The 235,057-nt window shown below is 45.7% G+C and overlaps 5 protein-coding genes across 20 annotated transcripts; 4 read left to right on the top strand and 1 right to left on the bottom strand.

Moving 5' to 3' along the window:
• The first annotated feature begins 12,770 nt into the window (after positions 1-12,770).
• On the top strand, positions 12,771-50,221 carry CNTFR (ciliary neurotrophic factor receptor). Of its 3 annotated transcripts, none has more exons than XM_079113263.1 (10): positions 12,771-12,954; positions 21,212-21,331; positions 33,035-33,119; positions 37,013-37,246; positions 43,721-43,838; positions 44,005-44,171; positions 45,370-45,533; positions 48,824-49,004; positions 49,362-49,530; positions 49,624-50,221. In XM_079113263.1, coding segments are annotated over exons 3-10 (1,119 nt in total). In that variant the 5' UTR covers positions 12,771-12,954; positions 21,212-21,331; the 3' UTR covers positions 49,625-50,221. The 3 variants fall into 3 exon arrangements, with proteins under 3 accessions (XP_078969389.1, XP_078969388.1, XP_078969390.1); XM_079113262.1 differs by lacking the exons at positions 12,771-12,954; positions 21,212-21,331 and adding exons at positions 24,129-24,391; positions 25,073-25,165; XM_079113264.1 differs by lacking the exons at positions 12,771-12,954; positions 21,212-21,331 and adding an exon at positions 24,129-24,391.
• Positions 50,222-66,390: 16,169 nt separating this feature from the next.
• Positions 66,391-131,092, bottom strand: DNAI1 (dynein axonemal intermediate chain 1). Of its 2 annotated transcripts, none has more exons than XM_079113251.1 (20): positions 130,874-131,092; positions 109,702-109,734; positions 108,025-108,123; positions 107,758-107,838; positions 104,956-105,082; positions 104,549-104,670; positions 104,202-104,321; positions 103,172-103,231; positions 101,720-101,854; positions 97,894-97,978; positions 93,912-94,029; positions 93,605-93,648; positions 83,782-84,029; positions 79,430-79,519; positions 79,216-79,303; positions 78,495-78,574; positions 77,154-77,302; positions 76,955-77,054; positions 74,589-74,774; positions 66,391-66,872 (listed from the first exon to the last, which is right to left on the bottom strand). In XM_079113251.1, exons 1-20 carry the CDS (start codon positions 130,898-130,900, stop codon positions 66,825-66,827), a joined length of 2,040 nt encoding a protein of 679 aa, XP_078969377.1. In that variant the 5' UTR covers positions 130,901-131,092; the 3' UTR covers positions 66,391-66,824. The 2 variants fall into 2 exon arrangements, with proteins under 2 accessions (XP_078969377.1, XP_078969376.1); XM_079113250.1 differs by lacking the exon at positions 66,391-66,872 and adding an exon at positions 71,331-71,635.
• On the top strand, positions 68,954-71,272 carry ENHO (energy homeostasis associated). 2 transcript variants are annotated; one of them, XM_079113277.1, is made up of 2 exons: positions 68,954-69,542; positions 70,465-70,616. In XM_079113277.1, the coding sequence occupies exons 1-2, from the start codon at positions 69,024-69,026 to the stop codon at positions 70,507-70,509; spliced, it is 564 nt and encodes a 187-aa protein (XP_078969403.1). In that variant the 5' UTR covers positions 68,954-69,023; the 3' UTR covers positions 70,510-70,616. The 2 variants fall into 2 exon arrangements, with proteins under 2 accessions (XP_078969403.1, XP_078969404.1); XM_079113278.1 differs by having other exon boundaries at positions 69,204-69,542; positions 70,465-71,272.
• A 210-nt stretch (positions 131,093-131,302) lies between the features above and the next one.
• On the top strand, positions 131,303-190,182 carry FAM219A (family with sequence similarity 219 member A). Of its 6 annotated transcripts, none has more exons than XM_079113281.1 (6): positions 131,303-131,691; positions 182,393-182,492; positions 185,477-185,579; positions 185,813-185,893; positions 186,553-186,607; positions 187,147-190,182. In XM_079113281.1, exons 1-6 carry the CDS (start codon positions 131,665-131,667, stop codon positions 187,303-187,305), a joined length of 525 nt encoding a protein of 174 aa, XP_078969407.1. In that variant the 5' UTR covers positions 131,303-131,664; the 3' UTR covers positions 187,306-190,182. The 6 variants fall into 6 exon arrangements, with proteins under 6 accessions (XP_078969407.1, XP_078969410.1, XP_078969405.1 ...); XM_079113284.1 differs by having other exon boundaries at positions 131,305-131,691; positions 182,393-182,441; XM_079113279.1 differs by having other exon boundaries at positions 131,310-131,724.
• Positions 190,183-190,313: 131 nt separating this feature from the next.
• On the top strand, positions 190,314-223,693 carry LOC306645419 (myogenesis-regulating glycosidase). 7 transcript variants are annotated; one of them, XM_079113248.1, is made up of 7 exons: positions 190,314-190,853; positions 209,952-210,096; positions 212,354-212,469; positions 213,412-213,487; positions 213,718-213,952; positions 215,330-215,416; positions 215,888-216,127. In XM_079113248.1, exons 1-7 carry the CDS (start codon positions 190,719-190,721, stop codon positions 216,003-216,005), a joined length of 912 nt encoding a protein of 303 aa, XP_078969374.1. In that variant the 5' UTR covers positions 190,314-190,718; the 3' UTR covers positions 216,006-216,127. The 7 variants fall into 7 exon arrangements, with proteins under 7 accessions (XP_078969374.1, XP_078969375.1, XP_078969371.1 ...); XM_079113249.1 differs by lacking the exon at positions 213,718-213,952 and having other exon boundaries at positions 215,888-217,595; XM_079113245.1 differs by lacking the exons at positions 190,314-190,853; positions 209,952-210,096; positions 212,354-212,469 and having other exon boundaries at positions 212,670-213,487; positions 215,888-216,116.
• Positions 223,694-235,057: the final 11,364 nt, after the last annotated feature.

The following is a 235,057-nucleotide window of genomic DNA, read 5'->3' as shown; positions in this document are numbered from 1 at the left end:
AGCTCTGCAATCTGACCTCATTTTGCCGGGCAGCAGGCTCCCACTTTTCTCTTTGCTTTGGATAGGTGTTATTCTGGCTGCACTGTTGGATATGGCCACAAGATGGTAGCATTTGCAAAGGGATAGCCCATCCCTTCCCTTTGTAGGGTCTGTGCAGAGGTTCCTAGAGGCCCTAGACACAGAGAAGATACAATCCAGGCTTGAAATTGGGCCCTCAATGGGTTTGGTAACCTCTTGTTATTCAACAAACAGCTAACAATCATCCATGGTGCGACAAAGATAGTCCTTGGGCTCAGAACTTCTAACCCCATGTGGGGTTATATATGTAAGACACATATATAGATCATGTCACTATTTTGCCTTTTAATAGGAGTGTGACTGAGTTGTAAGAGGTACAGAGATTAGGAAAGCTCATTCCTGCAGGAGTCAGGGTCCCCAATTCAGTCTTTGAGGACAATCAAAGCAGAAAAGGAAGTGATGTCTGTGTAAAATCTTGAAGAATAGTTAGGAGAGATGTGGATAGGACATTTCGGGTGAAGGGAAGGAATAAGCCAAGGCATAGAGGTGAGAAGCATGGATATGATCACTGAAGCATGAAGTTCAAGACAGGGCACATGAGAATGAGGCTGAGAGGTGAGCAGGGACTGAACTGGAAGCCTGTAGTCTGGCCAGGAAGCTTGGACTTTGTCATGGGGGTGATGGAGTCACTGAAGGCTCTGAAGGGGAAGTAAGGTAAATATCAGATTGTGTTTTAGAGTGAGATCTCTGGATGCTACAGTGTGCAGAGTGAATTGGGAGCACAGGGCAGAAACAGCAATGAGGAGGCTTCTGGAGGGACCTGCAGGAAGATGGTGAGGCCAAAATTATGACCAGAGCAGGCCCTGGAGAAGTTCATCTTGGGCCACAAGGGCATTCAATACCTGGCACTCTGAAAGGCTGTTGGGCCTAAACACTCTTCCTTACCATAGAAGCTGCCACAATCTCTCTGTTCCTGGGTCTTCTCTGTGCACTATTCTAGCTCTTCTGATTATTCTGGCTGGAATCAGGGTTTCTGTCAGCTTCCATATGGAGGCCCCTGCATCTTAGGTTCCTCTCTGTTAGAAGATCTGTCAGCTTATCCTACAAGTCAGCCGCTCTCAATGTGACCATTTCATGTGTCCTCAGATAGGAGTGTTGCTGAGTGGTTTCCTCTGCTCTGGAGCCAGAGTGAGCATTATTCCTTCCCACCATTTCTCAGCACTCCCTGCTTACCAGAGTTCGAGTGTGTGTGCATGCGTGTGTGTGTGTGTGTGTGTGTGTGTGTGTGTGTGTGTTTGTGTATGCACTGTTGGCAGGAGTGATGCTGAGGGAGAGTCAACCCCAGAAGGCAGAGGGGCATAAGCTGAGGAAAAGGCCTGGAAGTAGAATACAAGGGAGTGTTTGGAAAGAAAGGGGAATAGAAATGTTGTTAGCAGGGTCTTGAAGTTTCAGGTCAGGACCTGTAAGACCAGTCCTGGAACCATGACCATGTGCGGCAAACAGGGGGCACTATAGCCAGATTTTGAGCAGGGATTGGAGTGTCACCTTCATTCACAGTCTCATGAATATGCACAGAAACCTGTTGAATTATGCAGACAGAAAGGATGTAAATGTGTATGCAGATTCGGTGCTGCCCTCCTTGTTGCTATGGAAACCAAAGAATAGCAAGGGGGAGGGCCACACCCTGGGGAGATCAGGCTGGAGACTGAGACCAAGAGACTCTCTCTTCTGTTGCCGCTTTTCCCACTCCCAATGTTTTGATCTCATTCTTCATCTCACTCTTTGACTTCCTCTGCCTTGTTCTCTCCCCATCACTCTTCTCTTTTGTCTCTTGATCTTGCTGTCTCTCTCTCTTCTTTCCACCTGTTTGTTCTCTGTCTCCTGGTCTCTGAGTTTCTCTGTACTTTTGTTGATCTGGAATACTGTTTGTCTCTGACTTCCTGTCTCTCCTTATCCCTATCTCTGTGTCTTTAATCCCATGGGTCTTCTTCCTTCTGCATCTCCCTATCTCTGTGTCCCTGGCTCACATTTGCCTTTTTCCATGTCTCTTTTTGTGTCTGTGTCTCTGAGTTTCTATTTCTTGGTTTCTCTCCCAAGTTCTCCCTTCTCTCTTTTGCTCTGATTCTGTCTTTTTGAATCTTTTGTTCCAATGCTTGTCTCTGTCTGATGGGAAGGACAGGAAGCTACACATCTGTCCTTTCTTGATGAGATGCTCCACCCCTGGCCTAGCTGCCCACATGTTCAAGGATTCCTAGGCACTCTCTCCACATAAAATCCTATTTCAGATCTGGCTCCTGTCACACTATTGGCATAGGATTCCCATGACAGACCCAGGCTTGCTGCCAGGACACTAGGACTCCTGTCGCGGCTTCTGCCTAGTGTGTGACCCCATCCTTCTCTGGGTTTACAGTCCTAACTCTCTTTCTTCTTGAAGCTGGTGGGCACCTTAAGGCAATGATGATTTGGGAATATGGAAGAGAGGAGAGTCTTAGTTGCTCGCTCATCTGGCCCTGTGCCCAAAAGCTGACGTGAAGGGACTGGCAAAGGCCCAGGTGTGGGGGCGTCTGGGGCTAGTCAAGACCAATCCTGGCTCCCAGAGAAGACTCCTTGCTGAGCCACAAAGTACAGCAGCAGCCTTTCTATGGTCTATCCAAATTTCTGCTAGCTAGTCTCAGCTCTCCAATTCCTTGTTTGGGGTCTTCTGTTTGCCCCTCTTACCGATGAACACCTATTCTACACCATGCCCTCTGCTTTCACAGGTTCACAGTGACACAGAAATGAAATTTGAACTTCTTGCATCCCCTCCCATCCCCCACTCTGAAGAAGGAGCTCTTTGGCCAGAGGCAGAATGGAGTCTTCAACCCCTCACAGTTTCCTATCTCTGGCAGCTTCTGTTTGGGGGTGCAAAACTATGCAGCTGCCTAAGTCATAGGTCAAGTTTGAGAGAAACAGACAACAAGAGAAAGACAAGACAAACTAGACCTATGAAGACAACATGCTTCCATAAAGGGTTTAGGATGGGATATAGGAGGTTCCAGAGTATTTTGAAGGCAGGCAAGTCAACCTAGGTGGAGGTAGAGGGCTGCTCCTTTCAGTCCTGAGCTCTGGGAAGATTACTTCACTTCCAGGCAGACACCAGTCATGGGGGATCTGGCCTGGGTCCAAGTGTGCGGGTGGCCAAAGCAGTCAGGGCAAGTCCCCCTCCTCCAAGAGGCTGTCGGGCCAATCCCCCCACTCTCCTGCCCAGTCAGGAAGGCCCACAGACATGAGTACTCTCCCCACTGACTGTGATTCACCCATGTTCAGGCCCAGGCGTGATCCTGCTGCTGGGAATTCCATGTTTGAATTAAAAATCTCCCTGGGCACCCCTACCCTAGCCCACCCCAGCTGTGCCAGGGTGTAGTGTGTTGGAGTAGAGTCAACAGGGTTGTCTGGTGGGGCTGCAGATCTACAGAGCCAGACACAGGGAGAGCAAAAGATCAGGAGAGAGATGGAAAGAGAGAGACAGTCAAACACTGAGGGAATGATGTAGATAGAGAGATGGGAGAAAGGCCACAACAGAGAAGGAGATAGACATGGGCTAGGAACATGACAAAGCCATATCAAGTGGATTTAACACTTACCAGGCTTATGCTAAGCTCTTGACTGGATTATCTCATTTAACTGAATCTTTACAGCAGTCCTAGGAAATAGGCACTATTATGATCCCATTTTACTCCTGAGGTAATTGAGGCCCATTTTACTTCGAAGTAATTGAGTGAGACATTAAGTCACTTTCCTGAGGTTACAAAGCCAGAGTAGGTATTCAAACCCCTCTTCAATCTGGCTGAAGAGCCAAGGACAGAGATAGAGACATGGGTGGGGACAGATTCCCACACCAGCACTCAGGGAATCTAGAAATCCTGGAATTTTCAGGCAGCTAAGCAGGGGGAGGGCCTTTCCATCAGATTGACAAAAGTGCAACTTCCGGTCCTTTCTGTCAGAGACAAGAACTGGGAAGGAAGAGAGGAAGGAAGGGAAAGAGATATCAGAATAGGGACGGAGTTGGGAGGGGAGCCCAAGCTTGGGGACCTTCCCTCTCCTACCGCTCTAGTGTGCAGCCTGTCCTGCCACTGCTTTGAATCTACCAGCCTATACCGTGCTCTGGTGGGACCAGGTTTTGAGACCTAATCTTCTTTCTCCATATATTTGTTGAGCACCTGTTAGCTGAGAGGCACTCCTACCCCACATCTACCTCCCTCTTCTCTCCTTCACTATTGAGAAATCCTTCCCGTTGTCTAACTTCAACCCCCTAAATACGTTCTGCAAAAAGGGTTTTAAGACTAGAATTTGGGATACTTCAAGATAAAGAGGTTAGCCCAGTATCCGCTGAGGTTGTCTGAGCATCCCCAGGGCTGACTTTGGGTGCCTTCTGGTTGGAGGCCCCTTCTAGTTGGTTTTGGGGGGAGGGTCAGCGGCCCAGCTGGTGGGGGCCTAGGAGAGCCAAGCTGTCAACAGCAGGGAGGATCCAGGCGAGAAGAAAACCAGGAGCTATCCTGGGGGAGTCAGGGAGTTGGCGTTATGGTTTCTAATGTCTTAGCCCTGGTTTCAATTACTCCCAGTGTCCCTAGGGTTCCCTGACCACTATATGCTCCTGAGCTTGAGGAAGGTTCAGGAGCCTCCTGGGAAGAAATTCAGGGATATAAGTCTACGGACCTTAGGGAACCTTTTCATTCTCTTCTGCCCTTGTGCCTAACTGAGAGAGGCCCCCAGACTAAGCAGGACTCCTGGGAACAGCAGGGAAACTGGGGAAGGAAGCATCTATGTTTGCTCTAAGCCCCTGTAGAGGGGTCTATAGCAGGCACTTCATACCCTCAGCTTGGTTTCATTGGCCCTACCCCACCACTGGCTGCTATAGCCCAGGGCTCTTTCTTGACCTCACCAGGTTGATATTTAGCCTCATGAAACCCCAACTCCTGTCTCTCCTTCTACCTCTAGGGCCATCACATCTTCCCTGTCTTCTGGGAGCCTTTCGTCTTCCCCTTCGTCTTTTAATCATGTTTCCCAGGGTTTGGGCCTTAATTCTCCCCTTCTCTCCCTCTCTTATCACCTTCCTTCCCTGCTCCCTGATGTCTGTCTCATCATTCTGTAGGTCTAACATAATGGTCAGCCTGAGACTTTGAGGAATGTCTGAGCCTCTCTGCATATGCTGGGCACAGAGGTACTGAGAATTGTTGAACGGGGACTACATACCTCTAGCCAGCTAGCCCTCATGAATTTGAGAACCTCTCTGCTCTGCCATTCTTGCCTCTGCCTTGCTATCATTTCCCCGACCCTTCAGCTGGACATGTCAAGGCCCTCCTCGCTCTGAGCTCTGTGAATGGCACCATCATCTCCCAGTCACTCATGCCAAAAACCTGGGAGTTGTCTGTGCTTTTGTACACAATGTTCCCTCTGGGCCTGGCACACAGTAGGCGCTAATAAATGTCTGTTAAACTGAATTAAATTCAATTTTCTCTCTTGGACTCTCCTCTGCCTCTGTCTGTTTCCCTGGGACTTGGTGTCTCTAGCATTCAGTCTCCACATTTCTGATTTTTTCTGTCTTCCCTGTTACTACATTTGAGTTTCTGGTAGCGGGGAGTTGGGCCTCTTTTCTTTCCTCACCCCTACCTCTGGGAATCACAAGCTGGCCAGGACTGGAGCCATGGGAAGTGAAGAAAAAGAACCAATCTTGGGGACAGATGGCTCTGGTCTTTCTTGGAAATCCCAGCCCTGTGACCAGGGAGGCAGTTCTACAGAAGCCAAGATCAAGGTCAGACTGCTGGTACTGGAAGGGGACAATCCTTTGAGGACAGATGTCTCCACTGTGAAGAATGGGAGGGGGAATCTGAGTCTGCTGAGGTAGAAAGGCAAAAAGGGTCTATGTGATTCTGAGCAGGGACTTGGTTTCATGCAATGTGTGTGTGTGTGTGTGTGTGTGTGTGTGTGTGTTTACTGAGTTTGAGCCCAGGAGTACTCTACCACTGAGCTACATTCCCAGCCTTTTTTATTTATTTATTTAAAATTCTGAGATGGAGTCTCACTAAATTGCCTAGGCTGACTTCAAACTTGCAAACCTCCTGCTTCAGCCTTCTGAGTAGCTGGGATTACAGGCAATTGCCACCACACCCAGCTTCATACGATTTTTTGCAAAATAAAAAATTTGTGTCTGATTTTGCAAGTCTATGGTATCATTGCTCTTGCTTTCAAAGTTCCCCTGCTGCTAAGTTTCCTTGTCATTCCTGTCTGTCCTTCTCCCCTGTGCTCCATCTGGATCCTCTGTTCCCTCTTTGCCCACCTGCTTTTCTTTTCAATCTTAACCCAGACCCCAGGGAGGGTTCTTAGGAGAGTAGATGCAGGACTAAGTAGGGGGTCTGTTTTCTGTGTACCCATGATGTGGGGGTTCCTCCAGAGTTCAAGGGAGCAGATGGAGAAGATGAATCTTCTTCTCCCTCAAGTTTCTGTCTTGAAGGAGATGTCCCCGTGGCCTGGTCCCAGTTCAGGCCGGAGGTCTGACCCTTTACCCAGTGCTCTTCCTAAAACTCAAATGTGCTTGTGTTCCTTACCTACATTATGCTCTTCCTAGTCTCCATGGCCTTGACACCAAAAGCATTTTAGAATATGATCTCTGAGCCACTTAGGCTGCCTCAGTCTGCTTTCCAGGTGTCTGCTTAATTCATCACTCCTTATTAAATCCTTTTCCTATCCTTTAAAGGCTGCAGCCCACTCAGATAGGCTCTCTTTCCTGTGCCCTAGAGCTCAGGTAGGTCAAGGTTGTCCTACTTTCTTGCTTGCATCATTCATTCATTCAACATTTATTTGAATCTATTTTAATTGTTAGAAGCACCTGTTTGACCCTGCTCTAGGCACCTGAAGATGGAGGCCATAGAGCTACCCTCATGGAGTTCCCAGGGGTCACACAACTAACTAGATAATTAAACATTACACTAACCACCATAAGGCAAAAAGTACTGAGAGAGGACAAAGGGTCTTAGTTTAAGCTTCTCTTAGGTGACAGGTTGTCACCTCTTGGCTGAGGGGTTTTGGGAGTCAGACATAGGGCTTTTGCATGAACTTTGTATAATTATCTAAATTATTTTTCAGTATCCATTCTCCCTGACAAGAATATAAGTCCTGTGAGGTCAGGGACTTTTTTAAAAAAATGTTTTAAGGCAAAAAATAAACATCAAAGTGCATAAACCTTAAGGGTTCAGGTTGAATTACATGTGGAATTTTAGTTTAGTTTGTAGAGCTTTATATAAATGAAAGCATTTAGCATGTCTTCTGTGTGTGTCTCTTCCCTTTGTTCAACACTTTGAGACTTATCCATGTTGTCGGATGTAGCTGTAGTTGGTTCTTTTCCATTGCTGACTATATCACTATCTATTTGGATTGTTTCCAGTTTGGGACTATTCTGAATAAAGCTACTATGAAAATTTTTGGTGAACATATTTGGTCATATCTCTTGGGTACATATCTGAGAATGGAATTGCTGAATCCTTGGATATACATATGTTCAGTTTAACACTGTTTAACAGTGTTCCAAAGTGGTGGTACCAACTTACATATACATGAGCAATGTATGGAATCTAGTTACTGTATATGCTTGAGAGGGCAGAGATTTTTGTGTGGCTCACTGCTGTTCTTAGATTGATGCCTGTACTTAGATCAATAGTAGGTGCTCAATACATATTTATTGGCTGACTTATGAATAAGAGGAGCCATCAGCATTCCTGAGATACTACTTTGGCTCCAGCACTAACTTGCTGAGTGATTCTGGGCAGGTGACTCCCCTTCTTTGGGATGTTTCCCTGTCTGAGGATAAGAAGACCAACACCAAGGGCTTTGCTTTCCAGTGCCAGCTGGGTGCTATGAAAGCTAGACACCTGTTCATTCATTTACTTTGCTTATATTGCTTGAGGATGGCTCCTACTACATGCCAGAGTGGTGAGGGTGTGATCTGTGCCATGCCACTAACAGCCTCTTTTAGGTCAGCCAAGGCCAGGGGTCATTGCCCATCTTGTCCCCAACTCGTCTTCCTGGAACCCGCTCTTCCTTCCTCTGTCCAGCCCTGACCCCAGGGGGTTGGGGTCTGGACTAAGCCTGTGGATGGAAAATATGATTAATAATCAAAAAAACATCCAAGAGGAAGAGACCAGGAAAACAACTTGGGGAAGGCTCCTCGCCCAGGGGAGGGGGGCCATGTCCTGGGCCTCGGGACAGCTCCAGCACCCTCCCGCCGCCCTTTCTGGGAAGCTGCCACAGGAGTGGGTAATTTTAGCCAAAAATGGAAGAAAAAACCACCCTAATTATTTATTTAAAAGATGACCCCAATATAAATTATGCTTCCCCTAGAGGCTTCCCCCTACTCTGATACCCTCCTTCTAGTGTTCTTGATCAGTTGGGCGGGTGGGGTGTGGGGGGTTGCTAGAGACATTGGACTGGGGGCAGAGGAGGAATTTCAACATGAAATGTTTTGTTCATTAACAGAGAACATGGGGGAAATTCCCTTTCTGCTTAGGTCTGGGCAGCCCAAGTGGATACTCAAAAGTTATTCTGAAAAATAGAGTTTAGGCGGCAGAGTGAGGTGGGCTATATTGGAGAAAGGTAACAAGAGACCTTCTCTCCCCTCCTCTCAGACTCCAGAGGTTTTCTGAGCCTTAATCCTTCCTTCTCTGAGGGATTTGTTTCCCCAATGCCTCAGGTTGCCTTCAAAATTTCTTTTTAGCAAAATAGGAGGAACTGAGATTAGACTTGAGTTAGAACTTCCCACTGAGATGGAAGAAAGGATAACAAACAGGAAGGGGAAGACCTGGACCTATCTGAATACTTCAGAATTCTGATAGAATATGCTGGAATTGATAGGCAGGTAGGCAGGGAAACTGGAGCAGTAGTGAAAGACCCTTGTAAGAGTGGATTTAGAGGGCCTTGGGGAGCAGGGAAGAGGAGATAGCTCCAGGGAATTGGGGGCAATTTCAGGTTGAATACTTAGCTTTCTCCATTGTGGTTTCAGCCCTCCCCCATCTCCTACCTTTAGGGAATCTTTGCCCTTTTCTGGTGCCAGAGGTTGGAAGGGTCAGGGCACACAGAGGCAGTCATCCAGGCAATAGGATTCCAGGAGGAAGACTGAAGAATGTGGGAGTTTTGAGTGGGCCCCAGGTGCTGTCCCAGGATGGTGCTGGGAGCTGTCTCGGGAGGGTGAGTGCGTCGTCCCTGGGGGGCTGGGCTGGACCCTAAGTAGAGGGGCTTGGGAGGCCCCCCTCCCTGGTCGGCCCCCGGGCTGTGTCGGATCGGGTTTCTCGGCGCCTGGAGCCTCTGCGAGGCCGAGCTGTTCCCGAGCCCCGGCCAAGCCGCCCCGGGCGCTGGCACTCCGCGAGGAAGCAGGGAGGGGGGGGGCAAGGGGGAGCGAGGGGGGGCTGTAAGGGCGTTTACGTAACTGCCTCCCAGAGCCCGCCCCGACCCGCCAAACCCCAGTGTGATTGAGATCGTGTGTGACTGCGTGTGCGTTTGTGTGACACGTACACCGTGTGTGCCTGGGCCTGTGTGTGTGTGTGTGGTGTGTAAATGTGAGTCCAGGACTCAGTCCCACCCTTCTGAGACCTCTAGCTCCTAACTCAACAAGGGACCCTGTGCCATAGTGTGGTTTGAATTTTTACTCTTTGAGACTGGGTGTGTGACTCCTGTGTTTGGGCACTTGTAGACCTGTGTGAGAGACTGTAACTTTGGGTTCGCAGGGATGTGTCCTGCGGTGGAACTTTCTGATGGTATAGCAGATTAGAAATGGTTTCCATTTCCTGGAGGAATACTGCAAAAGGCAATCATAGAGGTAGGGGATAGGCCTTCCTTCCTTGGAGACAGATGAGTAGAAATGGGGAAGGGTCTTTGGTGTTCAAAGCCTTGGGATAGCCCAATTGACTGTGAGGAGTGGGAGGTTGTTCAAGTTTAGGTCACCTGCAAAGATGGAGAAGTCATGGCCATACAGTCCCGTTTTATGGTGGGTATAAAATTTTGGGAACCCGAAGTCATGTATTTCTCCCAATTTCCCAGGGCCTCACAATCGTAACAAATCTGGAATTTCCATTACTTGTAGGGCACAAGGGCACCTGCCTAAGGGAGATCTTTCAGACACTCCCTCACGGGAGAGGTGGGTTTAGAAGACAGGGGAGCAGTGAATGTGCTAAGGGGCATTGGGGAGAGGTGTCAGGGAAGTGATGTTTGGCTTAAGGATAAGGATAAGAGAATAGAGAAGGGGGCTGGTGCAGAGCTGGCACCGCCAGGGATACCGGCATGAAGAAAGCTGGAGAGGAAACACAGCGGGATCCTGTAGGGCTTTGAAGCCTCGCCTCGGAAGTCTATCTTTGCCCCCAAGGTGGTAAGGAGAGACACGGGAGGATTCAGCACCGAATCTCAGAGATAAGGCAGCCGAGGGTGGTAGGAACGAAAACCTGAGAGTAGTCTGTACCCCTAGCTCAGTTGTGAAGTAAAATCAATTCTGAGTCATGACAACGGAAAGGAGAGGGGGCCGCACCCTGGTGCTTCTTAGGTTATACCGAGGCCTCGGCGCCGAGCGGGAGTCAAAGCCTAAGGGAAACAAACATCCAGCACTTCCCGCCAGGTGTCGCTGCGGCCTCGGGGAAGTAAGATTGGCCGCTGGGTCCCGCGCCAGGAGCTGCTGACCGGCAGACCCAGGTCCGACGTGCGCCTTTCCTCATCCCGCATCGTCCCACACAACGACACCTTGGGTTTCTGGACTCCGGGACTCCGGTTGCCCGGCGAGGACCATGCCTCGCACTGGGAACTGCGGCACTAACTATGGCAGCCTCCGCGTCCCTAAGATGGCAAGTTTACATTGGCCTGGGCGGAATTCCTGAGTGCTCCCAATCAGCAGAAAGAAGCCAATATCTGGAAGTCAAGTCAGTTCACCATGACCCGCGAATCTCGACGTCCGTCTGTCCTTCCCCTATCCCGTGTAAATACCCAGGTCCATCGGCCCCTCCAGGGGTACCTAACGTCCCCCAGGCCAAACTTCAGCGCAAGGAGAGCCGCAATTCCTCACTGTCTGCGCTCCTTACTCGTGCCCACCATGTTAAACAGGTTCACGACTTGGGGTTCTGAAGGCTAGTGGGCCAGATAAGCCAATTAGAGAACATTCACTGTGGGTGAGTCTGCGTTGGACCTCAGCTGGACGCAGCTATTTCGCTGTGTGCCCTTAATCCCTAGATACCCCTTTCTGAGATTCAGCCCTGGTTGACCCTTGACGGTCGTACCGAGGGCATTCTGCGGCCATGGAAGTGAAAGTGAAAAGCCCTGGCAGTGGAGGGAAGGTTTTCCACTGCAATGGGAGTCCCCGAGGCATTTGTTGGGAAAGGGCCCGGGCGTTGTAGGCAGTCTGCTGGGGAAGGGTGTGAGGAAAGAGCGAGAAATTTCCCTCCCTTCACCCTCAACCACGAAGCAGTTCCCTGAAGGGGCAAGGCTGGGGATTATGGGTCAAAGGCCAGGTGAAAAATCCGAGGGGTGGAATGGGGGTGGACCTCTCGTTCTCTTTTTGGCATCCCACTCTCCGTTTCTCTCTTGCGTGACCTCAGAAGTTGATCAGGTTGTCTAGCCTTAATCTTCCATGCTGCAGCCAGACAGGAGGCCCGGGGACGAGTGAAGTGAGCTCACCGGCCCCTCAGAGGCCCAGGCTGCGAAAGGCAGGCTCGAGGGGTGAGCCTCCAACGCCAAGCTAGCGAAGAGTTGCCCCACGCGCTGCAATTGCCCCACCAGGCATTAAGTGCGCAACCTTCGTACCCCTTCATCCTACGGAGGCTTTTTCTCAGGCCAGGTGTCCCTGGGGATTGAGAACGAAGAGGGTGGTGGTGGTAGTGGTGGTGTCACCAGAGACGTGGCGAGAGGCGAGGGCCTGGGCTCCCAGTCTGGTTCATCCCGTGTTAAGGAAACGCAACGCGCTTTCCCCGGCGCGAGAGGTTTGTCTGTATGTGACTAGGAGGGGGGTCGTTGCTGGTGGCAGTAGGAATAAGGGAGGAGGGGAGTCGGCTGGTTTCTTTTACCCAAAGTGGGGGCTGGGGACTCGGTCTTGCTCTTCTCTCACGATGATTCTGGAGGGAGGACCCCAGAGTTGGCCCCTGGTTTGTCAAGGTGTCAGTGCGAGGCACTCAGGGCCTGAACGTTCGAGAGTGTGCGCAGAAGAGACCTGGCCAAGACTGAGTGAGAGTGAGTGCGAATGAGCGATCCCTGGGGGTGGTTGCGCGCCCAGTCGCCCTAGGGGAGCGGGCGGAGTGGGTGTGCGTGTATGTGTGCGCGCGCGTTTGTGAGACCCGCGGCCCGGGCTGCGCGTGAAGCACCTGGGCCACAGCCGTCTGGAGGGCGCGCCCGAGAAAGGGCGTGCGTGAGGGTGCCACGCGTGCCAGTGCGGGCTAGCGTGCCAGCGGGGAAGAAGGCGCGTGCCTGCACGGGGCGAGTGGGAGTGGGGGCTCACAGGCCTGCGCAGAGTAAGCGTGCCCTACGAACGGGCCGCGCGTGCCAAGCGCGGGAGCGTGCCAAAGCGGGGACGCGCGGGGGCCGTGGCGGGGAGGGGGTCGTGGCGCGCGGCCGAGGAGGCGCGGGGAGACAAGGCGAGAGGGGGAGGGGAGCGAGGGCGCGCGCGGCCGAGCGGGCGCCCGCGGTCACATGGGCGAAGGAAGGAGGGAGGGAGCGCGCGAGGGAGGGAGGAGGATGGGGGGGTTAAAGCCGCGGAGCGACGAGGAGCCGGTGCAGAGCGGGCGGCGGCGGCGGCAGCGGAGGCGGCGGCTCCAGCCGGCGCGGCGCGGGGTTCGGTGGTGGGATCGGGCAGCGGTGCTAGCTCCGCGCTCCTTACCTCGCTCCCTGCCGGGGGCGGTCGAAGGGCGCGGCGCGGAGCCCCGGTGGCCCCAGGGCGCGGTGAGTACCCCGCGGCGGTCTGAGCGAAGCTGAACCTTCGAACCCTCAGGCGGGAAGACCAGCGGACCCGCGGCCCTGGTGCGCGCGGGAAGAGTGAGGGGACACGCGTGGGCCCGCTGCGGGGGGGAGGCAGGAAAGTTCACAAGAAACTTTGCCCGCAAACTCGAGGACTGGGGCGCAGGAGAAGCGGCCCCCAAGTCCGGGCGCGCCAGGGGTTGGGCGTGGTGGTCGTGAGGCTGGACAATCGGCTGAAGCGAGATAGTCAGGGCGGTTTGTCCTAATGTCCCCGTTCTTCCCACCCCTCAGTCTCATGCTCTGGGTCTGGGAAAATTCCAGGGCTTGGGGGTGGGGATCGCAGTGGCCCCCGTGCACCCAAAGGCGGCTACTTTTCTCCGGTAAAACCCTGGACTTCAAAGTGCCTAAGTGTGTGAACGGACGGCTGCGCGTCTGCCAGTGCTTGTGTGTCCGTGTGAATACGTGTGTGTGTGTGTGTGTGTGTGTGTGTGTGTGTAAAGGAAGGAGGGGGGGAGAGACTGCCTGTGGTTTTCTCCTGAGTCCGCCTGGATGTATCTACATGCTGTGAGACTCCCCCAGTGTGTCTCTTTGTAAGTCCTCTGGTTTGTGTGAGTCCGCCTGTGATGTGTCCCCAAGTGTCTCTTTGTGAGTCTGCCTGTGTGCCCCCTCCTGTGCGGCTCTGTGTGAGCCGACCCCAGTGTCCCTATGTTGCTCAGAGTAGCGTATCTCCCGGTGCGTGGGGGGCTGGGCCTCGGGGAGGTCACCAGACGGACAGCTCTCCTTCTCCGCTCCTCTCCTCTGCTCTCCTCTCGGCTCCGCTTCTCTCCCGAGCCTCTGCTCCAGCGTCTAGCTCCTTCAGCTCGTTCGATCGCTCTCTGGACCCCTCCCCCCTCCAGTAGCTTCAGGCGGGCAGGACTATTTCACGCCTTGTTGAAAATTCAGGATTTTCTTTCTTTTTCCGTCTAGTCTCTCTCTTTGAGAATTGTCTGTATGGCTGGCAGCTTGTCTGCAACACTGGGTGTGTGTCTGCATACGGCTGTAGGAGTGTGTCTGTAATACTAGTTGTTTTGCCTTTGATACAGGGTATATTTGTATCTGTGTAACTGGGGGTGTATGTGTAGCTAATCACTAAGGTGTTGGGAGTCTGAAATGCTGAGTGTGTTTGTACATCATAATTGCTGTACGTTCAGGAGGTCTGAAACACTGGGTGTGATGGCATGCTGTTGTATGTGTGAGGATGGGGCTTGAACAATTAAATATTCCTGGGATTCAGGGCTGGCCAGGTCTTGGGTGGAGGGGACTGACTATATGTCTCAAACTATGTCTCTGTCTCCGTTCTCACCACCCTCCACAAATCCTCTGTGTTCCTGGGGTTCTGGGCAGGATTGATGAGATGGAGCTAAAGGTTCATACTCTGATACTGATACTCCAACTGGGACCCCTAGCCTACACAAACATTACAAGTTTCAAGTTCACACTCAAAACCCTCTGGCTCTGGAACTCACACTCATATTCACACTGGGAAATAAACTCATTTTGGGTCTTGGGTTTACATTCACACTCATGTGGTCTCACATTCAAAATTACACCAGTACATTGGGAGTCACACTCAGATTCACATTTATATTCTGGGGCTCATCTCCAGATACACACTTTGGTCCTAGGATTTACACTCTTTGGTCCTCTGTTCTCACACTTGGACTCACAGTGGAACTGTAGGCTCACTTACCCAGACATTTCTATCCTTTAGCTCGTAGATTCACATTGAGACCTAGAGCTAGTGCTTAGAAGCTCACTGTGGTCCTATGGCTCACACTCAGATTCACTAAGACTTGGGAGCTTCTTTAAATTCACACTTAAATGCTGGAACTCAGAGTCACACTAAGACTAAGGCTTATACTCAGACTAACATAGGGAACCTAGGGCTCACATTTGAATTCAAGGACTAATATAGGACACTGCAGTTCCTAGTCAGAATCACAGTTTCATCTTGGCATTCATCCTCATGCCTCCATGCTAGGGTTCAGATTCAGACTTAGTAGGGACCCTGGAGCTCACTCAAATTCATATTAGGACCTTTGGGTTCACACTTAGATTCATGTGGGCAGGCTGGGGGTCATTCTCACAAGGGTATGTGTACCTCACACTTAGACTCATACCAGGATCTGGTTGGTTGATTTCCTCAGACTCATATGAGATCCTGTGACTCACTTTCAGATTCCCATTAGGATCTTGGAGCTCACACTGACTCACACTAGAACCTAATGCACACACTCAAGATTCTTACTTCCATCCTGGAATTACTTAAACTTATACTAGGCTCCTGATGTTCATAGTCAGACTCACATGGGCATGGAGGGACTCATGCTCAATCTCAAAAGGGGAGTCTAGTACTTACCTGGACTCATATAGGACACTAAGCTCTTACTCAAAAAGCTCTTAAGACTAAGGACTCACAGACTTACACTGACTTGTTTGGGAATCCCGGAACTCACAGTTAACACTCACATTTTGATCCTGAAATTCATATTCTGACTTCCTGGAGCTTATAGTCAGATATACCTGGAATCTGGGTTCACACTCAAACTCATAGTTTCATCTTGGAGTTCACACTCAGACTGACATTAAACCCTGGCACTTACATTAAATTCTACTTCTGTCCTGGAGCTCACATTCTGACTCACACTAAGATTGTGGTGTTCACAATCTCAGTGGAGCTTAGTACTCAATCAAGCATGCCCATGCTTTCCTTTGGTTTGCGGTGTGTATTGGGGCAATCGAGGTGAACAAAAGAGACTGCTACAAGACCAGTCTCCTCCAAAGATGGGGATGTACATTTGATTACCTCCCTCACTTGAGTTGTGGGCTGATGGAGGTTGTAATGGGAAACAGATCCAGTTGAACCTCCCTGCCTTGCCTTCTACAAGGACACTTGGCCTTTGGCAGAAGCTCTGAGTAGTTTGGTGGTTCAGAGGTAACATGAACCCTTAGAGCCCTCCATGTGCCATGCACATGCCCCTTAAATAGTTTTGGACACCCCTTCCTTGGTAGAAAGAGCTAGGTGTGGGGATACAGGATTCATGTCCACTCAAGACATCTTCCCTACCCCAGCCCAGTCATCCTTGGGATGGGAGGGGTATGAAGATTGATCTGGTGAGTACACCTCTGTCTCCAAGGACTGTTCCAGGGTGTTGAATTTGTGAATTTAAGAGAAATGGTAGCTCCAAAATCTGTGATGAGAAGAAAGCTGGAGGAGGAGACTGAACTGGAATGCACCTTTTCTTCTCTTCTCTGCCCAGGCTGGAGAGGGATGGGGCCCTATAATGTTATGACTTACAGTGTTTCTTGGAATGCCTGTTGAGCTGTTATACTGGCTCCAGGACTTGCCCATAGATCCCTACTCAACTCTCTGGAAAAGCAAGAGCCCTGGGGACTGGGGGTTAGGCTGCAACCAGACCTGGAACTTCACCTGTCTTAGAGACATGGACCTGGACTCACTTGCCCTCCTGCTATGGACACCAGTAGGTGGGCTGCCTGAGGCATACTATCCCCTCATGGGGGCTCGCACTATAGGGACCTGGCCTGCAGCCCCCACCCACACCCCAGGCTGACATGGCTGGGCTTTAACTGCTCCCTGTCCCTGAAGGGGACACATGCTCTCCAGTCCCCTATGGGGGTGGGGGGCTTGGAGGCAAGGCGCCCTGCTCTCTGCCCCCCCATGGCGAGTTGAAGTGTAAATGAATTGGAAACATATGGAGTGGATTTTCTTTGAAATGCAGATGGGTTGGGGGGGACCATGTGTGCCTGGTTGGGGGGGGGTCCCAGAGAGTAAGAAGGCTGACAAGGGAGAACTGACCCCTCCTCCAAGCCCACCATGGGGGTGGGGAATGGGGAGAACTCAGCTGTGTAAACTCCTGTGGCCCTGGGTGACCACACCCACAGGGGCTCCAGCTTCCTGTGGGGAGGGGCTGGGGAAGCAAGTGGTCCCTGTGGGTGGAGAACCTGCGGTCATCATTCCCCTTTACTTCTGCAGAGGGCAAAGGAGGCCCCCAAAGCAGAGCTGTGCTGGATTGGGGGTCACCAAAGCCAGGAGCTCAGGGGGCCAAAGGATAGAAGGAGGACGTAGAATAGATGTGGGATGACAGACCCTGCTGCTGTGGGCAACCAGCTCCCAGAAGCCAGGGCTAGTGCTACAGTAGGACAACCTGAAGTTAGACCATGGTGATGACTTCTGATCGGTGCAAGGACCTGCTTGGAGTTTAGGAATAGACAGAAGAGTCCTCAATTCTGCAGGAGGACAAATTTCTGCAGACCCAGAGCAGTCAGTGTGCCCCACCATACTCTACCTATTCTTTCCTAGCCCAACACTCAGCAGTATGGCATAGTAGTTGCCTGTGAGTTTGGTGGGACCCAGGTACTGGCTCTGCCTTGTTCACTACTGTATCCTGCACCCAGAACAGACCTGGTATGCAGTAGCAGGGCAGAGTTGAGTGAGCAATGTCCATCTTTTTCTCTCCCATCAGATACTGTACTCCTTGTGGGCAAGACTGTCCCTGGCTACCTGCCCAGTGCTTGGCGGGGAGTAGGTACTCAATAAAGGTTGAGGAATGAACACAGAGTGAGGAGACCCCTTGGGATTTGTGGTTTGAGACCCAAGAGCCCCTGCTGTACATTCCTTTGGGGCTCAAAGGAACCCTGACTGGTTTTCAGGCTAGACTACAAAAAGAACTTCCCTTCGCTTAGGGAAGGAATGCAAAGGATAGGTGCCTTTTTTCTGGAAAGGTCTAGGTAAGGGAAAGCGGGCAGGGCAATAACCCTGATTCTGTAGCAGAAGTTGGAGGTCACTCTGCCCTCTCCCCAGCTTCACAATTTTTCAGATGGTGGGAAAATCTTTATTCTGTGGTTGTGAGTGTGACTCTCACTCTCTTTAGGTCTGGGATTCTTGAAGTGTAGCTGAGGGAATGGATCCCGTCTCTGGACCTCCAAGGCTGGGCGCTGAGGCTGTGTAGCTGCAGCAGGCAGCATGGATTGTCCATATTGGTTATTAATGTTTGAGAACACAGGGTTCATATCTTAAAAATACTTTGTCCTGCCAGAGCAGAATTACTGGTGTGGGCCAGCGTAGCTAGTAGTGGCTGCATCTTGGTGGGACAGAGGCAGAGAGAGGCTCACAACACTCACTGGGAGCCAGAGACTCAGAATGTGTGAGGGTGGGAAAACTGAGACAAGCGCAGGTGGGAGATGCTCAGGAGACAGAGCCTTTGTTTTATATAGAGCAAAGATTTAAACAGTCAGCGGTACCAGTTAGTCAAATTATGGCAACGTTCAGGGTCATCCATTGTTTTATATGGCAGAGAATTTTCTTGTAGCCAATACCAGACATAAAAATCAAGTAGTCAGTAAGAACCCTTTCAAGTCCAGCCTCAGGATGTTCTAAATAAGTGTGTGGCAAAGAAAACAAAATCTGTCTCAAGTGCCCTTTTCTAAGCCATTATCCCATGCCTACCTCCTCAGAGCCCTTCCTTAGAGCCAAAGTTCCAGTGAGGGTCTTCAGACCCCTTTTGTATATCTCCTCACTTTTGACTCCCAGGCCTTTGTATAGTCCCTTGCCCCAGGAGAAGGTACTGCACAATGGTCTCTAAAAGGCAAGAGGAGCCCAGAGTCGGGGAGCAGATACGATGTGACCTTGGCCCATGAACTGACCTTTCTGGGCCCCTCCGTGAAATTTCAACGTCGGGTGGGGATAGGGGGTTGGGCCCTGGCCCAGGCCTGGAGAGAGGATGGTTTTGGAACACATCCAGGCCCCTGACGTCAATGACTCTCCAAATAATGGAATCAATATTGGGGTGGGGGGGCAAGCGTGAACCAGGCCCCAGCGATTAGAAACAGATCAGCACAAACCCGCAGCTGATTCTGATAGAGCTGCTTTGGAGCTCTAGGGTGGGAAGCCTGGAAGGAGGTGGACCTGTGAGGGGGGCTCAGGAATGGGGAGGCGGAGTCACTGGGTGTCCAGAGCTGGAGGGCATATAAGTAGACAGAGACCTTAGCTGTCTGGGGTTGGAGTGATGGGATGGGGGCCCTGTGTCCTGGTCCCTTCCTCCTTTGAGCTCATAGGGTTCCAAGTCTGGTTGGTTTGTGGATGGAGACTTCCTTCAGCCAGTGAATGATAACAAATAGGCACTGGGAGTTCATCTTCCTACATCACAGACCTGGCCCCTAGGCCATGTTAGAGGTCACAGGTTATGCACAGGTAGAGGGGAGAGAGTTCTTAGTGAGACCTAAGTGAGATGACTTTTCGCTTGGAGCCAAAGGGCATTATTCCAAGACAGAGAGATGGGTATCCCCCCCAGATTGGGAGTCTGGTCTCCTTTGTCAGCTCAGGTTCTCTCAGCCTACTAGAAGGCATCAAGTGAGGATGAAGTGGGCCATGGGGTCTGTGGGGGGCTGGCCTGGCAGCAGCTGACAAAAAACAGGAAGAAGGGCTAGGGGAGCGGCTGTAATTACGGGGCATTTATTATTAATCAGATGAAATTGCTGGAAGCAGCTGGTGTAATGTGCGTAGCGATACAGACTCTGCATGCTTCCCCCAACATGCACACACATATACATGTCACACACAGCTGGAGCTTTGCTCGCTTGTACAGTTTTTTTCTCGTGAAGGTCAGATGGGTCTATAGGTGTTTCTCTGTGTATCAGTGGATGTCTGTCTGTGTTTTCATTTCAGCCTGTACCCTCCTCTACTCTATCTCCAATTGTCTGTCATTGTTTGGCTTTATCTCTGTCTTCCTTTCTGTATTCCTCTCTTTGAGCCCATGTTTTGGTGTGTTTTGTGTCCATCATCAGCTAACCTGTCTCTAACACCTTGTTTTAGTTTCTAAGTCTGCATCTCTGTGCAGGATTGGATAACATGAAGTCCCTTTCTCATGGTTATGTGTTTAGGCACCTAATCATACCTTTGGCAGATACATCTGGGACCTTTTTGACTCTGAGGATTTTCTGGAATCTTGTAGAAGGATCTGTTGAGTAGCTGGAATCCATAGGAAAACATCGGTGACTTTCAGGATACCCGAGTTCATCGTCAACTCCCTTACAAGCTACCAGTTCTGTGGCTTCAGGCTAGCTGCTTTTGTTTTCTGAACCTGTTTTCTCATCTGAAAAATGGAAACAGGATTACCTCCAAAGTTTGTTTTGATGATTCAGTACAAAAGTTTAAGTTAGGTCTTATCATAATGTCTGGCTAACCAAGGACCTGGGCAATTGCTAGCCAGTGGACTGCAGATGTAGCTCACTTGCTAGAGTACTTGCCCATGTGTGAGGCCCTAGGTTCAGTCCCTAGGACTGCCAAAAATAAGTGAATAACAAAATTGCTACCCATTATTTTTATTATTGTAGGTGTGGTATGGTGGATTAAACCCAGGGGCATTCTATCACTGAGCTATATCCCCAGCCCTGTTTGTTTTGAGATAGGGTCTTACGAAGTTGTCCAGACTGACCTTGAACTTGTGATCCTCCTGCCTCAGCCTCCTGAATAACTGGGATTACAGGTGTGTGCTACCATGCTTAGCTTCTACCTGTTGTTATTATTATTAGGAAAGGCACTGTGCAAGTGGATGAAGAGCTCCAGAGGCAAATTGGTATAACAAAGGCTTTGGAGTTAGATACGGACTCAAATCTAGGCTCTAGAACTGATCAACTCTGTGGGCAGTTACTTAACCTCTCTGAACCTGTTTTCTTAGCTGTCGAATGGGAAGAATAATAGAACTTACCTTGTGGAGAAGTCATGAGGACTAAATGAGATAATGTATATAAAGTACCTAATATAGTTCCTGGCACATAACAGATGTTCAGTTAACTAGTGGTGATAAGGAAGAGGATGTTATGACAGTGGGTGTTGATACCATGCCTGTGACCCTGTGTCTCTGAGTGAGTGTGCATGTGAGAATGTGTGTGATATGGAGACTGTGTCTGCAAACTGTGTTTGGATTCTGGATTTTCTGTGGGTGTGTATCTGTGAGTAGTGTCTTCTGACCTCCCTTGGTTCCTGTGGTTCAGAACTGAATTCAGAGAGTGGTGCTGAAGCGAATCCATACTACCCGAATTTTTCCTCTTTCAGACGTTTGTCTGCTGCTCGCCTTGGTCTCCCCTTCTCACAGTGTGGTTGCAAGTATGGAATGAGCTCTTGAGCTGAACTAAGACCTGTGACTCCTCTGTGACCTCTAATTTGTGCCCTTTGCCCTTCTAGAATCCAGACTTGTCACATCATCCCGCCCTCTTGGTTTTGGAAGTCCTGGAAAGAGTGAGTGGTCTGGAGGAAGAGAAGGACATTAATGTGCTTTGAGCGTGGCTGGCTGGTGGTGAAGAGGTAGGTGCTGGGGGCCCAGGGAGGGCAGATGAACCTCAGGGCATCACCTGGTACATTGGGGGCATAGGTCTAGAGGACAGGGGTAAAGGACTGAGATCCTTTCCTTCTGTTCCCCTGTCCTCCTGCCTCCTGAGGTTTGGGGCTCATCCTGGCTTGGGGCTTTTCTTGCTCCCATGATAGGCCCAGAGAAGGGAAGAGATTTACCCATGGTCACACAGCAAGAGCAAAACCAGGTCAGGAAATTGAGTTGTACACTGAGAGGGGTTGAATCCCAGATGTGGGAATGTTTCTGTTTCAGTGTCTTCAGTTTCCCTGTCTGCCCCCAAAACATCCCTCTGGCTTGATTAGGGAGCAGCTGGGCTTGGAGGAGATGGACTGGCAGGTCGGAAGGTCCAGAATCTTTTGGGGCCAGCTGTGGGGCTGAGTCTGACTCTCCCTGCCTCTTATTCAGTTCAGGCAAGGCCCCTGGATTGGCAGCCCGGGGGTGGGGGCATCCAAGGAATTGAGGCAGTGGAGCGGAACGGAAGGGCCTATTGTCCAAAACCCGCCAGAGGCCCACAAAGGCCGGCTGGGCTTTTCATCTCAGCTCCCAAACAGACTGGCCATTTTCCCGGCCTGGGGGTGGGGGGCTCTAACCCCTCAGAACTAGGAGTGGGTGTTATTGAGGGTGGAGTGGGGTACTCCAGCCTGACACATGGCCTTAAAAGGAACTTAGATGGAACCAGGGCCCATGAGAGGAGAGAAGAGGGATTCCTCTGCAGGGGCATAGAGTTAAGCTTTCCACCCCATGACCCAAGGACATGGGGTGGGTTATGGGCTAGGAAATGGATTTACAGAATGACAGAGAATATTTAAGGGGGGCACACCTGGGAGGAGTTTGATGACCTACTAGGAAAGTGGGCTACTGAGCTTTGAGTGCATGTGATCCTCCCCTAAATTGAGAACACCTTAAGGAACCAAGAAAAGGGGTTCAAGAAGAGAGGGCTAGGACTCAGGGGAAAGAATAAGCTCTCTGCAGCAAGAGGGACTGAGGCCAGACAGCAGGAAGAACTTCCTGCCAGTGAACAGTAGCTCAGATGCCCTGACCCTGTCCCTGGGGATCTCAGAAGATCGTGGAGAGCAGGGGAGCTGGAGACACCCCAGGGGCTCAGGCTGAGGCAGCTTCTGTGGGGGCCGAGGAGGAGGCCCAGGAGGAAGAACTTGGCAGTTCTATCCACCCTCCCCCAGCAGCACCTCCAGCACCACTTTAAAAACAGCTTTTTAATTTAACAAAGTGGATGAAAAACTGTTTTTGGAAATAAAAGATATCTGCTGTCTCCCAGGCTAGCACTCAGCCCTTGCAGAGAGCTTCTCTCTGGATTTCTTCCTGCTGCTGGTGCCTCCTTTCTTCTCTCCCTCTCCTTTTGTGTTTGTTTCTGCTCTACAGCCCTCCACCTTCCCTTTGGCCCCCCATCACCTCTTTCTCCAGCTCAATCTCCCTAAGAGTCTCACCCTCAGCCTCTCATCTCAGTTCTCTGCATCTCCTGTCTCTCCTCTCCCAGTCTCTCTCTTCCGGGGCATCTCTCTCCCATGGTCGTCTCTGTCTCCCAGCCTGTCTCAATCTCTGTCTCCCTCCACCCCCTCCTTCTCCCCCAACCCCAGCTCTAAATGGGTCTATTTAAAACGCCCGATGCTGCCAAGTCAGAAAAGCGTCTCCTGATAAAGCGCATTAGGCAGAGGGAGGGAGGAGGAGGGAGGAGGGAGTGGCGGGCGGATGGATTGATCCAAGCCCGTAACCCCATTAATCAGGCAGTGTGGATCCCCCCTCCCTCGCCCAGCTTCAGCCCCTTCTGAGCTAAAAGCCCCTTAAATATTTATCACCCCTCCCCCACGGGGGCGAGGGGAGGGGTATGTGGCCCTTGGCGTGAGCATCCCCAGCTGCCTGTGCACCCTACCCTGTACATGTGCACATGTGTGAGTGTGCTCATGTATACATGCATGGGTGTGTATGCCTGACAGGCTCCAGGCCCAGCTGCTGACTTGCCCCCCACCATCTGGGCAGGCCAGTTCCCTGGGCAGCTCCTGCAGACCCTAGGAATCTGGCCCTGCTCCTGTCTCTCCCGAATGGGGGCTTGGGCAAGCTGAATAGGGAGATCCTGGGATTAGCTGGGGGGGTCCTCATCTCTCCCCAAATACGGAAAATAATTGGAGAACTGGGTGGAATTTGCACTATCATTCTCACAGGGTAAGAGGGTGAGCTGGGGTTCCATTCCCAGATTCCACTAAATTCCCAGTGCAGGAAGTAACTTGTATGGGGCCCCATTTTCTTAAAGTGCACAAAGGTATCTTGAAAGGCTGACTGAAGTTCCCCCTTTCTCCTCAGAGGGCAAAAATATGACCTGCGGGTAGGTTGGGAGCTTTCCGTACCCTAAAAAATGTGGGAAGGTGACCTGGGCCCAGGGGCAGGGTGTCCCCTTCACCCCCAAGGAGATAGAAGGGAGGCCCAGAGCCAGGACTGGGTTCTGTATCTCGCTGCTTGCCGATGCCCCAGGCAGCAGAGGTCAGTCCTGAGACCGGCAGACCACTGCCGGGGTTGGCTGGAGACACGTCGTCTTGGGCGGGGGCAAGGAAGGCCCGGGCCAAACCTGGGTGTGAGGAGGAGCCCAGGCGGGAGCCGGAGGGTCCCTTCCCCTCCCCTCCCCCAGCATCAAGTGCCACATCTCCTCCTGACTCAGACAATTAGATTCAAAGGATGACCTCACTGCATGCCGTCCCTCACTCGCTCCCTCCGCTAGCTCGCTAGCTCGCTCTCGGCGCGCTCGTTCCTCCCCTCCTCCCGGCCCGCTCGCCGCCTCGCTCGCTCGCGGCTCGCCCGCGTAGCTCCCGGCCTGGCCGGCCGGCCCCTCGCCTGCCCGCCGGCCCGCCGGGGCTCTCACGGGGTGGGGGGCCTGCTTTTGCCTCCCGGGCTGGCCGGGGCTGCCCGGGCCCCAGCCCTGAGCCCCGGGGACCCGATGCCCGCAGGCGGCCGAGCGGACCCACGGAGCGCCGGAGGCATCGACGGGCGCTTGCGCGGGGACCCAGGTCAGTGGCCGCACGGCCGCAGGGCCGTAGGACTTGTCACCCCCGCCGCTGCAGCCGAGACGCCCCCGCCCGCGCCAGCCCGCCAGCCCGCCTCGGCGCTTCCCGCTCCTTTCTCGGCCCCCGCCCCCCGCGGCTGCTCGGCGCGCTCCCCCTGCCAAGCTGTCTCTCTTCTCTTCTCTTTCTCTCCCCCCAGCCCCCCTGCCTCTGCAGCCGGTGGGAGGGACTGGGACTTCCTGAGGTCCCAGGGATGGAGCCGGGGCCCATTGGCTGCAGTCGGACCAGGCCTCTGAGAGGGGAGGGGGCTCTGGCTGTGTCCAGCAGCCTGGGGGAGGGGACCATTGCCTAGGTGGGAGGGGGACTACTGAGAGAGAGGCCCAGGATGTGGGGGTGACATCTAGACAGGGGATGAGCTCCTGATATCTTTCTTTTCTTACATCCTGTGGGCCTCTTGCCTAGTTTCATTTGATCCCCAAAGCCTGGCTTCATTTGTCTACACCTCCTAGCTAACTTTAGTCCCTACCGCCTCCTTTCATTTGGACCCCACAACCTATCTTCTTTTGGGCCCCATTACCTGGTTTCCTTACACCCTGCTGCCTGGTTTCTTTTGTCCCTGCCACTTGCTTTCTACAAATCCCTATCCTCACCTGGCTTTATGGGATTTCCCCCACCTGATTTCCTTAGGTCCTGCTGCAGTGCCTGTCTTCTGTAGAGCCATAACAGGCTCCTTTTAGGATGGGGGCATCAGGGCCCCAGCTGAACCTGGAGTGGCAAGTGGTAAGGATGTCAACAGCACTGCCAATTGTTCCAGAGTTGGGGACTGGCCAGCGGAGCCTGGATTCCATTCTGCCTGGACAGCGACTCAGCATCGGCTCCTGTGGTGGGGGTTCAGGCTGCAGGATTCAAGGAGGCTTTGGGACTCTTGTCCTCAGTGTGTAGTTAGCGAGAGCCCATTCTGCCTACTGCTGGGCATCTGCTCCCATCTCTCTTTGGACCTGATAGTGATGACAGGGTTTTGGTGGAGCCAGGAGTTCAAGACCTCATCTCCCACTTCTCTGCTCCTTCTGCATTGAGGACTGATATCTTGGTGCCCTAGAGACAGTTACAGGCTCAGAATGACCTGGGATCACATAGCAGATATTGACTGAGAGCTGCTGCTGTCCTCCTCTTGAAGAAGAGGTGAAAGGGAGGGGAGGCAGTAAGGTCCTGGGGAGTAGTCTGGTTCTGGGGTTTTATGGCTTCTGCTACCATTGCTACCACTTCTCTCACACAGGGGTTTCCTCACCCCTCCTGTCTAGCCTGGATCTCCCTTCTTTCCCTAATGCTGTTGAAAGCAGGGTTAGGGGTGGAAGGAGCTTCCAGGGGAATAATTGTGTATTTCTTTACCTTTTAAGGACCAACAAAGTTTCTTTCCTCTTTCTTTTACATTCCTGCCTTAGGCCACCCTGGGCTTTATCTTCTCTCCTTAAGCACAGCTAGGCAACCTGAGGTCCCAGCATAGTGTGATGTTGAGCGTGTATCTATGTTATTTACCATTATGGGTGTGGGGTGTGAGGCTGAGGGTGACTGAGGTCTCTGAGTTTCTGGAAGTGCACAGTCGTGCTTATGTGGAAGTTCAACTATTCTGAGTGTGCGATGGTATCCATATGTGAGACCATTACTGTTTTGTGTGAAGGAGTCTCTGTGTGTGAGACTACATGTGCGTGTGCATGCACACCAGCATGCGTGAGGCTGTGGCAGTGAGTGTCCATGTGGGAGGCCATGATGTGTGGCCATCTTGGTAGACTGAATGCCAGTGTCTGTGAGAGGTTTCCTGGGTGTGCCTGTAAAGCTCTGGCTGTGTGTGTGTGGAAGGGTGTGGCGGGGGGGGCGGAGCTTTGGGGCACTCAGCTGGGTGGCAGTAAGAGCCTAAGTGTGTGCTTCATTTTGGGGTGAAGCAAGCACTGGGTCCTGTGTGACCCTGAATTGCTGGTGTGTGTGTGTGAGCATGTGTGTGCGCATACTCATGCCTGTGTTTACCCATCAGGAACAGATTGCTCTGGCTTCCCCACTGTGAAGGAGGGGAGAAAGGGGGAGGAAGGATGGATGGCTTGCTCTTGCCCAGCAGACCAGAAGGTTCCTCAGAAGGAGCATGCACAGTACACATGCATGTTAGGGGGGCAGAAAGAACAGATCACTGTTCCATAAAAAGACAATCCAAGCTTCTGTCTCCCCCCCCACACACACACTCAACTCTGGCTCTGTCAGAAAGACCTTCTTCAGTTCTTATTGTTACAAACCCATGCTTCACGTGCATTGCTGCCCCCATCCCTTGGGGGAGTGTGAATATATGTGTGCAAGCTTGTATGCATGGGCTTCTGTGTATATTTTCAAGGGTATGTCTGTACCATAGCACTGATGGGGCAGGGGTGTGGTGTGGTAGGAGATTTGAGGCAAATTGAGTCTTTGAACCAGACTCCAAATCTGGAAAGCTATTTTGTCCATCTTTCTGTCTCCATGAAGGGTCATATCTTGAAGCCCTTTTTGGCCACCCCCCACCAGCTAAGAGAAGTCTCTCGCTCAGTACGGTTTTTCTGCTCACCCTCACCTTTCATGGATTCCTTCCAGCTAACTTCCTGATGTAGCATTCTGTCCCTCTAAAAGGAGCACTTAACCTGACTGGTGAGGTCTTTCCAGGGTAGATGGGTCCTCCTGATTTTTCTGGAAGCCAGAAGAGACTCTGAACCAGTGTTGGATCTTAGGGGATTTCACACTTGGGCCTCAAGTTCTGTGAAGCTACTCAGAGTCCATGTGCCCAAAGAGAGGATATGAATTTATCTGCCCCTTCCAACTTCCTATTCGAAAAGGTCAGGGACTGTACCAGATGACTTTTGAGGAAGACAGGCCAGGCCTTCTGCATCTAGAGTGGTGCTTACATACAGTCACATACATATATGCATATGTACATATACATACAGTCCCATGCCTGGGTCATCACATCTTGCAGGTCCCCAGCTGGGCCTTTACATATGGGCACAGGCTGGTGGGACAGATTCCCATCTTCCCAGGACACCTCCCCAGCTGCCCAGTCAGGCATGTTATGGGAGGACCCTGCCCACCCCCACCCCCTCAAACAAAACGCCCACACACACGTGCAGCAGGGCACGCACATGCTGATCTCAGGGTCCCCACGGTGCAAGAGGCTGGGAGTGGGGGGTTTGAGCATTCAGAGTCCAGGCTGCTGCCAAAATCCATTGGAATCTTGTCCCCCCCCCACAGGCCCCCATCTCCGGCTGTGGAGGTCACAACAGCAGGTGCGGATACCCCCCCCCAACTCACATTGGGCCGCCTCCTTTTCTACAACCTCAGCCAGGCCAGCACTGGAGCTGGGGAACTGCTCCCCCTGCCTCCCTCCTGGCCCCCCTCCCACTGGTGCTCAGCTTATCCTGCCCCCTTCTGAGTAGCAGGAGGGGGGGGCCTGTGCTTCGGTGGGGTCCTTTCCCCTGAGCACTAGGGCTTGCCTCTGGAGAGGGCGGGGAGGTGGTAGCCCCAGAGGAGTAAAGGAGAAACTGAACCCAAGCATAGCTTCTGGGTCCTATACCACTTGGGGCGAGGAGCAGGTCTAGATTCTGAGAGGAGGGCAAAGGGATAGAGCCAGAGACAAGAGACCCAGAGAAACAGAAGGAAGAGACACCACAGGGGTGGGAGCCAGACCATGACCAGCCGGCTCCAGCCCAGGAGCTGGCCCCTGACCTGGGCCCACCCGCTCCCTGGTGGAGGACCTACTGGGCCAGCTGCCAGGGGCCAGGCCTCCCTCCTTGGCCTGGTTCACCCATTGTGGTCCCCCCCCCCCCTTCTGGACGGTTCAGGCCTCTGCCCCCGCCCCCCACCGCCCACGCTGTCCAGGCTGCCTAGGCCTGGTGGGATCTGGGGGCCTCCTGGCCTCAGCCCCTCCTCCCCCTCTTGGAGCTTCCTGCCCACTCTGTCTCTCCCAGATTCCCCCTCAGCCTGATCAGTGCTATTCCTTCCTACCCATCCTGTCCTTGCCCCCATCTCCACCCCTGCCCTGCTTCTCATTTTATTTCTAATAAAATGTGTGTCTCTCTTCCTTGCTCTGAAGATCTGAAGTTTTCAGAGTTCCCACAGTGTTTGGATCTGTTAGTCCCGAGTGTGTCCTATGTGCTTGCCTCATTCCTAGAGGTGGGCACCCTAGGGCCATTCTGGGGAGAGGGAAAGATGAGGCTCCAGGTCTAAGGGTGCCCTTTTCACTATGAAATTCTGGAATCTGGGGTTGCCAAGTGGGGACTGGAAGCTGTTAAGAGTCCTTGGCCCTGTACTGGGCCTGCTGCCCTTCATCAGATGAATGTGCCTGACCCACCCCATCCTCAGCCATAGTGGGGAGTCCTGGTTGGTGGTCTTCAGATCTCAGTATCCCACTTTGGTAACCTTGCTTTGAGGACACTGCTTGAGGTCTTGCTCATTCATTGTCCAGGCCAGGTGGAGTCTATTGACTCTCATGCCAGCCTCCCCTCACCTCCTGCTCCAGCTCAGAACACACTACTGTGAATCAGTTCTTGCACACAGAGCTGAGACTCAGTCAATGGTGCTCATAATCCCTGACCCTGACCTGGTTGTGGCAGGGATTCCTCAGGGTTGACTGGACTTCTGTAACCCAAACTGCTGGCTCTTTCTACCTGGATAAATACTTTCAACTCACTGCCCGCTTCCCCCAGGTTCTGCCTTCCGTTGGGTAACTGGTACGCTACTGGGGCTGATAAGAGGGGTCTCAGGTCCTGGATGCTAAGCCAGACTTGAAAACTAGGTAGAGGTCCCTGATACGGAGCCTGCTGTCATGTCTGTCAGTGTCACTTGGGGTGACTATCAGCCTCCTCGGGTGCCAGTATTACTGTGAACTGGTATCATCCTGTGTCACTTGTGTTGATGTCATCATGAGAGTTACTCTATGTGATTATCAGTCTCATTGCATCTTTGATTCTGAGATTACTGTCCTTGGGGCTTTTAGTCTCAACAGGTGTCATTCCCCTGTTGGTGTCATTGTATGTGACTGTATTCACTGCATCATTGTCATCATGATGACTGTCAACACCCCTGTGTGTTACTGTCATTAGTGCTGTTGTATCATTTTCACTGGGTGTTGTCACTGTGTATTGGTGTTTTTGTGTCATAGGACAGTGGCAGTAAATTGGAGCCTTGGGATTTGTCTTATGTATCATCTCTGTGTGCAAGTTAACAGTGACACTGGAGTTCCACGTCAGGAGTGGTGCTGGAACCCTTGTGCGGCTAAGCACTGGTCTCCTTTCTTGCTCTGTTCCTTCCTTATTCTGGGGTTGACCTCTTCCAGGAACCTACAGGGAGCCCTTGTCTAAGACTCTGTGACATTTATCATCCAGATTTATCCCAGAGTCATAGCATGTGGACTTGAAAAATTTCTAGGACAAATACTCTTTGCCCTGAGGTGGGAGCCTGAGGTGAGCCAGTGCAGAGTGGTGGTGTGTTCTGAATGCCTTTGGCCTCAGTGTTCATACCTGGGGAATGGGCCCATCTGGGACTCTGAGGAAAGAGGAAGTGAAACTGGCCTGGGGCTTTCTGGACCAGCAGATGCAGGGGCAGGGATAGAGTTTCAGTTCACCTTTGTCCCCTAGGGCATGGGCTTCTAGATCCCCAGTGGGAATCCCTCCAGCCCCAGGAGAGCCTTGATCTTATTTCACAGCAGTTCTTAACTACTATTGATGTCTCCTCTCTCCCACAAGAAGAGCTGGGTGAGCTTCCTCAGATGCTTTAGGGTGGGCTCGAAGGCCCTCTGGATCTATCTCTGCTGTCTCCCCTGCATCCCTTCTATTTCTGTCTCTGTCTCCTTGTCCTTCTGAGTCTCCACTCAATGCTCTGCCTCTCTCTCTGCTTCTCCATTTCCCTTCCCAAGGTCTCTGCCATTTCTGGGTGCCCAGACCCTGCAGTGTCTGTCTTGGTACCCCACCCCCACTCTCTGCAGTGCTAGCTCTCTCTCAGCAGCGCCCGTCTCCCGTGGCTGCAGCCCCGTTGGCCCAGGGCCCGGCCCTTACAGTAACTCATTGGGCTGATGGAGGCGACTTTGATGAAGAAGCCACCCCTCCCCCTGCGGGGGCCTGAGCATTTGTGTGTGTGCACACGCTCATGGGGTATGTGCTGGTGTGCTTGCCTGGCCATCTCCCCTTTCCAACCTGACTGGGACCCGGAGGGACCTGGAAGCAGAGGCCATTCCTCCCTCTTCTCTCTCTGGCACTCCCATCCTGTGACCCAGCCTTGCTCCACTCTGCCTGCTTGTCTCCCTGCCCATGCCCTGGCTCCTGCTCTTATGTGGTGGGCAGTAGACCTGGCAGTGAGGTAGAGGATCTTCCTGGCTGTGAGGAGTGAGGCACGAACAGATGGTAGAAGTGGAGAGGGAGGGTCTGAGAGCTCCTGGCAAGGGCTGCACTGGGGAACCAGGTAGACCTTCAGCCTGTCTGTTTCTCCAGAACTGGCTCTGGATTCAGCCCTGGGTTTGTTTCCTAGCTTGCTGGCTGTGTAACTTTGGTCATTACCTTAACCTCCTAGACCTGGGGAGCAGCTGAAGAAGGGGAGGGGCTGAGGGTCAGGAGGAGCCAGAGCAAGTGGTAGCTAAGGCCCCAGGAGTCTCTGATGTGGGAAGGGTGACTGAAGCCACATGGGGAAGAAAAAGGAGCTCTGTCAGGGTGGGGCAGTCAGAGCACCTGTGGCTATGGCCAGGAGGACAAGCATGTTTAGAGGAGAGGACTTTCCTGGGCAGGGAGGAGCCATCTCCCATAAGGAGCCCTAGGAAGTCAGATTCAATCCCATCCGCTGCAGACTGAGACCCACCTTTGTCTCCCTTCTACTATAGCCATGTCTGCATTGTCTCTAGCTGTGTCTCTGGCACTTTCTCTGGCTGTATTTGGCAGTATGTCCATTTCTCTGGCTGTGTGTCTAGCTGTTTCTCTGGCAATATTTCTAATGGTGTCTCTGGCTGTGTCCCTGGGAGGGTATCTGACTGTGTGTCTGATGGTGTCTTTGGCAATGTTTTTAGTGGTGTAGATACTTCCTGACTGAGCATCTGGCTGTGGCTCTGGATTTTCCTCTAGCTGTTTGTCTGGGTGTATGCCTGTTTGTGTCTATCGGTTTCTCTGGTGTTTCTCTGCTTGTGTGTCAGACAGTTTCTCTGGCACTGTTTCTGACAGTGTCTCTAGTTCTCTGGCTGATGAGTTCTCTGCTTGTACTCCTTGCTCTTCCTCTGGCAGTATGTCTGCTGTGTCTAGCTGAATCGTTTACCGTGTTTGTGGCAGCTCCTTTGGTCGTGTTGGCTATTCTTTGACCATTTCTCTGGCTGGTTATCTGATTTTATCCACCCTTGTCTGATGGTCCCCCTTCACAGTTTCTAGTACACTCCTGCTGAGTTTATAACTATTTCTTTGGGGCTTTTTCTAGTTGTTTGGGTAGTTTCTGGCCAGTGATTTGTTGCGAGGCTGACTTTATTTCTGATGGTGACCCTGGTTGAGTGTTGGTAGTGTCCCTCAGTATCTTTCTCTGGATTTTTGCTTCTCAGTGGTTGACAAAGTGGGAAGGAGAGATTGTCGCAGCTGGGGTCTGTTCTGCAGGAAATAGTTATTTCTCTGCCTTCTTGTGTGAATGTGTGTGGTGGGGAGGTAAGAGCACTTGGACCCATTGCAGGAAGCAGGACACCAGGTGGGGACCACTGGATCCTTCCTGGCTTCTGGGGACATGTCCTGAGTGTACTTTGTATACCCACATGGATGTGTATAGACACTGATGCACATCCACTGGGCTAGGGGTCCCAGGTTCATGAGGGTACCTGACTGGAGTGAAGGGTGGCCTGGGGGCCCTGACAAGGACGTATATATGAAAATTTCCCATTCATATTCTTATATTTTTCTACCCCCACCCCTCTCTCTCTGGTGCTGGAGAACCCAGGGCCTCGTACATGCTAGGCAAGCCCTCTACCACTGAGCCACATCCCTAGTCCCCCTGATTTTCTCTTGGTCATTGGTACATAATAAACCACAAGCCACATCTGACCTGGCTCATATACCATTGTCCCATCTGGTACCCCAGAGCCTAGTGGCAGGCTTATGGCAGAATGGGTAGGGACAAATGACAGATCCAGGGGGTTCCTGAATGTGCAGATTTCAGGCTTTTCCCCACTCCAGGTGCACAGGAGGGGCCTTCCATTCAAGTTAGTTTGGCGAAGTATAGCCCTCCAATTAAGTTACAACATTACCTTTTCAGTTTGCAGTGTTTATAGCTAATTAGCCAACCTCACCAGTAAAGTTATATATTTTTTTAGAAAAATGGCCCTGGAACTACCAATGTTCCATAACTCATTTGAGATCGACTACACTCTGCAGCCAGCATTCTTATTGAACAGCAAACCACTGTAGGTTGCCTTCTACCATCTTAGCAAACCTTTGCCTACAGATGCCAGTAATGTTGCTTTCCATTGCTTGAAAGCAGATCCTGAGCCCCATTAAGAAGGGCATCTGGGGTCAAGGTCTAGGGCCCTAGGGCTGGGGTTTCCCATTCTTGCCTGAGAACAGGGGAGCTCCTCAGGAGATTCCTGCCTAGGCTGATGCTGCCCCCTGCCCCTGTTTCTTCCAACAGATGGCTGCTCCTGTCCCATGGGCCTGCTGTGCTGTGCTTGCTGCCGCTGCTGCCGTTGTCTACACCCAGAGACACAGTCCACAGGGTGAGTGCTCCGGGGAGCTGCCTGTTGACCTCCTCCCAGAGCTGCATATGAATCCTCATTGGCACAGCTGCCTACCAATACCACCCAAGAGTCACAGACACACACTGGCACTGTCATGCATGAGCACCCAGAAGCACATGTAGTTATATGATATTGAAGCAGGGGGACCCACTGATGTCTTAGGCATAACTCCACAGTCACACACATGTTGATTGTGTCTCAGGCTTGAAATGATCTGTCTCTCTCCCACTAAGAGGAGATAGGATACAGGCATTTGAAACAGGAGTTGGGAATGGGGCTAGGAGCTGGGTCCTTGTGTGTTGTTGGATAAAAGGGGATCTCCTTCAGGAGATTTTTGGAGGTACAGTTGAAGCACCAATGGGAAATGGTGGGCAAGACTGCTGGTCACTTTCTACCTTATCCTAGAAGGAAGATAGGGATCAAGATGATGGGACAGGCAAGGGAACAGATGGGAGAGGGCTAGTGCACTAAGGAACACAAGTCAGTCAGCTGGAATGATTGGAGGAGGGAGGGACTTCTCAGTGGCTGTCTCCCTACATCCTCCCTAGCCTCCTCCCATTTGTCCAGTGAGAGAGCCCAGTCCTGCCCCAGCCCACAGGACAGAGAGCTATACCCTGCTGGGGAAACAAAATGCCCTCTTGACCATCAGCCCTGTATTACATTTGAGGTAGCATCTCACGCGGCCAATCATACAAGGCCTAAACTTGAAACCTTCCTTGAATGAGGCTCCCTAGACTCCCCAATTGGTTTGGTCCTGTCCCCTCCACCTTACCTGGGTTGGGTGGAGGCAGAGAGGATGGGTACATCTCTAGGGCCCAGAATTGGAGCAGACCCTGATGACTGAGCTCTAGCTGCCCTCAAGGCCATGGGTTCAGAAGAACCATTGTGGGTCAAGACTTCTGAGGCCTCTTAAGAGATCCATACTGAGGCCTAGAGAGAGCTTGACCAGCCCCAGGGCTGGTGCCTGGACCTGCACAGGGCCTGCCAGTGGTCTCTCCCTATGTGTAAAGACAAGTCCCCACATGACCCAAGCCCTGGCATAAGGTTATATTTCTGTGAGACCATTTTCTTGCATGAACGAGAGCATGTCCCTGTTTGACTGTTTTCTCTGTCTCTACCCTTGTCGACTGTCCTGTGCGTGACATTGTTTATATGCCTCTGCCCTTTTCGGGTCTGTATCCTTGTGTTTGAGACTATACCCCATGTGTGATAGTACCTCTGTTTCTCTTTGTATGTTTGTGTCCTTGTTAAACTCTCTCCCTGTGTGTGAAACCATCCCCATGTAACTGTGCCTTTGGGTGATGGTGCCCTTCATGTGCATGCCTGTGATTTTGTCTCAGGTGGTACTGTCACTGAAATGGGACATTGTCCCTGTGTGACTGTAACCATGTGGATGATTGTCCTGTATGGCTGCTTCTCTGTGGGTGACCATCCTCATCCTGTCTGTGTGGCAGTGTGAAGTTGCTTAGGACGCCCAGGGGGACTGTTTCCGGCATGTGTTCCCCATGTAAGCCTGCATGCACAGGTGTGAGGGAGCCGTCAGTTCTGTCCTCTGTGTTCTCCATGTCCATGACCTCATCCTGTCTCTGTCTCTCATCCTGGCTTCTAACAACCTTTTCACAGCTGATTCCTTTGGAGCATTTGTCACTGCATCAGGGCCAAGAACCCCATCCTCCCCCTGCTGCTTGATTTAATTTCTGAAATGGACAACACATCAGTAGGGGCGGGAGGAGAGCTGTCCAGAGACAAAGGGTTAACTCCTTGCCATCCCTGGAGCTGTTGCATGACTTTTTGTGTTGCCGTTGTGTTATTGTAGCGGTCGCGACACTCTGATTGTCGTGCCATGTTGCTTCCTCCACCTCTGCACCATGGCCTGTTGTTGTCTTCTGTCATTGAGTTATGTTTTCAGTCCTGCCCTCCCTTCCATCCTTTGTTCGACATTGTTGTTGGATTGTGTCTCCATTTCATATATCCAGCAGATGAGGTGTGACGGGGAGGTGCTATCTCATTGCCATTGTATCTGTTGTGTTGTTGAGTCACTGTTTCCTCATCTTGTGGCTATACCTGCAAACCTCCCCCTGGACTAAAGCTCCATACTGGGTTCTCCTCAGTTCTGAGCTGCTGTTGATCAGTGTTAATGTGTTGCCCCTGGGACCATGATGGCCATACACCCTCCCCAACGGTCAGTTTTCAACCTCCTCCTCAGACAGCTGGATGCAAAGTCTCTGCTTGGTGGGGGGGTGGTGTACAGAGAGAGGGGCTTGGCATGTTTCCTGGAAGCTCCAGGTTTTTGGAAGGGAGGCTGGAAGGGGGCTCAGTGGCCGAAGCTGGTGGATTGAGGGGGGGGTACTTGATCGCCTGAGTCTTGGACACTGGGCCTCTGGTCAGGGGGAGGACCCCATTCAGTCTCTGGTCCAGCCTCACAGCTGTGGCCTCCAAGGCCTCCAGCCACCGCCCTTCCGCCCCTTCATCCTCTGTTCGGCTGGTCCCAGGCCCCACAGACTAGTGGTCAGAGCTGGCTGGGTTTCCTGCTTCTCTCTCCTCTGACAGGGACAGAGAGGCTCAGAGAGGGGCAAGACAGAGACAGGCAGTGAGGGAAAGAGACCAGGAGACCCAGAAAGACAGCAAATAGGGACAGATGTTCCACCACAGAGAAAATGTCCTGGGGAGGGGGTTGCAATGGGGTGGGGCTGCTGGTGGGCCCAGGGGGATCTCTGCAGCCCCCCCCCCCCTCCACAGTCCTGGTGGTGTTAACAAGTCTAATTAAGAGGCCACTGGCCCAACTTAATTGGCTCGTTAACAGGAATTGCCTCTGAAAATCCCCAAACTCAGCAGGGTGGCTCTCTGGAGGGAGATGTGAACTAGTGTTAACGAGGGATCCTGCAGCCCCCTGCTGCCCCCTTTCCTCCTCCCACCCTCACTCAACAGATCAGGCTTGGGAGAGGGAAGCATCTGCCCTTCCAGACTTGGGGGGTGCAGGATGAGGAATGTGGGGTGGGGGGTCCTAATATTCCGATCTGATCTCACTGGCTCTGCGTGTCTGCCTCTCTGCTGCTGCCTGCGGATCTGCTTCTGTGACTTTCTGTCCCACTCATCGCCTCCCCCACCTGGCGCTGCCTCTCGACAGGTGCTCCCTTCTACCCTTCCATCTCCAGTCTCCTGGGCTCAGTCCATCACGCCTGGGTTGCCGAGGCCAGGGCTGGGGTTTGCTTTTGGTTCTGACAGGCCCCTCCTGGGGGCAGGAGAGGAATGGTTGGAGGACTCACTCTGTCCCAGCCCCCCTTAACAGTTCCTGCTTCACAAAGCTGCCAGCTGCCAGGAGTTCCCCAGGGTTCACTTCATCGCCTGCCCATTCTCCCTTCTGCTGCCCAAAGCCCCTGTGGCTGAGGGGGCAGAGCTGGGGGTGGGGCAGGCAGAGGTGAGGCAGGACTGAATGACAAGAATGGGGGTGGAGGATAACTAAGATAATGAGAGACCGAGAGAGAAAGGAGTTTGGGAGCGAAGCCTCTGGGGCTGGGCCTGTTGGTGGCAAGAAATTAGGGTCATAAGGGTCAGAAAAATCTTTGTTAAGGACCCAGGGACTGGAAGTGAACTGGATTTTCACTGAGTACTGACCTCTCCCAGCACTACACAGCAAGCATTCTCTCTCTCTCTCTCACACAGCCCCTGTGTGTGCGTACGCGTACACATTTGGAAATGCTAGCATACCTGCATACTTGCCCAGCCACAGAGAAGACACTTGCCTGGTCAGATACAGCCTCATGGCTGGACTCGAACTGTACACCCTTATAGGGTCTCACCTATGCATGTTCACCTGGGGGTGCTGGGCAGTGCTGTGACCAGTGAATTTTGCCTGTGACCTGCCCCAACAGAGACGCCCCATGTACAATATGAGCGCCTGGGCTCAGATGTGACCTTGCCATGTGGAACAGCAAACTGGGATGCAGCTGTGACGTGGCGGGTGAATGGAACAGATCTTGCCCCTGACCTGCTCAATGGCTCTCAGCTGGTACTCCGTGGCTTGGATCTGGGCCACAGTGGCCTCTATGCCTGCTTCCACCGCGACTCCTGGCACCTGCGCCACCAAGTCCTGCTACATGTGGGTTGTAAGTGTTTCCCCTGATCCCTTTTCTGACCTCTCACCTTCCTTTAGGCACAGAGCTATAGCCCAGACCAAGTCCCCTTCCTGTTAGGTGGCGGGGAGAAGGGAAGGCCACAGCCGGACCCTTGCTCTCTGATCCTATCCTAATCTGTTCTTCTGACCTCTGAACCATGTCTAACCCTGTCTAATGAGTCCAGACCCCTGGACCTTTCACCCATGTGTCACATTCCCATGTAGTTCTTTGAGATCCTGAAATCTTGTCCCCTATGATGAAATGGACACAGGGAGGCTGGCAAGGAATGACCCTTCTGAGGCCTGGGTTGGGAGGAATCCTGGAGTGGTCTCACTGTGTCTGCTCCCACTGGGACTGGCCGGGGTCTGAGGGAGGGCAGTGGGATACATGATTATGTAGGTGTAGGTAGGAGTACTCTGAAGGCCCCAGGGATGGAGGGAGGCTTCCTGGAATAGGAGGCACATGGAGACACAGAGCATTTGGAAAAGACATTGAAATATAATTTCTGGCAAAAAGCTGAGTACAACTATGGGCCTCAGAGGCTGGACGGGCATGAAAAGACCACTGTGCTGGTGTCAGTAGTGGAAGGAGCTAAGGGGGAGGGGGTTGGGAAGCAGATCAAGATCCTGGAAGCTGGAAAGTGATGAGGACTAAATTCCCTTCTTAGAGAATCCTTCCCCACAGTGAAGAGAGGCAGGTTGGATGGGGCAAAACTAGGGTAGGAATGAGGCTGTAGTTAAATGCAAGAGAGATGATGACCTGGGACTGGGGCATGGAGTTGGGGAAGTTGAGGGGGGCATTTGGACCTCCAGAAAGTGATGCTGGATTGCAGGTGGAAGGGCAGGAGAGTAGGGAGTAGGTGTGGGTGAGAGAGCTAGAGGTACCATCACTGCAACAGGGAGAAATGGGAGGAAAAGGGGGTGTGTTCTGTTTGAACAGTGCCTGGGTTTGGGTTTCCCTAGAATCAGATCCCAAGATGAAAAATCGTAAACAAGTAGTTTATTTGGCAAATGATGGAGACACATAGAGGAATGTGGAGAGTGACACTGAAAAAGGAAGTTAATAAAGAGTGAGTCACTCCAACGTTACCTCTTGGTGACTGGAGCCCTGCTGAGGGGACTCTGGGTGCAGATGCAGAACACACACCTCGGAGTTGTCCTGCTTGAGGGGCGAGGGAGCTGGGATGTTTGTTCACTCCCTCCTGCTGTCATTGGTGGAAGAAGTCTCCTGGGGTGAGAGGTAGGTGCCTTAATTCCCCAGTACTTTTGGCCTCATGCCCCGGCAGGCAAAGCAGGCGTTGGTGGCCAGAGAAAGCTCTTAGGCAGATAACTGCAGAAGTTGGCAGTGAGAAGTGTGGGTGAGGGATCCACAGCTCCACAGATATCTGCTACAAATATGTTGGGTAAGGACTCTTGGGGGGCGGGTCCTGGGAATTTGTAGCTGGTAGCTAGTGGATTCAAGCTCAAGAGAACGGCCTGTGCTAGAAATGGAAATTTGGGGGTGAGGTGTTGTCAGCATTAAGGTGATGGAAGGGGCTGAGATGGCCAAAGGAGAGATTAAGGGGTGAGAAAAGGACCCCAAATTGAGTCCTGAAGACTGTCAGCATGTAAGGGGTTGATAGAGAGAAACGAGCCACAAAAGGAGAGAAACAGGAGCCCAGGGGGGCAGAGGGAAGCCCCAGTGAGTGTGATTTGGAAAAGAGGCTTGTGAAAAGCAGAATGAGGAGGTTATCAGCACTACTAAGGGTCAGGTGAGCAGGCACCCAGCCCCGGGCCAGAAGTACCTGCCAGCAAAGGGAATGCTCTGGAAATGCTGTTTCTTTTCTCCTGAGCCAAAGACTCAGACTCCTCTGGCATCATCCCATCTGGAGTCTCCCTGTGGTTGGAAGATGGTTCCTTCATTCCCTGGAAGCTACCTAAAATGCTTAAGGGCCCTTGCCCCTTTTTTCAGAAGACTGGTTTAGAAAACCAAGTGACATGTTAGGTTGAAGAGTTGCTCAGGATCTCTGGTGGGGATGTACATTTCCCCATGAAAACGTGTTTTTAAAATTGAAGAGATGGCATTCAGACCAGACATTTTAGTTGCAAGCCAAGAGTGGAGTTACCCCTGTCGGCCATATTGAGAAATGCAGGGCCAGCTCAACAACTCTTCCCATCCCCTCCCCACCTATGTCAGCAGTGGAGCCCTCCCCCAAGCCCTGGGCCCTTACTGAGTGCAGTGGGAGAAGGATTAGGCCACCTCAGCACCAGTCACCAAAACATCTGTCTTCTCAGTTCAGGTCCCCAAAATCCCCAGGGTGGATAAAGCTGGCAGTGATGGCTGGGATTTAGTGACCCTGGGTCCCCATTACTGGTGCTGTGATCTTTAAGATATCATTAGAGGTCATTGGGTTTTGAAGTAAAGTCCAAAGTTCTTACCCATAGGTCATGCCCTCAGCTGCCATGTTGTGACCCTCTGGTCACAACCAGACCATTTAGTTACAGTGGTCCCTACTTCCTAGACCCTACCCATTAGGGTAGGGTGGACCACAGATTGGCTGTAGCATTCATAACAGGTGTTTATCTCTCATTGCTTTATTTCCTTCTAAAGACCTGATCAGGGAACAGAGCATATAAATCATGATCGTCTTAGCCACTTTATATTAGTAACAAGAGACTGGATTTGGCATTACTCAATATCAAATTATCCTTTTTGCCAGCTCTCAGAACAGGACAAAGTTATCCCTGATTTGTGGATCATTTCGATCAAAACTTATTTAATTTTTATCCTAAACATGTAAAATTTTTATATCTATTTCCAAAGGAACCTGATCATAATAATATTCTGTTGGAAGACTCCTTAACCAGGCTAGTCCCTGAGCTACTTTGTCCTGCTCCACCTTCCTGCCCTCCGGTGGATCCTCAAGAATAGCTCTAAGCACTCTCCTACCTAGGATGATGAAAGGACCCTCCACCCCCCATGTTAGGAAAGGGGATCACAGTGTTCCTTTCAGTAGCATCCTTTTTTTTATTGGACATTGCTGATTCAGTATCATTCTGATTTTAAGCTAAAACAAACTGGAGATTAAAATAATTTTTAAATAGATAGTTCCTTATCCAGTTTTTGAACTTTTTAAAATTTGAGAGTGGTTAGAATAGAAACACCAGACCCTTTGGTTCAGCACTTCTTTTTCCCAATCCCTGTTTGGCCAGGAAGGAAAGAGTAGCAGGGAGAAAGCAGCGGTTAAAGGTGTCTGGGGAGAAATCACAAGTGGGAGGCAGAAGGGGGCATTGACAGTCCAGAGCTTGGGGTGCCTTAAGGGATGCCACAAGATAAGGTTGAGACAGGCTATGGCCTTGAATGCCAGGCAGGAGGAGGAGCGTGGGTGTGGCATGGGCAGGGCTGAAGCAAAAGGGTCACCCCACCCTGCCCTGGCCTGATCCGGCCTGGCCCAGGGTGTGGGCAGCCTGCTCCTCCTCCTGCTGGGCCGGCGGGCAGGCCTCATGCGTGCCGGGGGCTCCAGCCCAGGCGGGCTGGCGAGATGAGAGGAAAAACATGCGGTTTGGTGGGCTGGACATGGAAAAACAAGCCAATTAGGAGGAAAACAAACAAACCTCGGGCCAGCAGGGGCACACGCACCGTGCACATGCACACACAGCCCCGCATGGGACTTAGGGACACCCTGCCACAGCTGACACAGTCACTTAGGAGGCATCTCAGGAACCCCCACAAGGGGAAACTCAGGATGTCTGGGCATCTAAGAGCATGCCTGCACGCCCGGAGTGTGACGTGCATACAAGCTTTTGCTTACACACTCCCTTTGACATGCTCTCCCCGTGTCCAGCTCACATGTGTGGACACACTGGGAATTTGGGGCATCTTCCCACACCCACAGTTTGAAAAATACACTCAGGCTTAAGCTCTATCACATATCTAATGTTTTATGTGTAGTGTACTATCACTGTCTTTTGGACACAATGGCACATTGACACTCTAACAGTGGACCTCAGCCACACAGCCTCACACATATAGACAATCTCCAATCGAACAGCCTCCCCCGGGTCACCCGAAACAGCCATCCAGCCCCACACAGCCTCCAGTCTTACGGACTGCTCAGTCTCATACAAAGTCTCAGAGTTACATGGCGCCTCACAATCATAGTGTCTTAAAGAAAATAACTTTTCCTCCAACTCACAACACACAGCAGGCCTCCCAATCCCACACTGTCCCACAGCCTCACACTTGGTCTCTCGCAGCACCCCCATCTCCACCCACCCGGCCCCTCAGCTGGGCTCCAGCTGCAGCAAGTCACTCCTTTTCTTCCTTTTCTTTGTTTTTCTTTCCTCCTTTTCCCTCTGAGAAACCTGGTCCCTGTCAGGAAACCCAAGCCCTTTCTTGCTCAGGGCCCAGGGCCAGGCAGGAGTAGCCAGATGACAGACAAAGCCCCTGCCAGGCCCCCAGCCCCCTGTGACCTGCCCAGTCAGAGAGAGGAATTGGTTTTCGGGGAGGGTCGAAGGGGAGCCAGACCTGAGCCAGGAGGACAGTCAGGGGATTGAAGGAGACCTGATCAGTGGGGAGGCTAGCTCGGGTAGGGGGACTGTGAGTTCAGTGTTCTGCTCTGCCCTGCCCTCCAGAGTCCCAGGCAGCAGGGAGCTGACTCTGCAGGCTTCCCCCCCACCCCACCCCCAGCGCCCTTCTCCTTTGAAGCTGGGGTGAGGGGGGGTGGTGGCAGGAGGCAGGAGTGGAGGCTTCTCAGCCGACCTCAGAATGTCCTTTCCTCCTGGGGTGGCTGCCAACTCTGGCCTGGCCCACAGGCCCCCAGAAGGCAACTTCCTGTGTCCTTGGCCGCCCCCCACTCCACCCCCTTGCAGAACTCTTGACTGTGGGCAGATAGGGAAGGGACATTAAAGGTACACAGGATGAACATGAAACAGACACAGGGCCAAGAAGTCTTCCCAGGGGAGGTGGACAGTGCTGGGCAGAACGCAGGCTGGCCCTTGAGGGGTCCCAGCCGGTGCCTGGCTCTCACCTGCAGGCCTGAGGAAGGAATGGGCCTCAACCCCCAGCATCGCTGCTCCACCTGCTGCACTGAAGCTCTCCTGTCCCTCTGCCTTTTCATCTCTGCTGCTGCAAAGCCAGATCTGGACCCTGGGGGGTGGTACCCAGGACCCCCTCTACAGCTTCACAGTGGACACACTGGTTGTGTGCTGGCAATCAGAGTCACTCAAAATTCTGCATACACCATGGATTGAAGCCCATGGTTCCCTGGTCTTCACCATGGCCACTCTATAAGCATAGACATGCACTCCCCTTCACTGTCCCTGGCTTAGTGAGCTGCCCCCCTCCCACTTCCTGTCCACCTGTCAGGCAGGGGGCGGTGTGGGGGGAGGCACAGAAGGGAGGTGTCAGTGTCCCTGGAGCCACAGACAGACATTCCTTGCCTGGGTCAGGTCACAGAAGCTGCCTCCTTCCAGGAACCTGAGCTGCCTGTCCTCACGCCTTGCCCAATGCCTGAGGGTAGGACAGCCAGGCTAAGTGCTGACAGCAGCAAAAAGTGTGGTTAGATAGCAGAAAGGACTTCCCAAGTGTGGTCATGTAGGTGAATATCTTCATTCTGGGGTTGATTCCCAACACTGACTTGCATGTGACCCCCAAGCAGGTCTCAACCCCTCTCTGGGCCTTCCTGTTCCAGAGTAAAGGCAGCTGCTGACCATGTCATGGACTTCTTAAAGGATTTGTGATGGAGGACTTGGGGGCTGGGGTGAGGTACACATCAAGGGAACAGCAGCTTCCTTATGACAGACACTTACCTAAACAAACACTCTCTCCTACATGGATGTGCATTCCAAGAGCCAAGCATGCATCCACTCACACATCTACTTAGATGCTCCTACATGTCACTGGTCACTCATTCATGTCATGTAAGAACATGCATGTAACACATACCCATGTGCAGACACATACACAGAGAGATGCAATTGACCAGCCGCCCAGTGCTGCTGCTCTTGTGTGGCCACCAGGCCATCCTCTATCTCTGTCTCTACTGAGGGGAAACCTGGGGTATTTCTTCTCCTGGAAATGCACCCTGATCACCCCAGCAACTAGGATGCATTCAAGACCCTCTTCAGTCCCTTTCAGAGTGGACAGAATGTGGCAGATGTGGACTGGGGCCGATTCCCCCAGACATCACCTCCATCCTGTGATTGATGAGCTGAGGCCCACAACCCCCTGCTCCCCACAGTTCCTGCCTCCGTAGAGCAGGTTGGGGGGGGCCTCCTCCACACGGTCCTTGTTTTTCTTTAATTAAACATCTGGCTCTCTGTGGCCTGGGAAGCCTCAGACCCTTGCTGACAGCCACTCCCCACCTTTGGCATTGATGATGGGGTGAGGGGGAAGAACTGGGGCTCTGGGACCCACTTGTCCCCACACTAGTGCAGGGGACTGGGGGCTCCAGGAATGCCCTGACCTTTCTGTCCTCACCCCTAGTGCCACCGCGGGAACCTGTGCTCAGCTGCCGCTCCAACACTTACCCCAAGGGCTTCTACTGTAGCTGGCATCTGCCCACCCCCACCTACATCCCCAACACCTTCAATGTGACTGTGCTGTGAGTAGCTGCGCCTGTGACGGGTTCCAGCCCTGACCTCTGACCTCACCCCATTATGCCTGAGTCCAGACCCTAGTCCAGCTTTGGGCCTGACCTTCCCCCAGCCAGCCTTTCCCCACCTGACCCTTGATGTTTGTAACAGTACCTGGGCCTCACCCCTCCCCAGGCATGGCTCCAAAATTATGGTCTGTGAGAAGGACCCAGCCCTCAAGAACCGCTGCCACATCCGATACATGCACCTGTTCTCCACCATCAAGTACAAGGTCACCATAAGTGTCAGCAATGCTCTGGGTCACAATGCCACGGCTATCACCTTCGACGAGTTCACCATTGGTGCGTGTGGCGGCATGGGGGGGTCCCTTCTGTATACTCTAGTGGGAATATGTAAGTGGAAGTGTGTCAGAGGTGTACATGAGCATTGGTGGGGATGTTCACAAATGTGCACATGTGTCCATGGACATGCCTGTGACAGGTATATGTGGTATGTATATACATGTACACACATGTGCATGGCATATTCACACCTGTGAATGTCCTTTACCTGCAGGGCCAAGAGACCTCTCCAGCAGCTCTTTCTGTTGACTCTGGCTCCCAGAGCATGCAGCAGGGGGAGGCGGGCAGGCGGGGCCAGACCCTTGCACAGCTGCAGCCTCCATCCTCCATCCTCCCCCCACCCCACCATGCTAATGGCTTCCTTACGGCCTGTGATGAATGAGGTGTCAGAACAGGAGACAGGACTGGGACAGATATCGCCCTCTCCCCGACCCCCCATCCAAGCCAGACCCTCTGCCTGCCCCTGCCCAATTCCAGGCAGTCTCCTACCCCATCCAGCCAGACCCTCTGCTGGTCCCTTCCCCATTCCAGGCAGACTCTCTGCCTTCCTCTGCTCCATCAGATCTCCACCAGACGCTCTGCCTGCCCCTGTCTTCCCTGCCCACCTCCCATGACTGGATCCCCAACCAGACTATTTCTCCATGAACTGGACCCTTAGATGCTCCCATCAGATCTCCAACCTACTTCTAACCCAGGCATGTGGACTATCTTTTAACCTTGACTCACAGAGCAACTTCAAACCCAGACTCATCCAAGGCAGGCATGTCTTAGTTTATAACTGGAAAAACTGAGGGAAAACCAGGCCTAGGGGTGTGTGTGATGCACTGGCATCACACTGACCCAGGTGGTGATGGGGGTCACAGTGACCATAGCTGAGGCCTCGTATAGGCTTCATTATTGGAAAGCCAGTCAGCATGAGGATAGGGTTGACATGATGGGATGAAATTTGGGATGCTGATATCAAGACCTGGTGACCCTGCCTGTAGTGACAGTCAGTGGTGATAATGGGGATGTAAGAGGTAGAAGTAATGAGATGGTTGTTAATAGCGATTGTCAGAACTGACAGTAGAAGGGAGGGATGGTGACTATGATGATGATAATGGCAGGCAATAGAGAAGGTTGACACGTTGCCTGGGGTTGACAGCGTGGTCTAGTTCTCAGAGATCCGGGCACTAACGAATCTATGTCTCCTAAACAGTGAAGCCTGACCCTCCAGAAAATGTGGTAGCCCGGCCAGTGCCCAGCAACCCTCGTCGGCTGGAGGTGACATGGCAGACCCCCTCGACCTGGCCTGACCCTGATTCCTTTCCTCTGAAGTTCTTTTTGCGCTACCGGCCCCTCATCCTGGACCAGTGGCAGCATGTGAGTGTCCTGCCCTGCCCAGGTCCTGGGTGTCTGAATTGGAACTGTGTGGCTTGAGAGGCACCCATATCCCAGGTGGTAGCAGCTCCAGCAGGGGTCCTGCTAGCAGTCAGAGAGGCTTTCTGGGGAAAAAGGGACCAAGTGGGCCTGGGAGAATGGATGGGGTTAAGGGAGGTGTCCTCAGGGGTTTCCAGTGACCTGCATTAGAGCTGGTGAGAACACATCTGTCTGTGGGCTCTCTGGGGTAGTGCAGAGAAGTGCTAAAAGGGAGACTTTCTTCTTACCTCTGGTTGTCAGCCCTGACCAGGTATCTCTCTTTTTATACTCTGGTTCAGGCTCTGGGTCTGTGCTGGACCCAAGCAGCACAGTGATCTTTGTCCTCAAGGGATTCACAGGTGGGCTCTAGTGGTCAGTGTCAGATGGGCACTGGGGTCAAACTTGGTTCAGGGAATGAGGTTAAGCCATGACTATCATCATGGCTTCTAAGTCAGATCTAGCTGAGAGGTCAGCTTAGGGTTATAGGTCAGTTGGTGGCTTAGACTGAGAAACATCAGTGGACAAGGTACAGTATGTGGTTAGGCTGTGGTCTGGATACTAATCAAGCTATGATGGAGAGCTTTGAGGAGCAACCAGGGTTTAGGGGCACCCCTTGGGGGTGCTCTTATGTTGAGAGCCCAGGGCCCATTGGGCTGTGAGTGCTGTGACCCTTGAGGTCTGTGGGCTCAGACTGGGGAAGGAGAGTGCTCCATAGGGCAGTCCAGGCTGCTCCTGGGGGTCAGCCCGAATCCCTCTTTATCCACCAGCCTCCATCTCCATCTCCTTATACCTCTCTCCTGTCAGGCCTTTAAAGTATGTAATTCGATTCCTGGGTGCCTGTCCTGGTTTCGGGCCTGGCCCCCACAAAGGCTGCTCACACGCTCATGTGTTCCCTGACAGAGTCCGGAGTCCCTCCCGCCTGGCCAGCTGCCCGCGCCTAATGCATTGCTAATAACCAGGGTCTAGTTTCACAAGCCCCCCTCCCCCGCTAACGAGCTACAGGCAGCAGCCCTGCGCGTCGCAGCGCACACGCCTTGCAGTGAACCTGGCATGCTGCCCACCACACACACGAGAACACGTATGCACACACGTGCCTCCCAGAAGGAACCATGCTCCCAGACATGCATAGGACTAACATGCAAAGACCATGCATTGACCTGCACCATGGGCAGAATCGGCCTCCACCCTGATGTGAACAGAACAAGGTGTGGAGGCTTCATGATGCGAACACATGTGGCCCATAGCACATCCTAGCTCTGTTCCATGTCTCATAGGTATTGGGGTTGGTTAGATTTATGACTCTTTTCAACTTGAGTTTTGCTCTGAACAGAATCTACTTTCTCTAATCCTTGATCTTAGAGGCAGGTGTATGGCAGGGAGGGGGTGTGGAGGAAAGAGCAGAGAAAAACATCCCTTGGATTTTTCAGGAAGAAAACATAGACCAGGAATTGCAAAAGAATAGGCACCAGAAGGTCTGGCAGGGGCTCTCTCAGCACGGACAAGCGGGAGGCGGGGTGGTGGTGGGGGGTACCTAACCTAGGTGCCTTGCATCACCTGCTTTGGCCCTAACTCAGCTAGGAGGCCTGGGGGCATGTTGGACATCTGCTGCAGCTGACCAGATCGGGGACTCTAAAGCAACGCGGGTTCCTGTGACTATGGAATTCCTGTCAGCTGAGGAACCATTCTCTCAAGGGAGTAGATTAAGGGATCAGTGACCACCTAGCATGAAGGGTCCAGGCCTAGGAGATGTGGCTGCCAGGACATTGTTGGGTTCCTGGGCCATATCCTAGCGGTATGGTGCCATGAGCCCATCAGTGAGGTGGCAATTTCATCTGTTTTCCTTGGCTCTATCTTTTGTCTTTGGGGAAAGATGAATGTGGAGGTCTGCAGGCCTGGCAGGAGGGAGCAAGGGCTGAGGGAGCTGAGGCTACTCAGCCAGAGGGCATCTTTGCAGAGCAGGAGACTGGGGTGGCAAAGATGGAACTAAGGCTCTAGAACCAGGAAAGAAGGGTCTTTGGGGCTCACTCATCTTCCAGGACTAGAGTAGGATTTAGTGAGCACACTGTCTCTCAATGAGTCCCTGACCTTGACCCTGGCCTCCCACTTGGTACCACAGGTTCAGCAGGTATTGGAGGGGCTTCTTAGTCCACTTGGCCTGAACTGCATGGACCTAAATGCATATATACACACACATGCATGTACTCACAGCCTGTCAGGTCAGGTAGCCTAGACCCCAATTTTCTTGGGGAAGGATTGGAACAGGGACCAAAAGAGCCCTGAAGCCAGACATGGCCCAGAGCAGCCCCCTTCTCCGCCCCCACCGGCTGCCCCTGTTTACGAGGCGGCTTAATGAGGCAGCGGGTGCCGCTGAGATGAACCAGAGCCCAGCCTGGGCCTGGGAGGGGCAGACCAGGCCAGGCTGGAGGATTTGGGGGGGCGGGGGGGGGGTGAGACTAGCAGGATGGGGCCAGCCAGTGGGGGGTGGGGAAGTGATGCCTCCAAGAGGAAACAGAGCAGCTGTCCTGCCACCCCAGGGGCTGTTCCCACCTCCTTTTGCCTCAGGCAGGATAATACCCATCCTGAGATCTTCCTGCAGGAGAAGCCCAGCTAGGACTGGGCTGGTAGGTGCACTGGGCACCTGGGCTCTGAACCCATGGTGACAGTCCAGCTGAAGTCTTACTTGGTGCTTTCCACATGGTGTAGTCCTCATTATAACCCTAAGAGAGAGATTCTGTCACCAACACTGCTTTACAGATGAAGACATCAAACCCCATGAAAACTAAAGTACTTGGTCACCTATCTAGTAAGGGATGGAGTGGAAATGTGAACTCAGGCAGGCTGGCTCCGTGTCAGTGTCTGTGACCCTCTGCTTTGACTGCTTCTTTGTCAGGGAGTCCCTTGCTCCATTATTCCTGTCACCCCCAGGCTGGGACTATGGTCAGGATTTGGGCTGGGGGTTGTGAGAGAGCTCGGATAACAGCAGCATCGTAGCCCTGACCGGTGTTGTCCTTGTTCCTGGGAGTTCTAGTTTCCCTCGAGGCAGGAATGACTTCCATCCTTGTCCCCTGAGTTAGCTTCACTCTCTTGCAGGAATATTCTCAGTGTCTCCCTTCTCATCCAGGGAAGCCCTCACTCCCTCTACAGTTGTCTTCACTCCCTTCTTCCCAAAAGTGTCTTCCCTTTCTCTGGGGGGGTGCCTCACTCTCCTGATTCCCAGAGGTGTCCTTAACCCCAGTCCCACGGTCTGGCTGCAGGTGGAGCTGTCTGATGGCACAGCACATACCATCACAGATGCCTACGCTGGGAAGGAGTACATCATCCAGGTGGCAGCCAAGGACAATGAGATTGGGACATGGAGCGACTGGAGCGTGGCTGCTCATGCCACCCCCTGGACTGAGGAACCACGACACCTCACCACCGAGGCCCAGGCCCCGGGTGAGCCCACCCTCTGTCCCTGCATCCAGGTTGTCTGCTGGCCTATTCTGCAGCTTGACTCTGCCCTCCCTCCAACTCCTCCCAGGACTGGGAGCCTCTGCTCCAAGGGTCTACACACTGGCTGTGGCTGCCACACTCCTGTCTGTCCAATCCCTGCGTTCCTGGTCCTTGCTATCTAGACGTCCTTGGTAGGGATTATTGGGTGGAAGGGTCACTTATGAGCCTTAGAAGCAGGGCCCTTTGAGAGATGAGCCAGGAGTCATTTTAGGAGGGAAGCAGCACCAGTCTGATGTAAGAAGCAGCTTTGGTTGAGACCCCAGCCCTGGCTCTGCCCTGAGTTTCCCCCATGCTCCCCAGAGACCACGACCAGCACTACCAGCTCACTGGCACCCCCGCCCACCACGAAGATCTGTGACCCTGGAGAGCTGGGCAGCGGCGGAGGACCCTCGGTACCTTTCTTGATCAGTGTCCCTCTCTCTCTGGCCCTGGCTGCCGCTGCCGCCACTGCCAACAGTCTCCTGATCTGGTAGGTTGAGTGAGGCTGGGCGGGAGAGGGGAGCCTGAGGGGACCCCCTGACTCTAGCCTCATTCCTCACAGCCCCCTGCCCTGTCTCCCCAGAGCCCGGCATCCCATGAGGACATGCCAGAGCACTGCAGAGGAGCAGGAGGCCGGAGCTGAGCCTGCAGACCCCGGTTTCTATTTTGCACACGGGCAGGAGGACCTTTTGCATTCTCTTCAGATACAATTTGTAGAGACCCCGGCAGGCCCGGGCCTGCCATCCCCTAGCCCCACCACACCAAGCTGGCCCTCCTCCCACCTTCAGAGGAGAAGGACCATGCAGCTAACCCACCCACCAAAGACCCTCCCCTCACCTGCCCCTCGGGCTGGACCCTCCAACGCCAGCGACTCCCAGGAGCCCTTGGGGGGCCTGAGGGGAGCCCCTCACACCCACAATTCCTCCTGCCCCAGCCTCCTGTCTGTCCCAGGGTCTCTGTTGCCACCATCAGATTATAAGCTCCTGATGCTGGGGGGGCCCAGCCATCCCCCTCCCCCCAGTGCCCACACTTTTCAGTATCCCCACCTCTGCCCTGTTTTGTATGGCCCTCCCCTGACCCTGTCATACCCCACAGTATTTAATGCCCTGTCAGTCCCTTCTAGTCTGACTCAATGGTAACTTGCTGTATTTGAATTTTTTATAGATGTATATACAGGGGTGGGAGGGTGGGGGGGTTCTCATTAAACGTCACCATTTCATGAGTACTTGGAACAGAGCCACTTTGGGAGGATACTCCTCTTCCAAGGACCCTGCCTTTTGCAGTCCTGGAGGTGGAAAGAGACCACGGTTGGGGAAGATGGGGAGAGATAGTTCAGCTTTCAGGCATATGTACCTGGGAACAGTGTTCTCTTGAGGAGTTGGGCTTCCCTGAGGTCTGCAGCCAGGGGCAAATTTGTAAAAAATGAGGGGTCCTGGTGGGACCTAGTCCCACATGGGATTATCTGTCAGTCCTAAAAGCTGCTGAGGTATCAACGGACATCTCCAGAGCTACCTTCCAGGAGTGCCCAAGCATTGATGGAAGAAGGTGAGGAGGCAGGCACACATGCCTCACCTCTGCCATTTGGGAGAAAGCACAGGGTTGCCAGCAGGTCAGGCCTAGAGTTTGGCCAGGCTCAGAGCAGTGTTCTTGGCCTGGCCAGGCAGGGAGGACACCCTGGAGGAGGCTGCTTGGAGCATGACTAGGCATTGGACCTGTGCTTCAGGTCTGGAATTATGGGGTACAGGGTTGACCCCCAGAGTTAAATTAGTCAGGACTCCATGTTGACTTGGAGAGGTGCAGGGTTTTGGTTCACAGTATGGCCAGTCATTAGTTCAGCTCCACACCCTGGGGTCCAAGGTCTCTCTGGCTGCCCCAGGCCTGCTCAGGTCCAACCCCCCTCCCAGAAGACACCTTACCCAGGCTCCTTTAGCTGAGAATGCCCCAGGCTGGGCCAAATTGACAGACCCTCTGACCTGGGAGTGGGTTGAAGAGGTAGGCCAGAGTCCAAGCCTGAAGAGCCAGACAGCCTTGCTCTGGGTGCCTGAAGGGAGAAGTGAGGTAGAGTCAAAGCCACGGACACACTGACCTGTACACAGACATGTCCACCCTAATGCACACTCCCTATAGCAGTTGCTGGGCACTGCTCCTCCACTATTCCCCTGATGCCAGTACAACCCCCACAATCCCCCAAATCAAACCCTTCTTGTCATATTAGGCTCAGAAGGTGAACACTCCTCACTGGCTTGCCAGGCCCACCTGGGCCCGTGCCTCAGGAGGGACATGCACAGTGCCTAGAGTACTGACAAGTCAAGTCTGGACAAGGCACCTGCCCTGAGTGGGGCCCAGGTGAAGGGCTGCAGAGCCAAGGTGGCTGGCTGTCCTCCAGGCCAGAGGAGAGAGGGTATTCCAGGTGGGAGGCTCATGGGAAGCAAAACCTGGCGTCAAGGAGGCCTGTGGCTTTTCAAGCTGAACAGCCCCAGCTGTGGGAGTGCGTATCTTTTGGTTCACAGGAAAAGGCTCCCAGGATGGATATCCTGCAAAGAGGCTGCGCACCTGCCTCTGCTCTAATCCCCAGTTCTGCCTGTTTGGGTCCTGTGAGGTATGGTTTAGGCTGGAACCTGTACTCCAGGTCCAGCAGGGGTAGAGAGAGCAAGGGGTTGCCAACTCTCTTGCCAAGGACATTGCGTTCCTGGGATGTATTCGAACTCCATCCTTCTCTATCCTTGGGGTGGCTGGATTAAAGTCAGAGGGTCTCTGGCCTGTGTGGCCATCCTGCCTTGAGAGCCTTGGTCAGCCCTAACTCACCCACCGCCCACCCAGGGCTTGGGCACCAGCAATCTGGCCTCCATTAGCAACATGGGAAAGCAATTATGTGGGGTCTGGAGAAGAGGGGGGCAGAAGGAGGGGAGGGGGCCTGCTGGAGATTTGGAGGCCAATGGAGGGGAGAACAGGGGTATCTCCCTGCCCCCAGTGCTAAGAGAGACCCAGCCCTGTCCCCAGCTCCAGGTGGCTGGAAGGGCAGTGTCCTTGCCCCTGTAGTCACCCCTCCTTGCAAGTCCTGGCCCTTCAACTTCACAAAGGCTGTTCACTTTGGAGGGTCTTGGCTGTTGTCTGCTGCTATCTCCCTTGAGTACTGTCCTTCACATCTCTTTCCTATGCTTGTTCTGGGGAGATGGGGTAAGTATAGACATTAGCTCTTGGAGTTAAAACAGAATGTAGAGAATTAAAACACTACTGAGGGGCAAGAGTGGGGAAAGGTTGGATCCCAGAGCCAGTGTGCACAGTGGGTCAGCGGCCCAGTCTTCCAGTGCACTAGTTCTATTTGATCCCCCAAAAGGTACACTGGGGTTGAGGACCCCACTTCTATATCAGGTTCTGTGAGCCCCTGGCCACCTGATCTCTGCCCAGCATAGCTCTGTTCCATTCTTACCACTCTAGACCCCTCTCCTTCTCTCTTCTTGCTGAACCCATTTTCATCTCTTTGTCTCTTTTTGTCCCATTTCTCTCTCTGAATATACCTATCTTCCTATGTTACCCATATCTGTCTCAATATGTCTCTTTCTTTTGTCTCTTCAGTCTCCTCTCCCTCTTTCTCTGTCTCCATCCTTGTCTTTGTATCTTTCTAATCTCTGTCAACCTTCCCTTTTTCTGTCTCTGTCTCTGTTCTCTCTCATCTCTATACATATCTCTGTTTCTATCTTTCTGCAGGTATTTCCAACCTCATCTCTGTGTCTCTGTATCTCTCTGTCTCTGTATCTCCATCCCCATCTTCATCTCTTCCCCCTATTCCATCATTCATTAAGTTTTTTGCCTCCCACTGTGTGTTCCCACCCTGGTCAGACCCCAGCCCGCAGCTGCTGCTCCTCTTTGGCCTGAGCCAGGGGCTGTCCTGGATTCTGCTGCCCCCTCTCGGCCAGCTGCCTGCCCTTCATTCCTGCTTCCAGGCTGGTGGCTATCAGCATAGAAATTCCACATCTGCATCTTGGCAACCACCTATGAAAGAGGGAACCACTAGACAGGACCCCTTCCTGGGAAGGGTCTGGCCCTGAGAACTCCCCAGAGCAGGGGAGCTGAGTACCTCTTAGGTCAGGACTCTGAGAAAGTTCTTTCTCACATGGGGAGAACAGAAGACATGGCTCCAAATTCCAGCTGTGCATCTTGAACCTGAATGTGTTCATGTCCTGAGGCCCATGTGTCCACTCTGCTCACAACCCAGAACCTTGGAACCCTCAGAAGGTGCCACCTGTCTGGGAATGCAAGGCTAGAGCCCTGGGGACAGGAAGAATTGGGGCATGATTCCTCCCTCTCTTACCTCTCCTTAGAGGAGGGAAGAGAAAGGAGATCCGAGGAGAGAGGTGGGAAGGACCTTATTTGACAGCACCACTCTGATGGTGAGGAAGCTAATCTGGAGGGGAGTAGGTCTGAGGCCCAGTCTGGACATACTTCTGAAGAGCTCTTGTTTGAAAGGGTCAGTCTGAGGAGGTAGGTCTGATGGGTTCAGTCTGAAGGAAGACTCGTCGGAAGGAAGATGTGTCTAAGGAATAGGATCTCCACCTGGTCCTACTTTGCCTGGAATTTTCCCAGTTTTAGCACTGAAGATCTCAAGTCTTGGGAAACCCACCCCAGGCAAAGTGGGACAGTTGGTCACCCTATCTGAGAAGGCCTTGTTGACTACACCGTGGGCAGTCTGGTCTGGCAGGTCATTTTGGGGAAGAAGCTGTTGGCCAGAAGTTTGGGTAGGGCCCAGGCCAAGGAGGTGGAATAGAGTCCTTCCAGAAGGGCAGCAGCTTGGGGAGTGACCACCAGGGGGCAGGGCAAGTTTTCAAGCTATTCAGAGACAATGGCCCCAGAGAGGGAACTAGACAAAGTGGGACTGTATACAGAGGATGTCCACAATAGCATCTGTCACTCTGTGTGCAAATTGTGGAGAGGGTGTGTGACTGTACACCATGTTTATGTTTTTGCAAGGCTAGTAATGGACAATGCCTGGTGTGGCCATGGCCAAGGCCTTCCCTGTAGCTATGGGGAAGACAGTAGGAGCATGGTGGGACTCACCAGCACAAGGAGGTAGTGGGAGTAGAGGACTCAAAGAAGGTTCACCGAGAAAGGGTGAGGATGGGAGGAGAGACAGAATCAGACTTCCCTGCTTGCACCTTGTCCCTGCCCTCTAGAGATTTCCCTGAGATTCCAGACACAAGAGCTAAGTGCTCTAGTCACACACAGGCAGGCAGCTCCCGTACCTGCCTGTGGGCTTCTTTCTGCCTGACACCTCTTGCTTCTCTACTGCTTCATCTGGGATCCCCCTGATCCCTAGAAATTGTTGCTGTACTCTCCTACTTCCTTGGTTCATGATGTGCTTCTACCCAGGAGGCCCTTGTGTGAAGCATCTGAGGTCCCTTTGACATAACTTCCATGAAATACTCCCTGTTCATCCCCTCTCTACCATGGATTAAACACCCACTATATGCTAAGGTTTAGTCCTGACAGCCTTTGTCTCATCCCAGAGATATGAAAATACTGGGGGATGGGACTGCCAGAGTCTTTTCCCAGAGGAGGGGGGGGGGTCTCAGGGAAGAATTATAGACAAGGCAAGGGTGGAAACTTCTGAGATAGGACAATAAAAGCAAAACTGTCACAGAACTTTCCTCCACTAATAAAATGAAAAAAAAAAAAATGCTGCAGCAAACCAAATCCCTTTAAATATGGTAGCTAAAGAAAGTAACAGAAGATTCTGGTACAATAAGTGAGTGGCATACTCATTCCAAAAGGTAACACTGAGAAAAGGTAAGACAATAAGACAGCAGGAATTCTCACTAGTGGAGGTGACTAGATAGACTTAGAAACATTTGGGGGGAAAACAACTTTTGCACAGAAGCCCCCATGTTCATCCATGAGACTTCAGTAGAGGCAAGCACTTGGCATCCTTCAGGGTATGGGTCTGAGATTGTGGGGAAGGGACAAGCCTATGGGAATGGGATATGCCTCACCCCCCAGATGGAACATGACATCTGACACAGTCTCAGAGGAAAGACGGTACTCAAGGTCAGCAGGAACCCCAGTCGAGTCACCCTCAGGCCATAGAATTGGGGTGGGTTTGAAAGACACAGCCACACTGGGGGTATAGCTTAGTTGGTAGAACTCTTGCCTATCATACACAAAGCCCTGGGTCTAATTTCCAGCACTGCAAAGCAACAACAAAAGAAAGAAAAGAAAAATCAATAGTTAGCTTCTAAGGAAAGACAAACTTGTCAGGAAAAGATGGCAAGGAACTAAACAAAGGTCTGCCAAACATAAACCATGACAAATAAAAGAAGAAAGATAGACACACTGGTGCACACCTATAATCCCAGCTACTTGGGAGACTGGGGCAGGAGGATAGCAAGTTCAAGGTCAACCTAGACAACTTAGTGAGATTCTGTCTCAAAATAAAAATAATATTTTTAAAAAATGGGTTGAGGAAAAAATTTTTTTAAAAAAACTAAAATTTTAAAAGGGGCCTGGGAATATAGCTCAGTAGTATAGTGCCCCTGTGTCCAATCCCAGTACCAAAAAAAAAGAAGAAAGAAAGGAAATGGCATGGCCTTTCAACACAAAGATCATTGCCAAAATACAGGCAGGAAGGAAGGAAAAAGGAAGGGTAGGAAGGGAGGGAGAGAAGGAAGGGAGCCAGGAAAACAATGCAAAAAATAGATGAAGAACCCAATCTAGAAGAAAATGCAATTGAAGGAATAAAAGCAAATTTCTAGCAAGTCCTTCCTGTCATAGAAGTTCTTATTAATAGTATGAAATCAATAGGACAGAGAACCCAAGGACAAGCTGATAAAACAACAGAATGAGATGGACACAGAGATTAGAGAACTCAGGAAAAATAATAGAGGCCCCAAATAATATTACAGATACAACAAACTAGATACAGCAAAACAGAATAGATATGTCTAAAAATCAAGGTAATGTGTAGGAAAGGTTTAAGATATTGAGAATAAATGTAGTGGGGAAAGATAAAGATATTAAAGCAATTAGAGAGAAGATAATAGGACAAAGACAAGCTACCATATAACTGTTAGCAGCCCTAATGTGCTGGTTCCAAAAATAGAACACAAAAAGATATTAAGGTATGAAATACAGGAGAAATTCCCCTTGAATGAAGGAAAAACTAAATAACTTAAAAAGACACATGCAAAATATCAGAAAAATTCGTATAGGATAACTGACCTTAAGACATTGATTTTGTTACCAAACTTTGAGGATAAAGTAAGTATACTTCAGGCACCTAGGCAGAAAAAAACAAGTAATTTACAAGGGAAGGAAATTCAATCTGTCAAAGTTCTCCAAGGTAGCATTTCATACACTAAGATAATGAAGCAATGTCTTGTGTGCCTGTGATCCCAGCTACCAGGGAGGTTGAAGCAGGAGGATTGGAAGTTCAAGGCCAGCCTGGGCAACTTAGTGAGACCTGTCTTGAAATGAAAATATAAAGGTCTGGGAATGTAGCTCAGTGGTAGAGCCCTTGCCTAGCATGTGCAAAGCCCTGGGTTCCATCCCTAGTTCCTCAAAAAATAAAAATAAAAAGATAATAATACTAACAAAAGAAAAAGAAAAAACTATTCAATGACAAAATCCAGTCAGCCAAAAGATTAATCAAAACCAGGAGCTGAGGAAGAGAGATGCATGGTAATAATACTGGTGGTGACATTAATTCCATTTTGGTTAAGATTAAACTGTGGGAATTTTAGTTGCAGAACAGAATGTAAATATTATAAATCCCAATAGAGTTAAAACAACATTGGCAACATAATCTGGAATGGAGAGGGGTGGAAAGGAGGGCAGAGTATTAATCACATTTTCTTTCATAATACAGAGTCAATTAATAGTGTATAAATTTGAAACATAATAGTAAAAATCCTACTCCAACCTCTTAATCAAAATCACTTTTCTAAACTCGAGATCTTTTAAAAATGACTGTTTTTTGAGGTGAAGTTAATACTTAGTTTAAGTTCAGCTATTCTTTCATCTTCAGTTTCTTTTCCTCTATTAAATTCAAGTAAAAGCACATTTTCTACTTTTGGTTAAATAAAAATAGCCTCTATGTCCTGTTAGGACTATAAGAATAGTCCTATTCCTAGATATTTTTTAACTTTTCTGGATCTCTCTCTACACCTGTCTCTGTCTCAATGATTCCTTATATGTGTAATATGCTTACTAAATGTAACACCAATCATTTCTGGGTGGTAAGATTGAGTGATTCATTGCATTTTTCTTTGTATTCTTTTGTATGACTTATAGATAACTTATTAATAATGAGCATGTATCTTTCTTCAGTCTATTTTTACAATGTTTATCCATTTTTCCATCTAGGGATAAGGCAAATCACTTAATCTCTGCAAGCCTCAGATTCCTTATCTTCAATCTGGGGATAACAAAATTTACATTAAAGGACATTTGGAAGTTTGTGAAATAACATGCCCCCTGCCATGGTAGGATATATTCATTATATCCATGTTCTAATTCCCAGAACCTGGAAATATTACCTTATATGGCAAAAGAAACTTTTACAGATGTAATCAAATTAAGGGTATTGAGATGGAAGATTATCCTAGGTTATCTGAGTGGGCCTGATCTTATCAAAATGGTTCTGATAGGAAGAAGGGAGGGGTGTCACAGAAGGCATGATGGGATGATGAAAGCAGAGTTTGGGATGGTGTGCTTTGAGGATAGATAGGTGGTCCATGAGCCAAGGTGTACAGGCAGTTAGAAGCTTCTAGAAGCTGAAAAGGCAAGAAAGATTCTCTTCTCAAAGCCTACAGAAAGAAACAGAATTGCCAACACCTTAACTTTAACCCACTGAAATGGATTTCAGACCTCTGACTTTCAGACTATAAGAGGATAAATCTGTGTTGTTTGAAGCCATTAGGTTCATAGTAATTTGTTACAGCAGCAACAGGAAACTAATATTTATACCTTCCAATGTGCTTTTTCCTTGGCCCAAGTTGACCTCCTAATCCATCTCTTTCATCCAGCCAGCTCCTATTTATTCAACATTTGATTCAAATTTCCCTGATACCTCCTACCTTCCACTGCTTCTCAGAGGTGGGATGTGTGTCCCTCATTGCAGCAATTGCCACTTTGTCATAGTTGCTCATAGATAGGTCTCGTTCTGTCTCATGGGCTGTGCCCAGAAAATGACCCAGCTTAGTCACTGATAAATGAATAGATGAATAAGTAAGGGTTAGACAAGTAGTGGGAACCTTGCAAATATCCATCACCCTCTTTCCTTAGTATTAATAACTCTATTTCTTCTCCTTCTCCTTCTCCTTCCTTCATTTTTGTGGTACTAGGGAGTGAATTCAGGGGCGCTCTACCACTAAGCTACATCCCTGGCCCTTTTTATATTTTTTTTGATATCAAGACAGATCTCATTAAGTTGTGCAGGCTGGTTGCATCCAGCTCCCTTCTCTATTTCTAACTAGGTTTCTCTCCTACCAGCCTGTCCTCCACATACACAGATTCTTTCAGTTCTAGAAAACTGATCAGTGTCATTGGTTCAAAACACATTTGCTGACCCTGTTTTGTAACTCTACAGGTATGTTTATCTGAGCACATGTTGTGTCATGGAGGCCTGTGAACCTCTTTATGTGTGTTTTTCTGTATATATGGTATTTGTATAGTGAGTGTTGAACATGTATGTCTCTGCATGGATGTGTGTTTTGTGTGCATGCCTATGCCCGTGGCTTGCTGTTGCCTATACACCTGTATTTGCTTGCATGATGTGCGTCTCTGCTCTGTGAGCTGTATATGTGTGTGTTTGTCAGTGTATGGAGGGAAAAATACCTTGGTTTCTGTCCTCAAGGGGATTTGACCCCCTGAGATAAGGGTTGGTGGGCCAGGATACCCTGAGGATAACCTACTGAGAGTTTTGTTCTACTCTCAGTCTTCTCTTTCCTGTCTCATCAGAAAGCTGGCCCTTTTTTCTCCTTATCTTATGGGAAGGATTTCAGGTATAAGGCTGAAGTCAATCTCAGATCTCTTCCTGACTCTAGCCTTCTGATAGCCTAGGACGCTGCTGTTTTGTTTTTTGTTTTGTTTTTTTTTTTTTTTTTTTTTTTTTTTTTTGGTACCAGGGATTGAACCCAGGGCTGCTTAACCACTGAGCCACATCCCCAGATTTTTTATACCTAAATTATATATATATATATATATATACACACATTTTTTTTTGAGACAGGGTCTCACTAAGTTGCTTAGTGCCTCACTAAGTTGCTGAGGCTGACCAAGCTCTCAGTACTCCTGCCTCAGCCTCCTGAGCTGCTAGGGATTACAGGCCTGCACCACCATGCTCTGCAACCCTAAGTTTCTCAAGGGAATAATACTATAGAGAGGGGAGAGGAGACTAAGCAATACAGAGGGTCCTTCTTCAAAACAGAGGGGGAGTCTGTGTTTGAATGGGCAAGAGGACACCAAAATACTCCCTAGTGGTACCCCAGGAATGAAGGCAGGGTGAACTTAGTACATCCTGGACATTGAGCTCCCCAATCTGTAGCATCTCAGCAGAGACCATGTAAATCACAGCATAAAATAAGGACCTCTGCACAGTTGAGGAGGATGCTGTGAGGTGGGATCTCAATAACAACCACCTCCAGGAACTGGAACCTGGGAGAAGTTATTACTTACTTTTAAACATTTCAACCATTTAAAAGTGTGAAGTTCTATAGCATTAAATATATTTACCTTGTTGAGCAACCATATAGTTTTTATAAAATAGAAAAGGGTTACTGATTTTGCACACCTGAGCACACATGATGACTCTAGGCTTATTGTTACTAGAAAAAAAACATGTACCAGCAGGAGGTCAGCTGGGACTGTGGAGAGGTAAAGTATATCCCTCATTCCACCCCTGGAGGGAAAAGCAGGAGGAAGGATGGGAGGGAGAGCCAGGAATGGTACAGATTCTCTTCTGGTTAGTAATGGGCTGGGTGAGATCTGGAGCTGCAGAGAAGGTGGGGCCAGACAATCTGGCAACCTGGACAGCTTTGTATTTTGGAAAGACTGCTTTGGGGACTGCACAGAAGAAGGTGAGACACGGAGCAAACTGAAGGAGGGACTTTGGATGATGTGGAAGGTCTAAGAGCAGCTTTTTTTTTTTTTTTTTTTTTTTGTGGTGCTGGGGATTGAACCCAGGGCCTTGTGCTTGTGAGGCAAGCACACTACCAACTGAGCTACATCCCCAGCCCTTAAGAGCAGCTTTTTGCAGTATCCAGGCAGGAGAAAGACTAGGGCTGCATCAGTGAGAACAGTACTTTTAGAGTACAAAGTCTTCACATCTTAATGAACATGGAATGGGAAAGGGAGAAAAAAGAGTCTTGTACAATCCTGCTGACTGGGAGATGGTAGGGCTGTTTATTGAAATTGTCATCACAAAAAACAAATTTAAAAAAAGCTGAAAAAAAAGAAATTGTCATCACAGGAAATCAGGCTTTGGGAGAGTTTATAATAACTGTGGCTCAGACATTTAGTCAATTGCTTATGGTCACACAGGAGTAAGGAACAGCAGTATGAGGTACAAATGGGATCTCTTGGTAGAGGGCATCTAGTTAGCAGTTAAGACAATGGCACTGGGGTCAGACAAACCTGTGTTCCTGTTGACCTTGGAACAAATTCATTAATCTCTCTAATGCTCATTTTTCTTAAGTGGAAAACAGGATAAGAGTACCAGCCTCCTAGGGTTGTTTTAAGTGTTTAATGAGATGATGCATATAAAGAAATTGTCACAGTACCAGCCACATTGTTACACTCCATAAATACTAGTTCTTAATAACAATAGAAGCAGCAATAGTAACAAAAAATACCAGTGTGGGACTTGGCAGTGAGGTCTGGATTAGTATTAAAGCACTGTCAGCACAAAAATGAGCACCGATACCACAGACCCAGAGGAGCTCACTTGAGGAGAGGAGGGGAGTGGATGGGGATTGCAGAGGGCACAGCCCACCTAAGAAGCTGTGGAGCAGGTGGAGAGCTGCTGGAGCTGAGAACAATGCAGCAAATTTGAATTCTAATCTGGACTCCATCGCTTGTTGCTATAGGGCCTTAGGAAAACCCCTTGGTTACCTGGAGCCTCAGTTTTCTCTTCTGTTTCCTGGACCTGTCTTGCCTCCTGGTAAGAATTATCTGTAAGAAATGTAAAACTCCAACAGAGTCTAGGTGCTTCATAAATAAGAGTTGTCACTTTAGGAGGAGGAATAAATGTTCCCAGAGAAAGTGACTTCATGGAAGACAAGGGATCAACAATTGAGCAGGATTGCACCCACCTGTAATCCCAGTGATTGGGGAGGATGAGGCAGGAGGATCAAAAGTTCAAGGTCAGCCTCAGCAACTTAGTGAGGCCCTAAGCAGCATAGTGATACCCTGCCTCACTAAGCCACAAGATATAAAATATAAAATAAAAGGGGCTGGGGATGTGGCTCAGTGGTTAAGTGTACCTGGGTTAAATCCCCAGTACAAAAAAAAAAAAAAAAAAAAAAAAATTAAATTAAAAAATAAACCAGCTTTAATGCTGTCAAGTAATCAACACAGATAAGGACTAAGAAATATTTATTGGATGTGACAAGAAGGTGAAAGTAACCTTGGTGAGCCAGCTTCAGGGATGGGGAGAGCAGAAAGCGGGGGCAGCAGCCAAGGATGTAGGGAAGTGGAACTGAGAAAGAAGGTGACAGCTTGGCAGGGATGATGAGGAGTGAGTAGGTGGGTGGGGGACAGCATGGGCATAGTTTTGAGATGGGGAAATCAGAACACATGGTAAGTTTGCCTGTCCTTGAGTGTAGCTGCTGTGTGCCCATCCTGCCCCCATCAGCCCAGGATTGATTCCAGTCTTGTGACTCTATTCTCCACACAAGGACTTCTCTGCCTGCGTACAACCTCAAGCTCCTAGATGCTCCCTGAGCCACAAGATGGGGTCACCCAATGCCAAGGCCAGGTACTTCCTCTCTCTTTGCTCTAGTTTCCACTGTGGGCTGCGAAAGGTTGAAATGGCCTACACCTTCTGCCAGGGCTTTAGCTTTGGTCCCTGACCCTGCTTGCCTGTCTGTACAGCCCAGGGCAAAGGGTAGTAGTAATAAAAATAGCTATCAATTTTATCGTTTCACCAAATTCTTTCCCATCAGTATTTGTTCATATAAGAAACATATGAGGGCTGAGGTTATGGATCAGTGGTAGAGCACTTGCCTCCCATGTGTGAGGTACTGGGTTCAATTCTCAGCACCACATATAAATAAATGAATAAAATAAAGGTCCATCAACAACTAAAAAAAATTTTTTAAAAGAAATAAACATGAAGGTTTTTTGTTTTTTGTTTGTTTGTTTATTTGTTGTTTGTTTTTGGTGTGTGGTACTAGGGATTGAACTCAGGATTGAACTAGGGATTGAACACTGAGCCACATTCCCAGCCTTGAGACAAGGTCTCATTAAGTTGCTGAGGCTGGCCTTGAACTTGTGATCCTCCTGACTCAGCCTCCCTAGTAACTGGGGTTACAGGTGTGCACAACTATGCTTGGCTTCATGTAAGAAATATTTAAATACTAAAAAAATATTTCTCTGACTCTACATCTTTCTGTATCTATTCTCCTTACTCATATTTTTTTTAGTAAGTTCTCTTGTAAGAATCATCTATATTTTATCTACTTCTTACTCATTCTTGAAACCACTAAAATCTGGCTTCCACTACACACTCCATCTCCATTTCCTACTGCCCACTGGAACTACTTCTTACCAAGATAACCAACAACTTCCTTGTTCTTAAGGCTGGTGGTTCTTTTTCTATAGACTAGTGGACCTCTCTTGGACATTCTGAATTGTTGAAGACTCCTTTCTTCTTGTATATCTGTTCTTTCTTGGCTTCCCTAAAATCATGGCCCATTTTGGTTTTCCTCCTATCTCTCTGACAGATGCTGTGCTACCTACTTTGCAGATTTATCTTTTTCTAGTATCCATAAATATGAGTATGGTGGGCTCCTTTGTTTTGTATGGATGGCACCGTTCTGGTAGGAGCTGCCTTTCACTTGTAGTTATGTTATGACCCTTCCGGCAACAACAGATCATTGGTATAGGGACTGGCATTCAACTTAAGCCAGGCTGGTGAGGGCAAGTCCCCAGGAACATTGGAATTGGAACCAAGAGGCTAAGCTGGAATTGGAACTTAAGAAGATGGTGACCTGAATTAAAAACCATGAAGTTTGAGAATTGTCAGAAACTGAGTTTATTATGAAATAGATTAGAGAAGCATTGGGCGTTTGTCTGGAGAGACGAAAAGGAGGAGAAGGAGGAGGGAGGGAGGGTGAAACACAAAGGAAGGAGAGAAAGATGGGGTGGGGGAGGGAGAGAACAGATGAAGCAAACCAGAAAGGAGCAGAAAGATAGAGTCCTAGTGGCATTCAAGTTCTCAGATCCAATTGTTCTCAAATTCCAGCATGTTCTTGGGCTAGGATTCCACAAAACACTAGATTTTTGAAAACAAATCCTTTTGCCTAAGCTAGTTCAAGTTAGGTTTCTCTGATTTGTAACACCACAGAAATCGAGTACCTGGCCTGAAGTATTCTAAATGACAGACCTTAAAATGAGAAACTAAGATGAGGTGTGTAGAGGGTCTCCACTATTAGGATCTAATAACAGTCTGAGATCTGAAAGTCCTTTTCATGTGGTAGCAAAGCAATTAGTTAAACTATCGCCTGTGGTCTCTTGTCTTAGATTGTGTGCCAGCTGAAGCGGGAGTGCTTGAAGATACAGCAATAAATAGACAAGATGACAAAATGAGTTACCCAGAATGGGTAGTCTGCAAGAAGTTAGGGGAAAATAGAATATGCATTTAAATTGGAGAAGAATATCTGTTTCAGCCATGACCTCAGATTACTAGGAATTAGATAATTATGTGCCTTGCTGAATTTCACAAGCTGTTATTTGCTACTCTAATGCTAATACCCTGATTAGAAAACTCAGATCCAGCAATCAGGATGGAGATACACTGGAAGATGTAGAGGATTGGGAAGCCTACTTATCATCTCTCCCGTGATGCATTGACTGGGATGGAATGAGACAAGAGCATCATTCAGGCTGGGCGTGGTGGTGCATCCTATAATCCCAGCAGATTTGGGAGGCTAAAGCAGGAGAATAGCAAGTTCAATGCCAGCCTCAGCAACTTAGTGAGGCTCTAAGCAACTTAGTGAGACCCTGTCTCAAACGAAAACATAAAAAAGGTCTGGGTATGTGGCTCAATGATTAAGCAACCTTGGTACCAAAAAAAAAAAAAAAAAAAAAAGGGCATCATTTCGTAAAGGATGACAAAGAAAGGCTTTCAACCCTAGCACTTCAACCTCTGATTTCCCATGAAGCCACAAGGTATAGTCAGAGGGATTGAAAGAGCCCTTAGACATAGTACTATGAAAATGAGAAATCATTTCAAAATTCTGCTCAGGGCTTAGATCTTGGAGGTTCAGAAAGCATGATTCTACAAAATTTTGGTGTTGATTATGGTAATAGAAATCTGTTATATTCATGGATGTCCTTCACCTTTTAAGTAGTTTTTCTATGTGAGAAAATTCTCATTTAAAAATCCTACCTCCTCAGCAGAGAAGTCAGAAATAAGATGCCCAGCAACCTTGCAACTTATTTACAGGCAAGATTCTTCACCTATGTGAGACTGCCATGTGGAAATGAACAATATAAGTGAGGTACAAATTACTCAAGTTCACCAATATCTTGGGTTCTTCTCTCCTTCAGAGCACCAGGTAGACTGTACTTTCTGTGTTCCTTGATATTAGGTATGACCACAAGATTCATTTTGATCAATGCAATGTGGACAAAAGCCAGCATAAGCTTTCCCTCACTCCCTTCTCCTGCCACAGCAAACCATGAAACTGTCAAGAATATGATGTCATCATAAGATGGTAGAGCTTCCAACAGCCTGTATCCTTCAGTGACCATAGTGAGCAAAATTCACAACCTACCTGCACCCTGCTGGAACTATTGAATGAGCAAGAAATATATCTTTGTTGTTTGAATCCAGTATGATTTGGGGGGTTGTTTGTAATGACTGTGCTACGCAGCGAATCCTGGTTGGTATAGGTAAGAAGCAGGTTGGATACCAGCTTCAATCTCTGCTGTTACTGGTAGTAACAAGGGTCCAGCTTTGGGAGTGGTAGTGGGAACAGCAGTGGTTTCCCAGTGGCTGCAATAATGAGTTCCTACCACAGAGGTGTCATAGATCTTATAAAATTGGCAGTCAAATTGAACTCTTGGTACTTGGTATTCAGAGTAGCAGTGGCTGTGATTTCATCGTCAGGTTGTGTAGTATGGTTTGGGTGTTATTCCTAGGAGCTAGCCTCAAGTTTGTTTCCCCAGCCCTCCTAACAATTCTGAGTTAAATAATCTCTTTTCACAAATCCCCTTTCTGCTTCGACTATTCACAGAGGATTCTATTATTTGTGGAAAAGGACCCTGACTGACAAAATTACTGTATTTAATAAATCTCAGATTCCATCGATTACAAGAGGCAAGTTATTTTGTGAACTCCTAAGAAAAAAAAAGAGGCTAAAAAACTATTACATGCCATTGTTGAAAAGCACATTTTTCTCAGAGTTGTTTAAACTGAAAAAAAAAAAAATCAATGAATCAATGAAATATGTTATTAGCACATGAGATCTCCAAAATGAAATTGATAGGTAGCTGATTATGGTTTTAAGAGAACTGAATCATGCACCAGGCATGGGTTCTGTCCCCAGCACAAACAAAACAAACAAAAAACCCCACAGAATTGTATCATTTAGGAAGAAAAAAAGTCTCAACCCTAATCCTCATCAATGCAGAAATCTGTGATTGCTCAATCCCAGAACAATCCCTAAGACACCCCTGAAAGTGTGGTGTTAATCAGTACAGTGCCCCACAGAAAACTTCTCCACAATGGCCCTCTCAGAACAAGGGTTCTCTTCAATGTGGGCAAAACCTGGGACAGTCACATTGACTGATTGAGGAGCTTCACAGCCAAAGAATTGAAGTCAACAAACAGATTCATGAGGTTTTCTGGTCCTATCATTTTCATTATCATTTGTGATAATGCTTTGGATTACTGACCAATACATAGAGCTTCCTTTTTACTCCATTTTATTCTCTATATCTCACATTTCTAAACACTAGGAGTTTTTGTGTATATGTGTGTGATGGTGGGGGGATTGGTATAAAGATAGTCCCAAGGCAGTTAAAAGGTAGTGGGCCATACTCACATCTCATGGAGACCTAACTAGAGCAGGACATTACCCAGAGAACCTATTTTTGAAGAACAATTGTCCTACGATATAACCTCCTGAAGCAGTAGCTGGATGTGTCAGAGATGCCCCTCATTGGAAAGAAGGTGAATTTATTGGCATATATATAGTGGGATGGTTAGATTATGTAGATGTGTTAGTCAGCTTTTGATTACTGTAACAAATACCTGAGATAATCAACCTTTAAAGAGAAAACAGTTTATTTTGGCTTACAGTTTTGGAGCTTTCAGTCCATGATCTGTTGGCCTGGTTGCTTTTGGTCCTGTGATGAGGCAAGCACATTAGGGCAGGCAGCACAAGATAAAGTAAAGCCATTCAAATCATGGCCAGGGTGAGTAAAAGAAGAAGAAACTGGAGTCCACAATTCTCTTCAAAGGCATGGCTACAATGACTTAAGACCTCCTACTAGGCCCCACCTCCCAAAAGCACCAAGCTGGGGACCAAACCTTCAATACATGAGCCTTTAGAAGACATTCCAGATTTAATCTATAACAATAGGTGGACAAGGCCCTGGGTTCAATCCCCAGCACTGAAAACAAAAACAAAAACAAAAACAATAGGTGGGGGCATTTTTGGAATCATATATATAGAAAATGAAGTGTATGTGTTGGGTAAACAAAAGGTAGACCCTCTTGAACACCTGCCATTTTGCTTACTCATGATCCTTCTTCTCCTGGAAACCACCCCACCCCTACTATTCACAGGGTTATCGTGTGGGCCATATTACTCGATTTGGTTGTCATCCCTTGACCATCATTGATTGGTCAAAGTTAAACATCTAACTAACACAACCAATCATAGTATTTTCTGGGGAATTTGTAAACTACCTCCAAAAATAAGCAGTAGTAGCAGATACCACTACCACCAATCTCTCATTTCCAAAACTGAACTCATCAGTGCTCCCCGCTACCCCCGCCAAGTCCCTTGCTGAAACTCACTCCTCATGTGTTCTCTTTCACAGCAAATGGCATCATAATATCCCCAGCCACTAACCAGAGCTATCCAAGACTTTTCCTTCTCTCTTACCTCCCTACCAAGTTTCTTGGGTTCTGCCAGCTATAACTCCCAAATATCCTCAATGTCCTCTTGCCCACTTCTATTCCCATCATTTCAGCAACTAATTTTTACTCCTTGCCTTCACTCTCAAATGCTTTTGACACTCCTTTTCATCCAGCAGTCCAAATCATCCTTCTAATCTCTGGATGTGATCACATTACTCCTTCTGCTCAAAATTCTTCAGTGGTTTCCCATGGTTTTCAGGATAAAATCTGAACTCCTGCAGCTGGGTCACAAACTTCACTCACATTATACTCAGATGTACAATGACATGTTTCCTCTCTCTCCTATAACTGATCTGATCTTCCTCACAATGCCCTTACCCTGCTGGGTAACAGGGGAGAAAACTAAAATTAATCCATTCTGGTAAATTCCATAGGTTCCAAAATTTATTTTAGACAGTCGTTAGCTCAGTAGCTTTGGATGTCTTAGTATTTCAGACTATTTTGTTCTTCTCTTTCTTCTTTTCAAAACAAGACCTGAATTTCTAGGGGTCTTATGTGAATTTCATGGCCCTGGAGAATGGGGTCTGTTAGCCACCTGGTTATTGGGGGTTTTATCAGCTGAAATTTGCTGAGAAGTGGCTGGTTTGGTATAAATGAATTAGTGAAAAACAACCCTGAGAGGTAGCTATCACAATAACCATTTTACAGACAAGAAAGCTGAGGTTAAGGAATTTGCCCAAGGTCACAAAGTTAGTAAATGGCAGAACCAGGAATCAGCACCACTCTGATGTCAGTAGACACTTGGTTATTGAGTTTAGAATTCCAGATATAGTTTCAGGGATGTGATTGCCCATGGAGAATATGTGAGATGAGAAGAGAGCCCAGATCATAACACTTAAGAATTATCAGGGTGGGAGAGGGGCCTCAGTAGTAGAGTGCATGTCCTCAACCCCAGCACCAAAAATAAAATAATAATCTCTGGCATGTGAGGTTCAGGGAGAAGCTCTACCTAATTGCTCCTGTCCAAGTTATTTTTCCTCTTAGAAGAGCTTTTAGGATGGAGAGTCAGGACTTTCATCAGGTCTGAAAGTATTTCAGCCAAGACAGAGCAATTCTTTGGGTACACCACTCCTCTGTCGCAGACTCCTTCACAGCACAGCAAAGTATAAGTCTGAGATCAACCCTGGGTGGGAAGTAAGTGAATGCATCCAAAGAACTTGTGTTGCCAGAGATGTTCACATCACCTCCTAGCACCACCGAATGCAGGGCCAAGTACAAATCCTCTATACTGAGGATGCAAGGTCCATACTCAGGCGGGAGTACGGGTAGGACATAGTGGACCTCTTAGATCAGTGTCCTCCCAGGTGTGGAGACAGAGCCTTCTTCTGGGTGAAAGAGGTCAGAGACCTCTCCCAGGTGGTTGGGGGTGGAGGGCGGGCCTCTCCAGGTGCAGTGGTGTAGAGGCCTTGGCCTTTCTCAGATGTTGAAAGTGTTGCTCTTTCAGGCGTGGAAGGTGCAAGAAATCCCTGCTAGAAGATGAGTCTCGCCCCATCCTATACCTTCTTGGGGCCATATCAAGACCAAGTATCCCCTTCAGCTCTCTTGCCGTCCCCCCCCCCCCCCCCCCGCCTCTCCGGCCTGCACCAGGGGCGGTCCTGTCCCACCCCAGCGCACGACCAATGGCGCGGGAACTTGGTGAGGCCAGCCAATGGAACGGCGGCAGCGGTGTGGAGATGGTTCCGCCCCCGACAGGCGGCCGGCCGCTGGCCACCCAGGAGGCGGGGCTCTTCACTGTTTTTGCTGCCGGCGGAGCTCGGCCGAGCCCAGCCGACTACAGACGGCCGAAGCCGAGCCCAGCCGAACGCAGCCGAGCCCAGCCGAACTCTGCGCCGTTCCCGCTGCTACAGCCCGAGCGCCGCCGAGTGAGCAAGCTAGCGGCCGCGGCCGCGGAGGAGGCGCCGCCCCAGGGGGAGGAGGTGCCGGCTCGCCGCAGACCGCCCGCGGCAGAGGCCGCCCCGGTCTCGCCGCGGCGGGAGCGGCCGGCGGAGGCTGCGCGGCCGAGGGGGAGGGCCGGGGGAGTGGACGTCGTTCCTGCCAGCCGCCCGCCGCCCCCCGCCCGCGAGCTCCCGAGCCTCAATCTGCGCCGAGCATCCCGCTGCCCCGGACCCTCCCGCGGGCGCGCACCGGGCTCAACTCAGGTAAGGGGGGGCCTCCCTCCGCGGGCACGGGGGCAGAGACCCGAGACTGAGAGGAAGAGACACAGCCCCAAAGAGAGACAGACACAAAGGCAGAGACACCCGGGAGATTCACAGACCACCAAGACAGACCCCACGAAGAAGGGGAGAGAGACGTTCAGGAGGACAGAGGGACACAGCCAGGAAGAGAGAGTGGCACACACAGGGACTGATAAAGAGATACTCAGAGACAGATTGGGAGAGAAAGGAGATACTCAGACATTCAGGGATGGGGACACACCGAGACAAATGTAAAGAGAGCTACCCAGAGATAGGCAGCCACACACAATCCCAGAGGTAGGTATGCAAAGGAGAGGCACCTATCCATTAGGGGAACCTTAGGAAAACCAAACACCCAGACACACACACCTGACCTAGAGAGACAAGTCCCATGGAAAGGCACACCTAGGCACAAAACCTTGGAGACACAGAACCCACACATGCCTGCCAGGGCCTCCACAAAGTTCCTTCTGTGTGAGCTGGCGCCTCTGCAGGTCTCCTGGGCTGGCTGGCTGCAGTCTTGAGAGGAGGTGCCCTGACCACACTAAAGCTGGTCACTGTCCCCTTCAATCTGGGCCTAGGACTCGGTCCCACCCACTAGTGGGGTACCTTTGAGGGCTGGAAGCTTGATGGGAAGGGCCAAGCAGTGTCTACCAGCTCTTAGAATGAGGTATGCCTACTCCAGCTTCCCTCCTCTGGCTACACCCACACTCAGGTGCCCAGAGCCAGACCTGAGGATGAGGGTGTTGATTATGTGATGTCTTTGAGCCTTGTGGGACCCAGGGTTCTCTGCCAGGGAGGTCAAAGATGTGGGAGGGGAGCTCTTGGCTTGGGCCTCTTTCACTCCTCCTCCCTCACTACCCTCTCCTTTGCTCTATGCCCCCAGGCTCAGGACTGCAGGTGGGCATCTCCACTGCCCAGGAATCATTGAGTGAGCAGACAGGACAGCCTCCTTGGAAAGTGGGCCATACTGGAGTTCTGCCTCGGCATGGGCCTTGCCATTGAGGCAGCTCCGCTGTCTGTACTGATCTGAGGGTACTGCCCGTCATGGGGGCAGCCATCTCCCAGGGGGCCCTCATCGCCATCGTCTGCAACGGCCTCGTAGGCTTCTTGCTGCTGCTGCTTTGGGTCATTCTCTGCTGGGCCTGCCACTCTCGTTCTGCCGACGTCGATTCTCTCTCTGAATCCAGTCCCAATTCCAGCCCTGGCCCCTGTCCTGAGAAGGCACCACCACCCCAGAAGCCTAGCCATGAAGGCAGCTACCTGCTGCAGCCCTGAGGGCCCCTGGCCTACCCTGGAGCCTGGGACCTAAGTCTACCCAACTCTGATCCTGGAATCAGGATTCCAGAGTTCAGTCAGCCTGGGGTCCAGAACTTGGAGTCCAGCTTGTTTACAGCTGGACCCAGAAGCCCAGAGTCTAGCCAGCCTGGCCCCAAGAGAGGCTCAGGTGGCCCTAGACGGACAGGCCTGGGGTGGGGGTTCAGGAGTTGGTGCTAGGGCCAGGGCCATCTGAACTCTGCTCCATCCCAAGGGCCAAGGGCTGGGTTTACCCTTTCCCTAGGCTCAGCACCTCTGGGCCCTCTAGGTTGGGAAAGCAAACTGGAACCCATGGCAATAATGGGAGGGTGTCCAGGCTGGGCCCCTCCCCTGGTCCTCCCACTGTTTGCTGGATAATAAATGGAACTATGGCTCTACTTTGAGATTTTTCTTCTTTTCCTAAGGGCCCTGTGGTAGCAGAATTAAAGGCATGGGATAAACTTCCAGACAGATTTATTTTTGCACAGTTAAGAGGAAAGTCATGGTGGTTAAGGGTCAAATCCTGGGACCTTCAGAAGCAGAATGAGAATAGCAAATACAGAGACCCGATCAGGAGTAGAGTCACATGGGCACCCTGGTACCCAACCCAAGGACTGCAAGTACTAGGTTCAAGAAATGGGTCAGGGACTGAGACTAGGCCCTTAGATCTTGGTTTTCACTTCCCTCACCAGGTTCAGCAGTTTGTCCAATTTTGCGATCTCCACAGCTGGACCCTTCTGCACTTCCTGGCCCTTCTTTTCCTGGGTAAAGGGGAAACATCCATGGGGGAAGGAGTGGTGAAGGATGAGCTGTCTCTCTCTGAGTGACTCCTTTGCTCAACCTGCCCCAGCTATGCCCTACTCCTCCCCCACCCAGTAAATTCTAGATTCCCACTGTCCCCAACTTCCACATGAGCCTTTCCCAGCTCAGATTAGGTGACCCACATGCCCAGGCTGAGGGCCTATGAGAAGGCCTTGGTTCTGGCTCTGAATCTCAGCTGGGTATAGAGTCTGATGCTGGCCAGAGTGGGAGAGAGCATCCATCCCCTGACCCTCAGGGGAACTAGCCATTCAGACCAAAGAGAGCTTTAACTCTTTGGAAGGTCAGGTCCTGAGTGCTGGGACCATCCTTTCCACAGGAAGGACTGAGACCTACTAAGGAGGTGATAGGTATGTGTTTGAGGAGGGAGAAGGAAGTGGACAAGCCCACAGGTGTCCTCATCTATTGCTCTTAGCCAATACCTTCAGGTCTGGTTGGGGGTGGGGTGTCATTTGGAGCCAGACGTGCTGTGTCAAACATACCCGGGGTGGGAGAAAGTATCAGGAGACCCATGAGGGCAGATGGGATATCCCATGTGACTCCAGATGTCATTGACTGGGACTGTCCCCCAGAAGAGAAGATCCTAAACTTATGACTGTCACCCCCCACCTGCAAAGAACTCTAATGCTTCTGCTGGTAAGTTGGGCCCTGAGAAAAAGGGAGTTGGGACATGGGTACATGTTTCTTGAAGACCCCAAGAACTCCTTGGAAGACCACACCAGTTACATTTTCCCTACTTTTCAGACAGTGGGGTGTGGGCTATGCTAGCAGGCTGGGCAGCTGCCATTTCCTCTTTCCCTATGCTCCTGGACCCTTACCCTCTTAGCTACCTGTGCTACTGCACACTGGCACCTGCCCCAGTTTTGCCTGCTGAGGCCCAACCTGGATCTGGCCTAGACTTTAAGGTAGGAGGAGAGTATAGTGTCAGTAGACCCCTTACTGGGCCCATCTCTGCTGCTGATACCACACAGAGCTCAAATTTCCTCCTGGTTTGACCCTTGCAGCTATTCCCAAATCTTGTCTCTCCAGCCCCCTGCAGCCTAGTGCTTTTGCCATTACCCACCTCACCTCTATACTCTCCAGGCAGGGGACAAAGAAATCTTTTTCTCTCTTCCCACTCTCCCTCCCAAACTAAGTTCTTGTTCTCTTCTTGGCCTCACTCCATCCCCTGGGATTTAGGAAACCTGGTTTTTGATTCCAGTTCTGTCATGATCACCCTATATGACTTAGGGCAAGTCCCTTGCTTTTCTGGGCTTCAGTTTACCATCTATACAGTAGTTGGGGTAAGATAGTCCTTGATCTCTGACATAATCACAGGAAGCTCCCTGTGCAGAGAAGTCTGGGCTTCTGTGGTAAAACCCTCTTGGGAACGGCAGTAAGGATACCCAGAGGACTTCCTTTTGTATAAACCTCTTGGCTGCTGATAAGGGTCAGATGGCAATTTCACAGGAACCTCTGTTTCACCCAAGTACAAGAACCCAACTGTCCCCTGCTCAGGTCCCTCAGAGATGGGTTCCCAAATACACAAAGCCCAGCTCTCCCAATCATGACTGATCCTTGTTCTGTGGGGAGTTGAAACTGTGGGAAAGTCTTGCTTTCCCAGATCAGAGCAGGTAGGGCTGCCCCCATATCTACCACTCTCATGGTGTTATCGCTGTGCCTCTCCTTCCAAGAGTGACCATCATCCTCCCAGAGGGCTGACCAACTCTGCCAGCTTAAGCCATCCCCTCTCTCCTCATTAAATTAAGAACAGATTGTATCTGTTCCACAAATTGTGCTGCCTTCTTCTTCCCTCCTTCCCCCTTCTGAGGCCAACTAGCTGGGCTCAGCAGAGATTCAGACCACGCCTGACTCCCCCCCCACCAAAAAAAAAAAAGCCCACCGCAGCCTCTGGGCCACAGCTGCAGGCGCTTAACAGCCTTCTGAGTATTTATAGCCAAGTCCACCCCCTCCCCCAGCTGGCTACAATTACAGGCCAGGCCACACTCAGCCCTTGCCTCCCTGGCCATGGTGGGGAACAGACCAAGCCAGCACCAGAGGGATGGTGCAATGGTCCCTGACTGGGTAGAAGCAGAGGGAAGAAGTCAGTGGCTGAGAGTCTCTGCCCCTGCCTCAAACAACAGTAAAGGCCTCAGATTGCAACATAGTTTCATTCATCAGGACAACTTGGCTCAACCCTAACTCTAGCCCAGAACCTAGCAGAAAGCAAAGAGCCATCTCCACTCTGTACATGAATGGGGAGGACTGGGCTCTGGGTTCTTGGGCTCTGAATTTTTAAGTTGGGTCCTAGGGCTCTGGACTTTAAGGCCTGGGACAAGTCTGGGTTCTTAAGTCTGAATATGGTCTGGGTCTAGACTTTGAGGTCATAACTCTGGGACCCATGGCCGGTATTTGTGGCCTTTGGGTTCTGGGCAATGACTCCTAACTATTAGAGACCCCAGAAAAAGAAATCAGAGCTCAAAAGGAGGATTGCATAGCTGCTGACCTAGTTGCTGTCATTCCTCCTTCCCTGTTTAGATCCACAGCTTCCAGCTGAGGGACACTGGAGCCTGTGTATGCCCAGCCATGAAGCATTGGCTAAGCACTGAATTCCCTGCCTTGGTGACCTATCACATTCACAGCATCCCTTCCTCCCAGTAAGCCATCGATGCCCTCACTCAAACCTCAGGCTTCAGGCCAACTTGTTCACTGGGTATCTCTACCTGGCCCATAGTAGGTCAAAATGGATCTGATTCCTCACAATCATGATTCTCCTCTGTGCCTCATTTGAGCAATGAGACCATCCTTACCCTGTGGTCCTTCAAACCAGAAACCTGGGGTCACCCCTGGCTCCTCCCCTTTGGCTCCTCCCCACCATCCTCATCTTGTGGCAGCCCAAACTCCCAGAGCCCATACCTTTGGCATCTTGCGTAAGTTGGGTGAGAGCTTGAGGCAGGTGACGTGCCCACGGTCATCACCAATGATGATGATTGGGTAGATGGGGTTGAACTGCACGTGGGTGATCTTGTTCTTCTTTTTGGCCACCACGGGTTGGTTGCAGATGGCCTCATACTTGTTGACAGCCAAGTCAAACACATGGGCCTATAGAGGGGCTAGTATCAGCACACTCAGGAGAAATGAGGCCCCTGCCCAACACCTCATGGGAACCAGTCCTGAAATTTCTGAGGAGACTACAGAAGGCTAATGGTTAGCACACTAGAGCTGGAGGCAGTGGGAGAGGGAAGTTTATTCTCTATGTTTTTCTTATGTTTGAGGGAGTGAGAATAAAAAAATTAGAAATTTTAAATCTATACAGAATCAACAATAATAGCAGCAGCTATCATTTATCAGACTCTGGGCACACATATTGCAAGTCTGCATTATCTAATCGTACTCCTCACAACCACTCTATAAGGTGGTTTTGTTATTATCCATATTTTATAAATGAGGTGTTAGAAGCTCTTAGAGGCTAACTTGCTAGTGAGTGGCAGAACCAGGGTTCATACCAGTTATAGATGTCAAGAGCTCAGATAGTGCTTGACATAAGGTGCCTAGTAAATGTTTGATGTTATTTTTGCCACACCCGAAGTCCAAACCACTATCAACTGCCCAGACAACTGTGGCAGTCTCCTAACTGGTCCCCTCCTTTATTCTTGCCCTTCTATAATCCATCCTCCATGCAGCAGCCAGACTTCCCTTTAAAAAATTTAAAATCCTCCCAGAATCTCCTTGGCACTAAAAATAAAATCCAGATCCCTTTCTCTAGCCCGCACCTCACTCTCACTGGGCTCTCCCCGCTTTGCTTACTATGTACCAGCCCCACTTGCCTCCATGTCCTTGAAGTCCCTCAAGCTCATACCCACCTTAGGGTTTGTGCCAGCATCTGCTTAGGGTGGGTGGTATCCCCACCCCATCTTGTCATTCAACCCATCTTGTCATTCAGCTGGTTCCTTGTCATTCAGCTCTCAGCCTGAATATCACCTCTTCCAAGAAGCCTTTCCTGACCACTCTTTCCTTTTCTTATTATAACAGCTTTGTTGATATATAATTCACATACTATACAATTTATCCATTTAAATTATGCAGTTCTTGGTTTTTAGTATATTCGTAGTTATACAACCATCACCACAATCAATTTTGGAATGTTTTCATCACCCCCCAAAAACCCTTTGTATGTATGAGCAATCACTCCCCATTTTTCCCTAGCCCCCCAGTCCTAGGTCACCACAAATCTACTTTCCCATTTCTACAGATTTACCTATTGTAGATATACTAGGCAAATCTATTTGGGGCATATCATATAAATGGAAACATACAATATTTGTCCTTTTGTGTCTGTCTTATTTTACCTAAAGTTTTCAAGGTTCTTCCATGTTGTAATATGTATGAGTATGTCATTCCTTGGTGTTACTGAAGAATACTTTTTTCATATATATAGGAGATTTTTTATCAATGAATACTGGCTTATTTCATTCTTTAGTTATTATGAATAATGCTGTTATAAACATTTGTAGTACATTACCCTCTTTTAATCCTCTGCTCTTAACACTATGGGAATTTTGACATTGTTGCTTTTTGTCTTTTTCCTTTTACTAGAATGTAAGTTCCTTAAGAGCAAGTGCCTGAATCACTAGGGTCTAGTCTATAGCTGGGCACCATAGTTGACCCTTAGTAAACATCTATTCAGGGTATAGATGATAGACAACTTTAGGGTGATACCTTAATCACTATATTCTTTCCTTGGGGCAGCATTGCCTTTTAGTTTATATCAAAGTCCACAAGAAAAAGAGGTGTGCATCTTAGAGTGTGCTCACAAAATGTTTCTGAGCTTTTCCTAATTCTCAATATTGACTAGACCCCTCCCATTTTGCTCCACTGAAGCCCCTTCTCAGCATCAACTTGCACACTTCCAGAGAGAGGAACCTCTCTACTTATAGACACTATTTCAGTCACAGATCAGTTCTGGCTCATAAATTTTTCTTTAGCTAGAGCTGGCCCCTGCCACCTTCTAGCTCCCTCCCCAGGGAACTCAGAGAAGATAACTGGTGGTGGCATTACCTCATCTCCTCTGATATGAAAAGCCCCATTCCCTCCTTGAGGCATCCTAGGATGACTGATTCCTTTTTTGACTCTGGATACTTGGCCTTTGAGAATGCACAGTCCTCATGCCCCACTTTTCCCTACTGACCTGGGCATGGGATGGGATCTCTAGGAGATAGACCCCGATATACTTCATTTGATTTTTAGTAGGGGCTCAGCACTGTCATGAAGGGGTCACTCACCTTCCCATCTGTAGTGACTGCTGCAAACACAGTGGAAGAGTATGGTGCCCAGGCCACATCACCCACAGCTGAGTTCAGGTCATAGATGAACATGGGGGTCCTGCAGTAGTAACGAGGTGAACCTCATGATACAGGACTTACAATGCCAGAGCCCAAGGGAGGGCCCAAGGCAGGGCAGGTCCAAGGGTAGGCCCCTCACTTGATGGTATGGTCCCAGATCTTCACTGTCCAGTCAGAGCTGCAGGACATGAAGACCTTGGTGTGGTATGGGTTCCAGGTCACAGCATCCACTGCCATATTGTGTGCATCATAGGTATCAAGGAATTGACTGGAATAGGATTTAGAGCACTGGTGGGGGTTAAGGAAAGATCAGGAGTCAACAGTGAGATAAAAGTCAGCAGCCATGGCTTCCCTGGGGGCCCTGGAGGATCAGAACTGAAGCCCCCACATTGCTGGCTCAGTTGAGCTGGGGCCAAGCTGCTGGCTACTCTTCCCATATTCCACATACCCAGAGAGAAAGGAGGCACTTAGGGGCTGGGGATTCAGGAGGACAGGGGAGACTTCCTGGAGGGTGACGGAAAGCGCTGTAGTCTGCCCAGTGGCTGACGCTAGGGAATTCTAGGCCAGTCAGAAAGGTCTTCTGTCCCTGCACCAGGGCAAAGCAGGTGTCAGGCCTTGAGTTTCTCCAGGTCACGACCTGTGCACTGACCGACAGAGCTCTGGGTTCACTGCGGCAGACATCACCCTTGCCACAGTGAGAAACATCCTGCCTTGTACAGATTAGAGCAGGTAGGAAGCCAGGAGTAGACTCAGGAGCCCCAGATTTCCCGTTCAGTTTCTTGCCCTAGCCTGCAATCCTCTCTCTGCCCTTCCCTCCAGGAGTTAGAGTGACTAACTGGTCTCCCCTTCCCTTCTGCTTTTCTGGGGTTGCCAACGGCCGCCGGGGAGGAGAGGGGGGTGGGGACCTTTTTTGCATTCAGACCAGCTCTGGCTGGGCCTCAGGGGCTCCCGGGAGGCTGCCTGTAATTAACATTCTGAGTCTCTGAGCCTAAGAAAAGCTCGCAGCGGAGCTATTTCTGGACGATGGAGGTTCAGAGGGACGTTCACCTACTAACACTGAGACACTGCAGACACCGGCTGCGAGGTTGTGTCCTGCCGGCAGGGATGCACCCGATATTCAGAGATCAATCTGCTTGTTGCCTGGCCTTCAAAGTCCAGTTCAAATTCAGATCTCCTCTAGGAAGTTTGCCCAGAATGTTTCAACTTCCCCAAGCCCACCCCTGCCTCCACTCCCAGGAAAGGAGGGAAGGCCCAAAGGGAAAGAGGCTAAGCTAGACTAAAGTCACTCTCTAGGTTCTCCATCCCCTTTCTTGCATTTAGTCCTTTTTCCTGCCATCCAAGTTGACCAGGAAATACATTCTCTTCCCCCAAGAAGCCTTCCAGAACTGATAAGTGGCACTAAGATTTGTCAGGATTTGTTGAGTGCTTTAAATTCCCCAAGTGGCCCTGGGAGCTGCTGACATGGGCAGTGCTGCCTCACCTTGTAGATTTTCCCTTCTTCTGTGCCCACTAGGAACATGTAGTCAATCTCTTTGTGGAAGTCAAAGGCGGTACCACAGCCTTGGGAAAAGAGGGAACAACTTTAGTTCAGTTCTGAGAGGGAGCTTCCCAGCACCTCCCCTGCTCAGCAGAAGGGCTCTGTGAGGGACAGATTGAACCTGGGCCCCTGTGACAGCTGGGACCAGGCCAGGCAAACAGAAACCAGTTCTCTGGACTGTTTGTCCCAGGCAGTTAGGACTCTGCAAAGGGGCCAGGAGTTCTGTAGACAGGAATGGGGGCCTGGGTAAACAAGGCAAGGATTGAGTTAAACAGGGTCAGGGTCAGGGTAAACAGGGACCAGGTCTGCAAACAGGGACATGGTCTGTGCAAACAGGGATATAGTCTGCATAAACAGGGTGGGAATTGAGTAAACAGGGACAGGATCTGGGTAAACAGGGCCCTGATCTGCATAAACAGGGATGGATCTGCATAACAGCACCTGATCTGCATAAACGAAGCAGGGTCTTAAAACCCAGAAGGGACCTGTGTGAATAGGGAGGGTCTGCAAATGGCCAAGGGCTAAACTGACAGTGTCAGGCTTTCCTATTACCTCCTGTCTGGGCTCAGCACAAATTGGGGAGAGAGTGTTGAGAAAGGGAGGGCCACTCTCATTGACCCTCAGGGGGCCTGAAGGGCTGGCCAGGCCTGAAGGGGGTTCCTACCCACTGTGTGTAGCTGCAGCCCCTCAGGAACTTCCATAGTGCTGCCCTCCACCTTCAGTTTGATGACATCTGTGTGAACCAGCTCACTCTGCAGTCACAGAGGGTTTGAGGGAGAGCATATGGGTTGGGGTGGATCAGGGGGAATACCCTTTGCCTTTTGACTCCCCCAAGTCTCCATCTACCCCTGCGAGACACTCTCTGAGAAAGAGACAACCTTCACAAGCGTCCAAGACACGATCCTGCCATCAGATGACACAGAGAAGAAGTTAAGGTTGTGGTCCATGTCGTCCTTCTGCCACCTGACCTGAAACATCCAAAACCAAGAGCTCTGGGACTCTGCTAGGGTGTGGAGATAGGACTGTGAGCAGGGCTCCTCCAAACACCCATCTGAGGCTCAGAAGCAAGTTCTGGGAGCCCATTTCCCAGTATCCCGCGATTGGTCCTCCATACCTCCTTCTATCCATCTCTGTCTCTCTCATATCCCTCTGTCCCTGACCAAACTGGGGCAACAGTGCCAGTCAGGCATTGTTCTAATCTACTGACTCACAGTGGAGGTAACTATTCCTCCTTGGGTTGAATTTTAGGATCCTCATTGTAGAAATGCAGCTATAGTTTTGGGTTCAACCTCCTTCTATACACATAACCTGGAAAGGAAAGGGCCCAACAACCAGTTTTCTCACTTATAAAGTGGAAGTCATAATAGCACAGGCTTGTTGTGAGGAATAATGAGATATGATATGTGAAACACTTAGGTCAGAACATTGTGCATATTAAGTATTCAACAAATGTTGGCTAATGCCTGCATTATTACCATCATCCTAGCAATGTGGGTGCCAAGTTTCTGCAGGGGTCTTTCTCCTGCTTGCTTGGGGGTGGCGCGGAAAAGGAGAGGAGTACACCCACTCCTCTGCCCTCCTCTTAGGCTTGGCCTTTCTCTAGGAAGTGGCTCCTCTGTTCCCACTTTCACATCATCACTAGCTCCTGCTCCCAGAATCTTGCTCCCAAATTCCAGAATTGAGCTGCATTTCTCCATCTGCAAATCAGGGTTAATTATCCTGCCCCACCCGTCTTCTCAGGGCTGGAAGCAAACATATGGGAAAGTGTTTTGGAGACAGAGCTGTTGTCTTATGAAGATGACACGCTTGAAGCTCAAGTTTCTGTTGCCAGATGTGGAGGCCTAACCAAGCCAAGTCCCATGGAGTTGGGGTGGGGCTGGGCGCCCAGAGCTTTCTATCCCCTGGATCCCTCCAGACCGCCCATGCCGGGACCACTGTCCAGTCCCCTCCCCCTGTCACAATCAGAGGCTCAGTGAGGGAGGCCAAGAACCTAGTGCTGTTGCCTGTAACCACAGCTGTCACCATGGCTGTTGGGGGGTGGGGAGAAGGGGTTGTCTCTCCCCAGCCACCCCCCAGGCCTGGCTGATCAGACTGTAGGAGGGCGGGCTGAGTCCTGCCTGGGCTTGTCTGGGCAGAGGGCTCTTTTAAGCTTTCACTGGGGGGTGGAACACTGCAGAGCCAGTAAAGGCTCAAGTTAGAGCTTACCCTGTACTGAAAATACTTTCCCTCTGTGTAAAGGTGGTCCCTTTAAAGGGGGGAGGGGACAAGGGGTGTCAAAGGCCAGGCTGTAAGAGGCACTAGGGAGCTGCAAAGGGAAGTGTTTAATGAGCAGACGCCAGCACTCATGGAAATTGTATTTCACACCCCACTTAGCAGCCTGATGCCCAGTGGGGGGTGGTGTGTGCGTTTGCAAGCAACTGTGTATGTGTGTGTGTGTAAGTCACACATGTGCTCCTAGAGTGGAGGTGACAGGATAGGAATAAAGCAGGAGAGGCACAGTGGTAAGTGAGGAAAAGGGAATGAATGAACACCCAGGGACCAGGTGGTAGGGAAGAGCCGGAGCCTGATTGACTCCTCCTCTTTTGCCCTATCTGATTAAGGCAGACCCCTGCCTGCCCCCAGTCTCTGCTCAAACATCCTTCCTGCTCCCTTTCCCATAATTGCATAGCACATACACATACCCCGTACTGGTACTGGTTAAGGTTTCACAGTAGGGCCTGAGCAAGGCTGGGCTACCTAGGCAGAGTCTCTGCAGAAGTGGCCTGTGTCATGGGACAGGAGCTCAGTCTCAGACAGTTTTCTCCATGGCTCCCCACTGCCAACAGAACAAACTCCTGCCCCAGCCTGGCATTTTTGGTCCAAAAAACCTTTCTGGGCTCCTCTAAATACCTTGGATTTCACAAATCCCCATAAGAAGGACCCAGTAGCATGCACAAGGTGCTGGGTTCAATTCAATCTCTTGCACTGCAAAAAAATAAAAAAGAAGGACCTAGATTCTGATGTCTTTGATATTTCATTCACCAGCCTGCTGGTTCTCCTTCAAGTTGCAGGCTCTTTCTTTCTTTCTTTCTTTCTTTTTTTTTTTTTTTTCCTTTTCTTTTTGAGCTGGCATCTCGCTATGTTGCCCAAGCTGGTTTCCAATTCCTGGACTTAAGCCATCCTCCCACCTCAGCTTCCCATGTAGCTGAGAACATACATCACTTCACCTGGCTGGCTCCAGACTCTTACCTCCAACTGCCTAGAAGAGATGTCCCTTTGGGTATCTATCAGCCTTCTTTTATTAACTTCTTACCAAATCTGTTCCTCTCTGCCATTTTCCACTTCTGTAGATGCCCTACTGGCACTCCAAACACAGGCAATATCAATTCTTCCCTTTCTTCATACGTAATCAATTCCTTCCTCCTACAGATTTTATTGCCCTAACAGCTCTCCATTCTACTTCCTCATCTCCATCTGCACTGCCCCTTACTCTTGCTTAGACTTTAAAATTTCTCATGCTACAGCCGATGATCTTTCAAAGAAACAATCATGACTTACTCCACAATCCAAATCCTCTGATGACTGGACAGCAATTTTCAAACAATACTTAGGGGAAATCTTAGGAGCCTTGAGAAGGTAGTGCAGGGGACAGAGTAGATAATAACAGGGGACCCTGCAGTAAGCAGGGCCCTGATCCTACCAAAGAATCTCCAATCCCATCTTTTTAATGTATTGTGTTTATATTAACATTTTATTTGAAATCACTGACCTACAATGTCCAAGCTTCTTGACTTGATAGCTAAGCACACTCAGGACTGGATGCTTCTCCTTTCCTCAGGTCTGCTCCCCTCCCCAGTCTAACACATGCCCTGAATGATGTGTTGTTTCCCAACAGGCCACTCTGCTTGAAATCCCATGTCATTGCATAAGTGACCCTCCCTGTGCCAGTCTTCATTTAGCTAACACTTTCTCATTCCTCATAATTCAGCTTAGGAGTTGATTCCTCTAGGTCTGGTACTGGCTCCATCAAGGCAAGTCTTTTCTCCTTTCTCTGAGATATAAAGTCTCTCATGCCTGGAGACCTCCATGTGCCTGGAGGTAAAGAATTGGGAGGTGGACTTTTTGGTAAAGAGAATTACTGAAGCTATATCTTCTGGTCCCTGCCTTGTCGGGGGGGAGGGGGAAGGTGTGTAGCAGGATGAGCTGTCTCCCTCCCATCTTCCCCAGGCTCTGGGTAAAAGATAAAGCTGAGAGAGAACTATGTTGCTGTCCTGGGCAGTCCTCTCTCTGCTCAGGTCTGTCTACGTGCTCAGACTCAGTGCCTGGAACAGGGGAGCTCAAAGCCAGAGGAGGTAGGGATACAGAGCCTGCCTGAAGACTGTTAGGGCAGGAGAGCAGAAAAAGATGAGAAGACAGAGCCTGAGTGTTGCTGGATGAGCCCGGAGGTTTTGGGCAATTTGAGGCAGAAATCCATCTTTAGATTCTTCCAGACTTGCTCTGTCCAGCAGGGAAGATACACAGCTGTAGAAGCAAGGGACCTTTGGGAAATAGTGAGGAGGGGCGGCCTGAAAAGTGCTAAGAGACCCTCTAGGAGGGAACCTGTGAAATCTACTCCCCATAGAATAAGATAGGAGACAGTCATGGTGAAATCTAGACCCAAGGTCCTGGTAATGGTCTGGGGCTCATCTCACATTGCAATAAAGGCCCTGCATACCCCTCTTAGCCCATTTGAAGAAGACTGGTGCTATAAATTGGCTCAAGGACAGACCTCAGCATGCCAGGTCCTTCAGTTCCACCCACAGGGCAAGCAACCAGCAGTACCCATCCCTGTCTGGGAACTTCCCAAAATCTAGCCCAGATGGCAGAGGAGAGCCCCTGTGGGGAGCCAAGCAAGCCTATAGACAAGGATCTGTAGTCCCTAACATACGCAGCTAGAGTCTGTCAGGCCCTGGAGGCCTCCATCTATGGCCTCTGACTTACTGATTGCCAAACCTAAGAGATACTTGACTGACAGATGGGGCCCCCAGATGGGAGCATCAGGGCACCAGAACCCATTTCTTACTGGAGACTCTCTTACCTCCTGATTTGCACCTTCTGCCCTTCTCTGCCTCTTCTCACACTCAGTTCCTTGACCTCTAAGCTGGTATCTGCCATCCCCAGACCCTTGCCTACAGCCCTCTCCTCCCCAAGTTTCTCCCCTCCCCATGGTTCCCAGGCCCACACACTTCTCCCATTCTGGTGGGAGACTGACCTGCCATACAGGGTCCGTGTGCTTGCCAGACTTGGCTGTGCTGCGGAAGGAAGGCTGGGATTGGGGCTTCTTGAGGTTGTAAATGGCCACATTACCGTCATAGTGGCCCACCACCACTAGATAGGGATGGTCCACGTGCATGTCAAGACACATGATGCCACTGTCACTGCTGAAGGTGTATTCAGGGAAGCTGGGATTCTTCATGCTGTAGAGCAGCAGCATGCCCCTGCTCTGCTTCATAAAGTCATCTACCCAGGGAAGAAGGATGGTTGCAGTTGGAGGATTCATCTGTTCTGCTGAGAGAGCCCCCTTGCCCCTATTCCACCAGATGGGCAAGTCTTGCCCTGCTCTGCCTGTCAGAGAGCCTGGGATCCCTCTCTGGGTTTTATCTTCTCTGTGAAATGGAATTATGAGATTTTGCCTACATCTTTACAGGGCTCATGGGAAGATCCCAGTCAGCCAGTCATGCTGCTATAGGCCTATTCAGCCTCCCTACCTGCCCATGTCAAGAGAGTGCTCTTTCTTTTATTTTTCTTCACACTTGGGTGCCTATCCTGATATGCAGTCATTGAACACAGTCCAGTCTTTGAATCCAACTTTCCTGCCCAGACCTCTCAGCCCCTTTCCTAAGCTCAAAGTAACCACAACCAGTAAGGTGGGAGGCTAGTACAGCCCCCATTTTGGAGGCCCTCTGCCAAGGCAGACTTTTGGCCACTATGAGAGTCCTTTCCACCTTCCCTGCTTCAGGACTTCCTCCTTTGTCCCTGGCAAATGCAGGACCTGGGACCTTATGACAAAGTAGGCAGTTCTGAAGTATGAAGTCCATGGGTGGGAGTATCAGGGAGGTAACCTCAACTTGACTAGTTTTGCTAAGTTGTTCTGTCTTATTTTTTAAGGATACCCCTTACTCAAGAGAATGTCTGGGCAGGGCATGGTGATTTATATCAGTTATCCCAGTGACTTGGGAGACTGAGATAGAAGGATTGAAAGTTCAGACAAGCCTGAACAACTTAGGATGATACTGTCTCAAATTTTTAAAATAGGGCAGGGGATGTAGTTCAGTGAAAGAGCATCCCTGGATTCAAACCTCAGTACCATGAAAGGAAAAGGGGGAGGGGTTCTGGGTTGAGTTGGACCCAGATCCCAGGGTTCATGGCATGAGCTCAGTTACTACTCTGTCCCAGGTATTCCCACTCCAGGCATTCTGCAAAGATCAACCTGTGCTTTGATTGGGAGCAGGGAGAGGCCAGGAGCCAGGCTGTCCTAGCCAGGCTGTACACTGGAAGCTGAGGCAAGCTGACATACCCATCAGAGCAGCTCTCTATGGGGAAGATCACCTTCTTTTACTGGGCTAATCCTCATAGGCTCTCGGACTGTAGTCAGTGGCCCCTCCCTGGATCACTTTCAAGGGAGGATACACATGCAAAGCGGGGGAGGACCCTCGGGTAGAAGATTCCAGAGTCTAGCCTGAGCCATGGGGAGGGCAAATGGTAAATCAGGAAGGAAAATGCTTCCATTCTGGGGAAAGTGAGCCTCCCAGTAAAAAGGAGACACTTGGGGTCTTCCAGATCCCCTGGAATCAAAGCTGGGTCACTCTGTGCCTGGCTCTATCTCAAAGCCAATTGGAAGCTGGCCTTGAGGTAGGTAAGATGGAGCTACCAGTACCTCATTCTATAGGACTCAGGGGTGGGCCTCATAGGTTTACTCCAAGAGAACTGGCTAAGGGGAATGTCTCTCCTCCTGAGAACATGAAAGGCTTGAACTGGGCAGGGTGACCATCACTTTAGCTCCTTTTGTTCATCAGACAAATCCTGAACACCTGACCTGGGCCTCCCGCTGTGGGCTTCCCCTCGCAGGGTCAGAGACAGGTCACTCACTAGATCCTGCAGCTGAATGATTAATCCACAAACTGACCAACCAACCAACTGCCAGGCCAGAGGCAAGCCATTGGTACTCCAAATTTCAACCTGTCTTCTATGCTGGTCAAGACTGATACAGGGTGAGTAGATGAGTAGGCAAGTGAGTGGGTGAACAAGAGAGTGAAGGAATGTATGCTCAAGCCAAGGACTCAGATGGTGTCCTTACTGCACCAAGGAGCAAAGGTGGCCATGATCCTCACAATTACTCTTACTATGCATAGGTCCTGGCCCCTTGAGGGACAGCAATGATGACTTGCTTTCTTTAGATAAACTCCTGCCCCTACATTCATGCACAGAATGTTCACGACCAGTGGAACCAAGAAAGGAGGTTAGGAAGCCCTACATTGGCTTAGTAACTCTGTATTGAAGACATCTCTAACCCAACTACAGAACCACTGGGACTAGAGGCTGGAATCATGCCCCCCTGATTTTATAGATGGAGAAACTGAGACCTACAGGAGAGAAGTGGTGTATCCAGCTGCATAATACATATCACATGGTTTTGGCTATACCCAATATCCCTTTTATAGCTGCATATATACTGCTCTGAGAATCTTGTCTTTACATGGAGGTGGAGAAAGAAGGGGAAGGGGATATCAAACTTAATGGAGTGGTGGATACTAGCAAAACCAATCCAGTCACTCCAGGTTTAAGCTAGAGAATGTATAGGGGACAGAGTAGTCAAGCAGGATAAAAGGGAATGACTGCAGAGAAAGGCATGGATTTCATAAAGAGGGACACATAGAACAACCAATCGTACTAGCTCCCATACCACATGCATGCTGACATTGAGGACCATTTTGTGAAACTGGTTTTAATGATCTCTGTTACTTGCAACCAACTGAGACATAGAGATCATGGTTCCTAATCATGGTTAGACTGTATGTTTCCTGAATTCTAATTTGGGGGTCTTTCTGCCAAATCACATCAAGAAAGCAGAGAAAATCCTTATTCAACTGGGGTTTCCTCTCAACTCTGTCTTATACTATGAACTCACCCCTGACTCCAGTGGCCCCTCTGAGACCTCATTATTCCATTTTCCAGGTTTACCAAGTGTGACAACCCAACCCAAACTTTCAATAGTCCTACTATCATATCATCATCTTTTTAAAAATTTTAAAAAATTATTTTTGTACCAGGGATTGACCCCAGAGGCATGTAACCACTGAGCACATCCCCGGTCCTTTTTATTTTTTATTTTGAGAAGGGTCTCACTAAGTTGCTGAGGCTAGATTTGAACTTGCAATCCTTGCCTCAGTCTCCTGAGGATTAGAGGCATGTGCCTCCATGTCCAGCCCATATTCTCATCTTATCTTCCAAAAGTCCTTAAATGGCATCACTACTCAAACCACCAATAGTCCTCATGTGATATCATCATTCAGTGACACCATTGTCCAAATCTCCCACACCAAAGGGAGATAATTTGTGCATTACTCATTCAGGGGCAGGATCTAGTGAGTGGCCTGTCTCTGACCCCACAAGGGGTTGGGCATATGATAGCATCAATCCTAATGATATCATTGCTTAGTCATCCAGTATTTCATCAGTATGACATCACCAACCAGGTCATCAACAGTCCCAGTATGACATTAGCTTCAAGTCACCCAATGAGATTAGAGTCCCAAATGGTCAAGGCTTGTAGTACCTTAGATCTGGCCCTTGGAGTACTTTGCTCTGAATGCTACAAACTCCCTGGCTTCTTAGGGAAGATTTAGAGTGTCCAGCAAGCCAGATGGGAACCTCCTAATTCCACTCTCCATTGTATAAAGAGGCAGAAACTCTAGTCTGGATCCAGTGAATGAATTCTGGGGTCCTCCAGGCTATAGGATTTCAGTAAGTATATGTAGCTGGGTAGAACAGAAGGAGAAGTAGAGGGAGGAAAAAAGGGGTAGAGCAAGAGAGAGGGAGGGAGAGAGAGAAATCATAATTATATGGACCTTGACCCTGAGATAGAGAGAGAGGGTTGCTAGCAGGAACTCAGCTCTGCTCCTCTTAGTGCTTTTGCTCCTGTTGCTTCCTTAAGCTGCATGGTTTTCTCTTCTACACTGTCTAGAGTGTCTACCAGCCCATGAGGACCATCTCTGGGAGGCCTTCTAGACTATTCATCCACCAAGGATATCTCTTCTGAGGTGTAGTCTTTGCCCTCACACATTGTCAGGAACTGTGAGCAGGTCTTTTCCTTGACCTGCTGTGAAGGATGGAGGAAACACACCTTAGCTTGCTCCTCAGCAGTCTTGCTTTTTGTGGTAATCCTCCTCTCACCCTGCTCTACTGGATAATCACTAAGGCCTCCCTGACTCTACCCTTCTCAATGATCCACAAGATTTGGGGGAGGAGAATTGACCCCCTATTAGATAGAGCCTGTTGTGGAAGTTCTCAGGAAGCTGTGATCTCGGGCAAGAGGAGTAGCAGGTGTGGGTGTGGGTGTGGGTGTGGATGTGCATGTGCACATGTGGGTCTTAATTCCACCATACACCAAAGCTCTGATTGTCCTCAACTGCCTCTGCCAGAGTTCTGGTAGACCAGTGCCCAATGAGAAACATGGATGGGGGCAGCGGGAGAAGAATAGAAGTTCATTGGATTAGACAAAGGGGAATGAAGGGATGGAAGAGGAGATGGGAATAGGAAATACAGTGGAATGAATTGGACATAACTTTCCTATGTTCATATATGAATACACCACTAGTGAAACTCCACCTTATGTATAACCACAAGAATGGGATCCTAATTAGAATAAACTATAGTCCATGTATTTATATCAAAATATACTCTACTGTCATGTATATCTAAAAAGGACAAATAAAAAAACAAACAAACAAACAAAAAACCCCCATGGATTGATGTCTTCTTGAACTGGCAACTAGCAGTGGGATCTTAGACCATAATTCATTCCTGCTCAGCAGGTAAAGAACAGCTCTATATCATGGGGGCCACTGTGGAGAATGCTGGTTATTGGGAATACCCTGGGTTCTTACTCAGGGATTCAGAGGGAATAAGGCAGGCAGAGGGCATGTTGGGCCACCAGGCTAAAGCCAGGTCAATGGTCAGTAGGAAGTAGATGGCAAACTGCAGAGACAAGGGTACCCTGCCAGCTTGGGACAACAGGATTCCTCTTGTACTGTGGCACCTTAAATGAGGCCAGCCCAGGACTGGCTCCAAGGCAGCAGCTGTTTGATGACTCCCTTATTAAGTCATGCAAGAAGCACTTGGAGGGGGTGTGCAGTAGGCAGCATAATGCCCCCCCCACAAATGTCCACATTCTAATCCCCAGATCCTATAAATATGACACTTTGCATGGCAAAAGGGACTTTGCAGATGTGATTAAGCTAAAGACCTTGAGATGGGAAGATTATCCCGGATTATCTGGGTGGATTTAATGTAATCACAAGAGTTCTTATAAGGGAAAAAGAGAGGCAGTAGAGTCAGAGAATGAGAAGTGACGACAGAAACAGATGTCAGAATGATGCGATTGCTAGCTAGAAGAAGGCCACACGCCATGGAATGCGGGCAGCCTTTGGAAGCTGGAAAGATAACAAAACAGGTGCTCTCCATGAGCCTCCAGAAGGAACACAGCCCTGCTGACACCTGAGTTTAGCTCAGTAGAACTCATTTTGAACTTCTGACCTCCAGAACTGTAAGATAATAAATTGGTATTGTTTTAAGACATTATGTTTGTGGTCATTTACTATTGTAGCAACAGGAAACAAATATCATAGGCATTCAGGGAATGCCTACTATTTCTACTTTTATGAGTGGGGGAGACAAGCCCCCATAGGTGGCACTATTTTTCTGGGACAGTGGGGAAGCAGTCCCTCTAGAAGTTAGGGGAATGGATGCAATGATTGTCAGCTCTTCTGATGACAATAACAAAAGCCTCCCTTCATTTCCCACACCCCAGCCCTGCCACCTTCAACTCCAGGAACAGAATTTTCAGGTGTTATGGTTTGGACATTAGGTGTCCCCCAAAAGCTCACTTGTGAGACAATGCAGGAAGGTTCAGAGGAGAAATTGATTGGATTGGTCTTAACCCAATCAGTGGACTAATCCCTGATGGGATTAATTGAAGTGGTAGGGTATGGCTGGAGGAGGGGGAATTAGGGCGTGGCTATGGGATATGTATTCGTATCTGGAGAGTGGAGTCTCTCTGCTTCCTGATGATGCAATCTGCTTCCCTCTGCCACGCTCTTCTGTCATGTTCTGTCTCACCTCAAGCCCTGAGGAATGGAACTGGCCTTCTACGGACTAAGACTTCTGAAACCATGAGCCCTCAAATAAAGCTTTCCCCCTCTATAATTGTGCTGGTCAGATCATTTAGTCACAGCAGTAAAAAAGCTGACTAAAACACAGGGGACCAGCCCAAATCTGGCCTAAAGAATGGCATTGGTTTCTAGAGAGTTCCAAACATCAAACATGGCCCAGAGGCCATGGTGCCAAGCTGAGCTCAGGCTTCCAGGCAGTGGGGCTTTTCCAGGCACTCTCATTGGATTAGAAGTCTTATTTAAACAGTGTGGGAAGTAAGAGCAAGGTCTTGGAGACAGAATACATCAAGCAGGACATTTAATTTGATTTAGGGAAAATGAGGCAAACATTTGAGAACCTAAATAACTAACCAGTAATTAAACTAACAATGGGAATGCCCTTACACTACAACCCAGCAAGCATAGTGGCCTTTATGGACTGTATTTACAAAGAGACCTGACAACATAATTAGTCCTGTAAATTTTACGCAGACTGCAGTTGAGGAGTGATGGATTTTGTGTGTGGAGGATGAACAGGGAGAAATGAGGTGGATGAATTTCCATTTTCAGTAAATGAAATTAACACTGCTTAATTAGTGAAGCTGACAAATAAATGATCAGGAAAGATTTAAATCCCTACAAGTCTATCTCTGGTCTGAGCAGGCCCAGGGACAGGCCAGGATATGCTGGGGCAGAGCAGGAATGAGTTTAGTACTGGAACTTGGGGCCTACCATTGGCCCCGTTAAGTGCACTGCCCCAGAGGGAGGCTGGGCTAAAGCACAGCTGGCTCCCCTGCACTTCCAATACATGACCTGCTCAGAAAATTCCTGCCCCATCTCCTCTGTGATCCTCAGGGCCACAGAGTTTCCAGAATCTGTTCTACCATCCCTGCCTGATAGACCATGCACAGTCCCCATTTTCCTGCTATGAACTGGCTAATGAGCTGGAAAGGACCCCCTTGGCACAGCAGGCGGACATAATTTCATCCCAGCAGTTCCAGGGCCATCTCTTCCTGGACTAGCTCCCCTAGACCTCCATCATTCTCCACCTGCCTTCACCTGCTGACAGCCTCTTACTTCACTCTGCTGGGAAAAAGGGGCCTGGCTTCAGAGGGCATCCCAGTCTCTGCCCCTTAAGCAGCCTAATATGCTGGTACCCAGCAGCTCTAGAGGGGATGCAGGTGCACATGCTTCTGGGCTGTTGTAGGCAGCTTCTCAGAGCCACCTTTCCCTACCTACTTGTTCCTGACCTGACTCCAGCCAACCTGCTCTGTCTTAAAGGTAGGAAATAGGCCCAAGTCCTTCCTAGGGTACATACCTACCTTATCAAAGTTTTATGTGGCTGGGTCACAGAATAAACATCTAGATCTAGGAATTTTAGGCAAAAGGAAGTACACGAGGTTTGGATTGAGTTTACCAAGGTCAAAATCAGAAACAAGCACAAATTCTCATTCCAGTGTTCGTCCTCATGAGGCAAAATCTGATCATGGAGGTATTGGTAGTAGGGAATTTCCAAAGACTGTGACAGAGACTAACTGCTCTTCAGAAAGATCCCATCCAGCAACTAGGGTGCCCTCTGCCTGCCTCTACTTTGTGCTTGGACACTCAAGAGCATGGGACTCCCAGAGGTAATCTCAGGAGTAGATGAAGGAGCCTTCCTGAGTCACAGTCTAAGATGGCTCTCTTTTGGCCTTTGCAGGTGATACTGAAATATGAAAGGCTCTACAATAGATGCCCTTCTGAAAACTGCCAACAACTCCTGTACCAGTAACAGCAACAGTAAATACCACTGCCACTGCCCCTGGGCCCTTCTTCCTAAGAGAGATTCTCCTCTGTCTCCCAGCTCCTTTACTTGGGCCCCCCGAGGGCACTGCAAGGAGACCAGGAAAAAGACTGACAGTCAAATCAGCAGTGATTATTCTTCATGTGTAAGTGGTTCCTATGACTCGTTGCTTGTTTACTTCTTTACTCTCACATGTGTCTTAACACAGCCCTGGTACAGAGGCCTGGCAGGTTATCAACCTCTCCTTGTCACCAATGAGGAGACCAAGACCCAGAGTACACCACTGAGAAGTGATTCCAGGGGAAGGTCTGTGGCTGATTGAGGGTAGCACTCAGGCATCTGGATGTGGCTAAAAGGTCCAAGGAAGGACAAAGAGACCCTTCCTGGGTAAATGCCTGACCATAGGAGGCTGCCAGGCCTTTCAGACTTGATGTCATCTCTTTGTGGGCGATGAATTATCTTTCTCTACTGCTATTGACTAAGGCTGCCCCCCATAAACAGCCTCCACATGACCCCAACAAGCTGACACTGACCCTGGGTGAAGGAGAATAGGATAAGAACTGGGTTTCTCCTCCCACCTTCTGGGGAGACCACACACCCTCAACTCACCCTGAACAGAGCCTGGGCTGAGAACAGCCTCACAGAAGGGTCCATCCACACCTACTCCTGGGAGGACCCGCCCAATCTCCAGGCCCTGTTCCAGACCCAGTAGCTCAGCAGAGGGGAAGAATGTGCTAGTTCCCCGCCAGAGGGGGAGGGTGCTTCCCATTTGGCAGCAGCCTACCCTCAGGAGTGGGGACACAAAGCAGGCATTTAGGGCATCCTCAAAGGCAGCCCAGACCACAAGACTGGGAGTAGCTCCAAGATCTCTTCCCTGAGAGGAATGACAAACATCAACTCCTCCTCACCCTCCCTCCATCTCCCCCACCCTGGCCAAAGAATGGGCTGACAGGCGATCTGAGGGGCAGTGACCAGGAGCTTGTCTGCCTGCCAGCCAGCAGCAGCTTGCAAAATGGAGAGGTTTTCTGTTTTCAGCAGCTGATTCTCCCAGCCAGAGAATACACGGTTAGCAATGGGGAGGTGTGCCTAATGCGAAGTATAGGGCCCTCTCCTGTTGGGAAGGGGGAATGTCCAGGCCAGCACAGCAGGAGGGGCTCCTGCTTGAACCAAGTAACATGAAGGAAAACCAAATTGCCCAGAGACAGTTATGACTGTGTGCTGCCTCCCTGCCTTGAGTGGGTAACTGGCAGGGGCAGGGACATCTGGACAACAGTGGTCTCCTAGGGATGGATAGCCAAGTCATGAATTTTAAGCACTTGCCTCCACCTCCCCCTCACACCCAACCCTGCCCTGGGGTCTGGTCAGGAAGGCTAGGTGAGGATGCAAAAGAGGGCCTCCATCACACTCCAAGCTGTGTTTAAGGTCGTCCCATCTGTCCCTGAGATGCCTGTACCAGGCTCCAGTCTCAGATTGGCAATTCCTCTCTCAACTGTCCCTGTCCTTCTCAAATTCCTTCCTTGCTTTTCCCTCAGGAGAAGGTCCAAGCTTCTTGGAATGGCTTACCAAGCCCTTTGAGGGCTGACCCTGTTCCTCTTGACAGATCCATTTCCTGCCATTTCTCTCATGCCTCCAGACTATGCTCACACCTCTGCCAGAATGCTCTCCCCTCCTTTAAGGCTTGGTTGGCATATTCACATTGGTATATTCCTTAATTCAATACTAATTAACCATAGGATTATGGGTCTTCCCCCTTAGACTGTGGCTCTCCCGAGAGGGTGTCCTAGCCATCTTCACATTTCTCACACCTAGTCAAGAACTACACAGGGTAGGTACTTAGCGTTTGCTGTTGCATGAGCCAATGAAGGAATAGCTGGATCACTTACAGGAGCCATGTCCCACTGCAAACAGATCCTTATACTTTGGATTCCTGCAAAAGAAATATGAACCCATTGGCACAGGAAATGGACATGTCCCTTCCATGGACATTAGTGCCTAACTACACGGCAGATATTTACTGTCCAACTTGGGTGTTTACCAACTGGGAGACCTTGGGCTACTCTGCAATCCCATAGGAATCCCACTCCTGTTTTTCCCACATTGCCACGAATCACACTCAAGGTTGTTAAGTACAATAAAAAGGGGGCTACTCAGAGTAGCAGGCTCTGGATTTGCTGCAATGTCTATACTCACCAGCAGAGGGCGGTGACGGCCAGGTGCTTGGCTTTGTCATTTTGGAACTTCCAGAGCGGCAGCAGTGTACCCTCCTGGTCCCGGTATTCGTCAGCAGCATCCTCATAGTACTTAAAATCTTAAAACCACACAGAGTCAGCATCCTGACTGCCACTTCGCAGCAAACTCAGGTTCACCACTTACTGTCTACCTCTTCGGGCAATACAATGAACCTCTTTGTGTTTCAGGATGGGAATAACAGTACCTATCTCAAAGGACTGCTATGAGGATATGTTGAGTTAGTATATGCAAAGTGCTTAGAAAAATGCCTAGTACACAGCAACTTCTTTTTCTGTATTAGCTATTGTTATTGTCATTGTTTTTGGAAGCAAATTACAATAAAGTAGCCATGTGCTCATGGATAGAATCCCAGGTTGCAGCCCTTGTCCCCATGAGTTTCTCCAGCACTTCAGAGGACTCAGACTGGAGCAGCCAAATTTCAAGGTTTCAGCTGCCAGAGGCTGATTAATAGTTCTATTCATTCTGCCTCCTAAATCCCTAAAACGCAGCTCATCCTCATATCCACTGCCAAGCCTCACTATAATGAAGCTGCCTGGATCCCCCATGGATTCCCCAAGCTCAATTTCATCTGCCTCAAAATTGTTTCTGCCTCCCATTTTCTCTAAACTAGGTAGAAGCTCCATCTTTCCACCTGTCTAAACCAGAAACCTGGGTAATCCTTGACTGATTTCTTTTTACCATTTGTTATATTTTCCTCCAGAATATCCTTCTAATCCATTCATTTCTCTCCAAACCTATAGCCACTGCCAAAGTCCAGGTCCCAGATACCATCACCGAAGTTTTTACAACACCCTTCTAACTGGTCTCCTACCATTATAACCCCTCCTCTGACCCACATTCCACAGAACTACCAGATGGAGAGCAAACAATCACTTTACCACACCACTCTCCTTATCCCAGTGGAACTCCCCCTCCATGGCTCTCCTTACATAGGGGCTCCCTGGTCAAACCAAGTCTATTGGCCACCACCTTCACATGATTTCTAGCCAGCTGTCCATGTACCCTCTATATCAAATAGTGCCAATGAGTCAAGTTATCTCATGTTTCTGTATGTTTCAACATACTTTGTGTTTCTGTATTTCCATGCATAAAATGTCCTGGTTTTCTTGCCAAATTCTTACTCACTCCTGATCCAGATCAAATTCCTTTCCCTCCTTTGTAGGGCATTTTATTTATTTTATCTTCTATCTTTCCTTTTTTTTTTTAGATGGGGTCTCACTATGTTACTAAGGCTGGCATTGAACTCCTGGACTCAAGCAATACTCCCATCTTAGCCTGCCAAGTAGCCGGGACTACAGTCTTGGACCACCATGCCTGGCTTCTTTTCTTTTCTTTTTAAAATATTTCCTAGTTGTAGATGGGCACAATACCTTTATTATATTTATTTATTTTTATGTGGTGCTGAGGATCAAAGATAGTGCCTCACACATAGTAGGCAAGTGCTCTACCACTGAGCTACAACCCCAGCCCCAGGTTATTTTTCTTTTGAGTAGGGCTATTTTTTTTCCTCTTTTTCTAGTCCTGCCTTTCCTCTACTAAAACCTCTGCCACACAGTTCTTCTGCCTATCTTCCCCATAGCTGCCTATCTTCTACAGCTCCTAGAGCAGGAAATGCATAATATTTATGCCTTAGTCCCCAGTGCCTAGCATGGTAGCCACACAGCGGCACCCAATGACCATTCAAAGAATGCAAGGAAATAGAGAAACAGTGAAACGGTTCTCATTCTTCTTTCCAAACAAGAATGATCAATTAGAAAATGAACCTTCTCATCCAATACAATCAAGGTCAAGCCCAGGCATTGCTCCAGCCTCTCTCACAATGGCCTAAACCTTGAGGTTGTGAGATTACGTTCAGACTTCAAAAGTATCTTGGAACAAAAAAGATTCAGAAAGGCATAAGCCTTGATCACTTCAGAGATTCCTGAGCTTGGGCTGTCTTTGAAAGTACCTCATTTTAGAGAGATTAATTGGTAACACTTCTCTATTTTCACTTCTCCTTCATGATTACACTTTCCCAAAGGAAAAAGGGTATGCAATTAAAAAAATCAAAGTTCAATGCATTTTTATGTGACTGTGTTCTTATAAATGAAAGTGGTTCACAAGGCCAGTTTCTCCATGGATATTAATCAGGTTTGCAGCCCTTTGGCGGACCACTTGCACAGGCTGGGTTTCAGGAAGCCAAGCTGTGTGAGTGACAAATTCATTCACAGCTGCTGTGTACTTTGACAGCTTTGAAAAGCACTCAAGGTCGTTTTCCAGTCTGAATGATAACGAGGGGGCTTGTTTAGGCTCCTGGTCTTGGCAGCCTTGGTTTTTATGTCCCATGGGTGAGCAATGAACATCAAGTCACCAAGAAGAGCCCTAGGCTGTCAGCAAAGGAGACCAGCCAGCAGCAAGGAGCTGCCAACTCTGGGGAGGCAGCTGCTCCAAATAAATGCACAACCTCTTAGGGAAATACAAGCCACTTGGGAATGTGCTGTTCATGCCATGGGAAGGATTCCGTTTCCCTGGCACTGTCAAAGACACCAGAATTTCCCAGGCCCCCTGGATTTAAGCATTTCTGAATCAATCTCTTTCTTCACCTCATCACTAATTAATCACCAGGATAGATCTATTGAATGTGTTTATTTGAAACATCTCCTCAGCTCCATGACTCTGTAGCCTCATGGTAAAGTAGTTAGGTAATGGATTCAAGGGGCCTGTATTCAAATTCTGGTTCAATTACTCACAGCTCCCACTAGCTGTGATTTTTGAACAAGTAGCAACATCCAAGCCTGAGTTTCACATCTATAAGTTGAAGATAACAATGGTATTCACTTCACAGAATAACTGTCAAGAAAAAAATAAAACAATACCCATAAATCACACAGCCCAATACCTCACACATAGGTCACTCGCAGTGAATGCTGGTTTTTTTTTTTTTTTTTTCTTCTTCTCACTATTATTACTGATCCTTTTTCTCCATCCCCTATGATTCAGGTGTGGCAAACCCCATTCCAGCTTGTACCTTCACTTTTGTCCTTGTATTTTGCTTAATTATATCCTCCTTCATCCCAGTTTTCACTGAGCTGTGTCTCTGCTAGTAGGCTTCAGTGCCTCTCAACTATCTGTGGAGAAATCTCAAATCCCTTGTGATATTTGAGACCCTTCAAAAACTGATTCCAACCACCTTTCCAGCCTGAACTCTCACCACTTCTGCTGCCCCTTGTTCCCAGAGTCCATTCCTACCCATTCTTGCCTCCTGTCCCCTGCCCAGAACATCTTCCCTTCTGCCATCCTACTGAGACTCTGCTTATCTCTTGGCATCTAGCTCAGACCTCCATGAAGCCTTCCTTGACTGCTCCCACTCATCCCTTATAGTTCTTTTACCTTTGTTGAGGATCCCAGAGCAGTTTCTGTTTATTTAAAACATTCTGTCATACTTGATCATCCCAAACTGAGTAGAGAACAGAACACAGAATGAAGCTCAAGACCTAGCTTTGGGACCTCTTTGCCAACTCACTAGCTAGGTGACCTTGGCCTCGGATGTCTGATGTGCAAAGTAGAGGTAATCATTTCTGCTCTGCCTTCTTCCCAGGACCATTGGGAAGATGATATTGGATCACCAATGTGCAGGTGTTTCTTGCTACGCCATTGTCAGATCTCATCACTAAGGCCATTGTTTCTTATGCCACTGTTCATGGTTGATTTGTGTAAGTCTTGTCTTCTCAATGACATCCAGAGAAGGGAGGGATTTTTTTCTTCCTCTTGCATCTATAGGAACTAGCATGGGAGACTCAATAACAGTCTTTTTTTTTTTTTTTTTTTTTGCGGTGCTGGGGATCGAACCCAGGGTCTTGTGCTTGCAAGGCAAGCACTCTACCAACTGAGCTATCTCCCCAGCCCTATGAAGAGTTTTTAACATGAGCACCTTAAATCTTACCTTGAGCAACATCATCATATGTATTCTGATTGACCATCCGCTCTACAATTTTAGCTGCTTGGGTCACTTTGGTGATATCATCACTCTGTGGGAATACAGAAACCACACATCCTAATAAGCCAGCATCTGGCAAGGTAATGTGCCCTAAACTGGAGCTTAGACTTGCACTTAGTTCAGCAAACCTTCCTCAACACTGCCACTCCAAATGACTCTTCAATGGTATCTCTGCATAGCTCAAGGTCCAACTCACCCCGCCACCACCTTCCAAGAATCTGTCCCTCACATGTGGTGCAAGGGATCTCAACTGACATATCTGGGCCCTGGATAGAGTATGCTTCACATACTTTCATTCTGGGCTTGTTTTAGAGAGGGCATCTCTCTGAGTACTAGAAAAGGCACCAGAGAGCCCAGGCAGGGTGTTGGAAGGGAAAGCAGATAAGGATAAGTAGGAGGCATCTTCAGTGGGAACAGAGAGGTTTCACCAGCTCAGGGAATAACAGACACCTATTAAAGGCCTCAGAAATCTCCAACCCCCTTATTTAGTCATAGGTCGAGGAAGCCATCAAGGCCTAAAGAGGGGAGAAATGTGCTTGTGCACATGGAATATGAGGCAGAACTCAGACTCCTAATTCCAGGCCCTGCCCACTGTCCAGGCCAAAGAGAAAGCAAGAAGTTTTTCATCAGGGAAAATGACTCATTTTGAGTATCATAAATCCACAAGGTAAACCACTTGGCAAGTTAATAGAGGAGCAAAGAGTTTGGGGCTAACAAGAAAGGCTCAAAATGTTTAGAGTAGATGGCAGGAGTAAACCAGCTGAGTGGGCAGCACTCTGAGGGTCAGGCCTATGGCTCCTGAGGACTGGCTCTCTTGGGACTGCAGCGCCAGGTCACAGTGAAGAGAATAGGTTCCAGGAACACGTGGACCTACATTTCTATTCTATCCCACCTGTTAGGGACTGAATGACAACCTTGAACAAGTTACTCAATTTCTTTGAGTCACTGAGTCCGTGTGACAAAATGAGGATGGATGGCAGCATCTGCCTCATAGAGTCATTATGAGGATTAAATGCAATCATGCACAAGTTCTGACTTAACCCATTGCCTGGTGGTAACTGTAAAAGTGGTGTCAGAGAAAACATGCAGGAGTGTGGTGGAGGCTTATAAAGTTGTATCTAGGAAACTGCTTCTTGAAGGTCTTTTGCCACAATTCAAATTGACTCAAAATTTTTATCAAAAACAGATTGAGGAGGACAGACATCAGAGTCTTAAAATCACAGACCCCAGAGTTTACCTGGTCCCAGCTACACTTCTTACTCCCCAACCAAAATCATAACCCTCTCCTCTTGGCTGCTTCCCCTCATGCCTAACTCTCCCCATATGAGGCAGCATTCCCTGTGGCCAGATGGTCAGTTAGCTGACACCTGCTTCCCTGGGTCTTCTACTTAAGGCCTAACTCTGTCCTCTGGCCTTAAGGACTGTATGCCTAACAACAGCACCTCTGATGTAGCAGAACCATGCTTTATTCCCCAAAGTCAGCACTTCCTGAGGTAAATCTGCCAAGCCCATCAGCCATGGTTTGACATATTAATAACAATAGCCACCATCTGTTTATCAGTAACAGGCAAGTACTATATTTGGAGCCATACATACATTATCTTGGGTTCTCATGACAATCTTGTAAAGTAGGTATTGTTAGGATGGCTTTACAGATGAGGAAACAGGTTTCACAAAGCCCCAGCAAATAAGTGCCAGAGCCAGGATATAAACCCAGGTCTGTGGACTCCAAGGCCCATCCTCTTGCTTCACATGGAGGGTTGGTCTCTTCTTAGCCTGATTATCCTCTCCTGGTTCTGGGAGACTCAGGGTTCCAGATATCCTCCAAGGAGAGTACAGTGGCTTATTACCTCTCTTGTTCTGGATGTTAAGCAACTTGAGCAGTCACATCCCTTTATTGGTTCTGACTAAACTTATGGCTTCTGAGCCCTTTTACCCATTCCTGCCTAATCAGATCAGACATGCCTGCATTCAGTTCTATGTATTCCCTCAAATCATTAATGAGACTGAGACCTGAGGTCCATCATTGGAGACCTTCCTACAGAGTATCACAAACTTGATACTCTGTCTCCCCTCCTGCACATTTGAATTTTATATCAACTTAAATAGACACTGGACCTGGGCAAAGCAAAGGTGACTGCCACACCCATTCTATCCCTTAGACAGCCTGGCTTAGTACTTGGTATTTCCATTTAGAGCTCAATTCCTTTAAGGAGAGGTCACCAAGACACTCACTTGGGAATGGGTTACATTATATGTCCCAGTGTCCTGCCTCCATTGTGACCTCTTGGTCCAAAGGGCTAGAATCTGCCTGTTTCAGTCTTCCCTGTTGGTCAAGCTGGAAGAGCCCAGTGTGATAGTGTGGGGGGAAGTTCGTGCTACTGAGAGTGTTATATACCAACTTTGGCAGGGCTTAGACTCCAGGTAAGTTTCCAGTTAGCCACAAAGACTTTTTTCTGGTTTCTGGGTTTTGATGATAATGATTTTTTGTGGTGCTGGGGACTGAACACAGGGCGTTGTGCATGTAAGGCAAGGACTCTACCAACTGAGATATGTCCCCAGCCACTAGGTTTTGATTATTATAATTAGGGTTCTGCAACCATGGCTCCCAGAACAGAGCCCATAAACAAAACCCTGATAGATCTTTACACAAACCTTGACCCAAGTCAAAGATAACTCTGACGTCTCTAACCTCTGGGAAATGATGCAGGGGGAGCCAAAGATCACAGAACAATCCTCAGGACAGGGGCTTCTTTTACTTTAGAGTTCCAGTACCTGGTACTGTATGATCACTGAGTGCCTGGTCAGTGATTGAATGAAACTAAATTGGAATAATTTCTATTAAGCCATGGAGGAGAACCATGAAACCTCCTAACTGTGACAACATCAGCATTGTGGAATGGAAAATTGAGAGGAAGTGGGCACACCTCTGACAAAGAAAGCAGAACTTCTTTAACTCTTATTCTGGAGTGGAGCAGAACAGCTTCCCTGAGAGTGGCCATGGGAGCTCTCCGAGGTGCTGAAACCAGCCCCCAGTTTCCTGTGAATCTCTTCCATTGCAGGTTACACCTATTTGATCTCCATACTGGGACTCTGACTCCTGACCCAGATTTCTCTCTATCAGAGAGAGAAATGTGGCACTTGAACATCTCCATGCTTGCATTGCTGTAACTCCCATACTAACCCCAAAACTATGTTGGCTACACCCCTCCACATCCCCCAACCATGACCTGTCCAAAGACTCCCACATTGCTCCTCATTGTAAGGAGTCCAGGATGGTCATATTCATTGTTTTGGCATTGATAGTACCTGTGATCATCTTTTATCTGGATCCTGTCCATGAAGACTCACCTTAAGTATCAGGCAAAATTAAACCCAAGGACTGAAAGCAGAAGAGCTTCTCACCCTCCCAAACCTCAGAGTATTCTCATAGCCCATCTCCACTCTAGACAGAACCCCAGGATGCATACGACATTTTCAATAAAGTCCATTTATTTTGTTACCCCCTAGCCCAATGATCCTGAATTCCTACAGCTCCTAGACCTATATCAAACTGGTAGGGATGGGGGAAAGTGATGATGGTGGTGGAATACCAGAGGCAACTGTAGTCTCCTCACATCTCCCCCCAAAGGAGAGAATTTTTCACACCTCTGAATTAGTCCCTCTTTTAAGTATCTGTGAAACTCTCCCAGACAGCCAGGCTTCTATCTATCCAGGGGCCAAGAACCCACTCAGGTATTATGTGACAAAGCTGTGGGCTCCACAACCAAACCTGGGATTCCATAGATGTCAGCTTCCTCATGGCCATCTTCCCTGTCTTTTTAGCCACTGGGATTTTTGTCTTCTCCTTCTCTTTGGTCTTTTCCTGCTTCTCAAGCTCCTCCATGTAGGCATCATAAATCTCCCACTAGACAAGAGCAGATGAGAGGGTCATTATAGCACACAGCCTTTCCTAGCCAGTTCCTTTTCAACCTTCAGAGCTTGAGGAGTTAGTCATGTTAACCTCTATCATACACCTCTGTAAATCCTCTGTTTGGCCCATTGTAATTACATACTCAATGTCTGCCTTCCCTGCTAACCAGCAGCTTAAGAACAGGAATGAAAGAGCTCTGAGGTCACTTTTGCATTGGGCTTATCTACCCTGAAGCCCAGATCTGGGTTTTCAGCTGGAGATCAGCACTGTTCTAGCATACAACCCCCATCAGGCAGAACAGTGGGCAAACATCAGGCTAGCTCATATGTTTGTTGGTGATTTATAAGATTTTCAATTAGGAAAATTTTAAAAAGTTTATATTGTATATGTATAAAATACAATTTTATATTGTATATTTTAAAAATAAATATTCAAGGTTCATGCTGTCCATCTACAACACTGACCATACCTTGGCATTAAATCAATATAAACAAAAGGTAAAGAGAACTGCTGCCAACTGAATATAAAGAGAGGAAGACCAAGGATAGTAGCAGAAGCAGCAGCAAGGACCTGGGTTTGGGCAAATGCCACAGATCACACTGTTCCCCTGAGCTGGGAAGTCACTGCCACCTGGAGGCCAGACAGGCACACCTTACATTTAAAAATTTACCCATGGGCCAGTATTCCACACTGCAAAGTACTTCAGCATTTATTATCTCATTCAGAGCCCTACAACAATTCTGTAAGACAACTTGTCCTCTTCTCTTGACAGAAATTGAGGCATTAATAAAGAAATGGAGGTATGGTTTGTTCAGGATCTTACTGGAACAGGAAAGTTGGAGCCTGAGCTCAGGTCTTCTAGCACCATAACCTGCCCAAATCAGTATGCTCATCCAGCAAGACATGAGGGGGAAGGATAAGGGTCTGCAGGAATGCTATAGGGTGCTGGGAGGGCAGACTTAGAATGCTAACACTCCAGGGTCAGCTGCAAGAAGCCACGGACTCCAGAGAATCCATGGGAACAATGGTTCTCTTCTGGTCCTAGAAGACAGAAACTACACTTGTTTCTAGCTTGAACAGTATTGCCCTAGGGGCAAGTGACTGGTCCTGAGCTCACTCTCGGGAGACCTACTGTCTCATATGCCTGGCGTTCAGAGACTGGATAATCATGGCAATAAACAGGGAGGTGGAGGATGACTGCCAGACTGCCAGAGGAGTCTTTAACCAGACCAGTCTCCTTTGCTGCTGAATGTGATGAGGATGCATGGGACTCGGGGTGGTGATGAATTTCATACTGGCCCAGGGTCTTACCTGATTGGCTGTGGCTGAAAAGTTTGTCCTGGGAGGAGGTTCCATCTGGCAATCTCGATCCTAGAGAACAATGACAACAGGAAACCCACAGAAAGCCCTTGACTGCTTCACTTAACCCAACAGTATATTTTTGGGAGAAGCATTTTGGTTGAATCTCAAGAAGGAGTAGGACATAGCTGGGGAAGTAGGGAAGCCTGGGTAAAGAATTGAATGATGCATCAAAGTCCACATTTCTTCCATTCTGACCTCCTTCAGAAGAAACCTAAGCTAGAAAGCAAAGGCGTGAAGCTTAATTGTGCCAATTTTAACCAAGATAAATTCCAACTGGTAGACAGATCTACAAGAAGCCAGCGCACTGCCACACTCCAGACACAGGGCATAGAGGCCAGCCTCCCATGACCCCAGGATAATGTCCCTTGCCCTAAGAAGGCTTCTCCCTAATACTGGAGTTTGGCTCCACCAGAAAAAGTCACCCATTATGTATCACCCAAATTACCCAGTGTCAGCATAGGGGTCACACAGGATGATGAAGTGCTTTTAAGAACTTATATAGACCCCACCCTCCATCACAGATTCATTTCTATAGAACACTGCCCTTACCTAAAGTCCTGTGAGGCTCCCACAGCCTAGTTCTCAGGATCCTCCATAGTTTTCTCAGGGAAACTTTACACTTTTTCCAGCTGTTCTACCACAGAGACCATTAATCCAGATGAACTGGTTCCTAGGCTATCTACCCACTGGCTCTCTTCTCCCCAGGTCCTAATTTCTCCCTCTTCAAATCTCAGTCCAAGTTTCAATTTCTCAGTGGAGTTATGGAGGCTTCAGCCTCCTGTCTCTCTCTTCCTGAACTGTCTGGGTAGCTTACAAGGATTTGAACATGTGCTCCCAGCTTGCCTTGAAGAAGTCAACTGTGATCTGCCCCATCACCCCTGTCAAGTTGAGGGCTGCTTAAACTGGGATCAGGACTGCTTCTTCCCTGCCATGAACAGCACAGAGATTCAAAGTAAAAGGACTGCAGTGGGGACTCTACCCGGAGACGGTTGTTGAAGGTCTGTGAGGCTCTCTCACTGAAGTTAAACTTGTTAGTGAGCTTTCGCTCCTTGGGTTGCCTAGGAGTCATCACTTCTTCTTCAGTCACTGTTTCAACTGCCTGGAAATAAAGACCCAGAGGACCAGGACTCAGTTGTGAAAGGAAAGGGGGGGATCCTGTCCTAGGATAGAAGGGAGATGAGAGAGAGGATACTGCCAGATGTGTTGGCACCTGCAGCTTCTAACTTCTCACCTTCAGTCTCCCTCCTTCCACCCCAAGTTACCCCTGAAGCCTCCATCCACAGCCTGAGCTAAAATTGGTGGGATAGAGAGCAACATCATCCATACTTCAACTGTAGGCACATCTGTTTGACTCCCAGTTTCAGCTTCAGCTTCTGCTTCCTTGGGCTCTTCATCTTCCTCAAGGTTTTCTGTGTCTGAAAGCACCACCTTGGCGGACTCCTGTGAACCTTGATAGGATACTTCCAATAAGCTCAAAGTCCAGGCCTGCTCCCCCAGCCCCTAGCAAGGAAGGGTCTTCATGGCTCCTGCCTTTCAGACCTTGCCTGTTTCTCAAATCCTCCCTGGCCTAAGTATCATGGATTAGTTCCCAGGCCTATTCAGGTCACCTATCTATGAGTTCTTATCTAAGGAGAGTCTCTGTAAAGTTCTGCCATAGGGATCCATTCCTTAGAGTAACCAGAGAAAAGTGATCAGACTTAGGGCTGCAGCCTCGGGTTGGTCTAGAGTCCTACCTGTCACCATCTCAGCACGGTAGTTCTGCCGCCGTCCTTCATCCGAATCTTTGGGGATCAAGTTCCCAACCTGGCTGAAGTGAACTGCCAGTTGGTTCACAAAGCCAATAAGCTTATATGTGCCTTCCTAAGAAGAGAAGGGGCTGAGTCATACCAAAGTCCCCAAAAGGGCAATTGTTAGAATGTAGTTTGCCTTCATTCTATAACATATATAGCCCACCTCTGTTATAGGAAATAGAACTCACCAAACCCTCAGTTCACCTGAAGTTTTCACTGAATTTCAGCTTAAACAAGAGGAGTCAAATAAAATTAGGTATTTTTGAAAGTTGTCATCAAAGACTTATTTTAAAATACCTTCTCCTTCCAACCTGAAACAGCTCCACAGTTACCTGTCATTGGTTCCCTTTTCTTGTCTCCTACATCCATGCCAAGGGATTCTAGTTCACCTGCTTCACCAGACTCTGGGCAGGTCAGATAATCAAATGCATCCAGCCTAGCCCTCTCTCCATTGTATGTTAGTGAATGCCAGAACTGAATAAATGATCAGAGACAACAAAATCCCTGATCCTCCTGGTTCCACCCAAGAGTACCACAGAGATCCACAAAAGGTTTAGGTTTGACATTTGTCCAGGTCACATGGTAAATGAGAAGTAGGATTAATCTTAAAGCCCCAAAGTCCAGGCAACCTAGGGATTCATTCATTCTTCTTTGCCGGGGGGATGGGATCAAAAAATTTATACCAAGATTTAAGCTTAGTTTCCTTGTTTCATTCACTCTTCAACATACAATTTTTTATCTGTTCCAATTTGTTATATATGACAGCACTATGCATTTTGGCTCATTGCGTACAAATGGACCACAAATTTTCGTTTCTCTGGTTATATATGTTGCAGAGTCACACCATTTATGTAATCTTACATGTATATAGGGTTAATAATATCCATCTCATTCCATCATCTTTCCCATCCCCATACCTTCTCCTCTCCCCTTACTCCCCTTTGCCCAATCTAAAGTTCCTCCATTCTTCCTTTGACCCCCAGCATTATGGATCAGCATCCATATATCAGAGAAAACATTTGGCCTTTGGATTTCAGGGATTGGCTTATTTTGCTTAGCATGATATTCTCCAACTCCATTCATTTACCTGCAAATGCCATCATTTCATTCTTCTTTAAGGCTGAGTAATATTCCATTGTGTATTTATACCACAGTTTCTTTATCCATTCATCTATTGAAGGGCACCGAGGTTGGTTCCACAGTTTAACAATTGTGAGTTGAGCTGCTATAAACATTGATGTGGTTGTGTCACTGTGTAACATGCTGACTTTAAGCTCTTTAGAAATAGACCAAGGAGTGGGATAGCTGGGTCAAATGGTTGTTCCATTCCAAGTTTTCTTAGGAATCTCCGTACTGCTTTCCAGAGTGTCAACAAATATTTTTAAAAATATTTTTTAGAAGTTGAAGGACATTTATTTCATTCGTTTATTTATACATGGTGCTGAGAATTGAACCCAGTGCCTAACACATTCTAGGCAAGTGCTGTACCACTGAGTCACAACTTCAGCCCCAACCAATAATGTTTGAGCTACCAAAATGTGCCAAGTGTTTTAGAGATGCCCAAGATTAAAAGCTGAGCAAAAGCAGACACTATCCCTGCTTTCATAGAGCCTATAGTCTGGTTCCTATAGATTCACCCTCACTGATCAGCATCCTAGCAACCACTAAAATTCAATTACAGATCAGAGGTTCCTTTTCATGTCATATGGAAAACAATTATATCTATATAGTACACTGGGATAATTTCACAGCAGAGGAAACCAGCCCGTGGCTTCCAGTTGTACCAGACCTAACTGTTCCCAGACAGCTGGAATGTTCCTATCACATAGGTTGGGAGGCTTTGCCTTAAAAAGTCACCATGAAGCCCTCCTCTCTCAATAACTCATTAAAAGCATGGTCTTTGGAGGCAGGCAGAATTGGGTTCAAATCCTTAATCTGCTCCTTATTATCTGCATGACATTGGGCTTAACCACTCTAAGCCTTAGTTTCTTCATATAACAAATAAGATTATGATATCTAATTTGCAAAATAGTGTATTGAAATAATGAAAATAAATGTTCATCATTATGTCCCAGAGTCTGACACAGAGTAAAAGATCAATACTTATGTCTCAGTGCCTGACACATAATAATAATATTATATTCTATGCTCAAAAATATTATGCTCAATATTAATACTCAATAAAAATGTTAACTATTATTATGATGATAGAGGTGCCCATGTGCTTTGGTTTGAATAGGGAATGTCCCCCAAAGTCTCAGTGTTCAGAGATGGGGGTTTTAGGCAATTCTTTTATCATGAGGGCTCTGATCTCATCAGTGGATTAATCTATTGGTAGCTGAATGAACTACTGGGAAGTGGGGCCTAGTTGGAGGAAGCAGATCACTGAGGATATACCCTGGGTTTCTCTTCTCCCTGGCCCCTTTCTCTCTCTTCCTTTCTGCTTCCTACCTATTGGAAAAGTATTTTTTTAACTAAATGATTATTTTAAAGATTCTTAGAAAAAAGGGACTCTGCAGGGCACTTAAGGCACTGCAATTAATAAGACTGCAAGGGAGATGCATAAAAAATTCTTTTTTTTTTTTTTTTAAATCTCTGGAAAACTCCATGCAAAATCCCAGGATTTCAGCCAAGAATCTGTTTAAAAAACAATCCCAAACGAGCCAAGAAGAGGTTTTTGCAATGTGGCAAGTCACTGACACTTCAAGGAGACATAAAGGCTGTGCCCGGGAGGGGATGACTTACTTTGAAGCTGTACCTGACAATATTCTGGGGTGCATGTGGGTTGTTGGCTGTCAGGATCCGGGTAAACTCCTCCTTTAACTCCTGAGGGAAAGAAATATCAAAAGGGTCATACATGAAGATCCCTCCAGGGGATCCCTCTGAGGCTTAGGGTATCAGCAGACATCTCATGTCCAGGTTCTGTGCAGGTTTCTAATCTGTACTGTGGAAGAACACATTTCTAAAGCTGGAGGAGGTGGAAGGAGCAAGGATAAGAAGCTGCTTACTCACCGCATCGGTTAACTCCAGCTGGTCAGGAGGTCTAACTGTGGCTTTGGACTGGGACCATTCATCTGTCCCTTCTCCCACTTCAGTCCCTGAATCTTCATCCTGGACAAAAACTTCATATAAGCATTAGGAGCACCTAATCTGCTTGGGCAAGCAAGTAATGCTACAGGAAGCCCCTTCACTGATAAATCCTCCCAGAAGTCAAGCTCTGCCTATTGAATATAGTATATAAGATGTGCAACAGACCACTCATGGAACAGTCCAAATGAATTGCTCAATCCAGAGTTCACATTGTTATGAAGATCACAGCCACCTCTACCCTGCAGGGGTCAGGGCTTAGCTGGAACATTGTGGTGGACCTTTGGCCCAAGTAGTGGGACCGGAAGAAATGGCTCCTCCCTCCTGCTTTCCCTAAATTCTTTGAGGCAATGTCCAGGAGCAGTTGTCAAGGCAAGGCTTTATTCTAAGTGGCTTAGACATCCAGAAAGGATGCCAACCTGTTGTTTAAGCTATTTCCACTCTAATTTATAATAGACCTTCCATTATGCCACCTTCAAGGTTACTCTTTTCTTTCTTTTTTAGTGTATTATACATGATAGTGGAGTTCATGTATTCAGAAGTAAGTATAACATAATTTGCTTGATTTCAATCCCCAGTTCTTCCTCTTTCCCTCCCTTCCTCCCTTCCCCTTTAAGATTACTCTTAGGGCTAGGGTTGTGGTTCAGTGGTAGAGCACTGGCCTAGCATGTGTGAGGCACTGGGTTTGATTTTCAGCATTGCATATAAATAAATAAAAATAAAGGTCCATCAACAACTAAAAAAAAAGATTTAAAAAAAGATTACTCTTAAAGCAATATTCTTTGGCACTTGGTTACTTTAAGCCAAAAATAAAGGACTAGAAGTTTTGCCTTCCCTGATAGACAAACACCTTACCAAAGTGACCAGGACATATTTTTCAAGATGTTCACCTTGCTAGCAAGCAAAGACATGCAAAATTAAAACAATACATTTCTTCACTATAAAATTGGAAAACTATAAATCAACTAAGCAAAACTAGCATTCAGAACTGGTGATGTTGTAAGAAAGCAGGCATCCATAAATCAGGCACACCATTTTCAAGAGCAATTTGAAAATATTCCCCAAAGCCTAATAACTATATGTTATTTGACAAAAATGTCTACCTGAAGAACTTACATTAAGGAAATAACAAAGGGCATGCCTAAAGATTTAGGTATATGAACTTTCATTACAGGATTGATAATAATAGTGGAAAAAAAGGAAACATCTAAATGTCCGTCTATGGGGCATGATTGAACAAATTATGGTATGGCCCTAAGGAACATATGGTAAAATATATGTGGTAATTTCAAATGATGCTATAAAAGTGTATGTGTTAGCAATGGAAGATACTCTAAATATTTTGTGTGAAAATAGGTTATAAAATAAAACAATTGAATTCCACTTATAAATAAATACATGTAATTTTTATATGTGCATAAAAATTTCTGGGAGAATATAACATCACATATTAAGTAAAAGTATATCCCAGGGTTGTAGACTTAAGGATAATTATAATATTCTTCTAGCATATTTGAATTTTCTAAAAATATGTAGAAAATATTCAATAAGGAAAAAAATGCCATTAGCATCTTGCTAAGAAGATGAGATCTCAGCACTTACTCTCTTCCTGGTTCCTCTGCCCATGCTGAGGCTCTGAAAGAAGAACAGAAACAGATGGCAAGTCATAAGCAAATTGACGTGAGAAAATCATAAACGTTACGGGTCCTTCTACCCAAGGATCTCACATACTAAGGATATTGAGCTTTCCCAATTATCAGGAACAGTTCCAGTGCCACTTTCAGTGGCCACATGTATTTCTTAGCCCAGCCAAGGAGATCCTGTATCTGAGGCAACCATTTCAGACTCAAAGGAATTACCTATGGAGAATAATCAGGTAATTTAGTACTGGGCATTTCTTTTTCTTCTTTTTTTTTTTTTTTTTTTTTGTACTGGGAATTGAATCCAGGGATGCTTTACCACTAAGCTACATTCCAAGCCCTTGTTTATTTTTTATTTTGAGACAGGGTCTTGGTAAGTTGCTAAGTCTGGCCTTGAACTTGTGATCTTCCTGCCTAACCTCCTAAATTGCTGGGATTACATGTGTGCACCCCTGTGCCTAGCTCTAGTTCTAACGTGCTGAAATTTTAAGTTCTGAAGTGCAGTGCTGTGGTTTGGATGTGGTTTGAGTGTGCCCCAAATGTTCATAGGTTGAAGGCCTACTCACCAGAGCAGTGGTCAAGAGGTGATGGTACATTTAAGAGGTAGAGTCCAGTGGGGGCTCCTTGGGTCACTGGGGGCATGACCCCAAAAGAGATTAAGGTATTTCTCTGACCTCTTGGTAGTTCTCAGAGGGTAGTTATAAAAAGAGCAAGTCTGGCTCCTCTCTCTCTGCTTCCTGGTTCAAGATGTGATCCTTCCTCTTATACAAACTCTGTCATCTGCCATGAAGTCCTCACCAGAGCAGAGTTGTTGCAAGAGCCATGCCCTTGAATCTCCAGAACCATGAACTAAAATAAACCTCTTTTCTTCAAAAGTAGCCTGTCTTAGGTATTTTGTATAATGACAAAAAGCTAATACAAGCAGCATGCTGGATTCAACTCATTAAACATTTGAAGAGCATCTATTTATGTGTCAGTCACTAACCTAAGCAGTGGTACAAAGACAAAGAAAGTTTGCTCTGGGTCTGTGGAGGGCAGATGAGTGTGATCAGTGCTCTTCAGTCACTCACTCAGTATATGTTCCTTTGAAAGGTAGCTCTGTGCCAGCAATGGGATGTGTATGCACAGGTTGCTATAGGAGAGCACACAGGTACCTACCCACTTCAGCGTGCTCAGAATGGATTTCCAGAGGTGGTGTTTCTTAGTTGGGTGTCAAAGGACAAGATGCATTATCTACATGGAGATGTTTTTCAGAAGGCATAAATAGCATGTACAGGGGCTGGGGTTATGGCTCAGTGGTAGAGTGCCTAGCGCATGTGAGGCACTGGGTTCGATCGTCAGCGCCACATAAAATAAATAAATAAAAATAAAGATATTGTGTCCACCTACAACTAAAAATAGTTTTAAAAGTAAAAATAAATAGCATGTACAAAGGCATGAGAAGAACAGTCATAGAGTCAGTAAAGTATTCCACCAAAAATCTCACAATGTATATATAGAACAAAGAGGTATTTCAGATATCAAGCATGAGGGGACTCAGTGTGGGGTGGAGGTATTAGGGAGGGGACCTTGGAAGAAGCAGGCTTAGAGCGCTGAAGGAAGGGTCAAGGCACCAGAATATAAGCCAATGGGAGCGGGAGCATACTGGTGGCAGAATGCACTTGGGAAGAGACCTCTACTTCCAGCTCTATCACTGACCATTTGTGTGATCTTGCAGAAGTCTCTGGACCTCAGTTTTCCAAATGTAAAGTGAGGGAATTAGAGCAAATGGGCTTTTACAGCTCTTATAACAATAGGCTCTGTGGGAGAGGCTTGGATGGTAGAAGGGAGGAAAAGGGTTTCAAGGGAAAAGAAAACATGGCTCAGCTTGATCTGGAATTGTTGCTGGTAGGGCAGGCAGCAGGGTTTAGATTTCTGCCAGGTTTCCAAGGTTTCCAGTGATGGGAACCCTTCTCTTGAGGCTTTGCCACAGGAGCCAGAAAACTCTTTCCTTTGAAGAGCCTCTGATCCCTAAGGTAACGGTATGGAAGCGTTGCAATGTCCACCAGCTTTCCGGCCCACAACAGAGCACTGGAGGGCCAATCCCAACCCAAATCACCAGACTTAAATAGAAAATGAGATCCAGTTACAACTGCCCCCTGTAAATATGTCTGTAAAACATTTATCTGGCAATAAAAGAACTGACAAGGCAATTTGAATGTAATTGTTTTTGGCAGTTGGAAATATTTCAATTAACACACTATAAAAGCCACACTATAATAAATGCAAAACAGGCCAATGAAATCAGCTACAGCCCTGACTTCCCAACCATGGCAAAGGAGATTGAATGTCAGGCTGCCACTCTGGACCCTTGGTCTTCCAAAAAGGAGAAGCCTGAGACAGACAAGCCTGAATTCCTAAAAAGCTTTTGATGGTTCCTCCCACAAGCCATCAAACCACAGAAGAAAGCCCAAGCTCCCTCCCCAGGTCCTCAGAACTCTATCATCTGGCCCCAAGTCTCCATTCCAGCCTGCTCTCTCGGCCCTCATGTGCTAGGTTTTTGAGGGGCAATTCAGGAAGGCTACTCAGTCCCTGAACCTGGCCTGAGTCTTCTTACCTCTTCTTTTTCCCAGCTTTGCATCTGGCTATTCCTCCTGCCAGGAATGCCATCTTTCCCTTCCCCCTTCCTGCCCCTGCTACTTCTGCCTTACAAAAATCTACCTCTGTTCATTCTTTATCGAACTTTTCCTGACATATTACCACTTTCCTCGTATATCCTTCTACTGTTTATTTCCTCAGTTTGAGCAGGCTGCCTCCCACCTTCCATCACTACCACAAGTACTGACTGCAGTGAGATTAAGAATCAAATGTATCTTCAAACAGATGCTCTCTTGTCTCTGGGTTTTGGTCTACAAAAGGGGACACAGTATTATGAAAAGAAGCATACATAATATTGCAGTATATATGAGAGGTGACTTGAAACTTTCAGCTTTGGAGCCTCACTATTTTTATAGTATTGACCAAAGAAAACCCTCTTCTCTTGGGCAGGTTGTTCTCATTGACCAAGTGGGTATATCAATAAAGGAGTGAGGAAGGAAGTGGAAACCTACCCAGCCTGCCACAGCAGACAAGTTAACTCTAGTGATCAATGTGATAACTGATTTCCCAGCCTGAACTCCTTCACAGTTGAGCTTTTTTCTATTCTCATGGTTACAGATTTCATTGTCAACACCCCGAAGGCAGGAACTGTGTCTTATTCAACTTTAGCATTAGCACAGAGCCTAGCACTTGGATGTAGTAGCAACCACTGAGCTAACTAGTGGTCACTTCTCAGTTCTCTTACAGGATTTGACATTGTTGAGGGGTCCCTCCCTCCTTTTTGAAACTTCTCCTCTAGGTAGAGAGTTTCCTCATTTCCATGTCACCAATCTCTCCAATGTTTCCTTCTCAATATCCTGGCCCCTCCCTCCAGGGATTTATGTTTGACCCTGGATCCTCTTATTTTACATACTCCCCCAGGATACTCCTTTCCCCACCCATAACTTCATCTTCTACCTTATGATACAGCTCAAATCTATTTCTGTTGTTTAAGACTTCCCACTACCTCATGATCACAGTGTATTCAATATCTTAAAATCCAACCTCACTATGTTCTTTTTTCATCCCAAACTGCCTCTTCCTCCAATATTCCTGTCTCATGCAAGTGTAACACCATCCATTTAGTGACTCAGGTTAGAAACAGAAGCCATCAAACATGCCTGCCTTATCTTTATCTTTTCATTAGCATTTTATTTCAAAGTCTAACAATTCTATTTCTTCAGTATCTTTTGTAACTCTCCAGTCTTTTATATCCCCCTTAATTCAGGTTCTTACTGTCTTTTACCTAATCACATTTGATCTTCTGTCTCTAATTTCTTCCCAATTTAATGACTATATCACTATAATCATTTTGAGCTATTGAGTGCTTACTACTCAGTCAATTAATAAGCTATTTATGAACATTATCTCATTTAATATTTACAAGTATCCTCTGGGCTCAGAGCTATCACTTTCCTATTTTACAGATGAGGAAATCAAGGCATAAAGAGATCAAGCAACGGACTACAAATTGATCAGGACTTGAAGCTAAACTTCTAATCACTATCTCTAAATGATCTTCCTAAAATATAAATCTGATATGTCACTTTCCTGATTTAAAGCCTCCATCTCAGTTGTGAGATGAAGTCTGAGCTCCCTATCAGGCCATTCACCTCTTTCCTACTCTTTTCCTCCCACAGTCACACAAGGTCACTTACAATATTCCCTAAGTTTATACAGGAAAGAACTATGTAAGCAGGTAGACTGAGCCTGTGTGTTTGGTAGTCAGATAGGCCCCTGAGTCTTGGGCAGTAAGAATGGCTGACCTAGGAGGGGCTGCCCACAAAAACACCTTCTTCTGCCATGTTCACAGGACTTCTTTCCTCAGTCATCTTCACTGCCGTATGTCAAGCATCTTGCTTTTTTCCCTCAATATTACATGATTAGCCATGATGTCTGGCCACAATACCCTCTGTCAGATCAGCCTCTACATGGGTCCATAGACCCTTTGAAGATACTGCCTTTCTGGGCCTCTAACCACATCTTATGTTTTGTTTTGTTTCCAGAACTGGGGATTGAACCCCAGTGGAGCTTTATCACTGAAGTACACCTCCAGTCCTTTTTTATTTTGAGACAAGGGTCTTACTAAGTTATCTAGGCTGGCCTTGAACTTGTAATCCTTCTGCCTCAATTTCCTGAATTACTGAGATTACAGGTGTACACCACTGAGCCCAGCTAACCACTTTGTTCTTTAGATACAGTTCTAGACCACCTCCTTGGCTTAGCACACTCTTGGATGATCATTAGGTTAATATCCCTCCTAGTTTGGCCCAGTCCTCAAAACAGCCCCACTCAGCCTATCCCGGGACATTTGAGGAAGCCAAAGGACAAAGAGTAGATTCCAAAGAAGTCTGGAAAGCTATGGATAGGAACCGAGAGAGAATTTGATAGCTAATACTGCTACAGCAGTTATACATCAAGAACAGATGTCTGAAGTCTATTTAGCAGGCACAATCTGCAGAAGGGACAAGAAAGGAGAGGGGACAAGCAGAGACCAGTTGACCACCATTACCACCCCTAGCTATACTCACTCAAAGTGACCAGGCACAGTACTGGGCACTAGATAGTCATTATACCCCATCCTTACAGCCTCCTTGCCAAGTAGGTAAAAAAATGATTACCATTTTATTTATTTATTTACTTTGGTACTGGGCATTGAACCCAGGGGTGCCTAACCATTAAGCCACATCCCCAGCCCTTTTTGTTTTTATTTTGTGACAGGGTCTCATTAGGTTGCTGAGGCTGACTTTGAACTTACAATCCTCCTGCCTCAGCCTCCTGAGTTGCTTGGATTATGGCATGCATAACCACGCCTGGCTGGTTCCCATTTTAAAGACAAAGCTAATAAGAATTGCTCATGTCAAATGATATGGTCCATGAAACGGTACTTTGAAAACAAAATTTCTAGTAAATCTAAGAGTTGATTATTACCACTCACTTAGCATTTACCAGCACTATTTTGGTTCATGAGCCACTAAACAGTATAAGTGACCTATTAGTCTCTGAGCATACCTTAGAGATAAATAAGGAGATTAAAAAATCTTTTTTTATTTTTATTTTTGGTACCAGGGATTGAGTCCAGTGGTACTCAACTACTGAGTCACATCCCCATCCCCTTTTTTAAAAATATTTTTTAGATGTTGATAGACCTTTATTTTTATTCATTTATTTATATGTGGTACTGAGAATTGAACCCAGTGCCTCACACATGCTAGGCAAGTGCTCTACCACTGAGCTACAACCCCAGCCCCTAAAAAATTCTTAAGTTGTTCCCTACCATGAAGAGACAATATTTTTTAAAATGAGTATGTGATCATGGGAACCATGAAGCCCAAGCGTAGACTTTGAGTCAATCATACCTAAGGTTTGAGTGTCCACGGTTCTACCTGCTAATTGTATGATCCTAGGCAAGTTACTTATCTTCTCTGAACCTCAGTATCCTTATCTTTAAAATGGGCATTGAAACAACTCCCTGTCAATCACAGGCTTGTCATGAGAATTAAATGAGTTGCACATGAAGTGCATACTATGGTGCCTTGCCAAATTCATGCCCAATAAATGATGGTTGGCAGCATTATGTCCCCATTTATAGATCCTGCTCTGCCCTCAGCCACACAGGATCTGTGCGTAATTTGCTCACTAGGAAGCACCCACCCTAGGAATGACTAAAGTCTTCAGCAGCTCATATCTCCATCAAATAATTAAATGCTGAAACAGGATTGTTCCTGGAAAGTGGGGCTCTTCAAAGCATGCAAACCCAGACACTCTATCCTCCTTCTTGGGGCCCAAGAGACTTTGCCATTTCAGTTGTCTTGGTCCTTATTTTAAAACTCACTAACAGGTTTCCATTAAGCTAAATTGAAACTAAATACCTCACTAGCTTGCAGTTTCAGTTTCTAAAAGAGTAGAAGCTCTTGGTCCCAAAGGAATGGCAATTCACCAACAAATCTTCCTCCAGCTATATTGAATGCATTTCAAGTTCCAAAACCTAGTGCAATGTTGAAACACACAGAAAGTGCCTAATAAGTGTTCATTGTTGAAAGAGATCTCAAAGTTTTGAAACAGTCCTATGCAAGGTAACAGGCATTCTCATACACTGTACTGAGAGTACAAATTGATGCAAACTTTTTGTAGGATAATTTGGCAATATGTATCAAAATTTTAAATGCATATATCCCTCAATTCAGCGACTCTATTTTCTTGAATTTTTCTTATAGAAATTTTATACATACATCTTATGTATCCTGCTTGCTGCAAGATTGGATACTTTGAAAACAAAATTTATGTGCAACGTTATTTGTAATATGTTTAAAATGGAAAAAAAAATTCATCAATAGGGGCCAAATTAGATAAATAAAATAATAGCAATTTAAGGGGATATTAATGTTTTAAAAAGAATGACTATTGTACAATAAGGTGACTACAATTAATAACAAGGTATTATATTCTTGAAAATTGCCAGAAAAGCAAGTTTTAAGTGTTTTTACAACAACAGCATAAAAGAGAAATTGTGAGGTAATGCATGTTAATCAGCTCAATTTAGTCATTGCATAATGTGCACGTTTAAAAATATGTTGTACATAATAAATATATAATTTTTGCCAATTAAAAATAAATTTGGGGGCTGAGGATATAGCTCAGTTGGTTGAGTGCTTGCCTAGCATGCACAATGCCCTGGGTTCAATTCCCAGAACCACCAAAGAAAACAAAAACGAACAAAGCCAGCCTCAGAAACTTAGAAGACCTTGTCTTAAAAATAAAAAGGGCTGGGGATGTGGCTCAGAGGTTAAGAATCCCTGGTACCAAAAAAAAAAAAAGAAAAGAAAAGAAAAGAAAATTAAAAATGAATTTTAAAATAGTATATTATTGAAAAAATAAAAGAATGAGGTAAAAACCTTCTTCTATTGTTATGGAAAGCTCTCCAAAACACATTGTTAAATAAAAATGCAAGTCACGGGTTTAATAGTGTAGCTCAGTGGTGAGTGCTTGCCTAGCATGAGTGAGGCCCTTAGGTTTGATCCCCAGCACTGCCAAAAAAAAAGCAAGTTACAGGAATAGAGACCCATCTGCCATCTACTTACTTTAAGAACACATGTGTTTGTATATTTGCATATGTATAAAAATTTCTGGAAGAGAATACAGAACCTGTTGAGGATGGTCTTGTACAGGCAGTATGAGTAGGGAATTGTGGGAGAAGGAGACTAAGATTGTTCACCTTATATTCATTGTCTTGGTTTTAATATTTTTAATGTGACCATGCATTACTTCAATAATTTGACTTAATTGAGAATTTAAAAATCAACTAAGTACAGCAAAAGATGTTTTTCTTTCCTACTAATGTAACATTAGCACAGTGTTTAGGAATCAGGAAAAGGAAATACAAGCCTAGCCCCATGCCTCCCTGGAAGTTCGGGAGGACAGAAGCCAATTCCTTTGGACCCTTTCCAGATAAGGCTGCAGGAGGCAAGGCAGCGTAGAGTTTAAAAGACAGAGCTCTAGAGTAAGACAGCTGGATTCCTGGCTCTGCCACAACTATATATGAGGCCTTGAGCAATATATTCTCTAATCCTTATCCTCTTATCCATAAAGTGGAAAAAAAATATTACTTCTCTTTTCATAGAATTGCTGTGAGAATAAAGTAAAAAACAATGCATACAGAACACGCATTCAGAGCACAGTACACAGTAAGCCCTCAAGTATAAGTGGAAAAGTAGATTTTATGGTTGCCATCATTTTATTATTCCACCATAGTCTGCCATGCAAGGCAATTGAGTCCCTTTCTGAGAAAACACAAGGAATAACTGAAAAGTGTGTTGTCCAGGTCCCAAGATGTCCTTGTCAGAAAGGACTGTAAATCTCAGGTGTCATAACAGAGGAATAACAAGAAAAATACTTTGCCTTTATTTAAGGTCTTTCAGCTTACTAAACATTTTTGAGTATATAGTACCATTTGACCTTTTTTTTTTTTTTGCAGTGCTGGGGATTGAACCCAGTGCACAAGGCAAGCACTCTACCAACTGAGCTATCTCCCCAGCCCTACCATTTGACCTTTATAGCAATCTTTTGTGGATGGATGTCATTGAATTTTTCTGAATCTACTGAGACATCATCATATGATTTTTCTCTATTATTTTGTTAATGTGAAGAAATACTTTGATTTTTTAAATGTGAAATTAACTTTGTGGTTTTGGGGAAAACCCACTTGGTCTGATATTTATTTTTTATATATTGCTGAAACAGATATAATAAAATTTTGTTGAAGATTTTTGGCATTTATGTTCCTGAGGGATGTCAGACTGTAATTTTCTTTTTGTATAATAATTTTGATTTTGACATTAGGGTTATGCTGACATCATAAAATGAGTTGAGATTTTGTTTCCTTACCTTCTGTTTTCTGAAAGATTGTGTAAGATTGGTGTTTGTTTAGGAGTTTGGGTCTTGCTATGGTGCCCAGATTGGTAAGTATGCAATCCTCCTGCTGGGATTACAGGTGTGCACCACTGGACCCAGTAAATAAAAGTGGTGTTATTTATTCCTTATATATTTGATATGATTCATCAGAAAAACCATTTGCACCTTGAGTTTCTTTGTGGGAAATTTTTAAATTATGAATTCAATTTCTTTAATAGATATAAGTTATTTTCCAATTCTTCTTTTGGTTAAGGTAAATTGTTTTTCAAGAAATTCACCCATTCCATCTAAGGGGAGGAATTTAACGACATAAGATTGTTGATAATATCCCTTTATTATCCTTTTAATGCCTGTGGGATCTGTAGTGATATCTCATTGTTCATTACTTATATTGGCTTTTATGTTTTACTTTTTTATCTTGATAAGCCTTGCTAGGTTTTACCAATTTCATTATTTTTTTCCAAGAGCCAACCTCTGGCTTTGTTAATTTTCTCCATTATTTTTCTCATGGTTTAATGAATTAATTAATGAAATAAGTGAAACCAATGAATAAATCTTGCTGCTACACTTCAGGTTTAATTTTCTTATCTTTTCTATGTTAAGGTGAAAACTTAAAACATTGGTCTTAAACCTTTCTTCTTTTCCAAGATAGCATCTTTATTGAGCACCACTTTAGCCACACTTCCATAATTTTTTATAGATTTTCATTACCATTCAATTAAAATATTTTAATTTCCCTTGTGATTTGACTCAGGTAATTTAGAAGTATATTCTTCAATTTCTAAATTAAAATTTTTTTTTTGTATTTGTAGATGGATAATATGTCTTTATTTTATTTGTTTATTTTTTTATGTGGTGCTGAGGATCAAACCCAATGCCTCTACTCATGGAAGGCAAGCGCTCTACCACTGAGCTACAGCCCCAGTCCCCAATTTCTAAATATTTAGAGATTTTTAAGAGATCATATAATTCATTTTGTTCAAGCCATTCCTAGTATGCTGAAATTCATTTTTGTCATGGATGGATGTTGAACTTGGATTGAATTAAATCTGTAAGAGCTTAACCTTTTGAAATACATTGATACTTATTTTATAACCCAATACATGGTTTATTTTTGTGAATGTTCTGCAGTTCTTAGGTGTAATTTTCATTCTTCAATTCTTCAATGTGATATTCTATAAATGTCAATTAGATCAAGTTGGTTGATAGTATTGTTCAGACTTCCTGTATCTCTCAATTACTGAGAGAAGAGTGTTAAAATCTCTATCACTATGAATATTTCTATTTCTCCTTTTAGTTCTGTCAGTTTTTAACCTATATATCTTTTTTTTTTTTTTTTGGGGTGCTGAGGATTGAACCCAGGGCCTTGTGCTTACAAAGCAAGCACTCTACCAACTGAGCTATCTCCCCAACCCTTAACCTATATATCTTGATGTTCCATTCATAAGTGTATACACTTTGTGATTTTATCTCTTTCTCTTGAGTTGACTTTTTATCATTATAAAATGTTCCTATTTATTTCTGGGAATACTACTTGGTCTGATAATGGTAACCACTTACACGTGCCCTTCGCATATGTATTTTTTCTATTTACTTATGTTTCTTTCCATGTGTAGTTTACATTTAAACTACATCTTTTGTAGGCAACATGTGGTTGAGTTTTACTCTTTATTCTTTTTTCGGGGGTACTAGAGATTGAACTCAGGGGCACTCAACCACTGAGCCATATCCCAAGCCCTATTTTGTATTTTATTTAGAGACAGGGTCTCACTGAGTTGCTGAGCACCTCGCCATTGCTGAGGCTGGCTTTGAACTCATGATCCTCCTATCTCAGCCTCCCAAACTGCTGGGATTACAAGTGTGCACCATTGCACCTGAGTGCTATTTTATTCTGAAGCCAATAAACTCTGACTCTTGGATGAAGGTATTGGTATGGTCATAGTTACCATGTTGCTCTTTGTTTTCTATTTTTTCCCATCTGATTGTGTTCATCTTCTGCATAATTTTGTATTAACCAAAATTTTTTAGTAACCATTTTATGTATTGGATTTTTACCTGTGCTTTTTTTGTATTTTGTGTATGTGTGTCTGTGCACATAGTGTACAATTATTCTAAAATTTATAATATGTATCCTAAATTTACTGTTGTCTACCAAGAACAAATATTAGACCACTTTACCCTTCACAATGTAATAAATTTATATTATAATTCCATTTACCACCACTATTCCATCCTTTGCCCTATTGTTGTCACATATTTATTTCTACATAAACGTAGCAATGATATTGCTTTTTCATTAAACAGTCGTATGTCTTTTTAAGAAAATAGAAGACAAATCTAGTCTTTTTTCTTTACCCAAAATTTATGATGATGACAAATTCTCCCAGTTTTGGTATATCTGAAAATGTATTTATTTCATTCTCCTATTGTTATCCATAGCATTCTGGGTTGACAACAACTTCTTTCGGTGCTTTAAATATGTAATTCCATTGTCTTCTGGCATCCAACTTTATGATAAGTCAGTCATAATTTGTATCATTGGTTCCTATATGCAATGTGTCATTTTTCTCTGGCTACTTCCAAAATTTTATTTTTATCTTGTTTTTTAGTAGTTTGGCTGTGAGGAACCCTAGACATGGTTTTATTCATATTTATCCAGCTTGTTGCTCATGGAGCTTCTAAAAATTCTATATGTTTTCCACCAAATTTGAAAATTGTTTGATGACTGTTTCTTCAAGTATTTTTCCTCCTTCTCTTTTTACTTCTGGTATTCCAACTACATACATCTGAATACATACATAATATTTTCCCAAAGGTCACTAAGTCTCCTTTTTAAAAAATCTTGTTTCTTGCCAGAAACAGTGGTACATGCCTGTAATCTCAGAAACTCAGGAGACAGAGACAGGAGGATTTCAAGTTTGAGGGCAGTCTAGGTAATTTAGGGAGATCCTGTCTCAAAATAAATAAATAAATAAAAAGAACTGGGGATGTGGCTTAGTGGTAGAGTGTCCCTGGAATCAATATCCAGTATCACCAATGAAACAAAACAAAACAAATTGTTTCTCTCTGATCATCAAATTCAATAATTCCAGGGATCCATTTTCATATTCAGCTGTTAGTCCCACCCAATAAATTCTTCATTTTTCTATTTTTTTCTATATTTCTACTTACCCATTAAGACAATATTTTCTTTAAGTCTATAAATGTTTATTTTATTTATTTTTTTGGAGGGGGAGGTACTAGGGATTGAACCCAGAGCACTTTACCACTGAGCTACATCCCAGCCTTTTTTATTTTTTATTTTAAGACAGGGTCTCACTAAGTTGCTTAGGACCTTGCTGTGTTACTAAGGCTGGTGCCCCTCCTGTCTCAGCCTCCCATGTGGCTGGGATTACAGGCAGATGTTACCATGCCCAGCTGTAAATATATTTATGATAGTAGCTTTAAAGTCTTTGCCTGTTCATTCCACAGCTGGGTTATCTCAATGATACTATCATGCTCTACTTTGGCGATGTCTCCCTGAGCCATGATCAAGAAATTATCTCTAGGCAGAGAGAAAGGGTAAATATGTGACTAGTGTTGGGTGTTTTCTTCCCCTCAGGAATAGCTGTCCTGTGTTGTCTGTCGTCCAATGCCTAAAACCAATTGTCTCTTATATTGTGTCCACATGTGTAGTTGTTTACAGTGGGTGAGCAAGTCCACTACTAATTGCTTCATCATGGCCAGAATATAAGTTCCCTATATCAATATCTGTAATAGTTACATATAAAATATGCTGTATTTTAGAATTCATTGCAGAAACATGTTAGTTTTTAAACCCTGCAGTAAAGGGTTTTTTTTTTTTTTTGTAAAGGGTAGAAACCTTTTGTAATGTAAATACCAATCCTGAATGAAGACATTGGACCAAAGGAAATCTGAGGTTCCTCCCTGCACAGTTCATGAGAAAGAGATTTATTAGGAACAATACAGAAGTTACTTTAGAATAAAGCAGATTATATTTTGTGCTAGAGGAGCCAAAGAAAGAGAGTACCTCTTTCTAAGGAAAAATGTCCTGCTCACAACTTTTGACTGCTTAGAGAGCCTTAGGATCTTATTCTTTGTTGCCATACCCTAGCATGAACAGATAAGCTATGGTCAATCAGATCCCCCTCCTAAGAGATTGAACCAGGACCACAGACAGAACTGGGAGTATGACAGAGATACTGATAGAAATGCTTGTGAGGTAGAGAGAGACCAGAGCAGCCATAATGAGCTGAAAACACACTAAAGTTATGAGGGAGCAAAGACTATGGGAAAGCTGGCTGGTTGGGAAATGAGAATAAGGAATGGAACATAGTTGCTAAGAGAGGTAGAGAGGCCATAAGATACATGTAATTGGTCCCTACATCAGTTTCAGAATGAACCCCAGCTATAAACACATCCCTAGTTTTCCAATATGCCTTTATTTGAGGTAACTTGAGTTAGCTTCTGTTCTTTTTTTTAATTATTTATTTATTTTTAAATTTTTTACAGACTGCATTTTGATTCATTGTACACAAATGGGATACATCATTTCTATGGCTGTGTACGATATAGATTCATACCATTCATGTAATCATAAATGTACATAGGGTAATGATGTCTATCTCATTCCATCATTTTTCATACCCACCTCCCTCTCATTTCCTTCTACATAATCTAAAGTTCCCCCATTCTTCCCCCACCCCCATTATATATCATTCTCCACTTATCAGGGAAAACATTCAACCTTTGGTTTTTTATAACTTGGTGAGCATACCTAAAATATAGAGGATCCCTGACTTTTGATGTTTTAGCTTATGATTGTCCAACTTTACAATAGGGTGAATGTGATATGCATTCAGCAGAAATCATACTTTGAATTTTGATCTTTTCCTGGGCTATCAATATGTAGTATTGAAATGCTCTCAAAATGTTGGGTGGTAGCAGCCAGCCACAGCTCCCAGTCAGCCTTGCTGTCCCAAGAGTAAACAACTAATCCTCTACAATATACTGTAACTAAGCTATGATACTTGGTAGATTAGGTGAATTAAATGAGTTTTTTACTTAGAATATTTTCAATGTATGATACATTTATCTGGATGTAAGCCTATTGTAAGTTGAAGAATATCTGAGCTTTAGAGTTTGTCAAGACAAGAAGAGTGAAGAAGACTTAGGCCTTCTGGGTAGAGGGAACAAAATCATTAACAAGGACACAGAAGCATGGAAACAGGTGTCTAACCAAGAATCAGCATATTATTTTATTTATCCATACTCCAATTTGTCCCCCCAAACAAAATTTGAGGCTGAATACATGACACATTGAAATAATAAGTAAACAAGAAAATGGATGTGAGGTAGGAATAATAAAAGTAGGAAAATAATCTTAACACCAGGGGTAGGTTCCCTACATAATAAACAGGATTAATTTGCTTTTACTAGGATGAAAGAGGCAAGAGCTGATTCTTCTGTAGGCCCAGAAAGAAAAATTAGTGTTCAGGGTATTGTAGTACATATCTTTCCATCATTCATTTAGTCACTCATCAGCTAATTCACTTAAGTCATTAATCATTCATCTAGTATTTATTAAGCAGGTCCTAGGATGACAGCTAAGGAAGAAGCAAGGCTGAGCTGGTCCCCTCTCCCAGGATTCTTGAATCTAGGAGGGAAGATCAATGGAGGACATAAACTCATCATATAAACTAGAATTCAGTGACTCCAAAGTGTTGTGACACTTATTTCATTCAAAGCAATGAAACTAAACTTTGATCAACAGCTGTGTCCTTTGTTTGCTTCTTCCATATAACTGAGTAGTAACTGGGAAGATTGAACATGCCATACAAATTCCTAACTGGCAGAAAACAATTTCATGTGGCTTGCTCACAGCTGGAGCCAGAGAAGCAACATTACTCTTTAGCATCAGCCTGCAGGCTGTAAAGCCAAGCGATAAGCACAAGAGCCTTCTGCCATTATTATTCGAGTACCTGGCATGTACCAAGTACTAACAATGTGCTAGGCTCCACTGTGCATGGGGGAGTAGACCAAGTTCTGGTCTCAAATGCTCACAGCTGTTTTGTAATCTGATAATTGTGCATGACAAACCTCAGACCATAACTCTGAAAATAGCATGACTGTAATCATAACAAAATGGAACAGCCATTGGCAAAATTTGTTTTCTAGTTATCACTTCCAGAAGGAATTCCATAATACTAGTAGGGGAAGAGAAAACTCTCTCAACTTCCTGCAACTAAACCTCAAAATTATCATCATGTGAATCTATTCTTTTTCTTCTTCTGTTTCAAAGTGTTCCTTTTATCCACAACTGATCCATTCCCACCTCCTCAGAGTCTTGGTTCTAGTCAAAATTTAATCTTTCTCCTTTATCTTCAACTTCTTTCTCTATCCAGACCCTTCCCCCTCAGCATTTAATAAATTCAAATCTTGCTTTCATCTTAAAAAAAAAAAGTCCTTGCCCATATGGTCTTCACTGCCATATCTTAGCTCAATTCTTTACCTCTGAAGTTGTTCTTTCCAAAGTCCCTAATGACTCCTAATTATTACATCTAGTGGCCATGTCTTAGAGCTTATTGTCACTGACACCTTAGAAGCATGTGAAACAACTGACCACTCACTCTTCCTTTGGCCTCTAGGACACTATTCTTCTTTGTTGTCTTCTTATTTTCCTGCTTGCATCTTTTTATCCTCCATTTTGGACTTTTTCCTCTGTCCAAACCTTAAATGTTTTTATTCTTCTCAGAAGTAGTCTTCCCTGATTTTCCAAGAATCAGTGTTAGGATACCCCATCACATTCTTCCACAGCAGCACCCTATGCTACCTCCTCCACCATCTTTCATCATTTGTTCAATGATCAATCATTCTCTGAGAATTTCTTATGTGATAACTGCTATGCTAGGAGCTGAGAATACAGATGTAAGCAAAAACATTCACAAATGACTGGGTGCGGTGGTGCACACCTGTAATCCCAGCAGCTTGGGAGACTGAGGCAGGAGGATCACCAGTTCAAAGCCAGCCTCAGTAACAGTGATGTGCTAAGCAACTCAGTGAGACCTTGTCTTTAAATAAAATACAAAATAGGGCTAAGGATGTGGCTCAGTGATCTAGTGCCCCTGAGTTCAATTCCCAGTAGCCACCCTCCAAAAATAATTCACAAGTCTCACTCTTATGGAGCTCATAATGTAATGAGAAAGATATACAATAATCAAATAATTTTAAAAATAAGTGAATAATTACAAACATTGATGCTTGCTATGAAAAGAAAATGAACATAAATCAGTGAGATTATATAACAAAGGAACCTCAACCCTATCTTCAATAACAAGGCAGATGACATGGGAACTAGTTGTGGGGATTGATGTCAGGGCTGAAATCTTATGAGTCAGTACATTTGTGAGGGAGGGTATGAAGAGTGTTCCAGAAAGAGGAAATAGCACATAGAATTGAAGTACAGTATTGAGGGGGGGAGGGTGGTACCAATTAAAGTTTAGAGATAAGCACAAGAGCCTTCTTCCATTATTATTCAAGTACCTGGCATGTACCAAGTATTAATAATGTGCAGACAGTAGATCATGAAGGCCTCAGCCCATGTAGGACCCTATCCTAAGAGCAATAGAAAGTCATGGAAGGGTTCTGAATGGGGATGGCATAATCAGACTGACAATTTGAAATGATCATTCTTTTAAAAAAATATTTTTTAGTTGTAGATGAACACAATACCTTTATTTTATTTATTTGTTTTTATGTGGTGCTGAGGATTGAACCCTGTGCCTCACATGTACTAGGCAAGCACTCTACCATTGAGTCATACCCCCAGCCCTGAAAAGATCATTCTTAATGTAGTGTAGAGGACAGCCTGGAAAAGGCGTGAGTGGATAAGGAAAAGACCATTTCCAAGGTTTTTATAGCAGTCTAAGTGAGGGAAGATTGTAGTTTGGGTCAGGAAGGTAGCAGTGGTTTAATTTGAGAGATATTTAGGAGGTAAAGGGGAAAAAGATTCTACCTTGAACTTGAAAAAAAGATAGGTGTTAGGTTGACACTGAGGTGACTCTGGACATAAAGAAACTCATCAACTTCCCCTAGATTCTGTTCATCTCCTGTCCTTCCTTCTGTGAATTCCAGGCCCCATTACCAGACTCAAAATTTCTGAATTATCCAAAATTCTCTACTGGCTTTGCACCCAATTCCCCCCCTCACCCCTATTCTAGTAACCCTTCATCTAGATGGATATTTCCAAAAGTTGTGTCCCAAAGGGGCCTCTAGGGAGTCCACAAAATGATCCAAAATGCAAGTTTTTCTTTGTTTTTTTATAGGCAAATAATGCGAAATTCCAGACTTTGATTTTTTTTTATGGTAACCAACTGAGTTATAAAGGGGTACTAAAATTTGTTAGTCATAAACTAAAATTAGCTTTTAACTGGAGTTCACAGAAGACTCTAATTTGGTTTTCTACTAAGAAGTCAGGCTGCCAGGCAATGTTTGGCAATGCTGCAAAGCTCCTCTTGCACATGTACACATGCAGCCAGTTGGCATTCTTGCAATTTTCAGGAAGGACACTTTGTTATTGGGGCATTACCAGTGATGTTTTGAGCTGGTCATGGTTTATAGTGCCTGACATTCATGCATTTTAATTTCAAATTATGATTCATGAAACTCCATCATGACCAATTTAATATGCCATGGATTATTTGATTAACTCTGTGGAGTAGAGGGATGCACCTCTCTGACCTTATCTTCTGCCACTTTCCCCCTCCCTTCCCTGCTGATCCAGAGCATGTATAGCAGAAACTTTACACTTTCTATGCCATCTGTCTGGAATGCTCCCCACCTGCACCCCAGATATCAAATACCTAACTCTTTCATTTCCTTCAGGTCTTTACTCATATTTGTGAAGACTTCTTTGACACCCTATTTAAATTATAGTCTTCTGGTTCCCTGAACTTCCTATTATACTTTCCTGATTTATTTTTCTCCTTGGCACCTAACACCATTTGATATACTATATATATATTATTTATTTTCTTTTTTGGGGGGTGTATGGGGGATTGAACTCAGGGGCACTCAACCACTGAGCCACATCCCTAGTCCTATTTTGTATTTTATTTAGAGACAAGGTCTCACTGAATTGGTTAGTGCCTCACTGTTGCTGAGGCTGGCTTTGAACTGGTGATCCTCCTGCCTCTGTCTCCTGAGAGCTGGGATTATGGATGTACACCACCATGTCCCACAAGCAGGGATTTTTATTTGTTTTGATTCTTACTCTATCACCCAGGTATATAGCATCTGGTACAGAGTAGGTACTCTATAAATTATTGAATGAAAATGAATATTTACATCATGAATATTTTTTAACCTCTTAGTCTCCAATACCCAGCTCTTAAGCCAGGGATACATGAAGTTCAAGTCTGAATCATTCACAGACTTACTACAAAGGCAATACAAACATGAACCCTGAAAAACATACTTATACAGTATGTTTCCTTGTTATCATTTCCCAAACATGAACCCTGAAAAACATGCTTATACAGTGTGTTTCCTTGTTATCATTTCATTTCCCACTAGGTTCCCCCTTATTTTTATCCCTCATACCAGGCTCACTCCTTCCTATCCTTGAAGCACACCCCAGATGTAAATTTCTGGAGAACAGCTCATGCATTCAGAATTTGATGTATTTCATGCATTGTGCTAGGTACAGGGGAATCAACAATAAACAAGAAGATAGATCTGATATTTGCCATGACAGAATTTACAGGGTAGTGGAAACATCACCCTAACCTTAAAAGAGAATTAATCCCTTGTAGGAGAATATGAAGGTCAGGTGAGACCTGAAGGATGAACAGGAGATGAAGAGAAGATCTGGAACAGGATGGGGTGAAGCACAGACAGAAAAGACTATACCAGGCAGGTAGTAGAAATAGCAGTTTCAAAGGCCCAGAATAAGAGAGTGTGGATATTACTTTGAAGGCAGTAAGGGCAGTTCAGTATCTGGGTTGTGGAATTTTTACAGAGCAATGGTAAGGTCTAAAGTCAGATGAGTAGTAATGGCCATGAAGGGCTTTATAGGCCATACCAAGCTAGTTTGACTTTTGGGACTTTATCCTGAGAGTAACAAGGAGTCACTAAAAGGTCTGGTCAGTAGAGTGACATTAAGAAATAGAGTTTAAACTCTACACTGTCCCCTAACACACCAATCCTGATTTTCCCATACTACTGCAGTAGGACTCCAAGTCCTACTTGCCTCATTCCCTGAAGCCTTTTTGTGACTCCAACCTGCATGCCTCTTTCCCTTTCAGTCCCAGAGATCCCATCCTTCCTTATTTTTGTATGCCTGTGTTCTGTCACCTCCGCTGCACTGAGTTCCCAGGACACAAGGACATCTCAAACATCTCCACATTGTCCCACAATCAGCACTGAACCAAACCAGCCTTCACTGAAAATTGATAGTGATAAATACACTCTATCATAATCCAGTTTTCTCTCACACTCTACACACCAATACTTACATTGTACTAAAATAACCTTTCCCTCCAAGGGACAGTACTGATGTGTACAGGGCCCATTGACCCAGTTTTCTCCTTTTATCTATCACTTCTCTCTACTCTCTAATGTTTTCCTTAATGGGCTGGAGAAACCTGTCCCCAAACTTACCCAAACTGCAAGATACCAGAAAAGATTAATCTGTGGTGTCAGAAAGTCAATCAATGGGGCTGGGGGTTAAAGAGAACTGACTGGGGTGAAGTACAGGGAACTTCTTGGAATAGAGGAAATATTCTCCATCTTGACTGGTGGTTTATACATAACTTTTTCAAAACTTGAAACATATCAAACTAAAACGGTTCATTTTATTGTGTGTAACCAGAACGCAATAATGTCAAGTTGAAAACAAACTACCTATAAATTAGGGGTCATCTGACCCAAGAACAGACATGAGCTTCAAAGCACAGCTCAATCTCAACATAAAACTAGGGCACAGCCATACAGGAATAGTCACCTTCCATGGCTGCAGAGATCTAAGAAAGGTAGGTCCATCTGCTACAGAAAACCATGAAAGGAGCAGAGGAGACATATTATATAGAGGCAGCCATATCAAATTATATAAAATCATAAATAGCATGGACACAGATTTACTCTTCAAACCTCAATATACTTGGGCTTGAGAGTGGTAAATTTAGAATAAATTAATAGAAGTCCTGCTTTACAAAGCTAGGAACTGCATGTTAGCCCCAGAGTGGTAAATCCTAAAGGACTTAGCAATTTCTGAAGGACTGAGTGAATGAGTTCTTTATACCTCAGGGGATTCCTGGAGGATCCAGAACTACCTTATTTTCTGTGGTGATGCTGGGAAAGAAAGAACCCTGTGCTCAGGTTAAGGGGAAGGGTGACTTGGGTTTCCTGTAAGAAGGGATGACATCTGCCCAGGTGGGAACAAGATAATGTCTACATGGATTGAATGAGTTACAGGAGAAGACCAGATTCATGGGGAAGAAAGACATGTGCAAAAGAGTGGTGTGTGAAAGGAAGGGATGGGAAAAGGGTCTCCTCTTTCTCTCTGTTTGACCTTTCCCTCCTCACAAGTCTCAGCACAGAAAACCTAAACCAAACTCCTGCATATAATGTTCTGGGTTTCCTGTTCCATGTCTCGTTCATCCCCTCTGTGGGCTCCCTCATAGCAAGGTCTGTCCAAAACTAGCCCAGTGCTGGGAACTCAGCAGAGTTGGACAAATAATTCTTTTTGGGACAGAAATGTGGGACGGTGAGGAAGGGATTGGTGGAAGTGGGGGTATGAGGGCCAAGTAGGACAGACTGGTCAGGAAAGGTATGTGCAGTGAGTGGGGTGAGATTGGAATGGTGAGGAAGGTGAGAAAGAACTTAAAACGCTGATTGGGGGAAGTTTGGGAAAGGAATACAGGATTAGTGAGAGAGAACAGGACAAAGTATGAGGTCCTTGAGAGCACAGGCCAGGAGTCACCAGGGAGAGAAGGTTAGGGGGCAACGGATGAAAGAAGATTAGGGATCCGTGGAAGAAGTAGGGTCAGTGGTCACTGATGGCGAAGGTCAGAGGCCACCAGAAGAGGGCAGGTCATGATATGCATTACCTGCTTACGAGGCTGTTTCGGGGGCATCTCCGCAGAAACAGGAAGCACCTCAACTCCTGGAAAGTCTACTAAACGCTTTCTCGCCTGAGGACAAATTTGTCCGTCTCCTCGATCACACACAGGAAATCCAAACTTTCTTCCCCTTCAATTCCCAGTCGCAGGTTTTTTGGGGGATAGCCGTCGTTGTGGGTCCAGTGTCCTTGTAGGATAGAATAGGCTCCTCCCTGACGCGGTTACCCAGCAACCGACCGGCAGCCAAGGCGCAGGCGCCTCTGGCACCACCTCCCGGTACAGGGAGAAGGCGGGGCAGGGCACACAGGGATCCTCCGGCTCCATAAGCCCCGCCCTCTCAGGAATAATGCTTAGGGCGGCCCGGCTCATTCGGAACTCCTGCATGTGGGAGGGGCTAGGACGCCCAGACACCGCCTTCTCATGAATAATGCCAGATCCGGGCGGTGTCCCGGACCCGGAAGTGGAGTTGCCGAGTCACCGCAGTGGCTGAGCTGCTGACAGGAGGCGGCGGCGGAGGAGGAGGCGAGGCAAGACCTGCGGCTCTGTGGGGCCACAGCGCGGTAGCGCTAGGCAAGCCCACGGAACCACGCCGGCCTTAGCCCGCCCACGAACCTCTCGCCCACTGTCCACCCTTCTATCTACCTGGCCGCCTACCCGCCCGACTCGTCCGGGGCGGCCTAGTCTGCACCACCCGCCGGGCTCCTGGGGCCGCCGCCCCGCGCGGTCCCGTCGGCATCCCTGGCCGCGCCCGGCCCCTGGCCCGCTCGCCCGCCGGCACCATGATGGAGGAGATCGACCGGTTCCAGGTGCCCACCGCGCACTCGGAGATGCAGCCGCTGGTGAGGGGGCGGGCAGCGAGCAGGCCAGGGCCGGGAGGAGGCGCCGCCTGAGGGGGAGGGAGGGAATCAGGCCGTGGGGATTGTGCTGATGGGGAGTCATTAGATAGGGCAAAGGGCCCTGAAAACGCATTGCCGCTGGAGGGAGACTTGCAGGACAAAAAAACCGGAGAATACGTGGGGTGCGCTCAAGGGGACCCGCACTGGCGGAGGGCAACCTCAGCGGAGGCGGAACGCCGTCGGATGGAACCGAGGAGGGCACAATGGTGCACACCGCTATTAGAGGCCCATAGAGGGAGATAGCAAGGGAACTGTCTTGGAGCACCGCCCGCGATAGGCCCTGGGGGCTGAGATTGGAGGTAGAGAGGCATTTAGCCCTAGAGGCCTGAGATGCTTAGGGAGGGGGAGGGAGCTGTCAAGCTAAGAGAGGCTTTTAGAAGAGGAGAGGCCTGCCCGCGGGTTCGCTGAATAAGGATAGGAACGCTGAGCCATGGCCAGGGACCGGTGGGGGCAGGGAGTCGGTGCAGGACCTGGGAATTCAGTTCTTTTCCCAAGAGGAGCTCAGGCAGTCCAGGCTAGGGGATCAGGAAGGAGAGTGTGAGGCGGCGAGATGGAGAATCAAGGGTGCAGACGATAGCGCCCTGGTACGGATGGGAGAGAAGATGGGGCTGCGCCGAAGCGGCCTGTGCCCACTGGTTCGCAAGAGCCCCAGTCATCCTAGGCCTACGTGCTTGGAGTCTTTGCTGGGAGCGGATCCTGCCTCCTGTCCGCGGTCCCGGAGTCAGGGAGGAATGATGTCATCGCTGCCGGCGCCGAAGAGATAGAAGGGGAGGGTGACGCGAGTTTATGAAGGCCAGGCCTAAAGAAGACCATGCCGGATGTCCATTGCCTGGGAATCTATTAGACTGACCTGTCTGCCCCGATAGGAAGCAAAGAGGCCTAGCCAGCCGTTCTAGAGAGCGGGAAGGAGAGAACTCTCAAGCCCTTTGGTGTTCTCCTCCTTGGAGCCTGAGCCATAAGGAGCTAGAAGGAGGCAGGGCAGACCAGGCACCTGAAGGTGTGGGTGCCCTATTCTTTGCGCTCTGATACAGCTGAGCTGAGCTCTCCAAGTTCTGAAGCTCTGGGCCTCCCTAAGTCTCCTCCAGCTGGTGGGCTAGGAACAGGTTCTGGCATTGGACAGGCAGCCCCTGGCTGATGGATGTACTTTATGGCTTCCTAGGCAAGTAATCTGCTCACTACCTATTGCCAAGGTGGGCCTTGGCAGGGACCCATGACCACCTCTGTGCCATGCCTTTTGGGGATGATAGAATTATTAGTGGTCACCTAATGATTGGAAGTGAATGAAAATAAGTGGCTTTTTCCCCCCTTTTGTGATGGTTTAGACAGTTCTAGATACCAAAACAGAGAAACTTTACAGAAGTGTACAGTATTAAACTAAGAAAAGGAAAGAGATGGTGCAGGACATTTCCATAGCCTGATGCCATCAGTGAATTATGTCAGAGCCAGAAAATCCTAGAGTGAAGTTTTTCCCATGAACTTGAAGAACTTTGGATTGGTTTAGGAAATTTTTCCTTGATGGATTCTCTATTCAGCCAGTCTTGCTTGTCAAACTAGCTTACCTTTCCAGCTCTAAGCTTTTAATCAAGAATCTAAAGGGAATGAGAATGAAAGAGGGGGAGGTTCAAGTAAATCAGGAGAAGGAAGCAATGAGTTGGTTCTTGTCTCCCATTTGGGGTTCCTGAGAAGGGCAGTAGTAACTGTACAAGGAAAGGGAAGAAAGAACAAGGCCACCAGAATCTCTCAGTTGTCCCTTGCGCCTGTGTTATTGACTCATATTTGTTGTTGTTTGTTCATTTGTTTGTTTTTGATACTAGGGATCCAACCCAGGGTTGCTTTACCACAGAGCTATATCCCCAGTCCTTTTTTTATTTTTAAGACAGGGTCGCACTAAGTTGCTGAAGCTGGCCTCAAACTTGTGATCCTCCTGCCTCAGCCTCCTGAGTTTCTGGGATTACAGATGTGCACCACTGTGCCTGGTGCCTGAAGTTCCTAATAGTGATTTATCTGAGTAGGAGACTCCTGAGCTGCTTCTGCTGTGTGATCCTGAAGTAGACGTATTTGTGACAAGAATGTACTTAGAAGAGTTGTAGCTACTAGCAGACCCTTTTCTTGAAGACGCAAGTAAAATATTCTGCAAGAGAATATTTTGTTGAGGTTGAGTGAGTTTTATAGAAAGAGCAATATAGCCATCCCCCATTTGGAGGTCATAAACACTGCCCTCCTTCTTGACTTCCATCCCCAGATTATGGTCTGTATTTTGTTGAGACCAGCAGAGTCTTGTATGCATTTCCCCAGGAGCCTTCATTTGGAGCATAAGGAATCAGGAAGCATACCACAGAGGTAAAGTGCAGAACAGAAAGTAAAATGACTCTTTAGGGGTACTCAGGTAGACCATAAAACTAGGGTTGCAGGCTTGGACTCAGTTGTGATCTGTTTTATTTATTACCAATTATTTATGGAGACCTCCAGGAAGTCTCTCCTTTTCCATGGACTGTTTTTCTACTTAAATGAAGACACTATGCATTTGAAGTTTAAACAGTAGCTCCCCATTCTCTCTTCCAAAGACTATCATAGAGCCTGGTATCCTTGATTTAGCAAGTTGATTTTCCAAATAATTATTGAGCATCTACCCTGTTTCAGACACTACACTAGATATCAGAAGTGGTTAGTAACATAGGCACAGATATGGCCCTGTCCTTCTGGAGCTCACAGTTTGGTGAAGGTTTATTTCTCTTGTTCACTTTCTGTGTGAACCCCCTCTGAAGGCAGAGAGGTTGCTGCCCCTTAAATCCCAAGGGAAACAGGGCAATCTAGTGTCAACATCATTGCCCCTTTCAGGACCTACAGTACCCATAAAGGCCAGTTATTTGGGCTCTATCATCAAAACCCTCCTCTACCCCATAGTGGTGGGAAGAATCTAGAGGCCATTCCTTACTTGGAAAGGTGAGCTGTAGGAGGAGGCATCACTTTTTTCCCTTTTCTTCTTCTTTTACTTGAAAGAGAAACTCAACTTGAAAAGGAGGTCTGGGGGAGTGGCAGGAGCTGAGCAAGAAGGAGCAACCAGGAGATCTGGGTGTTTCCAAGGTGCTAATTTAGGCATTAGCTCTCAGCTAGTGGGAGGAAGAGGAAGAGATCCCTGCCCTATTGTTGCTGCTAAGTTGCCGCAGCTGCCCAGAGCCTCCTCCCTGGGGCTGCAGTTTGCCTGAAAGGAGTGGCTTCCCTCCTTTCCCCATCATACCAATTATTTAATTGGTCAGGCTGCATCTCAGCAGCTGAACCAGGCCTGGGCTTATCCCTGAACTCCCCAGGGTCTCTTCCTTTCTCCTTAAGAAAGAAATGAGAGTTTTTCTTGATGACCTATTCCCTGGGATCTGCTCCTGCTGTGTCTGTTTCCCAGACAATCTTGAGTATGTCTGAGTATAGATTCTCCCCAAGAAACTTTGGAATGGCCCATTTTGTATGGTCAGCTCTGTGTCTGAGCCGTATACCACCACTGAACTAGGGAAACTCCTGTCTTCTCTTGAGCAGTTGGGCTATTGTTTGTAGCAGTGGAAGAAATGGGCTCTTTGGTCCTGTTTGTCTGCTGAACCTGTTGGTAGAGCTGCGTAGTCTGTCTTTAGCTGTAGTTGGGAGGAAGAGATTTGTTGTAAGAAAAACAAATGGAGCCTTTAAGTACTTAATTGTGTCAGGCAACACCCTGCTGGTGCTTTCAGAGGCCAAAGATACTTAAAGAATGCCATATGGCAACAGATTGGATCTCTGCACTCTTGTGAGAAATGCTTGTCTGGCCTTGCTGAAACTAGATTATCCTTTAACTCATTTGTTTAGTTCATGATTATTTGCTGTGTCTCTTCTCAGTTCCAGATAATTTAAAGTTACAGAAACAAGTCAGATCTCTCCAATGGATGACCAGAAGGATGAATGGGCTTGAATAGTGACAGCAAAATTTTTAGATACAAGTCAGAAAAGGGTGGAGATCAATGGAGGGTGTTCCCAAGAGAGGGTGACAACTCCCTTGGAAGGTAAAGAATGCTGAGGTTCTGCCTTGTGACTATAGGAGCTTGGCAAGGAGTTTCAGGCCTTATTGCCTCTGACACTGAGGGATGGGGATGGTCAGAATGATAATGCAGTAAGTGGCCCATAGAAGCTGGTGAACGTGGCAGAGAGAACATTATAAAGACAGCAGTAGCCACTATGGAAAATTGGCCTACAGGTATTCTATGGTCTGGGCACCTCCTTATAGTCAGTTGACTTTTCAATTTAAGTGTAGATTCTCCTAGTGGGTCCATATGGCTCATGGCCCAACAGTATTTGTCAGGCTTCTGGAAAGAAGACACCCTTCCCTAACTTCCTCTATCGCAAAATAAGGATCAGGCTTCCTCAGGTCCTCAGCCCCTTATTTCATCCAACAACTGCTTAACGAGAACCTACTTTCTGCTAGGTATTGTCCAGGGCACAGTGACAGAATCCTTCTCCAGGGGCATCCCAGTATAGAACACATTGAGGCACTACAGGGTAGTAAGCATTGCAAAAGAAGAACCCAGACCACTAGGACCAAAGGCAAATGAGATAGGTCCTCATCGGGTGGTTAGGAAAGGCTTCACAGAGGAGACCTTGCTGAACTGGCTCTTGGAGAAGGACTAGAAGCTTTAGCCGACCAACAAGATGAGGCAAGGACAGGAATTCCAGGCAAAGGGCATGGAGGAAGAAATAAAAGAATACATTTGGAATGAATATAAGGTTGTAATTAAGGGAATAGCACTATCAAATTTGAGTTCATAGTATCACTCCAGTGGTGAATGAGGGGTTGGAGAAAATGAGATTGGAAGCTGGAAAATTAATACAGAGGTGTACGTAATAATCAGGCAAGAGATGATAAATTTTATGCTAGAGAGAAAGCAGAGAGATAGGAGGGGATAGATACACAGATATTGGCATTATAACAGGATATGGTACCTGTTTAGAGGTGGAACGTGAGTGAAGGATGCCTCCCAGGTTTCTGGTGTGGACATTGGATAGAGGAAGGGGCCATTACCACCTCAGGAGATTTGGAGGCCCATGGACCTCTTAGCCTCAAAGACTGCTTATAGCAGAGAAGGCTGCTGTTTTCCTGTGCTCCACTGCTGAAGGTACAGTCTTGGGGTTATGCGTTCTAGAAAACCAAAGATGAGCCAGGAGTGGTGGTGCATGCCTGTAATCCCAGCTACCCAGGAGGCTGAGACAGGGGATCACAAGTTCAAGACCAGCCTCAGCAATATTTCAAGACTCTACATCAAAAATTTCAAAATGGCCAAGGATGTAGCTCAGTGGTAGAGCACTTACCTAGCCAGTACAAGGCCCTGGGGTTTTAATCCCCAGTACTGGAGGGAAAAAGACAAGACCAGATCAAACCAAATGTGAGAGTGGCACTGACCCACAGCCTCAAAAGGGCTGCTGGGAAATGTGCTCACCTGCCAGTGAATACTTTTCCTCTGTTTTGTTGAATGCAGGAGAATTGGTGGCAACAAGACCATAATGAGTTTTTGTTATTTTTGTTTGTTTTGTTTTTTCCTCAGCAGCACTTAGATGAAGGAAAAATAAAATCCTTTGTTGTTTGAGTGTTTTATGTTGCAGTTTCTGGCTGGGGCTCTTACTATCTTTCTAGTCAAACCTATGGTTTTATTTTTTGGCCCTTTCACTGATTTCTTTTAGTGTGTGTGTGTGTGTGTTTATGTGTGTGTGTATGTTATGGCATTATCTATAAGAGTGAATGAAAAAGTACTTATATCTGCCTTTTCTGAGACCACCTGAAAGTTGGGCTTGGGGTAGAAAACTGGGTGCTACTTCCTTCCAAACAAGGTGTGCCAAAGGAGCTATCTTCTGGGGTGAGATCACTCAGAGGTAACAGCCTTTAGTGCAGCCTCTGCAGGCAGGTGCTTCCATGATAGCTGGGATTCAGGCTGAGTCATTCCCAGGCCTCAGATGCCTGCTGTCCTTGACTGCATATAACCTAGGGTGAACAGAAATGGAAAACAGACTTCTTTACTTAGACCTGATTCACCTGAGGAACCTTCTTCCCTCCTTGAAAGGACAGATAGAGACTTATGTGTGGAAAGGGAACATCGAAAACACTTTTAGGGCTTAGCTGCCTTGTACCTTCCAGCAGTGCGTGGGAAAACTGGTACAGGGAACCTCTGAGAAGGTGGGAAGGGGAGAATCAAGCTAAGACAAATGCCCAGAGGTTCTGGCTAAAGAAAACAAGTTGACTTGTTTCAACTCAGGAGACTCAGGAGAGTCCAAGTCATTGTTTCCTAAGGAGTCTTTGGTGGGAATTTGACTTTCAGGGTAGGAGAAAGGAAGGAAGGAAGGGAGGCAGAGCTGGGAAAAACTCTGGATCGGGCTCTGCTCTATAGTTCAGAAATTGGCACATGACCCAAAGGCCTTGCTGTGGGGCAGCCAAGTGAGCTTCTGGGATATAGGGAGGAACTCTGGAGTGGAAAAGTTCTCTAGGATGGAGGCAGGGAGTCTGGCCTGGGAGAAGGAGTATAAACAGGGCTGTAGGAGTTTTCCCCTAGGCTACAGTCTTAGGAGCTAGTTCTAGCAAATGTGTTCCTGTTTGTTGTTATTATTGTCATTCAGAGATGTCAAGTTGAAGATTATTTGGATATGATTTTTTAAAGAATTTTTTTAGTTGTCAATGGACCTTTATTTTACTTAGTTATATGTGGTGCTGAGAATCAAACCCAGTGCCTCACACATGCAAGGCAAGTGCTCTACCACTGAGCCACAACCCCAGTCCCTGGATGTGATTATTAAGAGTCAATAATAAGTTTCTTTGATGAAGGTATGTGGTTACGTGCACAAGCAAGAGGGGACTAACTGCCACGAAGGGTGTTTTCTGAATGACTGTCCCAGCCCTGAGCAGTGTAAGAATGACAAAAGGCCACAACCCAGGCAAAACAAACCCAACTGCTGTGGCTCCTTGCCTGATTTGGTTCACTTTGGTCACCGTATTCTTGGTTCTCTTAGAGTCCAGTTTATCTATTTATCTAAAGCAGTTCCTAAAAGGGCACTATATTTTTTGGTGCTAGGGATTAAACCCAGGGCCTTGCAAATGGTAGGCAAGCACTTTACTACTGAGCTATACTCAAATCTTAAAGTGCACTTAATTAACTGAGTTAATTTTACTTAGTTTTACTAACATTTACCGAATTAACTGCACCCAAACTGTGGTGTGAGAACTGTACATATTTTACTAGTTAACTTAAATATAATTATGTACATGCTATAAATGATTTATAATTTCCATATGAATTTTATCCTAATAAAGGAGTTGGTGAAAACCTTATCCAAGCATGGCTTAGATCTACTTTTCCTATAGTATATTGTTGGGAATATTTATCTTATGGAATACCTCATGGGGTTGGAGAGGCTCCATAGACAAATTCCTTTGGGAAACACTATATATTCTATCATACCACGATGTCAACTAGCTGTTTCTTTCTTCCTTTTTTTTTTTTTTTTTTTTGGTGCGTGCGCACGCACGCGTGTGTGTGTGTGTGTGTGTGTGTGGTGGTACTGGGATTGAACCGAATTCCTCTATCACTGAGCCATACCCCCAGAACTTTTTATTTTATTTTTGAGACCAGGTCTCACTAAGTTGCTAAGGCTCACCTCAAACATGAAATCCTGCTTCAGTTCCTGAGTTACTAGGATTACAGGCATAAGCCACTACTCCCAGTTTCAACTAGCATTTTAAAGGCTCCCAGAAGTCCTAAAATACAGAAACACTTTCAACTGTGTTTAATGCAATGTTTCTTAAACGTATTTAACTACAGACCCTTTTTTCATGTTACATCAGCTCACATCTTCCAGAATCAATGTGTCTCATGGAATACTTTTTGGAAAACTGACTTAGAAATTAATCTGTGTTGTGATCCAGTCTAGATTTATTTTCTTCCCCGTTCTTTAGAGCCTCTTTATAATTAACACCATTTTGCCCTGTGCTAGTCTCTAGTGAGATGTTCATTTGTTTTAAGGTTTGAGCTTACTGCCATTGTTAGGAAGTTCTTAAGTAAACTTTGGTCAGGTACAGAAGCAAGTACTAAGCCTTGTTTTTCTGATAATATTTCTAAGGGAGTTTACTTTTCTCATGTCCCTCTTTTTTTTTTTTTTTACAGCTGTATTAAGATATAATTTATATACTGTATACTTTAACCATGTTGAACTTTACTTTTACTCCTAGCATGGTTACCTCCTGCCTTTGTTTTTCTTTTTACCTATGGGCTGTCCCTGTCCTTTTGTGTTCTCACAGGCAACAAATAAAGATTATATTCCAAACATCTTGTCAGGAAAAAATCCTAACTCAATGGAAATTTAAAATGAAACATGAATTCCTCATTTAAGAGCTGTCTCAGTATTTCATCTGTAGTATCATTCACTGTTCACAACAAGCTTAAGGGGCATTCCTACATTATCATTTTATACCCTCCTCCACAGGTGACATAAAGCATAGATTATAAGTAGGTTTTATCCCTTATACAAATGCCTATTAGTTAATAGTAGTTGTCTAGAGCATTGTGTCAAGGATTCTGAAGCAGAGTCCTCGTTTCATGAGAAATAGTGATGTGGTTGATTTTTCCATGTCTGCCATGATCTTCAGCAGGAGGAGCAGCAGTTATAGTGTTCTGCTTGCCATCCTGGCAGCCCTGAATCATAGTTATCCTGAGCAAAGAACACAGGAAAGGGAGATTTAAGGATGTTAGCCAGCTCAGCAATCTGTTTCACTGAGGTATGGATTCTTATGATAGGGCTCTTTAAGAAATTAATGAAGAAAAATTGACCTTCCTAACCTGATCTTCAGCACTGGTTTTTGAAGAATGAATTAATATAAAGTTAATAATCCTTTGGAGATAGATGGGCCAGGTGAGAAGGAGTAGCCTTTGACTCTTCTAAATAGTTAAGAAGGAAAAAGGGGCAGATTCAGGAAAAGATCTCATGAATATCATATGAATGGTTGGCTATGCTTAAAATGAAGCTGTAAGCCTTTGACCAAAGGCCAAGTAGAAGTAGGCCACAGGAAGAGTCACAAAGCCATCAGTTACTACAGATGCCAGTCCCTACAATAGGGCATAAAACCTCAACAATCTCCCCAACCCACAGGCTAAATAGATATAATAATAATATAATATAATATCCTAGCTACCCTAGTGGATACTTTCAAGTTTCTCATCCCTGAAATTGAACACATACCCCTCCATGTGATTTGATCAGCACAGATTGCTGTAGAGCTGCCCCTATCCATAATATTGATATTATACTTCTATTATGGTCAGTTGAGATTTCATGATAATGTTTAATGACTGTACCTGTTGTTATATTGAACTTAAAACATATTTGAAATAGGGTAGCTCTTTGCTTTAGCAATGTAAAATCAAAGGTTAAAAACCTGGAATCCCACCTCATGCTAGGCAGACAGACAATACAGGTAATGGTCCACTGGGGCTACTTAGATGGTGTTAATACTTATTAGGAACTATATCATATGTGTGTAATATAACTCTTATTCTCAGAAAGATAGCTGAGATTAAAACAAAAAAGCTACCCAAATTTAGCAAGGTAGAGTTTAAATAGAATATACATGAGTCTATATGATTGGATAGCTAGTGTTTCAGTGCACATAAGGCTTTATGTAAGACCATTAGCTTGGTTTGGTGGCACCGTGCCTGTAATCCTAGCTACTCAGGAGGCTGAGGATCATAAGTTCAAGGCCAGCCTGGGTAACTTAGTGAGACCTTTTCTCAAAATAAAAAATAAAAAAGGGGCTGGGGATGTGGCTTGGTGGTAGAGCACTTGCCTGGCATGTACGAGGCCCTGGGTTCAATCCCCTGTACTTGCAAAAATAAAATTTAAGTTAAAATTTTAAAAATAAAGGTGTGGATGGGTACTTGGGATCTAGCTCAGTGGTAAAGCGTCCCTGAGTCCAATCCCCAGTACTACAGGAGGAGTGGGGGTGGGGGAAAGACTACTACATAACAGCCAACAGGAAAGTTAATGTGCTATTGGACTTCATTAATAGATGTATGGAATTCAGGTCCTAGGAGGTGATGATCCTAGTCTGCCCTCTTCTTTACTGGTCAGCACTATCTGAAGCCCTGAATTCTGTGCTTTATATCACTCAAGAGAGGTGTGACTAAATAATGAAAGGAGTCAAAACCACATCATGTGAGAACAGTTGAAAGAACTGAGACAGTTCAGCCTATGAATAAACAGTCTCAAAGGAAGCATTGTAAGGTTTTCAAATGCCTAAAGAACTGGGATTAGGAAAGATAATGAAGTTAAACTTTGTGTTACCTATGGCTTCAAAGGGAGGAGACCAGAGCCAGTGGGTGAAAGTGTGAATATTATCCTATCCGCCATCCCATTCTCTGGTGTAGCAGTTCTTAAACTGGATCAGAGGCCAGGACACCTGTAAAACAGTGCTCTTTGTAAAATGCCATGGTCTTTTGAAAACAGGAGCTAAGAATAGTATTTGAGCAGTAAACATGGCTCTGTGTGTGTGCAATATAAAGATGTTTTTAAAAATCCACTGTGAGGGCTTGGGATGTAGCTCAGTGGTAGAACACTTCCCAAGCATATATGAGGCCCTGGGTCCAATTACCAGCACAAAAAATAAAATCCCACTGTGGAACTTAACATGAAGAGTGCTGTCCTAGTTTCTATAATGCCAACTTTCCTATGTTCCAAGACCTGTTACAAAAATACCATCTTTTTCATGCATCCTTTTTTTTTTCCTTCAGTGAGAAGTAAGCTCTCTATTTTACCTGTCCTATTGGTCCTACTGCATCATCTTTTTGTAAAGCACAATGGCCTTAACCCTTAAATTCCTTTATAAGAGAGATGAAAAGATGTTTCCAGAGCACCTGAACCACCTTGTGAACTAGACTAGGAAAATATTTTTCCCATGTTATAGATATGCAAGGACGGCCCCAGAAAGGTAAATAGTCTTGGCCATTACCCTGCTGAAGGTTGGTGTAGTCTAGACTAGAACATGGGTATCCTGACTCCCAAGCTCAGGATATTTTCTTCACAACCTGGGACTTAACTCTTCTACATCAAGGTTAAACTTCTCCACTGGTCTTTGAGGCATCTATGCTAGGCTTTTGCCCTCGCAGGTGTTTATAACAACTTCTTTTTTGGAGGGGGTGATAACTGGGGATTGAACTCATTGAACTCGGGTGCACTCAACCACTGAGCCACATTCCCAGCCCTATTTTGTATTTTATTTAGAGACAGGGTCTCACTGAGTTGCTTAGCACCTCGCTTTTGCTAAGGGTGGTTTTGAACTCCCAATCCTTGATCCTCCAGCCTCAGTCTCCCGAGCAACTAGGATCATAGGCATGCACCACCATACCTGGCTCATGACAATTTCTTGAAGTTACTTTCTTGAAGATCTGACCAAGCCTTTCACCTCTTCTCATCTATTGGTATCCTGAGGCCTTCTCTCCTCTTAAGAATTCTCTCCCATCTCCTTCTCTGACTATTCCACTCTCAGAGGTCAGTGTAGACTCTCCTTTTCCAGGAAGCCTTTTCCAACTATTCTCATGGGCTTTCAACCAATCCTAAAGCCTTTATAACCTCTAGTACATAACTTGATACATATGATATTCTGATTTTGGGTGCCAGTTTGATATGTTGTGTTGCGAGTCTTGTCCCCCAACTCCATTTGACCTCATTGGCAGATGGTGTCTGTTCTCAGAACTTACAACTTGGCAAAGAAGAAACTTTCTCTCATGAAATAAAATTACAGAAAAATACAGCTGTTTCCTTTAAGGATGAGTAAGAGTGGAGAAGAGGTTGCGTGGTGATTCTAAGGAGGGAACAGTAGAGACACGGAGAAAAATGAGTAGGTGGGAATCAGCGTGTAAAGTAGAAGTTACATGCTGGGGAACTGTGGGAGATTTAGAGGAATATATGGATGGGGTATTCATTGTTTATTCAGAATATATCTTTTGATCATCTCTTGTATGAAAGACATTGTACCAGATACAGGGAATAAAATTATGAAAAAGTAAACATGGTCCCTGCTTTTATGACCTGTTAATCCAGTGGGAGAGACAAATATTAAATAAATAAAAACACAAATAAAACTACAAACTATGGCAAGCAATAGAAAAGAAAAGAACAAGGTAGGATGAGAGAGAAAATAATTTTCCTCCTACATTAGCTTGGGTTTCTATGAGAAAGTGATGTTTAAATTTAGACCACAGGATGAGAAGGACCTTGAATGCTCTGATAAGGAATAACTTACTTCTTGCTCCCCAGTAGGGCAGGGGCTCCCAGCTGAGTTGTATTCTGTGGTCCTTCCAAATTGGCCTTTCTCCATCCTCTCTTTGCAGCATTAGGTAAGTTTTCAGAAGTGAGGGACATAGGAGGGCCAATGTAACCCTTCTTTCATTGGTAGCAGAGCTTGTAAGTGCTGCCAGCTTTGTCATAGAGCTAATAATAGATTTATGATGAAGAGCTCCTACCTGAATCTCCCATCACTGTATGACTTGCACACCACATCTTCCTAGAGATAGAAAAAGTATCTAGAGATCCCGGAGGAGGGAGGGAGGGAAGAGTGCCATCCTGGATGTCCTATTCTTAGTATGTCAGGCATGAGGTTCATATTCTGCTTATCACAAAAACCAAATGCCATTCTGTGTGAGGGCAGGCCGGCCTCTTGGGGGAAAATCACTAGCCACATTGATGTACAGATTGCAGCATCTGGTAAGGGGCCTTCACTGGGCCTCCTGTGAATCCTAAAACTGTTCCCCAAAGATTTTAGCTTCCAGAAAGTTCTCTCTGATCTCAGTTGACCTGATGCTTCCCTCTCTGCCTTAAAGGAAATCATAGACTCAGAGAAAGGACAAGTGAGGATAATGACATGGGTAAGCAGTGGTGGCTAATGGCTTGGGGAAGAAGAACAAGAACTATATGAAGTCAGGGAGAGACACCAAGTTGGAGGGTGGTGTTTAAGGTAGGAAACATTGGCACCAAAGAAAAAACTAGTCAGGAATCAAGATTTGATTGACCATCAGCCTGTCAGCTTCCTCATGGACCCTCACATTTCACATCCTTCATTTACCAGAGTCTGAGATGCAACAGAGGGGCAATCTCCAGAAGCTCCCTCAAGAGGAATGAATCAGTTTGAATATCCTTGAGTGGATGGGAAGATCAGGATGAGTTAGTGAGGGATACAGACCTCAGGGCAGGAGCTGAGCCCAGCAGTGGTGGGAAGTCAGCTGGGTACATTCTGGCTACCAATTTGTTGACCTTTGGCTAGTCTCCTAACCTCTTTCAGACTATTTGTAAAATAAATAAGACCATGCATGTGAAAATGAACTGCAAATTACTACATAATTTCTGGCCTAGGGTTGATCCTGATGAAGGGGTTGGTGATTTCCTTTTTCCATCAGTGGTTCCCAAGGGAATTTTTGTGGGAGAGAGTAAGGAGATGGTTTATTCTTCTCACCAAATGAGAAGAGTCTTCTGCCTCCTTTACAAGGCTGTGGTGAAGTCAGTCTAGAGGTGGAAGTGCTCTGTGCTCCCATCTATTCCCAGAGGGGGTTCCCACTGAGTGGGCCCATGCAGGGGGTACTCTGGAGGGTAGATGAGGCCCTGCCCTTGACCCTCCATGCCATGCTTATAGCAAAGTGCTGTTAGCACAGTGGGACCTTCCTGGAGAACCCACTATTGAAGGTGTCCTGCTTCTATTTTAGTTTCCAGAGGTCAGTTCTCAGAAATCAAGACACATTTGAAAAGGTCCGTATTGCTGTTCCTCCCCATTCTTCACCCTGCTGTCAGTAGGCTAGAGAAGGAGACAATTCTCTGCTTATATTCTTCCATTTTTTATTTTTTTGTTTTTAGCATTTTGTCTTGGAAATTTTTAAACGTATACAAACTAGAGGAAAAAGGTAAAATGAACCTACTAGTACACATCACTCAACTTCAACAGTTACTGACACGAGGCTAATCTTGCCTCCCCCATACCCCACCCACTGGATTATTCTGAACAATTATTCAAGATTATGTTATGTTTCTCTTAAAAAGGTCATATTTAACATAACTATAATACCACTATCACACCTAAAACCAGTAATTCCTTAACATAAAATTTTTAGTTGGTTTGTTTGAATCTGGCCTACATATTGCATTTTGTTGATGTCTCTTTAAGAAAAAATTTTTTTTCCTTTAGGACTGAGGGGTGATTTACCTCTAAGCAACATCTCCAGTCCATATTTATTTTTTATTTTTAAATTTTGAGACAGGGTCTTGCTAAGTTGCAGTTCTCACTAAATTGCTGAGGCTGTCCTAGAACTTGCAATCTTCATGCCTCTGCCTCCCAAGCTGCTGGGATTATAGGCATGTGCCATCAAACCCAGCTTACATGTTTTTAATCTATAGTTCCTCCTACTTTTTCTTTTCTTACAATTTATTTGTTTTTAAAAATCAGTCCTTTGATCTATAAATCAACATTCTGAGTTTTGTCGATTGCATCCCTATGGTGTTTCTTATCCTATTCTGTCTCCTATATTTCTGCAAATTGGTAGTTAGATGTCAAGGTTTGATCAGATTCAGATTTGACCTTTAGTGAAGAATGCTTGAGGTATGTTACGTACTTCCCAGCTTGTCTTCTGAGGTGTGATGTGTACTTCATTCACATGAGGAGACACATGACATGTCCTACTTCTTGTGACTTCAGATTGATTGGTAGTGTAATTAGCCTGATTGCAAATCCATTACAGAATTCCCCCTTCAGCCTTTTACCTAGTGTTTTTTGGAGCCCTTGATTGTCATTACTGCAGTCTGTTATTTCATTAGAAGTTTCCTTCACATTTGTATAGCAAAGTATCCCTGTTAGTTCTCTGCCTTCATCCCCATCAGTATCACTTGGTCTTTGACCCTCTCTCCTTTAGGCCTTCTTTCTCCACCACTGCTTTGCACCATCATTTCTTCCTTATCAACACGAAATGATCCTAGGGTATCTTCAGACCTCAGTACTTCCCTGCTTCACTGATGACCTGTGCTTCTCTTAAGGGAGAGTGCTAACTTCTTGTCTGTTCTCACTAGGCAACATTATCTTCCCTCATGAAGGTCTAGGTCTGCTCTCTGGGAATCCTTCTAAGGCCATGCTTGACCCATCCTAGGAAGTAGAAGCATCTCTAGCCTTCTCTCCTGTGGGAGAGAGTTTAGCAGGACTTGGGTCTGCTTTTACCTTCCCAGAATTTCTGAATAGATTGCTGTGCTGAGGAGGGTCTTTCTCATGTATTTCCTGAGCTTCCTGCCCCAACCTGGGCATTGACAGAGACCCAAGTCTGGTTTCCTGTTTAGCTGGGATGCAGGCTGATAGAGGTTGGGGAAAAGGATGGGGTGGGCAGTTCTAGCACTATTAGATCATTTTCTTTTTCCTGCCAAGTTAAAAAACCTATGAGAGCTGGAGCACAATTACCACCTTCTGGTACTTTGGCATTCCTGTGCTGCCTTAGGATCTCCACTCCTAGTTCCTTCTCCTCACAGAGGTGACACTGTAGAGTCTGTGTGCTGTGTATGCCCCTGACAAACACAGCACATTCATCACAAGCACTGTGAGCCAGCTAATCAGGAAGCACATGAAAGTTGGGAGCTGCTTCTTACAAACCTGTACCCAGGCCCAGGCCCTGCCCCTGCCCACAGAAGTCCTGTACCTCCATCACCTAACATAAGACCTGTTAGTCCTTTAGTCACCGTGTCTAATGCAGTGAAGTCTCTGATGAAGCAGGAAGTTGGAGAAGTGGAGGCTGGCTGGGGACTAGCTATGCAGCAGCCAGAAAACTTTAGGAGATCTGGAATAATAATCGCCAAGTACTGTCATCTTTAGTATCCATGGGGAATTGGTTCCAGGACTTCTGCCAATACCAAAATCCATGCATACTCAAGTTCCTTTATAAAATGGCTTAGTATTTGCATATAACACATGCACATCCTCCTGTATATTTTAAATCATCTCTAGATATTTATAATCCCTAACAATGTAAATGCCATGTAAGTAAGTAGTTGTTATACTATATTGTTTAGGGAATAAGGACAAGGAAAAATGTTTGTACGTATTCAGTGCAGATGCATCCTTTTTTTCTGAATATTTCCAATCTTAAATTGATTGACTCCACTGATGTGGAACCCACAGATTTAGAGGCCCAACTACGTAGGATTTCTGATGAGAGCCTCACTGTCTTAGAGAACCCACCCACATGCCTCCTTATAGCTAGCTCTTCCTTGGGCAGCCAGAATCCAGAGTGCCTCATTCTGTTTCTGGAATGGACCTGTTGCAGATACTTCTTTGCTTTCACTCTGAACAGTCACAGTAGGAATTATTTGAAGCCCAATCCCTTTCATACAATGGGAAAAGATACCAGAGGAAAATGTTGCCAAATAGCAGGGATTCTCAGGATAGCCCCCCATACTTCAACAACTTCCACTTACTATTACTATAAAGACACATTCTTCAGATAACTTGCAAGGTATTTTTTTAAAAATATTTTTAGTTGTAGATGAACACAATACCTTTATTTATTTATTTTTATGTGATGCTGAGGATCAAACCCAGTGTCTCACACGAGCTAGGCAAGTGCCCTATCACTGAGCTACAACCCCAGCCTCTTGCAAGGTCTTATGTAGTATGCCTCCTGCCTTCCTCTGTAGCTCATCTCTTGCCACATTATCCCTGCCATCACATCCCTCCCCCCACTGGATTTTCCTCCATTTCCCCAATTTCTCAGCTCCCTTTTACTTCAGGAACTTTGCATTGAAATTTCTGCTGCCTAAAATGCTTTCCTGCCCCTTCTACCTTGTTTGGTTTGACTCCTACTCATCCTTCAGTTCCTAGCTCAGCATCAGTTTTATCACAGAGTGCTTCCCTTACTCCCTAGACATGATCTGCAACCTTCTCCTTATTGCACTTTTCAGTTATAATTTTACATGTGTATGTACAATTGTTCTATTAACATGGATCCTTCTGAAGGCTAAGTTTCATGAAGGCAGACCTTTGTGTTTTCACTTCCCATTATGTATCTGCAAGGTGTACCTTGTACCTTGCATTATGTACCTTGCAAGGTGTCTGTCACATGGTAGACATTCACTACATACCTGTTGAGTGAATGGATGACTTGAATGAATTCAGTCTTATTTCCTTTACTTAATCCCATGTCATTCTGACTATCATATTCAACCAAAATTCCTACAGGGGTGTGTCCTGTTTGTGAGCACTTACCATCAGACACGCAACATTTCATTTAATCATTGTAATTCTGTAAAGAAGCTATCCTCTTAATCTACAGAGAGGGAAAGAAATACCCAGGTCACACAGCTAAGTGGCAAAGCCATTTCAAGCCCAGATGTGTGGCATCAAAGCCCAGCTCTTAATCATAACACTACACTGCCCCCTTTTGGCATCTCAGAGAGTTGTCACTGGACTCGTTAATTTCAACTGTTGGTAAAGCCCAAATAAGCCATGCTCTAGATCCTGCTTTTGGTTTAGGCCGTAGGAGGACATAGGGAATGGAATTCAACCTAGACTCCCAGTGTTCCAGGGTGCATATGTCTCAGGGTCTGTCTCCCCATCTGTTTTCTGTGGGCCCTTTGTAACCTCCAGGTTGTAATATAGTGTCATGTTTTATTGAAATGAAGAGGCAGCTGTTGAAATGGCCTGATCTGCAGTGTCCTGGGGAGTAAGCATGCCCTGATTAAGATCCTACTAAAGTTAATTGAGAGGGAGATAGGAGTGTTTGTCTCTTTGTGATTTAGTCACTAAAGATAGAACTGTGGAAATTGGCTTCAAGGCTTTCCTGGGAAACTCAGATCCAATAACAGAGTAATACTCTTGTTGATTAGCAAAGTTCAAGTTAGTCAGTATTCCAAGAATTTTTTTTTTTTTGATGAAAAGGAAATTGGAGTTGATGGATATTTTAGACTAGATGGAAACAACATAAGTGAGGAAAGAGCAACATAAAACACACACCATACATGCTGTAAAGCATTTCACATACACTATTCATGTCATTCTAATACTAGCTTTGCAAAGTAGGCAATATTACACCCATGAAAGGAAAGGAATATTAATAAAGGTAACTTGCCAAAGGTCATACAACCAGCTGCCCTTGGAACTAATTCAGGTTTTTCTGACTTCAAAACCGAGTTCCTCCTACATACATGCAGTTGGTAAGAGTACACAGTGTCACAGCCTATCTGGAAGACAACTGGCTATGTGGCTCAAAACACAATACCTGCATGCCCATTTATTTCCTTGGCAATTCCACTTCTAGGAATTTGTTAGACTAAAAAATAGACAAATGACTGGGTGTGATGGCACATGCCTATAATCTCAGCAACTCAGGAGGCTGATGTAAGAGGATCACAAGTTTGAGGTCAGCCTCAGCAACTTAGCAAGACCCTGTCTCAAAATAAAAAAATAAAAAGAACTGGGGGTGTAATTCCTGGTAAAGTCCCCTTGTGTTTGATCCCCAGTTCCAAAAGAAAAAAAAACCAAAAAATCAAAAAATCTTGCCCCTGCTAGTCATCCCCAGCTTGGACCTGACACACCTGACTCATATCTTCTCACCTAAGTTCTGAAGAGCCTTGTGGCTTTTGAGAGCAAGGCATTTCTTTGGGAATAGAAAGCCGTCAACATTGAACAATTATGGTCCTGAATCTCACGCTCCCCAAGGTAAAGCCATGACCGCTTATATTTGAATGTTCTGAGTGGTTCTCTTTGTCTTCTGGCCCTCCTTCCTTTAGTGTTGCTGCTTATTGTATTGTGGTTTTCCATATGGCCTTTTTATGTGGTAAAGTAGGAAAGGAGCAAGGAAACTTGGGACCTTGTCCTTCCTAGGAGATTTCAGGGGAGTGGCTCAGCTTGATAGGATTTCAGATATTTTTCTGTACAAAATTGGGATTAAATAATAGATGCTATTTCTATCTTTTACAATTTTCAAAGATGTGAGACAATAATAAGGAAAAAGCTTTGAAAGCATAAGTTGTAATGGAAACAAAGATGTACATTTTTCTAAATTTAACCTTTTCAGATTTGTATTATGAATTCTTATGTCAACAAGCATACCTCTAAATCTGTTTATTATGACATAGCAGTTTAATAGAATGATAGGCAAAAACTGAAAAACTTAGAAAGGCCATTTGTGTGTGTGTGTGTGTGTGTGTGTGTGTGTGTGTGTGTTGCTGGAGATCAAATCCAGGGCCTTGTGCATGCTAGGCAAGTGCTCCCTCATTGAGCTACACCCCCAACCCAAAAGGCCACTCATTCTTAAATCCAACCTGAGGAAGGGGGAGGGCAGAGAAGAAGCAGACTCATTTTCTTCTTCATCTGCTTTGGTACTGTTTTGTTTTCTCCATTGAATATGCATTACTTTTATAAGTTAAGGAAACGAATAAAGATTTTTTAATGGCTTAGGATGATATAGCCAGACTAGATAAAGACATTGGAAGTCTTCTGCATAGAAGGCTGACATGGGGCAAAGAGAACAAAGGATTTAGAAAGATGAGCAATTGGGGAAGTGTCCTGATTAGCAAATTGGGGTCATCTTTTTAAAAATATTGAATGTCAGATCAATGAGTTTTTAAGTGGTGGGAGCCATTGAGGGTTCTCAAGCAAAGGAGTACTGTAATCAGAGACGTGTTTAATTCTGAGAAGAGTGTTCTAAGAGTAATCACAAAAGTAGTTGGAGGAAAGGGAGACAAGGTAGAGAAATGAATAAGTAAGTTCCTACAACACCGAGCCAGGGATAAGTTGACAAAGACCTGAAGCAGAGTGTTGGCTGAGAAAATGGTAAAATAAACATGGGCATGATGTGTACACCTGTAGCCCTAGCACTGGGGAGGCTGAGAAGAAAGGATCACTTAACTCAAGCAGTTCAACCCCAGCCTGGGCAACATATCATAAGCCAGTGTCAAAGTTAAAAAAATAAAAAGATATGGGTGCAATGGTGCATGCCTATAATCCCAACAACTGGGAAGGCTGATATAGAAGGATCACAAGTTCAAGGCCAGCCTCAGCAACTTAGTGAGACTCTATTTAAGAATAAAGAAAATAAAAAGGACTGGGAAGGTAGCTCAGTGGTTAAGTATGCCTTTAGTATTTGTTCAATCCCCAGTACCAAAATGAACAAAAAACATTAGATACTTTGAAGAAAGTGCTGCCATGTTTAAAATTATTTTTTTCAAAGTTATAGAGAGGAAGGAGGTGGATCAAAATGACCTCAGTGACCCCATGGGCTGTTCAAAAGGAAATAGAAGCAAACCTGTGGTCAAAGCTGTAACAATCTGAGCAAGAAAATAAATATTGATAGTATTGGATTAGAACTCCCCAAATAAAATAAACACATACCAATCCATACTGATATAAATAAATGAGTGAATAAATAAATAGAGAAGGGACAAATATTCTTTTCAGAAGAAATCTAGTTTATACACACACACACACACACACACACACACACACATACTTTTTTTTGGGTGGGGTTTTGTGCATGCTAGGCATGCACTGTACCACTGAGCTACCTCCCCAGTCCTTTTATATTTTTAATTTTGTTAAAATTTTGCATTTATTGCCAGTCACAGTGGTACATACCTGTAATCCCAGCAGCTCAGGAGGTTGAGGCAGGAGGATCTCAAGTTCAAAGCCAGCCTCAGCAAAAGCAAGGCACTAAGCAATCAATGAGACCCTGTCTCTAAATAAAGTACAAAATAGGGCTGGGGATGTGGCTCAGTGGTTGAGTGCCCCTGAGTTAAATCCCCAGTACCCAAAAACAACAACAAAAAATTTACATTTAGTTATAGAAAGAATGAGGTAAGTCAAATTACATTAGAATATCCAAGTAATAATGGCTGCTATCAAGAACACTGTTAAAATTAGTGGGTGAAATGTTAAGAAGAAACAAGATATTTGCATAGCCTGTAAGAATCTATTCTAAAATATGTATTAATTACTCTGATAGTTTTAACATATATCCACAAATTCTTTGACACTCCTCCCTCAAGGAGATAGAACTTAATTTCCCTCCCCTTCAGTGTGGATTGGACCTAGTGACTTCTTTCTGATAAATAGAATATGGTAAGAGAAAAAATAGTAACTCTATAATAAAAAAGACCTGGCAAACACCACCCTAAGTGATTAAAGTTAATAGCATGGGTAGTAAGGCAGGTACCTCCTGATATGCAGTGACGAGGAGGACATATAACCTCCATGGTATTCTTTCCCGAAATCTATAACCTCTGTCCAACCATGAGAAAACACCAGGCAAATCCAAATTGAAGAGACATACTAGAAGATACCTGACTCATAGTCTTCAAAGTCGGGGTCATGAAGTAAAGAAAAGATGGAGGAACTAAGGAGATGTGTCAATTACATGCAGGATCGATCTGGACAGAAAAAGCATATTAGTAGAAAAACTTGAGAAATGTGCATAAAGTCCATAGTTTAGTTAATAGTATTGTAGCAGTATTGATTTCTTAGATTGGATAAATGTACCATGGTTATGTAAGATGCTATTATTAGGGGAAGCTGGGTGAAGGGTATGCAAGGACTCTAGATAGTCTCTACAAGTAAATAAAATTATTTCAAAATAAGAAGTTTTTAACCCCACCACCACCATTTTCTGAGTATGTTTGATTGGGAAAGGAAGCACTAGGCCATAGAGGAACATGACATCATTGGAAGTAGCAGGCAATTGGAAGTGTGGGTCTCGTGTTTAAGAAAGAGGTCAGAGGGGCTGGGGTTGTGGCTTAGTGTTAAAGCACTTGCCTGGCATGTGTGAGACACTGGGTTTGATTCTCAGAACTACATAAAAATAAATAAAGATGTTATGTCCATCTACAACTTAAAATATTAAAAAAAAAAAAAAGAGAGAGAAAGGAAGGAAAGAAAGGAAAAGAAAAGAAAGAGGACGACAAAGATGTATATGTAGACTGGGGAATAAAACCCAAAGAGATGTTAAGTTTATTCAAGATGCCAGGAGAGGACATGTTAAAATAAAAGAAAGAGAGAGAATCACTAAGCACATGGGTAGAGTGCCTACAGTATAAGAGGAGAAATAATAAGGAAGATGTCAGATCAAATAGGGATAAAATATTTCCATAAAAGTCAAAGAAATATAGAATTTCCAGAAAGATCTGGTCAGCACTGCCCATTGATACTTAACGCCAATGGGAGATCATCTAAGAAAAGACCACTGAGTTTTAAGTAGGAGTGTTGACCCCAAGAGAACAGTCAGTAGAGCAGATAAGGAAAGGAGTGGGTGGTAGATTGAGGAATCAAACTGCCAGAAGCAGGCTTACCCAAGCCAGGCAAATGAACTTGTATGAGTAGCCCCTGGAGGAAAATGGATACTCCTAAGCAGAGAGGCAGAAAAGTGATGGTCAGAGCAGGTGAGCCTAAGGGCTGGGGCCTAGAGCTCAAGAAGAGGAGAGAACCTTAACCAAAAAGAAAGCCCACACCACCTACTGGATGAGCCTGCTGAAGTGGGGCTAAGAGCAGAGACCTTTCATTGACTGCTTCTTTCATTCCTTAGCTAAAAAGCCACTCTGTTCCCAAGTCCTAGGTTATTCCCCTGTGCACTAGGAAGTTAGATGAGACAGGAAATGAAGAAAGCCAAATTTGTTCATCTTCTTTCCAGCTTTCATCTGAAGTGGAGAGTAACCTGTATTTTGTTTTGTTTGGTTTTACATGTATGGTACTGGGTATTGAACCCAGGGGAGCTTTACCACTGAGCTATGTTCCCATCACACCCACTCCCCCCCCCCCCTTTTTTTTTTCTTTTTATTTATTTTGAGACAGAGTCTTGCTAAGTTGATTAGGCTGACCTCATACTTGCAATGCTCCTGCCTCCACCTCCCAAGTCGCTGGGATTACAGGTGTGTGCCGCCATACTCAGCATAACCTGTTTTTAAAATAGAAATTAAATGTATTGCAGAATGACTTCTCTGTGTGTACATGTATATATGTATAATAAAATACATCTATCATGTATTATGTGCTTGGCATGTGCAAAGACTGTGGTAAATACTTTGTGTTTATTATCTCTCTTAATCCTCCCAACAACCCTCTGATATATGTGCTATTATTTTCCTCATGTTAAAGATAAAAAATGGAGACCCAGAGAGGTTAGAGACTTGGTCAAGGTCACACAGGTAAATAAATGGCAGAGATAGAACTTACTCCAAAATCAGTGATTTTAAGCACTGCACTGTAATGCCTCATACTGACACTCACATGTGTATGTATATGCACCCCATATGTATACACAAGGACCCACACTGTGTGCCAGGAAATTAACACTGGATAGCTTGTAGGAGGTAGGATTAAGGGTGGTGATATTTTTCCTCCTTCTGCTTATCGAACTTTTTACAGTGACTGTATTCCCCTTCAATTTAGAAAAAAATATATTTAAATTTTGGTGCTCTTTGCCAATTTTCTGTAATATCTATGATGAGAATAAATCAGGTGTGTTCAGCTCAAGTGCAGACAAAGGAGACTACCTTCTCTGCAGGAGAACAGGCTCTGCAAAACAGGATGGAGAATTTAGCATGTGTGCAGTGGCTGCTGAGGAGAGAAGAACTGATGAGCAGCCTGAGGATGTACTACATGGAGAAATCTCTCCCTCTTTCCCTTCCCTATGGCCACCTTGTCTCTGAACCAGGTCTGCTTTGTCCTGGAGTTTTTAAAGGAACTGGGAGATATATTCATTCTCTCTCTCTCTCTCTCTCTCTCTCTCGCTCTCGCTCTCGCTCTCGCTCTCGCTCTCGCACACACAAAACCCTGAACCTCACCCATTGTTGAAAATCTGACCAAGGAGACAGGCATGAAGCCCAGCTGTGACAATGTGAAGTGATTGGAGTCATTCTGGAGCTACCTCAGGCCATGCAGGCCATGGGTTCAGACAAGAAGTTGATATCACCAGTGGACAGAGATTCAGTGGCATTTAAGGCCAACATTAAACCAGCAGGCGGGGCTCTTGTCCAAATCCTCCAAGGTCTTCAGGGGATACAGTTCAGAACCCTGGAGAGCTCCTAGAAGAGCCCTGCCTGTCCTGCCAGGGCTGAAAGACCTAGATACCCATGTTCTTAATCCTCTGTGCTTAATGAATTTTCAAGAACCTTCCTGTATATTTCTCTAGCTGTGAAGGGCCTGACCTCTTCTTCCAAGATTAGCCTTGTGAGTCCCTTATCTCTCCCAGCCCCTTTCTTATCTCCCCGCAAACAGCTAGCCTGACGGAGCTCTAGAGGTCACCATCATTCTGAAGGTAAAGTAAGCTTGCAAGACAACCTGGTCATCTCCTGAGCTGTCTTTAGCCAGGACCTGGCACTCTAATACCTCAGGGCTGTAGGACTCTGCATTGGTGAGGACCTTTTTCTCTGACATCCCTCTTCCATCAGGGCATGAAGGAAGAGACACTACAGAGAAACACTGATCATGTTTCAAGACATGAAGTCAGAGTTTTCCATGGCCATCCCATTTATATCAATCAGCTCTCCTCCTTTTGACACTGTTTTCTTCAACTTTCTTAGGTTTCTGGGTCTTTCACTGAAGGAACCATCAAACCAAGGGTCATTGCATGCTTTATATCTCAAAAAACTTCCTGGTCAAAGAAACTGACCTAATTAGTGAAATAGGGAAACTCCTGGAAAACAGCTCCAGGCTCCTCCAGCCACACCAACCTGTTACAATAGGAAAGGAAAGACAAGAAGGAAAGAACATCTCACTGAGCCATGAGTATACCTGGCAGAATTTAGGCTGAATGATTAGGGCTGCTCCCACCCCACCTGAAGAGGTGTTGTTGGGTAGTCCTCCTGGAGATAGGGCTGTTAACAATGTAGTAACTAATCTATTGGTGAAAAAATGCTCAGAGGATCTGAACTCAGAATGTCCCCTCAGCCTGGCCTCTCTCTTGTTCCTGGAAATAGCTCATTCCATCTTCTTGGAAAGGACCTGACTGTGGGACTAAGCACAGGCTCTTTTAACTCACAACAATGACTAGAAAAGCAACAAGAACAGATGAGGACTTTGACAGATCCCAAGAGGTCTGTTCATGTTGGGTTTTGTTCAAGTAGAACAGTCCTAACCTCAGCCAGAGCTTGCTCTCCATCTGTTCTCAGGGGTAAAAGCACCCCTGTGTTTGTCTTCCTCAGAGCAGATCCTCTGTACTCATTGTTTTATTTAGGAGCCATGGTTATGTGACCTTGCTAAATTGAATACAATCCTGAGCATTCAGAAGAAGAAACAGTGCAGGACTCAGGGTAGGGAGGAGCTGACTGGAAAGAAGGGCCTATAAATTCAAATCCCAAGGCTGCCATAAGGCATTGACCTGAGACAACTCATTCACTCTCTGTCCTGGAGGCTTTTTTCTGGGATCTCAGGGCCTGAATAAAAACAGACCTAGACTCTCGAAGAGTAAAACAACCTCTCTGGACATACTCTTCAGCCACAAGATGTGTTTGCTGTTCTAGGGATTTCTTGCAATTTCTTTCATAGTCTCCTTGCCCTTATGTCTGAATTCCCAAGAGTTCCTCTGCCTCGGGTGAGTTAATTGCCCGATAAACAGGGCTGAAGCCCTAGGTTGTCAGAAAACACTCTGAACAGACACAGGATCAGAGCAGCCCCACCCCTATCTCCCTCCAAAGGGTTTTCTGATGGTTTTGATTCCCATCTGGTTGTCACCCCTACAAAACTCAACAATAAGGGGCAGGGATATGGATCAGTGGTAGAGTACTTGCCTGGCATGCTTGAGGCCCTGGGTTCAAACCCCAGCAACACATACATGCACACACACACACACACACAACCCTCAACAATAAGAGTTAGGTCTTACTTATTTTGATTGTGGAAGTATTTATCTGCAAGAAAATAGCTAAGCCTTGAGTCACAGTTTCTATCTGCTCAGCTGGTAGTCTGGTGGTCACTCCGTATGAGATATCAACCTGAAGTTGAGTTGCTGATTCAGCTATGAACTTTAAGAAGGGTTTTAATTACATCAGGTCTTTAGGTGAACGAGTGGGTAAGTGAATGAGGGTTTGGGGGACTCCTACTTTGGCTGTTTTTCAATTTCCTAGATGATGATCTCAGCCCTGACCAGAGGCTTACTTTGAAGAGTCCTAAAAGAACACACAGTGCAGCTGGGCATGGTGGCATATGCCTGCATTTCTAGCTACTCAGGAGCCTGAGGCAGGAGGATCCCAAGTTTATGGCTAATCTGGGCAATTTAGCAAGACCCTGCCTCAAAATAAAAAATAAATAAAGTTAGAGATGAAGTTCAGTGGTAAAGTATCCCTGGGTTCAATCCCCAATACTGAAAACAAAAGAAAAGATACACAATGCAGCATCTATCTAGGACACCATTCACCAACACCCTGATCCAGACTGGTAGATTGCCAGCCTTTTGCCACATCTCTGTTACAGAAAGACCCTAGCCATACCTTCAAATCAAGTAGAAAGTATTATTTGTCTACTAGCAGATTATAGCCCTTCATTTTTTATGCTAGACACTGGAAGAATATAGTGGAAAAAGGCACAGTCCCTACTTTCATAAACATTTATTAGACAAATAATCTTTTAAATAAAATGTGATAGTCTGTGAAAAATGTATGGAGACATGTATGTGAGAGTATATTATGGAGGGACCTACCTAGACTGGCATCCATGGGAATTGTCAGCCAAGTCCTGAGGATGAGTAAGCTCTAGCAAGAAGGGGAGCATGATGTGGGAAGGATCTCAGTACCCCATCAGCAACAAAGACCAGTGCAAAATATAGTAAGCCCAGGGAGGAATGGCACAAGATGAAGTTGGAAAGATGACTGGGAAGGCAAGCAACTGCTTCTTTATATATATATTAGTTGCAGATGGACACAATACAGTATTTTTATGTAGTGCTAAGGATCAAACTCAGTGCCTCACACATGCTAGGCAGGTACTCTACCACTAAGCTACAACCACAGCCCCTTTTATCCCCATTCTTAGCCATATCTGAATAACTCCTTTCTAAAAAAAACTTGCTGGTTGAGACCCCCCTCAAATTTCCATGGCATGACCTCAGGGCAGGCAGTGCCTGTTGATCTCTCTAACACAGAGGACTCTTAGGAACTCTCAGAAAGAGTCCCTGCTAGTTATAGCTTGGGGATCACTCAAATGAAGTGGTCCTTACTTCTCAGTACAGTTCAGAGGGAGGAAGAAGGAGACAAGAAAGACTAGGCACTTAACTTTCCCTGCAAATCCTTTCTGTATGTTTTTCCATTACTTTGAAGTATTTATTAATACATGACAGAAGCCATTTCCCTATTTAGATGGTTCCACTGGGAATTCCACACTACCACCACTCCTCCTGAGGCAGATTAAAAAAATCAGCTTTCAAGATTTTATACTTGGATTTCAAAAACTAAATTACATTACTATGTCCGGTGAGACGGCGCCAATGCCTGTTCCTATCTGCATGCTCCAGGCACAGCAAGGCTGATAACATCAGTGTGTCGAAGCAGCTTGATCCAGACAATTTGCAGCTGGCTGGCGCTGGGCCAGTGGTTGTGGGGGTAAGAAAACAAAATTCTCTCAGAATCCAGAGCAACCCAGGATCTACTATAAACTGGCCTCCAGGATTTGGGGTTCATTTCTCCCATTTATGAAGAGAATTTGTTTTAGTTCTACCAACAAGGATCTGAAAATTACTCTCCTAAACCTTGGACCTTATCATAATAAGACAGGAGGATGGCAAGTTCAAGGCCAACCTCAGCAATTTAGCAAGACCCTTAACAACTTATGGAGACCCCGTCTCAAAATAAAAAATAAAAAGGTCTGGGGATGTGTCCAGTGATAAAGTGCTCCTGGGTTCAATCCCCAGTATTATGATAAAATCACCAGTAATCCAACACTCAGGAAGTGTCCACTGGAGTATAAGATAAAACAGGGTAGGGAAAGAATGGAAGTCGTAATTTGAAAAGGGCAGGTTCCAATTGCCTGTGAAATTAGGTGTCCATTTAAAAGCCAAAATACTCCTGGAAGTGATTATTCTGTGTTTCCTTGAGGCCCAGATGTGAAGATTTTATAGCTAACTCTATGACAGCCACAAGGGTATAGAGTAGGTGAAGAGAAAGTATTGTTCTCCTGCCAGGGAACATAGTAACTTTTGGAGTTTGCATCCTAATTGTAACCAAGATTTAACTCTAGAGAACAAGCAATCCTCTCATAGCAAAAAAAAATTTCAACTTACTGGGTTATTTCAAATGCATCAAATAGCATAATACTTTCATTCAATTCTGACAGCATTCACAGAATTTGTAATTATTTTTTGTGAATAGCCAAGGGCAGGGTGTTCATGCCCATGATTTTTTTCAGAATGTGCTAGGTCCCCAAGGTCAAGATTTCGGAAGAAGTCTGTCCAACCTCATTGAGGTTGCTAGTCACAAGCCTGCACCTCAGTGCCCTGCCAACTCACTCATAGGTTTCACTGGAGAGAGGAAACAGAACAAATATCTACCTGTACTTTTATTTTTTTGGACCAGGAATTGAATCCAGGGGTGCTTAACCACTGAACCATATCTCTTGCTGCCCTTTTTATTTTTTATTTTGAGACAGGGTCTTGCTAAGTTGCTTAGGTCCACACTAAATTGCTGGGGTTGGATTTGAACTTGCAGTCTTTCTGACTCAGTCTCCGGAGTTGCTGTGATTACCGGTATATGTCACCATGCCCAGCTTGTATATTTTTTAAAACTTCTCTGGGCACAGTGAAACTATGCTGCTTACTGAACCCATTACTATGCCTGAAGATAAATTAATAAGTAAGTCAAGTGATTGTTTTACTTTTATTTATTTATTTTTGCAGAAAGGTATTATTAAAAGTGAGAAATTATGATTACATTACAGAGTGTAGGTTCCAAGGTTGAGTCTCCATCTGGATGTTCACAGTTGGTGAAACAGGAGTTGCCAGTTCTGTAAAAATCTCAATGTAGACTGGGTGCAGTGGCACATGTCTGTAATTCCAGCAATTTGGAAGACTGAGACAGGAGGATCCCAAGTTCAAAGCCAGCCTCAGCAACTTAGTGAGACCCTATCTCAAAATAAAAGTAGAACAGTCTGGGGATATAGCTCATTAGTAAAGCACTCCGAGTTCAATCCCCAGTACAAAAAAAAAATTTTTTTCCTTTTTCCTCCTCAATGCTCCCCTCTCTGTCCTGGACTACCAGGTCACTCCTGTTAAATCTGCACTCCCTCCTGCCCCAAGGACTAGAAGTGTAATGTCTTTGCTGCTTTTTTTTTTTAAATCACAGCCTGGGAATGGTGACCCATGGCTAAGTCAGGAGGCTCTGATGCAGCCAGAACTTGGGGCAAATCCACACCTACTCCTTGCTGTCACTTCTAGGTTGAACAGACCCTACTCAGACTCCCTTGCCTTCAGTTCACACTTTCTAAGAAGCAGCAGACCTGGCATGATCTCAATCATGACTGGACTTCTCTCCCAGAGGGCTTCCCTCTATTGGAAATCTCAAGGCTCCAAAGATCAGACCCATAATTGTTGAGAACAAAATAAAGTTTTTTGCTGAAATGTCAACAAACCTAAGAATGGGGTGTTATGAATTCTCTTTCTTGATATGTTTAGATAGCTGGCCCTTCTCTATGGCCCTTTCCCCTCAGCCTCATTCTCGCCCAGTCTCCTGTCATATAGCAAGAGTTCCTCCAAGATTCTGGTTCTGGTTCCTTCCTGTCTTACATTATTCTTCTTAAAACCTTGTCCTGCCCAAACATCCTTGACTCCCGTCTCTCTTGTCACCTGCATCTTTTACCATGGCTATCAGTTTTCTGCAAATGCCTTTTATGTTTCTGGTTCTTATGTTATTTCCCCATCCCTTCATGTTTATAGATGTATACACACTTCTGTACAAAACAAAGTCATTAAAATGTGTTTCTGTTTCTTTTTCTATTTTGGTGGTATCACAATTCACCCAGTCACCTAAATCAGGAGGGAAGTAGGTCATCCTTGCCTAAGTCTTTTCCCTCAAACCTAGGTCCAATAACCACTAAGCCCCAGCAGCCTGACCTCTGTATGTTTTTCTTCTCTATTCCCTTTTTCCAATCTCATGAACACTGTCTTTTCCAAATTTTTATTGCCTCTCACAATGATTCTTCTCTGGCCTTCCTGCCCCCAGTTTAATCATTCCTGCCCACTGTCTTGATACTGCCCCCAGACTGATCTGCCCATGTAAATCTGACAATGGGCTGAAAATCTTTCAGTGACTCCCCACTCTCACCAGTTCAAGTCCAAAGCTCTGAACTTAATTTACAAACCCTTCATGATTTTAAGTCTTCCTCCCAGTCTAGTCTCATCATCTGCCACTTTACCTCCTAACATTGAACATTCTAGCACAATTGAGCTAATTCTTCGGCCTGCTATATAGTCACGTGCATCTTCCTCACAGGCCTTTCTTTTCTTTTTCTTCCCCACTCCTATCTCTATTTGGTTCACTTCTGCCTCCCACACATGCTTCATCCTTGAGCTTTCTTTGGAGAAGTCTTCCCTAATTCCCCAGAGTAGGATGAGTGTTGCTCTTCTGTGCATTTACAACACTCTATACAAATCTCTGCCATAGCGCTTAGCATATTTTGAAAATTGATATTCATTTGCCTCACTCCCTGATCTATGAGTTCTTCAAGAGCAGGGGCTATGTCTCTTTATATAACCAGCACTCAGCCCTGTCCCTAGGACATAGGTCTTCCTAAAATATGGGGCCAGCACTGAATGTAATGGCTAAGATTCCTTCCAACTCCTTTTCCTGCACTGTCCTCTTCTTTCCTCTCTTGGGATCACCATTCTCTGTTCCCAGTGCTTTTTTTTTTCTTGCAGTCTCTCCGTCCTGATTTATTGATTGCTTCAGTGGCTCAAATATCTCCTTCCTGTGGAGAAGTCATTGAGCAGGAAGTTGATGATCAGAAAACATCCATGCTATTTTCTAAAGAAGGGCTTTTAGTGTGTACTGAGCACTGGAAACACGATTGCACCTTTCCAAGTGACTGCTTTGCAAGACAGCAGTCCCCCCACTGTGCAAATTTTGGTAAGGTGTTAATCTCATGATTTTATCTGATATCTCTGACGAGGAACTAGGGTATGAAAAATGAACAAATTAGACTCAAATCACCATCAAGGTGTGACTTTGAACTTTACACAACCTGGTTCTGAAAAATTAAAATGATATTTACCTTACTTGATTCAGGGAAGGATTGAGGTAATATAAAGAGTGCCATGGCTATACATATAGCAAGTGTAAACTAAGCAACATTAACTAAACAATTGACTGAAATCAGAATAAACACACCTCAGGCAAATAGTTCTGAATGACTCCATGGCTGGGATCAGCCAGAGCTCCTATAGAACTGCCTCCCCAATGTGAGTTTTGGATAGTCTCTCATCTCCTCCCCTTGCAAATGGTTGTCCCCTCCTGGCACTAAGAATGAAATCAGGTTAAGAATAAGATAGAGGGCTCTCTGACGGACTTTCTGGGATTGATACCAAACATATGTAGACATGACAATGCACTGGTGTATATACATACATAAACAGACAAAGGCCTTGTAGCTTATTTTTAAAACCTATTAGATTGAGAACTAACCCTTGCAAATTGGCCTCTGAACGAAGTAAAGTGTAAAAAAAGAAAAAAACTCTATAGTTGGATACAAACAGAGACTGACAACTTCTCTTAACGTCCAGACACCAGACCATTGCCATGGTCTATATCCTGGCCTCCGTCCTGATGCAGTCCTGCTCATCAGAAATGAAAAGAGTTTGAGAAGAGAAATGAGGGCTTGTGGGTGCAACTGTAACGGAATATAGACAAAGGCTTTGGTCCCATCCCTCCCTGAAGGAATTAACTGAAGAGGCAGCAAGGGAGCCTGCTTCCATTGGTCTCTTCCAGAGAGCTGTCTCCTTTAGTTTGGGGTCCTGCTCTAAACCGTTTTTTTCTGGTCTCTTGGATAGCAGCCATCAATGTCTTAGCCTGCCGTTTTGCAGCTTTATCAGCTGGGCTGTCACAGTTAAAAACCTCTGGGGCCACCTCCAACAGTTAGAAGGTATTCATGCCTGCAAATCCTTTACATTTTTGGAGTTTTTTTGTTAATATCTTGGGCTGACTGAGAGACAAAAGCCAAACTTATGACCTGAGCATTTTTTCCTAGACAAAATGATATGGCCTTTAATTATTTTAGTAAAGCAGCATGAGAGAGTGAGAAAGAGAGGAAGAGCGCAAAAGAGAAAGCCTAAAAATTATTTTTCTCCCTGTGTCACAGCCAGGGAGAAGTTAAAATGACACCTTTTTTAGTCCTGTTGGCAGCCATTTCAGTGCAAGCTTTAGTGAGCTAGGGCCTTTTAACCATTTTTTTTTTTTTTTAGGTTGGTAATTAGGCCAGGTTCGTATTAGGTTTCCCATTACAAGGCTAACAATAAAACAATAGGCAGAAATAAAAGGAAGGTGAAAGACAAGAATTTAACAAGGCACTGAGTGTGACTTGAGTCTGAGGATGGCTGGTCAGCAAGTCATTGACAAGTCTGATCTGTCAAAAAGAAAGGAAAGTGTCTCACTAGGGCAAACAGTTGAAAAATGTTAGAAACAAACTGAAATGGAGATTAACATAAACAGACAAAGGGGAACAAGGAATAACAAACAACAAACAGAACAAGACAATACAATCAAACAAAAACACAAGACAGATACTCTCTCCGCCACTTAATCCCAGCCTCTAGACCATTGTCAAGAGCCAGAGCTTCTGGGCCTTGATCCGGGTCTCGGGTCTCGGCAGACTCCCTGTCACTTGATTCACCTTTGGACTTTACACTCAAACACTTGATACACTTCAAAAGATTTACAATCAAGAACTTGGAACACCTCTAAGGCTTTTCAATCAAATAAAATGGAGAGAAGAAATGAGGTACCTCCAAATACATGCAGTTCCATGTCCTCCTTCAGAGCCTCTGGATTTGCAGATGTGAGTCACACCAGAGCTTGTACAGGTGGGCTTGAATCAATCACTGCAAAAGGTCCAGACCTTTGCAAGGGAGAGAGCTCCCACAACTAGAGAGGGAGGGCACCCCTCTCTGCATCCAAGGATCTGGAATCCTGTGTGCCTGAGAGTTACAGCCCTGACTCTGGTGATTGTCTTGCTGGGGCCTCCAAAATGTTATGGCGGGATCATAATAAATCACCAAGTCAATCTCGAAGCAGAAGATGGAACATTTATTCACCAGCTGGTGGGCCAAGGGGCAGGCTACAAATCTACACTCCTCGACCCCCTCCAGGGGTTAGAGCACAACTTTTATAGTTCAAAACCACAAGTAAAGCATGTCAGTACATTAATCATAAGTGGCTATTGTTATGATTCAAAACCACACAAAAAAATCATGAGATCTAAAACATAAGCAGAAGGGGAAGTGAGTCAAAATGACCCTAATTGAGTACAATTTAAAGAATTGTTACTAATGTCTAGACAAACATGTCTCTAATATTTTATGCAGTTAGGGTACGTTGCACAAGTACAGCGTATAAGACTTGCCATTTTGTGTTGCCATATATGCTATGCTAAGTAACTGTTGGTGGGTACAGAGGCAGAGTTTTCCCATAGAAGAAGCATTTCTTACATGACATAGAGTCTCAGGGTAAAATGGAGTCTCTTTGGTCATTGCTCATATAGCCTGGGCCATAACACCGGCACTAAGAATATAACCAGGTTAAGGATAACATAGAGGGCTCTCTGAGGGACTTTCTGAGGATAGTGTGGATATAGAGCCCTGCTAACAAAGGGTGGTCCCTGTACTAGCAACATCAGTATCACCTGGGATCTTATATGAAATGCAGACACTCAGGCTCCACTCCAGACCTACTGAATCAGAATTTGCATTTAACTAATATCCCCAGGTGATTTTGTATGGATGCTTATATTTAAGAAGCATGCTACTACAGATTCAGAGATAGGCTCAGCAGGAGTGCAGGGATTTGGGCTGTGTGAGTGTGTCAAAACTGTGTAGAAGAGGCGAAGGTCACACGGGGTGTGAAAGGGCTGAGGCAGAGGGGTGTAGCCAGAGCAAAGGAGGTGTGTCCTCAGAAGTATGGGCTGCAGAGCTGTAGTGAGGGTCTTTGGAAGGATGTTGATTATTTGTTCTTTCAAGTCTCTTTCCTGTGGATGCCTTGGACATGAAGTTGTACTTTCAAGCTACCCAATCAGTGTCACTATACCAGCCAGGGAGTGACAGGTAGACAGAGAAAGGCTCTCTATAATTCTGAAACTGGAGAGACCCTCTGGCAGGGGCCAAGAGCTCTCTAGCCTAGCAGATGAGTATTGTTTCCTTTGAGAAATGCATAGCTAACAACTGGCTTCTTCGTGGCTAAAAACATGCTTCAAACTTGGCCTAGGCACAAGGATCTCCCTTTTCCCTACTTTTCTACACTCCCATCCCCCCACCAGCTCACACCCAGACTACCTTCTCTTCAGAGACTAAGATGCTATGGCTTAGAGTGTTCCCCCAAAGGTTCATTTCTTTTTTTTTTTTTTTTTTTTTTGCATGGAGTCAAGGCATACCATTTGTGTAATCATAAATTTACATAGGGTAATGTTGTTTGATTCATTGTTATTTTTTTCCTTCCCCCCCACCCCTCCCACCCCTCTTTTCCCTCTATACAGTCCTTCCTTCCTCCATTCTTGCCCCCCTCCTTAACCCTAACCCTAAACCTAACCCTAACCCTAACGCTAACCCCTCCCATCCCCCATTATATGTCATCATCCGCTTATCAGCAAGATCATTCGTCCTTCCCCAAAGGTTCATTTCTTAAAGGCTTGGTCTCCAGTGTGCCACTATTGGGAAATAGTGGAACTTTTAGGAGGTGGAGCCTTGTGGGAGATCCTTAGGTCATTGGGAGCTTTTCCTTCAAGGGCCCTGAGGTGCTTCCAGGCCATGAAGTGAACAGTTTATTCCACCATGGCTCCTAGCCATTGCCATCTAGTAACCCCACCAGAGGCTTAAAAGCAGTGATCTGATTATAAACTAGAATCTATAAAACCATGAGGCAAAAAAAATATTTTAACTTTTATGAATTATCTCAGGCATTTTGTTATAGTGTTGGAAAGCTGACTAGCAAAGGGGTTCATAAACCTTTGTCAAATTAACTTTTTCTTCCTTACCAAATCTCCATGGGGCTCTCAACCTTGACCTTGCTGCTGCACTGAGCAGATCTCCAGGCCCTAGGCATTGTTGGAGGCAGCAAGAGTTTGTTCCAGCAGAGTCACCATCTCTCTTAAGCATTCTTAGGACTCAGAATCTCTGTTTATCTTCTCAATAAAAACCCTTTCCAGCTATCCACCTAGAGTCTTTTCCCTCTTCTCCATTGTAAGATTGTTTGAGCATCTCAGTAGGAAAGTAAAAGACCCTGCTATGCATAATATCTCAGAAATTGGTTAGACCAAGTGCTCTGTGGTAGGGGAGAGATTACAGCATCAGCAACTGAAGTCATAAGAGTTGAGTGCCAGACATAGTGGCACATGTCTGTAATACCAGTGGCTTGGGAGACTAAGGCAGGAGGGTCACAAGTTCAAAGTTAGCTTTAGCAACTTAGTGAGGCCCTAAGCAACTTACTGAGATTCTGTCTCAAAATTAAAAATAAAAAGGGCTGGGGATGTAGCTCAGTGGTTAAGTAGTCCTGGGTTCAAGTCCTGGTACCCAAAATAAAAAATGTATATATAAATAGAGTCTAGCCACCAGGACCAAGCCTCACAGCTGTTGCTTCAGACCCTCTTAGACACCAGGACCAAGCCTCACAGCTGTTGCTTCAGACCCTCTTAGACACCAGGACCAAGCCTCACAGCTGTTGCTTCAGACCCTCTCACAAAGTGCCCAGTGACCCCATAGCTGAGTCTCTGATTTAATCAGGCTCCTACCCAGGCCTGACCCTCTAGGCCAGGAGGATAACAAGCCTCCACCACCATTTCTCCTCTGTGCTTCCACTACCTTTCACACATTCCCACATTCCTATTTCCCATATTCCCCTCTCTGCCTTAAATAGGCTGATTTTTGTGCCTGACATCTCCTCACCTGTAAAGTCTTCTTGGCAGAGATATAGTTTAGTGGTAGGGCACTTACCTGGCATATGCAAGGTGCTGTGGGTTCCAGCATAGAAAGAAGGAAAGTGGTTTGGTCTTGGCAATAACCATGGCTTGTTGCTTTTCCCTCCTGGATATATGTTATCCCCTGCACCTTGTTAGTACTCACTGAATATCAAATTTTTAAACAAGTGCTAAATTCACCAGTGTTTAATTATTGGGATGACAAAAAGGGAAAATAATAATACCTTTACTCTTCTAATTTAGTTTTTCCCTATTTTATAATAACTGTTCGATAATAAAAATGTGTTTCCCACCAGGAGATGTATTCAACAAGAGAAGAAACTCTTAACTTATTCAAAGCTCCCCACACAGCACTAACAAATATTCAATAAATGTTTGTTGAAGAATTGGGGAAAAAAAGGTGGGTGGAAATAGGAGACTGCTCAGGGAAGAGAGCTAAACTTTAGAGCTGCAAATTGTCCTTGTGAGCAAAAAGTTGTGCCTACCAGGCAGAATGGGAGTCAGAGAGTAAAAATTGAAAGAAAAACAAGGACAGGGGCAGGAAGTGCCACCGAGGTGAGAAGTTTTTTGATACCAACCCTCCAAGTCCATTACCCATTGAAGTCAAGTAGTTCCTTATTCTTCCAAGGTCAAAGGCAAGGTATCAGAGATTTTGGCTCTGAGAATGCATCCCATAGATTCTGCTGGACTAAATTTTGTCTTCCTGGGAAATAAAAGAGCCCCAAAATTAATGAACTGGTGCAGGCCAGGCTCAGTTCCTTGAGAAATTGAAGCTTACCAAAAATTCTTATGTGAGATTTGGGACCAACTTTCAGATGAGGATCCTCCAGTCATTGTGGCCTAGACAAATGTCAGTGTCTGCTGGTGCTTCCCTGCTTTAGCTTTCTGCCACATGAAGGGCTATGACTAGTCTCAAAACCCTTCCAATCAAAGGTCCCATGTTAATTCCTGAACATTCTCTCTCCTTAGTACCTATACCTCTCTCCTTATCTTGAAGAACTGGAATCCACATCCTGGAAGAAAACTGAAAGATCCTCTGAGTCTTGCTCCCTTGAACACCTGTTCCCCTTTTCCTCTCCTCTGCGCCCTGTCTACCCCAAGTAGAAGGTCCCCAGAAATCCATCCCCAAATCCCCAGTTCCTTTCACTCCCTTGATCTTAGAATCATTTCCCCTCTCCTATAAAAAACCTTACCCCAAAAGTTTATGTAGACAGAACCTGAATGAAAAAAAGAAGAAGAAGAAAAAGAACTGCCTATTCACTGTCTACCCTCACTCAATCTTCTGCCTAGGTCTTGCTGGGTTGTTTTTTTTTTTTTTTTTTTTTTTTTTTTTTTTTTTTTTGCTTATTTATTTATTTATTTTTTGTTCATTGTGGTAAAATATATATAACATAAAAGTTACCATTTAAACCATTGTTGATCTATTTTTAAAGAAATCTCTACCTCCATTCCTTTCTTCTTTAAATGAGATGATCTTTCCCTAAAGAAATTGTTGAAATGGAGTTCTGGAGTTGTGGCTCAGTGGTAAAGTGCTTGCCTAGCATGCACAAGGCACTGGGTTCAATTCTCAGCACCAAATATAAATAAATAAGATAAAGATCCATTGACAACTAAAAAAATATTTAAAACAAAAGAAATTGTTGAAATGGAGTAGGTGGGGGTGATGTGGAGCTTAAAGACTTTATAAGTCATGAAACTATGAGCTAAGACCTGTGTGTAGCTGGTCCTGGTGTAAGGCAAGAACCTCCTCACCATCTGTCTTAGGGGATGAGATTAAGGCAAGGCATAAGATTAAAAGAGGGTTTGTTTCCCAATGACAAGCACCATAAAGAGACCTACTGGCCTCCCACAAGGAAACAAGGCTTATCAGCATCTGGCTCTTATTTCCTTTGTCATGAAGTTTGTCACCTGGGCATTTGTGCACAGGCTTCCGCCAAGCCATAGCTGCTGCAGTGGATGTCCCTGAGTTGAGGAATTTGTCCTATCTTCCAAACACATGGTCACAGTGTTTCCAGGTGAGTGTGAGTGGGAATGAATAGCAGAGAATTGACCTGGGACAAGATGGTTACAACCATAAACAAGAACATATTCTAAAGCTTCTCTAAAATATACCAGTCCCTTGCCTCTCCATCTCAAAAATAAATCTCACTACTAGCTTCATATTTTCATCATCTTTTTCTCTCTCCCTGTTTCTGAAAAGCTATTTCTGAAAATTAAACAATAGGTAAAAGAGTAGGAGCTTCCACTTCAGCTTACATAACTCCAGATACATTTTAGTTAATTCTCCCAGCTCAAGTCTGAAAGCAAGGAAGACACCCTGTGAGGTTTGTCTCCTGGCTCTGCATTTTCAGCCATGGTTCCTACAGCTAATGTGCTGGCATAGGCAAGGACTGGCTAAAACATGGTGGCCACTGGTTCTCCACTTAGAGCCCTTCCCAAGCTTCAGTGTGACAAAACCTTCCTTCCTTTTGTTCTTCATTGGTGGCCTCAAATCAGGAATAATTTTGTCCTTGTAGGTGATGCCCAGGGGAAATTCTGTTCTTTGAAAAAAAAATTCCCTAGAGGAAACCAGGTAAATGAGGCCTGCAGCAGAATGCTCCTGGAAAATGATGGATAGATGTGATGGCCTGAAATTCCCTGGCACACTGTGAAAACTAAAATATTAAAAACTATAGTCTCAGTCATGATAGGGAGCATTATAAATTGAAACAGTCCCTTGGGAAGGCAGTTTGCAATACATATCAAGAATCTTAAAAACAAAAGCAGTTTGCAATACATATCAAGAATCTTAAAAACACTCATGCTTTTTGACTTAGTAATTCTATTTTATTTATAAAATGTTCCTAAATTTAAATATATATGGATTTCAGTGTAGCATTATTTATAATACTGAAAAAATAAAAACAACTTGAATGTCAACCTGAATGATTACAAAAATATTTTACACCCTCTTATGGATATACAGCTATCAAATTGATAGTTACAAAAAGCATATTATTAATATATATGAATATAATATGATATATATAGATAATATATATGAATATGTATTAGTCAATGCTCTCTGGTTATAGTAACAAAAATCCACCTGAAGTTAGTTTAAGCTAAATAAGAGAGTAGCCTCTAAGGACACGAGGGTTTCTTACAGTGTGTAAGGGCAGCATTCAGTCAAGCTTGGGAGGGTAGAGCAGGTTCTAGAACCAGAACTTACATCCTAGGGAGTATTCTATCCATCTCTGCTACACATCAACTTTGTTCTTGTCTCCTCACCCACAGGCTTCTCTGTTGGGCATAGTTCCACAACCTTAAACTTTACATCTCTTAATCCCATTTCCTAATGTTGGGAAAGACTGACTGGCTCTGCCCTGTGGCAGGACCACATACAATCAACATGGTCCTGGAGGCCCACCCCTGTGACCAGGAGGAATAGAGCCACATGAACTGGAGAAGAGAAACTCCAGAGTGTTGTTAACTGTAATACAAACAAAAGATTCTAATATACTAGAATGTTAACAGAGGTTGTGTCAAGGTGTGAATATAAAGGTGATTTTTTTTTTAACTTTAGCATGAATTACTTTATAATAAAAAGTATATTAAACTTTCTATGGATATCAGGAGCAGTGGCACACACCTGTAATCCCAGTGACTTGGGAGGCTGAGGCAGGAGGCTCTTAAGTTTGAGGTCAGCTTGGGCAGTTTAGTGAGACACTGTCTCAAAATCAGAAATAAAAAAAGGACTATAGTAGAGTAATAGAGCACCATAGATTCCATTGCCAGTACCCAAAAAAAGAAGAAAAACTTGTCATGGCTGCATTTATTACTAGGCCTGGAATCAGCAGCACCTTCCCTCATTTTGGTTCTCCCAATGCTAAACACCATAAAGATACTAAGGTTTGGTGATGCTTGTTTGGTAATGAATTCTATCCTAGGAGCTGTTTAAGGAGAAGGAAAATCCTCAGCTAATCACAGGAGCAGATTGAGTTCCCAGTCTCTAGCATGAGCATAAGAATCTTCCTCCCCAACATGTGTGTGTGTGTGTGTGTGTGTGTGTGTGTGTGAATTTCACTTTACCCCAAAAATGCTCTACATAAATGTGGTATGTAGGGGCTGGGGATTTAGCTTAGTGGTAAATTCCCAGGAAAAGAAATAAAGAAAGGAAGGAAGAAAGAAAGGTGGTATATACAGAGTGCTTTGTTTATTGAACCCAGAGGTACTTCACTGAACCACATACCCATCCCTTTTTTATTTTTTATTTTGAGACAGGGCCTCACTAAGTTGGTGAGGCTGACCTCAAACTTGCAATCCTTCTGCCTCAGCCTCTCAAGTGGGTGTGCACTACCATGCCCAGAGAGAGTGTTTTCTTCTGCATTCTACTGCTAGCAGTAGTCCAGACAGTAAGAAAGTGGACACATTTGATGTGTTGACTTTGTTTATTTGAATTGAGTCTTCTATTAGAGAAAAACCTGGAAGACTGGAAAGATTTATACTGATTAAAGTTGCCGCCATACGCAAGGATTCTCTGCCCTTACTCTCAAAATCAGGTTTCATAAACTTTCTGTCCAGCTATTCTGTTTTTCTTCTTTTCTATGTTAAGAGCCACTAACATTTGGAAAGATCTCCTTCATATCTCCTCAAACTCTACCTCATTAGACGACTTTGCCCTTTCCTATAAGTGGGACTTCTAAAAATCTTTTTTTTTTTTAATAAGGAAGAGAAAGCATTTTAAGTGCCAAAAAGGTGACATCCAATCTAGGCTTTGCAGAATGCTGGAGCTGATCCACCAGGTCCTGGTTCTAAAGTTATCACCACCTTGTCCATGAAGAAGAGAAAATCTCATATTGGCCCCAACTGACTCCTATAAAAACAGAGAACAGGCAGTCTCATCAGCAGTCACCCCCATTTCACTGGAGAAACTGTGACCCACAAAGCAAAAGGGAGAGTCATTCTGTGTGTCAAGGGAGATATTGGGTCCAGAACCCAGACTGACAAGACTCAACCAGTTGTGAGTTTTGTCCAAGATTTTGAGAAATATAAGCACCAGAATGTGGCAAGGGTCTGGACCCAGAAGTTGAAGAGGCCTGAGAAGAGATCAACCTCCTCCAACCATCCGCCAATCTCTTTCAGCCATGCCCTCTGGCCTATGCTTCTGTCACTCACCTGCCGCTGGATGAGAGGAAGTCAGTGTGGTCCTCACCTCCAGCACCGAACATCATGTTCACTTTCACCCAGCTTTAGCCCCTAAAGATCTTAATATGTCCCCAAAGGATAGAAGTATAGAAGTCCTGGTCAATTGCCTCACACTGAAGGCAGCACCTGGAGAAGGTAAGATGAGGAACAAAAGCAGGAGCTGCCCAACAATGGAATGCCATTTGAGGTGTGATTTCAGTTCATACCACTGAGAAGAGCTATATGACCAAATGACTCTCATGTTGAGCGTACAGTCAGAGACAAATGGGAATGCCTTAAATACTGAATGAACAACCATTTGTAAGGGTCTAGGAGTGGCCTAACAAATGCCTAGGCTGCTACCAAATATTCTTGGACAGAAGGTAAAGTTTCTTCCCACATGTGGGCACTCAATGAAGTAGAGGGGTACTTGCTGGATAGTCCTCTTAAATATGCCTAAACATGCTTATTTCTACCCACTCAAGAGATGTTTTGGCGGAGTGGTATATCCCTGAACTGGAAAATCACATTTCCACATAGTTGGTTTTTTTTTGTTTTGTTTTGGTTTTGGTGTCTGTTTGTTTGTTTGTTTTGTTGTTTTGTTTTGGTTTTGGTTTTTTTTTTTTTTTTTTTGGTGGTGTTGGGGATTGAACACAGGCTTGCAATGCAAGCACTCTTCCAACTGAGCTATATCCCCAGCCCCACCCATGTAGTTTCTGAGCTATTCTCTGGACAAATTGTGACAAGATTGGTCCATGATGCCCTATCTTGCTGTACCCACCTGACATTCTCCCCTGATTTCCTGTTTTCTTATCAACTCTATCCTTCCTGACCCTGCTTCCTGCTTTCTTTTTCCACTTTTCTGTCTGTTCTGCTTCCTGATCATCCCAGGTACTGACATGACCCTGTTCCACAGGTAGCTGTTTAGTGTTCTCCAACTCTGAAATGCCTTCCCCAAGTGCCCCTAAAATTAGAGGAAAATTCATATGTGCTCTGGGAAGAAAGATAATGTTGGTATGAGCATTTTGCCTCTTCATATTTCACTCTAAATCCGTTTCAGTTTCCATCTTCCTGAGTATTAATGCTTGGAGATAAGGACAGAGGTTACCTTTCCCTCTGAGGAAACTAAAATTGGATCACATCTCTACCCTAAATCATCAATGCTCTGTTCACATGACAGTCAGGATTGTTCAGCACCATGGAGAGCGCCTTTCATGCTTGTGGACTGGATCACCAATGCATAAAAGATAAGGATCGTCGAAGAGTCAGCCATTACGATCTACCACTTCAGCTAGCCACCACATGTCCCTCTTCTCCCCAACTCCCTAGTGTAGACCCTCTTCCTTTACCTAGAGAGACCTTGTTTTTCCTAGAGAGGAATGAACTTTCCACCCACTTTTCTCCTCCACGTTCTCTGCATCTCCCACTCCTCACCCACCTTTTATTTCAATAAGAAGCTTCCCTCCTCTGATCCAAGGATCTGGTTCCATCTGTTCTTGACTCCTCAAAGACCATGCCCCATATATCTCCTTTTATACTCAGCTTTCTTTTCCTCAATATAGGACAGCAGTCATGTGTTCCCTAGCTCTAAAGAAATCCTATAACTCTAAAATTTCCTCTCTCATCCATTCTTATTTCCTCCTTTCCCAGTGCAGCTTCTTGAAAGAATAGCCTGTGTTCACTGTTTCTACTTCCTTATATCATATTCCCTCTTAAGTACTCTAAGTTGGGCTCTGTTCCTATTCTTCAACTAAAGCTGTGTTCACTGAGGCTATCGATGAATCCCCTTCCCCCCTCTTTTTTTTCAGGTCTTGGGATCTAACCCAGAGCCTTGTATACACTAGGCAAGCTCTCTACCACTGAGCCACATCCCTAGCTCTTCTATCTATGACTTTCTTATTTCTAAATTTTGTCTTTATCTTATGGACCCATTTGCCCTATTTGACCGTGTTGATTTCTTCCACCTTGACACTGTACAACTTCTCAGTTCTAGTCCTATATCATCTCTCTGCTCCTACCCAATCTCCTACTACTCATTCCCTAAGGTTAAATGTTTCCCCAGAACTCCTTCTGTATTCTTTTATTTTCCACTCTGCCCATTCTCTCTGGAAGGGCTTATACTCCTCTGTGACTTATATCATGACCAAACACACCTCTCTCTTGAGTTCCCAAACCTCAAATCTTACCAACTAGCAATACCATCTGAGTATCCTAAGGATTCTTCAAAACTCAACATGGCCCAAAATGAACTAATCTGGTCTTCCCAGGCACTGTAGTTGTACCTTCTACACTTGTTAGTAATTAGTACTCCTTTCCCAACTACTCCAAAGAGAAAACTAGAAGTGTGCAGATTCTTCCTTTTATATTTTATATCTAAATCTTTTACAGTTTTTCTGCCAGTTCTACCTTCATTCACATCCCCCTTTATGTCCATGTGTCTTCTGCTTCTGCTTGGTTCAGGTTCCTGCCATGTCTTCTGGTAGCATTGCAATCATTTCCTAATTATAGTTACCTTCACTCATTCCACTCCCACCCATCTTCCACACAGCCATCAGCAGGGTCCTTCATCATCTTAAATCTGATCGTGTTACTCCTCTGTTCAAGGTAGCATTGCAAAAAAATAAATAAATAAAAATTTTTAAAGGTAGCATTGCCTACCCCGTCTTCTGAAAAAACAAAGCAGAACAAATTTAAGACCCATGATCTGAGCCCTCCTAACCTCACCATTATCATTTCCTGCTACTTTTTACCATATCTCTGAGAATTTAACTGTAGCAAAATTCTGACTGTGCCTTAAACATACTTTGCAAATTTCAAGCTTCTGAGCCTTTGCACATATTCTCTAAATGTCCTTCCTCCTTCCTCTTACACTGATGAGTTGGCTGTTTTGTGATACATTCAAGCATCTCCTCTAACCATCCTCCCATTGTTCTATTCCCTCCACTTTTTATGGCTCTTGTTACTTTTATTGATAATTATTGGGAGCTTCTTAAGGATGGGCCTACTTTCTATTTGTCTTTAGGAAACCCAGGATTAGCATTGTTAAATAATTGAAGGAAATGTATCAAGATAGAGTAAGGAAAGAAAAAAACAGGATACCCCTGGTCAGGCCCCTTCTCACCCTGTGAAGGAAGAGAAACCTCCACATATAAGCCAGACCCCAAACTATGTGGTGCCAGTCAATCCCAGCATGTGTGGCCACTGTGAGCCAGTCAATCCCAGCATATACTGTCCATGATTATGTAGGCATCACTGGACGTATATAAACAACTTTAAAAAAAATTGTAGTTGTAGATGGACAGAATGCCTTTATTTTGTTTCCTTATTTTTATATAGTTCTGAGGATCGAACCCAGTGTCTCAAACGTGCCCTAGTCCCCAAATAACAACTTTATAGCTACTGCAAATACAGTGCTTAGTATGTACTATATTAAGCACTAAGTGCTTAACATATGTTAACTCATTTTATCCTTGCAGGAACCTTTGACATATGTATTAATATTATTTCATTTTTTAGATGAGAATACTGAAGACCAGATCACATAACTAGCAAATGGAGGAGCTAGGCTGGCTCCAAAGTTTGTGCTTTGAACCATTGCAATCATACTTCAGTCTGTGTGGCAAGGAGATTATGTGGATTGTCTTCCTTTTAGCAAACATCCCCCAGTGCTGAGAGTGAGATCAACTCACCCAAGCCATATGACTTTGCCCAGTGGAGGAGATATATAATTTGAATACTTGGGAGGAAATCACAATGTTTACTGTGTAGTTGTGAGAATCAGATGAGCTCATGGATTTGAAGACATGCATTAGGAATTATAAAACCCTACAAGTCTTATTTTTTGCCACGCAGGTTCCTACCAGGACAGCTGATAAAGATCCGGTCATTCAGGAAAGCAGTCTCTTCTGTTACTTCTCCGGGGCCTTCCCTCTTAAGACCTCAGGGCCTTGAAAGTTCCATTCTGATTTTTCTCCTTGTTTCCCCTTTTGGCCCACTCATTTCTCTCCTCATCTGTAGGCCTCTTGGGTCTCAGCCTACCTTTGTATTTACTGCATGAACCCCAAGCTCGAACAAGCAAGGCCAGCCATCTTATGACCATGAGTGAGCTCATACAGCCCTGGAGTTGGGAGGCAAGAGTGCAGGTTAACATGCAGGCTGATGCTCAGGCCTACAAGGAGAGCCTCCCAGAGGGCCTGTCTTTTGCTCCAAGTCCCAGTGTCTTTTCCACCAAGCTACATCCCTGTCCTTTTTTATTTTTTATTTTGAAACACTAAGTTGTTGAGGCTGGCCTCAAATCTGTGATCCTTCTGCCTCAGACTTCCAGGTAACTAGGATTACAGGTGTGAGCCACTACACCCAGGCTCAGTCTCTTTCTTCAAGGTCCTCCTTGCATGCTTTGAAAGTTATTAACTTTTATCAGTGATCTTGGGTAAGACTTCCTCTCTGAGCTCAGGTGTCCTTAATTTATTTGTTGTTATTGCAGTACTGGGAATTGAACTGAGGGCCTCATGCATGCTAGGTAATCACTCAGCCACTGAGCTACATTCCCAACCCTTTTTATTTTGAGACAGGGTCTCACTTAATTGCCCAAACTAGGCTCAAACTTGTGATCCTCCTGCCTCAGCCTCCCAAGTAGCTGGGATTACAGGTGTGCACCACCACACCTTGACAGGTTTCCTTAAATTTTTTTTTTTTTTTTTTTTTTTTTTTTTTTGTATCGGGGATTAAACCCAGGGGCACATAATCACTGAACCACATTCCCAGCCTGTTTTATGTTTTATTTTGAGACAATGTCTCACTAAGTTATTTAGAGCCTTGCTAAGTTGCTGAAGATGGCTTTGAACTTGCAGTCCTCCTGCTTCAACGTCCTAAGCTGCTGGGATGACAGGTGTGTGCCATTGCGCTTGGCAGGTTTCCTTACTCTTAAAAAGAATCAGTTAAACTGGGCACAGTGACACACACCTGTAATCCCAGCAACTCAGGAGGCTGAGGCAGAAAGTGCACAAGTTTGAGGCCAACCTTAGCAACTTAACAAGACCTTGCCTCAAAATAAAAAATAAAAAAGATTGGGGGCTAGGGATATACCTTAATTCGTAGAGTGCTTGCCTGTCAAGCACAAGGCCCTGGGTTCAATCCCCAGCACAGCAGGGGAAAAAAAAGACTGGGGATGTAGTTCAGTGGTAAAGCACTGCTGGGCTCAGTTTCCAGTACCACAAAAACAAAAAATTCAGTTAATAAATTGATATTTGTTGAAACTGGTAATAGATAGCCAGGCTCTCACTATATTGTTTTCTCTACTGTCTCTAATAATTTCCATAACAAAACATTTTTTGAGGACCAGATTAGATTAAATCAACAGATGTTAACTTTTTAAAGTAATAGAACCCTTTCTCTAACCAAAATATTTCAGGAAAGCTGATATGTAGATGAAATAAAGGTGGATCTCTTCAGCTGAAGAGAAGCCAGATCCCTATCCCTATTGCTCCCATCTCACACTCAGTCTTTCCATAGGCACAGGGTTTAGGGAATACACTTTAATGAAAATCACTGGACCAGACTAACTCTAAAGATTCTTCTGGCACTTTTGCCTTCCTCTAGCTATATTGGCTTTGCACTGGTCATTAGCCTATAATATCCTGTCCCAGAAATAGTGAGCCTGGGCCATTAATCATCTCTGCAGTCTTTGGAGAATTTGTTTGAATGGTTGCAGGAACATGGATTGCTGCTAGTGATGCATTTCAATGTCTGTCTTTGCTGAGCGTTTATTAATAATCTTGTTAATCCCCACTCTAGTTCCTGGATCTAGCTAACGCCTGTCGGATATCCTTGGGGGACATTTTATATTCTCCCTGATTTCTTGGAACCAGACATTTCCTTCTGTCTAGAAGTCCTCTCTGATACTTCCATTCATGAATATTTTACATTTATTCTCCCTGATTATCTCCATGCGACTGTCATGGTGCATTGAGTTTCTCAGGGAAGACATACAGGAAGCCCGTAGTAGTTTGTAGGCACAGAGATCTTTTTGCTTGCCACTTAGATGTGGCCTTCTATCATAGACACTGATAGAGGAGATGCTAAATACTGGACTTTGTGTGGGACCTCTAAGCCCAGGGCTTTGCCACCTGGCTCATAGTCCAAAGGAGCTGGAAGTTCCCCTAAGAATTGGATAATACTAGGAACTGCCCAGTGGGCGTTGGAGCCACATATGGGTTGCTTTGACCAGATTTGCTCACTAGTTTCCCAGCCCTCACCCCAGGACCTTTCCTTCCTGTGCAGTTCACCCCCAGTGCTACCACTGACAACTCCAACCTGAAAGAAGACACTGATGAACTTATCTGCACTGAGAAGTGAAAATGCTAAGGGATTGTATTTTAATTTTAAAAATTAACCTCAGGGACAGAACAGTGATGCCTAACACTCTCATATGATCAGTGGGGTAGAGGGTTAAGGAGGTGATGCATGGCTTGAAGGCCACAGATTTAGAAGTCTCTAGGGTAAAAATGTCAATCCAAACAATAGGAGGCATCAGGATTTCTCAAGGAGAGAGATGAGGGCTGAGGATATGACCCTAAAGAGAAGACAAAGAGCTATGGGAATACAAAGAAATAGTGTTTAAAGAGCAAGAGATGGGGGCTGGGGTTGTGGCTCAGTGGTAGAGCACATGCCTAGCACGTGTGAGGCACTGGATTTGATTCTCAGCACTACATATAAATAAATGAATAAAATAAAGGTCCATCAACAACTTAAAAATTAAAATTAAAAAACAAAAGCAGCAAGAGATGATCCAAGGAGGCACAGTATACTGAAAGCCAGGGAAGGAAGCCATTTCCCAATAGATGCAGTATAGGTGGCATGTGACAGATACTACAGAAAATCTGAAGGGATATGAACCAAGGAACTTGGAAACGTACCAGAGCTTCCCTGGAAAGATCCCACCAGCACACTTATGGGATTTATCCTTTGAAAAGGTCTCCTTCTGGCTGCTTTAGGGGTGACCCTTCCTGTGGTCCAAGAGGAAACACCAGAACCCAGCTGTTGGGTCTCTATCTCTCCTACAGGTAGCAACTGAGAAGTCATTTTGGCAGTAGAAAGGCATTTGAGGGTCACTAAGGACCTGTTTCTCCAAGGCTGTGGGGCCAGTTACTATCTATAAGGAGCCTCCCAAGTGGGTTGCTGAGCTTGGGAAGATGAAGATTGGAAGGGCTCACAGCTGGGAAGTTGCCTGAGAGGTAGGCACTATAGTACCCCACGTTTCAGAGCAAAGCACCCTGTCCAAGTCCCCCTCAACCATGACTAAGGAGTAGGAATCAGTGCAGAGGAGGGAGGCCCAAGTTCTGCCCTCAGGAACTTGCAAACGACCTTGGCAATATAAGTCCAACCAGGACTTTATGCTCTGAATGACCTGGAGTAACATAAACAAGGCCAGGATTTTCCTCACAAACATTCTAGACTTTTCCCCTAGTGACAAGCATGTGTTTGTGCCCACTGCCTCATTTTTAAAGGAACGGAGCCACCAAATGTCATATAACCTTCTTTTCATCACTGCAACCAAAAGAACTGACAAAGGAGGGAGAGTTTATTTGGGACTCACAGTTTCAGAGGTCTCAGTCTGTAGACAGTTGGCTCCATTACTCTGGGCTCAAATTGAGGCAGGACATCATGGCAGGAGGGACATAGCAGAGGAAAGCAGCTCAGGACATTGTACCAAGAAGCAGAGAGGAAGATAGCTGTACTCTCCAGAGACAAAATATACCCCAGAGGCCTTCTCCCAATGATCCACCTCCTCCAGCCACACACTACCTGCCTATGGTTACTACCCAGTAATCCTTGTCAGGGGACTAATGTACTGATTAGGTTAAGGCTCTCAAAACCTAATCATTTCACCTCTGAATGTTCTTGTATTGTCTCACACATGAGCTTTTGGGGAATACCCGATAATCTAAACCACAACACTTTCCTTTGCTGGGTCACTAGCAACCACACAAATCCCTGGGCCTGATACTATAGGGCCAGTCTTAGAGCATTCTACCCACTGTCTATTTTATGCATCCCCAAAGGCAGAACACGCAGCAGCCTTGGATCCCCTCTCCAGTCCTTATACCTTAGGCTTCCATTCTGTGGTCTTGCTTAAAATGAAAAATGCCTGGGATGGTAGCATCAATAAGACCAATTAAGAGTTGGTCATCAGCTTCTCAGGGAGAATATGGATGACTCCAGTCCCTTCCAACTGATGGCAGCAGGGTAGGCAAGGGTCCTGAATCTTGTAGCAGAGGATGGTATTTTGGAAGAATGGCGAGGCTAGATAAGGACTCTGGTCAGCACAGGGCCTACCCCAGGGGTGGAGGCTAGTGAGGAGGCTGTAAAGGGAACTTTGAAAATGTTGCATGCCCTGGACAACACACAGAATTGCATACTCTCCTACCTTCCTTGTCATCTGCAGCAGCAAGTGTTTTGCACTCTGGGCAGCACAAAACTAACTGTATACCTGCTAATTTGTCATTGTCTTCTTACGTACCATATGCAGCCAACCTTTCAGATTTCCCAGAAGACACTCTTTGGGACCCATATGGGAACCGAAGAAGATCTCATTAGAACTTTTTTTTTTTTTGTCCAGTTGCTGAAGGCTCAGAATCTGTTCTGGCTTGGCCAGTTAGTTCTCTAGATTCTGCAAAGGACCTGTCTAGCATTAGGAAAAGTGGAAGGAAATGGCCCACCTTAGGGAGCACCCCATCTGATGTTGATCCAAACTGAAGCCCCCAAGAACTAGAAAGACCTTTCCTCACAAGTACACAGGAAGGCCTAAGGAGCAGGGCAACAAGTCTGAAAGTTTGAAGAGGATGTCCTGTAGTTTTAAAGAAATCGTGGTGGACTGGACATGGTGGTAATTTGGGAGGCTGAGGCAGAAGGATTGCAAGTTCAAGGCCAGCCTCAGCAACTTATCAAGACCCTGTCTCAAGATAAAAAGTAGAAAGGACTGAGGATGTGATTCAGTGGTTAAGCACCCCTGGATTCAATCTGTGGTACCAAAAAAAATAACAGAAATCATGGTGGGCTTTCTGGAGGATCCTGGATCACACAGAACTTTAAAGACATACATCCAGTTGGGTGTTACTGGGACCAGTTGGCTCTTCTGTCCAGGTTAGCATTTGTGTAGATGAGTCTACCCCTCCCTCTCTGAATGTTCAGCCTACTGCAAGGGGCCAACATTCCCAGAAGCCCAGAGGACAGTTGGAAAGGCTTGCTTCAGGGCCAAGAGCAGCCCCCTGTGCTCACTTGCTAACTTTCTTCCCACAGGACCCAGCCGCCGCCTCCATCTCAGACGGAGACTGTGACGCCCGGGAGGGTGAGTCAGTAGCCATGAATTACAAACCATCCCCGCTCCAAGTGAAGCTGGGTGAGTGTGTCCTGGGGGTGAGGGAGATGTGGGAAGTGAATAAGGTGCTCTGGGCTGGGTCCACAGTGAGGTACTACAAATAAAGCAACCCAGATTAGTAATTACAACATGCAAGCCACCAAGTCATTGGCACTACCAGGCACCTTATCTCCTGCAAGGCTAAGAAGGCAGTTACAGTTCTCTGAAGAATCCTGAAATTCTAGGAGGCATCTCTGAGGCCAAGAAGGCTCCAGGAATTCTAGGAGATAACTTCAGGAGTAAAATCATGATACCGCAGGGAGAGGACTTAGAAGTCCCATCAAACACTGGATACAGGTAAGAGGAGCTGACTTAGAGATGAGGTGTCAGGTACTATGTCTGAGGGATAGAAAGGAATGTGAGTTCCAAAGCCTAGCAGCTGAGCCCTTCTCCCCAGTCCACCCTCATCCTACCTGGGGGTCTCAGGGCTTCGTTGGCTCTTATCTGGGGAGGCAGTCCCTTATTTCCTTAGTAACCCAAATATTCCCATCTTTCCAGGTATCTCACCTTTTCCTCAGAGGTTTATTTCATGTCCACTCCAATGTTAGCTTACTATACAGTGACTCCTTTGAAGTCACCTGGCTCCCAGCTGCTACCAGTGCCTCACTCTATGCTGAACACTGCCTCTTCTCCCTTCAGGGACCAAAGTTTCATTGACCTCAGGCTGCTGTAGATAACAGACTTTTACTAATTACAACACAGAATACACAGAGAAGAGTTTACAATCAAATATAGGTCGTCACTGTCCTTCAACACTCCTCTGCCGCCCAGCCATCCCCCCAGCCATCTTTCTCCTCAGGCTCCAACTTCCCACCTAATAGTGGGTCCTTCCTCAGTCCTAAGAGCCCCTTCCAATCTCTTCACAAACCTTCTCCCTCACATCTGCCAAGATTCATTTATTTATTTTGTTTTTCATAAATTAATATTTTTTTGGTGCCGGAGATCAAAGCCAAAGCTTCATGTATGTTAGGCAAGGACTCTACCACTGAGCCACACCCCAGAACCAGAGTCCTGTTCTTTAAGTCTACTTTTATTTGTTTTTCTTTTGCCTTGCTTCTCTCCTTCCAGACCACATTGAGGGAGCCCCTTGAGATGATTTTCTGAACAGGAGAACATTTTTCTAAGTGGAATTATTCATCTTCCTAGGACATCATACTAAAATTGCTGCCATATTTTGTTTGCTTATTGTTTAATTTGTTGTATTATAATAAGTTCTCCTCTACTCTCACCCATCACTTTCTCTTCCCCAGAGGTGATCATTATTCCCTCACCACCAAGAGGTAATCATTCTAAGTTTTCGTAGTTTTATTTTATATTTTAACATAAATGGTATCACATTGCACACACTTTCTGAAACTTGTTCTCCTCCTCTCTGCATGTCTTGCTCTTTTCAACATTAGTATATAGCAAAAGATTTTATTATTTTAAATGGTTGCATAGTAGTCCATAGTTTGGTTTTTGCTAGTTTATTGTTTGTGTTTTTTCACTATTTCCAACAATTTTGTCATTCTTTAAAATGTTTTGTTTTCTTTCCCTTACATTACCACTAAAGCTTCTCATGAAAACTCACACCAGGAACTACTAGGCAAATTGCACCCCCTAGAGGCATGAATGGTAATGGCAGTTGCTGTGTGCTAAAAGACTGGGGAAAAGCCAAAGGAGCCAGATGAGCAGTGGCCAAAAAACAAAAAAATAGTCAGCGAATATGAAATGAGAAATTTAGAAACATGGAGGTCAGGGGACATTTTAAAGTGAATCACAGCCAGGCCTGCTGACTTAAGTTCAAGGCCAGTCTCAGCAACTTTGGGGGGGGGGGGGGGGCAAGCAACTTAGCAAGACCCTGTGTCCAAATAAAAAAATTTTTAAAGGGCTGGTAATGTGCCTCAATGGTAAAACTCCCCTAGGTTTATTCCCCAACATCAAAAATAAATAAGTGAAGTAGCTATAAAGACCCTTCTTCCATTCTTCTACTCTGGAGCATGTGGTTATTTTATGAGGCAATTGCCCCCAGTGTCCTTTGCACTAAACAGGCCATTTTCCTAAATCTAGCCTTTACTTGAGATGAGTAGGAAAGAGTAGATGGGCCTCTTCCTGGACTCAGACAGCTAGCTACAAATGGTAACAGATGTCATATACCAAGCAGTGTATATGATGGCCAGCCCCGTAAGCCTAGTAGGCTCTGGACTCTTAGAGAACTCAGAGGCTGGTGGGAGTCAGGAGCATTGCTTAGGCAGTACAGCCAAATGGGCTCCCTCAGCCTCCTGACCTCTACTTTGCCTCCCCTTTCTGTTTTTCCCACTCTAAAACCATCAGCGACTCCTTTTTCTTTCTGCATTAATCCCAGACTCTTCAATATGACATTCAGGCCTTCATGCTCTGAGTTTGTAAACAGAGGAAGTCTCTAGCCTCTTAGCATGGAATTTGACACAATTAGTAACTCCAGTGTTAGCTGAGTGAATGTTACTTTAAGTAAGTGGCTCTTTTTCAAGCCTCACTTCTCTCCCTCTTTACCCTTCTATTCCATCCAGATACACACTTAAGTTCACTTCTAAATGCATTTTTGTATATGCAGTCCCCCCTTCCTAGAGTGCCCTTCTTTGTCCATCCAGCTCAAAATGTCACCCACAGGAATCCCCACCCGATTGCTCTATCCTATGATCATCTATTTCTCTCCAGCTTTCCTTGGTATCAAGCACACACTGACTACACTGACTGTCCCACATGGGAGCTATGGCTCATTCAAGGCAGGGCTCAGCCTTCTCCTTCTGCCTCCCACTATCTACCTCAAGTTATGCAGGGCCAAGTACCATCTCTACTGAGTAGCAGAAGCCTGGAGTTGGGATTCCTACCTCAGTCCGTAGAGGAGCAAGGGGTTTCACAATGGAGGCATGGCCCTGGCTACCTCAAGTGCTAAGGCAGTGTAGCCCTGGGGCAGGACACAGCTTCCTTCCCATGTTCCCCTGCAGAGAAGCAGCGGGAGCTGGCCCGGAAGGGCTCTCTGAAGAATGGCAGCATGGGCAGCCCCGTCAACCAACAACCCAAGAAGAACAATGTCATGGCCCGGACGAGGTAGAGACCCTCTCTACCCTAGCTGGACCCTACCAGCCAGTCCCTATCTCTGTTGGTCCCGAGCCTCTTCGTTTTTCCTCCCTACTAGAGTGGGATCCAAGGCAGGGAGGGAGGAAGGGAGGGAGGGAGGGGGAAAAGGAGGAAGGGAGGGAGTGGATGAAACAGGGCTCAGCCCAGTCCCCTGCCGGGTTTATGTTCCAGTTTCCATTCCAACTCCAAAATTCTTCACCTAGGCTGGTCGTCCCCAATAAAGGCTACTCCTCGCTTGACCAGAGCCCAGATGAGAAGCCACTGGTAGCTCTAGACACGGACAGGTGTGTACACAGTCTGGGGGCAGCCAGGCAAGCCACACAACCCTGTGTGAGCACATACAGATCACACCTGCTATATTGCTAGCATTGATGTATTCCTCAGCTAGGAGCTCTCCAAGGGTGAATTCCTCAGGGAATGGAAGTTTTTAGAAGAAAGAGGGTGGTCAGAGAGAGGAAAGGAGGACCAGCACAGCTGGAACAGCTGATCCAATGGCTACTCCCGGAACAGCTGATCCAATGGCTACTCCTCGGTGGACCCAGTTGTTGAATCTGGGAAGAAGGATGGATGCTTAATGTCCTACCCTTTGTCAGGGAAGAGCCCTATTCCTTAGAAAACACCTGACTAGACCTAGAGGTTCAGAAAATCCAACAAACCAGGGTGGTTTGAGCCTAACCAGGTTGGGGGTTAGGGATAGGGATGCAGTAAAGGAAGTCCCAGCTCTGTTTAGAAGGAGAGTGATAATTTATTTGGAAAGGTGGGGCTAGGGAATCTGTATTTTAAAACCTGTATTTGCACAAGCATGCACAGATTTTATTTAGAATGTGACTTTGGTGTCATGGAGGCAGGGCTGGTATTGACTGATGGAAGGCGGGGTTGCAAGGAATTTTCTATTTAATTTCCCGGAATCATTTCCTCTCTGCCCTCTTTTCTCCACGGCTAGCGATGATGACTTTGACATGTCCAGATACTCCTCGTCTGGTTATTCCTCTGCTGAGGTGAGGCCCCATCCCTTGCTGCCCTAGACACACCCAAGCAGGACCATCTCTATCAAGCAGTCCAGAGTGAGGCCAAGGCCAAAACCAAAGCACCGCGGAAAAGAGAAATAGGCACTGCTGGGTGGAGCCCTGTGGGGACAGAGTTCTGTGAGGAGCCGGGGCTGGGATACCATATGAATCATTAGGCTCAACTGCAGGGAGCCCTAAGGTTAGGGGCCAGAGTTATTGGAGCAGGGCTCTTAAATAGAATGGAGTGTAAAATGTAAGTGACATCTTATAGAAATGGACCTGAAATTGGCAAAACCCAACAGAAGGACTAGATGTGAGAAGTTGTCCTTGTAGTGGGCAGGGATCTATAGCCATGTCTGGAGAATGTGCACTGAAGGAATTGAGGCCAAAGCCAGGAAGGAAGAGTCCAGGAAGTGCCTGGACTTTTGGAGATGGGTTGGGAGGTTGCAGCGGAGTGACTTTGACTACCCTAGCCCGGTGCAGTGCTTTCCCACCGACCAGAGCTTGACCTCCCTCCCCTTTGTCTACAGCAGATCAACCAAGATTTGAACATCCAGCTGCTGAAGGACGGCTATCGGTTAGATGAGATCCCCGATGACGAAGACCTAGACCTCATCCCCCCGAAGTCCGTGAACCCCACCTGCATGTGCTGCCAGGCCACGTCCTCCACCGCCTGCCACATTCAGTAGCGGGCGGGGCTGCTGCGGCTGCAAGGGGAGGCGCCAACGAGGGCCAGGTTGGACTGGGCAGGGGCTGATCCCGCCCTAGCTCGTCCTCGTGCCCCTGGCCCTGTGCCCCTGGCCCTGTGCCCCTTACAGTCGCCAACCTCGTAACAGTCATTGCTTCCTCCTATGGTAGGACGTGTACCTCTGTGTGTTCATGGAGCCGGAGAAACCAAAACCGGGTCTCTCTATACCCCAGGGGCTCGAGAGGGTGGGGGTTTCTTGTTCAGTTGCTTGAGGGACCTCACCCAGCACCCTGTTCTCCTCCCCAAGGCCGCAGTCTGGAGGTGGGGAGACCTGGAAGACAGGGAGGCCAGCAGTATGAGCTGGGAGAGGGATCACAAAGCCAGCGCTTGACCCCACCTCAGCAAAGCCATGAATCCCCCAGACCCAGCCTGACCAGCAAACAGGTTGGAAGAAAGGCCAAGGCAGTGGGGATGGGTCCCAACACCTGGGAGTCCTGTCCTTATGCCTCCTGCCAGACCATGTACCTATTTGTGTTTTCCCTTCCTCTCCAGATGGGAAGCCTGGCAAAGCTGTCCAATGGAATATTATGCCCCTCCCATCAGATCACTGCCTTCTTCCTCCTCTTCCTCCCATTCACCCCTGTTCTCTAGGCATGGTATAAGGTGGTATGACCTGTCCTCACTGCCCCTGACCAAGACATCTATCTCTCTGCTTTTCCTGTTCCCCCCACCTCAACACGCTGGTTCCAGGTTGGAAGCAGGGTAAGGCTGGCCGCCAGTGTCCCATTCCCAACTCACCCCAGCCCAAGGTCTGAGAGTCTGGTTCCTAGTAAAACCCTTCAAGGAGAAGCTTAGGAGGATATAGCAGCTTAGCAGCTGCATTTACATAGTAGGGAGTGCTTGGCAGAGTGAGTGAGAGAGAGAGAGAGAGAGAGTGTGTGTGTGTGTGTGTGTGTGTGTGTGTGTGCGCGCGCGCGCGCGCGCGCGCACACACGCACATGCATCTCATGCAGGACCTGCCACTCCAGGAGTCTGTTCCTGAGAGTCTGGCCTGGGAGTCAGAAGCCTGGGTTCTGGCACTCTTCATGCACTCTCTTACAGTGAGCCACATGTTTCTTCTGGGCTTCAGTTTCCCCAAATCAAAAATAAACAGCAGCTGCAATTATTCCTAAGGCATTTTCACACCTGAAGGAATTTCTTCATAGGAATTTCTGTGGAAGAGTATGAGGAGATCTCTATATGTTTTTGACTATACCTATGGGGTTCTCTAAGTGTATCTGTATAGAACGGGGAAGGCAAAGTACATGTGAATCTGTTTGGAAAGGGATGCGTGTGTGTATGTGTGTGAGCCAGGCCTCCCACTACCACCACCACCCTGGGCTCCTTGATTTACCTTTCTAGAACATGGGTATCTCCTCTTTTTTAGACTGCTGCCTTTGCTGCTGACTTACTGTGTGACTCTGGCTCATTGTTCAATCTCTGTGGCCCTGAGAAATCAGAGGAAAGCTCCCTCCCCACAGAGAGAGAGAGAGAGAGCGCAAATGTGTTTATGTGTGAAGGTGTCTATTTTGTGTGTAACTGTTTGGGATAGTCTGGGTCAGAATGTGTATTGCTGCTTCTGCTGCTGTTGCTGGTTTGGGGGTTGGAGGCAGGACAGTTGAGGATGAAAATCAAGAGAAAGGTTGGAACTGGGGATGTAGCTCAGTGGTAGAATGCTTGCCTAGCATGCATGAGGCCTTGGGTTCAGTCCCCAGCTCTGCCAAAAAATAAAAAAAGAGAGAGAGATAGGAGGTAAACAGGGCTCTCCCCTGGGCTGGGCAATATGGAACTTCCCCCATGTAAAGAAAAATGAAAGCACAGATGGCCTCAGACTGCTTGAACCTTGCCCCCCAAATTTCCCACAGGATCAAGGAGTACATTTCCCAGTCCTCCATGCTGACACATCTGCCCACACATGCTGGTGTATCCACTCTCATGGATACTACTCACATGCTGCCCTCTGGACATCAGTCCTGGGACATGGGAGCTAGAAGGGGCAGGTGGTGAGAGAAGAGAGTGAGGCTGCTGGCTTAGGAAAGGTAGCACCTTTCCCTGCATCACACCCAGGAGCTGCCAACTTCAAAGTGTTTGGGTGCAACTCTGTGCTCTCCTCACCTCCAATCTGCCCTTATATCTCTAGTTACATAATGAAGAAATGCCAAAGGGAGGACAGAACGGTATTTGCAGAGCCCACAGAGCCCATACTGGCCTCTATCTTAAGCCTTTCTCCCACCTTGATCAGCATCTCCATCCCCTGTCATCTGGGCTCCAGAGCCAGGCCTCCCACTACCACCACCACCCTGGGCTCCTTGACTTACCTTTCTAGAACATGGGTATCTCCTCTTTTTTAGACTGCTGCCTTTGCTGCTGACTTATCGAGTGACTCTGGCCCATTGTTCAATCTCTATGGCCCTGAGGAACCAGAGGAAAGCTCCCTTCCCGCAGGACATACTAGTTTTCTGGCAGGCAAGGACTTCCAACTGAGGCAGTGTACATGTGGCAGGGAGAGCTAGGAAGCTGGCAGCCAGCAGCTTCTATATCTAAGGAAAGTGCATGGTTCTCCTCCTTCCCTGAGGTTGGAGGGGAAGAACCAAGGCCTTAGCTTGCCCCTGCCTCCTGCCCCCTTGTAGATACTGCCTTAACACTCCCCCTACCCTTGGCTGTGGCTTCCACCCAGCCAGGTTTCTCCGTGCTCACTAATTTATTTCCAGGAAGGTGTGTGGAAGACATGAGCCGTGTATAATATTTTTTTTAACATTTCCATTGCAGTATTGACCATCATCCTTGATTGTGTATCGTGTAACACAAATAATGATATTAAAAGCATCAAACAAGCCAGCCTCAGCTCCCTACCTGGGGTGTGGGCTAGGGGCAAGTGGGCTGGGAAGGGAAGAGAACCAACTCTCTGGATGCACATGTCCCTCTACCTCCACTTGGGTTCCTGGGAGGACCACTGACCTGCTGGGTGACCCTAGGTGAGTCACGAACCCTCAGAACCTCTGTTTCTGTCCAGCCAAGGAAACTGACCTAAAAGATCTCCAGGGGCTCTCTGGACTTTTGGAAATTGGACTCTTGAGGGCCTTTAGGCAGGAAGGGGCTGGGAGTAAGGAGGGAATTAGACCTCCCCAGGGAGGGGACTGGGTCAGGTGATATCATAATGGGCAGTGCCCATCCTGGAGAGAGAAGCAGAGTGGGGTAGGAGCAGGAAGGCTGTGGGGGAGAATAGCTGAGAGATCCTCTATAGGAGGGGGTCACAGCAGCTAGGTGCACCTGCCAGGCTGGAGGCGTGGGCTATTTAGTAGGAGGGGTGGTCACTGATGTCCAGCAGGAGTCTTTGACAGATAGAGCCCACCATAGCATCCCCAAGAACTCACCATGTTCCTCTTCTCCCATAAGACCAAGACCCCCATCAGCACCTACAGTGACTCCTACAGGGCTCCCACCTCCATCAAGGAGGTCTATAAGGACCCACCTCTGTGGGCCTGGGAGGCCAACAAGTTTGTGACCCGGGTAAGTGGAGATTTGGGGAGGAATAGGCCACAGTATATGGCCATGTGTCTGGATGACTGGCAATGTGTGGCTGTCACTATGTGTTTGTAATTGATAGCTTTATGCATGTGTGTCTTTTATTCATTTGTCTAGGCACAAAATGTACCATGGTATGTAAAACAGTGTAAGTTCTTTCCTTCATGGATCTATACCAGGATAGGAGGTGGGACGAGGCAGATAATAAACAAAGAGTTTTATAAATTGTCAGAAGTGCTATAAAGGAAATAAACAGGGTATAAAAATAGAAAGGAGAGGTTAGGGCATGGGAGACCTTTTTCTTTCCTTTTTGCAGTGCTGAGTGCTCTACTACTGAGTTACATCCCCGACTTAGATCTCTTTCTCTCAAAGTGATGTTGAGCTGAGACTGAAAAGATGAGAGAGAACTAGGCTGGTGAAGGGCTGAAACAATAGAAGAACTGAAAGTTCCAGAGTGATTAGAAAGTACAAAGGCCTGTGATTGTCTGTAGGATAATCCAGAAAATGTCCTGTAGGCATGTCTTCATGCACAATCTCTTTGTGTCTGTCTGTGTTTGAAGATGAGTAGCCAAGTGGGTCTATGCAGCTTTCACCAAAGGGAGAAGAGATCTGGAAGTCTAACTGTAACTCCGCTTAAGAGAATTGGTCCACGGGTACCATCCAACAAAACTTTGCTGAGTATTTTCTTGTGTAGTCTCCAAGGCCAGCCCCTGACTTTAAGGAGTTCTCAGCAAACAGGTAAGCAAAGTCAGGTTGCTGTATGTGGCCATGCACCAGCAGAGCAAGCACTGACAGGAGTGCCAGGAAGGGAAGAGAACTCCCAAGTTCTGAGTGACAGCACTCTTCCTACAGAAGAGTTTTGAGAAGGCAGCCTGGGAAGTTCAGCCCTAACTGGAACTGAAGCTGTTAGAGCAGAAAGAGAGCATAGGCTGCAGACCAAAAAGAGCCCTTAGATTATGTTGAGGAGCATGAAAGTGTCATGGCTGAATTGTGATTTAAGCCACTGTAGCCATAGTGTCACAATTGGACAGGTTGGGGACAGGAAGGCCACTGAGAAGTGAAACAGGAAGAGGAGTCAGGCATAGTGGCACACACCTATAACCTCAGCTACTTCAAAGTCTGAAGTAGGAGGATCACAGGTTCAAGGCTAGCCTGGCCAATTTAGCAAGACTGTCTCAAAAAATAATAAATAAAGGTTAGGTGGATAGGTCAGTGGTAGAGCACTTGCCCAGCATGCACAAGGTCCTGGGTTTGATCCACAGTACCACAAACAAAAAGGAAAATAAGGATGTGGGTAGAAGATAATAACAAAAAACTGCAGTAGTAAAAACAATGAATTTTAAATAGGTTTTTTTACATTTTTTAAATAATATATTTTGTCTAACAACAAAATAAGTATATGCTCAATGCAGAAAATGGGGATAACTCAGAGAATCATAATAAAAATGGTCCAGCCAGACGTGGTGGTGCACACTGTAATCCCAGCAGCTCAGGATGCCGAAGCAGGAAGATCCCAAGTTCGAAGTCAGCCTCAGAAACTTAGTGAGGCCCTAAAGCAACTTAGCAAGACCCTGTCTCAAAATAAAAAAATAATAAGGGCTCAGGATATGGCTCAGGGATTGAGCTCCCCTGGGTTCAATCCCTGTTCCATAATCCCACGGTCCAAGATAATCACTGTTAATACATTCTTAAATGCCCTTTTAGGAATCAAAATTTTTTTTTACAAAAATGGCATCATATTGTACTAATATTTTAAATCTTGCATTTTTCACAGTCAGGTATATTTTCCTGTGTCAAAAATTTTTGCAATGTAATTTTATTGACTATATAGTATTCTTTTTACATGTGTACTATAATGTATTCAAGGAATCATCAGAAATTTAGATTTTTTTTTATAAAATGTTGCTAGTATAATCATTATTCTACATATATCTTTGTACACATCTTCAACTATTTCCTTAGGATAAATTCCTATACATGAAAGATTAGAAGGATATAGACTTTTTTTTAGCTTTTGATATATGCCTCAAATTGCTGTAATAAGGTATGTAATAATTTACACTCCCTCAAGTAAAATAAGAGAGTGCCTACCTATATTTCCACTTCTATAAGAGGAAATTTTAAGGAGTAGATCAACAGATCTTAGCGACTATTTTGACATAAAGCTGGAGAGGTTAGGATGACTCCTGGGTTTTTGGCCCTGGCAACTGGAGGAATGGTAGTGCTACCAAATGAGATATGGAATAGCAGATTGGAGACTTGGAATTCATTCTGGGACACAAATGCTTGAGGTCATCCAGGAAAAGTACCTGGTAGGTAGCTAGGTACATAGTACTTGCCTGAAGCAAAGGAAAGAGGCCTGGGCTACAGACAGAACTTGGAGTTTTCATCATATAAATGGTAGCTGGAGTGATAGGAGTGGATGAGTTTGCCAAAGAAGAGTGAGAAAATGGCCAAAGATAGAACTTGGGTGAATATTAATATTCAAGGGGTACATAAAGAAATAAGAATCATAAAAGGAGACCATTATAGCCAAAGAGGAAAAATCAGAGACACCAATAAAGACTGAATTATTCAACAAAGGTCAGTGTGAAATGCTTCTGACACAGAAAGGGATTCTTCAGAAATAGTAACTCTTGGTAACGTAGCCAGACAGCTTTAGTGCCCAGAGAGGAGTGAGTCAGATCACCATGGGAGTAAGGATGAAGGAAAGGCTTCTGTCTTTGGCAGTGCGGTGGATAGTCTGAAGGCTGCTCCTGCTTCAAAACAACTAAGTCTTGCATAAAAACTAATTCTTATTTTGTTTTGGACTTCTTGGGGGTGAATGGTAAATTTACTAACAACAAAATAAATATATGCTTAATGCAGAAAATGGAGAATAGGACAAGGATTGCACTGAAGACAAATGCCAATATTGGCATTGTAGGCTGGAGCATGGAGAGGTGGAGAACTAAATCTGTGAACTTCCAACTGAAACAGAAGGTTCAATGTCTCTAGCTCCTTGCCACCCCCTACACCACACACACACACACACACGAGAGAGAGAGAGAGAGAGAAGAATCTTCTGTGGTGGAAAACATTCTCAGTGTAGGTCTCCAGGCATCCTTCAGAGTAAGGCCAAACACAAGTTCACAATAAGAAATATAAGCAAACAAACAGCTGGCACAGCTCAGTGATAGAGTGTTTGCCTAATCTGCACAAGGCCCTAGGTTCAATCCCCAATACCACAAGGAAAAAAGAAATCCACCATATTACAGAATCAGGAGAAACAACAAACAGTAGACTTAACCACCAAGGTCTTCAGAAGATGAAATTAACAAAGCATACAAAATATTTTGCATTTTTAATGTAAATCAAAATAAGCAAGAAACAAGAAAATGTTCTTAAAATTGAGCAGATAAATGTACAAAAAAAAAAAAAAAAAAAAAACAAGTAGAAATTTTAGAGTGAAAATGTGTTGGTAAAACCTAAAACTCAGTGAATGGGTTAGAGAGCAGATTAAACACCCATGAAGAGTTTCAGTGAAATGAAAGATAGATTGAAGGAAATTTCCCTGGATGAAGCAGAGAGAGGCAAAGAGATGGAAAATATGAAAGAAATATTTAGCAATATGAAAGATAATGAGAAGATTCCACACTCATCTAATCAGAGTCCCAGAAAGGAAGGGGCAGGGGAAAGAATAAGCATTATCTAATGAGAAATAAGCCTAGGATTTTCCAGAACTAGTGAAAGAAACAAATCCACAGATACAGAAGAAAGAAAAGAAAGAAATTTCACAGTCAGATGCCTTGCAGTGAAACTACAGAACACCAGCTTAAAATCAAGCAAAGAAAAGAATTTTCTAAGCGTCATCCTTTCAAGAACAAAGACATTTACAGGAAAACGAAAATGGAAATGTTGGACTGAAGGTCATTAGCTCACTGATAGAGCATTTGTTTAGCATGCATGAGACGCTGGATTCAATCCCCAGCACCCCCATCACACACACACACACACACACAGATTTACTACCATCAGATCTATGAATTATAGAAGAACTTATAAAGGCTATATTTTGAGAATAAGGAAAATGATCACAGGAGGCAAGTCTGAGATGCAGTAAAGAATGGTGAAAAACTGATTTTTAAAAAGTTGAATTTAAACAGACATTATCTCTAGAAAATAATTATAAACCAGGCTCAGAGCACACACTTGTAATCCCAGCACCCTCAGGAGAATCACAAGTTCAAGGCCAGCCTCAGCAACTTAACAAGACCCTGTCTCAAAATAAAAATTGGGGGACTGGGGATATAGCATTGCAAAAAAAATTAAAAATAATAAATAATAAAAAAATAAAAATTGGGACTGGGAATATAGCTCAGTTGGTAGAGTGCTTGCCTTGCATGCACAAGGCCCTGGGTTCAATCCCCAGCACAATAAATAAATAAATAAATAAATAAATAGGGTTGGGTATTTAGCTCAGTGGTAGGGTGCCTCTGGGTTCAATCCCCAGTATGGCAAAAATAATTTAAAAATTATAGTGGTTTTTAATTTGTAACATTTAAAGAAAGAACCAAAATATTAGGAAACAGCAGTATTTAAGTTAAGAGTATGACAGGGTTAAGATGTTTCAAGATTGTTCTAAAGAGTATGTAGCCAGGCGTGGTGGCACATGCCTGTCATCCCAGTGGTTTGGGAGGCAGGAGGGTCATGAGTTCAGAGCCAGCCTCAGCAACTTAGCTCAGTAGCAGAGTTCCCCCAGGTTCAATATACAGTGCCAAACAAAACAAACAAATTTTTCTAAAAAGGGTATAAGATGTAGTTTTGTACTGCCCACAAGCTGGAACTACACTTTCCAGATGGCCATAAGAGAAATTTGCAATGTGATTTAGAAAGTATAAATGAAAGAGCAGTCATCTTTACCCTCTGAAAGTTAACACAGGGTACCAACCACTGTGGGGCTTGTGCACAATGCTGCTAGTCCACCATACTGGCCTTCAGCTCCCACTGGTCCTCCTCCTTCAACTTCTTCCTGGGCAGGTGTGTATACAGCCACTTGACAAGGCACCAGCTTCTCCTGAAGGCTATTCATATCATCAAGGTTGGTGGCATACGCAGGTTTTGGGTTACCTCCATGGGCTCCTGTTTTTCCCTGCTCTTCCCTACTTCATGTCCAACACTCTGACTGCCAGCCAGTAACTTCAGGCTCAAAAATAGATACAAAGATAACAGTCTTACTGAGTTTATAATTATGGAAAATCTAAACCCTAAAAAAAATCCTTATGCCACATTATGCATAGTAGTTCTACTTCTCTGATCCAAACTTGACTGACATAGAAATAACAAAAAGCTGAATAAGCTAATTATAGATAAGAGAATTTCAGATGAAACACACATACTTTTTTAGATGGATAGCTACATAAATAACAAAGTTTCAATTTGCCAGGAACATATAGTTCTTAAATTTGTATTGACCTAATAGAATTACTAGAAAGAGAAGGTGACACAACCCACCATATTACATTTTTCTTTTGAGTTTTTATTATTTTAATTATATAAACTCATGGAGTACAGTGTGATAATTCAGTACATGTGTACCATGTATAATAATTAAATCAGGGTAATTAATATTTCTCCTTATTTGTTTAAATTTCTGTTTAACATGTAATAAATGTAGACCTTTATGAGGTGCCATGTGACACTTCAAGACACATACAATATGTACTGATCAAGTCAGGCAACTAAACTTTAACACAATACAACTATTGATAGCTCAATCAGACTCCGCCCAAAAAAGACAAAGATCTAAAATACCTGAAAACATAATTAATACACTTGATTTATTGAATGTAAATAGAATGCTGACCCTATAGATATAAGCATATAAGGAATACTATAAAAATTGACCAAGTACAAGTCCATAAAACAAATATTAATAGAACTTGAAGATTGATGGTATACAAAACAACTCAACCCTCAATGCAATTAAATTATAGATAAGCAACAAAAAGACATTTTAAAACAAAATACTCAAAAATACTCTAATGGATCATATAAGAAATCAAAACAAATAGAAAAATATTCAGAACTAAAAAGACTGTACATAAAAACTTGTGGGGTGAAACAAGTTGTAGAGAAAAACCTATAAATGCTTGCCTAAGAAAAGAAAAAAGGTGAAATATTAAGGAGAAGAGTATCAGATTTAACAAGAAAGAGTGGAAAAAACAAGTGAAAGAAAAGAGAAGAATAGAGGTAATAAAAATAAGAACAAAACTGAAGATTAAACAAGACTAATAGTCAAAATTTTATTCTTTGATAAAATAATAAAATAGACAAATCTCTAGAGTGATTAATTAAGGAAGGATGAGTCACTGACAAATAAAAAGGTCTAAGCAAAGCATCGTGGTGCATACCTGTAATCCTAGTGACTCAGGAGGCTGAAGCAGGAGGATTGCAAGTTTGAGACCAGCCTCAGAAACTTAGAGAGGCCTTAAGCAACTTAGCAAGACACTGTCTCTAAATAAAAAATAAAAATTAAGGACTGGAAATGTGGCTCACTGGTTAAGTACCCTGGGTTCAATTCCTATGCCAGGAAAAAAAAAAAAAAATATATATATATATAGATATTTAATTAAATATATATATATTTAATTAAATATAGTTAGGTTCCTCCAAATGTTCAAGAATTCAAGGAACAGTTTATTTCAATCTTCCAAAGAACAGGAGAAAAAAGGATGCTTCCTAACCAATTCTGTGAAGCCCAGTATAACTTTGATGCAAAACTAATAAAGAACAGAATAGAAAATTATACATAAATATAAAAACCAAAATTCTCAATAAAATATTAGCAAACTATATCCAGGAGTGCATAAAAATAAGGATCATTAACATAGAATGATATATATTTGTTTCACAAATGTGAGGATAGTTGAATATTAGAAAAGTAAATGCCATTTATCACATTAATAATTCAAGAAGAAAAGCCACAAAATCATTTCTAATACACTAAAATTAAATGTACAAGAGTGATACTAGGGGGGTAATAAAAATATTCTAAAACTGGGTTGTGGTGATAGTCACTAATACTTGAATTGTACACTTAAACAGTGGATTTTATGGTATGTAAATTATACTTCAACAAAACTATTTAAAAAAAAAGAAAGAAAGAAACAGCAGTTGACTTAAAAAAAAAACAACAACTTAGCAAACTTACATAGGAGTGAACTTCCTAACTTGTTAAAGAATGACATGACATACACCAAGGAGCCAAGGGTAGTGGCATATGCTTGCAGTCCCAGCAACTCAGGAGTCTGACGCCGGAGGATCACAAGTTTGAGGTCAGTCTCAGAAACTTAGGGAGGCCCTAAGCAACTTAGTAAGACACTGTCTCAAAGTAAAATATAAAAATAAAAAGGGTTTGGGTTGTGACTCAGTGGTAGTGTACCCCTGGGTTCAATCCCCACTACTGAGAAAATATATTTTATATATTAAATACCTAAAGCATATAGCCAACATCACTCTTATTGTTAAATGTTAGAAGAATTCTTTTTAAAATTGGGATAAAGGAGCTGGGGCTGTAGTTCAGGGGCAGAGCTCTTGCCTAGCACCTGTGAGGCACTGGTTTGGATCCTCAGCACCACATAAAAATGAACAAATAAAGGAATACTATCCATCTACAACTACAAAAAAAAAATTTTTTTTAATTGGGATAAAGACATGTTTTAGTTAGCATTTTCACTGCTGTGATAATTATGGAGGAGGAAAGGTTTATCTGGGGGCACACGGTTTCAGAGGTCTTCGTCCATGGAAGGCCGGCTCCATTCGCTGGGGCTCCAGGTGAGGCAGAACATCATGGTGGAAGAGCATGGCAGAGGGAAGCAGCTCACATCACAGTGATCAGGAAGCAGAGACTCCAGTTTCCAGATACAAAACATATACCCCATAGCCATGCCCCAATTCCCACCTCCCCCAACCACATCCTGCACTTCAATTAATCCCACCAGGGAATAATTCACTGATTGGGTTAAGACTCTTATAACCCAATCATTTCTCCCCTGAACCTCTTGCATGGTCTCACACAGGAGTTTTTGGGGGACACGTGTCATATCCAAACCATAACAGCAAGGATGTTTACTATCACTACTTTTATTCAACATTATACTAGAAGTCCTAACCAGGACAAGGGGAAAAGAAAAATAAAAAGATGTAAAGATTTGATTCCCAAGCACAACCAAAAAAAAAAAAAAAAAAAAAAAAAAAAAAAAAAAAAGAAATATAACTGTCATTATTTATAGATGAAATAATTAGTGTGTATACAACCTACACATTATTAGAATTAAGAAAATTTAGAAAGTTGGATGAATATCAGCTCAAAAGCAATCACATTTTCTTATACAAACAAGCATGATTTTAAAAATACACATTTATTCAAGCAACAAAAAATAAAAGAAATAAAAATTGGGAAGATACAAGATGGCAGACTAGAGGAGGCTGCGTTCTTTGTCACTCCATAACATATGTTATGAAATGACACTTTGTCATTTCAAGCAGAGGATATCTGTTTCTTTGTGAGGCAGTTTTTCCAGCTTATTGATCCCCTGCTGTTTACCCCTTTTGTCCACTGTGATCACCTGCAGTCTACCAGCATATCGACTACTTTTTGAGTGCAGATTGCGCACTGTCTGGTGCCTACCATCCACCATAAGCCTGCCGCTTGCCTGTCCATCACCTGCCTTTCACCTACCCATCACCCACTGCCTGAGGTTCACCTCCCAATCGTCCAACAGCAGTCAGCAGACTGACCACAGACCACCAGTGGAGCGCCAGCTGCCTGCTGTTTTCTGGAAGTTCACTGTCACAGTACCTGCAGGTTTGGTTACACCTGGCTGCCTCCACTTTGAGACAAGAGCCAGGACTTGTAGGACCCCTGGCCGAACTGATTGAGTCCCGTCTCCAGGATTCCTCAGCCCGACGGATCACTCCCTGCCTCCAGGGCCCTCGCATCGACTGACTGCGCCCTACCACTAGGACTGTCAGACTAACTGATTGCACCCTGCCTCCAGGATCCCACAACCAGACCCACCACACCCCACCTCCAGGACCTCCAACTGACCACTGCCCACACCCTGAGCTGCAGCTTCCCATTTGCCAACACATTTGGAAGCCACAGTGGCCATCTTGGGTAATCCTGGAAGCTGTATCTCCCATCTTTGGGTGGGGCAAATTCCATCCTGAGATGCCTGCTGGGGACTGGAAGCTCATTGTCAGGTACCTCTCATGCATCAGGCTACTGAAGACTGGGAGGTTTGAATACTATATGACTGTTATAGTGTAGATTTTCTTTTTTCGCCTTATTGAAAAATTTTAAGTTTTTATTTCTTTACTTTTCTCGCTGTCTTTTCCTTTCATTTACCTGTTCCCTCAGAGTCTCTTTCTCCCTTTTCCTATGCTAACAACTGATTTCTTTTGAGTACACTCTCACTCTTTCTATGATCTAGAACTTCTATATATTCTTTTGTTATCCCATTAACAGCTACAACCTCCACCTCTTAGCATCCTCTTTGTCCTCCATTAGAAACTGTAGATTTTATTGCAAATCTATTTGTTATACTGAAGATAATAATTGAATTCATTCTGTTTATTATGACAATATTGTTAATGTCCTCATAGGGGCTATTTGGTTTCAGGTTGCATACTGTCTGAACTGGGCACTGCTAAAATTGATCTCCCCTTTAAAGAAAAGGTTTTGGAAACCTATAGGGCCACTATAAGCCTATAGGGGGAAATTGTCAATACCCCAGATCTGCATGCTAGAGGGGAAGATACATGAACAACATGAAAAAACAAGGGAAGCAAATGATCCAAACAAATCTAGATTCTGTATTAATAGAATCCAGTGACAGTATGATAGAAGAAATGTCAGAAAAGGACTTCAGATTATACATGATTTAAATGATTCATGAAGCAAAGGATGAGAGAAGAGAGCAAATGCAGGCAATGAATGATCATATCAATAAGCAGTTGAAAGAGCAACTGCAGGAAGCAAAAGATCATTCCAACAAAAAGATAGAGATTCTCAAAAAAAAAAAAAAACCAGAAATCCTTGAAATGAAGGAAACAATAAACCAAATAAAAAACTGAATGGAAAGCATCACCAACAGACTAAACCACTTGGAAGACAGAACCTCAGACAATGAAGACAAAATATTTAATCTTGAAAATAAAGATGCCCAAACAGAGAAGATGGTAAAAAAATCATGAACAGAATCTCCAAGAACTATGGGACATCATGAAAATTTAAGAATTATTGGGATTGAGGAAGGCACAGAGATACAAACCAAAGGAATGAACACCTATTCAATGAAATAATATCAGAAAATTTCCCAAGCCTGAAGAATGAAATGGAAAATCAAATACAAGAGGCTTACAGAACACCAAATGCACAAAATCACAACAGATCCACATCAAGGCACATTATAATGAAAATGCCTAACATTCAAAATAAAGATAGGATTTTGAAGGCTGTGAGAGAAAAGCATCAGATTACATATAGGGGGAAACCAATACAGATATCAGCAGATTTCTCAGCCCAGATCCTAAAAGCTAGAAGGGCCTAGAACAACATATTTCAATCTCTGAAAGAACATGGTTGCCAACCAAGAATCCTATACCCAGCAAAACTACCCTTCAGATTTGAAGATGAAATAAAATCCTTCCATGATAAACAAAAGTTAAAAGAATTTACAAATAGAAAGCCTGTGCTACAGAACATTCTCAGCAAAATATTCCATGAGGAGGAAATGAAAAACAACAATGTAGGTCAGCAAAGGGAGGAACTACCTTAAAGGAAAAAACCAACCAAGGGAGAAACCACGTCAAGTTAAAAACCAAAAATAAGCCCAAATGACTGGAAATACAAATCTTATCTCAATAATAACCCTGAGCATTAATGGCCTAAACTCATCAATCAAAAGACATAGACTGGCAGAATGGATTAAAAAGAAAGATCCAACAATATGCTGCCTTCAAGAAACTAATCACATAGATAAGGACATCCACAAACTAAAGGTGAAAGGATAAGAAAAAACCTACCATGCACATGGACTCAGTAAAAAAGCAGGGGTTTCCTTCCTTATTTCATATAAAGTGAACTTCAAGCCAAAGTTAGTCAAAAGGGGGATAAAGAAGGACATTTCATACTGCTTAAGGGAAACATAAATCAGGAAGACATAACGATCATAAATATTTCTGCCCCAAACAATGGTGCATCCATGTACATCAAACAAATCCTTCTCAATACCAAGAATCAAATAGACCACAACACAATAATTCTGGGTGACTTTAACACACTGCTGTCACCACTGGATAGATCTTCCAAACAAAAACTAAACAAAGAAACCATAGAACTCAATAATACAATCAATAACTTAGACTTAACAGACAGATATAGAATATTCCATCCATCAAAGAGCAAATAAACTTCTCAGCAGCACATGGAACCTTCTCTAAAACAGACCACATGTTATGCCACAAAGCAGCCCTTAGTAAATGCAAAAAAATAGAGATACTACCTTGTGTTCTATCAGATCATAATGGAATGAAAGTAGAAATCAATGACAAAATAAAAAACAGAAATTACTCCAACACCTGGAGACTAAATACTGTGCTATTGAACGAAGCATGAATAACAAAAAAAATCAGGGAGGAGATAAAAAAATTCTTAGAGGTAAATGAGAAAGATGATACAACATATCAAAATCTCTGGGACACTATGAAAGCAGTACTAAGAGGAAAATTCATTGCATGGAGTGCATTCAAGAAAAGAATAAAAATCAACAAATAAATGACCTAACATTACATCTCAAAGCCCTAGAAAAAGAATAGAATAACACTAAAAGTAGTAGAAGACAGAAAATAATTAAAATCAGAGCTGAAATCAATGAAATTGAAACAAAAGAAACAATTCAAAAAATTGACAAAACAAAAAGTTGTTTTTTTGAAAAAGTAAACAAAATAGACAAACCCTTAGCCACACTAACAAAGAGGAGAGAGAAAACTCAAATTACTAAAATTCATGATGAAAAAGGAAATATCATGACAGACACCACTGAAATACATAACATAATGAGAAGCTACTTTGAAAATCTATATTCCAACAAAATACTGAAGACATTGACAAGTTTCTAGAGACATAAGATCCTCCCAAGCTGAACCAGGAGGACATACACAATTTAAACAGATCAATATCAAGCCATGAAATAGAAGAAGCCATCAAAAGCCTACCAACCAAGAAAAGCCCAGGACCAGACGGATTCTCAGCCAAGTTCTACAAGACCTTCAAAGATGAATTCATTCCAATACTTCTCAAAGTATTCCAGGAAACAGAAAAGTAGGGAACCCTACCAAACTCATTCTATGAAGCTAATATCAACCTCATACCCAAACCAGGCAAAGACACATCAAGGAAAGAAAATTTTAGACCAATATCTTTGATGAATGTAGACGCAAATATCCTTAACAAAATACTGGCAAACCATATCCAAAACATATTATGAAGATAGTGCACCATGATCAAGTGGGGTTCACCCTGGGGAATGCAAGTTTGGTTCAACATCCATAAATCAATTAATGTAATCCATCACGTCAATAGACTTAAGGATAAGAATCATATAGTTATTTCAACAGATGCAGAGAAAGTGTTTGACAAAATACAACACCCCTTCATGCTCAAAACACTAGAAAAAATAGGGATAGCTAAGCCCATGACCAAAATAGGGATGCTAAGCCCATGGCCAACATCATTCTTAATGGAGAAAAATTGAAAGCATTCCCTTTAAAAACAGTAACAAGACAGGGATGCCCTCTTTCACCATTTCTATTCAACATCATCCTTGAAATACTAGCCAGAGCAATTAGACAGACTAAAGAAATTAAAGGGATATGAATAGGAAAAGAGGAACTTAGCTGTCACTATTTGCTGATGACATGATTCTCTATTTAGAGGATCCAAAAATCTCCTCCAGAAAACTTCTAGACCTCATTAATGAATTCAGCAAAATAGCAGGATATAAAATCAACACACATAAATCTAAAGCATTTTTATTCATAAGCAAGGAAACATCTGAAAGGGAAATGAGGAAAACAACTCCATTCGCCATAGCTTCAAAAAAATAAAATACTTGGGAATCAATTTAACCAAAGAGGTGAAAGATCTCTACAATGAAAACTACAAAACATTGAAAAAAGAAATTGAGGAAGACCTTAGAAGATGGAGAGATCTCCCATGTTCTTGGATAAGCAGAATTAATATTATCAAAATGGCCATACTTCCAAAGGTGCTATACAAATTTAACGAAATTCCAATTAAAATCCCTATGACATTTCTCATAGAAACAGAAAAAGCAATCATGAAATTCATCTGGAAGAACAAAAGACCCAGAATAGCCAAAGCAATCCTGGGTAGAAAGAGTGATGCAGGAGGTATCACTATACCAGACCTTAAACTCTACTGTAGAGCAATAGTAATAAAAACGGCATGGTACTGGCACCAAAATAGACAGGTAAATCAATGGTACAGGAGAGAAGACACAGAGACATACCCACATAAGTACAGTAACCTCATACTAGACAAAAGTGCCAAAAACTTACAATGGAGAAAAGAGCCTCTTCAACAAATGGTGCTGGCAAAACTGGAAATCCATATGCAGTAAAATGAAATTAAACCCCTATCTCTCACCCTGTACAAAACTCAACTCAAAATGGATCAAGGATCTAGGAATTAGACCTGAGACCCTTCACCAAATAGAAGAAAAAGTAGGCCCAAATCTCCATCACGTTGGCTGAGGACCAGACTTTCTTAACAAGACCCCCCATAGTGCAAGAACTAAAAGCAAGAATCAATAAATGGGATAAGTTCAAACTAAAAAGTATTTTCTCAGCACAGGAAACAATCAATAATGTGAAAAGAGAGCCTACAGTGTGAGAGCAAATCTTCTCCACACACACTTCAGACACAGTACTCATCTCCAAAGTTTATAAAGCACTTGAAAAACTTTGCACCCAAAATACAAAGAACCCAATCAATAAATGGGTAAGGAAATGGGCAAACACTTCACTGAAGAAGATATACAGTGATCAACAAATATATGAAAAAGTGCTCAGCATCCCTAGTAATTAGAGAAATGCAAATTAAAACCACCCTAAGATTTCATCTAACTCCAATTAGAATGGCTATTATCAAGAACACAAGCAATAAGTGTTGACATGGATGTGAGGAAAAAGGCACACTCATACATTGCTGGTGAAGTTGCCAATTGGTACAGCCACTCTGGAAAGCAGTCTGGAGGTTCCTCAGAAAACTTGGAATGGACCCACCATTTTGACCCAGCTATCCCACTCCTTGGTTTATACCCAAAGGACTTAAAATCAGCATACTACAGTGATGCAGCCACATCAATGTTCATAGCAGCTCAATTCACAATAGCTAGATTGTGGAACCAACCTAGATGCCCTTCAATTGATGAATGGATAAAGAAATTGTGCTATATATACACAATGGAATTTACTCATCCATAAAGAAGAATGAAATTATGGCATTTGCTGGTAAATGGATGAAGCTGGAAAATATCATGCTAAGTGAAATAGGCCAATCCCAAAAAACTAAAGGCCGAATGTTTTCTCTGATAAGTGCATGACAATATATAACAAGGGGGCGTGGCAGGGGAAAGAGAAGAATGAAGGAAATTTGGATGGTGTAGAGGAAAAAGGGGTGGGTGGGGTGGGGATGGAAAAACAGTAGAATGAAACAGAGGGGGTATTATCCTATGTATATGTGTGATTACATGAATGGTGTGAATCTACATTGTGTACAACCAAAGAAATGAAAAGTTGTACCCCATTTGTGTACAATGAATCAAAATGTGTCTGTAAAAATAAAAAATATTTTAATTTAAAAAAAAGAAATGAAAATTGTGTTCACAACTGTATGGATAGCCAGGCTCTGTGGTACATATCTGTGATTCTAGCAATTCCCTTTACTAAAGCTAGAGGATTGCAAGTTGGAGGACAGCCTCTGAAATTTTAATGGGGCCCTGTCTCAATAAATAAAAAGGACTAGAGATGTAGCCCAGTGGTAAAGTGTCTCTGGGTTCAATTTCCAGTACCAAAAACAAACAAACAAAAAGCTCTATGGATAAATCTGGGTGTGGTGCACACCTATATTTTGAACACTCCAGAGTCTGAGGCAGGAGGATCACTTGAGTTAAGGTATTAGAGACTAGCCTGGGAAACACAGTGAGACCTGTTTAAAAAGAAAACAAAACAACAAATAAACTAACAAAAAATCTATGCTTGGTGCGGTGATGCAGGCCTGTAATCCAAGCAACTCAGGAGACTGAGGCAGGAGGATCCTAAGTTTGAGGCCAGTTTCAGCAACCAGGAAAGACCCTCAGAAACTTAGTGAGACACTATTAAAAAATTAAAAAGTGGACTGGGGATACAGCTCAGTTGATAGAGTGCTTGCCTTGCAAGCACAATGCCTTGGGTTCAGTCCCCAGCACTGCAAAAAACTAAAAATAAAAAGGACTAGGGATGTAACTCAGTAGTAAAGTGCTGGGTTCAATCCCCAGTATCCTCCCAACACACACACAAAAATAATGTAGGAGTAATATTATGAAACCTTATTTAATTCTTTAGAAAATACTTAAATACCCCAACACTGAAAAAAAAAAAAAAACCTAAATAAATGAAGATATATAATATGTTCATGGATAGAAAGAGTAACAAAGATTCCATATAATCTGGTTAAAACCTCAACAGGATTTTATGAGAAATTTGACAAGAGCAAAGGCCCAAAAATATAGCTAAAATGAATCTGAAGAAGGGAACATATGCAGATATTAATGTTTATTACAAAGTTATTGAAATCCATAAAGAATAGTATTAATATAGACAAATTGACTAATGAACTAGAATACATCAGAAATAGACCCACATATATTTGGAAACAATATACATTTGAAAATAAAGCTATAGAAAAATGTCCCAGGCTTGGGATAACATTAAAAATCTGTGGAGAGCCAGGCATGGTGGCACATGCCTATTATCCCAGTGGTTCGGAAGGCTGAGGCAGGAGGATTTCATGTTTAAAGCCAGCCTCAGCAAAAGTGAGGTGCTAAGTAACTTAGTGAGGCCCTGTCTCTCTAAATAAAATACAAAATAGGGCTGGAGGTGTGGTTCAGTGTTGAGTTCCCCTGACTTCAATACCAAAAAAAAAAATGTATGGGAACAGATAGACTACTCAATAGGAAAATTGGTTATCCATATGGATAAAAATAAAATTAAGCCCTAATTCACTAAACATCCAAAATAAGCCCTGACAGATTAAATATGGAAAGTAAAACTGTCTAGCTTTTAGAAGAAAATACAGGACATAATCTCTGTTATCTGAGAGTATGGATAGATTTTTTTTAAATCCCCCAAAGCACTAATCATAAGAGATTAATAAATTTAACTCTTTAAATTAGGAACTTCTGTTCATTTAAGACACCACAAAGAAAAAGATTGAAGCCACAAACTGAGAGATTTGCAACATGGAACTAATTAATATATAGAATAAATAAAAACTATAATTCTCTGGGTTAAAATTGAACACATATGTGTTTTAACTCCTTCCTGAAACCCTCTAAAACGCCAGTAAATGAATGTTTAAGACATAAAGTCACAAAGATATGGTGAGAAAGAAGGGATAATGGCAAGAAAATTTTGGAAGATTAAAGTATGGTAGATCAATAGTAACTGATATAACAGATCCGAGAAATCTGAATCCAAAGCCAGCAATAGAAATCCCAAGACATAATTAAATTTAAAACTGCAGAACTTCCAAACTGCAGAATTTCCAAAAGGCTCAAGAATTGGTAACCCTAGGCTTCTCTGGAACTGAAGATGGGACAGGACCAAGGCTAAAGTAAGGATTATTTTAAAGCCTTTAAGAGGCAGTTAAACCCACTAATCTCCCCTTCTATTCCACGCCAAAGGGTAACTGCCTGCCTCTGTCTCTGCAAAAGTCACAGGCTTATTTTTGGCATGGATCTCAACACTGGGAATACAAGTTGAGGACAGGATATCACACTTAAAAACAGGCGAACCTTCATGTACTGAATGCTAAAAACCCCTAGCACCCCTCTTCTACCTAGGTTCTCACAACACTGGCAGCTTGGTTACTACCCTCAGGCCAAAGATTGAAGGAGTCTTCTGAAGAATCTTCTCAGTTCAAGATGAAAGACATACAGATACTGACATTGGAGTTTTGGTGGTTTTTTTTTTTTTTTTGGGGGGGGGCGTGGGTAGGTACCAGGGATTGAACTCAGGGGGACTTGACCACTGAGCCACATCCCTTGCCCTATTTTGTATTTTATTTAGAGACAGGGTCTCACTGAATTGCTTAGCACCTTGCTTTTATCAAGGCTGGCTTCGAATTCTTGAGCCTCACTATTACAGATATGCGCCACCTTGCCCGGCTAACATTGGAGTTTTTAAGAACAGTCAAGCTAGGTCATCCCATGGTGATGCTGACAGTGGACAAAGCCCACCCACAGCTCAAAACCTTCCATAAGCTCTTTTAGTCTGCTACATGTGAATATAAGCAAAGACTGCAGACCTTTGAGGAAAACCTCTAACAAAAAAAAATTGATGATGTCTCTGAGTTCATCTAAATGACTGTTTTTGTATTTGTGAGTGTAGGTGAATACGGGTGTGTAAGGCTCAGGGAAGTGCTAAGTCATTGGATCTCTGCGCTTATGTCTCCCACATTCTGCCCTCCACCTACACAGCAATGTGACTGTGCTAGACCTGACCACAGAACAGTGTAAACTGAGCCAAGTACAGTGCTGCATACCTGTAATCCCAGTTACTCAGAAGACTGAGGCAGGAGGATCACAAAGTCAAGGTCTAAGCAACTTAGTGAGACCTTGTCTCAAAATAAAAAATAAAAATGGCTAGGGATGTCAGTTCAGTGATAAAATGCCCCTGGGTTTAAACCCTAATACTGCAAAAAACAAAAACAAAAATAAAAAAAAACACCACCACAATGTCAGCTGAATACAGAAGCCCCTGAGCTGAGGGGTATTCCAGGTTGGCTTCTGAAGGTCTGAAAACCACCAGGTCTCAGCCCTGGCCAAGGAAAAGGAAGCCTCTGCCCTTAAGATCATAAAGAGCAGGTGTTGGTAGTAGTGTTACTGTTCCAGCACCCATTAGGTAGTGGTTTGACTTTGCTGAGTGTCCCCTACTTATGACCCAGCTGCCTTTTCAGACTAGCTGCCTGAAGAGATCTGTGGGCCCAAACCTTACTGGGCATTCTGATCTTGGCTAAGAACAAGGGGGCCTCAAAGGGAAGTCTTATTCTGGGTTCCCACAGATCTAGCCCAACCAGGAGTGATGAGCTGAGATGAGGTGAACATCAAGAAGCAGAGAGACGTAGGGCCCAGAGCAAGAACAGGAAAAAGATCAAGATAGAATGAGAACCAGGACAGAGGAAGGGTCAGGGTCAAGGATAATACTAAGACATGATCAAAAATCAAAGCAGCAGAATCAAAGTTGGCCAGAGACAAGGAATTAAATTTTAAAGTAGATGCCCCACCAGCCCCATCCGTCAGCCCTCCTAATGATGCAAGATTCCCAAAAAGCCAAGAAACCTGTATAAGGGCAGCTCCAGAGGCCTATTGGCCCTGTTGGAAGAGACTCAGGCCCTGCTCCTAAGTAGCACATAGTCCAGAAGAAAGAGAACAGGAACACTCAGCTCTGACCTTCAAGAGCTCCCAGTTTGGAAATGACAGAAATGAGAAGGTCAGAAAACCAATCTGACTAGGAGCAAAAACCTGGCTCCAAGCCCCAGCCTCTGATGGAAAAAGAAAAAAAGAGGAAAGAATAATTCAAACAAGAAACAGTGCCAAGGAATAAAGATTGCCATAGGAATCCCTCTTGCATAGAGAGGAGGATGGAAACCTACCAGAGCCAACCTTCTCAAAAGGGGTTGGATTTAGGTCTGGCAAGGACCCAGTGCTAGGGTCTCTATACAGCTAGCCACTTCTCCTCTCTCCCCTTGCCCAGGGTCTGACTCAGACTATGGAGCGGCACGTGGACCCTGAAGCTCTGCAGAAGATGATCAAATGTGCTACCCAAGACTATGGCTATAAAAGTTCCATATCGGGTCATCCCTACTTTCCTGAGAAGTATTGGCTGTCTCAAGAGGAAGGTAGGGACTCATTCCTCTCCCTACTCTGACCCTAGAAGAGACACCAACAGTGACCTGCAACCTGAATTCCACCCATGACCGACACCTTTTCCCTAATTAACCACCACTCCAACTTAACTCTCAATCACTGTCCTGACCCCTGGAGGAGATGAACCGGGTCCCACTTTTGGGAACTGCCCTCTCTGGAGGGGGGGAAAAAACTGGAAAAGCCCTGGATCTAATCCTTAGAGAGACAGAGAGAATATTAACATCCACCACACAAATCCCTCAAATGTTCCAGATGCCACCTTCTCCCATCTTCTTAGCAACCAACACTGCTCCATCTATTCTCTCCATTTCTCCTGCATCCACTACTTTTCCCTCAACCTGTAATATTTTCTAATTTTTCCTGCCTAAAAATTTTCTTGTTCCTGTCCTTCACAGCCAAGATTCCCAGAAACATAGTCAATATCCTCATACCCTTCATACCCTTAATGAGAAATTATCTTTTCTCTGTGCTTAAGTGTTTATGATCTGTCTCCCAGTCCAATCCAAAAGAGGCCAATAGTCTTGTCTAATTCATAGCTGTGCCCCCTCTCTCAAGGGGCTTCAGAGGTTCCAGTTTTCATAAGCATTTGTTGACTACTTATGATAATTTCAAATTGAAATTAAGAGTTCACATCTCCTATATTTAAACACTAAAATTGCACTTCCAAACCCATGGGATTTCAGTCTACCCTCTGAGACCTACCTTATACCTACCCTAAGCATTTCACTCTTCTGACCACTCTTTACTTCTTGAGACTACTTCCTCATTTGGCTTCTCTGATGCCTCACTTTCCTAGGTCTCTTGTGTACACACTATTGAAACATGGGGTTCTTCAGGGTGCTATTAAGAGCCCTTTTCTCTCTTCTCCTCCCCCAATGTCAGGTTATCTAACCCATAGCTTTAATTACTGGTAGTTCCACATTTGTATTTCCAGCCTTACCTTCTCCCCAGAATCCTTCTCTTCTTTACCTGGATGTGCCCAAGCACCTCAAACTCATTATATCTAACCCACCAACTCAGAACTCTAAATCCCAAGATGCCATACCTTCACCCCACCCAGCTCCTCTTCCTCTAGGACCTCTTTAATCCTGTCTCTCACTGTGTTCTTTCACAGTGTTAGGGAGTGAATCGCAGAGGATCTTGTAAGTCAGGCTTAGGTGAGGAGGACAGTGTTACAACATTCTAACTAGGGAAATATCTTGGTCAAATTTTCATTTGACAGCTTCTTTGTTGAGGTTGGATTATAGGATTTCAAAAATGAGGCAAGGAGACCAGCAGGCTAATCATAATAGTTTTTTTTATATGCTAGGCATTGTTCTGAATGTTTTATGTAGAAGCTGTTAATGGTACTCAGTGGTAGAGCACTTGCCTAACATGTACAAGGCCCTGGGTTTAGAGCCCCAGTACAGGGGGAAAAAAAAGAAAAAGAAAAGAAAAGTAAAGAAAAAGGTAAGATTTAAACCTCATAACAACCCTATGCTATATTATCACCTCATTTTAAAGTTGAGAAAACATACGGGAAAATTAATTAATTCGGTCAAGCTCATACATAGCAAATAATTGACAGAACTGAAATTTGAATCCAGGCAGTTCATTCTGTTAAGCATGACATTAATATACTACCTCTGGGTTAAGGCACTACAGAGATAAGGAAATTAAATCGTGGGGGAAGGTCTAGAAGAGGGGATAGATTCAAGCAATTTTAAGGAGAAAGAATAGACATATCTTGGAGCCTGGATGTGGAAGATGAGACATATAATTGGGAGGAGTCTCCATTTTCAGTTTGGTTCATTCAAAGAGAAATAGAGCCAGGATAAAGAATGATCAGCACAATGACACAGATCTCACATAGAAGCTTCCCTTAAGTGGGACATGGGCTTCATCACAATGTCAAAAGACAAATGAAGGGCTGGGGTTCTGGCTCTGTAGTGGTAGACCACTTGCCTAGCATGTGTGAGGCACTGGGTTCAATTCTCAGCACTGCATGTATATGTGTGTATACACACACGCGCGCCTGCGCCATTAATAGCTAAAGAAAGGTCCATTAACAGCTTTAAAAGTACTTTAAAAAAAGACAAATGAGACCAGGATGACCTTGGGACTGAATTGAAGTATATCAATAAGGATCTGCTTTGTTCTGGAGATCAGAGAAGGAACTTGTTGGGGGAGGGGCTGATCCTAGGTGAGATAAGGAATAACACTGACAACTCCACCCCCGCCCCCATGAAGAAGACAAATGCCTTCCAAGCTACCTGGGCAATGACCGCTGCAGCACATGGAGGACTGGACCTTATAACAGCACCTACTGGAACAAGTATACCACCTGCCTTCCCCGACTGCCTAAGGTACCTACTGTGCCCACCACAAATGTCTGGGGTTTGGGACACACACACACACACACACACACACACACACACACCACCTCCCAACCCACATTGACTAATACTTTATCATTAGTTCCTCATTCCTTTCCTTCCAACAGTGTGCCAGGACTCTTCCACATCTGTGAAACTAGGGTTTGTATTTTTTAACTGAAAAGGGAAGCTGGGGCTGGGTCCCAATCTCTGATCAGGCTCTGTGGGGAATGGCTGGTGTGCATCCTTGGTGTACTACCTTCTCCAAGCTTACCAACTGATCCATCTCCACTGGTCTGGTCACTGTGACACAAGGGCTGACCAAGAGGTCAATAATAAGCTGGATCTTCTTGCTTCACCTTCCCCTCCCTCCCTTGTGATGTGAGCAAACAGCAGGACAGCAAGGCTACTCAGTAGCAGTGCAAACATAGGAGACTCTTCCCAGGAAGTAGGAGAGAATCCCGCCAAAGGCCCAGGTGGCTGGCAGGAAATGTAAGACGACCCAAGAGCAGGGGTGTTTAAGAGTAAGCTGATACCTGACTGAACATTTTGAATTAGAACTTCCTCAAGAATCAGAACTTCTCACAAGGTCCCCCAGGCGATTCTGATGGGTAAGCATTATTGAAAGTCCTCCATTAGACACCCAGACACACTCGACAACGAGTGGTAAAATCTAAGGCAAATACTGCGGCAAAGTTGTCAGAGGCCCAGGCCAAAACCCCTCCTCCATCCACAGCCCTTCTACCTTCGCCTCGCCCCCGCAGGCGGAGTAAACGCGTTGCCCAGCTACAGCCCCGAACACTCAACCCTGGAAAGTAGGGGAGCTGCGGGAAAGGCGCGGCCTGACGACCAGTCTAGGTGTTCTGAGAAGGCCCCCAGAAGGAAGCATCTCTTCCGGGTCAGAGCTTGAGGTAGCATGTGTGTCATTTCCAGGAGGCCGGCATGGAGACTGTTGTTCGAGGAATGCCGCTGGTGTGCCCCCCTAAGCCGGAGCGCCTCAATGCCTATGGTAAAGGGTGGTGGCAGTGGAGAGAGTGGTTATTGAGAGGGGAGGGGGAGGCCAGAGGAGGGCTGGATGAGGAACTGGAGGACAGAGGCCTAGGATCCTGAAGAAGGAAGGTGTAACTGTGTCTCTATTTGTTCGTTTTTGTCTCTGCCTCTCCTTGTCTCTGACCCTGCCTTTTCTCATCCCTGTGCCTCTGTCTTTGGGTCTCCTGGGCTCTGGACCCTCGGGCGCAGAACGCGAGGTGGTGGTGAACATGCTGAACTCGCTGTCTCGGAACCAGCCGCTGCCTCAGATCACTTCCCGCTGCGGGTGCCTGGACCCGCTGCCAGGCCGCCTGCCTTACCAAGGTTATGAAAGCGTTTGCTCCGGCCGCCACTACTGTCTGCGCGGGTTGGACTGCTACTCCATTGGGGGACCTTGCACCGAACGCCGCCTGCGGCCTTTGTGCCCGGAGCTGCCGAGTGTAAGGTTCGCAGGACTCCGCCCGCCTCAGCCGGACTCCGCCCCCAAACGAGCCTGGCCCCAGAGTCCACACATCTGGCCGCACACGCTGCATCCCACCATATTTCTAACTCAGTCCCGACTCCGTGCCAGCCCTGCGCCGGCCTACAACCGGGTTTCTCAGTTTACAGGTCCCAGAAAGCAAGTGAACAGCTAAGGCAGAGAACCTTCAGGAAAGGTTTCCCCCAAGTCTTCGACCCTGTCCCTCCCGAACTGCGGTCAGGTGAACCTGTGCCTCAGGAGATCCTGCCGAAGGGTTTTTTTGAGGATTCGAAATCCTGCACGTCAGTCCCATCTTCTTTCCACATATGATAGCTCTGACCCCTACCTGGTCACCTGGCCCTAGAGACCCAGGTTCTAGCCTACAGTATGCGATGTTCTTCCTGGGTCTCGGGTCACCCTCAGTAGAGGATGGGGTCATTGCTAAGGGCTAAGTGAGAAAGAAATGACCGCATCACCAGAACGGCCTTGGCCTCTTCGTAGCCCCTCATCACCTCTGGGAATAGACATTCTTGTGTGTTACTGCTAAGGAAATGCTCCACAGCACAGACGGAGACCAGACTGCAACAGCGCAGCCTCCGTCCTGTAATCAGAGCCTGGAAGAATTCCTAAATTGTGGCAGTTTAGAAAGCTGTGCAGAGAGGGTTCTGGGCCCTATCCCCAAGCCCAGGGTGATTCCGCACCCCACCCCACCCCGGCCTCTCCTCAAGGCGAGAGAGACTGATTCACTGGGCGAGACTGGGTCCTCTTCGTCAAAAAGATACAGAGGCGGGCTCGGTGGCATATGCCAGTAATCTCAGAGACTCAGGAGGCAGAGATCAGCCTGGGCAATTTAGCGAATTTATTAGTCTCGAAATAAAATGAGGGATGGGGAATGTAGCCCAGTAGTAAAGCACTAACTTAGCACGTGCAAGGCCCTATGTTTAATTCCCTGTGCCACATAAACAAGATGGGGCTGGGAGGTAGAGGGAGGAGTGGAAAAAAGCCTAAGCCCCTAAGGAGTCTCAGAAAAGCTGCCTCTTCCATCGTGCTGGGAAAACTGCTGTCCCACGGCGGAGCTTGGGGGCTCCCAGGCCCTCAAAGACTGGCCAACCCACCCCAGAATCCCGCGTGCTCCATCAGTGCTCTCCCTGAGTGGCAGAACCGAGGTCTTGAGAGGAGGGAACTTTCAGGGGACTTCCCGCAGGCGGTGCCGCTGTGGGGTCTTGAAGGGCAAGGAAGGAGGGGAGGATCCTCGCGTTGGGACTGATACCTGAAGCGTCTCCCAGGTGCTGGCCTGGACTGTGGGGGATACCAGAGTATCAAAAGGCCCGAATCCTCCCTGCCCACCGCTTCCTCCCCCAGGGGTATTTCGCCCTACGACCACCGACCCGGAATGCAATGTGCTGTTACAACTCCCCCGCCGTCATACTACCCATGTCCGAACCTTAGGTAAGTCTGAGGCACACACGTTCATTTACACACGCGCACTGGAGGTCATTCCCTTAGTGCCGCGGAGGTCGGGGGAAGGGACTAAGCTGGCGTGGAAATTGTCCGCTGCGATGCAACGACAGGAAGATGCCACCAGGAGGAGCTAGTGGCATGGGGAAGCCAAAGCTGGCACGAGATAAAGGACCCTACGAGAGGGCAAGGCCAGAATCGAGGGATTATAGTTGGCAGTGGGTTGAGAGTAAAGGGCGTTGAGTTCCGGGCTTTCCGTAGAGTTCGAAGTCTTGGGAGTGTGTATTGGGTATCAGAAATTTAACAGCAGAACCTGAGGTCAGGAGGTCAGTGTGGGTCTTGTTAGAGCCCAAGGTCAGTGCTAGAAGTAAAATATTGGGATAATATTAGCATCAAGATTTAGAGTCAGAAGTTCACCTTGATATATGAAGGTCCAGAGGGCTGACCCATCTCTCCCTACAGATGGGACACAAGTCACTTCAAGAAGACTGGTGGTCCCCAGAGAAACAACTATATCGTCCACCCTGAGTTTGTGTCCGAGACCTATCCTAACTACTGTTGTGACTACCATTGCTACTAGAGCCCGGGCTGGCCAGGTCAAATGGGATGGAGCAATAAATAAACTCTCCACCCCAAATGCTGCCTCTTGTGTCCTTACCCAGCAGGATCTGGAAGTAAGGCACCATTTTGCCCAGTCCTGAACCCTCCCTACTCCCCTCTCAGTATTTCTGAGTACCCTCTTGACACATAACAGTAATCCTGTTAGCTGGTGTCCTCCTCCCCTCCACACTAGAGCCCAAATTAAGGGTGTGCATAACCATGCAGGAAGGACCCATCACCCGCACAAAGACCCTCCAGCTGACAGCTCCCCAATATACCCCAAACTTAGATGCTGGCCTACATCTCAGAGGACCAGAATCATCCTTTCCACAGAAACAGACTCAAAACACTTGCTCCCTGCTCCTGGAGTCTCCATTACAGCTTCCTAAAAGTCAGCTCAGACCCCTTGCTGCTCTTACCAACCCAAGTCTAAAGGTTCTAAAACATAATTTCGGAGGATATCATGACCAAGAAATTTCAGATGACTAAACAAAGACCGGTTTCTCAGTCCCTCAGGGAACAAGGGGTGGAGTGTTTTGGAATCACCAGAATCTTCAGTATTTTCTTTTCTCCATCAAAGATATGAGATCTCAGTCTTGCCCCATCCCTTACTCCAGGGGAAGGGTTATGGCGGGGCACGCCCACCTCTCCAAAGCACAGGCATTTCTAACTAAAGGCTGTCTGTCACTAGGAGGACCTGACCCTATAAATAACTTGGGCGGGGAGGTGGACTGGGAGACGGGCTAAAACACTGAGCAGAATCCAGTCTTCTCAGTCCCTGACCTTGGACACCAATGATCTGGTCCAGTGAGAACCGACAGTTTAGGCCACCTGGCTGTTTGGAACCACAAGCTCCGTCCATGGAGCCCTTGATTAGAATCATCCTGCAGTGGAAGCCGACATCTTCCCAAAATTGCACTCCTTTTTCCATATGAGAAAACTGAGAGCGTTATACCGATACGGCCTCCATCCCCCAAACCTGGAGGGGACAGAATCCCAAAGGCCAGCCCTGCCCCTTTATGCTGAGCCTTATTTTCTCACTCTCATAATTATCCCAAACCTAGCCTGGAGGTGCAAGAACCCCAACAGTCGGCAGCTGCTCCTTCAGGACTACATTACCCAACAAGCCTGGGGCAAAGCCCCGCCCGCTCGCGAGTAAGAAATGACCCAGCAAGGGCGGGTCCTCAAATCCGAGACAGAGCCTGGAGGCACCGCCAGAGGCGGGCCTGAGATGCCAGTGGCTAGGCGCAGGGCAGTGGGCCTGAGGGTTGGGGCTAAAGGGTGGGGCTTCAGGTCCTCTTGATAATATGGGGGAGGTGTCGGGCACTAGGGGCGGGGCTGGAAACAGAGGCCCTAGAGAGACTGAACAACTGGGGCGTGGCTGAGTAGTCCAAGGGCAGGTCCGGAGGAGGGCTCAGCTGTGCCCAGCGAGGCAGCGCCCAGCGCGGCTGGGTGGCAGTTCAGTTCCTGCTAGCGTGGAGGGGATCTGCAGAAGGATCCCTTCACTCCCACCTTTACCCGGCGGTCACAGCCGTGAGTGAGTCCAGCGGAAGGACCTCGGAACGATGCTGGTAGGGGGACTGCTGAGGGAGCACGATTTCTGAACTTTCGCTCCTACAGAAGAGTAGGTGGAGCGACCCAGGACACCTGGGCCCCCCCTCAAGTCCAAGGTTTTCAGCAGACGGCAGGTCCCTTGACCTCCGTCTGCCCCTTTGGATAATGAAACGGGTGGGGCGTTGAGAGTGGGTGTGGAGTATTCCAGGCTGTGTAGGTGCAGTCACTCGATCCTCGCGGATCCTGCAGGGGAGGGAGATAGGCCGGATCGAGTTGCCTTTGACATTTCCACCCGCCCCATCCCCCAAACGTGTCTGACAAACGTCTCTGGAATGGCCCCCCTCAGTTGAGCCCGGCTGGTCTCTCTCCCTCAGACCAGACTAGGGGCTGGAAGCCAAGACTGAGGTTGAATGTCGAGTGGGAAGAGACCCAAGAAGGCCCACCCGGTAGACCCCACTTGCTTAGCATTAGCCTGTGGTTGGCCAGATGGTGGAGGCGGCAGATTATAGGGGACTCTAACGACATCGCACCCGAACCACAGAGTTCCTCCCCCGCAGCCCTGGTACCAGATATCATTAAAATTGTCCCTTTCAAACAAAAATTGCCCCCTTTCCCACCTTTAGAATCTTTCTGGTTGGCCTGGAGCAAGCCGCAGCACCAACATTTAAAAGACAGGCCTCACCATGCCCACTGCCATATGATGGAAGCCTGTCCCACCCTGCTGTGCATTTCAGGTAGCTAAGTCAGACCATTATCTCCCATCTCCCAAAATATGCTGTGGAAGGTGGAGGGGGGAATTTGGAAGCAGACTTACTACCTGGGTGACTTCAGACAAGCCCCTTTGTCTCTCTGAGTCACTGTTTCCTCATGGTAAAATGTACACTAACCTTCCTCTGCTATTCCATATTGTTAGGGTTGGACGTTATGGTAGCATTGGGAGACCAGAATGGTGCCCAGTAGAATGGGTGCCCAGGTCAGCTGGCTTCTGCCTATCATCAAAGAAGGACAAAAAAAAATATATATATATATATATATATATATATATATTTTTTTTTTTTTTTGTACTGGGTATTTAAGCCAGGATAGCTTTACCACTGGAGCTATATCCTCAGCCCTTTTTATTTTTTCTTTGAGATAGGGTCTCACTAAGTTGCTGAAGGCCTTGCTTAATTGCTGAGACTGGCCTCGAACTTGGAAATCCTCCTGTCTCAGCCTCCCAGTGAATGGTATTACAGACATGGGTCACCTGACCTGGCATTAAAAAACTTTAGAATTCAAAAATTTAAGATTCTCAGAATCCAAGTGTTGGAAATGGTTTTTGAGGTCACTAAGGTAGGTTCTTTATACCTCTAGGAGTCATGACATCAGGCTGACAATATAAAGTTTTGAGAGTGAGGAGGTCTCTGTCCTATTTAGATATAAATCCTCTCACCTGTTTCTTGTTAGTACCCAGAAATGAAGTCATGGTTGCCTTAAATGAATATCAATGTACAGCAAATCTAATCTGGTCCCCTAAGGCCTTCTTTGGGTTCTGCTTAGCTCTGAGGGTGTCAGAAAAAGCCATTGCAAGCATTTTCCAGGAGGGCTTTCTAACCTGTACCTATAGGAAGTGGTGAGCAAAACTTAGTTGTGTGGACTTAAAGGAAGTGAAAGAGGCTGTTCTAGACCAGGAAGACTGAAAGTTTAGGGAATTAGGGGGAGGGAGCAACTTGAGGGAAGGGTATGGAAGGTGCTGTTTATTGACATCTAGGATCAAACTTCTGATCTGCACCTGGCATTCTTGATAGTTTCTGTGAGGGGAAGCTAGGGAGTTGAAGAATCTGAGAATCAGAGTAGTTCAGCATTTCCTTGGAAGTCACTGGAGACAGAGACAGACACTGGCAACTGGAAGGAGGCTAATTACTGTTTGCCAGTCTTCCTCTTTTCTCCCCCCCCCCCCCCCCGCCCCATCCCTAGCTGGAGCAGGTAGGCAGCCAGCTAGCTGGCAGTGTGACTGCCTGTGTGTGCACATGGTTGGGGGTATTTCTTTACTGAACTCTGCCCTGAGGGTTGGGACCGGAAGGATCATTGACCTGAGCAGCTGACTCAGACACAAACTTTCCCCCAAGCCTGTGTTTCTCTGCAGTCATATCCAGATGTTTAGCATATAGAATGTGAAATTTTCTGTGTGGAGGTGGGTGTCTGATCCCTGGAGAGCTTATAGGTGGAGGAGAGTTACTAGGCTGAGATAGTGAAATCTTTGGAAGCAGGTGGCCTGAAAGATTTAGGTTGGGGAGAGAATGAGCTTGGTAGTCACAGGACAGGCCTAGCTGGAGATGGAATCCAAAAGGTAGCTAAGGAATGTCTTGAACCTTGATTTCAAAGCTTACACATCTGAATTTTACCATGCACATCTCTTGAAGCTAAGGATAGATGTGGTTTGATAAGTGCTTTAGAAAGATCACTTAGTTGCTGTGAGCAGAAGACACTTAAGGAAAAGAAGTTGGGGGTAGGGAGACCTACTGGGGAAGTGTTGCAATAGTATAGAGGAGAAGAGACAGTGCCCAAACTGGGGCAGAGATAGCAGTACAGTGGGTAAGTGGTAGAGGTAAAGTTAGGAAGCAGGTGACCCACAGATGTTATGCTTGGAGCAAAGAAGGTGGGCAGAAAAATGGAATTGGTGGTTAATAACTTATAACTGAGTGGGGTTTGATGGCATAAGGGCTGATTTGAGAAGGCATGTTCTGATCCCACCTTCCTGCCCGATAACTTCTTGCCCACCTCCCTCTAAATGAAGCCTTGGGACTGAGTCTGGCTTTGGATTATCTTCTTTAATTTCAAGAGTCATCTGGCTTCTAACTCAAGATCAAATTCCATGCCTGAGCTGTCCCCTCTTCCTCCTTTTCCCTCTGGGTACAGGGAAGCCATCCTACTGCCCTGTTAAAAAGTCTCAAGGAGCTGAGGCAGTGGCTTACCCCTGCAATCCAAATTACTGGGTCTGCTGAAGCAGGAGGATTAAAAGTTCAAGGCCAGCCTGGACAACTTAGTGAGATCCTGTCTCTAAATAACTAAATAAATAGGGCTAGGGGTGTAGCCCAGTGGTAAAGCACCTCTGGGTTGAATTCCTGGTAGGGGGTTCTCAAGGAACTGGCTAGACCACCAGCCTCTCTTGTCCTCTAGGAGACAAGACCCTCTCCAGTTCCATCCTTCTTAAGCCTGAATTGCTCTGTGTGTGACCCAGGGAGGCCTAACTTATCCTATGATTCAGAATAGCACCCTGACCCTCTCTGGGTTTGTTTCTCCATCAGGGAAAGGGGGACGCATGCCATCTTCCAATTACATGATTCTCCCCATTCATAGTTCTGATTCATTTTGGCATGAACTGGGGCCCATGAGAAAGGATAGGTAGGACTCAGGCAGACTGTCCTGGTAAGCCACATCTTTGCTACTCATCAAGCCCTTAGGTTCCAGTACATTTGCAGTATCCATTGTGCCACAGCAAATGGAAATATTGAATGAGAAAGCGGTCTCTCCTCTCCTCACTCCCTCTCCCTCCCTCCCTCCACCCCACCCCTCTTTCAGAGTCCTGCAGATGGGCTTGGTCCAGTGGACCCACTGTTGGCTCTTTCCCTAGCTGGAGACTGATGCCCCAGAACCTTCAAGAGAAAAGCCAGGCCTACCCACGCCGCCGTCCTGGTTGCCACACTGGCCATAAAAGCCCTGAGGCTGTCGAAACCGCGGCAATGTACACCTTCCTGCCCGACAATTTCTCGCCCGCCAAGCCCAAGCCGTCCAAGGAGTTGAGGCCGCTGCTGGGCTCCGCGGTGCTGGGGCTACTGCTAGTGTTGGCCGCGGTAGTGGCCTGGTGCTACTATAGCGCTTCCTTACGCAAAGCTGAACGCCTTCGCGCAGAGCTGCTGGACCTCAACCGTGGCGGCTTCTCCATCCGCAACCAGAAGGGCGAGCAAGTCTTCCGTTTGGCCTTCCGTTCAGGAGCGTTGGACCTCGACTCCTGCAGCCGTGACGGCGCCCTGCTTGGCTGCTCTCGCACGGCCGATGGGCGCCCATTGCACTTCTTCATCCAGACTGTGCGGCCCAAGGACACCGTCATGTGTTATCGCGTGCGCTGGGAGGAAGCAGTCCCCGGGCGTGCGGTGGAGCACGCCATGTTCCTGGGTGACGCGGCAGCACATTGGTATGGCGGTGCAGAGATGAGGACGCAACACTGGCCCATCCGCCTGGACGGCCATCTGGAGCCGCAGCCATTCGTCACTAGCGATGTCTACTCTTCTGACGCGGCATTTGGGGGCATACTCGAGCGCTATTGGCTGTCGTCTCGTGCAGCTGCCATCAAAGTCAACGACTCAGTGCCTTTCCACCTGGGCTGGAATGGCACCGAGCGTTCGTTGCGGCTTCAGGCACGCTACCACGACACCCCTTACAAGCCGCCTGCCGGCCGCACCGCAGCACCGGAGCTCAGCTACCGGGTGTGCGTTGGCTCAGACGTCACTTCCATCCATAAGTACATGGTGCGGCGTTACTTCAACAAACCATCGAGGGTGCCAGCGCCCGAAGCCTTCCGAGACCCTATCTGGTCCACGTGGGCGCTGTATGGGCGTGCTGTAGACCAGGACAAAGTGCTGCGTTTCGCCCAGCAGATCCGCCAGCACCGCTTCAATAGCAGCCACCTGGAAATTGACGACATGTACACGCCTGCCTACGGCGACTTTGATTTCGACGAGGCCAAATTCCCCAACGCCACCGACATGTTCCGCCACCTTCGAGACGCTGGTTTCCGTGTCACGCTCTGGGTGCACCCATTTGTCAACTACAACTCGTCGCGCTTTGGCGAGGGCGTGGAGCGTGAGCTGTTCGTGCGCGAACCCACAGGCCGGCTGCCAGCGCTTGTGCGCTGGTGGAATGGCATTGGCGCGGTTCTCGACTTCACGCGCCCAGAGGCCCGCGAATGGTTCCAGGGACACCTGAGACGCCTGCGCTCGCGCTACGCTGTGGCCTCCTTTAAGTTCGACGCAGGTGAGGTCAGCTACCTGCCTCGGGACTTCAGCACCTACAGGCCGCTGCCTGACCCCAGCGTATGGAGCCGGCGCTACACTGAAATGGCTCTGCCTTTCTTCTCACTGGCGGAGGTCCGTGTGGGCTACCAGTCACAGAACATCTCCTGCTTCTTCCGCCTGGTGGACCGCGACTCCGTGTGGGGCTACGACTTGGGGCTGCGCTCGCTCATCCCAGCGGTGCTCACCGTCAGTATGCTGGGCTACCCATTCATCCTGCCGGATATGGTGGGTGGCAACGCGGTGCCTGAGCGCACAACCGGCGGCAGAGATGGTCCGGAGCGCGAGCTCTACGTGCGCTGGCTGGAGGTAGCCGCTTTCATGCCAGCCATGCAGTTTTCAATCCCGCCCTGGCAATATGACGCAGAAGTGGTGACCATCGCACACAAGTTCGCTGCGCTGCGGGCCTCCCTTGTGGCGCCGCTGTTGCTGGAACTCGCCGGGGAGGTCACGGACACCGGTGACCCCATAGTGCGCCCTCTTTGGTGGATCGCGCCCGGCGACGAGACAGCTCACCGCATTGACTCACAGTTCCTTATCGGGGACACGCTGCTGGTGGCTCCGGTGTTGGAGCCAGGCAAGCAGGAACGTGATGTCTATCTGCCTGCTGGCAAGTGGCGCAGCTACAAGGGCGAGCTTTTCGACAAGACTCCGGTGCTGCTTACCGATTACCCAGTAGACCTGGATGAGGTCGCCTACTTCACCTGGGCGTCCTGACCCAGCCCAGAGCCCGGGAATCCCACAGCTCAAACCCTAGCCTTCATACAGATCTTTAACATTCAATCACACCCGAACCTACACCCCAGGAGGTCTCCACCTCTGTTCCACCTATTATGTGGGTGTTGACCTAAATGCGTTGGAGCCAACTGCTGTAGGTGGGACCGAAGCAGGGGACGCTAAAGCAGCCTGTGGCGCCAATGCACAATCCTAATAGCACCCTTTCCCTCCACACTTACTTCAGTCTACAGAAACCTCTTCCCTGAGGTGGAGTCAGAAAGCTCAGAGGAGAAAGGTTGACTTTTTTTTTTCTTTTTTCTTTTTTCTTTTTTTTTTTTTTTTGTTACACATGGTCGGTTTTAAAAGCACAAACAGAAACCTCTCCCCTCCATTCTGGCCTTGGTTGCCATCTTTGTCCCCCTAAAAGTTCTCCAAATATTCCCTGCCACACTTAGAGAAAGTATACATTCTTGGTGTTAGAAGCCAGGCCCTGAGTTCACAGCACATGCCTGAACTGTGGCTGACTTGGTTCCACTCCAACTGGGCAGAAGAGAGAGGTGTTTGGACAATTGACAAGGAGGCAGGAGGTCCTCTCCCAGGGAACAGTAGGACTGGGCTCAGCCCAGAGCCACTACTTTTGTCCCTATTTGTGAAGAGACTCCCTCCTAACACTGCACTTACCCATCTGTGTACACACATGGGCTTAGTCACTGGCTACATGTGCCTGATGGGCACAGACTCATGGGGCTATGCAGGCCACAAGTGGTGCCTTAACTCAAGAACTGTGTGTGTGTGTGTGTGTGTGTGTGTGTGTGTGTGTGTGTGTGTGTGTGTGTGAGTGAAGAGAGAGAGAGAAAGAGAGAGAGAGAGAATGGTACACATCATGGGTCCCTGAATCTACAGAATAAACACAATATCCCTGAAGCTAGATAAGATGGAAGGAGGGGTCACAGGGTAAATTTGAGGCTTCTATTGTTGACCTGGACCCCTCCCATGTGGTTTCCCTAGGACTCTGGTAGGAAATAAACAACTCTTTAAATACTCCTTTGGTATCTCACTCTGCACATGCGGCAGGGGTATGAACTAAAAGTGAACAGTGGGCTGGGGATATAGCTCAGTTGGTAGAGTGCTTGCCTCACGAGCACAAGGCCATGGGTTCAATCCCCAGTACCACAAAAAAAAAAAAAAAAAAAAAAAAAAAAAAAAAAGGAAAGAAAAGAAAAGTGAGCAGCATTCTTATCCTGGCAGTGGTGTGCTTTGGCACTAGAGCTTCATGCACACATTGACACCTGCCAGTATGCTTACAGGGTGAGTAAGGTCTTCCATTTCAGTCATTTTTCCCTTTTGAGAAGATCATCCTCAGCCAAAGTTTTTCCTGACTTTGTAGCTGACTGTTGGGAAGGAGTGCCTTGTCAGAGTGCAGAGGTGGGGAATCAGGGTGGAGCTCAGTTTTTCTCAACAGATCTGATAGCAGAACTAGTGTTCCACCCCTTAGAGAATTCTACCCTTTGTCCACCTCTCTATCCCCTTTATTTTCTCAGTGTGGAAAATATCTGACAAAATCCTTGGGTCCCTCAAAGATGCCCATCTCCAGTGCCGATTGTATCATTCATCAATGAGCTATGTGATCTCAAACAAGCTGCTTAAACTTGCTGAGCCTCAGTTTCCTCATACATTAAAAAGTGATAATGATGCCTACCTCTGAGGTCATTGTGAGAATTATAAGCACAGACATATGTAAAGTGCCTAGCACAAAGTAGGTGCTCAATAAAAGTTAGCTATTATAATACCATTTCTTATTTTCTTGCCTAAAAACAAGGATCCTAGGTGTGGTGGTTTGTGCCTGTAAAGCTGCTACTCTGGAGGCAAAGGCAGGAGGATTCAAAGTTTAAATCCAGTGTGGACGATATAGGGAGACTCTGTCTCAAAATTAAAAGGGGGAACTGTGCAGTTCAGTGGCAGAACACCCTGGGCTCAATCCCCAGTATTGCACATGCATGCGCATGCACACACACACACACACAAATGGATTCTTCCAGATCTCAGATCCCAGCCCCTTCCAGTCTTGTCCTATCTGTCCCCCATTCTTGCTAGCAACTTTGATGTATTCCAAGTTTGTCTCTCTACCTGCACATCTGAATTTAGAGGGCCCAATGCTCCTCCAAGAGCTTCTAGCAACCTTGTCATAGCCAGAATTCCTCACTGGTCTCCCCTATACCTGGCCCTTTGGGAGGGGTATTAGATATGCAGCATTGGGAAGCTCCCTTCTTTAGAGGTAAAGGGGAGGGATTGAATGACCACTGCAGAAAACTTGGGACTGGGGCTTAGGCTCCCATTCTGCAACCCTGTATGCTTGGGAGCCTGCCTCAGTTTCCTTTCCAACTTCTTCCATATGGGTTGAGCTCTAACCAATCCCTCTCTCTAAGCCCAAGATGTAGGTTTTCTGGGAAAGTTTTTGCCTTTGTCCCTCCCGGATCTGAGTAAAGTATCTCTGACCCTGGCTCTACCTCCAGAGCAAGCTTTCTTCTTCTGGTTCTTCTCACCAAGTACTCTGGGCCCTTCTTCCTTCCCAGAGTCTAAGGTCAATGTGGGCCAACTCTGGCCTTAACTACTACAGTGACCTCTTATCTCTTTCTACTTTCGGACCCTTCAATCCAATTCTCACAGCAACCAAGGAAACCTTTCTGAAATTCAATCATGGCCTGAGTGTGTGGGGATCCAAACTCTGGTGTTCAAGGATTCCAAATCTGGATCTTTCTTACACCTCTTTCTCTGTCTCTGTCTCTCTGTCTCTCGTCTGTCTGTCTCTCTCTCTCTCTCACACACACACACACACACAGACACATACACACACACACACACACAAACAAGCCTATTTTGAAAAGTATCTGAAGAAATACTCCCTTCTGTTCTGAAAGAGTTGTACAGCCATGCTTGCCAGGAGAGGTCTGCTCAAACTTAGGCTTGAAGAAAAAACTGCAGTGGCAACTGGGTGGCTTCCTTTCCTGCCATTGTTTGACTCAGCGGGACTGTGCCTCTTGTGCTTTGTATCCTCATGCTATTTTCCCCTCCCAGAGCCCTCCAGAGTCCAGTTGAGAATTTCCTATTACACAATCCCAAGCAGGATAGGGGGTGGGTGGGGCTGGAAAGCAAAGCAGGTGGAGGAAGGCTGAAGCAGGTCCTGCTGTGTACCTGTAGAAGAGCCTCAAGCAGACAGCAGCAGGGAACCGGCTTTGCTCTCCAACCCTCTTGTAGAAAAGAAGAAACAGTTGGGTCAAGGGCTAGATTCCTGGAGAGATCATCCTGTACTCCCCAAATATGAAAGCCTCATCTGGGCTCACCTGCCCAGAAATTTCAACAGAAATTCTACCATCATAACTTCATTCCTTTAGGTCTTCAATTCAAACAAGTGCTTTCTGTAGAGGCATAAGGCACTGTTTTGAAGATCAAGAGGGCATTTTGCTTTTCTAGAGTCTCTATTCCATGACCTTAATAAGGGGGAACTTAAGCCCATTCTGGTAGGGATAAGTCCATCAGATGGCTCTTCACCATGGGAGGAGGTGGTAATGGAGAAACAGGTAGGACTTGAGAAGGAGCTTCTTTGGGGCAGGGTGGTGAAATAGGAATAGTAATTATTAGGGAAAGCTTCCAGAAGGAGACGTTTTAGAGCTAGGAGAATCCCACATTGAAGGAGAAATTGAGGTCTCAGCCCCACATCCCTGTCCCTTCATAGGTGAAACCATATCCAAAACCAAGATGAACCACCTACCTTCACTATTGCTCACAATATTTACTCAGGCATCTTTCCCAACACCCACCAGAAGTCCATCCTGCAGGGCACAAGAAGTGCTTAATTCCCTGCATATTCATCTTTGTGCCTGAGATATCACCAGAGATATTGGTCACTTTCTAAACCTCCCAGCTCTGTGGGCCAGACCCTGGTTGGGTCCAGTTCATTCAGGACCAGGGGGAGAGTTTGTTCCACTTAGGATACTTATTCCCTCTTTCTTCTGCAGTGCTCACAACTAGCCTCTGTGCTATGCATGCATTCTACTTAGCTGTACCTCTGAGCTTCCCAGGCATATCACCCTGGACTACCCTGGATCCCTCATTCTTGCCACTGATAATTCTGTATGGGCCCCACATTCTCTAGGTATGACACAAGTCAGACCAAGACTTTATGGCCCTTGTTCACGAGAAGGAAGTTTCCAATTTTACATTAAAATATGATTCTACTAAATTATGGGTTTTTGTATGTTTCCCAGGAAAATCAAAAGCACAAAATAAACTATTTCCTACTAAAGTTTATATATAAAAACTAAAAGAAAAAAAATGATATTTAATGATAAGTAAGGGTTTTGTTTTGGTTTTCTGAGGCTGGAGATCGAACCCATGGCTTTGTGCACGTTAGGCAAGGGTTCTACCACTGTGGTACACCCTCAGCCTGATAAACAAGATTTTAAGCAAGATAAGCATGTATACAATTTGACACACTTTTTTTTCCTTCTTTCTTTTTCTTTTCATCCCCCCCCCCCCAACAGGGTTTCACTATTTTGCCTATGTTGCCCAGACTGGCCTTGACCTTGTGACTGTCCTGCGTCAGCCTCCCTAGTAGCTGGGACTACAGGTACATACCACCATGTCCAACTTCAGTGTGACATATTTTTACTGAACTTCAATTATTATCAATTATGATTTACTCTAACTCTTGTTTAAGCATAAGGCTAGGTGAAACAAAAAAAGTTCCAAACCATCGAAAAAAGTTGGAGACTTCATCACACATTTGTGTGTGTGTGTGTGTGGGGGGGGGGGGTCAGGATACAACCCAGGGCCTCAAACATGCTAGGCAACCATTCTGCCACTGAGCTACATCCCCAGTTTGTTTTATTTGATTTTGAGACAGCTCTGCAACTTGCAATCCTCTTGCCTCAGCCTCTTGAGTCACTGGGATTATATCAGGTGCTGTGATGCACAGCTTCAATACCCACATTTTGTTCCGCATTTTTTTCATTGATGCATGATAGTTATACATAATGATGGGATTTGTTGTTACGTATTTGTATGTGCACACAATATAACAATATAATACCCACTTTTAATAATGCATAGGACAACTGGGTATGATGGCACATACCTGTAATCCTAGCAACTCCAGAGGCTAAAGCAAGAGGATTGCAAGTTTGAGCCAGCCTCAGCAATTTTGTGAAACTTAGTAGGCCCTAAGCAATTTAGCAAGATCCTGTCTCAAAATAAGAAATAAAAGGACTGGAAATGTTGCTCAGTGGTTTAGCACCCCTGGGTTCAATCCTTGGTACCGGAAAAAACAAAAAACAAAACAAAACAAAAACAAACAAACAAACAAAAACCAAAACAACAACAAAAAACAACCCAAAAACAAACAAGATAAGAAATTTCAATGGAAAATAGAAAATATTTTGAGATGAATTAAAATGAAAATATGCTAAAACGAGTACTTTGAGAGAGATTTACAGCTATAATCTTTAGCTATACTAAGAAAGGAGATATTGTGGAAAACAGTATGGAGGTTCCAAGAACTAAAAATAGAACTACCAAATGATTCCGCGACCTTGCTTGTGGATATATATCCAAGAAGAATGAAATCAGTATGTCAAGGTTGCAAGGCTGCACTGCCATGTTCACTGAAGCATTATTCATAAGAGCTAAGATTTGGAATCAGCCCAAATGTGCATTGACAGATGTTTTGGTTTGGCTACGAGGTGTCCTCCAAAAGCTCCTGTGTTAATGCTGGAATATTCAGAGAGAAAATCATTAATTATGAGAACTGTAACCTAATCAGTCCATCCTAGTTTCAATGGACAGATTGAGTGGTAACTATAGGAAGGTGAGGCATAGGGGAAGGAGCCAGATAACTGGGAGCATACCCTGGAGGGGTCCATCTTCCCTACGGCCCTTTCGCCTTTCTCTTTCTGTTTTCTGGCTGCTAGGAGGTCAGCAGCTTTCCTCCACTGCCAACCTTCTGCCATGATATTCTATCCCCTGGGGCCCAAAGTAATGGAATAGCCTGATCATGGACTGAACCTCTAAAACTGTAAGCCCAAAATAAATTTTTCCTCCTGAAGTTGTTCTGATCAGGTATTTTCATCTTAGCCATGGGTTGACTAACACAATAGATAAATGGATAAAGAACACACACACACACACACACACACACACACACACACACACACACACAGGGCTGGGGAGATAGCTCAGCTGGTAGAGTGCTTGCCCGCAAGCACAAGGCCCTGAGTTCGATTCCCCAGTACTGCAGGGAAAAGGGAAAAAAAAAAAAAAAAAAAAGAACACACGTGCAAAGGAATACTATTAACCTTTTAAAAGAAGGGAAGTCTGTCATTTGTGACAACATGAATGAAACCAGAAGACTTTATGCGAAGTGAAAAATTCAGGCACACAAAGACCACACATTTTATTTATAAATAAAAATTTTAAAAATCATATTCAGAAGCAGAGTAGAATGTGGTCACCAGAGACTGGTAGTGGGGTAAGAGAAAGATGAGGATATGTTGGTAAAAGGGCACAAGGTTTCAGTGAGGATGAATAAGTTCTGAGGATCTGTTTACAACAAGATGATCATGGTTAAAAATAATGTATTGCATTCTTGCCAAAAAAAAAAAAAATCCAAGTAAAGAAAAAAAAGTAAGATCCTAAATCATAGTCTAAATCTTCTACCTCAATAAACAAGCTAGGTGTGACAGTGCATGCCAGTAATCCCAGTGACTCAGGAGGCTGAGGCAGGAGGATCCTAGTTCGAGGCCAGCCTCAGCAACTTAGTGAGGCCCTAAGCAATTTAGTGAGACTTTGTCCCAAATGAAAATAAAAAAATAAAAAGGTCTGGGAATGTAGCTCAGTGGTAGAGTGCCCCTGGGTTCAATACCCAGTACCAAAAAAACTATATTAAATTAAAAAATAGATTTTGTATGGTATATGAATTATATTTCAACAAAACTGCTGTAACAATAAAAATGGAATGTGGCAATGACACATTACAATATGGATAAACCTTGAAAACAAGGTAAGTGAAAAGAAGTAAGTGAAAGAAGTCTGACACAAAAGATCACATACTGTATGATTCATTTATATGAAATATCTGGATTTCATCAAAGTAAGATAATGGTAGCTAGGTACTGAAGGGTTTGGAAGGGGATGGAATGAAAATAATTGCTAATGGGTATGGTAATTTCTTTTTTGGGTGTTGAGAATCTTCTATAATTAGATTGTGATGGTGATGATTGTATAATCTTGTGAATAAACTAAAAACCACTGAATTGCATTTTTTAAAGGGTAAATTTTATGATATATTAATTATATCAAAAAATTTTTAAAGCCTTACAGAATAAACAGAGGGGCAGAATTCTGGTTCTGGGTAAACTTTGTCACCTGTAATTAGTTCACATTTATAGTCAATATACTTTACCCAGTGTTTCTTTCTGCCCAGGGCTTGGTCTAACTGGGGGAAGGAATAACTATGACCTGAATGTCCTTTTCCAACTGAAACAAATTTCACTTTTTCTTTGGTCCTTTTTTTCCTGTCTCTCCTCCCTTTGTAGCTTAAGTTCTGTTTAAAATAATATCTATTCACAAAGCATTTTTTTAGCCTTTAAACATTTTCTTCTAATACCCAAACCAATTTTTTTTTCTTTAGAGGGACAAAGTATTTTTTTCAAATATGCCTTTTAATTATATATGCAGTAAATAGAAATAAAGTGTTTTAAAAGTAATTGTTTGCTGGGTGCAGTGGCACATGGCCTGTAATCCCAGCAATTCTGGAGTATGAGGTAGGAGGATTACAAATTCAAAGCCAGCCTCAGCAATTTAGTGAGACCCTAAGCAACTTAGCAAGCCCCTGTCTCAAAATAAAAATTAAAAAATGGCTGGGGATGTGGCTCAGTGGTTAAGCACCTCTGTATTCAATCCCTGGTACCAAAATAAAAAAAATAAAAACTAAAAAGAACTGTTGAGGGGCTGGGGTTGTGGCTCAGTGGCAGAGTGCTTGCCTAGCATGTGTGAGGCCCTGGGTTTGATTCTCAGCACCACATAAAAATAAATAAATAAAATGAAGAAGAAGAAAAAAAGAACTGTTGGGCACGGTGGCGCATGCCTGTGATCCCAGTGGCTTGGGAGGCTGAGGCAGGAGGATTGCGATTTCAAAGTCAGCCTCAGCAAAAGCGAGGCGCTAAGCAACTCAGTGAGACCCTATCTAAATAAAATACAGAATAGGACTGGGGATGTGGCTCACTGGTTGGGTACTCCTGAGTTCAATTCCTAATTCCAAAAAATAAAAATAAAAAGAACTGAGAAGGGGTGCTGGGGTTGTAGCTCAGTGGTAGAGCACTTGCCTAGCATGTGTGAGGCACTGGGTTCAATTCTCAGCACCACATATAAATAAATGAATAAAATAAAGGTCTATTGACATCTAAAATAATATGTTAAAAAAAGAACTGAGAATGTAGCTCAACAGTAGAGTACTTGCCTACCATGCACAAGGTCCTAGGTTCAATCCTCACTAGAGCAAGAAAATAAATAAATAAATAAATACAGAAAAACAATGAAGCAGCTGGGCATGGTGGTACACATATGTAATCCCAGTGACTCAGGAGGATTCCAAGTTCAAGGCCAATCTCAGCAACTTAGGCCCCAAGCAACTCAGTGAGACCCATCTCAAAATTCAGAAGTAAAAAGGGCTGGGGATGTAGCTCAGTGGTAAAGCATTCCTGGGTTCAATCCCTAGTCCAAAACCAAAAAAAAAAATTTAATAAAATAAATAAACAAAAATAAATGAAGCAACAATAGGTGTTGGCGAGGATGTGGGGAAAAAGGTACACTCATACATTGCTGGTGGGGTTGCAAATTAGTGCAGCCTCTCTGGAAAGCAGTATGGAGATTCCTCAGAAAGCTTGGAATGGAACCACCATTTGACCCAGCTATCCCACTCCTTGGCCTATTCCCAAAGGACTTAAAATCAGCATTCTACAGAGATACAGCCACATCAATGTTCATAGCTGCTCAATTCACCATAGCCAGATTGTGGAACCAACCTAGATGCCCTTCAGTTGATGAATGGATAAAGAAACTGTGGCATATATATACGATGGAATATTACTCCGCCATGAAGAATGATAAAATTATGGCATTTGCAGGCAAATGGATGAAATTGGAGAATATCATGCTAAGTGAGATAAGCCAATCTCAAAAAACTAAAGGACGAATGATCTCACTGATAAGCGGATGATGACATATAATGGGGGGTAGGAGGGGTTAGCGTTAGGGGTAGGGTTAGGGATAAGGAGGGTGGTAAGAATGGAGGAAGGAAGGATTGTATAGAGGGAAAAGAGGAGTGGGAGGGGTGGGGGGGAGGAAAAAAATAACAGAATGAATCAAACAACATTACCCTATGTAAATTTATGATTTTTAATTAAAAAAATAAAATAAAATAAATGAAGCAGCTGTCTAAGGTACAAGATGAGTTTGAGGAAGGACAAGTAGCCTTCAGAGAAATGGAAATCATAAATTTCTGAATATCCTGGGAAAGATTTTTGAAGGAGGCAGGACTTTAGGAGACATAGAAATGATAACAAAATGTTTCAAAAGGGGCATCTCAAGCCAGAGACTTCTCCTCTCCAAACTGTGGCCCTGTCTAGGATACTTTCCCAAGTCAACCTCTACTGAGACCTTAGGGAAAGACTGTCATTTCCCTTCTGATACCTGTAGGAGGAAATGGGAGGTTCTGCTTTCTGTCCAAGCTCAGGACAGAACAGACCACTCTTTCAGCACCCTATTCCTTAAGGTTGCCCTTGGGGAGATCCTTGTGGAATGGAAGAATGGCCAGATCAGTAATCTCTTTGCCCTGGTCTTGGAACCCACTGAAACTACACACAGAGCCTGGGAGGGATTGGACTCTAGAACTCTGGAACTCTAAGAGCAAATGGGTCGGGATCCCAGGGCCACTTTCTCTCAGAGGGGCTGTAGCATGAACTCCTCTCATTTTTGATCAGTCCTGAATAGTCCCATCCTCTGGAAGAAAATTTTCAACATGTATCTTCTGAGCTGGGACAACTCTGCAGAAGTCTATTTGAGGCCTGGCCCTCTCCAGAGTATAGCATCAACAGAGTTATGGCTCTGCCAACTGAGGGAGGTATGGTGGGGGCAAGTAAGGTGGATTTTGTGATGCTCTGGGGCCTCTAAATTCAGTTCAAACAAGCCTGCATGACCAAAAGCAAAGTGGTGATGAATGGAAAGTCTATTCACCTACCACATCCCAATCTTAGTTCTACTGTGTCCCAACCTCATTCATCTCTTATAACATGCCCTGGTCCTACTATGCTGCCAATACTTTTTTTTTTTCCCCCAGTACTGGAGATGGAACCCAGAGATGCTTAACCCTAAGTCACATCCTCAGCCCTTTTTCACTTTATTTTATTTAGAGATCTTGCTAAGTTGTTGAGGCTGGTTTTGAACTCACGATATTCCTGCCTCAGTCTCCTGAGCCGCTGGGATTACAGGTGTGTGCCACCACACCTGCCTTGCTCTCAAGTTATGTAGGACTCCTTCACTAAAGTACCCATGACTTCAAATCTTCGTAAGATATTCTAATTCTAAAGCAGTCTTCCTTTTGGCATCTCAATCTCTAAGAACTCCTGTTTACAGGCAACTGTCAGGACCATCTATTTTGTTTTGTTTTATTTGTTTACTGGGAATATTTAATCCAGGACCTTGCACATGCTAGGTAAGCACTCTACCACTGAGTTACATCCCCAGTTCTTATTTTTTAATAAATTTTACATAAAAAAACTCAAGTATATTTTTTGCTAAACCACCCAGGCTGGCCTTGAACTTGCAGTGCTCCTGCTCAGCCTCCTGAGTAGCTGGGATTATAGGCTTGTGCCAACACACCCAATTTACCATCTACCTTTGTAAGTCTTAATTTCCCCAGCAATAAAAATAAGCAGCAAAATCAGGTCATTTTCCAGTTCCCTTCCAACTTTGATGTATGAGGTTTTAGTTTTGAGATTCCACAGCCTCTCGTTCTGAGAGCACAGAGCTGGCCAGCCTTGTTAGGAGGCAGCTTGTCTGTGGTTTGGCACCATTGCCCAGCAGGCATTTATTAAATCAGTGGGATGTGGTCCCTGCTGGCCTGGAAGAGAACATTAAGCTCCAAAAACTTCCTGCAGCAGGCCTCCTTTGGAGAGTGCTGCTCAGAAGGGTGAGGAACAAAACCATTTAGGTCGTTGGCTGTATTCCAAGATCCTGTACGCTAATACTTTTGCCCTGTCTGCAGGAACCAGTGACTGGAAACATCTGGAAGCCTGCTTAAGACCTGGGGGACTTCTTTCTCCTTCCTTTGGGGGTGACTGTTCTTGACTCTGGTAATCCAGGTTGACCTTTGCCAATGCCCCTTCCTTTCCAATCTTCTGCACTACATTGGACAACAGTGCTGTAATAAAATCCACATGAACCCAGCTGCTAACAGCTTCTGGAAGGGCTGTAAGATCTAACACCTGCCCCTACATTCTTTGAGCCCTAGTAGCAAGGGAAAAGAGGGCTGAGACCCAACTCTTGCACCTCTGGGTCTTACAGTGGGGAAGGGAGTAGCTGGGGGTAGAAATGATAAAGGTTGCTGAAGGTGGGGAAAGCAGCTGCAGTAGAGGGATGCACAGGTGTAGTGATATGG

Source organism: Sciurus vulgaris, assembly GCF_902686455.1.
Source record: "Sciurus vulgaris genome assembly, chromosome: 15".
In the NCBI taxonomy this organism is placed as follows: Eukaryota; Metazoa; Chordata; class Mammalia; order Rodentia; family Sciuridae; genus Sciurus; species Sciurus vulgaris.
This window is presented reverse-complemented; position numbering and strand designations above follow the sequence as displayed.

What these genes read in the sequence shown, in the direction of transcription:
- ENHO (XM_079113277.1), top strand. Translation starts at nt 69,024, where the DNA reads ATGGCGCGGGAACTTGGTGAGGCCAGCCAATGGAACGGCGGCAGCGGT. An exon ending in GCGCACCGGGCTCAACTCAG is followed by an intron (nt 69,543 to 70,464) that starts GTAAGGGGGGGC and finishes CTATGCCCCCAG; the next exon opens with GCTCAGGACTGCAGGTGGGC.
- LOC306645419 (XM_079113247.1), top strand. Translation starts at nt 213,421, where the DNA reads ATGGAGACTGTTGTTCGAGGAATGCCGCTGGTGTGCCCCCCTAAGCCG. An exon ending in CCGGAGCTGCCGAGTGTAAG is followed by an intron (nt 213,953 to 215,329) that starts GTTCGCAGGACT and finishes TTCCTCCCCCAG; the next exon opens with GGGTATTTCGCCCTACGACC. An exon ending in TACCCATGTCCGAACCTTAG is followed by an intron (nt 215,417 to 221,150) that starts GTAAGTCTGAGG and finishes AGAGTCCTGCAG; the next exon opens with ATGGGCTTGGTCCAGTGGAC.
- CNTFR (XM_079113262.1), top strand. Translation starts at nt 25,124, where the DNA reads ATGGGGGCATCAGGGCCCCAGCTGAACCTGGAGTGGCAAGTG. An exon ending in TGAACCTGGAGTGGCAAGTG is followed by an intron (nt 25,166 to 33,034) that starts GTAAGGATGTCA and finishes TTCTTCCAACAG; the next exon opens with ATGGCTGCTCCTGTCCCATG. An exon ending in TCCTGGACCAGTGGCAGCAT is followed by an intron (nt 45,534 to 48,823) that starts GTGAGTGTCCTG and finishes GTCTGGCTGCAG; the next exon opens with GTGGAGCTGTCTGATGGCAC.
- FAM219A (XM_079113279.1), top strand. Translation starts at nt 131,665, where the DNA reads ATGATGGAGGAGATCGACCGGTTCCAGGTGCCCACCGCGCACTCGGAG. An exon ending in AATGTCATGGCCCGGACGAG is followed by an intron (nt 185,580 to 185,812) that starts GTAGAGACCCTC and finishes TTCTTCACCTAG; the next exon opens with GCTGGTCGTCCCCAATAAAG. An exon ending in CTGGTTATTCCTCTGCTGAG is followed by an intron (nt 186,608 to 187,146) that starts GTGAGGCCCCAT and finishes CTTTGTCTACAG; the next exon opens with CAGATCAACCAAGATTTGAA.
- DNAI1 (XM_079113250.1), bottom strand. Translation starts at nt 130,900, where the DNA reads ATGCCCCCGAAACAGCCTCGTAAGCAG. An exon ending in CAGATGTGCCTACAGTTGAA is followed by an intron (nt 104,322 to 104,548) that starts GTATGGATGATG and finishes CTTTATTTCCAG; the next exon opens with GCAGTTGAAACAGTGACTGA. An exon ending in ACTTACGCAAGATGCCAAAG is followed by an intron (nt 71,636 to 74,588) that starts GTATGGGCTCTG and finishes CCCTTTACCCAG; the next exon opens with GAAAAGAAGGGCCAGGAAGT.